The sequence below is a fragment of the Onychostruthus taczanowskii genome, unplaced genomic scaffold, assembly GCF_017590055.1.
Source record: "Onychostruthus taczanowskii isolate IOZ18803 unplaced genomic scaffold, ASM1759005v1 scaffold2, whole genome shotgun sequence".
NCBI classification, from domain to species: Eukaryota; Metazoa; Chordata; class Aves; order Passeriformes; family Passeridae; genus Onychostruthus; species Onychostruthus taczanowskii.
In genome coordinates, this window is record NW_024499239.1 from 24144146 (window position 1) to 24432503 (window position 288358).

At 44.2% G+C, this 288358-nt stretch overlaps 1 protein-coding gene and 1 long non-coding RNA gene across 2 annotated transcripts; one reads left to right on the forward strand and one right to left on the reverse strand.

Annotated features, from left to right (window-relative positions):
* Window positions 1-42395: 42395 nt before the first annotated feature.
* Window positions 42396-209456, reverse strand: FGFRL1 (fibroblast growth factor receptor like 1). Its single transcript, XM_041402793.1, has 7 exons — window positions 208984-209456; window positions 207785-207894; window positions 127739-128011; window positions 57734-57814; window positions 52737-53021; window positions 49997-50350; window positions 42396-47139 (listed from the first exon to the last, which is right to left on the reverse strand). The coding sequence occupies exons 2-7, from the start codon at window positions 207843-207845 to the stop codon at window positions 46730-46732; spliced, it is 1464 nt and encodes a 487-aa protein (XP_041258727.1). The 5' UTR covers window positions 207846-207894; window positions 208984-209456; the 3' UTR covers window positions 42396-46729.
* Window positions 130385-133730, forward strand: LOC121335032. Its single transcript, XR_005952512.1, has 3 exons — window positions 130385-130643; window positions 130964-131078; window positions 131993-133730. It is a non-coding gene; the product is annotated as an uncharacterized LOC121335032 (long non-coding RNA).
* Window positions 209457-288358: the final 78902 nt, after the last annotated feature.

Below are 288358 nucleotides of genomic sequence, written 5' to 3' on the forward strand. Positions count from 1 at the left end.
GGTGTCCTTGCATGCCCACACCCTTCCCACCAAAGCCAAGTCAGGTCCGTGGAGACAGATAAACAAACAGCATCAACAAGATCCCATGGGTAAAAGTGTTATTTCTGGTCCTCACCAACAAGTTACCTTTCTGTCATGTTTTTAGAAAAGAGACATAGCAATGGAAAACCAGGACCCTTCTCTTCTGCAGCCATGCTTTGAAAGAGTGAGTCTTTCCTCTTTCTCTCATTCCAGTCTTTGGAGAAACAGTGGTGAACCCCATCCTATTTGATGCCAGAAGGTACTTGGCTTCTGCACTAGGTACCCATGGTCTGGAGAAAGGATGAACTCCACCACTTTACCCAGATAAAGTGTGTCTCATGGGTCTGTGTGTGGCCTGAATGCCATTCTCCCATGCTGAGGGTCCAGTTGCTTGACCCACCTTCATTTTGGGTTCAGGTACTTAAATAAGTTGTCCCTTAAAACGCCAAAGTGTTTAAAGTGCCCCAGGGCAGCTGTGCAGAAGGCAGCTGTGGTGCAAAGGCAGTGAGGCAGGCTGATGTGACACTGGTTACCAGAAGTTAGAGCAGACCTGGCACACAGATGCCTCATAAGGTGATGCAGAACTTGTTCAACACCACTTATTGCCATGGGGAAGAGGAGAAGGGCACTGCAGGCAGGGGTGCATCCCTCCCAGAGACATCCATCTCTGATGGTTGTTGTCTGGCATTGGAGTGGGGACCTGGGTGAATCCACAGGAACTGATCCTCAGGGGAAAACCTGAGAACTCATTTCCTTCTTGAAGAACAGTTGGTAGCTGAAAAGGCAGAAATAATGCCAGTGGCAGAGCCCCAGGATTTCCCCTTCTCTAAACTCTAAACAGTTTCTGCTGCATCCACTCATTTGGTTTCTCCAAACTTCTCCAGATGTTCTCTCTTGAACAACTGAGTTTCAGGCCCATCCCCCTCCTTGCTCCTCCTGGTGCCATTTTCGTTATGGACACACACTTCCATGAAGGATTTGCCTCTGCAATGCCTGGACAGCAAACATCCCAGTTCATCTGTCCCTGCCCCCTTACCCCTCAGGTCTCTGTGTGAAGCAGTCAGGCACCCTCAGGAGCATCCCTGTGCCTGAGACCTGATGTCTATGAGTAAATTCAGGAGCAATCCCTGAATCTCAGAGCAAACAAGGCCAGCTGCTCTGTGCCCATGCTGCTCTCCTTCCAGTTCTCATTTTCAGGGATTCATCCAAGGTGGGAGCTGCTTCAGCCCTGGACATGGCTTCCCATGACATGCTTACAGCTGCTCAGGCTCTGGTGGCTCCTCCATTATTAAGTACACTAAACTACACTCAGAGATGAATTAGCAATATTTAAGTCAAACTGACTGCAAGTGACCTACAGCACATTTGAGTATTTAAAGGCAGTGGCAGGCACTATGCACAGCAAATAAAGGTATTCATGCCATTCTAAGTAGTGGAGAACACATTTGCATTCAACATCTATTGTCAATAATCATGTGAGCATTTTATAACAACAGAGATCTCAGCAAATGTGATCTAATGTAATCTATCATTGAAAGGGGAAACTATAAAATAAAGCTAAGCTCCAAAGTTTTCTCCCCAATTATTCTTTCTTACAGAACAGCAGCTATTAAAATGTCTTGCTAAATATGTGGCCTTTAAATAAGCACCCACTTACTCTGGGCTTAATATTAAAATTTACTCTGGTTTAATATTCTTTTAGATTTAGGTTTCTACAAAGAGATAAAACAATCTAGCCCCACTGTTTCAGAGTTTAAACAAATACACTTGGAGCTGCAGTGGCAGGATTTGGTTGTTATTAACTGATTGTAATTGTATCAGTGCATTTATTTACACTTCCAGATGATGTTACAGAAAACTATTGGGGAAGGATTTCCTAATAGTGCAAGCATAGATGGAAATATTGAAAGAAAAAAATGTCCAGAATTTCTATAATTAATACAGAGTTGACAGTAGGTTTTTGTAGTCAAGGAATTGAAGAAATTGATGCAATACCTTGAATATTGGTGCTGTTTGAGAATCACTAGCTAACCAGAAAGGCTGAAACCTGGATTCCAAGCGTACCAATCCTGCACTCCCTATCAGTTGCTGATATGGATCACTGGTCACAGCTCTAATTGACTGATTACACAAAAGCTCTTTGCAAAATCAAGACTAAGCCTCTACAAAGTAGGAGCTGCAGTTCCTAGTGACTGGCTCCAACCAGAGCTTCAAAGTTCATGTAGAGTCACCAAAATTGAATTTGCAGCCTGAAAAGAAAAACTTGGGGGATTTGTCCTGTGCATTTATAGAGTCTGAAGGAATAAGGAATAGGACTAGTGGAGTCAGATGAAACATTAATAGCTAGGGTGTAAATTGAGCAGCAGTGTATAGGAATATATTTTGTGTCTGGCTTCAAGTAAAAAACGGATTTAGATCAGAATTTATGTTGAGTTTGGAAGATCAGCTTTTGATTTGCTGATAACAAAATTCAGATTAATTTCAGGAAAAATAATAGCATGAAGTAACATGCCTCTGGAATATGATTTCAGTGATGGGGCTGTAAGCTTGTTTTCTTTTTACCTCTTTTAAAACCAATTAAATTTCCTGGTGCTGTACCTCCTTGCACCACAATCTCAAATTTAATTCTGTAGATGGCCTTGAGAAATCTTTTCGTCTGTTGCCTTGAAAACAGGAAGAAAAGTAGAGGCAGAGAAAGGGAAGTGTAATCAAAATTCCTGGTAGCAACTGAGGATCTGAATGTCAAACTCTTCATTGTCACAGTTATTTAGAAACAAGTCATCTCACTTCCAGGATGTGCTATGATCTCACATGACAAAGGCTGGAATATCAGGTCAGGAGAACAGAATGTATGCAATAAATTAGAATGTATGTAATAAATTAAAATGTATGTAATAAATTAGTCACATCAAGCACAATAAGATTTTGCGTTCTATTTATTTTTAACCCTATTTCAAGAGAGCTATGGTATGTTGGAAAAGACCCTCAGAGTTTTCATGGCCATTTCAGCAGACCAAAACAGAAGCCATTATGGCACAGCATCCTAATAAATTCTACCAAACCAATGGGTTTCTCCTTCTCCTTATCCTTCTTTTGAAATTCAGAGAGAAGATAAATGAGTTAAAGTAACAAGGAATAAAATTACTTTCCTGTAAATCTTTGATGACTTCTACTTTATGGAAAAAGACAAATGTAATTTGGGACAGCAGATTTGTATTAAAACTTGACCCTTTACAACTGGAATGTCCACAATGGGTGGCAGCTGAAAGATCTGTTTTATAACCCCAACACTTCTTTAACAGCCTTGCATGCAATAATTTCTGCATTCAATTTCCTGTACACGTGTACAACAGCTTGCCCAGGGGAATTGGACTCCCCTACAATCCTTCTTCTTTTCCTGAGCATTTGCAATTTCTAGTTACTGGAGGGAAAAAAAAGGAAGAAAAAAATCCCATTAAAAACCCCTCACTGTAACACACTGTATTTATGAAGCAATGAACAAGTTTGCATTTCTTGCGTCCAGGGAAATGGAAAAGATCACAGCAAGATCCCTCCAAGCTGTTCCACAACTCAAATGGCTGGAGGACAAGCCCTCATTGTGAGAGCAAAGCTCTCCCTCAAAAAGGTGTATTCTCCTTTCACCTCTTCCAGTTGAGAATGGAAGAGGAAGAGGAAAAACAAGAGTTAAACTCAGCCTTGCACCTATTGGGGATAGCCCTGAGCCAGCTTTGACAAGACATGGTGAAGATGTCATTTGGTTTTAATATTTATCTTCTTTGCAGTAGTACTGGTCTGTCATGGCACACACTGTATAACTTAGAATTTATTATTTGGCATGGGAAATCATAAGGAAATCCTTTACTTAACAATGGAAAGTGTTTTCAGCCCATTTAATAACTGACACTTCCTTGTCTATTGTTGCTGGGTTTGATGTGGGAACTGCTGGAGGGAATCAGTAGCTCTGGCTTTGCCCAGAGGACTGACCAGACAACTGATAAATCTCCTCTGGCTGGGTAGTTCTTCAGAGCATTAAAAATAAATCAGCTACTGAACTAAATAAGGAAATTTTATGCACTTGGTTATCTCTGTTAACTAAAGCTCCAGCCTTTTGGAGCTGGCTTTTGGCAGGCGAGGAGCCTGAGTGCTTTCAGGAAAAGCATTCATGCCCTGCTCTAGGCACGAGCCTCAGCCTCGCCAGGGCTTTGAAGGGACATGTCATGCAGGGCTCGTGGGCTGGAGGTCATCTCTCCTGGATGATAGTGCTCCCACCCAGGCACTACCAGCAGATGGGATGGGAGTCACTCCATGGATGGAGGTCATTTATGATTAAAGTCTGTGTGTGCATACAGCTCCCTATCTATATGTATGAAACCCATAACATTTAACAGCTCCTCAGCCTGAAGTGTAATGCAGGTGTTAAAGCTTTAAGCTAAGACAAGATCCATTTTTGGGTCTGCAACCGGCATCACCTCTGATATTGGAACAGTCACATTCTCCTGGAGCAACCTAAGGACCCTTTGCCCCCTTTGGAATGAGGATGGTCTCCTGGATGGGTCAGCATTGCACTACAAGGGACTTGCAGGTGCAATTGTGGCATAGATGGTGGTAATAACTCCAGAAAATTAAACCCACTTTTTTTTTTTTTTTTTTTTACTTTTCTTCCTATTCTTTCAACAGACAATAGCCACCTTAAAAATAAATTTATCAGGAAATGCTGCTCGCTGCACCCAAATACAATAAGTCCAACAAAGGAGTCAAGACATTAATCAATTTTTCCAATTCATTAAAAAAACCCCAAACTTTGAGTTGTGTGGCAAAATAAACTCCCATCTGGATAATTTCTGTTGACACAATAGTGTACATTGTGTAGAGAAGCTGCCTTCTTTGATTTGTTTCATCCAGCAGTGAGGCAAATGATTCTTAGCTCTCCAGCTGCATTATCAGGGAGAGCATTAGCATGGCTGCTGTGCCATTTATCTCCTGTGCCTTCTGACACATCCCTTGTCCTGCTGTCACAACAGATATTTCTGCAGCTGGAGACACTCTGCAGTGAGCACAGCAGCCCAGAGCAGGTACGTCTGCTACAAGAGGGGAGTGGGAGGCCTTGCACATCCTGAAAATAGGAAAGGTTGTTATTTCTCATTTACCTCCTGAGAAAGGAAGAGCACATGGACAGCACCCTTGATATCACAGACACTGCTTGTGCACCCGGGAAGGGCACTGCTCTAACACTCCTCAGCAGTCTGAGCCAGAAAACCAGGAGCAGTATTATGCATGGCTTTTTACATTTTTTTTTCATCATTTTGACAGCTGTAAAACCACATAAGCCTTCTGGCTGTCCAGTCACAGAATCAAAAACTGATTGAGGGTGGAAAGGATCTCAGTAGATCATCTTGTCTGAATTCTTTGCTTGAGAAGCAGCACTTAGGAGTGGTTGCTCAGGATTGTGTCCAGACAACTTTTGAGTATCTCCAAGGTTGGAAGCACCACAGTCCCTGGGCAACATGTGCCAGTCACCCGCACAGTAAAAAAGTGTTTCCTGACGTTCAGAGGAGCCTTCCTGTGCTTCAGTTTGTGCCTGATACCTCTCCCTCTTTTACCACCAAAATAATCCAGTCTGTCTTCTTTGCACCCTCTCTTCAGTTATTTATGTACGTAGTGATAAGAACCCCCAAGCCTTCTCTCCTTCAGGCTGAACAGTCCCATCCTTCTCAGCCTTCCTTCAGGAGAGATGCTCTAGTCCCTCCAGGACTTTCATGGCCCTTGCTTGATCACCTCCAGTGTGTCCATGTCTCTCTTTCACTGAGGAACCCACAACTGGACCCAGTTTTCCATGGTGACCTCACCAGTGCTGAGCAGAGGAAAAGACTTTTAGGAACCAGATGGTCCTTTCTTCCCTTTCCTTATGCAGGCTTTCATTTGGTGCACTGCAATAATAGAAAGGCTCTAGAGTGCCAAAAACTTCTCTGCCCATAACACTTGCAAGTTGTCAGTCCTCTTGCTATGAGCTTGTTTTTCTTGTCAAGGACAGCACTGACCACTTCTGCTGGCTAAAGAACTGCAGCACCTGGCACCAGAGGCAAACCTGCAACTGGATTAGTTACAGATGTTGAGCCTTGACACCAAAAATCTCCCTTTGCAGAGGCACTGGAATATAGCGCACATCCCTCCATTCTGCCCCATCACACCATCCCACAGGTCTGCATTTCTGTGGTGTTACCCATGCAGTTGGTGTCAGCCCTCTGTGTTATTTGGCTCAGCATCACCAGACCCCTCCCAAGCCCTTACAGCAGGGTCAAAATCCAAACTTGGGCAAGATGGATATTTTTTTTCCAATTTTTTTTTGCTATCCAAAACATGTTAATTGAAAGCTACATTCAGATGATCAACAAGCACATTTCCAGGATGTGTAGGTAGTACAGGAGCAGAGCTGGCTGCTCTCTCACCACCTCACCTGGAGACACCAGAGCACAGAGGCTGCAATTCCATGAGGATCCAACTGCTGTCTCTACAGTTCTCACAATTTAAAGTGCACAGATTTGCCATACAACCATATAGATGGAAATTATCAAGGTCTCAACCACAAATTTTATGTCACCAGCCCGGCAGTGTAGCACTGAGAGAGACTAGGCACATATTTACAGGTAGGTTACATGTAGATTTATACAAAAAAGGCAAAGAACCCACCCTGTCTTGATAAAATTCTTTATTTCTGACTTTAAAAACCAATATCCTGAGCACTATGAATATATTGAGCAGACTAGGTCCTACTTAGGAAAGCAGCAGGAATTAAAATGCTTGAGTAAGTGACAGGCACTATGCATCCTTTTGCTCCTAGGTCTAAAATGCTGTTGTTACAGGGGACTGACAGCAGATTTATTCTGGGAAACTGTTTCTTTAGTTATTCTGAAGTGTTACATTTTGTTCTGGTTGTGGATGCTTTAGTGAATCAGAAGGGACAACCTGCCTTTTCCACAATAAATTAAACCCCAATGTCCTTTATAAATAAGGAGGGATGATGCAGGATTTAGCACAGTTGGGTTTATTCCATATTCCTTCTCAAATTCTTTATATATTTATGAGCAAATCATCTTATTAGTATGAGACTTTATTGCCTAAAATATAAAAATACTTCCTGTCTCTACAATCCTTTGTGTCTCTTGTCTGTTCAGCTTGTAAATTTTCTCTGTGTAAATGCAGTGAGTAGTACCATTACCAGGACTCCCATATTAGATGGCAATTTGAACACTACTACAACAATAACTGTAGCCAGCTCACATTAAATCACTGTATATTTGGTGTGGAAATGACAGTTTCAGTGGAATTAGGAGAGAAATTTATCCAAGAGTCTTTAGCAGTGGTTTAGACATGAATGCCCTTTTTATGTAAAGCGATAGCTGGAAGGATTAGGATGGGGAGGTTAATCTTTCCTAACGGCTAACTCATTGTTTTCTCATGATTCCAAAATTCTTTGGTAAGAGACACGGTCTGGACAGCTCACCATTAGCAATTTTGGAATGGAAAGCTAACCGCAAAGCAGTCAGAGCTGGATATCTTGCAAAACTCACTCGAATACTGATTTCCTTCTGAGTCTTTTCTTCTAAAGATGCCAGACACATTCCTATCCATGTCCAACAGCTCTGTTTTCTGAGGCAGGAAAGCTTACACACACACACACACATCTCAGAGCAGAGACACACGCACATTCAGAAGAGGCAGCTTAAAGCCTCTGCCAAAGAACACGTATGCTGGAAAATATATTGATTAAATAACTTGTTTTCTTATCACAGGCTAAGAATGCTCGTCCTTTGTGAGAAAGGTTTCTGCTCATAGGGGAGGCTAACATCAATGTTGATATTGATTAATGAGAAATTTTAATGATTTTTCTTTTTTCCTTTGGTTTCTGAAATGGGAGGTCAGTCCAACAAATATTTGGGAAAGAAGGCAACTGTGCTGCTAGGCCCTCCCAGAAGGAGAAATACTTTCTGTCAGAGAACTGGTGGAAAGCAAAGAGGGAAGATGTCGTGAACACTTTTTGACTTAAATCCCAATGTCTGGAATTTAAAATGAAATCTCTTGGTGTTCTGCTCATACATACTCAGTTCAAATCTGCCTCCAAACCCTGTTTTTAAATATTGTTGCTAAATCCAGCTATGGAACAAGTTAACAAAACATTTGTATTTCCAACAGATTTCTCCTTGGTCCTTCTGAAACAAGTTTGTTGTTTAATTTTGTGTCCATCAGATACCCTGTCCATCTATATTTCCTCTGGGACACTTTAGTTATGGTCTTGCCATTTGGTGGTTTCATGGCTGTGAACTCAGGGGACACTGGTCTAGCCAGAGTAAACCTTCTGTCATGAAGATCCAAGCACTTATACTTAAATATAGAGAAGTCTGTGTTTTTTGTGAGGTAAATCTTTCATATATTGGCTCTGATGACTTCAGGGCATCTTGTGTTCAGGAGTGACCCAGCATAGCAGATGCTGCTCCCCTTTTCACATGATCAGCTCAAACAAAACATTGAGGAACAGGGTCTATCAAACAGCCTTGCTGTTGGTAAAATCTGCCCCAAAAAATCTTCTGTCTGGTGAAATCTGTGGGGTACAGAACATTAATGGATCAGTGGTAGGCCAGGGAAGGGAAAACTGGAAAACTGGGGAAGTTGGAAAACTGCCGGGATACAGAGTTGTGGGATGACATTTCTCAGTTGTGCTCCAAATTGTCATGTTCTCCCATCCTGTTAGAAGTGAAAGTTCTGTTACTTGGAAATTATTAGTTAGGCTTCCACATTCTAAACAATTTTAAAAGGGCTATCTTGTGTTATTTATGGCACAGATGCAATTAGAAACAAATGGCTATAAAAGTGTCATTGTTGGTATCTGGTTCAGGAGCAGCTTTCTTCCCTCTGGCTTGTTTGTTTTGGTTTTTTTTTCTTCTGTTGGGGAGTTTCAGCCTCACAAGCTCAGCTGGGGAGCTGAGATTTAAATGGGGTAATTTCTGGCTCAATAACCATTATCAGTACTGAACTTTCCACCAGATAGAATCCTCCATCTAGGCACAGATTTATATTGGTGGGATCAGAGCCTCCAGCATATAAATTCTTTCGAGGCCAGTACTGCCTATATTTATGTTTTTAAAGTATCTCACTAAAAGAGGACTTGGAGCCACATTATATTGGAATCAAATGTTATTTTTAAATCAATGTGCTCCTGAATCTTTTATGCTATTTTGGCCAACCCTAGGCATTACTCTTGATAGGAAAACAACAATTTAATTTTACTGGTTAAATCATTCCGGACACCTTTCAATGAGGCAGTGACCAGGGATAGAGAAAATAGAGTAATGAATAGTACTTGAAACTTCAACTAGGAAGTCTAAATTAGGAGGGATGGATTTTGTGCCATACAAATTTGGTTACTGCAAGTTTGGGACTGAACTGTATCATTATATTTTATAGTACTATAAAATGAAAAACTGTTTCTAATGAATACAGTCCTAGCTGTCCCTTTTGGCTTGTCCAGTCCAAGCATGCTGTGCACAGGATATAATTAGCTTAATGCACAAACTAGTGAAATAAATGGCCTTTTAATGAAGCTCAGGGTGTGCAAAGAAAAGAGTAGCCAAACCAAAAAAAAAAAAAAAAAAACACAAAAACCACCAAAAGAAGCCGTAGAACAGGAAGTCAATAACATTTCTCCTTGCAAATGGCTTTTTGGCACTTTTTTTCTCATTTTGTCACTGGGTGTTTCTTTTTTATTCCCCCCTTTTTTCTTTGATTGTTTCCTTGATTGTTCATCACTTCCAGGAAGTCAGACATGCTGCAGGCACAAACTTCCCTGGTGGGGTGAACTTTCCATCATGTCCCAAAGGGCTGCCGTTTCCTATGTTCCCTCAAAAGAAACAGCCTTGCCAGCTCTGCCCTGGCCCACTGGCTTGTACCCTGGGCTGCTTGGAGAGGGTCCCCGTTGTCCAAGTGGGCTCCAGGCTGAGCAGGCTGAGCCTCAAATGGGAGTCGGGACCTCTGAGCTGCCCCCTCTTCACTGTACAGCAATGTCATTCCATTTTCCGCCTTCCTTTTTCCTTGGAAGTGAAAAAACTCCTCCAGATCCTGCTGACTTCTGATTCTGGTTCTTTCTCTCCAAGAAAGTGCAAGTTCAGTCCTGAACTTCATGATCCATTTCCTCAGAATTGTCATTTTGAGAGGAGCTTGTCTGGCTTTAAGTGACTTCAGTTTTTAAGTGCATATCATTTGTAAAGAGCACAAGTCTCATGCTGACTGTACACGTCCTGTGGCTGTTCCTATTGAAAGGCCTTTCTCCTTCCACAATGTACTGAAAAAGGAAATTAATCACAAAACACCGGTCTCCATGAGCTGGGCAGAGTGCAAGTGTCTCCTTTGTTCAAAGAAGCTTTTGGCTCTGAGCCCTGGATCATTTGAGCTCGTGGCATCTCTTCCACTGCCTGCAGCAGCACCGAGTTTGGCCTTTGGACATTTATGATGTTACATGGAACTAAGAATCCTGGGTGAGCCAGGAGAAGGGTCCCCTCCAGCCCACAGGGTCACAGGGGCTGATTCTCACTTAGTCGAACACACAAAACAACAGCATCAAAAGCTCGTAACAGAGACAAAGGTTGGAGGTTAAAAGAGCTCTGTGCCTGTTTCACAGAAATCCAAAAGCAGTTGTGCAATTGCAAACACATTAAAGTGTGAGTCAGCCCAGCATTTGGAGGGAAAACAAATCCCATGGTGGACAGATACAGTGAGTAGATGGATCACAGGGCCCACTGCCAACCTGTATTGCTGCTGGTTTAGGTCTCTTCTAATAGATCATTTGTAAAACCACCTATTCAAACCAGCTCTCGTGCCATGAAGTGGGCTGTAACTTCCTTGTATGTTGGGGTTTTGCCCCAGACCTCATTATTTCTCCTGCTACACTCACAGTCTTCTTTACTTTTCTATGACTCAGCTCCCATTTTTATTAACACTGCCTACTTTTCCTCTTTTAAGGTTCCTCTTCCTCCCTGCTGACACCTCCTCAGTCCCAGTGTTTGCAGTTACTCTCATTACTTTCCCACCAGTTGGTATCCTTCTGACCACAAGACACTTAGGAGCTCTGTTGCTTTCTTCTCACACGATCCCACACTCCATGTTTCTTAGACTCAGTGCCAGTATCTGTACTCAGTCATTTTTGCTATTAACTGGTCTAATCTACGTTCATATTTATGCTAAATTTTTTCCCAGTTCAATCACTACCCTCACCCACCCAGTCTGATGAACTCCTCCTTTGTTTTTTCTAAGGAGCATCTTGTTAAATGCTCTTTGCCTTAACACATTTGTGGAAAATTCATCCTGATGCAAGCTCAGCTGCTAAAGACCTGCTTTCTTCACTGGAGAAGTGTAGGTGAGTCAAGGCACTGATGAAAGATTGCTTTAAAGGCAGTATTAACCAGTCACCTTCTACTAACAGGTGAAGTCAGCATCCCCTTCCTTACCTTGTTACATGCAGCTTGTGGCAACATTTACAGTATATGGGAGAAACACAATTTTAGCTTGAGAATTTTACACACTGCAGTTATGAACTGTGAAACTATGGCAGGCTTCCACCCAGAAACAGCTGGACTTGCCTGTGGATGAAGCAAGCCCTGTATTTTGTATCTATACTTGTCTTATCTACCATAAGGTAAGGAATTCTGGAAAATGAATCAGTCACTGCATTAATACAAAAAAACCTGCTGCTATCCTCACAAGAAGTGTCTTAGAAAGTAATGAAATTATCACACATATCCCATGATCCATTTGCATGCAGATTTTCAAATCCAGCTTGGCATGTTTTCTTGGAAAATATGAGGTTTCAGGTGAACGAGCCATTTAGTTGTTAAAATATTGCCTTTTCACAGAGCAGGATTAAATGTGTCTTGGATGCCAATCAGCTCACTCAGTGAAGAGAAAGAGCAGACCAAGCTCTTGGAGTGTTAAAAAGCTCCTTAGCTGCTATCCACCTTCCTGCTTTCCTTAAGCAGCCAGCCTGGTGGGAAGCTGCCTTTTCTCTCATTGCAAAAGCACTTGGACATGGGCAGTGAATGGCTTGAGCAAAGCAGCTTGCAGCAGAAGCCTGAGGCTTCTTCCCTGGGAGCAGGACTAAACTCAGCTGAGACAGAAATGAAAAATTAAAGGTTAATATTTTGGCTCCAAAGTCTTTCTGGCAGACTTGAGATTATCTTTGGATGTGTCAAGAAAAGTTTTCAGGACAAACCCCAGCGCCAAGCATTTCTGAGCGGTTTTTGGGAAATATAGCTGTGCAGTGTCCAGCTTGAGAAAGAGGGATCTGATAGTTCACCTTGTGAGATTTCAGGTCCCTTTGCAGGGATGGAAGGAGTTAACTCAGTACCTCACTTCCTACACATAAGAGGAATGAGAAAATCCTTCTTGAAGTATTTCTCCCCAGCAAGATATCTCAGCAAAACAATTCTCACTCCAGCATGAATGTCTGGGCCACGTTATCATTTGAGAGGTTTTTGTGTTTCTACTATTGAGCTCTAATTGCTTTCAGTGAAATCACTCCCAGTGGAAAATGAGTGAAAATTTTGTCACTTACTTCAGTTGCACTGAGATTTTTCACATGTGAGAGCTTAGATGTCAGCCTGCCTCTTCAGAAAGCCCTGGGAAACCACTGACATGAGGACACACCGTGCTTGAACGTGTGTTTGTCAGTCAGACCTCAAAGCTGGCTTCATTCAGGGTAAAATTATTCTCCCTTCCCCATAAAGAAAATGAGTTCCTCACTGAAATCTGTGGGTTAAATATAGTATAACAGAAGAGAAAGTCTGTCAAAAAATCAGCCTTTAAGGTGTATTCTGATTTTATAGTTATTAGCTCAGATCCGGAGTGTGCTGAAGACAAAGACTTAGAAATTGCAGCTTAGAAATTGCACTTAAAATGTGAAGGGACATCTTGGTGGTATGGGACATAAAACTGAAAAAAAGAGCCACATTAAATATTGCCATGCAGTTAGGTACATAACTCAGCTGTGAATCCTCTGCTGCTCTGTCTTCAAGGCTGCTCTGCCTTTCCTCCCACCCTCTCATTTAGCTGTAGGTTGAAAACACACACTCGAAATGTAGGAGATCAAACCCAAGATTTGAAATCAAAATTCCTCCTCCTGCTCACCCCTCTTTTTGTCTGCCAGCCTGATGGATATTTGACTGTGACAGAAAGTTATAGGAGTTCAATAGGGTGTATCTCCTAGTAACCTAAAGGTTATCTGACCTCACAAACAAAGCATGAACTGATAGTCCAGCCTCAGATGAGCTGGAGGGGAGGTCCTCTGCAAGGACACATGTCTGCAGCTGACCTCAAAGGGCCATGTCCCAGTGATCTGAACATCCCTTTGGTCCATAGGTAGGACTGGGAGAGGAGTGGATCTTCTGGGAATCCCATGAGGTTCCTGCATGTCTCCAGGTATCTGAGCACTGCCAGGTCTTGGCAGGTTTGCTTAGACTTTCTAGCAGAAAATTAGGCACCTGCTGTGTCAGATGGAGCTGAGAAGAAGTTTGGAGCCTGTGAGCAGAATTCAGGCACCTCATCATCCAGACTATTTCCCAAAGCCTATCTGGAATTTAATTCCTTCATTTCCCTGAAATGCTGCTCTGAGCTCAGACTTGCAAAGAGGCAGAGCTCAGATTCAGATGGTAAAGCCTCAGGGAACTTTGCTGCACCAACACATCTCCAAGTGCTGTGGTCCAGAGGTGTCCAGCATCCAGATGTGCAAGATTCACACTTCTTCAAGCTGTTTGTGGTCTGCCCAGTACTGTGTGAGTTAATTCCACTTCTTTCACTGGAAAACATTCCTTTCACTAGCTAATCAGGGCAGGGATAGCTGCATCTGTTGATTAAGGAGAAACCTGTGATTAATTGATCCTTTGTGGATGGATCAGGGCAATAGCAATTAGGTTGTTGAAGGAACACACAAGCTTCAGACTCCAAGTTGGCTACCTCCCACTTCTACTACACCCTCGACACTCAGCTTGTGAGAGCCTTTTTTCACCCCCAGACTTTGGCAAAAGAGCAATGGAAAACAGAACATTTTCAGCATGTAGGAGTGTTTACTCTTGTCATGACACAATTTGGGATTTTCCATTTGAGCTTGAAAAACAAACTCTAAACAGAATTTATTAGGAAAATAGTAGCTATGAGGTAAACTTGCATCAATGGACGCCAAGAGGTCAAAGAGACGACACATGACATTTTGGTTGAATATATTCTGTGTGTTCCTAGAAGCAGTGTGAAAACTGTCTCACAAAGTATTTGCTGGAACATTATAGTGACTGGGGAATAGGGTGAGTTCAGAAAGTTCCTGAAAGCAAAGCCTTATTCTGCTCACTTATTACAGAGGACTTTTCTTTATCCACCAGCAGTGAGTGCTCCACATGCCAAGGCTGGGGATCACTGGGAGATACAGCAGAAACCAGCATGGCCAAGTTGCCAGCAGAAACCAGAGGATGCAGGACAGGCTGGTATTGCAGACATCCCTCTCCAGCCTAGGTGGAGAATAACTGATTTTTCCTATGCTGCTCCCAAATTAAGCAGTCATAATTCCTCCTGAAAGCAGCCCTAACCACTCCGCCAGTGTGGGGTCGCTTCTGGTGAAGGTGCTCTGTTCCCATGAATGGGGGCAGAAATCCACTCAGCCAGCAAAAGGGGAAGAAAAATTGATGGTGAAAGCTGAATATGAGGAAGAGGAGGGTAGCCATCCTTCCTTGCTTCAAGTAAAGTTCTGTCATATCACAGAATCATAGAATCCTTAAGGTTAGAAAGGACCTCTAAGATCATTGAGTCCAACCATTAAACTCTTAACTGATTGTTGCCCTCTGTAATTATGAACTGTTACAGTGCATATCCCTCATATTTATGTCATACTCATTTTTACTCTTAACTTGTTTTTTTAACTCCATGAGTTCTGTGCTTAAGAAGAATTTCACATGCCATGAGATTCCTAATGAAGATCACAAATCAGGCAATTCCTTTACTTAGACAGCTGCTGGAGACTGGGTAAATCCTCTGTTGTCAGAGCTCGGCATTCCTGGGTTACTAGTTGTCTACCAGAGTCTTGCTCTTGTCCATCTACAGGATGCCTTGGCATCTTCTGAATAGAAATACTAAATACATAAAATATCATACATAACTCTATGTTTTAATAGTTACTCTGGTTTAACATATTCCAGTAACTTTGCAAAATTTATATGTATTGTTATGTCCCCTTTCTTCCAATTCTGCTTATTGTTTCAGTGTTAATAATGCCATTTCCAGGTCTGCATTTCCAGAAATTATTCTCCCTGGTTTACATTGTAGTACAGAGTGTGTGCAGATGGTGAATGAAATGTACTGAGATTATGAGAAGGGAATTTGAAGAAAGTCACCAACTGAGACAAATGGGGCAAATTATCATCTCTATTATCACTAAAGCATCCCAAAAATATTAAGGTTTGAATACTGTGTAGGACTATTTTGCAAAGAGGTAAAACACTGTACTTACTCCCTTCAGTAAACAGGGAAAATACTCCTACAGACACAAGCTATTCATAGACAATGGGTTGAAACCCAGAGATTTAGGAGAATTTGCATACCAGGATGGTGTGCTGGTTTTCATGGCTGTGATAACCACACTGGGATAACCTACAGGTCTCTTTGTAAGCTGCAAATGCTACAGAACACTGAGGTGTGCACAGGGGCCCCTGGAATATATCACAATGTGACTCAACATTTTTCTGTGTGTCTCTCATATGAGATACAAATTCACATGCTTTATGAGATTTATTTTACAGTGCTGGAAAAGAGAAAAATAAGTAAAACCAGAGAGAATGAGAATGGTGGGAAAGAAAAGATGTTTCAAATGATGGCAAAAATTTCCAGCTGCATCCAAATGACCTTAGAGGGTAAAGCCACAACTCTATCAGCACATTTCTGTGGACTGGACTGTAAACAGATGATCAGGTGTACAGGCTACAGGTCACATCATGACGGCTGACTGGGAATATTCTGGTGTGACTGATAACCCCAGCTACTTTGATTGACCTCACACATTAGACAGGTGAGAATATTTACCCAGAGTTAGAGATGAAATTAAGTAATTCCCCAGCTCACTCTGCCATGCTCTAAATCTCAATTTACAAATCTCAAGTAACCTTGAAAAATAGGAGTTTGGAGAATTTATAGTAATTTTTCCTTTGCAACATATGTGATAACTTACGATGCCCAGTAAGATTTCAAAGTTGAAATCCTGTTAGGATCAGAGTGTACTTGGGCATCCAGACTCGGAAAAGAACACAGGTGTTCAGGTGCCTTAAGTGCAAAATTTAGGTGCATTGAGTGCTTCAGATGTAATCCTAAAGTTTTCCCCTAAATATTTTGACTGATACTGTCAGCTGCATTTCTAACAACAGCCTTTCTACCAAGAAATAAAGTCAGACTGAAGCCAAGGTTCAAGGGTGAACCACTGGTCTGAGCAGAGGTCCAGTGGCAAGCTCCTACTCAGACCAGTGGGGATGCAAAGGTACAGCTGGCTTTCCCTGATATCCCAGTGGCTGGAGAATAATCTTTTACAAGAGAATAAAAATCCTGGGCATACAAATCATATTTGTATGCCATACAGATTGACATGTAAAGATCTCTAGACTTTCGATGAACACTTAATTGAGATGCTTCAATTGCTGGGCTATCACTACCCCACATTTCAGGAGGTACAAAATTGCAAACACAGACCCATATTTGGACTTTTCTTGAGGTTAATTAGGAGGGCTTCGCATAGGTTGACTGGTTCACACCCTTTCTTAAGTGTCTGTAAAGTGCGTGGGCTAAAGCCCCCAAAACAGTCTGGATCTCTTTTTAGAAGTTAAGCATCTCAGGCTGAGCATCTAAGTGTCTGACATTTTTCAGTCTAAATCCTTCATTAGTTCTACTGAACCTCCAAATACACCTGAACATTTGACAATTAGAGTCAAGGAAAATCTTATTCCATCCCTGTGAAGAGCCACATCTGAACCTCTGCAAGACCAACAGAGAACAAATATCTGGTTGAGGCATCTGTCAGAATCTGACACCCAGAGGTTAGACGTTTGTGGTGAGCACTCAGTTTTAACTACAGGGCTTTAAAATGTCAATTTGGAACAACTAGGTCTAACCACTGCTGACACAGGGTAGCATGGAGTTCTAGGACTGAGATAAATTGGGTAGAAGAATCCAGTCCTCTGCTCTGTCCCAGCAGAGCCCAAATCCTGCATTGGGCACTGTGGCCAGATCTGACTGGTGTGTGGAGGCATTCCTAACAATCCCACGGCAGATCCCAACAAAAAGACAAATGGAGGTTAAGGCAGTTCCCCACGCTCCCATTCTTTGGTGCTGCCCCCACCCCATGCACCCACACCAACCCTCAATGCAAATGGGTCAAGACTCACTCTCCATATGGGGCAATGAATGCTATTTTTAATTTTTGAAAGTTAAACCATCTCTGAAGCTGGATTAGTGGTGGAAGATCCCCCTAAACTACAGGCACGTAAACTGAGGGTGGACAGCTGCTCCGAAGTTCCTGGCTGGGAACCCAACCCCTAAACACACTGGATGCACATACATGGCTTCTTGGCTGCCCCTTTTGTGCCCATCTGTCACGATGGCACACTGCCTGCTTAGAAGTTGGTCAGATCTTTGCCCTTGGGTAATATACCAGGCAAGGATGGATGTATAAGGACAGCCTGCACGTGGGGGCAAGAGATCTCTTCCCCAGGAAAGGCCTTCTCCTGCTTTGCCTGAACCTTGCAGCTTGGTGTGGTGGTGCCTCCTTGTCCTCTAGGTACACCTGTTTGATTATTGCCCTCCTAATAAATGAGGGAGCCAAGGAGATGAAAAGGGGCCTGGAAAGTTCTGGCTGTCAACAATGAGCCAGGTTGTATTACAGAACATTCCTGAAATACATGCAGTCAACAATGGGGGCATCACCATGATGGTCCCACCCACTGCAACTCTGCATAACAGGCAACAGGACCAGGGGACAAATCAAATTTCAAAGGATTGCGCACATCTGAGCCCAAGATACCACTTGTACATTTGCCTCAAGAAGAGAGCCAAGGGACACAGCCCTTCCTGATCTTTAGTAGGGTACACGGTGCCCTTTCACATGGGAGCATGACAGAGTAACCATGCCAGTGAAAAGTGGGGATTTTATTATGTTCCTTTCAGATATATTCATTTCCCTTTGCATAAAATGGGATAACCCACTTAATTTGGGGCCTGAGGTGTTTATGGTCTTCTATTTCCCCTTGCCCAAATGATTTTTTTTCCCAGAAGCAAAGATCTCGAGTCTGTAAGACAACTAATTTTTGGCTTGATGCTGAAACAGGCATGCAGTGATCTGCCTTTGTATTCGTAACACTCAGAGACCTCATCTGAGATCTAAGCCCTGGTCACTCTTCAGGACAGCTTCTGTCCTGGGAAGCATAAAATATAAAAACACCATATGGGCGAAGGCAAAATAATAATATTGTCCTGCAACTGACTACCAAGAATTGGGTAAAATGGCTTATCTGTGCTCACAATGGAAAGTTTTATTTTGGCAAAGCAAATTAGATATCGATGAGATAAGTCTTCCTTTCTTAGAATCATCTCAAATATATTTGCACCTCTTCAGGCTGGTAAAAATGCTGCTTTTGCTTCTTTTCTCTCTAAACCTTTCCCAGCACCTCATGATTATATTTCAAGTTGATTTTCTTAGTTCAGCAAAACCTTAAGGAAAAGAAAACTGTTTTGCTGTCCCCTGAGAAGTTGTCATCAGGGAAACGATTCTCCATGATCCAAGATCCTGGCTCGGGAGAGCAGGACCATGTTGGACCCAGTGAGGGTGCTACAAGCCCCTCACCCACGCCCCTCTCCCAGTAAATCTGCACCTATTTCCACACTGCCAAGCAGCCCCCAAGCCCTGTGTGAGCTCCAGTGCCCGAATGGCCGCAGTGGGTCGGTGCACTGTGGCTCCAGTGCCCCATGGACAGGCGGCTGGCAGCCCTTCAGAGGCCATTCCTGCACGATGATACACACGTCCCCAAGGGTAGGGCTTGGAAGGGTAACTGAAGGTCTGGATCCCACTGAAATCCTATATTCTCCTTGTCCCCCAGGCTTCTACATAAATTGGGAATAACAGGAAATCTCTAGCTTAGAGGAGTGCTGTGAGGCTCTTGGATGCTGATGTAATTACATCTATTTATGTACTTCAGGTGGACGGATCTGATGGATTACCCGCGATGGCCCTCTCGCAATCCAGACCAGCCTCCAGCCTGTGCACACTCTGCTGGAGCATGCTGGCCCCTATCCCATCACTAACAGCTATTTAGAGTGCACTTGGAGACTCTCTGGTGGAGCCTCTCTCCTTCTGTCACCAGCATGAGACAACATTTTAATGAAAGCACACATTTTTCTCACCACCAGCAGCGGGAAGCCCTTGGTGTGAACTCCTGTCTCTGGGATTGTGGTGCAGGGTGCTGTCCCACAGACCTCCGAGTCTGGCTCAGCCCCAGGAGCCAGGAGTGGACAACGTGAGCAGTTTCTGACTGTAGGCCATTTCCCTCACTCTAATTAAGTCTGACAAGCCCAGTTTCTCCTTACACATTGAGCTCATGTGTTCCCATATGAGAAAATTTTATTCCAGCTGCCATTGTATAGTCAGAAGTATTATAGGTTTTGTTCTTTCTTGCCAGGTAGTGTTTTTTCTCTAATTGGATCCATAAGAATGCCCTTACCTCTGAGATGAGTCAGACTTTTGCCAAGTCTAATGTCTGCAGAGGGGATCTAACCTCATTTATACCTTACAAAATTGTGCTTTTAATCCAGCAAAATGATTTTATCATTGTGTTCTTTGGAAGAGTGATATGAGGTGGAAGCCACCAACATGACCTCATAACTCTTTAGTTAATGCCATGAACTCCTCTTCCCAGAGAAATCTTCCTTCAGTGTTGTGTCTGCTTTGTAAAATGCTGGTCCTAACAGGTGCCTAAACACCAGTGGGTGCACACCTTGCTGGTGAAACAGCCAGAGAAATGCCTGTTGTGTGCAGGCTGGCAGGATTTAGCTGTAGTTGAGATGTCTGGGTGTCCAGCATGTTCTAAGTTTAGCTGGTTGTGCTCAGAGTGCATTTCTTATATATGTGTGTGCATATATATATATATATATATACAGACACTTTGGTGCCCAGCAAACCATCCTTAACTTCTCACAAAATGTGCCAAGGAGTTCAAAATAGATCTATCCCAGCTTCTCAGTCTTTCAGTGTCCTTAGTCACAAGGAATATTCATGTAAAGGACTCCTCCTTCCCTGTGATGGTGTCTCTCTATGTCTTGAGTGCTGTGAAATGTATCATGAGGTGAAATCTGAGGTCACACATCCAAGTCCCCACAAAAATTATGTCCCCAGACTTCAGCTGCACACACAGACAGCAGCTGAGCCAGAGATGGAGCATCTCACTTTTGCACTTAGGACTACAGGGAGTTTCCTATTCATTTTGTGGAGTGAACACAAGAGCACAAATACTTCTTTTCCAAAATGCCTTCTGCTTGTTAGTTCATATTTCTGTTGGCAGCTGAGAGCCTTTGACCTCCGAGCAGCAAGTTCTTTCCAGAAGAAAGTTTATACCTAAACTGGCTAGTCCATTACCACACAAAGATCACTTCTTTGTTAAGAACAGGTAGAGCACGTTAAAAACAAAAACACAAAGGAAATTGGTCCTTTTCAGGCAGGAAATAATGGAAATTCAGCAGAATGAAGTCACTGAAATGCTGCTGCGTACAGTGACATGAGACAGGAAAAGCACAACACAAAGCTTCAATGTGATGCTGCCAGGTAATTGCCAGGGCTGAAATCATTCCTGAACCAAAGATCCAGGGAATCCAAGGCTGAGGGCTGCCAGTGCTGTCTGAACCCTTTCTTAAAGATTTAAATGCCAAACAGACCTAGGAAAGCTTTTTGAGTTAATGTAGGTTTGAGGAACTCTACCCTACAGAGCCCTTGAAGGCAGCTATGCTACAATTTCAGGCTGACTATTGGGATGACACAGAAAGAAAGGGGAGAAGCACAGGGATATGTCCATGATGTCTGCCTTACACAATACCTTCCAGAAGAAAGGCCAAGATTTCTAACTTCTTGGACTTGCTTACCCAAAAACTTGCCAAAGCTTTTCATTCTCTGTGCTGTGAACAGGAATAAGGTAATGGCAACGGGAGATGAAATTCAATTAGGTGGAACAAAAGGGACCTTTTACGGATTTTCCATCATAAATCCTTTACTCAGATTTTTTTTGGGGGGATGGGAAATCATACTGTGTAAAGAAATGAGGCATAACTTATAAACCAGTAACGGTGATTAAATAAACATAAATCTGCACTTAGTGAAAATCTGGTGCAAATGCAATAGCAGCACAATCTGCCATGGTCCTTTTGCCAGGAAGACTCCTTAGAAGTAATGGGTAAAAAACTGCTCCTGCTTAGGCATCATCTAGGCACCAGATGGATGCCAAATGGTGTTTGGGATTTTAAATCACTGTCTATGCACTAAGTTCAATGAATTACAAGCAAGGGACCACTTCCATTCTTTAGAACTTCTGCACTTAATTCATGTTGACTTCCATCTTTTCCTGTCCCAATATCATGAGGAATTACAAGGCGTAAATCTGGGCTTTGTCCATTGATACAGAGAGGATGGACTTAAATCCTACTGATGTCAGAGCAGTTGCTGTAAATTTAGACCGTGAATACTCTCTTCATTATGTTATTTTCAATTTTTCCCTGGCACATCTCAAAACATTTCACTATATAAATATTGTCACACTGATGCTTTTATGCCACTGTATAAATCAATGGTGCTTCTACATCATGTTTTCCTCCACCATCAAAAACCTTGAATAGTAAAACGAGGAAAGTGAGCATGCAGGACCCAGTATGTCTGTTTTCTTTCTTGATCCTTGGGTTATAGGTCCAGAAGGAACAGGGTCATGATCCCACCAAAAACTTCTGGTAAGTGACCCAGTTTTACCTGGTGGTGTGGCCAAAGGCAACGAGGGATGTCTAAAGGCTTTTTGGCTGCCAGCACTGAGGGTTTTCTGCCCACCCTTTGAGTAGACCCTTAGTAGACCAAGGAGGAGGATGAAGCTATCATGTCCTACATCCCACCATCCAGTTTCACATTACTCTAAGACCAACGATGTTTCTCAAAAGTCTTTGTCAGAGCCATGGCCTCTATGCTCTCCCTGGAGCCTTCGTAGCCTTTGGGTTATACATTTTCCACTGCACCCCAACAAAAGAAATGGTTCATTGCTCAGCATCTCTTGCACAAACAAGGCCTGCCAGATCCCCTGGCACTGCAGCCAGACATGGAGGTGATAAGAACACTGGATCTGTTTCTGCAGTGGTGGATGAGCTGGAGCCATGGCCCCCAAGAGGCGTGTAGAGATGTCCCTTCCAACTCGAGATATTCCATGATTCTGTGCTTATCTCCATGCTGGGTCCTATCTCCCTCAGGAGAAAAGAAAATGGGTACTGCACTGATTAGTTAGCTTCAATTTCTCTTCCCTGAAGAAGAGAATATGGCAACAAGGATGTCAGTCTTCTTGCAAGGTCCAAATCCCTTAGGTAGAGCAGCTTTTGTACACCAAAATAACACATATGCTTTATTACAGAACATCACACCCCACCCACTTCAGAAGAGGGAAGCACATATTTTTCCTTTCCTCCAGAAAGGAGGAAAACAGGCCTTGGAGGAAGAGGATGTGGCCACACCAATCACCCATCATCAGGCAGCATTTACTGCTCCTGCCCGCAGACACGATGCTCACACGGGCATGAGAGCTCAGAGAGTGGCCCATGGCAAAGTGTACAATTTAAAACCCATCCAGTTACATTCTTGGAAATATTCTCCCCCAAGTCAAACCAAGAAAAATGTCTGTTCCAAACACCATTAAAAGCCAAAAGGAATTGCTTCACTAGTTCCAGGGTTCCGGCATGGCCAAAAAAAGAGGGAGGCATGGGAAGGGCAGGATGCAAAACTGCAGCCTTTATTGTCACCTCAGAGGAGGTTTGGGGGTCCTTGGGTTCAAGGAGGAGGTCACAGCATCAGAGCTGTCCTCAGCATACCACCTATAAAGGTGGCAAGCTGATTTCACACAGGACTCAATCTTGTTCTTAGTGAAATCAGTGTCAGGGCTTCTCCTGACGTACTGAATGAAGGCTCATGCAGTGACCCCGAGTACAACAGGACATCAGTGTGTCCCCAGTGTCCAGCTGTCCTCACAGCAGCACACCTGTGCATGGTGACACGGTGAGTCCACCACAGACACAATTCCACACCCATATATTCATACATTCACAGGTGTTAGGTCTGCAAATAATCTGTTTTTAAATGTGATGATGGAAGTGAGCCGTGTATCTTTAAGAAGGTGGAGGCTTCTCTTAGAGAAACAATGCTTTTTTTCATCTTTTCAAATTGTGAACAAAAGAGTGGTAGGTTGAATTAATGTTCTTTTTTGCAGGGGTCATTATTTGCAATTTCAAGAATAGAGATTTTAAGACAAAATCAGATTCCACCTGTTCTTTAATCGGCCTTTCTTAGAATCTCTCTTTTCTTTGTGGACATGTCCACTAGTCCTTAACCTGATTTATGTGATTGGTCAATTGTGAGTTAATGAAGGGGATAAAATGTTTTCTGGGATGTTGGGGTAATCGACAAATAGCAATGACCAGTAACTGGACCACAGCCAAGACAGGAACTTAATCCCCTGAAGTCCAAGGGTATTGTGAAGTTGCACTGGAGTGGGAACCGAAAGAAACCAGTTACATCATTCCATTTGCTTCCTTAGACTTGGACAATGTACTCACTCCAGAAAGCATATTTGAAGACTAATTATACAGGGAGAAAACAAGCTAGGAAGAAATTTCTCTACTTCTAGGCATATGTGGTTTCAAGCTCAGTTTAAAGGGTTTAATCCTCTTTGTTCCTGGCAACATTTTACTGTTTGATGCATTCGGTGCAGGTTGTTTCTCTCAGAGGTCACACACTCTCATCCCATACCTCTGCCTTCCCTAATGATGCAGAGCAGCTCCCTCACCCTCTGTCAAACATCTCGCCTGAATTCTCAGTGGCATCACAACAGCTGAGTGATTCAGCTGCAAGGATTAAAAAGGTGGGTTTAAAAATGCATGTGTATCCTTTGAGTGTAAAATTTAAATTAGAATACAGAGGCACTCTTTCTTGCTCTGCCGTGGATTTCAGGTAAAGGTCAGAATTCATCACTGCTGGAGCTCCACTGAGTTAAGCAGGGATGAACCTCAGTAAAACCAAAGTTTCTCAGCATGGCTTTTTCTGGTTTTGAACACACACCTCAGGACATGTGAGGGAGAAGTGGGACAGAAGGTATTTCGTTGGTCAGTGTGAGGTCATTTAATTGAAAAGCTGACACAACGCACAGGAAGCCCTGCTCAAAGCTCAGAAGCTCAGCAACTCAACAGGGACAGAAGCACAGCCCCTGCAAGACAACCAAGATGTGAGTTACAACACCTTTGGTGGGTGGATTATGGGCAACCCATTAGTGATAGCAAAAGGACAAAGGGGACACTAAAATGTCCCCTCTGCCTGTGGTGGCTGTCACCAGCACTGAGGCCAGGAGCAGAGGGAAGACACTCACTTTGCCCTCAACTCTGGTTTTAAGAAGTTAGAGCAGGTTCCCAGTGAGTTACACTTTATATGTCCATACAAAGAGATTTGTTGATTCAGTGCTTGTACTTAGAGTGTGCAACACATCTCCAGAGGGGATTCTGGAGGATGACCCCTTCAATATCCAGTGGACAACCAGATGTTCAGTAATGTTTTCTCAAATACACATCATCTCAGATCTTAGATCTTACGCTAGAATGAAAAAAAAACCCAAAACCCTACAAACAAACTGAAGTGACAGAAACTCTTCATGGACTTCCAAGTTAACACCCTTCCATGTGTTTCTGTGCTGCTTAGGATCATTTTTCTTTCAATGAGTGGTTAATTTTTATACCATTTTAAGGATATTTTTCCAGCAAGAGGCCCTGGAGAGCCCACGTTGCACATGCAGGTGGATTGTGAGCTCTCTGGGGAGAGGACTGAGGTTTATTTGCCTCATTTGCACCTCAGACAGTGGGTCCTGATTTCACTGCTACAACTAATTCATGTAATTGATGGGCAAATAATTGAACAGCTTAAAATGCCTAGGGAGGCCCAGGAGAAGGTTCATGTGGAGCCATTCCTTCCCTTACAGGAACAGTTGGGGTCTGTAATGATGTGAGTGTTGAAGGGAGCAGGAGATGTTTGTGGTAATGAGATTTCCAGAGTCAGAGGCCAATGGGGAATTATAAAGGAGAATGAAGTGAGACATGAGGAGTGAGAAGAGATTAATTAGTGGTATGAAACATCCTCTTGGGACACTTTAATAAGCCAAAGCCCTCATCTGTGTAAGAACTGTGTTAATAACCCATGGCAAAGCACTGGACAGGCCAGCACCAAGATCTGCATACAAATGCAGGAGCTCTTGGTCAGTTCTAGTGACTCTTGGTCAGTCTCTTCTCCCTGTCTGGCTCTGACCTGAACTTGTGGACAACCCACCACCCCAAGAGGCCATGAATGAGTCAGGCTCCTCTTCCATATCCCCCTTGCTCCTCAGCACCAGTTCCTTTATGCCTTGCTCTGTGTATTGCTTCAACAATTTTACCTCTTCATTAGCATTTCAGCAAGCTAATTGCTGCTCTCCCACGAGCTGGCTGGACAACTGTATGGGCCAGGCAGCTGCATCTCTCTTGTGCTCAGGGATTTGTTGATTAAAACAGTTACCTCATCCAGTGTGACCCTAGGAGCCCCAGCTTCCCTTGCTGCTGATGAGAAGCACATGTTGGTGGGTCTGGAGCATTTCACAGCAGAGCTCATCCACAAGACAAGGGGATGGACAAGCACCAGGAGGATCCTGGCAGTGCAAATTCCTTCTTGCTGTGGGTTCAGGACAGATCCATGGAGGCTGATGGCAATTAGCATGATAGAAAACACTGCCAGTAGCCCAAGATCCCATTTAAGTCAAAATTAATCAACAGATGTCTTCAGAAGTCAAAGCCCTTGTAGAGAAAGGCTGAAAAGGATGGTGTTGGCTGGGTGAGGTCTGGGAGGTTAAGGGAGAAGAGGTGGTATTTAGTTCTAATTTCTAAAAATAGACTTACAAGAATTATTGTAGAAACGTTTTGGGGAGAAATAGAAATAAAAACTCTTCTCATCAGGTTTGTGTGAGGTGTACTGAGAACATTTACTTATGTGTTGCATAAACTCAGGAGTGTTCTGTCTGCTAGGTGTATCAGAGGTTCCAGAAAAAGCTTTTGTAACTCATCAGCTTTCCAATGCCCTGAACAAAGCTGGAACTCATTAGGTTACAGCCCAAAGTGCTCAGCCTCATCTCCACACAATTTTAATCACAGAAAAGGCTTGGAAGAGACATCCAGAAAGGTTTTAATTATTCCTTTGTTGTCAGCCCTTAAATGCCGTATTAAGGTACAGCCTATTAAGGTCTAATCTGAATTGAGTCTAAATCGGGAACACAATTGGCCTCAAGCTGCACCTGGGGAGATTTAGGTCAGATAACAGTAAAAATTTACTCATGGGAAGGATTGTCAAGCACTGGAACTGCCCAGGAGAGTGGTGAAGTCACCATCCTTGTAGGTGTTCAAAAACCTAGTGGATGTGGCACCTGGGGACATGGTTTACTGCTGGCCTTGGCAGTATTAAGTTAATGGCTGGACTTGATGATCTTAGAGGTCTCCCCCAACCTTAATGACTCCATGATTCTATTAATTCCTCTTAAAGGCAATAAACAAAAAACTGTGTCTATGAAAGCTCAGATCAAGGCCTGATTCACCTATTCCAGGTCCCTAGAAAACCTCCTGTGGGTGATTTTCCCACGTTTTCTCTCCTGTGATTTGGATATTGTGTGTCTGGAGTACACATTACTTGGGCTGTAGGGTCTGAAGCTGAACAAAGCACTCCACGTGTCTCAGATATGCCTCTCCCAATTAACACCATGAACTGGAGCTGCCAAAGGGTGACTTAATAATAAATCTATTAATAGTGACTGTTATCAGGGAAATGGGAAGAACAGCAGACAGACAGAAGGAAAACAGTATTAAATGAGACATTTCTCTGAAAATACACTCCACTTTACCCACAAAATACAGTGAGATAGCCTACAGAGTTATGGCTATGGCTGTGTGGGTGGCAAGACTCCCTTCAGTTTTTGCACAGGAAACTGTGTTTCAGATTAACTTTTCAGAAGTGATAACAAAAGTGATTTATTCCTACATGCACAAAACCCCACACTAGCGTGTTTATGCCTTGCCATGGGCAAGGTACCTTCAAACACTCAAGATTATTCTCTTCTCTAAGCATTGTGCATATCAAAGGCTGGTTTTGTTGCTAACTGGGCTGTAGCAGAGCCGATTGTTAAGTTTGAAACAAAATCTCAGGTAACATAAATATTTAGAAACGGCAATCTGAGGGGATTAAACCAACACACAGCCAAACTCTGACAAGATTTAGAAATCCCTGTGTTGCTATTTAACATGCAGAGATAGGAAAGCCAGATTCTGTAGGGCTGTGTTGATTACAGCCAAAGACTAAATGCACATATGAATAGTGCTAGATTCAGGAGCAGGCTTTAAGGATCACTATTAGACCCTGCTCCTAAATCCTAGTTAGGCAATTCCTGAAGAAGGTAGTTCACAAACCCCAGCACTCTGAGCACTCTGAGCTTAGCCTAGTGTCTCTATTAAAAAAAAATTTAAAATGCTGAAGGGGATAAATTTCATGTGGGATTAACAGCTGGAGGGGTTTTTTTTGTTAAATCTAAACATTAAATCAGGTCAGTAATTCCTCTCCCTTCCCTCAAAGAATACTAGAATTGAAGTGCCTTGCACAGAACTCTCCTGCCCCAAACAGTAACCTACACACCTCTGACATGAGAGACTCTCTCCAATGTCCACATCCTGTGCTGGAGACCATCCTATAGCTGGATCATTATATCTTCTGGTGTAATTAAGGGTTTTTCCTGCAGAGGAGAAGGGGGTTTGCTGTGGTGAGGAGAGCAGGGAGAGGGGAAGGTCTGTCTGCAATAGCCCATGAACATGCCCTTCATTTCTCACGTGCTCCTCCCATCTGTGGCCTGAAGAAAACCCAAGCCCAGCTCAGAGTGGGGGGAGGCAGCTTTACGTGGTGAAATACACAATGAGCCCTATTTTGGATGGAAAAGCTTCAGCTCCAGCTCCAGCAACACGCTGGCGTCAGGGGACTGACCAAGTTCTAATTGCATCTCTTTGTGTTACTGGTCCCTTGGCCTCCCTAAGCTGAAGCAAGCTACATTTGATTTCTTTGGCATCGTCCAGAGTGTTCTGCCAGCACTTTGCCCTCGGTGCCTTGTGCAAGCCAAACTGGCCACTTCTGTGACCTCTTGTTCCTTCTATACATGGAACATATTTCAGTGAATTTATAACTCCTCAAATAAGGTCTCTTTTATTCGAATCTGAATGCCCTGTTAACTCGGTTTTGGATCCTCTCCCAGTCTCCAAAGTACCTGGTGCTTTATATTTTGGATATACCAGACTGCCTGCTGCCCCAGGTGATGACAGAGAATGTCTGGTTCATGTACTTCCACCTTTAGATGTTAGATTGTTTATTCCCGTTCCCCAACAATACTTTAAAAGAAAAAAAAAGCAGTGGGAGAAGACCATGAAGTCACTGAAAAGTTGCCCATCTGCTCATGTGTATTGCCTGACCACCCAGCAACAAAAAATCCCTCTTGCTGCTCAGTTCATCTTGTCCAGCCCATGAAAATGGACAGATATTGAATAAAGAAAGATCAGTGTGAGTTTCTTCCACACAGGTCTAAGGGCAATGTTTCAGGCATGGATCCAGAGATGAGGATCTCCCAAACAGTGCAGGAAACTGGCATGAGAGAAGCCACATTTCCTGGAAACTGCTTGTCAGAATCCAACCTGCTCAGGGAAACATTTGGGAAAGGAAGAATCTCCAGACAAAACATTTTAAAAATACACTTTTCAGCTCTGTGTCTTTTTATTTTTTCCTTAAATGAAGAATTTCTTTTTGTTCTGAAGTACCTTTGAAATTGCAGTACACTTACACTTTCCAAGAGTTTTTCCTAATCTTTAGATATCAGAATTGAAATAAACTGGTCCCACATGATTCAGATTAAAAATTTCTGTGGAACCAATCTGAAATTGGAGGGGAAAAGTTTGGCATGGAGAATTTTACTTGTTCTTCTTATTTATTACAGGACAGGAAAAGCAAAATCTCTGAAACCTCTCACAGGATGGGGAACAAATTTCCTACTGACTTGTGGGGCCAAGTTCTCCAGGCAGAGGGTCTTACAGTGAACCAGCCCTTGTGAAGGTTTCCATCAATAGATGGAGAGAAAACACTCTCAACTGGAATGTGGTCATGAAGGGTATAATGAAAATTGTTGAGTAGATTAAGCCAAATGATCAACCCATTCTCTCATTTTCAACTCAGCTTCTTCATCTTCCTCCAAATTAATTTGATTTTTTTGTATATCTCCTGCTTAGAATCAAGCATGAAAGCTGTAGTTCTTGTGGTGGTCATAGAGGAGGGTGCAGCTATACTAAATTATAACAACTGACCTCAAACTTTCCCTGCTTTTTATGCTCTTATGCTTCCTTTTGATTTCTCCCACTGTCACTGGCTTTGGTCATTTATTCATAGCACTTCACCCTAAAAAGGCCTCTCAGTTCCTGAAGTAGCCTCTTGTGTCTCCCTCATCTGCAGATTTTCCAGCTGAAGCATCCCAGACCATGCCAAAATTGATGTTTTAGAAAAACCTCCCGGAGAGAAGATTCAAGTGTTTCCCCCGTTCTCCCCCCGGTCCTCTCTTCACACCTTTTTTTTTTTTTTTTTTTTTTTTTTGGTTTGGACTCTGGGCTGTATCATCTTTGCAGCCCAATAAATTCTCCAGGAATTCATCATGTGGGTTCCTGAGTTTCTGTGCCATGCTTTACTGCAGCAGTCAGGAGAAAACAGTGATTTCAGCAGAAAAAAAAGTGAGATTAGCAGCCCTGCATGCCTTGCTGGTCCTCTTCTCTTGTGATGTTGGGAGGTGCTTAGCAAAGGCTACTGGACACTCGAGCCTTCAGTTTAATTATGGACATGACTGATGAGTTTTCAAAGGGTTGTGAGGTCTTGGAAGTGTGGACAAGCTGTCTGCCACCCTCATAAGTTTCTAGAAAGCTGATGTCAGTCTCTTTTCAGGTGTTACTGCAGAAGCATACGGTTACTTTAGTATTTTCTTTCCCTCCTGAACTTTCTTTTGCTCAGATAACTACAATACAGCTTTTTCTTATTGCCTGTCCCAGGTTTTCAGCCAGAAAGTGGCTTGTCAGGAGCCAAGGACTGTGGTATTTTTGGGGTCCCCAGATGGAGGGAGAAGGAAATGATGAATCTGACTCCATGTTCTTAGAAGGCTAATTTATTATTTTATTATTGATATGATATGATATATGATATGATATTATATTATATTATAGAATGCTATACTAAACTATACTAAAGAATAGAGAAAGGATACAGACAGAAAGCTAGAAAGATACTAATAAAAAACCGTGACTCTCTTCCAGAGTCTTGACACAGTTTGGCTGTGATTGGCCAATAAATAAAAACAGTTCTCATGTTGGATAAACAATCTCCAAACCACATTTCAAAGCAGCAAAACACAGGAGAAGCAAATTAGATAATATTATTTTCCTTTTTCTCTGAGGTTTCTCAGCTTCCCAGGAGAGAAATCCTGGCGAAGGGATTTTTCCAGAAAATATCACAGTGACAAAGGATACATTTCCAAGAGATTCACCAGCCCCTAAACAGTATCTGGGGCAAAAATGGAGACCCTGCATCTGATGGGACAGCAAACAAGGGAAATTTCTCCAGGTGCCAGATGTGAGTGGACAACTCCAGGCTGTGCTCCAAAAGTCCTGCTGTATTTGTAGAGGAGGAGTAATGCTGTGTAAAATGCTCTGGGAGCAGGTGCTGCTCACAGAAGTGCCATGATTGACACTCATAATCCTGGGCAGGGGAGAAGGTGAGGTTCCCACAGGAGTCCTGTGACCAGTTTTGGGCAATATGGAAACTCCGTGACCTGACCTGTCCTGGTCCTTGATCATTCTTCATTGCTGTAATTTTGGCTGGTCACAGGACCAGCAAGGTCCCATGAGCAGCAGGAAAGTATTAGAAAACATATTCCTAAACCCCAACTTGCTTTTTCAGCTCTATATCTTTTCCTTTGCAGGGAGGGGGCTTTTCTGGGCACTATTGCAAAGATGATCCCAAAGTGGGAGGGAGGTGTGAAAACTAAAAGGACATCAGGAACAGAAAGAGATGGCAATTTGGAACTGGTCTGGACCAGAAAGACAGGACAACTTGGAATAGTAACCTTACCCTAATCTCCCAGGTAAGGAAAATATCCAGGTTTTACAAGTAATCCCTATTCAGAAATAGGAAAAATAGAGATTTGCAGTCAATCAATCTCTACATGTCACTGATGTTCTGAAGCTTAAAATAAGTAATCCTTATTCAGAAATAGGAAAAATAGAGATTTGCAATCAGTCTATCCCTACATGTCACTGATGTTCTGAAGCTTAAAATAATAGCCTGTAATCCCAAGTGAGGAAGCAATTAGTAATTACGAGTGCAATATAGAAAACACGTGTAAAAGAAATCCCAGTTCCTCTTCCCTTTCCTCATTCCCTAATCATTCCCTAGATTTTGTATAGGTGGTTTCTATTCATCAGCCTTCAATGAAGATTTTGGGCAGTGGCTGTCAGGCAGTGGGATTCCTGTTAGATTTGTCTGCATCATTTCCCAGCAAGAGGTGACCATGCTGCCTTTGCAGTGCCAGAGTGGCTGCTACAGCTCCCAGCAGTACCTGCACAGGAGTACAGTGGCAAAATGCACTGTTCTACATCATGAGGTGTGCTAAAGGCTGAATGAAATTATTCTCAGAAACAGGTGGTTAAAGAGATTAAAATAATTTAAGAAATTCCCAGTGGCATTCCCAGTGGCCCTATTTACAAAGCCCATGTGTTTGTAAATAGGATATTTGGTTATTTGGTGGGCTCTGGGTTTCTATGGGAGCCTGATGAACTTGGAGAGACACAACAAAGTGAGGCCCTTCCACTCAGATCCACGATGGTTTTGGTCCCAAGCACTCCACGGTGCAAAAAGTACAATATTTCAATGCCAGCAGAGCAGTGATATCATGCAAAGACATGACAGATCACACTTTCCTCATATTAGGAGAGAGGGCTGGAACATGTGAGTATGTGTACAGGAGTCTGTTTGTAATGAAACTGCCATTACGGGGCCCTTGTGTGCTTGCAGTCCATTTCATCGAGTTAAGAGTGCTCACTTTTCTTAATGCTTGCTTAATGTGTTTACTTAAATACATTTAATATCCCATTGAGTCCATTTCCATTTACTGATGGAGCTTTTTTAGAGCATCATAGTGGCAAAGCTGAACAAGATACCTGTGAAAGACATCAGAAATTTTTACATATTGAAAGCACTAAGTGTAAGAGGGCAATGTTCAGTTTTGTAATGAAACTAATTAAATGAGGAAAACCTTTGGGACATGCTAAAATACAGCAACCAGACAGGAAGGTAAGAAAATTGTTCAGTGTACCCAAAGGAAAACAGTGAAGAGGGCCAGTTTCTTTTTTTATGATGTTGCTCATTGTGGAAATAAATGATGCCCAGTTTGGAAAAAAAAAATAAATTAATAATAGTACAAGATATTGCTCTCTGTGCTCCCAGTTTGCCATCTGACCTCATCACTATTGCATTCCTGGATGAAAAACAGCTCAGTTTCAAGGAAAATACTGGAGATCTATGAAGAAACCCTATGACTTGGTAGTTAGGACACTCTCTTTGTCTGAAGGAAAGGAAGGTATAGTGCCTCTTGGCCTCAAAGATCACCTAAAATCTCCTACTTCTCCCTAGATGAAGTCAGTAGCATGCAAGCAGCAGATACTGCAAGGGGAAGGGCTGTGCTGACCTTCCCAGGGAAGCTTTGGGTTGGTGTCACTGATGGCACTGGAGCTCCAGCTGGAACATCACCACCTGCTTTGACCACAACAGGTCCTGATGATCCTGTCTGAGGACTACAGGGAATAATGTCCAGAGATTCCTGGCTAATTTCCTGCAGCTGTTCTCATTTCTAAGTCAGAATAAAGGAAAATCCACACTCAGTGACCTGCAGGAAGAGAGGCAGAGGAAGAGGCTAAAAGCCCTAAGGCAGAAATACAATGAAATTGAGAATCCACCCTTAAATTGCAGAAATGTTGAGGGGATTTTGCACTCACCCCTCCTGTGTTTCTGTACTGGGAGTCTGGTTATTTCTGCTGGAGGTATCTCTGTGTTGGAAAAACAGGCTGTGGTGGCAAGGGACACAATGATCTCTTCAGAGGGGTCCCAGCTGCCTTCCCCTGCTCAGTGTCACTCATGCTGCCAGGCCCGGGGAGCCAGTGCTCATGCATGCAAAATCACTCTTTTTAATTTTCTGTTTCTGTAACATGACCCATTACTGCACTATGTCTTCATGAGGCAGGGCTGTCTGGAGAACATCTGTTGCAGTCCCAGCTGTTCGGGTACTTCCTCTGTTTCTGCCCTGTTTCAGATATGTGCAAATCACTGACAGTAACACATCCCCCAGTTCCTCCTACAAATCCTGTTTTCTCTGCTCTCACAGGGAGAGGGGGGAAAAAAAAGAAAAAGAAAAAGAAACTTTACATGGTTAAATACAGGCTAGATGCTTTATTCTCACCAAATCACACCAGTAGGGTCATTGTGGACTGACTCATACCAGACAGAGAGTAAAAACCATCCCAGTGTTTATTCCCTTTGGAGCCTATATAATTAAAGCTGCCCACCTGCTGCTGAATTTTGCTGTCATTTTTTGATGCTGTGGGCAATGTGATACTCAGTTATTATCATAAACTATGTTAAGCTCTACCCACTATGGGGTTTATGACAACAATCCTTGAGAAAACTGTAATCCTCTGTGCTCAAGTATATCTCCTTGTTATAATGCTTATGATTCTTGGCTTCAGATGATGGCAGATGATGGCCATGAAAGACTTCCAAATATGGGTCCTGGCAACTTGCTCTCTGCCCAGCATGCCTGCCTTAGATATGTTAGATGAAGCCATGTCCAGCCCATCTCTTCCAGCCTTGCAGCACAGTTCTTGATCCAGGATGAAGGACTGAGAGATCTGACAGCGTGCCCCAGGGAATAGTGCCCCCCATCTCCAAACCACGCTGACACAATCCTGCTGAGGGCCCAGAGGAACCACAGCGGCTGCAAGGAGGTGGAGGTGCTGGAGTGCCACCTGAACAGCTCTAGAGCAGCTTTGGAAGTCCCTTGCCTCCTTCCCCTGCCTGTCCACAGCATTTGTGTTCACCCCCACAAAAGAGAAAACGGTGCCCCCTGAACAGCTCTAGAACAGCTTTGGAAATCCCTTGCCTCCTTCCCTGCCTGTCCACAGCATTTGTGTTCACCCCCACAAAAGAGAAAACCTCAGGATGCCCAGCTGAGGGTGCTCAGGAAGTCAAAATTTGGAGCAATTCACAGGGCTTTGGATGGAAAATTTGGAAGGGCTGCAAAGTACAGAGCCCTTCTCTCGCACCTCGAGTGAGAGTTACAAGCACCTGAAAATCACATAAAAAGGTGTCAAACCCTCTGGGTGTGTTTTAAAAGGGAAAGCTGATTGAATTTTCAAAGAAAGGTTGGACAGAAGAGTACTACAGGCTGCGGGCCCCAGGCAGACTCACAGAATTCGGGTGCTTCCAGTTTAGGTATTTTGCCTTGGAAAAATGGGAATTATTGACTAGTTCTCCTTACATACTGCACAGGCATTGCCAGAGGCAGGACCAAAAGATGTCTCCAATGCTACACATTTAATCTGCTAAATTTAAAAAAAAAATCTGGCTTCTGAGTTCCAAATACTGTGAAATATCCTAGGGACATTGACTGAAAGTATTAAAAATACTACCAGGGGACAGCTCAAATATTTGACAGTCTTGGAAACAACAAAATGGCTTTCCTTATCGACCAGCACTGGTGACACATATATTAAGCAGAAGAAAATAACTGTAACTTCCTCACTAAATGCAGCAGTAATAGATTTTGTCTCTGTAAACTCTCTTCATTATTTCTGTAAAATTAAAAAAGCATCAGGAACTTATCTTTATATTAAATTATTTTTAATGGCACACACAATGAAGATTTCTGGAAATTCATATTTTTCATGACCATTTTTTAGAATTTTGAGTAGCCAAACATTCAAAATTTAACACATAGCTAGAAAAAAATCCACACCTGGTATACTTGTCCCTTTACTGCTATCTTCAACCACAATCTCAACAATGAAAAACTATCAAGATTAACAATCCAAACATGTTTCCTGGACAGCGTGGTCATCCATAATTGCTGGAAGCAACCACTTCTCTTTACTGCCAAAATATTGTCTATCATTTGTTGCCTGATACTCCTGGAGGGACTTTACAGTGTTTAATAAATAATTTGAACCTCCTTGGTAAAATTTCCGTTTAGTGCTAGTTGAAATGTGAATTATTTATCATTTTTTCCCCCCAGCTTTCTTAAGGACAGCACATGTATTTAGATAGAAGCTCCTGAATGCTTGACATGCATGAGTTGGAACCACACACAACTGCATTTCTCTAGTAGCTATAGGACAAAGGTTTGATGTTGACACGTCTTGCACAGTTCCTCCAGGATGGTAAAAATTTTCCCTCACATTTCTCTTGTACATACTTGTCCAGAAAATAAAGGGAAAAAAATTATATACCAGAGTGCTGATGACAGCAGTTGTCAGGAGGCTGCCAGCTTCTTAAAGGAAATAAGCTTGCCTCCCAAAAAGTCCAGCATAAGAATCCCTGTGACTTCCATGAAGCCAAGTTTAACCCAAACCACTCTGATTGCCTCATCCAGCACCTGGGGAAACAGCTTCACCTTTTAGACAATGTTTTGGAAGAAAAAAGGAAAAGTGAAGACCCTGATCAGAGTAACAAACTGGCTGTGCCTTCCACTGACTGAGAAACTGAGCTTGGAACTCAGACACAGCCTCCCCAGTGGGGCTGTCAGTATCCTCATTTTGCCACCAGCTCTAGTTTGGAGGTACAATTGACCTTCATCTTTCTTTGCTACTCCTGATGCTCTGAAAGACAGTAAAACACAGAATCATAGAATTGTTAAAGTGGATAAAGAACTCTGAGATCATTGAGTTCAGCCATTAATCCAGCACTGCCAAGGCCACCGCTAATCCATATCCCCAAGTGCCACATCTACATGTCTTTTGACTTCCAAGGATGGTGAATCCACCACTGGGGCAGCCTGTTCCAAAACCTGACCACACTTTCTGTGAGGGATTTTTCATAATATTGAATCTAAACCTCCCCTTGTGCAACTAGAGGACATTGTCTGAGACAATGAGACAACCTGTCTCTTGTTACCTGGGAGAAGAGACCGCAGATGTCCAGTGATTTCTCAGTATCAAAGCAAACACTGCTGACATAATGAGGAAGGTGATGGTTTGGACAGATATTATTTTTGTGCATGGATCCAAGTTAAAATTTCTGCTCTTCCTGCTCTATAATGACGTTTTCATTTATCTGCATTTCAATTTCTCTTCTTTAGAGTGAGAGTGATTATTGCTATGATTCACAGAGATGTAAAAATTTTTAGTGGTCAAAAATGTGTGGTGTGAAGATACTCTGGAAATGGAAAGTTACCATTTACCTGCACAATGCATATCATACCTTATAAAATTATTTCATGAGTAAGTTATTTCTAAGTACTATTTTGACATTGATTTGCCCATGTGATTTTCCAGCTTTTGGTTTTTGGGTCCATTCCAGCAAGGAGGAATCAAATACTGTGGGGACTGGCACTTTAAATGCTGACTGCAGAGTCATGTTTGCACAGAGGCCCCAGCAGCACTGTCAAGGAACCAAAAAACAAGTGCAAACAGAGCTGTGCTGACTTTATGGCCCCTTACAAATCTTTTCTGGCATATGGGAGTATTAGGCCTTAAGAACCAAAATGAGAGAAAAGTGTTTTATCACTTCTCCGTGATAGCGGGTTGAACCTGCCCTTACACGCAGCCTCTACCGCAAATGCACTTTTGAAGGGAGTTTCAGATAAACATCAAAACTCTCCTCTTGTGATGTCAAGTGGGAGAGCTCTTTGCTCCCACTGAACCATGGCAGAGGCCAGATCGGGTTTCCCAGCAGCCCAGGGCTTTGGCCAGCAAACAGCAGCTGGAGCCAAGTGATGAAAGCTGGGTCTTGGACCAGCAGGAGACCCCACCCTGTACCCCTCTACCCTCTCATCATCTTGTTTTGTCTTCTATTCCTACAGGCAGGGAGAGTTCAGGAGACCACCAGCCTCCTAGGCTGCACAAGACAGCAGCATAAGGAAAGTCACCTCTGTTTGCTGACATCTCTACCAGGTTTGGGCAAAGGTAACATAAATGGACACTTCACCAATTTGCTGCATATTTCTGTATTTTTTCCAGCGTTGTGTTTCATTTTGTTGTCAAAGCCAGGTTCATCCTTTTTTTCATGCTACCTGGGTAACAAGCTCAGCTTATCTTGTTGACTTTAGTGGAAGAGGAAACAACATCGGGGGTCTTCTTCTCCACTCAGTAACCAAACCACCTTTGGGAAGTGCCAGTTTCTCTTCCCTGTTGTAGGAAGATTATGATTACTCTGTTGTTAATTTTGCCAAGTCACTCAGGAAAAAAGATGAATCTAAACTTCAAAACATCCTTCCTTGTCTTTGCAAGCCAGGCAAGATACAAACACATTTTAAATGAAAGATTCTGCAGGGATGGGATCAAGAGAAATTGCCTGTTACACAGTGGGCACGGAGTGCCCCAGCTTGCCCTGGCTCTGAGGAAGCCCCCACAGGTACTCGAGCTGCCTCCTGGGATCCAACACATGTGGAGTGGCCAAAGCCTTGACTTGACCCTGGAAAACTTTGGTGACATGACACCACTCCCTATTTTTTTTAATTGCCCCTTCTCTACCATTCATGACTCCTCTTTTCACATTCACCCCCTGTCTCAGATAGCATTAGTGAATATATTAGTGTACTCAATTTTCAAGATTAATAAAATTAATATTGGGTTGAACCTGTCCTTACATGCAGGATAACATTAATATTGAAGTTAAAAATCAAAATTTGCCTTAAACCCTCACCGAGGTCCTCATTAGTATTTCAGATCTGAGCTCCTATTAGTTCCAGGATCTGGACCTCCATCCTTGTCTCTGATTAAATCATTAGCTTTAAAATCCTTCACAGTTTTCAACCCAATAGCAAAGCACAGAAAAAAAGTGGCAGTGAGCTTCATGAATATTTATTTTTTCAGCAAAGAAGGAGCAAGTTTACCCAACAGCTTTTCTAACTGATTGTCTGCAGCACAAGGAAGCTATGGCCACGTTAACACAAGCAGTAGCAGTTTATTGTTTTAGTAGACACTTCTTTTTCCTTCCTTTTGAATAAATACACCGCGGGGTCTGGGAGGACGTGTGCCAAGAGCATTACTGGGCACAGCAACAGCCGAACAAAGCGCAATCCTAATCATAACAGAGCGAGCAAGTATTGTTACAAATGTTCTCTTTAGTATGGAAATGAGCCAGGGGTAATAAAAACACCATAAAAACGTCAAAATGACCGATCGCCACGAAGCGCTCGCCTTTTTATAACCAAAACTTGCAATGAACTTACAAAAAATCCTGCCTTAAGAGAGATGCCATTTTTACTTAACATTATTGTTCGACTTCTTCTCACTTCGCTGCACAGTTAAAAGATTGCAGAAGAGAATGACTTCAGAAGGGCATCAGTAAAGTCCTGATTGATATTAAATGGCATTCAAGCATGATGGTGGACTCTGGATGGGAGCAAACTGTTAACCAGGGCATTAACATTAACACTGCTACTGCCTCTTTATGAGAATGTGGGGCATATTTAGGTGCTAATTGTTTGGACAGCATCAATAAGACATAATGCTTAATAAGATACAAATTAAGAGCTGTGTAACTCGTGTAATTCCATCGGAAAACGCTCAGGAACAGCAGCTTGACTTTAATTACTCAGATCAAAGGAAAAAGGCATTTTGAAGTCTGGTCTAAAATGTTATTTATTACTCCTTTCACTAAAGCATAGATCAGCTTGGATAGAAATAGCACTTTGGACTGGATTTGGTTAGTGAAAATGGGAAAAAAAAGAATATTCATTGCTTTGCTGTTGTCCATGCATATTGGAGGATATGTTACATCCTAATTACAGCAGACTGACAGAAAAGAAAAGAAAAAAGAAGAAAAAATGCATAAGCTAAAATGAGGACAAATAAAGGTCATAGCTCCATATATTGTTTGCAAAGACCTGGAGCTGTAAGCACACAAAAGGTGCCTTAGCTAAATGAAATGTAAAATGGGCATTCTCTTTTCTCCAGACTCTACTCCATAAATAGACATGTGCCACCTAACAGTGAATATAACACCAGTATTTTAAATGTGGTTTTATCAGCCATTAGTTCGTATTTCCAACTACAGTAATCCACACTTTTTGTTCTGGGATTTGCTTCTGGCTTTTTTACATTTGTAGCAAACTTTTAAAAGCTGAGAATTTTGGGCAAAGAAATGCTCTGCTGAGAAGATATGGTGAAGACAAAGTCTATGCCTGCAGTTTCCTACTTAGTAGCATTTTTTGACAGGTCCAGAATACAGGATTGATCTGGCAGGTGGATGCATCCCATCACTTTTGGATAACAGACCCCAAACCATCCCAGCACATTTGGATCATAGATTCACAGCATGGAGTGGGTTGGAAGGGACCTTTAAAGATCATCTAGTCCCACCCCCTCAATAAGCAGGGACATCTTCAACTAGATCAGGTTGCTCAGAGACCTGACCAAGCTGGCATTGAATGTTTCCAGGGAAGGGGCACCCCCCACCTCTCTGAGCAACCTGGTGTTTCACCATGCTCATTGTAAAAGAATTTTTTCCTTATGTCTAATTTGAGTTTTAAAGATTTTAAGGACAGTAAGTAACTGGAAGATACTGGTTGGTGGTCTTGAATTTTTCTCACCAGTTTGGTTCTGTGTCTTGGTGGTTTCTGCAGTTATAGGATCATCAGGGTTGGAAGAGAACCTCAAGATCATCCAGTCCCAGTGTCAAACCAGCACCACCATAATCACCCCAAAACCATCTCCCTAACTGCCACATCCAGCACCTCTTGAACATTTCCTGAAACTGACTCCACTAGCTCCCTGGAAAACTTACTCCAATGGCTAACCACTCTTTCAGTGAAAAATACTTTCCAATTATCTCATCTGAACTTCCACTGTTGCAGTTTAAGGCCACTTCCTCTCATCCTCTCAACCCTCACCTCACCACAGCTTCCTTTCAGGTAGTTGTGGAGAGGTCCCCCCCAAGCCATCCTCCTCTTCTCCAGACTAGACCACGTTGTTCCCTCAGCTGGCTGCCAAAGGACAAGTAGGATGACAGATTCTAACCCACCCCAACACACTGGATGGCAGCCCCAGGCCATGCCAGCACATTTGAAAGACAGACCCTGCAATGGAGGGGTGTGAGTGCACGCGGGGACGCGCCGCTGTTTGCACCAAGGGCAGAAAATGTGGGTGCAGAGCCCCACTCTGTGTAAATAATGTCATGACTGCAGCAGTAAGCTGGGAAGGGCTGGGATCATCCTGCCTGGAGGCAGCTGGAGCTGGGTGAGCAGCCTGGGTGTGCAGCCCTGTGCCCATGGTTGCCTGAGGTCACTCATGCAGCCACGGTGCTCACTGCGAGCAGCACAGCCAGGTGCAGGGACAAAATCTGGCATCTTCTGTTCTCTGGCTCAGCTGCATTTCCTTAGGGCCAGAAGGCACCACTAGATGAACTCATCTGGACCCCATGAATCCCTTTATCCCAACAACATTCCCAAAATCTTGCATTCAGCCACATGCTGTCCACAAAGCACCCAGCCTTGAAGATTTTGAGACATGCAGTGTCTACCTCTTCCTTGGATAGCTCCTTCCAAAGTGTGTGTATTTCTCATTTATGTGTGTCTGACTTCACACTGGGGCCATTAATTTCTGCCCCATATTTCTCTGCCAGTGGGCCAGCCAGGGAAAAGATGTACAAACCTGGGAATGGCTCCATGTATCCAACTGATTTCCCACTAGACATTGCAGGGACTTTTTTCCCACTGGCATCTCCAAGAGCTGGAACAATTCTGTATGGGTAATAATTCCATGATTGTAATTATCCAATTATTTCCCAATGATTCAATGTTAATCATTTTAAGGAGCTTTGAGCAATCTGGAGTCCTGGGCATGCTCAAAGCTCCTTATGTGTTCTGTATGGGTAATAATTCCAAGATTGTAATTATCCAATTATTTTCCAATGATTCAATGTTATTCATCAGCTTTGAGCAATCTGGAGTCCTGGGCATGCTCAAAGCTCCTTATGTAGGCAGAGGTGCTGCCCAGGTAGGAAAGCCATGATAAATTCCCCATTAATATCTGACCAGCTTCCAGGGTTTGCTCACCTCTGCATCTTCCCCAGGTCTTTATTCCAATATTTCAAACCTCTCAAGAGTTTCAGACAGCCACAGAAATGGAGTCAACAGAGAAATATTTCCTCTTTCCTACCCCAAGTGTGCAATTTCTAGACAGTGATTTTTGGGTCAGAGGTCCAGGTCAGGTCAAGATGAAGTTTGGGTGAGGGCCAGCTTTTCTGAACTTAAGATGTCACAGCTTGGACATTTACTGCCTCTGGAGTGAGTAGTGAGACACTTACAAGTTTGCTTCAAAAGAGATGGAGGTGCTGAGCTTGACCTTGGAATCCCTGGTCCAGTCCAGGTATTGCAAAATTCCATTTTGCTAATTAAAATTTGGCTCCTAGTGCAGTTATAGCACTTGGCTCTAGAGGTGAGCAGATTAAAAGCTGCCCTTTTTCACTAAAACCCAGAAACCTTTCCCAAATAATAAAAACATAATGCCTCTGCTTGATTCACAGAACCCACACAAAATATCAGACCAAGCTGTGGCACACAGGTAACTTTACAATTCTGTTTGCCCTGCCAGCACACACTCCTGTGTGTGCTAACACACCCACACCCACACAGAGCCACACTTCCCTTCAAAACACAGAACTCTAAAACATATTAACACAACGCCAGGCTTTTATTCCTTTTTTTTTCTGCAACTTTTATTACAAAGCCACAGACACACTGTGCCATTCTGTCTCCTTTGATGTGTTCAGTTATTGTATTTGTTACCAAATGAAAACCACAGAACACTTTTCATCTTCAATGTCTGATAAGTTTTCAGTTTGAAAGGGGCCAACCACAGAAAGATTGTCCATACAAAGTTAAAAAATGCCAAGCACAAACTGGTAGGTAAAGCCATGTTTGATCTGTAATGCAAATAAAATTAACAAAGATAGTGAGTTTTAAGCCTAAAATTCCTTTGATCTTTGAAGCTCCATGGTTTTAAAAGTACAACTGCCTTCTGTATCACAGCCTGACATGTAAATCTATATGCCCACATGCATACAAATACATAAAATAAAAAATCTTCTGTGTTCAGCATAGGGTCAGTTACCACAAACAAGACAATGGTTTTCTCTGAACACCCTCTATTTAGGAATGAAGATGTATCCAAATCTTTTCCCACTGAGTAAAAAACATATTCATACACAAGTGTGACCTGGTTGAATTTATTTAAACTGTGGAAGACTTTCCAATATATGCAAGGCACAATCAAGCCCTAAAATTCATTGGCATGCAGTAGGGCTTGGGACAGAGTGACTCAGAAAAGGTCTTAGAGGTACCTTGTGAAAGAAAAATAATTCCTCAAAAATGTGAAATCCACCCATGCACAGCAAGCCAATGCAAGGCCCAGACAAAAAACAGAGCCCCTCCTAAACAGGGCATGTGATGGTATTTTCCTGGGGGGCAATCTCACACCTCTTCTGGTGGTCAAGATGGAGCAGGTAGCCAAGGCAGGATGAAATCCCCACACTTTCTGCAAATCAAGACCCTTATAGCATCTCTCATGGTGCATCCAAAGCCAGAGCTGCCTTCTCAGTGCCACAGCTGAGAGCTGCAGCTGCCCTGGAGACGCTGATGCATTGCCTACACAGGGTAGTTTAATACAACATTTGCCTTTGGAGAGCTCTGTCAGCAGCACTAGAGATTTATCTTGGAAAAAGCCACTCCTTCCTCTTGAGCCACCTGACAAAATGTGAAGTTTTTGCCTGCATGGTACAGCACCGCGGAGCTGGGTCACAAAGGGCAGAAGGCACTGGTGGAGAGGGCTGCACACAGCCTGGAATTCTGTGCTGCATGGGAAATGCAGGAGTGATTCTCTTAACTCACCAACCCCTCTCTGGGGCTCAGGGACAGAGCTGCCACCTGGACTGGTGCCATCACAAAATCCCTCAGGGTTTGCTCAGGGCTGAGCCCCACAAACCCAGTGCTCACCTCTGAAGGCGGTGTCAGTGCTGCCCCCAGAGCATGGCTCAGAAGTGTCCCCTTGCCACAACACTGGCCCAGAGAGCAGAGAATTGCCATGGGCTTACAAGGGAATCCTGCCCTTTGCCATGCCCCTAATGCTGCTGGAATGTGCAGGAGTTTGGGACATACCTCGTGTAGTAAGTAGCTTCCCACAGGCACAAGATATGAGATGTAGCCTTTAGTATCTCTAATGGAAACATACACTGACTGTCTCCTTGAAATAAAGGCAATGCCCTTAGTGTATAGAGGCTTTTAAATTTATTTTTTAAAATGAAATGACTCAGTATACTTCAGCCATTAAGAACTCCTGCCTAAATCATGCCTTTTATCAGTGCTCACACTTAAGCTCCTCTCAGCTCTCCCTGAAGCTGAGAGGATGCATATGAAGACATCCTTAATCTGAATTTTAGGGATTTCATAAATTTGTGTTGAACCCTCCTGCTGAAAAATACTAGTTATCAATGGGCTGCTTTATTACAACCTCTACAGGAGGACCATAATGAAGGATGGTCTTCCTCTAGGGGTTATTACATGGGTAACTTCCTCCTAGGGCAAGAAAGGGACTTTTTGGAGCAGAATGTGTTGGTGAAGAAAGCAGGAGCTGACGTGTTTCACTGAATGGGGGCCCCATCTCACAGCACCACGGCTGAGCAAACAGGGAACTGTTTGGTTTGCTGGTGATTCAAACAAACCACCAGAAAAAATCACTGCGGGTCAACACAGAGCAAATAGCTCCACAAATGTTCAGAGAAAAGCAAAGCCTAAAGCACAGCTTTGTTTCAGATTAAATAAAGTGTTACACTTTTAAATGGAGCAGCTGGTTTGGTGAGGATCTCTTTCATGGAACAGGCTTGAGAAGGAAGTAATTCCAAACATAAAAATTAGCATATTTCAAATTTTCTTGGTTTTTTTTTTTTTTTTAAACCATCAAACTCTGAATGAAAATAAGAGAAACAGTTTCATCACTGCTGAACTTGCCTTCTCCAAAGAAAATGTTGGCCCCTGAAGAGCTGGGTGCCTCTCCGTGGTGTGCAGCAGAAGGAAGGTCCAAGCCCCCCTGAAGGGGAGCAGCTCCTCTGCTCTCTCCAGCTGTGCCCAGCTCACCCTCCTAAAGCAGCTGCAGTTACAAATTAAGTGTTTCACCCACATTTCGTGATTTCCCCTTCCAAGCACCCTGAGGCCAAAGTTCCTTTTACAGCCTCACAAATTATTATGCTTTGATTTACAAAATTTTCTTAAAAAAAACTCCAAACCAACAAACCACTGCAGGTCTGGGCTTAAAAAACTAATGAATCATCATCCCCACACCCCCCAGAAATGCACAGTGAAACAGTTTTCCCTGTGAGAGAAGAACTCTGCTGCTGAAGATGGCTGGGGTCCATGAGAAGTGATCTGGCCACTGCAGACCCCCCCAGTCAGGATACAGACAGTGGAAAAGGTCAGTTTCTGATGGACAGGATGGCACCAGCAGCACCTGAGGTGACAGGAGATGACACCTGGCTAGTGTGAAAAGGCATAGAGACAGGTGGCCTCCAGGTCAGGAGAAGCACAGTTGGTCACAAGCTACATCAGGTGTGTTCTGAGCATGGCATCTACAGAACCTGAAAAAAAAAATCTTTATTTTCTTTGATCAAAAATACATATAGAAATGCCTGTTTTGAGGAAAATATCATACATTTTTTTTTCTTGTTTAACAAAATAAATTAAATATACATGACTTCTGTTTAAACTCTATATAGAATTACAAAGGTTTTATATTTTGCAATTGGATTCATTCCCAGTCCATATAGGTATTTAATATGGTCCTTATTTATTTTCTCTTCTTTCTGTTTTTACTGTCATTTGAACTGCAATGTTTTATCACTTATGAAGTGATATCTGAGGGGAGGGGACAACCGCACACAACCTAGGTGGATATTTCTCAAATGCAATTTTTTCCTACAAGATTATTTCACTCTCTTTGCTTCTTACTATTTTTTCTAATGCTTTCACGTATTTTGCATTGATGCAGAAAATCCAGTAGCTTGTCACTCTAAGCCATCAGAGAAGGACAGTGTGTTTTGCTTTCTTCACCATCAGCAGTTCAATTATTATTATTAATTATTATTATTTCTTAAATATAAATATAAAGGTGTTCTGTACAATGTTCCTTTTTCCTTCTTTCCTTTTTCCTGGCAGTGGCACTGAGTCCTAGGACCAGGGGAGCGGAGCTGATCTGCAGAACATCCCATGGGAAACAAGATGCCTTCACCTTGCAGAAAGTGAACCAACCAGCCTGGTTAGCTGATTGTGCTGACCACAGCTGAGAAGCATGTGGCATTTCACCTTGTGAACAGAAATTGGCTTTTTCAGACCCTCTTTTGTGTTATTTTCTTTCCCTGGAAGAGATGAATGGGTTATGTATCCTGGTGCTTTGGCACTAAACCTCAAGTACGTGCGAGCTTGAGTCACTCAGAGCAGGAGAGGTCTGGAGGCTTCCCACCAAAACAAGGGATGCCCAGCAGGCATCCAGGCCCATCCAGAAAAGTACCACACACACTTCTTGCTCTACCTGCTCCCTTCAGTAACACAGGGAAGGAGGTGTTGGTTCATATCCCTGTGTCCCATCTCACTTGTTGCCACTTTGATTAAAACATCCAGGAAGGCTCTGCTGTTGGAGACAGCTGCCTCTCTGCTGTGAATTGGAGTTCCTTCATTATTCCTCGGCTACATCCTGATTGCAATAATTAAAAAAAAAAAATCTCTTTTCTCTCTGTGTCTTTCTCTATTATATATATATTTATATAGATAGATATAGATATATACACATATATATATACACACATACACACACGCATATACAATTATATATATATGTATATATATATATTTAAAATTACATATATAACCTTTTCTGTCTGCTTTGCCTGTTGCTGGCAGTGCTGAGCTGACTTGGAGCAGTCTCTGCTGAGGTACCACGAGGAAAAGCCCAAAGGAGCCGCTGTACACGGGGCCAGCCCTCAGCACTGGTACTGGATGTGCTGGTGCTGGTGCACTTTGCCTTCCACGTGCGAGTGGGTGTGGGTGTGGATGTCCGTGTAAATCTTTGGGTACATTTTGGAGCCCATGGCAGGGGCCAGGCCGGGCCCCTGGGACAGTAAATGCTGCTGCTGGGCCACGTATTCCTCGTAGTTGATGGAGGAGATGCAGTCTTTGTCGGGGACCTGGGGGACGCAGATGCGGTCGCGGGGCTGCGGGCGGTGCGCGGGGGCAGCGGCCGGGGGGGAGCAGGGCTTCTTCTTGGACTGGCACAGCCACAGCAGGATGGTCCCGAAGATGAAGACAGCTCCGGCCGGGATGCCGATGATGACGGGCCAGGGCAGGCTGCTGGCCGAGGAAGGGGGCACAGGTGCGCTGGGAGGCTTGGGATCTGGGCGTGGTGGCACGGGAGAGACAGAAAGGGTTAATGAAATGCAGGCAAAGCGGATTCAAAACAGATGTCATCACACTCGGGCTGGCTGTTGTACAGACTGTCTGGCAACTCTGCCAGACGAAGTAACAAGGGAGAAATCAAGCCAGCACATGATGTTTGGTAACTGCTTTGCTTTTCAGTGCTCCTGGAAGGACAAGCAACTCATTTTCTCTGGTTTAGGGGTCAGGAGGGGAGTCTTTGGGGGATTTTATAACTCTCTTATCCAAGCTTTAATGGATGCACACTAGAGCCAGCCTGAGAGAGTTTCCTAACACTCTCACTCTGTGACAGAATGGGCTTTGCTGCCCGGACTGAAGGACACAACACAGGACACGTCAGTAAAACCTCATTGTCACCAGGCCAGGAGGCACAACCAGGTTGCACAGAGCCACAGCACGCTGCCCACCCACCTCTGCCAGGTGTAGCACTGCCTGCAAGGCTTCAGACACCCTCTAGAAATCCTGTCTAGCAATCCTGGAGCTACCCAGCAGTGCTCCACCATGGCAGGGAGAATGAATGAGGGGTTTTGGAGGTGTTGGCTTGACTTTCTTGTGTGGTTGGGACGAAGGCTGAAGGATGGGAAAAATGTAGGGGAGCTGGTGGGTGGTCCCTCCTTGGCTCCCAAGCCATGGGGAGCTGAAAGTTCATTCAGCATTGAAGTGTGTCCCCAGCTTCCTATCCAAAATGGGCTCCACCTCCACCAGTGTCTTTGGAGCTGCTGTTGGCTTTTCAAGGGCAGTAAATTCAGCAACTGGAGGAGATAAGATGCTTTAGACATCATCTTTCACAACTACCTCCTCCTTTATCTCTCTGCAGCTGGCAGTCAGTGGCTATCCCTGGACAGCCACTCCAGTTTCTCAGCCTGATCTCTTGATTTATAGACCCAAAAGGAGTTCTGGGGTAGGATTCTAGCTGCGAAAATCCTTGTCTACATAGCTACCAGCTGGAATATCCAATGCCTTGAAACATACCCAGGCACAGAATTCAGCTTGCAGGGAGACACCCAGAAAACTTCCAAAACCACAGGCTATCTTAATCGTTCAATATGTTATATTCAAACATCTATCACTTAACTTTCAAGCTAAACTTCTTTAAGACACTAATGTCTTTTTCTCTCCTTGACAAATAATCCTATGGGTAGCTTGAAATGTTAAATATATACCATGTGGTCTCTTTGAAGTTAGGAGGACCTATATTTTGACCTCAGTAGATGAAATTTTGATTCACCAGCTCTGGAAATTGCAGGATAATTTAGGCTGGGAGGCGAGTCTGTTCCAGCCCCCTGTTAAAAACATGACAGGATCAGAGAGCTGACCTATCAGCTGACCACAGAAAACAGAAGTCTTCATGCTGGTTGGCAGAAATCCTATGCTGGGCTGAAAAGAAAGTATTTTGATATTCATCCATGGTCCTCAGAGCTGCCAATGTCAAATCTGGTAGATTTATAAGCAAAATGGTCTTTTTTAACTCATGGCTTTACAACCACATCTTTGCATCTTAGGGCAAGCTGGGTTCTCCTTTTCCATCACTGCCAATATCAACAGCCCTGCAGGCTCTGGTTCTGGCATGAGGCCTCTCTACAGTCCCATTTAAACCCATGGAAAGTATCCCCCTGATTTCAGAGGGAGCTGGATCAGACTCTCATAGGTCAGAAACTCCCAGAGGCTTTGAGTTATATCCCACCCATGCTGCTTTTTCCTTGGTATTTACAGGCCTTTCAGTTAGGCTGTAGTCCTAAATCCAAAACGTTTATCAGGGCAGAATTGCATAGTCAGCAGACAAAGGAGCAAATGACCAGGCAAGGATGGTGTGTCTCAAACACAAATGATACAGTCTCAGCTGGATGTGGCCACCAGCTCTGAGGTCTGGGGAGGGAAGGCAGCAGCTGTGAGTTTGGTACAAGGGCCCCAGAGAACCATTGGATAAAAATTTAACTAATCAATCATTCTGTTTTTCACACTCATTCATTTAATTTCTTTGTGACCCAGTCAGTTTTTAGTCTTCTCTCATTTTATGGGCCTGTATCATTGTTTCCTTTTACCAGTAAAAGCAATATAAATAATGGCAAGAGAAAGGAGGAATTTTAGGGAATGAAGTTGCAAAAACTGCTGTTATTCAGTCCCCCTCTCCCATCCTGCAGCCTATCACTAAAGTGATTTAGTGTCTGCAACTGCAGTATCTTTTCCCAGCTTGCTCCTCTTTCCTACAGTAGTAGATAATTCAATTTATGTCACCTGGATGACCGAGAGGGGCCTCAACAATGTCTATAAGTACCTGCAGGGAGGTGTCAGAGCATGGACCAGGCTCTGCTCCACTATGCTGAGCAATAGGAGACAAAGAAAGGGCAGAAACTGATGCCCATGAAGTTCTAACTGAACATGAGGAAGAACTCCTTTACTGTGCAGTGACTGAGCCCTGAACAGATTGCCAAGAGAGGGTGTGGGGTCTCCCTCACTGGAGATATTCCAGAACCATCCTGACACACTCCTGTGCCACATGCTCTGGATTGACTCTGCTTGAGCAGGGAAGTTGGACCAGATGACCAACTGTGATCCCTTCCAACCATGACCCATTCTGTGATTCTGTGGTTATTCCCCACAATGGGAGAAAAGGAAATATCATCACCAGGATTTCAGCAGGAACTGATTTAAGACAGGGCTGATTCAGTCCCCCATTCATTCTTACCAGAACTGGGCTAGCCTAAACCAGCACAGCATCACAGAGGGCCAGGGAGCCAATGGGCAAGAGCAGCTGAATTATCAAATACCATGACACTGACGACTGATAACAGAGGGGGGAAAATGTCACAACTCACCTGGCAGGACTGTGAGAAAAGCACTCCGGAAGCTGTAGCCCATGGTGTTCGCCCCGAGGCAAATGTACATCCCTGCATCCTCCTCCTTGGCTCGAGTGATCATCAGTTTGTTCAGGTAGGAACCATCTGGGCGGGACCAGACCTCCCCCGTGGGCAGCACGACGAACTTCTGCCCCCCGACATCGATGGTGGAGTTGTACTTGCTCTCCGTGCCGTACTCCACCCTCTTCAGCCACTGGATGACGGGTTTGACGTCGCTGCGCACTTTGCACTGGAAGGACGTGGTCCCGCCGTAGTCCACCGTGGTGTTGACGGGGTGTGTCCCGGTCAGGATGGGCTTGGACCTCGTCCTCTCTGCAAAGAAACACAGGGAGCTCCATGGGCAAAGGTGTTTGCCAACCTCAGTAACGTGCAGTTGCAGAAACACAGGGAAAAGGTGTAGGAGGGATGCAAAATCACAGTCTAGTCCAACTCCCTGCCCCAAGGCAGGCTGAGGTTTATGCAAACTTCTCCTGATAGACATTTTGCCAGCCTCTTGCCAAAGCCTCCAATATTAGATGCTCTCCAGTCTCTCCAAACAACTCCACCATTGTCTGAAGCTTTAACAAGTCTGTTCTCATGCTCAACCTGAATCTTCCTGTTTATAACAAGGAAGTTGCTTTTCTACCTGCACCAGACTTGGAGAAAAGGATGGTTTCCCTCTGAGCCCTTATATTTTGGAAGAGGTTCACAAGACCATCCTTTCCAGCATGATCGTAAGGTTGTGTCAACACCACATAAAGTGAAAGGAAAAATGTACGCCTCATTCTGAGGAATGTTTGAATCTTTTTTTAGTGTTAGGATCAGATAAATCAGTCACAGTTTCCAGACAAGGAGGTAATGCAAACCTCTATCCTAGGCACAGGAGAAATTATGGTATCACAGTGGGTGGTAACTGCTGGCAATCATCAACTTCTTTTGATGGCAAACACTGTTGGATTGAGCACGTAACAAAACAGCTCCCACCAGCACTGGCTTTGGAGTGAAAGGAAGGAACAATGGACCCTCTTTTAAAAACTCGGGATACTTTCAACATTGAGGGCTCTAAAGATGTGCTTAGGAAACAAAAATACCACAGTAGTCTCTGTAGGCTTTGCCTTTGGACTGTAAGCAACAATCACAGCCGGGGAGACTGAGACTCAGATAAGCAGGACTTAGGAGTGGAGGCTCAGGAGAGGGGAAAAAAGGAGGAAATTGAATAAAACCTGTAATGCTCCACAGAATGATGTTAAAAATAGAAAGATGTCTGAAAACCGCTTAATGCCCTTATCTCCTTGACTCTGGTTCCAGCTTTGGTTACTGTTTTCACTCCTAGCCAGCAAAAGCTAATGAAAACAAAGGTTACATACATCTTTAAGTTGATAAAAACCAAGATAAACAGGGACACAGAAAGGGGTTTGTTCCTGGTGCTGTCTGGTTTTGATGAAGTGAAAATGCCACAGCTGCCATTAGGATGGGGCTTGATTCATTTCCCTGCCTCTGCTCCTGGTTTTAGTGTAAACACATGTTTTTACTGTCTCCACACAGCTGCATCTTTATCAATCCCAGATGTCCAGCAGGTTTGTGCCTTCAGAGCCCAACAGAGCTTCCCACATGTGCTTTTAATTCCTGTGATTCTAGGGAAAGGACTTATCAGAGAACAGATCTTTACCTTTAAGAACAATCTTTCACACTGGGATAAACTTTCTCATGCTAAAATGTATGCACAGACAAACAACATGCTTTCCAAGTGGCTGGAAACAGCCCTCCATGGCCCTGCTCCTCATTAATGAAGGCTATTCAATCTTCCCTCCACTCAGCTCATCTTCTCTTTCTTGAGTTGGTTACCCTGTAATCATTTCCATGACAACTTATGATGATGTCATAGGCAAAGAACAATGATTTAAGAATAAGAGCTCTTCTCTGGTAAACTTAGGAAGGATTCAAGTATAATTATCCTCAGCAATAATAAGGGAAACAGAAGATTAGAGAGCAAGACTCAGAATAGTTAGATAATAAGAAGAGCAATTTACCTCACCACAATGCAGGGTAATCCCCCACGGCTCATCTTCTGAGGATTGAATCTTTAAAGCTATGTAGGCATCTAAAGATACAGACAGGATCCTTGTGGATGTTTTTAAGGTTTGGGTTTTTTTTTTTTTAATTAGTAATTCATTTATACCTGCCTGGACCTTCAGATGGCCAAACGTTTTTTAGAATCTGGTTCTAAATCCTTGTCTGGCTAGTCACTCTAGTCATAAATTCCTTGTTTTTCAAGTTTCCCTTGGGAAACTTCTCGATTAAATTTAAAATTGACTGGTTTCACCCATTCTGACATACTGATCTGGGCTATCCTAGATATTTCCCTCCCTGCCCCATGCTGCTTGAAAGGACTTTCTCTGTCAGTTCTCTGTCTGTCCTTGAATTGATTCTCTTGTGGAAGACTGAACTGGGCAAGATTTTCACCATGCAGGTGCCTGTGGAGATGAATGTTTCCCAAGCACCTTTCCTCATTTCAGCTCCTCAGTTGTCTTCCTGCTACTCTGTCTTGCCCAGATTTCAGGTTCATTCTAGAGCTCCAGCAGTGTTTTCTCTAATGTTTTTAGCACTTCCCCATTTCCATGTCCAGCCATCAACACTGCACCATCCCCCATTGTCTTTGACAGAGCCAGCCCCCTTCTCAAAGGCCCCTCTCTGCTCTCCCTCCCAGAGCTGCACTTACGGATCACTTCAACTTTGTACGTCGCATTGATTTCTCCAACTTTGTTAAACACCCGGCAGGTGTACTTCCCGCTGTCCTCTGGCTTCAGGTTCTTCAGGTTCAACGTCCACTTCTTCTTCTTGTTCTCCCCAATCTCCTGGGCAGTGAGGGGCTTGTTGTCCTTCAGCCACGTGATGTCAGGCCTGGGGTTGCCGCTGGCCATGCACTTGAGGCGGATGGAGCTGCCGACGGGGCGGGCGATCACTCTCCGTCTCATCTTGGCAGGCTGAGTGAACCTGGGCCGGGCTGCAAAAGGCATCAGAATGGGCCATGGTGAGCACAGGACATGACCAGAGAAGGAAACTGTTGTTAAGGCTTATGGTCAGATTTTCTTGAGAGGCAGCCCATACATACTGGTGTATGCTCTCCCTTATATCAGCTCAAACTGTTTTCCTTAGGAAGGATTCACCACCCACCCCAATGCATTTGAATGTCTATGGGATTACTCTGGCCACTGCATTAACCTTCTGCATAGTACAGTCCCAGAATTTCTGTGTCTGTAAGGCAATTGCACCAGACCATCTCACAAAATAATACCAAAATCACGCTATTGCAGCTGAAGGCAAAATGCGGCCCCATAATCACACTGTAATTGTTACCATATTCCACAAACTCCTTGGCCAAGACCAAAGGAAAAAACTCAGATTCCTGTCAAGCTGACCATTTTCTCAATTTTTTGCTTGTCACATGAAGCTTCATTTCCTGAAGATGTTTTGCCTCTCAGTTCTCAGTGGCTTTAGAGGGACTTAAGAAGAGTCAGCATCTTTCACATACATAGGAAAGTCTTAGAAGTGAGACAGACTTTTCTACATTGGTCTGAACTTAAATGTGTGCCATTCATTCAGCTCCAGTTTACAAAACATTCATGTTGAATGGTCCAGAGAAGTGAACAAAGAAATGGAAAGACTGAATAAAACTATGAGCTTGTTATTACAGGATACCCCATGCAGTCCATCCCAAAACTGAAGAATCTGAAGCAATAGCAGCTGGTGGATAGAAGCGTGGGTCAAGGCAGTCATCTTGTCTTAGCAAAGAAATCACCAGTATTTCTAAGAGTGCAGAGACAAGAAACTTAGAGAAATGCAAGGCCCTCACCTGGCAAAATCTGAAACTTAATGAAGAATTTAAAAGAAATAACAAATTTCTCACAGTTACTTTAACTACACAATGCCAGTTCAGGGGCACTTCTAAGCCCATCATAGAACTGTTAAAATCAGAAAAGACCTCTAAAATTATTCAACCATTAATCTAACACTGCCAGCTCTACCACTAAACCATGTCCTTAAGCAGCAAATCTACATGCTTTTTAAGCACTTGTAGGGATTCCCTGGCCAGCTACAGGATGGCCTAGTGGAACTTCCTACTTGACAGCCAGCCCTGCTGCCCAGGGCTGAGGGCCAGCACCTCTGAGATGTTCATTATAGTGGAGCTTTCCTGAATGGAAGAGGCTGCTCTGCAGCTTCCCATCCCCAAGCACTGGGGAATGGCAGCCATTGCCCTCTGAGGTTTGTGAGCATACCCCTTAGCCCTCACCCCCCTGCAGCCTTGGCCAACATCCCTCCCTCTGGAAGAGGACACCCTTTGGCATACCCCTCTCCACAGAGTGCTTTTCCATAGGGGGAACCATCTGTCTCCGCAGCCTTCCCTTGCCCCCCTTGGCTGTCATTTTGGGTCCCAGCCATTTCATGTCATTTCAAACTCCTGCTCAGAAATGCTTTGCTCTCCATGCAGAGGCTTTCATGTGTAATCCAATGAACCGGAGCAACTCCGGCACTGGAAGTCTTTGCCGTGACAGCTGAGCAGCAAGTGTGACATACTAACCCCCTCCACAGGTCCTGGGGCCTGAATTGCTGGGGTCTTTGGGGTCTGCTGCAGGAGGTCCCCTCAGAGCAGGCACAATCCCCCTCCCTGACAATGAACCTGTCAGAGCTGCACACTGTGGGTAATCCCAAATTTTAGTCTGAGCCGAGGGAGATGTGCTGATAAGGGCTGTCACTGGAAATTGAGAAAATGTCTGCAAGACTCATGGAGAGGTCAGGAATCAGCCATGCAATGGGTCTGAACAGTTACTCTGTAATATGGCAGTAATTTACTCTGAGACCAGGAATTCCAGGTCTGAGGGGAGATTCTCATGGACAGGATTCCTGAGCTGGGACTAACATACCAAAGAGCAAACTGGAGCCAGGACAGTCACACTCCCCCAGCAGACTGAAAAGTCAGGTTTGTGACTCTGAACTCTCAGAAGGACTCGCTGGCACCCCTGCTCAGTAAGGGCATTTTAAGACAGAAACTCTTTCCACCTAAAAAAAGCAGGTCTTTAACATTTCTGGTGTTCCTCCCACTTTGACTCCCATGAGTCTGTCTGGAGTTCTGCATTCACTCCTTGCACATGGTTGCCCAAATACATTCTAAACTACAGGTAAAGCTACACTTCTTTGGATCTTTCAGCCTTTCTTTCTTTCTCTTTCTGTTTAAAAAAGGTTAAGTGATTATGTGGTCTCAAAAGCTACTCCAGGCTGTGTGCAATATGCTGAAATCAGATCCCATTTACACCGTCCTGAATGTTTCCTTGAAAGCCTGAATTGGACAAGTTTAGAAAAGCCAGTTAACAAAAAAAGGAGAAAGAGAGAGAGACATACACATTAGAGAGAAAAAGAGACCCAGCAAACACAAAGGAGAAAGAGGAGAAGCAACACTGTGAGAGAGGCAGAAAAGGTCTCTTTTGAGTTGCTGCTAAATGTCTGTCCCCAAATCTGTTCCATTTACAGAAGTTTTGCTTGTTGGAGTGCCAGCAAAGGCAATTACAAAGTGCCTCTGTGTTATTCACATGCTTGTTCTCCTCCACATCACTTGGCATTTGCTTCATAAACATGAACCACACATTTGTACAGTATAAATTATGTCCCACTCAAGAGCAAGGAAAAACACAAGTGGATGGGGACAAAGAGACAGTGTTGTGCACGGGTTCCTGGCTGAAATGCTGTTTACCATGAAGATTTATCCAAAGCTAATGAAAATTAAATGCAATAGAAGCCTGTCAGCACAAAGACCTGCGAAGGAATTCAGTGGTGCCCTCTCCCGTGGGACACCTTGAGAAGCATGGATCAGTCTCTGAGGCTGACACTGCTCATATAAACTGAGGTGATTATCTGAAAAATTTTGTCTGCTGTGGTTCACCACCCCTACCTCCATGTAGTGACAGTCACTACCACTACCAGCTTTCATGATAATTACAAAAAAAAGTGTCACAATAGGACTATGGATTGAAATATATTTCAAGTCTTCTGGTTAAGAGCTCAATCAGTTGTGGGAAGACATGGATGGAAGTCTCTGTCTTTCCCCACATCAGTTCCCTGCTCTCCCCAGAGATACCACTTTATGATACATGGAAAATAAACTGGAGCTTTTTTTTTTCACCATGCTTCTCCTCTCACACTTATCCAAGGGCCCAGGACTGTGACAACACCAACTGCTTCTTCAGCCATCATCCTCCAGAGACCTGCAGACACACACTGACCCTCCCTGCACACCAGCTCACACCAGCAATTTACTGGTGAGCAGTGCTGGATGGAAAGGGCTTAGGTGGGTGGCTGGCCCTGGGCATTTCTCTCTTGGGGAGAGGAGAGGAGACAGGAGGGATGAAAAGAAGAAAAAGCAGAGGTTCAGGAACACTCTGCAGCACAATGGACTGGGCCAGGGCAATCTGACGTGAGATTGTCAGTGCCTAATAATTTTAGTAGGGCTTACATCTTTTCTTCATAATATTATTGTTGTATAGTTGTATTGATCCATCATCCAGCAGCTCTGCCAGGAGCACAACGGCAATGAAAAGTGGAGAGATGGCAGCTTTGTACTAGCTGGTGAATCTCCTGAAGTACTCCTGACCTGTAGTTTATCTAAGACACCCTTCCTCCAGCTCTGAAATGTTGTCATCCCTCTCCAGAATGAGTGCAGGTTACCTTTCTCTCCCCAAGCAAGCTCAGCCTGAGATAAACATGTAATTCAAGTGTAGCCTGGACTACACCACAGCACACCACATCCCTGTTTTCCAGCTGCTGAAGAAAACTGGCCTCAGCTTAAGTGGTGGGGACTCACACAGCAAAAGCCTGTCAGGTTCCACCCCTAGCACTACTGTGAGGTTCTCCCTGGGCACAAATGTGGTACAAAACCATCCCTGTATTGTAAAATTAAAGAGAGGGATGTACTGCACAAGCAAAATGAAATGCTGTGCATCATCCACTGAGCTCATAAACTCACATCACACTCCTGTAGTAATGGCCAAAAGCTGTTTGGCATCAGCCTGACAACTTATTGTCCTTCAAGGAGTGCTTGGACCAAACCAGGCCTGCAAGTTTTGCAGTGATTCAGAGCCTGTTCCGAGTGAGACTTTAGCAGTTCCCCAAAGCTCTGCAACAGCTAAAAAATCTTATGCCTAAAAAATCTCCATGCTTCCATGGCTTGGAGAAGCTCAGGCAGGTGTCTGAAAGACAGGGTGATCTTAAAAAATATCATCTTGGCTTAGTGCTAATTCTCCTGAAGTGAAGTCAGACCTCCCATTTGCCCTCAGTGGGAGCAATGTTATGCTGGCACTGAAGACTTTTGGAAATACTGCTGTAAAAGTCAATATGCTTTTTATAGGGAGTCTATGAAAGCTGTAATAGCTGCACATGCAAAAGAAAAGTCGCTGCCCAGAAAAACAAATACAAGGGAGAACCATGCTGGGGTAAATGGCAGGGGGCCCTAGGGCCAACCACAGGCTGCATTTTGCAGGACCCTTGGATGGGATCCATTCACACCAACACATTCAGCTGACACTCTGTTTATTATTTGACCATATGTAGGGAGAACTCACTCCAGCCACTCTGCCTTTCCTCTCCTTCAGCAACTGAGAAATGTGCCATGGGAACAGCACTGAACCAAGGGCTGAGGAAAACCACAAAACACATGCTGCTCCTTACCCCACTGCTTCCCAGAATGGTCTTCATATTCTCCGTTGGAGCCTTCAGGCACCTGGCTGTCCTTCCCTGAGCTGGCATCATCTGTGCAAGAAAGGAAAGGGGAGATGTTAAGAAGGTCTCCTGCAGCACAGCAGGACGACAACAGGAGTTTGCATTTCCTGCTGGAGACACCATGCAGCTGAAGCAAACTCAACATACAGCAGGCATCCACATCCTGGCACCTACAGCCTGGCCAGTTTAATGAACAATTTAGTTTTCTGCTTTATGAACTTTTCAGCAGGCTACCAAACCAATGGGAGTTTAATCAATGTTGCCAATAATAGCTGACAAAAGCCCCTCTGCTTATGTTAACAGGTTGCTGTTCTCTAGGAGGAGCTGATCTGTGGTACCATCTATGCAAATAATGGCATAAATTAAAATTAAAGATAATTAAACCTAGGAGGTGGGGGAAGACTTATGTGATCAGTCATAGAGAGCATAAGCAGTATGATTGTGGCCACTAATTCACCCTTCAGCTTCCATAAAAAATCAGAAAAGCAAGCAGGTCTGGGTCAAATGAGTTCTGAAGGGATACTGAATGCAAATTTATGACTGGCAAAAACAATATTGATTTGAAAAGATGCTTGTGAGTATTTCTTTTCAATTAAGACCACTCATCCACCTGTATCACACACCACTTTGTCCCTCCTCACTCTTGCTCTCTGTATCACTACCACACAGCAGCACCAAAATCTCAGCTCTGCCCTGGAGAAATAGAAATCCCTACAAGGTGAAACCCCACCTCTCCAGCAGCCCCCACCTCAAATTGTCACAGTGATATGGCCACCTGTGAGGTCTCCAGGAGGGCCAAGGGGGCAGGAGAGTGCCCTGAGCCTCTTTCTGCAACCTGGGTGATACTGGTGGCCTCACACCTCTGCAGCACCCAGATGTGAAAGTTCTTCCTCCTCCAGCTTGACCTCTACTGCACTGATTTTCAGAGACAGGTCAGATGAAGGCTCAGTGAGGAATACAATGCTGTAAAAACCCCAAACAAATAAAGAAAAGTGGAAATATCTAATTTAAGGAAGGAATCCCTCAAAATGCCCAGCTCCTGAAACTCATAAGAAAAGGGTCTTGTGAGCAAAAGACACGACAATTATTTCTGTAATCTCTGCAACAGAGAGAAAAAACTGATCTCAACTTATATATAAGCATGCTCTCTCCAAAACATACAAAGAGTAAAACTTCTCTTTACAGTTGTTTTACAAGTTGGATTGTGCTTAAGACAGTATTTAGTGTGTAAATTTGTATGCAGTCTTTGAGAGAGAAGAATGTGTTTTTAACCCAATCCTCACCCCAGGTTCTGCTATTTTGGAAAATCATCCCATCTCTTCAGCACAGGCCATTATATGCCAACAGATGCTCTGCTCTCACTAGCCCTATCCCTTAAGCAGAGAGGCTGCAATGCTACAGGAGTTTGTCCCCCCTTGACCCTCAGGGATTTTTATCTTCTCCTTTTGGCTACTTCAGCACAGTTTCTCCTGGAAATGTACACGTACAGCTATGTACAGCTGTCACTTCAAGGGGAAAAGAAAACTTTGTGGGCAGCAGCACCATGCTCAAACCTCAGCAGCCCCTCCAGCTGACTGCCCCATCCCACCTGCTGCCACCCTCTCTTGAACACCCTGAGCCTTTCCTGGGTGCCCCAGCCACCTCCCAGCCCACACCATGGGCAGCAGGGTGAAACAGGGCCCACTCAGGAAACTCCAAGTCTCACACAGAGCCTGAGTGCCACTGCACCACCCAGGCTCTGCCTGCAGCCTGTGTTACAGAGGAGTGCCAGTGCCTCCTGAGCTGCACTTTGCAAGTTTATTTTTACAGCCTTGGCAAACCAAATGCAGGGAATACAAAAATACATATTATACATGATGGCTTGCATATGATATTGTCTCCTTTCAGTCAAAATACCAAATTAACTATCTCCTGGCACTTGTACAGTTTTACCCATAAATATCCATAGTGTCACGAATGAACTCTTGGATGCTGTCTGACAAGAGAATATAGTAAATCCCTCAGCACATTTAGAAAAATGTGTTGTAATGGAGAGGAAAAACTGTGGTCAGAGATGAGGGATTCCTGTCCATTGTTAACTGCTGAATATCATAAAAGTGGTTATGAGATTTAAGTGGTAATGTTCTGCCAATTAGACCTTAAACCTGCTGAGTTTGATGTACAAAGAGCAGGGTATCTCTCTTGCCCACTGCCTCATGTTACAGAAAGTCAGCCCCTGTGCCCTCCTCCTGTGACACACAACCACTGACTGTGGACTCCACACCTCCTGACTTGCTGCCAAGCTTTTGATGTAATGAAAATTGCTCTGAATCCGTTTGATCATTTGAAGATGCATCCTCAGTTGTCATCCCGACAAATTGCAAACCTGTGGAGTCACCTACCAAACCCAGAAAAAACCATTTTTGGGGGAAGAGATCAGGATAACCTCTGCCACCATGCTGAGCTGATGGAATAGATGGTTTGGTGGAGGATCAAGACTGAAATGAATAACTACATGCATTTAGGCACATTGGTTTCGATACTCTGGAACTTGCTTTGCATGTGTTGGGAACGTGGTAACATTAACAACAATAGCAGAAATCTTGAGGTGGGGAAATGCCATAAACATGGAAACTCTTGTAGAGCAAAACTGCTCCTTCCCATCCCCAGAGCTGCTCATGGGGTTAGGGATGTTACAGCAGACCCTTCCAGCTGCAATGTGCAGTGAACTGGGCTCCCACCTTCCTTGTGTCCGAACAAACTCACACTCGACAGCTGTTCCAAAGAGAGCTGATTCATAACAGCCAGAAACTGGATGAAGCTTATTTGGGGAAGATTCCCTGAAGCCCATGAGTTTCCAGTTGAACTTAAAAAGTATGAGTGAGGCAGTAGAGTAGCCAGAGATATAATGATAAAGTGCTAATCTGTGATGTTAGTGACACAGGGTCAGGTATCTCTTCTGCTACATTCAGAGAGGGATTTGAATCTCCCCCCTTGCACCTTGGGTGAGTGTCTTAAGCTCTGACCTGTAGCTGCAAAGAACAAAAAAGAGCTGGTTTCTTACCTGAGGAGAGAGATAACTCAGGAACTCCCTGAGGATAGAAGGTCCCTGTCTAATTCAGACATCATCAATATTTGACTTCCACTTGCCTCAACCAAAGTCAGTACTGTGGCTGCATGGAGTTTGTTTCTCCCTGCTTTGAAGAACGCTCTTATATTTTCAAATTTAATATCAAGTGGTTTCCAAATGTAGAGAAACACTTCTATGGTATTTTACAGGGGTCTGTGATGCTGAAAGCAAAGGTAAATTTCCTGAAAGTTCAGAGGCATCTGGTTCAGCCCAAACCTGCAGTCTGAAGCCTGGTTAATAGTGTCAGATTTGAAGACCTGCTGTTTGCATTTCATTCCAACTGTCACAAACACAACTGGCCTGGCAGTATTCTTCTTAGACAGAGAGAGGACCTGGAGAAAGAAGCCACATTCAGATATGCAGCAGCATAGAAAATGGTGAGTTAGTAGCAGAGATCATGAATCTTAGCTATATTCAAGAAATGACCTAATAAGCCGATTGCTTATTCATGCTCTTGTCAGCTCCCCACAGAGGTGGGCAGCTCAGGGAGATAAGTACACACAGAAAAATCAGCCTGCAGTCAAAGGGCAGCAGGGACCAGCTATGCAGCACTGCCAAATTTGCTGCCAGCAGATTACCATGAGAGGCAGTGCTAAGAAGGATGAATTGCTGAAGTATCCTACAAGATCCCTTTTCTGTGACCTATATTGGAAGGTCATCCTGTACTGGACTTCTTGGACAGCATCACACGCTAAGGATAGCAGCCAGTTGGAATATGAAGTGGAAAACCTGCCTTGAAAAGCAATCACTGACTAATTTTATGTCACGAGTATCTGATGCTAAGAAAACATACACATGATTTAGGTGTCCTTAATGTACAATTTGGCTCCATGGTGTTACAGAGCATGCTGGCTGGTGGAGAAACCTGAAGGGCAAGGCTCCAGTGTCATGTCAGGTGACAGACTCGGAGACATGGAACAAACTCGTGTAGGCCCTTCCCCTCCAGATATTGCACATGGCCATGCAAAACAGGGCCAGGACGGACAGAGGCATCAGCCCCACTCTTCAGGAATGTCACCCCAGTGACATCACCATCATCTGTTCTCCAGCCATTGCCTCTCCCTTGCCTCAGGATCTCATTCCAAGCTGCCTTTTAGGTCTGAGTTGCCACAGGACTGAGATGCTGGTGGTGCTGGGGAAGAGTGTGGTGTCTCAGAGCAGGCTGGATTTCTGCAGAAAAGAGATTTCTGTATGTAACTCCATCAACTGACAAAGCCCACTGAGGAGCCTATGGGTCAAAGACTGCCACATCAGTGGGATATGGTTACTGTTTATTACCATAGCAGAATTGTTCCATTCCCTCTTAAAAGTTAAAGCACATGGAAAATTCTGCATAACAATCCAGCTCTGAGAGCAACTGATGAGAAATATTCAGATTGTTACTGAGTCAGGATCAAATTTTATTTACCCACAGGCTCTCCGTGAAGGCTTCATGTTTTAGCCAAAAGGGTATGACTGTTTTTCAGGCCAACAGCATGTGCTGAGCATCCAACCACAAGTCAAAACAACAGCCCAATTTTTGAAGCAAAAATCTAGCCATCATATTTCCCTATGATTCACAAAGTTTCTTCAATTTGTTATAATGCAAGGCCCGTCCCTGCTCTGACTTGATGGGACCAGCTTTGGAGTCTTTGATGTCAGAGGCCTTGAAAGCCCCATTTCACAGATGAGCCAGCTTTGCATAAATAAACAAAGTGACCTCTGAACTGGAGCCTGAGACCTGAGCACACTTCAAAGCACTGGGGGAGGCGCTGGGGGGGCAGTGGGGAATGAAGCGATCAGCATCCATCATTGGGGCAGCCCCCACTCCGCACCGCTGCTGAACAAGGGGTGTAAATAAAAGGAGGGAGGCAAGTGGGGAGGGAGTGAAATGAAGGGGAAAGTGATGTAATCCAGTCAGGCTTGAACAATTATAATGAGGCCTTCTCCTTCTCCCATGGATGAATGAAAGAAATCTCTCTGAACTCCGGCTCTACGAGCTGACTCTTGCGTTTACCCAGACACATCATATTTGCACATCATATCTGCAATGTCCTTCACTGCTGCAGAATTCTGGGAGGGATCAAACTCAGGTTGCTAGTGGAAAGTGGACCTTGGGCCTTTCTAGGAGTTATATCAGAATATGTTCTGTTGAGCCTAACCAGGAAAACTTAGACCATAAACTTCCAACAAGGAAAGACTGGACTTATTTTTCAGCAGTCTTGAAGGTGCAGTAGATGGTGGATAAACACACTCAAAAGCAAGTGCAATCTTAAAAAGCAGATCTCTGCAGTTTATCCCAGATGCATTCAGCTTTTCCTGTAATACTTGCTGGAATTTAAAGGGAAACACAAGGCAGAGATCACTCTGTACTTTGTTTTAGGGAGTCTTCTGCTATCCCAACTGATTTATCTGATGAATGGTCCATGAGGTGCATGTGTAGGAAGGCAGCAACAACTTCGTCTCTGGGATATTACAGGGATTAAGGCTCTTGCTTTCCCCAGATCTCCTTAATGTGGGGACTTTAATTAACACTCCAGGTTTCATTAGAATTTCAGCTGGTGTTAACCCTCAACGACCAGGGAAAATCAGCCTCACCCACTGGCTAGCACAAACACCATCTGAGAGCTACCACTGCCAGCTGACAGGGTTTTATTGCTCATCTTGTGATATTTGGGATGTTTCTGGAGGACCTTGAACATGATCTTGACCTTGAAGTCACTACTTTAAAACACAGGGGGTTTTTGTTACTGAATAACAACACTTAACATCTGTGATTCTGAAGAACTCTGTGCAAATACACTCAAGTCTTGGGTAAAAAGGAGCAAACCACTAATTTTTGAGTTCTTGTGATTTTTCAGCTTGTTTTGTGGTTTTTTTGTGAGGCCTGAACTATGGCTGCAGGACCCTTGAGACAGGTGATTCCCAAGGGTGACTTGAAATCATTAAGATGCAAAGTCTTCACTTTGACTAGTTCTGAAATTTTTTACCATCATTGAGGTCTAATTTAGCAAGTGCCCACTCTGAACCCTCTTTCCTGCTAGAGGCAGACAGGACCAAACTCCAATGAATTCATCTCATTGACACAAACCTGGCATAAATATTAGGTACTATTTTGAATGTTTTTTTGTAGATCCTCTATTCACCCTCTATCTCATGCTCACCACTCCCTAACCTACCTGTATTAACAGTGTCACCTACTGTATTAACAGTGCTGATGTTATGAAAAGACAGGAAGTCTGTTTAGAGTTTATTTGGAAGGGTTCAGTGAAAGTAAAGGTATCAGGAATATTTGGATAAAAAAGACCTCACAGAGGAACCGCCTCTCCTTGGGTCCAGTCAGAGAAAACCCCTCAAGATAGAAAAGTAGAAACCCACTCAGAGGACAGCATAGTCAAGGAACACTCTGCTTTTCTCAAACAAAACAAAACAAAACAAAACAACAAAACCAACAAACCAACAAACAAAAAACCCAAAACCAACCAAAAAAACCCCAAACCAAACACCAAACTAAAACCAAAGAACCTACAATAAAACCAACATGAAATTAAAGGTTAGTGGCAGAGAATTTCCCTCTGTGACAGGCACTGGAGACTTTACAACCTATTGCCTTCAACTGCAGTTTAATAACCAGAGGTATTAAAACTGGAATTTCCTGACAATAAAAATAAAAAAGTATGTGTTTGTGGTTTTTTTGGTATTTTCAGCTCCGGCCATTTTCATGAGAATTTCCATGCAAAAATTTTCACGGATTTCACTTCAGGCCCAGGGAATCTCTTGTAAGCAGGATGCTTTGCAGAAGGAATATTTGCAGGCCACCTGCCTCCTGAAACACTGGAGAGACTCCACAGACAAGAGACAAAAGCCCTGGCCGGGTAATGAAGAAATGAGGCTTGTGTCCAGAGCTGCATCAGTAACTCTCATTTCTGAGTTGTGACGATGTGCAGGCCCATTGTGTTACCTGTCAGTGACAAAGCTCTGAATTGGTGGTTATTGCTGCTGCAGCCCACACCTCAAAACAGGTGAACATAATCAGGGATGACAGCTTTGAGACTGAGATTTATTTTACAGGCTGGTACAAAGTGAGCTCCAACAGCACAGACAAACCAATCCTACTTCCACTGAGAGTTTCAGCAGCCCAGAGAGAATATTTATTTATTTATTTATTTAAGCTGCTACCAATACCTGGACTAAATCTTTTACTACCAATTCCTCCTTAATACTGCAATCTCTGCTGGGAGACCAACACGGACATATCCCTGTTCTGTACTCCTGCATAAAGAATGTTGTGGTTTATTGCTTGGCCTTGATTTAAAAACTTTGGTATGGAAAGGGATCATGTATTTCCTTAGAGAGGTAAATGTGGAGAGATGGAACTTCAGAAAAGTGGGGTATTTTAAGTGTATAAAGGGATTAATACATAAAAAAACTGAGACAAAAAATGAAAGTTTTTTAATTGAACATATGTGAAATCTTCCCAAGAGGGGCATCTGCTTGACTATGGAATAGTCACTCAGTAGAAGAGAAAGAAGCTCTGTTTCACAGAATCACAAGATGATTGATTCTAACTACAAACCTAACACTGCCAAGTCCCTTTAAACCATGTCCCTAAGGGCCACATCCACATGTCTTTTAAATATCTGCAGGGATGGTGATTCAACCACTTCCCTGGGCAGCCTGATCCTATGCCTGACAAACCTTTCCATGAAGAAGTTTTTCCTAATACCCAGTTTAAACCTCCCTTGGTGCAACTTGAGGCCATTTCCTCTCATCCTAACCTTGTTACCTGGGAGAAAAGCCCAATCTGGCTACATCCTCCTGTCAGAGAGTTGTAGAGACTGAGAAGGTCCCCCCTGAGCCTCCTTTTATCCAGGTTAAACACGCCCAGCTCCCTCAGCTGCTCCTCATGGGATGTGTACTCCAGACTCTTCCCCAACTCCACTGCCCTTCTCTGGACGTGCTCCAGTCCCTCAATGTCCTTTCTGCAGTGATGGGACCAAAAATGAACAGAGAGATGTCCACAGAGATGTTGAGGTGTGGCCTCACCAGTGCCCAGCACAGGGAGACAATCACTGCTCTGGTCCTGCTGGCCACACCACTGCTGACCCAGGCCAGGATCCCACTGCTCTTCTTGGCCACCAGGGCACATACTGGCTCATGTTCAGCTGGCTCTCAACCAAACACCCCCAGCTCCTTTTCTGCCAGGCAGCTTTCCAGCCTCAAACTTTAGAACATGTAAAACTATAATGATCTAACTATGGCTGAACTATCTATAGTTTTTACAATACCACTTGCCATAGTTGGCTCATGTAGCTCTCAAAGAGAGCTTTAGTAATTCCTGGAGTATGATTGACAAGAAAGAAGACATACAATAGAAAAGAATATTAGTGAAAAAGAAATCCTTGAAGATTGAGATTGAAATATTCTCTTTTGGCTGTATCCATACAGAGGAATTCTGGAGTTCTTCTGAGTTCATGTAGGATATGGCCCGTGCCTAACACACTCTGTCCTCCTCTGTGCCCATGACTCTGTATCTGGTTCAGATCTGCACCTACTTTATAATCTTCCTCCCCTCCCTCCTCATTCACTTTCCATAATGCTGTGGAGGGAGAAGCCTTTCTGAAAGTGCATCTCTTCCTTGCCCCTTGTGGTCTCTTGCTGCCCACAGAGCTCACAAAGTCATCCGAGACACATTCTGTGTCGTGCCTCCATCTGCACATGGGGATGCTCCAGCTCCTGCTGCAACCACACAAAGAACCACAAGGAGAAACAGCTGGAGTTTTTCACTCAACCACTGCAATTCCCTGGCCTGCCATTACAACAATTACATTACAAAGGCAATCACAGCCCTTCCGCCATGCTGACTCCTCCAGACACCAGGACCTCCCGCCTCACTTCAGGTCTCCATTCCACAGGGGGCAAGAAAACAATCCTTCCTGCTTTGTTGCTGTTGTTGAGGTTGCTTTTTTATCAGCATGCTCCAGCACACACAGACAGCAGCCCCAGAGCTCTGTACCACAGGCACCAGTCTGCGGTCACAGTCTTGATCTGCTGCTTCAGAGGATGAAAGGGAGAAGAAATCAGAGAACAAGATGAGTGGTTAGGCTTCTGCCTTGTCACCAGCACTTTCTGAGCATGAAATAGCAGCCCCCAAAAGACAGCAATTACCAGCCAGCTGTTCCAGGCCCAGAACAAATTGGTAATATTTGCCAGTATTTTTTAATGCTAGCATCAAGGCTTTCTTAGAGACAGGGTCCCAGTATATTAGAGGCTGTTCGTAGACAGCACAGAAGACAGACGCTGTTTAAAGAGTTTACTGCCTGTGTAGTGCAGGCATGGAGTGCTTGTCACAAATATTAAAGTTCCTTGAAAAACATATTTTTAGCATCCACCCATTTTAGCATGGTGGGGGAATGATGGGGGTCTTGCACTTTATAGAGGAGAAAAGCTTAATTTATAACACCAATCAGCCTTTTTGAATTATAACCATTTCATTGCAATTATTATTTGTAAGAATAAATCACTAGTTACTTACAGAAAGTTTATAAACACTGGGAAGAATTCTGTGATATTAAGTGTTATCTGATAAATAAGTTTAAACAGTCCTTACTTTGGGCCCTAACTCTAGTGCCCAAGTCCAGGGTGACACCAGCCTCTTCCTGACTGCAGAAGAGATGATGGCTACGTAGAGTGGGTGCCAAAAGCAAGGTGGTATGAACACTCCACCCAAAAATATAGGCCAAAATTCCACCTTCAACAATCCTAAATCGCTTAGGGTTGGGGGAGGGAGGCATGCCACTGAAAGGACTAACGCAAGGTTAATGATAAGAAGAAGATTACAGCAGAGCTGAGGACAAACTGATAAGGCCTGGCTCCCAGCCTTCTATTTTAACCACCACACAGCTGCTGTCCCCCATAAAATTATACCTCTATCACTCCCCTCCCTACTAGCACTGATCGATGTTTATTATTTTCTTCACCAAAACGTGTAGAAACATCACTGGTACGTGTTCCATCTCCCTGAAAATTCACATGGCCAAAATAGGCCAGCACAAAGAGATTTCCAGAGGGGCTGGAAGGAAAAGAGAGGTCACACATGTCAGTGACTGAGCACAGGCATTATTTTTGGATGGCATTTATAATCAAACAAAAATAATCAATTGTACAGTCCTGAGATAATTCCTTAGTGTGGAATTACCCAATCCATCACAATGAACTGGGAATTGCAATACTGGGCTTTACAGCCAGGAATTTGGATCCAGCTGTTTCTTCCACCCCAGAATGAAAACTATTGAAACATTCTTTATGGGCTTACATATTTCATAGTCTTCTGGTAGAAAAGTAAAAATATCTCCTGTGGAAGAAAATGAAACATCCTATGACAATTACCAAATGAAGCAAAATGTCAGAGAGGACTGCTGCTCAACATCTTTAATGGGAAAAGTCTGTTTGCTTGAGGTGAAAAATCACACCTCATCAGGATAGGTCAATAGGCTATTATAGTTTAACTTTGATTTCAAGAAATAACAGCACCTGTAAGTTGTAGAAGTGTTAAGACATCAACAGAGGATGATAACTTTTAACTGGACATTGCAGAGCATATAACAGTCTAACTGTTCATTATATAACATAGATATATATGTTCATATATATAACTGTTGATTATGTTCAGTGAGGCATAAGATGTTGTTAGGGAATCCTTCCTCTCATATTTCAGAAGAGAACTACTTCAGAAAACAGTCCATATATGTAATAAATACAAATTTTAATGTGTCATTGGCAGCAGTCAGCCCCTCATCAGTCACCATCCCACAACTTTATACTCAAATCTCTTTTGACAAATAGACTTTCTAAAGGTTAGGTAAACCATTAATTCTGAAAGTAAAGGCATTTGAAAGGGTAGAGAGAATAAATAATTTTTAGCTTTTTAAACTTAGATTTATCTTTTATAAGCAAAGTGATACACAGTTGTGTAACAGCAATATGGAAATGGTGTAATCTCTCTGACCACTACACTTCACAGCCCGACAATAAGGTAAAGAAATTGAGATTTTGAGGTCAATGAAAGATAGCCTTTCGTCTGATAATATCAGACTTGCAACATTGCCCCCATATGCTGTTAAATACATAATTTTATTAATGAAGTGCCATTTACCTTCCACATAACATCCAATGAATGATACATATATCTCCAGGTCATTGTCAGACTAATAATAAGCTGGATTTAGTAGCAAAATGTTACCACTTTCACAATTCTGTCCAAGAACAACCCTGGACAAGTGGCAATTTTGTTGGCTCCCAAAACAAACTGAATACTTGGCACCCTACCTAACATGAGGATTACAGTATATTACACAGGATAATGCTGGCCTGTGTCTTGCCAGAATTAAACCTAACCTAATTACATGGAGTAAATTATAGCTTTCCATGTGGGGTAAAACACAAATTGTAAAAATGGTTGCTCCACAATTAACTATATAATCCCAATGCTGTCATTAGAAATTTCTAAAACATCCTTCAAAACAATGACTAGCACAGCGCAGTCATTCCTGTGGGATGGAATTAAATTCCTCTGTGTGTTTCTGCACTTTTTAAAATGCCTGTCCTGGCACATGACCAGCAGTCTATAAGAACAACCACCACCTTAGGATCAGAAAGGACCAGAGACAGAAGCTACCTAAGAAAACAGAGAATCATAAAATCTTAGGATATCCTGGGTTGAAAGGGGCCTTTCAAGGTCATCTAAATATGTATGAAACTCAAGATTATTTTAGGTAGAATTTAACAGATTTTGAGTGATCAGTAGCAAAATTACTGCATTTTTTTCAGAGTAAGGGTACAGCTCTCCCCAATACTTGAATGGTCAGAGACAGAGACTTGTATGGTCAGCAACAGAACATGTCCCATGTGAATGCACTTCACACCTGGAACCTCATTTAAAGGCTTCTCTGAGACAAAGCAGGGGCAGGGAGTCTTCATAAACAATATTGGTCTGAAGATAGGAAAATGCACTGAGGAGACAAACTAGGGCTGCAAGTGGAACTCAGTGCCTGTCAATGAACCACAACTACCTAGCACCTAACCAGAGTTAGCTGTCACCTAGGACCTTGCCCAGATGATCCATAAAAAACTTTTTCCAAGAGCTATTCCACCCTGTGATATTTAGAAGCTAAAGCAGGTGCAGTTTATTAGCTTCCTATGCAAGTTACCCCATATGGACTGCTCTCGGAGAGCACTGGAAGCCACAACCTGCACCAAGAGGCCAACTGGGAACATTTAAGTCCTGTATTCAAAAAACAGAGAACATCTCAGTATTATCTGTCGAGGAAAAGTATTTATTTTTTTGACTAGTAAAGAGTGCTTTCTCTAAAATCTCTAAATATTTACTCTAACAAAGACCGCAGTTTACACACCTTATTTTTTTTACTGTGATAATGCATTTTATTATTAACATACTCATATGAATATTTCATGCTGAATGTATTCCACACGCTGTTGGCTATTTTAAACAACAGATGTGAGAGGGATTTAAATGCCAATTTTAAAACTGTGCAGTTGATTGAAATCCTGTGAGCCATTCATAGATTGCCAGATATTCTATTTACATGATTCCTCCCATGTAAAATACTTCAGGGAATACTCTAGACTCTGGCATATGGTTTAGAATGATGATGACTGATGTTGGAGATGCCACACAGACAACAGGACATATTATCTGGTTACATCTGTGCGTAAAATGCTTCGAGATTTTTTGATGGAAGGGGTTATGAATGTGTGAGGCTGAGATGCTGCATTTATGTCCCTCTAAATCATGCTCAGAGATAACAAGCAGTTAGAGCCCCATCAGTGCAAAAACAAGCACTTTTATGAATGCATTTCATTGCATCCATGTGCTGTTATCCCCCTGGGCAATTATGACTTGTGGGTGAACCTTGAAAAATTGGGGAGGATCGGCTGAAAAGGAGAATTCCAATGCCAAAACACATCCAGAGCCTGAAAACGGAAACCTTGTGAGAATAGCCTGTGCACAGTCAGATTGCAGGGCTTACTCTTCCCTCCTTCCAACACCGGGGAAACCCCTGTCCCTGCCACAAATCTGACTGACTTCCACTTCTGCATCTGCAGCCTCACAAATCCCACGGGCCTGAAACTCCCACGCTCTATAGCAGAGGCCCTGCCTGACAGATTACATGCAAATGTTACAAATACATCACAGGCTAGAGCAGAGGAATGTTCACAGGGCTGCAGACACACTCAGGGGGAAAAAAGATCCAGCAAGACCCCTCGGTGCAGTCCCCACGGTAATACATCCCGAATGAGGAGCTCTGTCGTGTGAAAACATTCCTAATAATTCCTTCTGTTTTCATTAATAATATTAAATTTCCTGCTTCTGGGGTATCTTTTGTTTTAACAAGCACAGCTTTTTGTCTCGTCTTCTGAAAGACTGCGCCACTGTAAGTCTATTATTACTATTTATGCTGAAGTCTTTTAAATGGGCCAGGCATCCATATCCAAAATCAGCAATTTGCAAGCCATAATCTCATACCAACCAGATTAACATGACACCTGAGATGTGTTTTCTTTCAAGACGCAGGAGTCTGAATGGCTGAAAGTAACAGAAATGCATGAAAAATTTGTCTTTCTGCTTCAGAAACATAGGCAGCAGATTCTGTGGTGCTTGTGAGTGACCTTCAGTGATTTTTTCTTGACAAAGAGTCAACTAAAATTTGAATCAAATTGTAATAGTCCAATGGTTTGAAATCACTTGAAAAAAAAAAAAAAAAAAAAAAAAGAGGTGTTTTTTCTTACTGTCTGAAATACCTCGTTCTGGCCCAGAAATAATTAGGGGTGGATAAATTATCTGGCGTGCAATTTTCTCTGGCATATTATTTTACTCATGTCTTTCTTCTTCCTCTGCAGGGGGTGCTTGTGGTCATATTGTTCTTTTATTTATGGCTCACAGCCTTTTCAGTGGCAGCACGCACACCCAAGTGCAGGCCCAGAGCAGGAATGCAAATTCCTTGGGAGGTAAATGGGAAGAGAAAAATGTCCAGACCATGCCTCATCTTTACAAGGAAGGCAGTTAAACAGAAGACTATACCCTTAAAACCCAAAACCAGGGAAACAACAATGCTTAATTATAAGATCGCGATTTGTATATTTATGAGCTTTACATATAAGACCTGTGGAAGCCTGATTGGTTCTTTTGAAATTCTGCTATAAAACAGCACCTACATTATCCAGCTGATGCATCCCCTGATTTATTTTGCTCAGTGGTGACTTGCTTCCACTCCGAGTCGGTCGCTCCCAGGAACCTCTCTCTGGCTCAGCTTTCAAGCTGATTTCTCTGACAAGCTGGCAGCAATAAAATAATTCATTCCAGAGGCTGAGAGAATCACCCGCAGCATATACTGCGAGGATCGCCTGGCAGCAGTACAGAGCCTACGCAATGGGAAGCCTGGGGTAAACCCTGTGCTGGGAGCCCTGGATGCCACAGGGAGGAGGGAAGGCTTCGGTAATCCGACCAGGAATAAAGGCAGCCTCATGGCAGTGGGATGGGAGGAACGCCAGAGAGGGGTTGCTGCAAAGAAGACTCGCTGAAAGGAAGAAGGAGCAAGCACGGAGAGGAATATTTTTAATAAAATCAGAATTTCTGTGAGAAGTAGCAAAGGGGTGAAGCCTGCAATGTGGCGCAGGTTTGTGTATCCATGACTGCTTCCAAAAGCACAGGGAAGATAACTGAGGACAAGTCAAAGAGCCAAGCTTTTGCAATGATTTGATATAGCTTTGTCTGTCTGGAAGTGCTGGGAATCCACAAGCTGGAAAACAAATAATCCTTGTGCTAAATAATATCATGTAAGAAATCTAGGAACTCTAAAAATCTAAAAAATACAAAACAGTGCTATTTCTGTTCAAAAGAAAAAAGGTAAACTCAGAATGTAGGAAGAGCACGGGATTTTGGATCATGTCTGTGGATGGGTTTCTCTAGGCTTGTGATACTGCATGTCCCTGTGGAAGCCACTGGATCTCTGGATGCTCAAGGCAATCAGGATTTCCCCATATCAGTATGACGTGGAATGAACAGCCCAACATCCCACTGAACAATCACCATCCTGTTGCAAGGAAGGCTGATTACACATCCCTGTGTACTCCCAAGCCAACCCCATCTGGGTAGAGATTTGTCACTGTTTTTTCACTAAACAGGATCAGCTGTCTGATCCATTTGAGGGCCAGGGACCCCACTGCCTTTACGCCCTCAAACCTGTATTAGCACAGCCCCAGCTGACTCCCATGTGTTGCACTGGAGTCCCACTTCAAATTAGGGTGATTTGGCAAGTTCCCTCTGAGATAACACAGCAGAAAAACAATCTTTGACTGTGCTGGCCTTGTTCTCTGAGCACTCAGAAATTATACTGTTGGAAAACAATCTCAGCCTCAGCACGAACCTTCCTTAATTTGACTCCTGGCTGCTGGAACCACAATTTGTCAGCATTTCACACCGTGAAAAGTCTCCTCAAGAGGCCTCCTTGTAACAGAGAGAACTGCCCCTCTGCACAGCCCAGCTGGTTGAGCTCAGAGGGCAGATTTCCACTGCTTCCATTCAAACTTGCCCCCATGAAGTTGACTGATCCTTAAGGATTCCCTGGCCAATGTCAGATGCTGGCCTGGAGCTGGGATGGCTCTATCAGACCCTGTCTGGGAGGTGATGCCCCTTCCAAGCAAAAGGCAATGCAACCACACTGTCAGTCCAGCAGGGATGCAGAGCAGGCTTCAAAACATGACATTCAATCCCATAGTCAAACCTTTCCGTTGAACTGCTGGGCTGAAGCTGGCAGAATTTAGGATTATGTTTCTAATTAAGCAGAAAATTGCTTCTATTTTATTTCTAAGCTACACATTACTCGAGTGACCAGCTATTCCAAATGAAAACTGCATTGGAAAATTCCCAGAAACTGAGGTGTGGCATTAATTCTGTATAAAGCAGAGCAGAAGGCAGCTGTCTCCCTTCTATAGCATGAGCAGTTAGTTGGTGCCCAGCAGTCTTAAGAAGATTAAATATCACCTTAATTTCAGAAGCCTTCTGCTCTGGCTGTAAAAATGCTGTAACTGCAATAATAATACAACCAATTGTAAAACTTCAGTGTTTGGTTTGGATTAATACCACTGCTACTTTATTCTACAGGGAAAGTAGTGCAGTGAATCTTATGTGCTACCTCCTCTAGATGAGAAGGGTTAATTACCCAATATTCATTACTGCAATTGTGGTTTTGCTTGCTCAGTGGAAAAAATTCTGTTTTCTGCATTACAAACAATGGGTTAATCTTATCAAAGGGAAAAAACCACCTCTGAAAGCAGATTTTTTTTTTTCCCATTAGCCCTTTTGAAAAAGGAAAAAAGTGGAAAAGCATTTTTGGCTACTCATTGGAAAAAAAAAAAACCAAAAAAAACAGTTAAATATCTATTTTGGGGACAGTAAAGCTGGGTAACATATACCCAGGTAAACACACTGTGGATTGTTGTTCAGGGCACATCTCAGAAGAGGCTTTCAGGAGCTGTTAGCTCAACGTTATCAAAGCCTCTTCCTTTCCTTTAAAGGGGAGATGTGCAGCAGACAGCACAGCAGCAGCCAGGCTCTGGGCTCTCCTCCACCACTGCAGGGGTGACCTTCCCTGCTGATGGCCCAGGACCTCATCTGTGAACCCAGGAGCAAGGGGTTCCCACCAACTGGGAGTAACATGAGGATAAACAGAGCCAAACTGTGAGCCCCTCTGGTACAGGCAGGGATGCAGAGAGAGAAGCATGTTGTTTTAGTGAGTATAACTCACTCAAATTCACCATGCAGTTTCAGCTTGCAATCCCCTATTTCCTGTCCTAATCTCATACACAATGTGGGTTTTGTACTGTTGAACAGTTTTTCTCTGTGGATGCTCCACAGGGATGGGCAAATTGGTTCCTGTATGAAAGGCCAGACTCTGCTTTCAGACACTTGCAGAGTTTCCACTGCTCTGAAATGGGAGTAGCTGGTGTGTTCAGGAACTGGTGGAGGATAGGGCACAGGTATAAGGCACAGAGAGCTGATTGCTTCTCAGTCCTCCCCAGTGCCTCTGGGTGAAAATGAGGAAGATATTTACTCCTCTTACCGCCTCAAAATTTTTACTCATAGTAATATTAATTCTGTCTTTTCTGCTGTTGCCAAAATGACATATTCTTTGGGTAAGGACTGCACAACTGGTCCCAAATATTTGTGCAACAGCACCTCTCTACAAGGAGCCAGAAATAATAGCAACATTAGCACTCCTTTAGAGGAAAGGCTAAATACAAACTCCTTTTAACAACATGTACAGCATGACAGCAACACTACACAACTATCACAGGCCTGATCAAAGGACACTAAAGCCAATTAAAATGTTTCATTGGCTTCAAAGTGGAATGGATGAAGAATATTAATGTTTCAGGATGGATGTGAACAACAATGAAAGACCCAATAACCTGAAAATGGTCTCCAATGGCATCTCCCTGAAGGGCTGAACTGTTCTCCATCATATATTAAGGGATTATATCAAGACTGAAGCAATGCCAAAAAAAGAAAAAAAAAAAAAGCCATGGAAAGCACAAATTGTAAAAGGTCCCAGGAAAATGAACAATAAAAATTACTTAGGAAAAAAACCTGGATAAAATTACCACCTTCACCCTTCAAAGTTGTTGCCTGAAACCAAATCTAAATCACACCTTTGCTGCGCAGGGGTATTGCTGGATGGGAAGGTGAAACACCTTGTGAGCAGCTGCAGTGCACACAGCAGCAGTGAAAGATGCAAACCCATCTGCTTAGGAACATGTTTGCCTTAGGACAACATATGTTGTGTGGTTATTTGTGTGAGTTCTTTGATACCTTATTTCATCTACACCTTGGGGTATTTTTGTGAGTTCAACAAGTAGTAGGCCTTACGATAAATCCTGATCCTTGTATGCAGTCAATTGACCCACAGGCAATTTGTGTCGGAATTTTGGGAACATTGCTTTAAAAGTTATCTAGTTTGTCTAAATATGTTCTGGCTTGCCTGCACACAGTGGATAAGCAGACCCAGGTTTGTGCTTCTGTCATCTAAGCAAAAGTCAAGCTTCCAGCATCACCCATCCAACAAGACAGCACACAAACAGTGTGCCACTGGGAAAGGGACTACTCCGTGTCAGATTAACACCACCTGGCCCTAAGGGCTTCTCTGTGCTTATGATTTCTTAACACTTCCTTGTCATGGCCAAAAAAGTGTACTTTTCAGGAACCTATCCAAAACTTCTTGTCTTCCAGAGCTGGAGAAGTGACAAATTACTTTACAAGTTGCTTTACGTTCAGCAACAATTATCCTGTTGCAGTGGTGGATATTGTGAGGATACTCCAGCACAGGCAATTAACCTGGCAAAAGGGTGACAACCCTGTAAAGGGGACAAGGATGCAAGGTTCCACTGGGAACAGATGAAATGCTGCTAGGATTGTAACTCAGCAACTCAGTGCTAATGAGAATGAAATTATTTAGACAGCCTTACTCCATGCAAAGAGAGAGACTGGGTACCCAGAGTAACACCTCCCACCCTTGCCATTTTCATGGGGTGAAAGGTAAGTTGAAGGGTTGCCTTTTCCAGCAAAATCACTGCATTTCACCGTGGGTCTCAGGTGCTGGATTTTTTGATCATACATTCTCAAGATCCAAGAGCAGGAACTGGTTATTAAAATGGCAGCAGCTATGACTGAACACAGTTGACAAGTGTAGCCAGGGAGGGTGGGGAGAGCTGGCTTTTTTGTAGTACATAACTGCTTCTGAGCAAGGAAAGCATAATTGGCAATAAATTAAAATGAAAAGGAACAAGCTGATCAAATACTAAAATTGTCATCAAGAAGGAACCATCTGCAGTGCAGTGTATTGTGACACAGGAGCTTTGCCCCATGAAAAGCAAAGGAGATGCTCTTGGAAAATGAGCTAAATGCCTCATAACTTACAGAACATAAAAGCAGAGACACCTCTAGTGTAAAGTCTCAGCTAAAAGCCAGCAGCAAAGCCAGGCCTATGAATAGCAGGACAGAATCCAGGTTTCTTCCTATGCCTCAACTGTTACATAAATATATATCATACTTTGCATGAGAAGTTGGTACCTGCCTCCTTCTCTCCTGTCTAGCCAAGCTCAGAGCCAAGTGAATGCTCAAAGAGAAGTGGGACATCAGTGAGAAATCAGCTACACAAAGACTTGTCTTAAATCCTCTGGAATAATTTAGCAGGTCTAAAGACTCTGATTCACAGTTCAAGCAAGGTAAGATTAGACAAATTCTACAGAAGCCAAAAAATAGCAGAAGAAAGCAAAAGAAACCAAAAGCCAGTGCAGTTGCTCCAGAGGAAAGGCTGTTTGTTGTACTGGCTGTCTGTAAAAGCAGCCTCTTTATCCAAAAATTGTTGGCAAATAACTTCCTAATATTGCAGAAAGGATTTTTCTCTATTACTGCAGAAAGCATTGGCAAGGTAACAAAGTTCAAGACAAACCTTCCACCCCCAAAACTCACCTCTATTATAATAATTCCTTATCTTCCAAGAGATTCTGCCCAGAACCAGATAACCCTTGATTCTGGGAAAATTAAAATCTATCTAAAAAATGAGGAAGGTCAGATCTGCCTGTGCCAGACTTACAGCACCACCAGCAATTATCTGCCACTGAGTGCAGCTAAAGCAGCTTTTCCCTCTGGAGCTCTGTACATGGTGGGCTTCCTCAGCACAAGTGTCTATTAGCACAACATGCGGAGAGTGCTGCGGCACAAAAGCGGAAGGATTATGCTACAAACAAGTTCAGCAGCCTTCAAAAGCCCTCACTATGTTAATAGCCTTTAAAGTGACATTTCAGAGCACCAGTGGCACCTGGTCCAGCTGCCCACAGCTCTGCTTCCATCTAAACCCCTCTGTGCTCATCTCCCCACCCCACGGGCCAAGGTGAGGAGGGCTGGTGCCTGCCTACTCAGTGCTAAAATTTATTGGTTGGGCAAGGGGAGAGGACACAGGATTCTCCTTCTGTTTCTTGTGCACATTCTCCTCTACAGCTGCTGAACGTAACTTTAGCAAACATCAAGGAGAACAGGAGGCTTTACTGAATTAAAATATTTAACATACTGGCTAGTCATCATTCCCTTTGAAACCAATACCCATCTGGGATTTGACTTCATGAAGACTGCTACAATCTTTCCATGCCATGTCCCAAAAAAGTTCAGAAGGGAAGCACATTGTTGTGTACTTTATGTAGGCCCACAGAAAGATTTGGTTTGGAGTGCACATGGACACAAAAGCTTTTCATCTCCAAGGACCTAACCTTTGATAACTGTCATTGCAAGCATTTTATTTTGCTCACTTAAGTAGCGCTATCAATAAGTGCCTTCTGCTCTGAAGGCAAACGTGGTCTGCTTTTCCAAGCAAACGAAAACAAATTAAAGACTTAAAACACCCATCAGTTATTCACTTCAGCAATTTGATCGCTATCTTTTTTTTTTAAAAATTTATTTCCAGAAGATCCTTCAGGCCAGATAACAGTCACTCACTGCCTGCAACGCTGCACTGCAGTCCACAGCATGTGTATTTTTTGAGAGCTTCAGTGAAATATGAGCAAGAAGCACAGATTAAATCTGGCCTGGAATTACAGTTTGAACTCTGCAAAAACGGATACAGCAGGTCAAGTTCTCCTCTCAGTTACACCAGAGCAGCATTCCAACAAAGAACAGAAAATCCATGGTTTTTGGCCTCAATTTTTAGGTTATTTATACAACCTAGAATGATGGGGGGGAGTTAGAAGGATTAAAACTGTTTGTAAAATCAGTGGCAAACTGCATGTGTACAGATCAGTAGTGCATCAGCTGAATGCTTGACTGAAGAATAAAAAAGTTGAGTCTCTGTCATCTGGGAGAAGGCAGGTAGGTGTTACTGCCTTGCAAGTCCTCTGTCTCTCAGCCTGGATGAGCTGATGAGCTGATGAGCTCATTTCTGCAGCCTGGATGAGCATAGAGAAAGCTTTCCAGGCAGGAGAAATTCAGCTGCAGCAGCACAGAGCCCAGCAGGGTGATTTTACTCAAATACTCAAGATTCCTCAATTATTCTGATTTACTCTGCCCAGCAGTATGATAAGACACACAGGCTTTCACACCACCAGGGCTAGGTGCATGCTGCTCCCCAGGAGATCTGGTCTAATTGCATCTGTCAGCACCGAAGACAGTTGTGGATGCACACTCAAAAAAAAAAAAAACAAAAAAAAAACAAAAAAAAAAAAACAAAAAAAAAAAAAACAGTGAAGGGAATTTGACATTTACCTTTAAATGGAAAGAACTGGCACAAACACAGTGGTAAATAGAACCCTGTGCCATACAGCCTGGGGAGTGCTCACAGGGGAGCAGTGCAAGGTACTTCTGATGTGCATTTGGTGAAAACAGCATTTGGGGCCACAAACATGTGTGAACATAAGTAGATGCAAGAGAGTTCCATTGAGGAAGGGAATGGGGCACTGGAGAGACAGCATTTACTGGCCCTGCTCCTCCACTTGCTTACAGTGGGGACACATCAGGGATAAATTTTATCCTGTGATTCCAAGCAGCTGGCCAAAACCATAAAGCTGCAATCTATAAACTTGCTTAGACTTTTTTGTTTCCTTGCCCCCCAGAAAAGTTAATAACTCCTCCTCACATACACACATGCACATTGTTCAGAGATATTAGCCATTTCTCCCCTGCTCCAGCTCTGGTAAGTCAGGTAATTGAAGCTTCAAAGGAGAATCACAGTTTAATGGAGCTGTGCTTGCCAAAGAAGACAAAGGACTTTGATTAGATTTCTTCCAGCTTATTTACATGACTTATCTTTTTATAAATTCAACTTCCTTCCAAAGTTGATAATGAGATGCCTTGGAAAAAAGGAAAAAATGGAATGGTTTGTTTTGTCACAAGACAAGTGATTATTTTTGTGATAGACTATGTCTGGTGTAAAGTTCAAAAACAATGGAAGTAATAGTCTTTAGGCAAAACACATAACTGTTCCTGATAACAGTCTGTAAGGAAAAAATGGCAGTTTTCAGAATTCTGCATAATAGCATGGACAAATAACCTTCCAGGAGCAGCTGTCATGGTTAATTTCTGCTCTAAGATATAAAAACAGGGATGGCTTTTTGATTAGATGCTATTCATGAATTTTTTTGCATTTAATTTCTTTTGCCTGAGTAGAGAATGGACATTTCCGAGACAGGAAAGACCACTAACATAGTAGATCAAAATGTTTCCATGTATTTCAGCTCCTGTCATTCTGACTTGGACACAAATATATCCAATTTCTCCACTGTGGAGTCCTCAGAAAATCACAGGCATGCTGATTTTTCCCTAAAGTGGCCTATAAAGTGTGGCAGTGAGCCTTGTAAATATTGAGATTTTAGTGAAGGAAAAAGAGAGTAATTGCATAATTTGAAATGATGATGGAAGTTACTTTCTAGGTAATAAGTGATACAAAAATGAACAAGGTGATTTGCTCTGATTTTCTATTCAGCAGCTGGGATGCATGGGGAGGACTTACCCAAAAGAACAGAAGGATGGGGACAGATGATCAGAAAAAGGATGGAGCAAAGCATCCCCCTCTGCAGGGAGTCAGCTTCAACACTTAAACTAACTGCCTCTTTAGGGTTTGCATAAAACCCTGACAATTAAGTACTCACCCAGAGCATCTGACAATTTAATCTGGGGTCTACCCATGTGAATTCATCCCAATTAACTACCACAGTTAAATCATGCCTTAGCTGAGTCTCAATTCACTTGAGAAGCACTTGCTTCTGGCCCCAAGCTTTTCCAATATACACATCAGCAAAGAAAAGGCTTGTATGCTTGAGTTTTGCTAAATTGAAAAAAAATATATATATTCCATGTCATTAAATGAAAACAACATTAAAGCAAAACTATGCATGCAATAATTAAACAAAAATAAAAAGCTCCAGCATACTTGAGCAGCAAACCTATAAATAGTTTCCAAAGAGATTCTCAACATTTCTAAAAATAAAAGCTGTCATAATAAGAGCATGTTGCAATAGCAAATCTTGCTGGAAAAAGTTCTGAACCTTGTGTCTGTGAACTAAGAGAAACTAAAGCAAGAATTTTTACAAGTCACTTGACTCAATATTATGGTACATTAACCTTGATTTTTATTACTGCTCAGCATTTTTGCTTTTGAACCAGACCAAACCTCAGAAATACTGAAGAATACACACATGGGGCTGGGGAGGAGAGAAATGGGAGGATTTGGGTTGTAATCACTGAAAAAAATGCAGTGTGAGTTCTGTGCTAAAACCCTGAGTGGGTTGTCATTTTGTCTGAGTGATTGGCTCCATCCATAATTAAAGCCCAGCTTTTCTCCCCATGGGCTGTGAATCCAAACACGAGTCTGAGAACCGTGAGGGAGGCACAGCCTGGGATGGGATGTGGGCTCAGCCTCTCTCCAACAAGGCTGGTCTCCAGGAGGAAAGTAACTTGCCAAAACATCCATTTAACTGACCACCTCTTATTCAGTGGAATATCACATGTTTGCAAATAACGTTGCTAAAAATAAAAAGTGTAACTGCTCTGCCTTTGCACTGATGGGAAAGGCAGATGTTGCCTGTAGCTCTTACCCACCACAACTTTATTCTCAATTTATGCACCACCCCCTGTTTTATGGTTCACCCTGCAGTAAGATACTGGAAGTCAGAGCTGCTGATTGCCAGTATGAACCTTGTTCTGATGTTTATAGTGCCTTGTACCAACAGCCTTTGCTGGAAAACAGTTTGGAAAATATTGGGCAATATTCTCCAGTCATTCCAGGGGGACCACATGAGAGTTCTGAATTAACCTTGGCCAAAAAGGAAGCAAAAAGGGAAATAAAAAAAGTAAGTGGAGATAGCATTCCTGATAATCCCTTTAATTTATGTGCCTAAATCCTGACCTCTGATAGAAACAGGCGACCCAGTTGTTAAACAAATGCTTGAGCAAAGAATTTGGCACCCACATTTCTAACCACAGGTCACGGCAAAGCAAATCATCTTTGCTGCCCTTGGCAGCACTGGAAAAGGTCATTTCCCAAAGATGCAGAGCCCCAGGGATGTTCCAAGGGGGCCAGGACACCCCAGAAGCGCTGTGCCAGAGCACGAAAGGCAGCACAAAGTAGGAGCAAAATCAGTTCATCTCAGTCTAAGGCAACTGTGTCTTTCTGCATCCTTGCAGGTATGATGAAGAGCTGCTCATGTTTGACAGAATGGGATGCCAGTGTTCCCACCTTTCCAGGCTTTCTCTCATCTGCCTCATTAGGAGTCTCATGATCTCATGATCATCCCAGAATCATCCCACTTTGTAGACTTAAACACAATGCAGATGCTCTTTCCCACCCTATGTTTGTGTCTCTCCTGGCTCAGACACACCTTTGCATTCATCAGCAGTCAAATGCCAGAGTGTTACCACGGGACTTTTCTAGAATAAATATTTGAATTGTGATTTCTAGTGACAGACAGCTCCTGCACTGACCTGTGAACGCTGTTCTTCTACACTGTGTAAGATCACCAGCAAATGGGAAGGTGCTTTTTGAAGCCAAACAGCCTGGAGCAAACACACTGGCACCCAAAACTAGAAGCCAACATAGAAACAAATCAGGCCAGATTTCTGTAGTCAAACTGCCATGTGAGAGGTTCAGCTGTGGCTCACCTCAAGTGGAAAGGCAGCATATGCTGAGCATTTCAGTGATGTGGTGAATGCAGTCAGGGCAGAAATGCAAGCCCTGAAAACACATGGCTGGGTTTACAGGAGAAGCAACACGGTCTCATCTCTGTCAGCCTCCCTCAACTTCAACACACCGCCATTTATCCAAATATTTTTGAAAAATGCCAAAACTGCCTAATGGTCAGCTGTAAATCCCCTTCCCCATAATAGGGTGCACACAAATCCCCCAACCCACAGAAGTGTGCCTTTCCTAGCCAGGAAATCACAAGTGGGTACACACAGGTGAAAATAAACAGTTGGAAATTCTAACTTGAATTTTGTTGTATTACTCATTTGTGGCTCTCTCATTAAGCTAAATGATTCAGATGCCTTTCTGTATGCTGGCTGGCGTGCTGAGGCAGTGAGACCGGACCTCCAGGCCCACCAAAACTCCCACTGCTCCAGAGGAAATAGCTGTGAGAGCATCTGTGCTTGGAGTTGATTCTGGAAAAACTGTTTTGCCATCAGTCCCGTGGCAATATTCTTATTCACGAGCTCTCAGTCCAGATGAGGAATAACTGGTGAGCTCAGACCTCTGGAAAGAGGGGTTTCCACTCCAGAACTGATGTTTAACAATGGCTTTATGCCAGAATATCTTTTCCAGAATTTCCAAGCAAGGGAGGCAAAGTGGGCTCCCCAGATGGCTCTCTGTGCCAGGGAGACCTGCAGTAATTCTGCATTTGATCATATCCACCTGAAAGAACAAGGAGTGTTTTGACTGCAAAAGGAATTTTCCATAGGAATAGCAGGAGGCAAGCCATGGAGCCTAGACTTGCCTGTTATAGTGGCCAGTACTCATCTGAGGTTCCCAGCAAAGAAGGAATTTACCTGCACAAAATTTTCACATTTTGGCCCCAAGGGACTATTGATACCAAAAAAACAAAAGCCTTTCTGCTTCCAAAGTAGAAGCATTTGGGAATCAAGGGGAAATCTGAAAGCTCCTAACGAAAGGAAACATTTCTATGGAGAAACTCCTCCGTGCAAGCAAATTAGAAGTGGAAAAATATCAAAGCACTGGAGGGTTTTATGCAACAGTAGCCAAAACCTTGAAAGAAAACATTGTTAAAGGTTCGGTTTTTCTCTTTTCTTTGGGGGGACTGTTTCTTCTGGAGTGGCCCACATTCTCAGGCCTGAATGCTCCCAAATTAATTGCTTTGCGTCCTCTTCCCTCCCCCCATCCCTTTTCTTTCTCTCTCTTTAGCCCAGTCCCAAGCCAGTGAAGTCTTGGCTGGGGCTTGTAATGAACTGGCAGAATGATAAAGAGATGCTGGGCTGGAGGGAGGTGGGGGACCCAAAGCCCACTAATAAGACCAGGATCCCCTACTTACACCGTGCCCCACCGCGGGGAAGCCATTAAAGACCCACAGAATAGAAGAGAAAAGGAAGAAAGTTCTTACAAGGAGCCCTCCCCTCCCGGGCCCTCTCCAGCCCTTTTTGAGAACAGAGCTCTCGACATGGCTAATCCCTCCACCGCTTAATGAACTACAAGCTTCCCTTTCACTGGGACAAAAGTTTCTTTCCTTTCTCGGGCCTAATCGCAGACAAATGGTCCCCCCACCACGATGCCTGTTAAAAACCCATTCCCTTTTTTGAGGCTGCGAGGCAGGAGGAATGCCGCTGGCAAGAATAGGTACCCTTGAAATGAGCTCCTTCTGCACTTCTGAGAGAGATAAGTGGGAGATGACATTGGAGCTATAATGGAAAAAATATTTTCACAAGGCAGCATCTGTTGTTTCAGTGGATGCAGCCCCATTTTTGTTCCAGAATGCTTCTGTGCATCTGTCTATATCTTTTCTGTCAGTGAAACAATTACTGCCTGCCTGCCCTCTCTCTACACTCACATACATTACTGGTAGGAATGTTATATGGCTGCACAATAAAGCTGCCACAGCCTGTGCCGAGTTTTGTATGGACAACAGCCTTCTGCAAGGAACAGCTTTCAGTTTCCTTCCCAAATGAAAAAGTAGTCATGACTTGTAGCATTTATTACTTCACAATGTGTGGAGTGAGCTCAAATATTGCCAATTCCATATAGGAACAGGAAGACACAATGTCTAATTGCTTACAGAATCCTTGAGCATCCAAATTTTATTTAGGTACATAAATAATTATCTTTATTCCAGGATAAATAAAGTGTTTGCAGCGTTCACTTCTGCTAAACAACAATGAAACCAGGCCATTTATTTTAGTGTCTGACCTTCCAAATATAGTACGAATCTTTTGTGTTGGATGTGGTTTTAGAAGGCCATTCAAAGTTGTTTTGTGCAGGTTTACACCACACACCATTATTAGACCTGGGAATGTGCCAGGTCTGCCAGCCTCTCTCCAGAGCTATGTCCTCTCTGTGTGACAAGAAGATGTATGGGCTTTACACAAGTAGGGACTGTTTGAACATCTAATCTGAACTCCCATCTAGTCAGTGCTGCTGTATTTGGCAAAAGCATTTTCCAGGAAAGCTTCCAGAAATGAGCTGAAGACATCAAATGATGGAAAATCCATGCTTTCCCTCAGCAGTTTGTCCCAGAGGTTTTTCACCTCCACTGCTTGTCTAGATTCTACCTTGCTTTTGTCCAGACTCACCTTTTAGCTCTGCTATCAGGTTATGCCTTTCTTTTCTTAAATTAAAGAGCTGTTTAATATCCTCTATCTTCTGCCCATGAAGTACTTACAGACTGCAATTAAGTCACCTCTCAATCTTCCTGTTGATAAGGTTTACAGCTGAAAGTCTTTAAATCTCTTCCTTCAAGGCCCTATCTTCATCTTGTCAACATATTAGTGACTTTTTGTATAATCCCCATGATATATCAATGTGCTTTTTAATGCATGGGCCCTTGGTTGTGTTTAACATTCCTGTCTCACCACTGCTGTTCGCAAAGCAACACTGCTGTAGCAAAACAACCTTCAAGTCCTAACATACAAGACCACACTAGATGCACACATTCAGTGTTTCCTTACCCATTACAAACCATCCCAGCAACTGCAGTTTCCTGACAGGCCTCTGAGTAGATACCTAGAGCTTTGGAAATGCCACCAGCAGCCCAGAGCCTGTCTGGGAACACACAGATGAATTTTTCCCTGCAGCTCTTGCTCCTGCTCTGCTCTTGTATAACAACACTTCTGCCTGTGCTGTGGACAAACCCAAAAAACGCAGAAGCAATCGAGGACAGAACAAGTAGGACCAGTAACACCTTCAGAGCTGCAAGGCTATTCCACATCACTGCGTACTGCAGAACAGAGAGAAGCTGAAACCTGCTGGTGTGCAAAGTAGTACTGTGGCTTTGAGCCCACCTTGAACCACCACATTTTTCTAAAACAGGGGTGATGACACACATTTGGATGAATGAGGCTTTAAACTGAACTAGTAACAGCTACACAGAACCAGGGAAATGCATTTTTGACAGAAGAGGTCTCTTCTAAGGGCATTTCCCATTACAACAACATTGAATTATTGCTCTCCTAGGAGAAGGTCTCCCCATTCCAATGGCAGAACCCCCCTGATATCTGTGTTACTCCAGTAGCACAGAGCTTATCATCACCAGCTCGCAGCTGAATTCACACCCCAGTCCAGGTGAATCTTTGCCAATGTCTCCAAAGCACACGAACTATGAGAAATGACAAGCAGTAGTACTTTCAACCACGCATTTCTGACTCCCTGGAGCAGGCTCAGTTTCAAAGGGCTGGATTCTGTTATTATTTCTCTCAAGCCTGTCTGCCCATTAGTACTTGCAGGGTCAAGCATGGGAGGAGGGGACTTCTACTCAGAAAATCAAGCAGCTACAAAACAAAAGGAATCCCGTTCAATTATTCCCAGCAAGCGGATTAAGCAATGGAAGCAACATATGAGTCTTTTGTGTGGTATTTTTGCAATTATGTTCATTTTTCCTACATTACTAATATGCTACTAGAAACCAGACACCATACCCAATAATGTGAAAACTAGGCAAAAGAATGGAGCCAAGAAGGGGAAGAAACAGAGTGGAAAATGCAAAACAGTAAACTGTTCCTCTCAGCATTTGTTAAGTATCAGCAAGGGCACATTATAGCTGGGTACCCAGACTCAGGCAGAACTGAACTAAGAGCAAAGCAGCAGATGGTCATGCAGCAGATTAGAAATTGCTAACAACTGCCTGTCTGGAGAGCTTTCCTTGGGATTATGGACTTGATGGTAGAGTAAAAACCTGTAGCGACAGTCATCAAAATGTAGGCATCCTTGAAATGGGAAGGGTCCAGGCTTCATGAAGATTTAATCTGTCTGTGTGTACTCTGCCCTGCCAGTGTTGGAGAAAGCAGATCGAAAGGTTTTGTGAATGTGTTACTAGAAAAAGTAACTAGATCATGTTACTGTTGTGAATCAGTGCAGCTGTGCTGGCACCAGCAGATCTGAGTCAAAATGTACTATCTGAGAGTTGGGCTTCAGAGACCAGGGAAAACCTCATGAAAATAGCAGTCTCTTAACACGTTTACTAAAGATTGGAAATTAAAGACCCCATTGTGGTCTACGCCTGTTTCAGAAGGAAAAACGGTTTAGAAGCAAAACCAGTTTGCTTTGTTGTGGTTTGTTTTGGTTTTTTTTTTTTTTTTTAAAACCACTTACATCTCTGAACAGGTAGGACTGCAGCATCTCTGACAGACCTCCTCTGCCCTTTCATAGAGTGTGGAGTGTGTGCTGAACTCTCCACGTATCCCTCTGGTTTCTGGCCACAAGGATTCAACACTTTTCTCCTCAAGTGTTGATAAAACAATGTACAACATTAGAAGGATGATCATCTATGCTGTTGAGTGCTTGGAATAGTGACTGCAGCACAGCAAGGGAGAACAGAGAGAGCTGCAGCACTATTTAGTGTGTGGTGAGTGTCTAAGAAACTATTTCATTCAGAATTTCATTCACAAGGTCACCCTCATGTTAAATGGTTCTCAATTAAATTCCTGATAACTACCAGCAGCTACAGTTTATCAGTGTATCTCTGACTACAAGGTGACAGACAACACACATAAGCGTGAAGTGAAGAGGGCGAAGGCACTGGCTTCCCATTTTACTGGGTATAGGCTTTCCCTTGTATGACCAGAGGTATTTACAGAGCAGAAGTCAGATGAAAGCTTGGGAGATGAGAGCTACTGTATCAGGATGGGCAAATGTGCATATATTTATCCCTGCAGTCCTCCCAAGGACTCCCTGCGCCTTCTGCAGAGGATAGAGTTTCTTTACTGGGTGATGTCCAAGCATCAACTCCTGCTGTTGGCTTTAATTAATGAAAGGCTCTGACAATAAACTGCAGCAAGCCACATGCTGCACCCACCGTGCTGAACCAGTGTGTGGTTTGCACACACATTTTTGAAACCCCATTTTCCTTGATGTGCCTGTAATTTGACTCAGTGGGTCAGTGCAATGTGCACTAGATGAGATGGGAGAGTCCTTCACGGTATCACTCACATGGCCAAAGATCTGAAGCAAATCTATTAAACACATTATGTTATTCCAGATATTTAGCTGTGGAAACAAGATCAGGACCTGGCTTATGATCACAAGAAAAAAGTTCCTTATGACCTTTGTCTTCCAAGAGTGAAGGGGAAAATCTGCCACTTGAACATATATAAGGTTTACTGATATAGATTTCAACCTGGAGCAAAAAAACCCTAATGAGTGGGCCAAATGTTAAATCAAAGTAAGTATCTTGCAGTAGTTCAGATTTGGGGTACCAGTTGTCAGTTTAACCACACGTTGACCCTTTCTATTCCAGCATCTTCCAACCAAAGCAATACAGGATTTCCAGTCTCTCTTGAGAATGCAAAGCTCCAAATAGCCTTGGAGCTTTACAGTACAATATCTACGTATATATATATATATATATATGTACACTTTTCAGAATTACACCTTTGCCTCAGTATAATCACAATTAGTCCACAAGAAAGTATCTTCAAAAATGGTATTTTTAGAAGTGTGATGAAGGGAATCGTGTTGCATAAATGATGCCCTGCATTCATGAAGGAAACCCAGACCTCAGCATGAATTGTCTCCATTGTAGAGGGCAAAACTGTCTAGTTTAGCACTATTTAATGCCATATATATATATATATATACACACACACACATATACACACACACACACACACACAAATATTTATATATGTATATAGTGCATATACATAGAATGTTGTGTGTATTTATACAATGGTTTCATTTGACACAATTTCCCCTCAGTACAGGTGCTCCAAAAGCTGGCATTTTCATGCTGTGTTTGTCAACCCAGTAAGACTTTGCTGGGAATTAAGTAATGCACAAGGGCTATCCCACACTAAGGATTTTTCCAATAAGATTAGTGACATCAGCAGCAAGACCTGTCACCACTTGCAGTCATGGGGCACAGTTAGTGGGTCAGATCCTGACATGCAGTGTACCCCAGCAATGCACACTGGGAGTACTCAAGAGCTTATTTCCATTTCCATGAGGAATAAACCCTGGCTAGACTGGCCAAGGTAAACACTGGCCTGCCCTCCCACCTGCCCCAAAGGTCAGGGCTGGCGGGGCCCTGCCAAGTGCTGGCTGTCATCTGCTGAATGTGTGCCATTCCCCATGCAGACGAGGCTTTTCCAACACACAGCTACAGCCAGGCCTGGCAGATGATCTTTGCTGGTGATTCCAGGATTTTTGCCTTGGCTTGGCTTCTCCCCTTTGGATGGGAGTCATCTTGAGCTGCAGACAGGCAGACGCCTGAGGAGGGTCTGTCCTGCAGGCAGGATGTGACCCTCATCAGGGATGACCAAGGGCTCCCTTTCCCATGGCTTCCAAGTCCCCACTCCAGCCCTAGGAAAGGAACAAGGCTGTGCTGCCCAAGAGTGCTGGATCTACCTCTCGTTATTCAGCAGATGAAGGCGTGAAATGTGGTCACTTCATCCACTGCAGAGATCTCAAGACTATAAAATAGCAGAGCTGGCCATGTTCCCTTTAAAGCTGCTGCTCTTTGTAAAGAAGGCAAGAGGAATCTGTTAAACAAAAACTCTGATTATAATGGTCTTTCTGCATCAAAAGAAAATGCAGTAACTTTGTTACTTCCACAATAACAGCAGAAAAAGAATCACTTCTCTGGAGACACAAATTAAATATTAGTCTTTTTTGCTGGTAGAAAGGGTGAGGTTTCTCTCATCTGCTGCACAAGTAATTCATGAGCACTCCCCTGGTGTAACACTACCCCTCTCTGCCATCACAGCAGCGTGAGGAGATTCTAATCACTGCCCCTACTTGCTCTGCTTACAAGTCTTGCCTTAGAAAACCAGTCTCCCTTTGGAGATGGATTTTGCTGTCAAATCCCTCTTTTCAGAGCCACACCCACAGCACAAGATCACAAAGAATGAGGATTGTTTAAACACAAAACCACAACTGTTTGATCACAGCAGCGTTATCACTTATAAATGCTGCAGAATCTTTCAAATGTCCAGGTATTTATCTAAAAAAAAAATCAGTTCCATGTCTTAAAGACTTCATTCCCTCTTCACCAAAGACAGTCAATTTAAACTTGGAAAATGAGAATGGGCCTTATATACATAACACACATAAATATATTATACTGCCCTTTCCATGCATTACACATCTACTCAAAGATTGGCTCAAGCAGAAATTCAGGATCTAAAAAACCTCAGGTTGTGAAAACACATCCAACAAAATTAAAGCCAGTTTACAGTAAAGTATCAATAGGGTACACTGCAGCAGAGAAATTGGGGACCCCTTCCTCCCCTGAACAAGACATACATTTTAGCAAGGCCCTTCCTTCAGGCTAGATAGCTTTCTATCTGTACTTGTGTGTCATATTTGATGCAAGCACTAGTAAATCTTCAGGTTCATTGAACTAAACAAGGAAAATGGAAAAATTTAGAGAAGAAATACACAAAATGTGTTGAAATACACAAAATGTCTTGAAATAAATAACTGTATGGCTAAAGCCTAGTGACCTTACAAAGATGTAGGTTAAAAGTATGCAAGAGCAACGAACATGAAGCTCTTGAGAGAGATTTGAGTATTGAACAAACTGAAGAGTAGAGAAAAACACATAATTTCAACATTTCAAGAACCTTCAACATTTGAAGGTTCTTGCTGCATTAGTGGAAGCAACTTAATAGCTTATTAAGCTGACTCAGAACATAGCAAGTTGAGTCACATTCAGCAAAATAACATATCCTTTTAATTATGCATACGCAAATAAAATTTTGCTGGGATATTCACAATATTTTTTAGAATAATCAAAGATTTTCTGAATTGTTGTATTTATAATGTTTTGGAAATTCTGTTTTTCCATCAGAAAATTTTGCTGGGAAAAGTTTCCAAATGGATTTTGTATACTTTGTTGGTTAAGGAAGCAACCATCTTTCTGTTCACTGGACACTGAGTCCTGCTTTGAGCTCTGGCTCTTAGATGTTCCCTTTTCGCCAATATAATTAAATACTAGAAAAAAATACACTCAAGCTGCCTTGTTTTGCAACATCTTTTTTGGTTTCTCGTGGCATACTACTTTAATCTTCAAGCCATAAGTCAATTTTACTTTCATGAAGTTACTTGCATTGCCAGATAAAGAACTTTTCCTTGGATCACAAAAGAAGCTGGCAAAGCTTACTACTCCTGGCAAAACTTTACTAAACATGGCTCAAATGCCAAATTTATTATGAAAATACACATAAGAGAAGACTCACATTGATTTCTTGTACTTTACCAACACACCATCAAATAAGTCTTCTGTGGCGAGCAACCCACAAGTAGGGGAATAAGGGTTATGTTTTATGCTGGGCTTCATTCTCATGGCACACATCTACTCCTCCAGGCAAGACAAGTTATCTTCTGGGCCTGGGGGAAGTATTTGACAGTAACTGATTGGGATGAATGGCTCCCGTGTGCCTCCCCGAGCCGGTGGAACATGGTAACGCGCCATCCAGGATTCGTAATTCCGCGGCTTAAAGCACATTAGGAAAACAGCCCGATCAATAAAGCCCCCATGAATGCACCAGCACATTGCTGCGCTATCGCACGGGTGGAAACAACAAGTGTGTCACTGCAGCGATTGTTTGATGTGAAATCATGTGGAACGCCTCATTTGGAGCGCGGCCCGGTCGGCCCCTGTGAAAGCGATCCCCCTCGCGCCATGTTAGCCAACGCTGGGGCGTGAAATCCAACCTCCATCTGCGCTGCCGCAGCCGCGCTTTGTGCCCGCTACGTGTCAGCGTCTGTTTTTATTTTCTGGCACCTTGAGCAAGTGTTGGAGACTCTAAATAATAAGTGACATACGGACACTTTGCTGGAAACAAGCACCTGGGCCGGGGCACGGCATTCATTAAGGCCTGACACGCTCGCCCTCTGCGCTCTTTTTGCTGCCTTATTTTCTTTCCCTTGCCACACGATTACTCATGTGCCCACTGGCAATGCGAGAAATGGAAAACGCAGCATGCCCCATTGGCCGAACAACTGGACCATGGTTCCAGAAAAACTCTCCTCTTTTATGGTGCCTTTCATCCTTTTAACACAGCACACTGAATAAAACCACGGGCACACCTTGGTCAGCTTCCTCATTAGAGAAGACTAGGTGCTTGTTTTTTCTTCCCTGAATCAAAACCAGGGAAGCCATACACAGGTGCACTCAAGCTAAAAGTGTATGTATGTTCTGCTTTAGATGAGAAAACAAATTTCAGGGGAAGTTAACTCCATCTCCATGGCTTTATAGCAAAAAGCCTGATTTTTTGGCGCATGTTAAACTTCAGAGAAAATAAGAACAGTGTGCACTATGAATGATGTTTTTGAGACTTGTGAGGACTCTCTTGTCCTCTGCAACTAACTGCATGACTAGGGAAGTAAAAGAAAAGGCATACTAGTCAATCACTTTACAAACTTGAGGAGGTTAATTAGCACTGAAATTTGTATTCTTGTAGAAAACAAAACAAATTTACCTTGTCAGCTTGACTGGTCTGGTCTATGGCATCCCAGTTTCTAGTACAGAGGAGACAAACCAAAGGTCTCACACTTCACAAATTAAGAACATAAAGTGACTTTCACATTTAAGTGCAGACCCCAGTTTTTACAGCTGATGAGGCAGAGAAACAGGATGATGCAGGAGATGTGTGTTGGATAACTTGGGGTGATCAGGACATTGCCAGCAGTCCCACTCTCCACAGGATTTCCTGAACTGAACATCTACCATCCTCCACAGAGAAAGCTGTGCCTGGAAGTGTGGAGGGACAGTAATGGCCATGCCACAGTGCACTGGGTAATAACAGGACAAGATGAACATTTCCAGGACGTGTGAAGGAGGAAGAGAGACTCACAACTTTTACCTAAAGCAAGCTGCCATTAACAATGGCAATGATTGCTCCTTAAACTTCTAGTAATAATATGTATGTATTTAATTGCAGGGAGAGGGGGTTTGTTTGTTTAAAAAAAAAATATCTCCAGGGGTTACTGGAGTAATTTCCCTGGGCACCCCATGCTGCCTGACCTTCCTGGAGGCTAAAACCTGTCTTGGCTGAAATGATGTGTGAAAGTAATACTAAAACATTAAAATAAAGCATACACACATATATGTAGGTTCCCTGAAAAAACAGGGAGAAGATTAATGATGAGGAATGTCATTAGTCTTTAAAAAACACAGCCTGCAAAAAAGTCAAGTTAAAGGAGTGAAACACCAGAGACTCATCAAGCCAAAATCAATAAAGCAGCAGTTAAAAATCCATTTCCAGTTCAGGATAAACCTGATGCTGTGTAGGGAAGGAAAAACCATCAGTGGTAGCACAGAAAAGACAGAAGCAAAACCAACTGTGGAGAATGTAAAGCCTGAGGAGAGAGATGACAGAGCACAAACTGCATGACTCAGTGAACAGGTAACCATTCAGCAGGGCACATGTGTGTGAGTCTGGAAGAGAGCAAAGCTTCAGGCTGTGAGACACAGAGCTCAAAAGCAGAGACTGGAGGATGAACAGTTCGACTTGGATTCTCAGGCAAAATATGTGGCAAAACCATCAAATGCATTTTTTGGACACAAGGAGAATCCTTCATAGAAGTGGGTAGGCTGTAAACATAACAGTATCTGAGACAGCATCTGGGTTCAGACTCAATGTCATGGCTCAAAAATTAAATGAGAAAAATGAGACCAAAAAAAAGGTAAAAGTAAGCCAAAACAAGTAAGAGAAGAGGAGGAAACACTTGTAAATGTTAAAGTACTCAATATATCCCAATAGTCAGAAAAAAGGCTGAGAAGTGAGTTAGTCCTCCTTAAAAGACAATACTGCATAAGCAACAGATAAAATTGGTGCCTCTGCAGTCTTGGTGAAGGAGGCAGACTATCAGGCAGTGTCTGGTGGTGGGAGCTAACAAATGGCAAAGGAGCATTTCCAACCTCATTCAGAAGCATCTTCATGATCTTGAGTAAAGAATTTCCCAACCTTTCCCTGGACACATACATAGATGTAGAGCTGTAATACGGGACCAAAGAAACTGACTGTTCTTTCCAGAAAATCTTCTGTGGACTCCTAAACCTGTCATTTTTCACTAACATTAACCTCTGCAGGTAGCAATGTTTAACACTATCTTCTTTAAAAAAAAAAAAAAAAAGAAAGAAAGAGAGAGAGAGAGAGAGAGAAAAGAAAAACAAAAAACCAAGCCCAAATATTTCACTACTTTTAAACAAAAGGAACTAGTGCAGCAGAGGTAGCAACTGTGATGACATTTGAGATTAGCCTATAATCCCCTTTCAATCTTCCAGCTGGAGAGTGGAGACTGTATGATTTGAAATCTGTGAAGTTATTTGATTTTAAAGGCTTAGCAGGCAAATAAAAGACAGTATAGGCCAATGAAATCAAATTTGCTGTATGATGTGTAGTACACTGGATCCAGATTTTATACGTGTCCTCTGTGTGCTTACCCTGATATAAACAGTTACAGCAAACCAGAAATATGTGCTGTCTGTGCAAGATAGACTGGAATTCTGTCCTTGCTCATGTCTGATCTGCTCAAACAGAAGTCAGCAGGATCAGCCAAAGGAAGAAAAGTTCTCAAGGCAGAAGGTATTCAACAACAACAAAAACAACAACCCTAAAAAATTTGATCATGAAGGAAGAAAGGTCATGGAGAGCAAAGTGTGCATCTTTATATTCTTTGCATCATATTGTAGTGTGTGACTAGCTCTTGTCCACTAACTTAATCTGTGCAGGAAGACATATTTTAGACAGTGACAAGCAGGAATGAATATAGTCAGTCTTGTTTTCACCACAGGATACAGAGATTGGCTTTGGATGTCTTTCTGAAACATTCATTTGCTAGGCAGAATGGGAGCCTGAGGGCAGAAGACTTCAAAAAAGAAAAATACATATATCCCAGAAGTCATGTAAAACACAGGGCTACACTGTCACTTAGTGTAAATGACTATAACTCCACTAATGAGAAGGAGCATCTACAGTGTAAGCCAGAGGAAGATGACAAACTGAAATTGTGCCCTTGGTGACATCTGATCTATTCACAAAAATATTCATGCCTTATGGGGCAAATTTTACTATCTGTCAAGATTGTTTGGGGAATGTGGGCAGCTCCATCGGCTGGGAGAATCACGAGGGGCAGGGAAGTGCTCTTGTGTAAAAAGCAAAATTAAACATCTCAAGAAGCAAATTCCCCCCTCAGTTGCACAGAGGACAATTAAGCCCTCTGGAGCTCTAGATGGTCATTTCAAGGCCCTTGTGGCAAAACTCCTGTTACAGTCACACTCTCCCAACACTGTGCTGACACAAAATGTGAGCAACTTTGTTGAAATAACCATCATGGCCATAAAGCTGATCTGTCTGCCAAGGGGAGTGCAACTACAAATAGAGAATTTATCTGTCATGAGTGGCAGATGTCCAGTTCAGGGCAAATTCCTTGTCATTTACACATATAGCTCTGTGTGATTTTAACCTTAGCATAGTCACTGGTAAGTCAATAGTAACAGAAAGGGCAGGGGGAGGATGATTTATTTTTCCTTCCTGCTGCTGCAGACCAACTGCATATTTTCCTTGTCAACAGCTGTGGTTCATATACACTGTAGAGATAGGTAGACAGATGGGGAAAACCCCACCCAGCAAACAAGATGCAGGACTCCCAAGAATCAGTATTACATACTGAGCATGCCAATATAATGCTATTTGCAGTCTCCTCTCTAGGTCAGCAGAGATTCCAGCATCCTTTGTCCAAAACAGTTGCTCCTCCCCAGGAGCATGTGCAAACCCTTGTCTTTCTGCCACACTGCCAAACCTGATGAAGGTTTTAACCAAGGAAGGGTGAACTCACACACCTGGCTGAAATGTCTCTGCTCTTCACATCAAACTGTCATCAGAGCTGCTGTCTATCCTGCCACCTCTTTGCCATAGTAAATAATTAGTCTGTTCCAATGAAAATTAAAAACACAAACGACTGTGAGGATGGAGAGGCCCTTGCACAGGTTGTCCAGAGAAGCTGTGGCTGCCCCATCCCTGGAAGTGTTCAAGGCCAGGTTGGATGGGGCTCTGAGCAGCCTGGGATAGTGGAAGTTGTCCCTGTCTGTGACAGGGGATTGGAACAATATAGTCTTAAGGTCCTTCCCAATCCAAACCATTTTATGATTCCAGGGTTTTGTAAGAATGTTGTTTCAGCTTCCACAGTTCAGCTGATGAGGGGTAGCTCATCAAATGACAATGACACCAGCACTGTTCTACCAAAGCCTGGGATTTTAGGTGACTTGAATTCAGCTGTAGATCCACTATCAGCTTACTGATACAAAATCACAAATGCACTCAGACTCAGCCCTCTGCCTCAGCTTTGATCTGGGTAGGGAAGCAAATACTGTCAGCTGTCCGTGGATACTGAACACGAGTGCTGATCCAAACCTTCACCCACCATCTGAGACAAACTGAAATTGTGTTCAAAGAGGTATGTACATCCTTGGTTTACTCTAAAAACTGAATTATTGAATTATTATGGCACTTTCCAAGAAAGCTGATATTACGGTTTTATGACAGAGTCTGTTCACTGAAATGCTGATTAACATTTGTGTTGTGATAGTGCCTCAAAAAAACTCTCTGTCAGGTCCCCACTGTCTGCAGAGTCCTCCCAACTGGCTGAAGTTGGTGAGGACAAGAAATTAAGGTCAATTATTTCAAGTTCCAGTGAAATCCAAGAGAAACTATTTATTTCAGAACCTCAGTTTTAAAGCTGACTTTTTTTTTTCTTTTTTTTCTTTTTTTTTTTTTTCTGTAGACAGCTCAGCAGAAGTTGAGGTCAGTAGAAATAACTAAATTCAATTTTCCACTTTCTTTCTTTCACCAGAGTGACTTCTCAGGGAAAAATAACAGTATCTGAGTGTCCCACAGCTACCATGTTATCCAAGTTTTCAGTCTGAGATCTCATTTCATGTTTGTAATACTGGCTCCATGAATGGCTCTTGGAGAAAATCATGTTACAAATATAAACATATCAGGAACAGATGCAGTCCTGCAGGAAAACATTTTCCAGGTGGAAAAGCAAGCACCTAGAGCACCCCCAATAATTGTAATATTCATCTTCATAAATAAATAATATAAAATATTAATTGACAGTCTTGCAGCCAGGCTGAAGTCTGATTTCAAACTAAACACTATGGAAAAGTGAGCAGCACTGCTGGCATGTCCACAACACAGGTTGGAAGGAATGCCATAACCACTGACTGACACTTGACTCCTTCCCAACAACCTTCACGAATTGCACAAAAACAACATCTCTCTGCACCCACTCTCCTTCCACTCCCACTCCTGTTGCATCCTCCCATGTGGACTCAAGTTTGATCCTGGCAGCTGCACTGATGAGAGCAACAAAACACAAAGAATTCTCCTCTCCTGAGCCAGGCCCTGAGCTGTGCCTACGTGTCTGGAGCCAGAAAGTTTCCTGCCTGGCTTTCACAACGCCAGCTCCCCTTTTGTTGTGCAAGCTCCTCTTGTGTTGTCCGACACAAGGAGCTGTGGATCTGCTTTCATTCCCAAAGAAAGATCACACACAGAGCGGGACCTCCGGGTGCCTGGGGGGAATCTCCGTCTTTCACTTGCTGGGGTTTATGAGCGCTATCTTCCAGTTTGCACAGCAAACATATGTCCCAATCCAAAGATCATTCAAGTCAACAGAAAGGCTCCTCTTGACTCCTACAGGCTTTGGCTCTCACTGCCCTGGACAGCAAGGAACTGTAGGGCCAAAAATAGGGTCACACAGATGACACGGCTCTCACCCCATCCTCATCCCCCACCTGCTCCTCCAGGTCACAGCTTTGTCGCCACAAGAAGATGTTTACATCACGGCCCTATTGACACAGGTCAGAGTTCAAGGAAGCCCAGTAAATCATGAGCTGAAATAGGGTAGGGCTGGGGCCAGGTGGAGGAAAGAGGGGCAGTAATGAGAGCAGAACCATCTCTTTGAAGAGGAACAAATGTGAATGTTTACAGTCCCCCTGGTGCATTCTCCCTGTGCTGAAAACATGTTCAGACGCTGGTTGGTTAATCTGCCTTCTGAGAAGCTGTGCTGGATGGCAAGGAGCTTATTCACGCCATCAACAAGATCTCTGCCCGAGCTATCTGCAAAAATCCTGGTGGCATGGAAAGGAGCCAGTGCATTAGTCCTGTATTTTCATATGAGCTGTATCAAAGAGGCTCAACTCTGCATTGTGTATTCCCACAGGGTTGGTGAAATCAGACTTAGTCCTGGCATACAGTGGGATTCTTCTCAAAAAGGAGAAAGAAACAAACAAAAAAGAAAAAAGTCCAGTTAGCAAACAAGACAGGGCTTGTTTCTGCACTAAACCACAGTACATAGTTCAACAATGTTTCACAAATCTTCTTCATTTATCGTTAATCTGAAGGCATCTTTCTTTTCGCCAGCAGAGGATGTCAGATCCAGCTCCATTTCTGGAGCTACAACATTTCTGGGTTTCCTGTGCAGCACAGAGAACCTCAGATATTCCCACTGTCTGTAGTTACTGCACAGTGAATTAGCAATTCACTCCGTCACTCACTGATTTCCTCTGCCTCATTAAGACTCCAGGAGTATCTGATGAAAGCATTTCATTTAAATGAGTACAAACTGATAACAAGGTCTTGTGATTCTTTTGTCCATCTGGTTCTTGATCAGTAATTAGCAAACTCAAGGGGACAGTGCAGGACAAAATGAGTGGAGGGACAGTTAACAGAGAGAGTCAAAGTCCAGGTGTGGGACACTGACCCAGCAAAATCAAATTTCACACTGAGAACCACACAGCAAAGGTGGACACAGTATTAAGAAAGCTTGACCTTTTTTTCCTTTTAAAACCATGTTGTCTATGTTTGAGAGGCATCTGAAAAGCATTTGTGAGACAGGACAGTGATGCACACAGGCTTCTACAAGGAGGTGTGATCTCCCTGACAGGCCCCATCCACTTAGCAAACATAATCCAACCTGTCTTCAGCACAGCCTCTTTACTGTTGCCTCATCTACACCAGAAACACTATACTTGCACAGCTTTATTGCCAGACCCTTCCTTGCTCAAACAGGCACAGAAAATTATCATATGGATCAAATCCTGCTATTGTTAATAAAATTGATTTATTCCAGCTGAGCAGCTGGTCTAAGGTTTTATTTGCCCTGCAAGAAAGTCCCAGCAGAGATTCACACAAAGAAAATGATGCCCAGGTAACAGCAACACTCACTTGGCTCTCTGGCCATCGCCTTGGCTGATGTCATTGTTATTAGAAAGCTGTTTCGGCAAAGAAACCATGTGGGCAGTCAGCCTCCCACTCCTGCAGCTTTCAGTGAAATCTCCTACTTGTCTTCAGCCTTTTTAAACCACAAACATTGCTCCTGATCAAGTTTCTTTATACATCATAAAGGCAGCTACTGCTTTTTGCAGCGGACAGCAGTGGCCTGACTTTGCTGTTCTACAGTCAGGCAAATCCTTGCCCACAGAAGCTGAAAGGCTCCTCTCTTGAGGCAACCACAGAGAAGTCTGTGGGATCAGACCAGTCTTTCCTACATAACCTGTACATTTAGATGTTGTAGCTGTAGGTCAAGAGGGATCACAGGCACACCTGCACTGATCTGCACTGACCACACGGCATGACACATTGCCTAGACTGCTCCTTGGAAATGCAAGAATCTTAGCTAACACAGTTTCAGATTTTCAGGCAACCACAACAAGCACAACCAGGAATGCTCAACCACTCACCCAGACCTTGGTGAAAAAGAGGGTCAGTTGCCTGAGGTAAGCCCCAGTATTTGCAATATCACTAACTGCAAACACACAGAGAAAGTATCTTGAAAGAGCCCTGAGAAAAGTCAGAAAGAAAAAAATATCTGGCTCCAGCTCTGGCAAAGGGAAGATCTTGCTGTGTGAGAGATATGCAGAAGACACACATTGAAATCATTGTAATGCCTCAGAAATAGAACAAGAGGCCTTCATTTTGTTGGGAGAGCCTACTGGATTGGGCTAGAAAATAGGATAATATGAATTATTCCACAGAAGTAACAATTTTCCTTGTGATTTCCTGAATCTTTTGGGGTAGCCTGTATATTTTAAAAATGTAGGACCACAGTCATTTTAATGACTGCTGGTTTTGTTATTTGCTGTTTACTCTGTAGTCCAGAGACTCCATTCAGGCCCTGAGACACAGACCAAGAGCACAAAGCACAAGGTGACATGGTTATACAAATAAGTCTGATGTCTGGTTTGCAGGTTTTGAGATATTGTTATTGTCTTGTTGTTGGGTAATTAACCATAAGATGCAATGGTATCAGTCATCCTTACTGGCACCTGCCTGGCCACATGAGTGATAAGCACAGCCCACAGTTTTGCTTTTAGTAAGGGACAAGCACAATTCCCTCCTCTGGCTGCCAGGAACAAAATCCTTCAGTCCTATCTGCATAGGAGAAAAACCTTGTGTTAGCAAACATAATTATCAGCAAAACATATGACATTATTTGTCCTTCTGACCAATGATTACTGTTTTAAAAAACACATTAAGTGATTTCAGGTATTTCACAGAAACCCAAGTGAGTGACATGTTGACATTTTTAACTGTGTCTTGGCTCAGGCCTTCTGGAAAGTCAAGGACAAGCTTATCTCTCTACCTGGAAATTACATAACTACCTTTACTTTTTCAAAAATAGTTTGTACCACTTGGTTGTTGAATTCTCTGCTGGTTTCCACCCCGTGTATTCTGAGGCTGCTGCAGGTATTTTTCAGGACCCTCAGTAGGAGACAGGCAGAGGTCTGGATGAGCACCCAGCACACGGTGCTGGCTCTCTACTGAGAATGAAGCTCACCAGCTGCAGCTGTTGAGACAACTTTCCTAACACCATCCCATGATGCAATGTCTCCTGCTCAGAAATTACTCAGAAATCCCCACTTACAAAACAGGACACAGGAAGAGTGGGTTTTTTTAGGACACCCAGGACAGCCTGGCACAACCACAGCTCTGTCAAAATATGTGTCCCTCTGTGGGCATAGAAACACTTCTGCATGGTTGAGTGAAACGACCTGCCATGTTTCAAATCAGCACCAGCTGCAATTTTCTCCATATTTTTAAAATTACATGTGGCTCTCAAGAGCCTGGCAAATTGTCAACACAGCCCCCAGCCTGGTGCAATTTAAGTGTCCTTAATCCAAATCGTATAAAAGACAACAGTTACAGATACTCTGAAAATAAAGGATGATGTTGGGTTGCTGGCTTTCTAAATATCTCTTAAAATCCTGGGGATGCTTTCTGTAGACTTTTATTTCCAGGCAAAACTTTAAAATCCTGAGCTGCCATCACTTTCTAGGGGAGCTAGATGAAAGGCTATATTTAGAAGATCTTGTCAAAAAAGTTTCCTTTAAATCAGGCTGCTTAGTCTTACCTATGAAAAGATGTCATTTTTTACTCATTTGCTTTACTTCTAGTTATTTCCATATGTACACATTTTTTAAAGGAGAGAGACGACAGAGCTACCTCCTAAACTTAAATTAAACCACCATAAAAAGCCTGCAGAGAAAATGCCAGCTTTGTGACTAGTAAAAACCAACATAGTATTTTCCTGGCACAGTGCAAATGACTGATCCAGTGGTTGTTATCTTTGAAAAATGCTCAAACTATGAAATTCTTGGTTGGTTGGCAGTTACCAAAAACTTGTGGGTTGAATCTGGCTTATGTGATTTGAGCACTGCTTAGCATCTGTCATGAGAAAGCCTTAGGCTTAGTTTTCCTCCTTTGCAGAAATGCCATGGAACTGAAAGAAAACCTGAAAGCACAAGGAAGAAGCACAGAACAGCTAAGATCCTACTACTGAAGTGTTCTTCAAGTGTCTTTAACGATCACAAATTAATATGATCCTGTCTTCTTGGGGATGATTAGATGACCTCTTTCTGTAAGCCTTTTCCAGCTCTTGCATCTATGACTCATCCCTCTTGGGCAAAACATAAAACCAGTATGCTGATCATCCATCGTCGTTAAAAATCTCATTGCTGTTTTTAAAAAAAAGCAAAGGAGTTTGTTCTAGCCAAAATTCCAGTTTGTAATTACTGTACACTACATACCTAAAAATCTCCCCTTGGTTTGAATCACAGAAGCATTACTCTAGAATATGTTCTAATCAGAGGAAACAACCTTCATTCTTGGCCTTCTTGAAGACTGTGCAGTCACCTACTCAAAGTGGATATAAAACCCTATTTACACACATTCTGTGTAGCCCCTTTACCACTGGGTAAAGCATCACACAAGATACTGTGCAGGAGAAAAATAATCATGGTATGTGGGGCAAGCCATGGAAGTGTAGGAACAAGGACAGAAAAACATCTTGCACACTTCATTCTGCTGCAAAGTTAAGAATTTCCATGGGGCACAGATCTCCCAGGAGATCTTGCCCTATCCTGGTCCCTCATGGATATCAGCTTTTCTCCACCTCGCTTGAGCAGGGTTTGGTCAGAAAGGACTCTCAGGCATTTAACACACTATTCAAAATGACATTATCTATGGAAGTATTTCCATGGAAAAGTGATATATATATATATATATATATATATCACTTTTCCATGGAAATACTTCCATAGATATTACAGAAAATTCTGGTTCAAACTCTAGAAAAATTTAGAAAAGAAAATTTAGGGCTTTTTCTCAGAATGACCAGTACTCTAGTCTTCAAAGGCTTGTTGTGAGAGGTGAAGGAGCACCTTTTGCTCCAACCACTCAGAACTGAGAGAGGTGGTGGCCCTCAGCTGCAGCCCTAATGCTGCTGGCAGCCATGGAAAGGAATTTTCAGCCACTGCAGCTCACTGTGACAGCAGAGTGAAGTCCACTGCTGCTCTCACAGCCAGTGAATTACATAGCACAAACCCAGCCACATCTCCCATGTGCTAAACAGGGACATTTACTCAGTTTTTAATTATGGCAATATTTCCTTTGTGTTGTTGCTAATGAACCAGCACAGCCTGGGGTCCAGTGATTTGCATCCTGTACAGTATTTCTGTTTCAGGGAATTCCCTGTTTCAGGGAATTCAAACTGTTGGAGTCTGGGCACTTGTGCCAGGGGAATGCCACACAATGCTTCCCTGAGTGCCCACTGTGCTGGCAGGCACAGACAGGCAGACAGGAGATTGTGCTGGGCATGTCCATGTCCTGGTATCCCATTCCTAAGGCCAGCACGTAAGGCCCCATCTAGGACAGGAACTCAGTGACAGTAAGGTGACAACATGGTTATCAGCCATAGTACAGATAATTTCATAACAGTGCACAGTACAGGTGCTAACCTCAAAGACTCCTCAAAAAACCAAAATTCCCAGGGAACAGAAATTATATTTCACTCTTTGTAATAAAGCTATTAAGGCTGCTAAATCCTAAGACCAAACTGCTGCTGTAGAGGGTCAACAAGATTTACATCACCTTCATTGGACTGGCACATTCTCAACAGACCTTTCTGGTCTGTAATTTAACAAAAAAATATGGAAAACCCCATGCATGTAAAATAAATTTGGATGAAAAAAATCCCAAACTAAAATACAAATTAAAATGGAAAATATCCATCATAGTCAGGGTTGAGTTTAGGCAGCAGAACTTTATAAATTGTAAAAAGATTATAACTGCCATATTTGATCCAGGTATGTCTGTGGAGGTACCCATGTCCCATGTATTCTCCTCTTCACACTGAGACATTCTAGTTTGATTTAAAATACTTTATAAGCCTGCTGATTGACAAATTTCAACACACAGTGTCTTCCATATGAGTTAGAGAAGATTCCTGAGGCACCACTTGATCTTCCATCTGTATGCAGAAACAAACCTGACAGTCATTGTTCTCTATGAGATATATGTGTAGCTAACTGTAGAAAGCCAAATGAAAGGGGATATTGAATTTTTGACAGTGTGTCTACCTCAAACTAGCAGAATAAAATTAAAAAAGAAAATATTTAGGTTCTATGTGAGGAAAAAAAAAACCCTCAAAACCCTCTCTTGAGAAAAATAGTATCTCTTATTAAGTTTTGGAAATGAAGGTTAAGACTTTTGATTATGGCATCTGGACTTGTAACACAGGGGCTCAGTTTCTATTTTCTGTACAAACTTCTTTTGGGACTTCAGGCAATTTCCCTCCCTCAATAAAATGGGACAAGGCCTGTCACTCATTATTTGTCTGTACAGCTGACTTCCCCTGTAACATCATAGGGGTGAGGTCTATTTCTTGCTACATGTTAGAAAAATGACCAGCACAAAACGTCTTTGCTTTCTGTTGGAACCTCTGAGCACTCTGACATAAATAAGGAATAATCCCCATGTATTTAAAGATGCTTGGGGGAAAAAGAAAAAAACTGGCTGATGGGGACAAGACTGTAATTAAAAAAAAAAATTGACCAATTCTGAGGCAGAAAAGGTAGTCTGTGAAAAAAAAAAAAAAAGTTCACAGCTGGGAACAGGCAGCAGATTCCTGGGATCTTTCTATCCTGGCAGATCCCCTTTCCTCAATTCCTCACTGAGGGTCTATGGTATCACCTGCCCCTTTTTCACCCAATGGACCCAAGTGTCTGCTGCTGTTTTCTCTGCTGCTGGTCACCATGGGGGAGGTGTGAAAGGGCATGAAGAAGATAATTCCATAAGCCCTATTCTCCCAGGGTGTAAATCTTGGATCCTGAAAAAAATACATGCAAGGTTTTTCCCACAGATAGAAAGCAGATTTTAAAACTGGGGAATCTAATTCAACTTCGCCACGTTCTCAAGCAAATGGACAACTCAGACTAGAGCAAAGCTCAAGGAACTGCACGAGGCAGCTTTTCATCAACACTTCTGGCCATCACAGCACCACACTTCAAATTAAAGGTCTGCAAAAGCCTCCACTTCATAAACCTCTATCAGGTTCTTCACATCATACCAAACTGCAAGTGACAGAGAGACGTAAGTGGAGAGGGAGGGAGGAGAATAATGCACTAAGGAAATCAGATGCTGTGCACAACTGACACAAGCACTGAATATTTACCTCCATTTAAAAACTTTGGCTATTTTCCTTTTCAGTCCTATCAAATCACCTTCCTAATCACACACACTTGTTATTTCTCCCCAAGGGCATGAACTCAGCTTGTAAAACACGTACTTGAGGAAAAGCAAAGTGTTGCTGGTGTGACATGAATTGCTGTGGAAATGCTGCTCGGGGTCTGGCCCAAGGCAAGCTCGAGCCATGGGCTCATGGCAATATTGCAGGCACGAGCCTGGATATCACTCCTCTCTCCCTCTGTACCTTTTGAGTCAGCCCTAACCTTTCAGACCATCAGAACCCACTCTTCACTCATCTCCTAAAACATGAGAATTCTAATGAAAACCTCAGCTCAGCTGTTTTCACCTGAGCCTGAGATAAGACACTTGAAATAAAGGGACTACTTTTTCAATTTGTATTACATTATTTTTGCAAGGAAATTGTTTTAGCAGAAGCCACGCAAATGCTGAACGTTTTGCAAGCTGTGAAGATCCACAGGAACTGAAGAAGTTTTCTCCCATGACTGTTGCATTGTTTTACAGAAGGAAGGATAACAGGAGGTCAAAAGCAATGCAGGAACAGGAGCCTTTGGCCAACTTAGTGCACTGAGGACTAGGAAGTCCCAATACAATTTGCTCTGCATTATACAGAGTAATACAGATTCTTTTCAGCATCCCAAATCCTGCTCCACCCCCTCAACAGTGGCATATTGTCTCTAGAGTAAGAAAAAATTGCTTTAAAATATTTCACCCTGGCTAAAATGTTAAACCAGGCTTCCTTCCACCATTTAAAGCTCACTGGAAAAAAAAGCCCCAACCTCTCTGCAAAGACAAAATCCAGAAAAAAGTATTTGAATTATCTAACATCCAAGATAGAAAGAAGCAGAAATAAACTGCTCTGTCTCAAGAATTAGACACAGAAATTAAAATTTTTAAATATTTTAAAATAGTCTTCCGTAGTTTAATTGTGACCCTGCACTAATGGCATTGTTAGAAACCTCATTAAAGAACTGCAAAGTATTATTGTGGCAGCATTAATAGCTCCATTGTTGTAGCATAAATAACTGTGTGAAATAATTCCAGATGTAATGCGGATGGAAAGGAAGAGGGTGCCTCACACTCCTTCAGAACTGTATCTTTAGATGGCTCTCTCCAGCTGAAATTTCCCACTCTGTGTCCCAGCAGTGGAGGTCTGCAGTGCCTTATACACTGGAAATGCTAAAACGAAGCCCACAATGAATAATAGCACTTTTGTTTCAAACATTCCCATGGTTTCTTTTGAGATCTTTCTCTTCCCCCTTCACAGATTATATATTTTGCTGACTTTTCCTTATATTTAAACATCAGCCAGCAAGGAATTGGCAACAATTGTGGGACAATTGCTTCTTCTCATCTCCCTCTTGCTGGGGAGAAAAAAAAAAAAAAAGGAGAAAAAAGAATTTAAAGAGATAGCCTGTGTGAAGTGGTGAAGCAAGCTGCACAATTTTGGAAAGCATGAATCACAGAATCATAGGACGGCCTGGATTGAAGGGAACCTTAAAGAGCAACTGCATCTATCCCTACTCAGCCCTCCCAGCATCCTCTGTGGGCACAGAAAAATCATGGCCAGAGAAAAATCAGGCTTCTGCTCTGGAGGGGGGACAGCCTGATTAGATGCCCCTCCTCCCTCTGGAGTGGTCAGAGGTGATGCTTCATCTCCACAATGCACAAAGGACTCGGATCAGCATGAAGGAAGAAGAAGGGATGAGAACCAAAAGACCTGGGAGCCAGACTAGCAGGAATCACTCACTGCACAGAAGAGAGAGGAAGAGCTGGCACAGGGATCTCTGCCACCTTAGACTGCACGGTAGGAACTTGGTCCCTTTGTAATCTTTCACACAAAACTCCCTGGCACAAACTGTCTGGCTTATTTGCTTTCCTAACTTATTCTCCTCCATTTTTCCTAATGCCAGTGAAAGCCCAAGAGTCCCAAGAAACAGCTTTGCCATTGCTTTAACACGAGCACGCTGCTTGCACACAGGAATGAGAATTTAGCCTGGAGACATAAACCCAAATATACAGCTGTGTATGGTATGCTGAAAACTAACCCAGCACAGAGAGCTGCTTTTATGGGCAGGATTTGTTTTTCCAAATGGGATTTATTTAAAAGAAAATTGAATGGTTATAAAGAGCTCACTCTAACAATAACATAGAAAATGAATCCAGTGTTCACTGCCGGCTTTGCTTCACAGTAAAATCCAGACAGAGAAATCTTCTTTAGAGGGTCCTGGCTGCAATGACCTGCCCTGCAGAGCAACCCTTAGGGAAACAGCTGGCTAAAAACTGGGACTTTGCTAATGACTGAAATAAAGGCAGGAATTTCACTGGGGGAGGGTGCTGCAACGACAGTGTGAGGAAGTGACTATGAGAACTCCCTTTTTCAAAAAACCTTTTTTATATCAATAGCATGGCAAGGCTCTAGGAGACACAAAGGACTCTGCTCTCCAGGAAACTGTTGGCACATTCCCCATTTCACCATCTTCATAAGGACCAGGACTCCCTAAGTCCTAAAGTGTCTCAGCTTCCCTTGGTGCTCCAGCCAGTATAAAACTTCTTCTGAACAGCCTTGTTTCAATTTTCAAGGTAACTTCTATGGATACCACAGAAATTTTTATCACTAAACTCCTGATGCTTTAGGTGTCAGCAGAGGGTGTCCATAACCTGCCCCACTGAGTCCCTTAAAAAGAAGCACTCAGGACCTTTTAACCGTCACTCTCTTCAAACCCTCTTCTCTGCCTGCTTTTCCCAGTGCAGGAAAATGTGTTGTTCCTTCCTTTGTCCTGCTTGTCTCCTTCAGTATGTGTCCCAACAGACCACTACACTCAGTCACAGCAGTTTATCTGACTGACTGAAGAACAGAAACAAAAATGGTTCAGAGCTGTGCCAGAGAAGGCTTAAACTGGACATCAAGGAGGGTTTCTCTACCGAGAGGTTGGTCAAACACTGGAACAGGCTTTCCAGAGAGGCAGCCAATGCCCAAACTTGCCAGTGTTCTAAGAGATGCTCTCAACAATATTTTAGCTTTTGGTCAGCCCTGAATTGATCAGGCACTTGGACTAGATTGTTGGTGTAGGTCCCTTCCAATCAAAATAGCCTATTCTATTCTAAAAATATTTAGCCACAACCATTAATGCTTCTGATTCCACTTGCTTCAGAATTCCAAATCTTCTTCAGTGACTAATTAGAGAGACCATCTGATGTCTTTCATCTGGGGCACATCAAAGACCTTCCTTCTCCAATTAGGCACTGGTCTTCATCCAGTCCTGTCCAGGACAGTGAGCCATGCACTGTAGCACAGATGTTTTCAAGTCACAAAGCAGAGCGGGTGTGGGGACAGCTTTTACAGCTCTTACTGGAAACCTATTAAGGTCGTGATATTGGGAAAGAGCACAGTATGGCCTTCATATTTTAAGCTTTGGAAATATCAACCCCAGAGCTGAAAGATTATTTATACTGGAAGCTGACTACTAGGCAGCTGCCAGGGTAGAGCTAATCAGGGGACTGACTGGTCTATTAACCCTGACAGATTCTCCAGCCCATCATCTCCCCCTGGCCTTCCATGGCTGCTTCACACATAAACCAAGGAGTTCTGATGAAACACCAGACAAAACTAATTTTTTTAACCTGTCCCAACTAAATCCATGTAGGGAACACACAGCTGGTTATTTAGCTCTTATAGACAGAAATCTAGAAACATGGATTAGTCCTGGGAGAACCTTTCCAGACTCTCCAAGAGCTTCATCAGCTTTTCCTTCCTAGACATCAACTTTCCAGTACTCCTCGCAGATGCTCTAGTTTTAATCGAAATGAGCTACCAGCATATCACTGCCCAAGATCTCACATTTCAAGCACACTGAAACACCCTTTCCTTCTCCTGCACTCCAACAGCAGCAACCACCCTGCACCTGAACTAGCAGCCTCCATTGCCTCTATCTCACATTACAAAAGCTCTATCTGTTCCCCAGCAAACCTTGAGGAAAGATGTCCTGATTAAAGGTAAGCCTGAAGACCTATGCTAATGCAAAATATACCAGACTTCACTCTCCTTTATACACATATATGTATTTATACTTAATATATTTATATTTATTTTCACCTGCGTAAGTTGACTGTCCTGCTGGGCTCAAGTTGTGTCAGGGGAGGTTAAGATTGGATATTAGAAAAAATTTACCACAAGGGTGGTCAAGCACTGGAACAGAGTTATTACCTGGACTCAATAATCTTAAAAGTATTTTCCAACCTAGGCACTTTCATTATTCCAGTTTGGAGAAAAGAAGGCTGAGGAGCAACTCATCATTCTCTAGAGCTTCCTGAGGAGGGGAAGTGGAAAGGAAAGAGCTGAGCTTTTCTACCTGGTATGCATTGCCAGGACATGGGAATGGATCCAAGCTGCACCAGGGGAAATCTAGATTAAACATTGGGAAGCATTTCTTTACCCAGGCTGTCCAAACACTGGAACAGGCTTTCCAGAGTAGTGGTTGATGCCCTGGGCCTGTCAGTGCTTGAGACATTTGGACAATGCCCTTAGCAGCACACATTAACTTGGTCATCCCTGAATTCCTCAGATCATCATTGCAGGTCCCATACAACTGAAATAATCTGCTCTATTATATGCTATTCCGTTCTGGTACATTGTGCAACATGAAAATTAAACTGGATGTAAGAATTATATGACAGAAGCAGATTTCTGAGACTGGTGTAGACAACTTTCAAGTTAATGCTTCTTTTACGATTACATTGGCGCATTTGCTGAGAAATCCACTGTTACCCACTGCTAAGGAAAGCCTGTCAAACAGCTACCAGTGTTAAAAAGATGAATTTCCCCTACTTAACCTTTTGAGGAACAAGAGGTTAACAGAAAAGGTAAATTGTAAATCTTTCCCATTTAGAAAGTGGGACCATTTCAGCAATGTTTTCAAGGAAATCTACAGCCAGGGTGTTCCCAGAATTAAAATGGAAAACCTGACACCTTTAATAATTTCCTGCCACTGTATAGCTGTCAGCATTGCATGGATTCTATCAACCCAAAAGTTAAGTTTCAAGGTTAGGAAACCTTTGCATTCATATGCTTTTGGGTTGTTTTTGTACAGTTTTCTTCCCTCTGTAGCCCCAAGATACCTGGCTGAGGAAAGGCAGCACTGTGGGTTTTTTACAGGTTCTTCCTTTCCCCATAAAACAGGATGCAATAAAGACCTGAACAGGGAACTTTTGGACCACTCCCATAGCTCAAATAAGTTTCCCTTCATGTCAAGTCAAGAGACACAACTTTCACTGGGGCTGTGAAGAAGCAAAGTGTGGCTGCAATTAAATCCAGATGCCAAAACAAAAACCAGAGCCCCTCAAGGATGAACAGAGTCCCTCCAGGGGTACACATGTGTCGTATATAAGACCCAGGTAGAAAACGATAACCAGTGACACATATGGTTAAATGGTCTGCTTAAGTACAAGAACCAGGATTAAAATCCAGGTTTTTAACTCCTTGCCTTGTGTCCAACATGTTGTACCACCCTTGCCCCTGTGTTAATGTGCTGACTATAATTCAGATTATGGAGCACTGAGGTGAAGTTACATTATGCTGGGTTCATACCACTCATGATGCACACAGCTTTTACCAGCTTATCAGCCTAGATAAACTTTTTATGAAAACTGAGATTTCTCTATTTCTTGGCCTCTTCCTCACATGTAAATCGAAGTCAAATCAGCATCACCAAGATCACAACAAGCATTGAGTCATTAGCGAGGGAAAAGGGTCCCAATATTTTACTTCTCTTTTCTGTGCATTACAGGAAAAAAAAGCTGGTTTTCCTCTCCAGAGGTGTTCTAGGGTATATTATCAGTTTATTTAATCACTCTGAAGATGCTCACATGCCTGTGTCTCAGCCAGAGATGCTCAGGATACCAGAGCACTGTAAGTTATTTTTTGATCACTTTTAATAACAAAAGCAGTCTAACATCATAAACACTACCCAAAAAGCACTCCAAAGCACATAAATCACTTAGAGGAGAAAAGCAGCAAATCTAAGAGGAAGGGAGCTCACAGGAAAGGAAGAGACTACGACTACAGAAAATGTTTTATGGTGCTCTTAATTATTTTACCCCCACAATCCTCCCCCCTTTTTTTTTTTTTCCACAACAGAGAGAGCATTTGAGACAGGAGCAGGCATTTGGTTCAGCTGTCCACTCTCAGCTCTGCAAAACCACAGGGCACTCTCTGTATTCCCACCTCCACCGTGCCGGGGAATGACATCAGCCCTGCTCCAGAGAGCTGGCGGGCCAACAAAAATAACTGTTACTGCCCAAGAGCGCTGTTGCAAGGAATATTTTTGGAACTGTACTCTGCATTCCTCCGAGTCCCCTGCTTCCTAGTCCAAACATATCATGGCCTAAAAATTCCTCACATTTTCTATGCAGTGTTTCCTTTGGGCTCGCACAATGGGGCAGTTCTTCTGCTCAGCAGCACTAGTGTTCTGGAAAGGGGAAGGGGAAAAAGAAAAGACTGCAGCACTAAATAACCCTAATGGCAACCACAAGGGCCACAGTGTTATTTTTAGGTCAGAAAAATGATGCAGAAGGAAACAGAGTCACCTCAGAGTTACCTTCCACTGGCCTTTAGTGAACAAAAGTCCAAAGAATTTGGTTATTTCTTCCATGTGGTGGTAAGGGGACTCACCGATGTTTGTGGTGAAGACTCAGCTATTTAGTGGGGTTTTGCATGGAAGAAGGAGGCCAGGAGGATGTGGCATCTCCCTCCAACAGCACCTCCAGGACTGGGCAGAGGAAACAGAGACCCAAAGCCTCCTCAGCTCCATGCTCAGCCTCCTCATCACTGCAAGAGGCACAAAGCAACAGAGCAAGTTCTAGGTTGTGTACAGACTGTGCAGCTGGCATCATCTTCCCAGAGGAGAACAAGAGGGTGGTAAAACACATCCCCCAACATCCCACCCAAGTGACACTTTATGATCCCTTCCACTCCCACATCTGTCAGTGTATTGGCATAAGGTCATTTTGGAAATGACCAAACAAAGGAACTGGGCATAATGTGCACACCTACACATTCCAGCCTAGGCCAAGCATAAAAGGAAAAAATCTTTTATTCCTTCTTCCTACGCATTTCTACCATTTCCTTTTCTCCTTCACTGGAAGAATGCAATTTTCCTTGTTATCAAGGTAAAAGTCATAGCTGATCTTGCAGGGAGAAGTTACATCTACCTTCCAGTCCATGTTCTTCTCCAGCCCTGTCACAAGCACCATAATTTGCCCAGTCTTGGAACAAACTTCTATTTGAACAGAAACAGGCTACTAAACAACATGTGCTTCACCGGCCAATACTTTGTTTCCTTTTTTAGCTGCCTAGATAAGAAAAACAATGCAGAGAAAAAAATTAATAGAAGGCATAAAGAGGTCACTTATTCTACCAGTGTTCTGCATAAAGTTTAGAAACTTCCTCTACCTTTCAGTACCTCTTACTCCACCAGTCCTTGATCAACTTTATCTCTTCAGACTCTAAAGGCTGGGACTTGCCTTCTGCTGTGCCCTAATCTCCCCATGCATAGCTGGGCCTGGAAGCAAGTGCATTTTAAAAATAATTCTTTTAAATTGTTTTAAATAATTTTTAAAGGTATTTGAATTCACTGCATGTTCACAAACAGACCACTTGCCATGAAAAACTGTTTTCAAACACAGGGAGAGTAAAGCAAAATCACTCTTTGGGGTGTTATAAATGAGAGACAAGGAATGGGCTGGGGAAATTAGTATTTAGGTGGAACTAATTAGCAACAACTAAAAGCTAAACGACAATGTAACCCACAGCCCCCTTGTGGGATATTCTAAAATGGCTGTGTATGTCTGAAACATTTCAAGGACTTTCATTATCTGCTTGGTCTACCATGTTCACAGCTCAGATAAATCAGTATTTTCTGCCACAACATGCAGCTTGGTGCCCTGCAGAACAATTCCCCAGCCATACGTTCCAGAGATACAGAAGCACACAAAATATGATCTCTTTTACTAGGCTAATAAAAATCAGAAAGTGCACTGTATAAATTTTATAGACCTCAAAGGTCTATCTTCTAGAGGAAGAAACTGGGACTCCAGGCTACTGTCGGGCACCATAACACAGAGGAAAGTATTTATCAGCTGCTTTGGAAAACCCACCAGACAGAAGTCACCAGCAAAGCAAAATAACACAACTGTAAACTCACCTGAATCTTTCCTCTCTGAGGAGCTCTTTCGCGTTTCAGTTTCCACTTGCAGATTAACGCTTGCAGAGCCACAAGGGGGAAAAGGGCCAACCAGCAAGGAAAATACCTCTGCCTCTTGGAGCCTACCCCGAGCAGGCAACTCTATACGAGGAGAATGCAAAGTGCCAGGGCTGTGCACTGCCCTGCTGAGCCCGCTCTGCGTCCCCAGAGGGGTCACAGCTCCCTGCAGCTCAGACGGGCTGGGGCCGCTCCAAGAAGAGAAGGCTCCGTGCAGAACGTCCCGCAGGTTCCGTAGGGTGATTCAGGGAACCTGCTTGTGGTCCCTTCCCGAAATGCACTGGCCCTTGAGGTGCTACAGTGACACTGAGAGCTCTGGGGTACGTCAAGCACAGCCCTCACGGCTGTGCTGGTCCTTGCTGAGCTGGATACAGGAGATGGGAAACCCAAATGCCTCCTGAAAACTCACTTCCAGGCCAAGATGGTCTCCACATGGATACAGCCTCTCCACAAAGTGAGGGGAGGCAGAGTGCGAAAACACAGGAGGGGAGAAAATGGAAAGATTCATGCAATTTTTTCCCTAGGGGGATAAAAAAGTGCTGAGTTGATGCTTTTATAAAGCTGAACGACTGGGCAAAAGGTGGGGAAGAATAATTCATTGACTGTCAGATTGGTGAAAGTGGGAAGACACTAAATACTGAAGATCTGTTGCAAAGGAAGATGTGTAATTGTTGTGACTGGCTTCCATTTATGTAATTTGCAACTAATTTAGGAGTTAGTCCCAAATTCATTATCTGATTTTCTATGTTTCTGACAAATGAACAAACAAAATCCTTCCCTGGATTTGTAGAATGGAGGGAGACTTCAACAACCTTGTCAGGTTTGGGGGAAACAGAGAGAGAAGTATTGAGATAATGTTCCTCTAACTGACCTAAACAATCTGAAGCATTCTGCATAGAAGAGACAGAGGGTCACACATCCAGCTTAGCCCAAGTTAGTGAGATGAGGAATCCATTCCCACAGTCTAGTGGAAAAAACCAGTGGGTGTCTTCAGCCCAGCTTTAGTCCTAGTTTCAGTGCTAAAAGACAGAACAAATTGATCTGGCTCATGACTTTGACATTTGCTCTGCTATCAGCATCAGCTCTATCTGATAGGATGACACTGCTTAAGCTGTGGTAGCCAGAGGAAATCCAATGCTAAGGAAATGGACATTCATTTAATGTTTATCTAGGATCAGCTCCACCAATGAATTCCAGATGTTGGCTTTAATTGTCGCATTCTGGTATGTTTAAGCAGCAGGAGTTCGTAAGGCCGATTTGTAAATCAATCTGGCAGACTCATACTGAATCCCATCTCTGCCAGCTTTTCTAAGTCAGGGGATGCTCTTAAAATGTTAAGTACTTAATGTGTCTGCAATGCAAAAAGGAGGAAAGTTTTTTTTAAAAAAAAAGTCCCTCCCTTAATGTTTTTTTCTTTTGCTTCTTGTGACCTTCATTTCCTTCCCGAAAAACTGCAAGACTTGCCATTCCCTTTAAATGAGTCCAATGAATTTCCAGATGAGTCCTAAAGCTAAGGAGGGCAGGTATCAGGATGCAGTCCTGCAACACAGGTGAGGCACCCTGCTCATCATTGACATACATTCCTTCTGAGTAACTCCAACAATTTCCCACCACAGCCAATGGCAACTGCATGCATGGACTACATCCAGCCGCAGCGTTCCTGATATTTGAGCCTCCAATTTTCATAAACTGGAAGAAAAAAATTGATTACTGCAACCTTGGGACTGTCTCAGTTCTCAGCTTCTGTATTCTTCTAGCTTGTGTTTAACTGTTACAGCTCATATCCCGAGGTGGTACAGAAATGGCTCTCCTATTCTGAATCCCAAAGTATCATATCAGCTCCAAGTCAGACACCAGCAAACCTAGCAATGGCTTTGTTCTCAGCATGACTTCACACATCAGCTGAATGTGCTGGACTATTGTTAGGGAACTACTTATTGCCACAGCCAACTTACCAGTCAGGCCTTGCTTACAGGAGAGGAAACTATCCTAAAAAATAGCTTTTAAGTACCATGTCCCTACTGACTAGGGCAGACACTATAGCTCATTAAAACTGCTTTTGAAACCCATTTTCTCAATTTCCTTTCAAAACACCTGCTTCTGAGAAAGCACCTCAGCATTCAACACATGTGAACCCTACTTACATTTTCCCAGGAATGTGTGCTTAGTACACACATTTTTCAAGAAGTGTCACTGGATGGTTAGGTAAGGTTTCAAAGCTTTCAGCAATGGCAATATTCATCCCATGGAAGTTCATGGGAATTCTTCAAAAGGGGTTGACTCAGCCTCGGCTGACTGCTTTTGAAAAACTCCCCTTTATCTGCTATCTTTGATGGTCCCAGAGATAAAATGCTGAAAGTTCAGTTTACCATCCTCCTTTAACACTACAGGCCTCTAAATGGGGTCCACTTCTCCCCTCAGTAAGAACATGAAAAGCGTTTCACTCACGGCCTGAGTCATAGTATATTTGAAGAGAGGCTTGAGAAAAGCAGTGGCTAAAAATCCACCTACTTCTCAGAGCAAAGACCAAAGTATCAGCAAAGAGCTGGCCCTATCATCTCCCCTTAGCCATGGTTTAGCATTCGAGGCTGGAGAAAAAAATCCCACTGCATTACAATAGCAGATCCCCCAATATAGGCAGGGTGAAGTAAACAGTCTTGAAAATACCTTTCAAGTCCATGGGGCCATAAAGAAGCAAAGCCCAAAAGCAACACCATCCCCAAAAGTTAAAATCATTATCATTGCACATCCTGCAGAGTGCTGGGGTGGCACCAGGTGTCATGTCACATCTGCAATATAAAAAAGCAAGTCAGAACTCCATATGGGAATAAACAAACTAGTGATTTCTCCACAGGAAACAGGCTCCCTGTACCAAGTGTCATAAAAGCTGGTACACAGCTCCAGGGAGGTAGTTGTCAGTAAAATACTCTAAAAAAAGATTACAGCAGAACTAACAGGAATGATATGAAGGCATCTTGTTGACTTTTATTCCTCATGTCTGTAACTATTTCTGTGGTTCATAGAATATGAGAAAAAATTAATAGATTTGGCCCAAAATACAGAAGAGTGCTTTGTCCAAATACAAGGTGGGAAGGATCTAGTGAAACTTTTGAAGAGTTTCCCCTTCAGGATATGCCAAGGATATGACATGGCTTTGGAGGAACAGAGGTGCTGTCACAGGATTTGCAGTATTCCCTCCCTTGCTGAAGATGCTGAAGGGTGGCAAAAATGTCACTTGTGATCAGCCCAGTGTGCAGCCCATCCTCCTGGTAAGTGTGGAGCTTTGAATACAGGCAGGGCCAAAAATTCTGAAGAAAAGTTAACAGAGGTCAAACAAACGAATAGCAATAGCCCCATACAATGCATAACTTGTGTATTTAAGATTTAACAGGTTAATTCATAGTTGAACATGTCTATGATGCAGCTTTTGCCTAGAACAAGGATAAAAAGTATCCAAATCATTCCTTGTGAAGGGACATGTGATACACCCAAGCTCTGACAGTACTGAGGATGTTCAGTGGCCAAATTCAACCCTCATGTAATTCTACCCATCTACCCCAGGAAGATGTTGCTCTTTTGTCTTTATATGGCAAGGTCTCAAGGGACCACCACAAAATTCCCCATAATTATCCAAGGACAGAGCACCCAGAAAACAACACCATCTTTTTGAAGCTCACACAGGCAGGTTTTTACAAGGGTCTTGGTCAGAGTTTCTCAGACACCTCCCTAGAGGCTCTGAAAACCATCCCAGAGGAAAGGGGGTGATGGAGTCCCTACAGATGAGGCCAGTGTGTGCAGGACACAGTCCCAAAGCCAGGAGCATTCTCAGCACCTTGCTTGCATTTCAAATCACAGACACACACCAGCTTCTCAAAATTCACTATCAACACTTTTCACTTCCCAGAAGTGAAGGCTGCTGCATCTTCCAAACCTCCTTGAAGGAAAGGGATTAACAAAACCACACTCAAACCAAAGCAGCTCACAAGACACTTTGGCTGACACAACCCTCTTGATGCTGTTGCCACAAATTTCTCCTGGGTTGGAGTTTCTCCTGCCAAAGAACACTCCAGGGCTACCAGGAAGAGCTGCAGTGGGCTTGCAGTTGTCAGGAGACACTGCAAACAGAGCACAAACACTGGGCTGTGCTGGGGATTGGGGAGGCGTCGTTCTTCTCCTCCATGAGATTCCTGGGATTGTTCAGCAGGGCATCCCAGCCTGCATCTGAAGTGGATCCAAGTCTCCCAGTTCCCTACCAGTGACCAAGGAGAACTGCCACCAGATCTCCTCTCTCCTGCCAGCTGCAGATTCAACAAAGGTGAGACAAAGATCTTTGTCTACTTCAGTGCAAAGGTCACCGTAATTTTTTTCCAGTTTGAAAAAAACCCAACATAAAACCAACATGCCAGGTCACATCGCTTCTCTTTAAGAAGAGAAACATTCAATATTGGACTAAAGAAAACTCAATGAAGAATCTGGTGGTGATGCTTCTCCAAATCAAAAGAGTTTCGCAATGGAGGATTCAATGCCAAATATTTCAAAGCCTTTTGTTGACAATCAAGCAGAAAATGGACTCAACTCAATAGTTCAAATGATTGACAACATTTTTCAGGAAAACAATGAACTGCAAGAAAAAGTCCTATGTATCATTTCAATTGTGTGATAAACTCAGACTTAGTGGCTTGGTTGGCATGAAGAGATCAGAAAACCATCCATATTCTGCATTTTTTGCTCTGTAACCTAACAGCCTTCAGTGCGTCTGTAAGAACTTTATATACACACACAGAAACAAATGTATCTGAAGCAAGATCAAAGAAAAGAAGAGAAGAAAAGAAGAAACACATCAACTGCCTTTGTTGCACTGGATCACTGCAATGGAAAATAATTTGTTTCCCTTTAATTTACATGAAATATTTTCTGTACAGGCCTGTTAATAATTTAGCTTGATATTAAACAACAGCATTGTTTTCGCTGTTTGTCTCCCTATTGTTCTGCCACTTGTTGTAATTTAAAACAATCCAGAAAAATCACAGACACATGCATTGTGCAGAAGACAGATGTGCTGAACTACACAGCACTTTAACAGCTATGTCTGCAAGTGTGTTTTTGTTCTTTGCTTTTTGCCGCATATTAAAAGAAGGTTTTCTTTAAAACATTATCTCTAGAGCTGAAAAATACATAATGGGAGTAGAAAGTGAAGGGATAAATTCTGTGTTATCTGATTCCTTTTACTGCTTATTTATCCCCTCTTTTCCTTGGCTTCGGTGTGAGGAACAGGTTCCATCCCGCCAGAGCAACCAGAATAAAACTGACATTTTATGAGTGGAAACAGTCCAAGGATGGTGGCTTATGCTCTTAACAGCCTGACATCTCAACCTCTGAAAGCAGCAGTGGTCCTGCTTCCAGTGGCTGCAGAACACCTTAAAAAGCAGCACAAACTGACAATGAAAATAAACTACGGTTGCCGCACTGCTGGAGTCTGGCAGCCCTTAACAAATACAGCAGCGTCTTGGTGTTAAAATACATAAATCTGTCATCATTACCAGGCTAAGGGGTCGTCATCCTATTCTCAAAATAAAAGAACTGTGCATAATCAGTAGGGCAGGGAGTTCAGAACAAAGTACGCCTTTTACAAACTCTCAACTGCTGATAGATGGATGTTTGCAAGGGACTTAATGTCTTTAACAGGGTACGTTTAAGAAGGAGTGTAGGTTTCAGAACTCCTGGGATTAGTAGTTTTTTTTCTTCCTCTTCTTTTCCAATTTTATTGCCAAGAAGTGTATAATGTAAACACTCAGGTCTTCTGACTATGAAACCCACATTATTATAAAGAAGGAAGAATCAAAGCCTTCTAGCACAATGATATTATTCACAAAGGACAACACAGAATATATTCTTCCTCTCATCGAACAAAAATAAATTGGATTTTAAAACAGGCCTGTAAACTAATTTGCAGCAGTTTTGTTGATTTTTATTTTCCTTTTTTCATCTTTTTCTTAATGTGGATGCCAAAGACAGCACAGGAAAGGCAGAGAACCAGACCCTACAGGAATGTAAAAATACAGCTCCTCAGCAACCATACATTTTAACAGGCAACATACCTACATGCATGGATCAAGAGGCAGCATGTGAGCAATTGGTGCTGTGTACGTGCACTTACACATAAAAAAGCAGTCTCCAAAAACAACATTCGAGCTACACGTTATAAACTGGTCCAACTTGGCACTGCTCACTCTATAATAAATATTCTTCACTGTGCTTTAATTTACAAGTGTGCCTTTTGGGTATTTCTGAGTTAACTGATACCAAAGGGAAAATCTGGCTAAAACCCCACTATCTGTGGTATTTACTGTGCAAACTGAGGACAGCAGAGCTGTGTGGTGGCACAGGGGAATGGGGCACGGTGCTCTGGCACAGACCTCCTGGAGACACTGTGCCCATGAAGCTCAACTCAGCTTCAGAGGTTCTCTGAGAGGCCATGCTAAATCCTTCACTCCCAGTCTTCAGCAAGAAGCAGAGGGAGGAGCACAACTTCCAAGGAAAAACTGTCAGGAATAGGGGAGGACAGCAGTAGTTGTAGGGAAGTTAACAGACAGACCCTGCTACTTGGAGAAGATAAGTCATCTTGGATGCTTGGCAAGGTGGTAGATATCTCAAAGCTGATGCCCAGGCCTGCAACTAGCTTGATGGCTTCTCATTAGTTGGGGTGCTAGTAATTAAAAGACTCCTAACTACTATTCTGCAGTCAGAGCAAACCTTGATTGAGAATCTAGAGCACCTCTGGAAAGCCTGCCTTCCACACACGTAGAGATCACCATCTTGGAGCAGGGACTGCCTTGGCTTTGCTCAGGAACACAGATATTTCTCAGCATTGTGGATATGCAGATGTGGACAAATCTCTGGCTGAGAACATCAGCACTGCACTGTCAACAGAGAAATTCCACCCACTGCCCATATGGAGGATTGCACCAAGACAGCTCTGATTAATAAAGTCAGAGGCAAGAGATGTTTTTAGCCTCAGACAAACTGACGAGAAATACCCAACATGAACACCACAAACTCGCTGGGATCAGAGGCTCTTTCTATTAATATCGTTTAACAGAAGGAAGCCATAAATTGCTCAGATCAAACACGGTTTTAATGTCAGCCTGCCTGGTATTGTGTGCTGCTTTCATTCCCAAACAATATTCATGCAGCAAGCAGAGCTGCAGCTTGCTATTTGCACGGGTGTAGCAGCCACTACACACTCCAAAGCATCTGCAAAGGATTGTGGGCTAAATGCATCCATATGTCCTGCATGCCTGGGATTTACACTGGCTGCAGCCTTGGTTTGCCACAGTCTGCCACAGGATGGAGTATGGGGGGAAATTATATATCCATACATATATGTATGAACTTCATGCTTACATCCATGGAAAAAAAAAAAGCTTTTCATTTCCTTTAAATTGTGAACAGGTGTTGTCACCTTCTTAACTTGGCTTCTATGTTACAGCTTCACGAAGGGAAAAAAGAGATCAACCCGAAACAGTGAGGCTTTTGTTAGCCAGAACATGATGTATTGATAAGCATACTGTAAAGTTTGTTATAAAATCAAATGAAACTAATAAAACCGAACAAAGATCTTGTAAAAACTGTGGACATTATACAGCATTAGCACTGAGCTACATAATAGATCTAGACTTGGAAGAAACAAAACTGCTGCCCAGTTGTGGTATTTTCCAGCCTTTTACACCCGTTCACCAAGACCATCAGTCAAACCACTCAGTGTTACATTTTTGATCAGTCATTTTTAGGATAGTTACAGTTAATACTGGCACTCACATCATCACCTCTTTATGGAGCAAGCTTTTCAAGAACAAATTGTTATGGGCTGTTGTGACATCTGTCTAGTGCAGCATTCATCAAAATGATGAAAACTAGTGAAATTGTTTCCCTGTAGCAATGCAGCAATAGTCACACCTTTTCATTTCAGCATATTTCTTTCTTCTCCTTTCCCCTCCCAGGACAGTGGACATTTTACAGCTGTATATATTGGACAGGGAGTTTGTTGGACTCTGAGTTGGATCTCTCAAATGAGGAAGAAGTGAAGAACCGCTGAACTCAGTGGGTAGGAGCTGACTAGTTTTAGATTTCTTTTCACATGCTTGTGCTGTCCCTGAGCAGCACCAAGCTTGGTCAGGGTGTGTGTCTTTATGCCTACGCTAATAAACACTGAGAAGGAAGAGCCCTTGCTTGGGCGAGGGCATCATTAGTCAACGATGAGTCACTTCCAGTGGAAAAGGAGCTTCACTTCCAAGTGAACAGCTTTTAGCTATGAGTTTGCATCAAAACATGAAAATACTCACAGTTCACTGACTCCTCTACTCACTGGGATCCGTTCATGCCCATTTCCAGTCTCCTCCCACAGGCTGGCATGCAGGATTCCCTCACCTGGCAACACCAGTAAGGCAGCTCCTGTTATCCTGCCTACACCTCCAGAGGGTGACATGGTGGCACCTCCTCACACGTTGACAAGAAGTCCTTGTGCAATCATTCCAATGGCTGGGTCTTGAGAAGGCTCCCTTCTTCTGCCCAGCTCCCAAAGGCCCAAACCAATCTGAGCTTTAATTAGCACCACAACCATTACTAAGCATCAGTGGCTATGGCCAGATCCTCATCTGGTGTTAATCACCCTGGGTGTGCACAGGAGGCCACCAACGTAGATCCAGCTGCTGGATTGGGGCCTCAACAAACTAAACACGAACTTTGTAACTGTTTATTGTCACAAGGAACTCTTCATTTCCATATAACAACTGACTAATCATCATTAGCCATGATTATATGCCCTGTGATTGTGTTAATGGTCCCACGCTGGATGGGCTGCCCTTTGCACTTCATGTTGCAGTAAATGCACTAAAGACATTTTGCTAACTCCATACCATGGTCAGCACAGGCTACACCACCTTGTTCTCAAATGCAAAAACTGCATATTTTCTCCCTTTATTTTTGAAGTGTTGACTCATTTCAATTTTTGCTTAGCATTAGCAGACCCTTGGAGCACACATTGCTGACTCAGGGTTGATTCACATCTTCTTGCTAAGCACATCTCCCTCTGGTCCCCAGAGTTTCTTAAGAGGCCAAAACCCAAACATAAATGAATTTGTCATGCCTTTCTAAGATGGCTGGTGGCACCTGACTCTGGGCTAGAAATGTTTTCTCAGCTTTTGCACTGTAAATGAGTTCTGAGACACGGATTGATGACTTCATTGCAGAAGTGTAATGCAAACCATGTTTTACTGTACTTGTTTTTTTGGTTTTTTTGGTTTTTTTTCACACAGTATTTTCTACTACTACAAGCAGAAAAAAGAATGTAAGAATAAATATCCATTCAGACAAGGCCATGAATTTTTTCTGGATACTTATGCTGACTGTTTAAAAAAAATGGTTATTTTAATGCAAATTTTTCACACATGCCTGTTATCAAAGAGAGCTGTCTTTGGACAAGCTGTAAAAAAGCATAAAATAGCAGTTGGCTCAGCAGGAAAAAGCTACTTTAAAGATAAATCATCTCATGTCAGGGCAGATTCTTGAAGCAATCAATTGCAATAGACAGACAGCAGACATTTAACAGCAAATTTGATTTGTCTGAAAGTGAGATGTAGCTCAAATTCTGAACAGCCCATCAGTGGTTTAGGAAAACAAGCGGCATTTTTCCTCCTGCTCTCTGTATGAAAACTTTACTACTCTACAGCCCAAATGGGGCCAAGTGGCTGGGTCCCTCAGTGGGCCAGGCACCAGAAGGGGGTGTGAACTGGACAGATGATGGATTCTTCACCAAAATATTCCTAAAAAAAACCCAAAAACAAACAAACCCAAAAGAACAAAATAAACAACTGCAGCAGTCAGAGATATAGGGCAAGAAAAAGAAATTCAGGAGAAACTGTTTCTTGGACTTTCATGGCATGTTGATTATTTTTTGTGCTGAGATGCACTCAAGCAAGATGGGTCCTTGGCAGTTTACAAACAGCAAGTGAAGCAAGAAGGTGACAGCTCCAAACTCTTGCTGCTGCCTTTTTTTTATCTTTGCCACAGAAAGCAGTAAGAAACACGGATGCAGATGTGAAAATAGAGACAGTTTGATCTTTCATCACCTGGTTGAGCAACTGATGCAAGACGCATTTACTGGCAGCACCTGTAGCAATAGCCCCACATGTTGTAATGCTGGCACACCTTGCAGGATTTGGCCTACAACACTTCTGCAAGTGAAAAGTCCTCTGTGCTGTGTATTAGTGAAAGAGGTCATTATGTTACTGCATAAATATTTGCCTATAGTCTTTCCTACAGCTGTTCACAAACAATTTTCCCTTCAGAGAATGTCCAGACTCCTGGAACTCAGGATACTGTTTATTATTGCAGAGAGAGCAGTAATGGAGGTCCTCCAGCACTTCCATGTTAAAATACTTTGTTTTCTCAGTTATTTTTGAGTCAGGAAAAGCTCACCCATTTGGGCTAAGTTTTCCCAGGGAGGGCCTGATGGCTGGAGTGTGGCTCCATGTGTGCAAACTCACAGTTTGGCCAAGCTGGCCACAGCTCGACAGAGGCTTCAGTTACACCACCACCTGCTATTTTTTTTCTGCAGAACATGCCTCCCTTCAGCACACAAGGTGGACAGTTTTCAAATAAGGAGTAGCTATTCAGCACTTTCTTTCTTCCTCTTTGGCCTTAAGTTTCCTTTTAGAGCACACTGGCAAGGAATTTTTAATTATGCAGTAAAGAAACCACAGGTTTCAACCAACCATCTATAAATTAAATAAAGTTACTTTTCACACCTTTAGAATTAAAGCAGTTGAGGAAAAAAAAGATAAGATTTAATAGGCATCATTGTAAATATAATTTCTGGGGAAGGTATAGCACATTTGTTTTGATGATCCACACATAATTCTCCAAAATAAGCAACCATTGTACTTAATAACTGCAATGTAATTAAATACTGATTAAAGTTCCTCTTCCAGCATTTGTAAATCCGTCTGCAGTGTAATTGGCATCCCAAATCTTGTGGTGAGCCACAAAAACTATTAAGGATAGCTAAGAGAGGAAATTGTAGTTTTGACTTATATTGGTAATCTGCTTTTACTGGCTTACGTTTCATGCCGGGCTGTATTAGAGCAGGATTCCTTGGATCTCTGGGATCCAAGCCCTGCAGCCTGAGAAGATGGGGAAATAAGCAGCACAGAAACCAATTGCTACCATCTGGATTGGCAAAGCCTTTGTTTGAGAATGATGATCAAAACCCCAGAATAAGAGAAGATTCACTTCCAAAAGAGCAGCTAGGAAGATGCAAGATTAAGAGGAAAAGACTTTAGTACATGTTATGAAGCAGGAATAGTCTTTTAGGGAGAGATTTAAGAGATTTAGACTCAACTCTGAGCCTCAGCTCCTATTTTATGTGGTCTTGGCCTAATCACCTGGTCTCTCTTTATCTCAGTTACCCTCTGTAAAATCACTGTAATCCATCTCATCTGCACTTTCAGACTGAGAGGTTCCCCAGCCAGGCAAGCTGGAGTCCTGCCTCCAGCCAGGCAGAGGCACACCTAAATCTGCTCTGCTCATGCACTGAGCTGGCTGGTGGCAAGCAACATCTGTCCTGAAGCCACAAAGGGACATTCAAACAGCCTTATAGCTGAATTATTACACCTCACAGAGTCCAGCCAGGGAGCTCATCTCTGCCACATCTGCTGGACCCTCCAGTGTTGGAGGATCCAACCTTTTTATTCCTTTGTACAATGTCCCAGATTTTTGCTGGTTCTCTGTACTATTATGGAAAACCGTGGCTAGTAAAATTTAAGATTAGTAAGAGTTACATAGCACTGAAAGCAGGCAGAGAGGTTGGATACTGCTGAATTTAGTCACAGCTCTCTGTAGGATTTGGGTCTATCACCTTATTCTGCTGCAGCCTCCATGTAAACAACACAGGGGTGACAGTTCCTCACTTGCCAGCGATGTGGCAGAGCTCAATTAGAGTTATACAGCATAACTCCAAAACCTTTCACTCAGCTACTGAATATTTTCCAGATATTATTGATTAAATTTCCAGAATGCTTTCATGTCAACATGAATTATATTATTTTAAGTCCTAGTGTTCCATGAATCATTTAATGCAGTTCTAGATCTAATAATATCTTAACCACCTTGCCCATGTCTGACACCTGTGCTGTTTTACATGTTTGGTGTTAGCAGTAAAGCTGGAATAAGAAGGGTTTTTCTCCTTTGAAGGAGTGGGAAAATAGAGAAGCCATATGGTTCAAAAAGCCTAATGAAGTTTTGTGCTTTCCAGAGCACAAACAAAACAGCTCCATCAATTTGATCTCTGTCATCAAAACTGACATGCAGTTGGTTTTAAAACACTGCCTCCTTCTCAAAAACCAACAAGGGATTGATTTTCTCTCAACCAAAAGTATTTTCACCAAGACGAACATGAGCATCTGGTCATTGCATTAAATGTCTGGGTCCTTTGAAAGAGCAAGTCAGTGATACCTTGTGTTTACTTGCAGAGCTTGACAAGAAAGACACAAGGGGAACATTTGTTTTCAGGGGAAACTGCTCCAGTGAAAAGCAATCGGTTTGAAACGCTACATGAACACAACTGTACCACTAGAGACAGGGGACATAAGTAATCCATCAAAAATGGTCTGAGCAACAAGAATGCACAAGGGCACACTGGGAGACAAGGAAATAAGGTGCAAAATAGCATAAAGAACTACTGGGTTCAGCCAGTATTTACAAGGATGCATGGAAATGAATGATACTTCAGCTCATATGTCTGACAAAGATTTAGGTTAAAGTTACCCTTTTCTTGGCACTTGGGGATCAATATTTGTTTGCATAGGGCTCAATCTTACACCCACAGAGGCCAGTGGGAGTTTGCCATTTCCTTCCATAGATGCCTGATGAGGCTCTAAATAACTAGTGTTTCTGCCCAGGGCTTTTCAGTGCCAAATATAATTAATACTATTGTTCTTAACACAATTATATTTGATAATCCAATTTCCCTGAGTACTGAATTGGAGTTTTTGTCCCAGTCTTTCCTGAATTCTAGTCCAACATTTACCCTGTGCCTCCTGGCTTTTTATTTTCATTTGCTTCTGTTGTGCTACCAAGAATAGGCAGAAGCCCTCCACCTTCCCTCACAGAAGCATCTCTTTCCAGATGAGATATTTACTTTCTGGTCCATTTCTTATACTGGCTGTGCAGCAAAGTGCATTTTCCAAGAATCACCCTGTTATCAGGTGATTCAGGTGATAATCCTCCATCAAGCAGCACCAAGTGTCTGCTACATGCCCTGAGCCCACAGCAGTTCCCCCTCCTGCTGCAAACAGGAAAAAGGAGAAATAGAACAAAACCAGGCCAAGAGCCAACCAGTAGGCAGCTGGAAATTGCCCTAAACTCTGTTCTCATTCCCACCATCTCAGAGAAACAGAACTTTGTAGACAAATGCTTGGGATGCTGATCAGGCAAAAGGTGAGCAAGATATCTGATCTCACCCCCTGCTCTGTAACCCTCCCCTTGGCTGCCTCAACATCCTCTAACACACTGAGTTTCACCCAGCTCTTTTCCTTCTCTCAGTCAAGCACCAAAGAGCACATTTCTGTGGCAGCCCCTGCAGAGGAATCTCTGATTACTCAGAGAAATGTCTCTGGGACTCTTTGGGAATGCTCAGCCCAGCAAGTGGCCCCAAAAATCTCATTGCTGGGCCAAGCAAGCCTTTTGAAAATGGTCAAAAGCATTGCCAATGAACCCATGACCACTGAGACAGCATCTGAAGCTTTTTTAATCCTGCCTCCACCAAGAAGATTTCTCAGGAGCCGAGCATCCCTGGGTTACATGCCAGCTCAGAGCTTTGTTTCAATCCAGATATTATTATTCCTGAAGACTCCATGCTTTACAACAGCTCAGCACATGGATCTCCCTGCTGTGTGTTTTCATATGGGTGCTCCAACATTTGTTTTGAGAGCTATCCTGTTCCAACAGCAAACATAAAGATCAGTGTGACCTCTCCTTATCACACAGCCTTTCCTGTGTGGAATTCATTGTGATCTGGACCCCAGTGGCTATTGCATCATTTCTGTTTATGTGTAACCTTTGGCGCTCTGCAATCTTATCTGCCTGCAGCCGGCTGCAGCAGAAGATGCGCAGCAGCACAGCCAGCTCTGGCAATCCTCAAACACTGGAAGGGGCCAGCTAAGAGTGGAGGTCAGTGAATGATTAGCAGAGCAAACCTGCAAGCACCTACAGCTACATGGAAATCAGCTCTCTCCCTGTGTCCCCAGAGGAGGGGAGGCCTGGCTCTGCCCAGCCCGACTCACCGATGACGATGAGGGTGTAGTTGACGTTGGTGCTGCCGAAGCCGTTGGTGGCTTTGCAGATGTAGGTCCCCGCATCCTCGCTCTCCACCTCCTTGATTTTCAGCCCTTGCTGGAGGATTCGGAACCTCGTCCAGCCGCTGTGGATGGTCCGTCCGTCCTTCATCCACATGGTGAGGGGCGGGGGGTCGCCTTCCACCGGGCACAGGAGCTTGATGGTCCTGCCCAGCCTCACGGACTGCCGGTGAATCACTTTATCGGCGATCCTTGGGGGGCCTAGGAAAGAGCAGAGACAGGAACAGCTGTTACGACTTTTGCCAGTGACACAGCACTGATTCAAAGCCGAGTCATCAATCCGGCCACTACACTGACTGCTGTACAGAATAGAAGGTGCTTACCAAAAATCACTTACAACCAAGGCTGAAAATGTCAGCAGTTACAGAGGGGTACAGCAAGATCTGAAGCTGTAGTTTTGCAGCTCATGCTAACCCACCAGGGAAGACTGGTTCTGGGCTCTATTGCTTTTCCAAAATTTCCAGCATTTTCCTGTCACAAGAAGGAGCCCAACACACAAACTTTCCTGGTGTATTTGGTAAAGAAACTGTAGTTGTTTTAAACTTAACACCTATCCTGAAGGTAAAATCAGTAACAGGAGTGGTACTTACAACAAAACACTGCCCCACACCCCCCAAATGTTTTAATTCTTTCATGTTGTATGTACAGTAATTCCCTTTAATAGTCACCAGATGGGCTTTATCTGAGACACATAATCCTGCAGTTGTTGAACACAGAACATTCATTGGGTAGTGCTTCAACAAAAGCACAGCTTAGCCTGACATGTTAACATTGCTTATAGTCCAAAAGAGGATATTTTTATAAATTTCCTTAGCAACCCTGCTGGTTTGACCCACTTGACAAATATTTGCTCTTTGTAAAAGGTGATAATTTCATACAAAAGAGAGTGTCCCTGGAATGTCTGACTAAAAACACTGTTTGCCACATGATAACAGGATGCACTTGGACAGGCCAACAATCAGAAAAAAGAAGTGATAAAGGCTCCAACAGTGGGAATGCTCCCATAGCTGAATTCCAACTGAAATTCCTTCCCAAGGCTCTGAAAAGTTGAGAGAATTTTTCCTGCATCTGCCTTTTCTGCCTTTTCATTAATTGCACAAGTTCTCTACACAGATTGCAATAGCAGTGCTCTTCCCAGAATAGTCTATTAATGGGCGTGATAATAAGTGCCCTGTTCTTGCACAAGGGCAAAATGTTTTGCTAAAGATTGCTGATGCTGAGTTGCACCCAAAACCCACAAGATGTTTGTGGGATTTGGAACCATTCCCTCATATTTTACTCCTGTTCCTAATGTTTTGCAGGATTGCACCCACAGGGGATAAACTACAGAGCTCATATTTGCACTTCCTCATGACTAATTCCTATTATTCCAAAGTCTGCTTGATTTTTCCTCAGCATGACTGAGGCAGCACATACAGTCCAGCTCCTGAATGACTCCAGAGCTGCTGTTGCAGTTACTCATGTTGAATTGCACCCATGAATTTTGCAGCTTTCCTGGTGAAAAGAAATGCTGCTCAAGCTGAGAAAAGAGTGGTGAACTAGCTTGAAATTTATTAGTCTAACTAAGAGGCTGGTTAAATCAATGGTCTTAGACACACTCAGATTCTGATGAACTCTTAATGACCCAAAGTAAGGACTTTGAGAGCACTTATTCTGAAAAAGTCAGAGATAACAAATATAACAAAGAAGGCAAAGATAACACCCACCCCTTCACATCTTCACAGTCACCTGTGGGAGATCTTGGAGGTGATGGTATCCTCCAATACTCTAAAGGAACTGGCAAAACACCATGAGAAATCCTGCCTGTCCAGGTGTTTCTAAAAATTCCAAACCACCCTTAGGTTCTTCACCTGTGAGATTTCCAACCTTCCCCATGGATGGAAAGATAACCCCAAGACCTTTGGAATGCTGGTCCGACACAAATTGCATTGCTGAATATTTTAAAGTAAAAATCCACCCACGAAGAGGGCCATGTGTGTTACCTTTGATAAGGCAGAATTCACAAACACTGGGTGACAATCTGCTCCCACATTCTGCTACATTTCCCTACATGGAGCCCTCACTCAGTGCAAAGGAGCAGAAATGCCCAGACAAGTCCACAGACTTGTTGAAATTCTGGGCTGGCCCTTGGAGAGGTTCTTTCTGACTCAGAGCCCTATCAAACCAAGTCAAACTTTAAGAGTAGTTTCACTGCAACCTGCCTGTGAGCCAGGACACTCCTTCATGCATATTCAAATGACAAAAACAGATCTATAATTAGTACTGGGGAAAAAAAATGTTTGGTGCAGGGCAAGCAGGGACAGTGGAGAGAGGAGCACTCTCCTCCCAGCTTGGAAGCCTGCTGTAGGCTCCTTCAAAATCCCTTTCCTTCCGACATTCATGGTGACTCCTGATGAATTTTGAGACCTGGAGGAATCAGATAGTTTCCCACTCACGTCATGTGCTTCTCTGGGGCAGCCTGCACAAGCGGGGCTCCTGATGGCACCAGAGTTGCCTCTGGACCTGTCACATGTTTTTGGGTCAGTGGTAAGCTTGGTCCTCCTAAATGCCATTTTCCTTTGACTGACCTTTCATTCTGAGGAATTGTTGGATCAGTCCCTGTCACAGGATCTATCCGCAGACCTTTATGACATTTAGAAAAGGGTGCATTTCTTAGAGCCATTCTGCCTAAAAACATTACTGCAGCTCTTCATTAGCTCCTCCAGCAGCTTTCTCGGGAACAGGAATAAAACCCTCCCCTCACTCTTTTTTCCTGCTGTGAATTTTGCCAGACACAGCATGAACTTCTCGGTAACGTACAGCTCTAGGACAAAGATGATAAGGCCTTGTTTCTGTAAGTATTTCCATTTTCTTACCTCTCATCTTTGCATTAATAATGTTCTGCTCAAGCAATACTCTCTGGAATCAGTGTTCTGATGCAAATATCAAGCACCATGATAATTATTACAATACTGTAATTTACTACTGTGTTTACAAAGAATCACAATATAATGCAGCACCTTCACATACACCAGAGGCTTCAGACGCCCTGGCAAGCTGGACCTCCTGAAGCTGGGCTACAGCAAGAATAAAATATTGATATCATCACGGATGTTTATCTCTCTTTCTCATGTACAGGCATTCATTGGGTCTTATTTCACTACATATCTGTAGAGCCCTGCCTTGGGACTGCAACAGTGACAGATGAATGCTTGTCCAGTCAAGACACACTTTGGCACATCTCACCACTCCTCACCATCAGAGGCATCAGGGGAGGCAGCAGAGAGGGGTAAGTTTGTTTTGAAAAAAGGCTCTTCTCCAATATCCCCTGAGCAGTGGGTGCTGCTGACACAGAGCTGCCTCACACACTGTCTAGGCATAAACATCTCCCCCCTCTGAATCCAGATATTAAACTGCTCAGCACTACTCAGGTTCTCTTGGAAATTAATGTCCAAGGTTTCTCTATAGCAGTCCCATCTCCTGCTGCATGAACAGAGTAAAAAGATGTAGTAAAAACATGCTGAGCCTGCTAATTTCCTGTGTGCAGCTACTGACAGGAGCTCCTCAACTTCTAGAACTGGCCCATAATATGCCAGGGGGTTCCAGGAGGGCAGAGTGCCCAGTTAGCCCTCCCAAGGCGCTGATTTGGGAGTGTCCCTGGTGTCTGACCCTGCAGGGCTGGGCACGTGTGTGCTCACAGCTGAGTGCAGCACTGTGGGAGCGGAGCCCAGGCCACGGGCCATGCAGGCTGCATACATATCTACAGCTGCTGAGCCAGGCAAAATCCCAGGAAAGCACCTGCTGCTTCACCTACAGCTGCCAGGGAGGTACAAAAAGGCTGAAGCCTGGCTCTGACTGACCTCCCATCCCTCGCTGCTACCAGTGTCTGTCCCGTGCTCTAAGGCAGCATTAAAAGGCAGATGAAATTACTGCTCAAGCAGCCAGTGTCATGATCTCTGCCGTCCTGGACTCCAGCTTTGTGTTGTGTGTGAGTAGAAATGCTCTAATTTGAGTGCAATACCCTGTGCCTGCTCACTATAGCACTGCTCTTTCCTTGTTTGTGGGCAAGGCAACACCTCAAGAACAGGAGAGCAACAGCATAAGGGATAGTTCTGAAACCTGAAAACATTTCATTAAACCAGACTGTTAAAATAGTGACTTCATATATTTATTAATGCTAATATGTATCATCTCTCTGGCTAGGGGGAATGAATCCTGTCAACTGCCATCTGCCTGCACTCACAGGCCAAAGCTGCAGAATGGATCCTTTCAAGGTGGAGCAGCAGAGAGCAAGTGCCTTCTGGCCCTGAGTATAAATCCTGGAGGAGTCCCTACACTGTGCTCCCCCTAATTTCTTAGCCATTAGGCAGTGATTCTTGGAAACATCAGCCTTTTTTAAGCACCAAGAATCTCCAATCTGTGATGCTCCTGAACACAGCAATTACTTCTTGTAGCATTTTCTCATGGGGTATGGGAGAAGGGCATGAAAACGAGGCCCCAGGTAGATATTCCATCCAAGATTTTCAGGCATTTTTGTAGTCAGGAAGGGAGAGGAAACTCTTGCAGTTTTCCACCAGGCAAGGACAGCTCTCTATGGCCACAGGGCACTGCTTTTAAACCCCGTCTCAGTGGAGAGGGCGCAGCTGGTTCTACAGCCTGTCTGAACAGAAGGAGCTTGCTCAGAAAGTTAAGCCCCACCTCGACACAAGCCCAGTGTGGGCAGGTTTTCTTAAGTCCCCCTTGTCCTCAACCCAACAATGTGAGAGAATAATTTCTCTACTGCTCTGGCTGAGGGAGAAGGGTGGGATTTGACATCTACGGATGTGACTCGGGAAGAAGTGATGAGAATGCAGCTGCCTCCCCCCGTGCTTTGTTGTTATTCTTTCTCCAAATACAAACTAAATATAACTTTGCCCGATAACATTCAAATAATTTTAGTTACTAGCAGGGATCATGCCTGGAGTTCCAGGGGCCAGGGTGCAATCAGGCTTAAAATATAATTTCAACAATCCAGAAACTACATTTTCCACAAAGTTATTTTCTTGCTTGTAGTTTCCCCATCTGCAAATACATATAAACACAACCAGAAAGAAACCAACAAGCTCAGCCAGATGCCAAGTTTTCTGTTCAAGATCATATAAACTCAGTCAAACATTAACAAGGAAATGCCATGATCACCTCATTTGTTTTAAATATTTCTGCTCATATACATGCAGACAAGTGTGCAGATTTATTTGCCTCATTTACGAATACAAGCAACTGGAATCCCCATTCTGTTCCATTATATAAAAGACAGACCCTACACCTGTCTCACTGAACAGCTGGGCAATTTTCAATTTATATCCACTATCCTACACCACAGAAAAGCCCCACTTGCTGCTCTGCTGCTGACACTGCTTTACTAGCATTCCTGCTCTCCTCCCCAGTGCCTTGGGAAGGGATAGTAGTTGCCATTTCTTGGCAAAAGGAGTTATGTAAAACCCAAGAAAGCTTCTTTGCTTTAGCAAATAGCTATTTCCAGGAAGCAGCAAAAACAACTTCTAGAAGTGTATTTAAGACACAAGAGTGGAATAGCCTGGAGCTTCCTGTCCATATTTCTCACAGACAAAAACACACACACATGTAATTATATCTTCCTGGACTGCACTGCAAAGTTCATGCACTCATTCAACTCATACATGTAGTAAACATGATTTACAGCTCTGTGTGAAAACCCTCTAAATATATGATGTTTTGATAGTGACTCAAAACCCAGCACTATAATTTAGTAACACCTAGCAGTGAAAGCTAAATGATTTCCCACTTCACATTCCTAACTTTCCATGAACCCCTTTTTACTGCTAAGCTGGGGGGGAGATACTGCTTCTGCAATTGTTTGGACTTATCCTTGCTATTCCTACAACTGAACTGCTCACTAATATCAAGCTTCACATATGGTGAACGCACCAGCACTGACCCATGTCCTATGAGACCATTTGCCATCACACAGTTCAAAGTGAACTTTATTAACACATTAAACATAATTACAAAGAGGAAATTCCAAGGAAGGTCAACAAGCCCGGACAGTTTCTTGGAATGGAAAGTAATTTATAATATCCACATACTGTATTGTAAAGTTTATAAAGAAGTTAAATAAGTTTTAAGAGCCCCATGGGTTATGTATATTTTATTATTTAATACCAAACACATTCACTTTCTATGTAGATAAGACTTCTTTTGAAGTTCTGTGTTAGCAAATTAGCAAAGTCATTTACAATGAAGCACCCAAACAACCCATCAACACTTGGAATTAGCATGAGGGGCTGGAGTACCACAGACAGTGTATGTCCTGTGAGGAAAATAGAGCTAAGCACAGAAATGTTTCACTACAGCAGTGAGATGAAGGAATTGGAGAGAGATTACCAACCAAACTGCTAGTTTGGTGTAAACACAATCTCTTACACCAAAACTTGAAGCAACATTTGGCCTTCACCATGCTCATCACTGTAAAACCTGAGCTTCCAAAGTCTTTACTACCAGGGTGGTTCACAGCAAAGTGGATTTCCTTTACCTTTCCCATGCTTCAAAATGTACACAGGCAGCTGGAAAGGGCCACCTAAAAGCCATATTTGAAACACACATCCAGAGTTGCCTATCTTGGGGTATCTGCTGCTGCAAAGCTGGGCTGGACAATTCCTGCTTACAACCAGAGTTTAACCTCTTCTACAATAGTTTAACCCTCTCTGCAAGACCAAGATGAGGATTATGTAATCACACTCTCTGCATATCATTAATACCATTATTTGTATTGGCATTCTGACTGTAATGGTGGATGAAAGGACAGAGGCCTGGCTCTGCTAGGACAAACTCTACCAAGGAGCAAGTCCCACAGGGAAGGCTTTACAGAGCAGTGTTGGGAACAGTTTCAATCAAGAGGAGTAGGTGTTCCTGAAAGAGAGGAACTCTTGGCTCTCTGCACAGTTGGAAGCCATTACACGGAGAGCAGAACTGATAAAAATGCTTTTTGAGAGAGATAAAAGGATGAATGTGTTGCCCATGGATCCCATTAACTAATGGAATAAGCAGTTCAAAGGACTGGTGAATCCAACATCTTTTCATATTTTCAAAACAAAACAGTTTGCATTTCCAAAAGGTATGTGTTAGCCAAGCAAAGTAGGGGTCAGCGTGGGGGTAACTGGTCCAAATGCTTTGGTATGTGACATGAGGAGATCAGATTAGATGAGCTAATGGGTCCTTCTTGGCTTGAAAACATAGGCGCCCACAGACAAAAACAATGCTTATCAAAAACAATCAAAAGATTAAAGAAAAAACCAACAGCATCTCCGTAGAACAAAGACTCTGAGTGAGGAACACAAAAACACCACAAGTGTTTGCTGACCAGCCCTGATGGCTGGTCGGGCTTAGATTTGGAAATCATGGACTGTTTGCAGAAGCAAGCTCCAGGCTTGGGGTGCATGGCTCAGCCCAACAACCTGATGGAGAAAACAGCTCTGCAGATCCATTTCACAGCAAGTGAAGTGCCATATCTTCTCTTTCTTCCCTTCCTCTGTGGTAGGAGTTGCTTTGCTGATGACATGGATATTTATTGATAGCACAAAAAGCACCTGCCATATTTTTACATGAGTGATAACTAGCCCCTTGTGTGAAGGCTGCCAGTAAATTTCCTACTCTAGATGTTCCAAAACTAAGAAAACTAGAATATCTGGGAACATGTTCCATTTAATTAAGTGCCCTGCATACACATTTCACTGACATTTAATAAAATAGTTATTGTATGTTAAACAATTGGCACTAGATTATTGCTTAGATTTATTAGTTCAACAACAGTAGATGAGATACGTATCTCTTACATAGTTTCTAAATCCTTTGAGCATATGTTTTCAATAATCAGTTGGTATTTATTTAACATGAAATTACCATCTTATTAAATTAAATGTGCATGGGTGACATTCAATTTCAGTTGTTGCCAAACATTTTTTCAGCAGCAAAAAATAGTAACTTTATCCCTCAGGTTTCGAGGTAGCAAACGCATAGGAGAGTTAGGATTACTTCAAATTACTTTTGAAGAAACAGACTTCATATGCTGGAAAGTTTCTAGCGTGGAAGAAATTATATTATTTATTGTTTCTCAAGTGCTGCCAGTGGGATTACTGTGGGCCAAAGGAGAGGACTAATATTTCTACTCAAATGCTAAAATTATACTGACGGTGCAGTTCAGGTATGCAGCTAGATGGATAATCAGAATACTTTTTTTAGAGAAGAGATAAGTATAACAAAGGTGTGTTGGCACACACACCCTCACAATCTATCTCTTCCATTCCCATTCAAGAAGGCAAGCCTATCTAAAAAATTTAATTCCTAATTTATTTGGCATTTTTTCAAAAGAAATGGCCTTAAATCATGGCTTAAAGTTTTTTAAAATTAGAAGGGGTTTGTTTTTGTTTTTTTTTAAGTCTGCTATTTCCAGGAAGGACAAGCATAATTCTGGAAGAAAGCTAGAAATCCTCTGGCTTGAGGGAGGATCCAGAACCCAACTGAAATTCCATCGCCCCAACCTGCTCTCTCCAAACCTAACCCAAACCTCCACCATCTCCACCACAGGTCACAGAGGGACCATTCCTGCCAACACAAGCCATTTGTTTGCTTCCCATAATCTCTGGGAAACAATTCAGTCAGGCAGCCCTGAATTACCTTCTGGTTGGATCTACCCAAATTTTAACATAAATACCATTGTACTATGCCCTTCCAACTGTTTCCCAGCTATGCAAATCCTGCTTCACAAGCCTAGTGGATTTTCCAGCCAAATCGCCCACATCTTTAAAACTTTCAGTAAAACAAACACTCCGCAAGACTCAGTTTAATTCACTTTTTTTTTTTTTTTTTTTGTAACAAAACTCCCCTTCGAGCCACCAATAGCAACTACATTCCAAATCCCCAGGCTCCAAAGATAGGTGTTCATTTCTGAGACAACCTTCTCTGATTGTTGTCCCCTTCTTTGTTCCTCCTTCCTGCGGGCAGCATTTTGTCACCTATCCATTTGATCTGAACAGCTCCTAGAAAATAGGATGCCCAAGTTCATGTCTGGTGACACAGGCTCCTCTTGAGCCTTGGTAGTCAATATTTAACCCATCTGAGCACTGTGCAGGGTTTAATAAGTAATTAGACGTTTCCCTTATGGACAGGCTCTTGTGTGAGCATTGTGCAAGCAGGAAATGGCAAGTGTCATTGTTTATGTCTGCAGGAAAACAGAAACCACGATGGTTGACTCTGTGCCATACACGGGAACGATGCAAACACGGACCTTTAAATAGCTGGTTTGCCTTCCTGCTAGCCCACAGCAGCAAGTTTTCAGCCATAGACTGACACAGGAGCCTTTTTCACTTGTATCCAAGGAATTGCTTTTCCTCAAAATATTCTTAAAAACCTTTTTAACCAGAATTTGCTCTAAGGTATAAAAGTGGAGAAGACTTTAAACTCTTCCATCCACTGCTGGCTCCTACTGGCCTTTCCCAATACCCACGATGGAAAAGGTATGGTTAGTGCATGAAGGACTCAGAAGAAAACCATCTTGAACACTCACTCTTGATCATGAGACTGCCAAAATATCCCTAAGCCTTCTGCTGTTGGGAAACCAGTGGCAGTGCCCTGCATGGCAAGGCTGCTCGCAGCCCTCCCTTTCCTCTGCCCTCGTCTCTGGGGGCTTCTATGTTTGGTCACCACAAAAGCATGGTAACAACTGTTTGATGGTGACCACAAAGAGATAAACATTGTGGTATTTAAGAACTGGAGATATTTTCAGAGGCTTCTCTAGAACAGAAAGCATTTCCAGCTGAATGGCTGCATAGCAGGCTTGGTATGGAGCCTTTGGCAGAACTGTTTTCCTATGAGAAAATCACATTTTTGTCAAGACACAAGACTTTACCTGGTTTTCTCTTTCAAAGAGTTTTGCCTGGTTTTGTCCCCTTTTCAGCTTGAGAAATATTTTGGGTAATAATTTTGGCCAATCAAAGTAAAACACATGCAAGCAAAAAGTTGTGATTTTAAAAGTGTGTTGATTAAGCAATGGTAATATTTTAATTGGTTGTTGTGTTCCTAAACTCTGAAAACAGAATTGATTTTGGACAGCAATCAACAACAACAACAACAACAACAACAAATATATATATATATGTATACACACACACACACATATATATATACCTATGTCTATGTGTATATTTATATACATAACTTGTCTTGCTCTGGAAGAAAAATTGAAAGTAAAAAAACAAATTTTGCTCCAAAAGAAAAATTCAACACACTTTTAAGACAGTAGCATTTTAAAATCCTGCCTGAAACTATTCACTGCTGCCCTACCAAAACCTCCGTGGTAGATGTGATAGGAGCTGGCTCTTTCTCTCTGAATCAAAGTCTCATCATAAAGGTCTACCTTACATATGCCCACATCAGTGTCTTAACCTGGACCAGAGACATACTTTAAAATTATTTTTTTTATTTTCACCACCAATTATACTTTGCTTCACATCATGAAGCTGTTTTGGTGCACATGGACTAAGTTGCTTTTGTGTGAAATTGAGCTGCAAGGGGCAATTAGTTCTTAGAATTAGAATAAAGCTATTCTGAAGTGAAACACTCCTCTGAAATGGAGGAGCCACCTCCTCAAAACCAAATGTTTTGCTTTATAGATCCAATCTTCCCAAACCTCACCAGCTGCTAATGCAGACAGTCAGCAACTGCTACCTGGGCCCCAGGGAAAACAAAAGCAGAAGCTGTCCTCTGGCATTTGCATTAACGAGCACTCAACCTACATGACCAGGCTGGAGCTGATCCAGAATAAACTCCCAAAGTGCCTTTAGTGTGAACATCACCTCCTCAGCACCAAATATTTCACTTGAAAGATTTGTTTCATTGCAGAATGTTATGCCAATCTAGCTTATACACACCTGTACATGACTTCCAGGAGGGGAAAATACTTGAATGCACTTTAAAATAAAGTTTTCCCAAGGCTGATTCATTGAAAACCTACATTTAAACTCAACAGACAGCAAGTCTCCTGCACAGGGAAACTGTCACTGAATTCTTATAACATTCCCATCTGGTTACTGCTCTTCAGACACTGAAGCACACACTACCTGATGTAAAAACACAATACACTCACTGGGACAGAGGCAAGTGCAGCTTTTTGCAGCCTGCCTGCATCTAGGAGAGCTTCAAATGGACCCATTTCCTCTGCCCCTCCTCTGGTTTGCTCCCAACAGGGTTAGTGCACTCTTACCTGGTTTTATTTGTTTTACTACCAGGAGAAGGTGAAGACTTGTTCTGTCAGACTTACTATGTCCAATTGCACCACCTAGGACTGCCAGAGGCTGTGCTGTAAAGTCCTGGGACTGCTGAGCTTCTAAAATCGTAAAATCAGATTTTCATTTAATCTGGTATGTCCAAAAGTTTGCTGCACTCCTTGCTGCTCAAAAGCTGCCTCACATCACCTGGAGGAAGGTATTCCTCCCATACCACTATTGCACACCAGCATGGCATGTGTCAGGATGAATGGTATTAGCAAACCAGCACTTAGCAGTGGGTATAGTCTGCCAAAATTGAAGTATTGAAAGCAAATATTTAAAATATAAATCCCTTTAAATTCCACAAACTATGGATCTGTAAATACTTCTCCTTTGCTGAACATCCCACATTGCCTGCCTTTTATCCCTGTACATCTGCATCAGCAGCAAGATGGTGCTAATTATTATTTGATACACAAGCAAACTACTAACCCCCTGTTCTTAGCACAGCCTGCTGCTTTATTTGAGCTGCCCAAACTTCAGCAGCTACAGAGGCACACGGGAGTTTTGCAGACACCGACTGCTCCCTGATTTCAAGCGAGGCCATTCCGCTGGCGGGCTGCGCACTGGAATGTAACACTGTATCCAGCAGGTAGATAGAGCCACTGGAATATCAATTAATGTGCAATCCTATTACCTCAGTGTCTGGTAATGTGCAGTCCCAGCTACCCTCCTGCAAATGGAAGGGGGAGAAACCTTGAGAGCACAGGCGCTATCTAGGAAAAGCTGTGCACGGAGAAATATTGTCTCGAGCGCGGAGCTGTCCCGCATCCCATCGCGCACGTGCGGGTACCGGCACACGCACGGCGCATCAGCTGTCAGCAGGAATTCCTGCCTGCACACTCAAGTGCTGCCACAGCTGATGCACATCTGAGCAGCTTGTCCACTTGCATAAGCCTTTCTGGGCTTCTCCGCTCACAGAAATAGGTTTTACTGTTGAAGTGTCTTGAACTTGTTCTTGAGGGAAGCCACGTCAGGAATCACTCCGTGCTGCTCGCTGGCATTTCTGAGCAAGGAGTCAAAAGGTCAAAACCCAAGGTCAGAAAACAGCAGACATGCAGGATCCCTTGCTGTACCTGAGGCTGGAGAAATCAGCATATTCCTAATCAGCAGCTAATCCCCTAATCTTTATTGCATGTAAATTCCAACCCCTTCCCAATGTCTGTGCCATGGTATTCTCCAATCTGATTATGGTGAAACCCCATTGGAAGACTAATTGATAAAAGATGGAAATGTGTAAAATCGATTTGCTGTATATCACAAACAGCGCCGCAAACCCCTCCAGGGATCAAAGAACTGCCATCAAATAGCAACAAACAGAGGGCTGTTAAAAACACTTCTTATCTAATAGTGGATGTGACTATTTAACAAAAGACAAAATTCACTTCCGAAGGGAGAACAGTGCTGCATTGTTTGACTGACAGTAAAGGATCAGTTCATGACTAAGGCAGAACAGGCAGTGAAGAAAGGTTGTCATTTAAGGCCAAGCTGTAAAAGTGTGAGGGCAGAAGACAAGAGGGTCTAGATGCAGTCTGACTCACAATTTACTCCACCGACAATCTCTGCTTTACTTCCAGAAGGTACAGCAGGAGCGCTCTGGGCATGGAACAACTGGTCAGTTATTTTTGGCCAATTACTTTGTCATTTAGCATTTCTCCTGATATGAAGCAATAATCATTGGTAGGCCTGAGCAAAACACTTCAAGTTCTGGTCCTGAGCTCAGTCAAGCTTTGCCTGAAATGGCTCCACCATGAGAGTTCAGAGCTTTGGCCCACTGGGAACAGCCTGGACTCCATTATTATAACTACAGTGGTTTTTAGTGTTGAAAACAATGATTTGATAATGCTTCTAAAAAATAAAATACCTTGGCAGGATCTCACTCTTCTACGTCAATTTCCTCTGGTGGATGTAAGGGAAACAAAGCCTCCTTCATATAATTCACCAGAAGACAGAGAAAACTACTAAATTAGGAGAAAGCACAGGCCAATCCAATTCCTGTGTTTCATGCATTGAGGGGAGTTTGCCAGAACCCACAATTTTAATTTTTAAATCTTGTGATATTAGGTGCTTTTTTTTTTTTTACTGTCTGTTTTTGGAGGGGATGATCCTGAAGGAGAACCTCCTGTTTATTTAAACACAAAAGAAAATTTATGACCTTTGTGATTGCGGGGAATCACTAAATGCTCTGAAAACAGGAAACAAATAAATAAAATCCAGTTTGTTGTAACATTCAAGCCAGAATACTGTTTTCTGTGGGGTTTGACCAAGGAGTATTGAACACACAGGATTAGTAACGTGAGTGTTTCCCACGGATGTGTCCCATGTGATTTTTTTTTGTTTAAGCATCTTTATGACATGCATTAACAAAAGGCTGCACTGGCTGTGGGATCCAATAGCTGTAGGATCTGAAATAGCTTATGCTCCATTCACCATACAGGAGATTATAAGCAGGTGTCTCTCCTAGAGAAACTGGCACATTACAATCAACAGGAAGCTGGCTCATATTCCCAGATGTTTGTCATTATGGGAAGCAGGGAGATGTTAGGGTCAATAAAACCACGCTGCTACTCTTGCAGCACCTACAGTCCAAGAGGGACCTTCAGTAGCTCAGTTCTGCCATTGATAAAAGTTTTACAAGACCTCTGCTCCAAACAGCCCTGAAATCAAAGGTCTGTTTACTTAGCCTTTGCTTGCTGGGCTTTAGGATACTGCAAGGAAGATCAAAGCAGAGACCTCGTTTAACATGTCCAAGTACACAACCAGCAAGTCTGTTTATGTTGGATTCCTACACACTGAGAGTGCTGCTGTCTGTCAGCACTTCAGGCTCATTTTCAGCAATATTGGGTGAGGAGGGAAATATTCAGAAGGACCCCACAGATTTTGGTCCTGCTGAAACAGAAGTGAAAGTCAGAGCACAGAGCTCTGCTAGTAACTGTGACTGCCAAGGTCAAACGCAAACTCCTTGCAGGAAAAAGGAAACCTTCATGGGTCAGAGACCTCTGGTCTCTACTGAAGGGCTCCACCATTAAAATGCAGCTAAAGTGTGCATGAAAAGCTGGAAAAGAATTTTGGTTCTGTATAATTTGGTTCTGCACTATTTGGTTCCATATTATTTTTTATTGATTGTACATAATGAAATTCGGTTTGGCACTGGTAAGGGATGACAGCCTGAGCACCTCATGCACAGAAAGAGGTGCAACAGCCACCAGCAATTCACATCTCCCACTGATACTTGTCCAACCCCACACTGGGGATGGGACAGCAGGCAATTTATTAATAAAGCTTAATTTCCAATGGCCCCACATTCTGTGGAGCCATTTCTCAGGGCCTACTAAGGGGCAAGAATCTGATGACATCTTCATTTATTTATTTGCTTGTTTGTCACTGTTGCATTAATGTCTCTCTGTGTAGAAAATTCATCTATATATTCAGAAAAGGCTGAAGACTTGCAATGGCCTTTCTTCCAAGCGTGGTGGCAGTGGGATGCAGCACAATTAGAATCCCTTCTACATGACTTCCCATTTTCACAAAGTTTGAACTTAGTATCTTTCACATCACTCCTTCTCAAACAAAGTGTGTGAAATTGGCTTATAGGCTTAAAAGCTACTGGAAGGGATGGAGATGGATTGACCCTCAAAAAATGTCACCACATGAATTTCATCTCTTTAGGACACCAATGTAAAGACCAGCCAGATAGGTATGGAAAGGGTGGTCAGACAGAAGGAGACAACTGGTATATAACTTTGGAAGTAGGGCTCTTTCTTTGAAACATTTATCTGAGGATTTAACCCCCATCTGGTATCACAGCAGAACCTCCACCAGAAAATCAAATAACAAACATTGGGATGGATCCACTTTATGCTCATTCATTCCTTTTACTTTTCTCAGTGTTCTGTTAAAGTTTCCTAGGAAAACCCTTTCATGGTCTGAGCAATGTTGCTCAAAATGAATAGAAACCTGGGACCTGCAAAAGGCTGTAACCAGTGCAAGGAAACCAAATCTCCCAATAGACGGCTCACTCTGGAGCTGCCTCCTGCAGATGCCCTGCATCTCCCTCTGAAATACCCAAAAAGGCAGAGACAAGGCACTAGGGACTGGCACTGGCCCATAGATGAGCCCAGCAGTAACAAACTAATACCTGCTGCTCCTTCCCTTGGCTTCACAGGGGAGTAAAACTTTCTAAGTTAAAAAGTTGTAAGGACCATGTGGAGAAAATCTCACAAACTGTGGGCTGGAGGAGCCCCATAGGTCTCATTCCCATCCATCTCTCTGGACTTTCTGCAGAAATGGCCCTTTAAAACAGACAGATAAAAGGGAAGAGAACCTAATGGACAAGGTGCTTTCTTAGGTCCTTGATAGTCAGAGAGCAAGAGTCACACAAGGTACCAAAGTGCCACAAATCGCACAATTGCACAAAGCTGGTGACACCTTCCTCTCTTGAGGTGCTGTGAGGACACACACCAGATTGCCAGGCACCCTGTGACCACAGGCAGATGGGAATCTAGATGGATATGCAGCTCTTAAGACTCACCAAAGAATCTTCTCCGTTTTCCAGGGGAGATATTTTCCCTAACGAGGCAATACAGCCAGCTTTGCTCCGCCTCATTCCACTGCCTTAGTCAAAATCCTCATCTACGCTCCTAAACTGTTCCCTCCCCCTCCTCCTGGCTCCAGTATCCAATCCCTTCATACACTTGCAGACAGTCATTGTCCCCTCAGGTGTCACTTAGCCAAGCTATACATATATTTACAAGTAGCTCTTTTAATCTTCTCACATAAATCAGTCCCCCCAGTTGTCTGATCCAATCATCCGGGCCTGTCTCTCTCTGTCCGGACGAAAACCTTGCCTGTCTCCCTGACATCTCCTGGATATCGAGCTGTCAGCTCAAGCTCAGAGCTCTTAATCTTCCTCCCCCTCCCCACCTCCTTCTTTAATTGCTGTGGACACTGCTACTGTCCTGCCTGTCGCTCAGGCCCACAGCCCTGGTGTTATTTTTTGCTCTGCTCTCCCTCTAGCTCTCCCCATCTTGGCTCAGACCCTGAGCCAAAGTCTTTCTGCAGCTCCTTGATAAGCCCAGCCCTGGCTGCCCATCCACTCACTTGGAGTTTGCATCCAGACTCCCATCATATTTCATCAAGACTCCTCTGCTCCAGCCTTGGCAAAGCACACTCTTGCCTCATCCATATTATTTTTTTTCTAGGCACTGCTCTGGCCACTTCTCCCTCTCCTCACATCACCTTTCCCTTTCCCTGCCACATCAAACAGCTGCTACTTTTCTTCACTTGTCAAGGCTCCTCCTGGCCTCTTCCCAATCACTGTTCTACCACCTCTTCCTTACCAGAGGTCCACCCTCTTCCAGCTGTGCCATATGTCGAGGCTCTCTCCTGCCTTTTTACATTTTTCAAAGAAAATTATAGGTGTTTCCTGCCTTGCATGGGAGCATTGGCTGAGGCACTGGCTCTCTCCCTGCACATGCCCCCTTAAAGCTTTCCTGCACCAGGAACCCACCATCACTGGTCAGCAGCCAAGCCTGGCATCCTGCTGGTCCTCATGGCCAACACCATCTAACAGTTTAAAAGAAGAAGATATTTAGATCAGATGAGTGGAAGACATTCTTTACTCAGCATACACTGGAACAGGTTGCCCTGTTAAGCTGTGGCTGTTGCATCCCTGGAAGTGTTCAAGTCCAGCCTGCATGGGGCTTGGAGCAACCTTGGATAGTGGAAGGTGTCTTTACCCGTGGCAGGGAGGTTGGAACTAATTGATCTTTGAGGTTCCTTCTAACCCAAACCACTCTATGATTATAAGATGTTGTGGTCTCACTGCTGCTTTGCTCCAGCCATTTTCCTGCCATCCTCCTTCATCTCATACCCCCAGGGAGCTCTTGAGGCACAGCCTTCTTGTGTTCACCCACCTTGCACGGTGAGGTGAAGGCCCTGAGCACAGCAGTGACACACACAAATCATGCTAATCACAACAGCTTCACTAGCACCTCTCTGCTGATTATCCTCATTTCTGCATCCACAGCATTAACGTATAATTGCATTTTAACAAGCTTCATTAACACATTGCCTTAGTAAAGCTTAACACAGCCCAAGCACCCAAGGAAACCTCATGGTGCTTTTCTGCTCAATATAATTTTCAAGTCTTCTGTAACCTGATTTGTTAGGAATAACCTCAGGGCTGTAAAGCTTTTCTTCTGCCATCCAGTAATTAAGGAATAATTTGTCACGGAGCAAGTAAAGCTGCAGGGCAGGAAGGCCCTGTGCAACACAATGAAGCTGTGTAAACCAAAGCCCTGGGTACAGGAACAAAGCAAGCATCCCTCCCCTCCTTTTTTGTTAGCCAGGAGCTGGTGCTCAGCTCCTGTAAATGCTGCCCAGACCCCTCAGTAATGCAGCTCTTGCTGCAGGCAGAGAAGTGCCTGTGTGCACCCTGCCAGCACACACTGGCTGTGGCTCTGCCCCTCCTGTACTTTTTCTGGACATGGTGCAGAAAGGTAAACAGCCCCTTGCCAAATCATACTGTTGGCATGAGCTGTGTGATGGAATAGGATTAAGAAATGGGCTGCAAAGCTTTTTTAAGAAAGTTTTATGAAGCTCCAAAGGATAACTGAAACTCCATATTTTTTAAAAAATAACCAGCCTGGGAAGAAAAAAGTGAGTAATTTAGGAATAGGACAGATTGAGCACAGGTAATACATCTATCGAGTATGATGGGTATTTCTGTCTGGTTAAACCTTTTCCAGCCTTAATATTTTTTCCAGTTATCTCAGTCACATAAAAGTCAAACACTTTCCCAAGCATTCCTGGAAAGATGCTTCCTGTTTTGGTGAGGGAGAAAGGGTATTTTTAAGTAAAAAATGATCTGACTATGCTGACTGTGTATGTCACAAAACCAGAAGTAGTTCTGCAGATGGAGGTTGTTACCTGATTTTTTTTCCCTTAACTTCCATAGTAACCAGATTAAGGAACTGCTGGCAAACCTCAGTTGCATTTCCAAAAGCATACGTAGGAACAGTGTGGCAGGAATAGAAAGCTATAGAATATCAACAGCTACACAGTCCCAGACAGCTGTCTGTGAAAGCAGAAAACATGGGGTTAATGGTTCTTTTATACTTTCCTTTTAGTACTTGCAGACAACCGAGGACTGGTATGGAGATCATTGATCATTGCTGGAAATTCTCCACGCAAAGAGACACGCTGATCTTGTGAAGTGTCAGCAACACTCAATTCCCATTAATTTTAAGGGAGATAAAAGATGTCAAGCATTTTGTAGTGTATTCTAAATCTGTGGACAGATAGACTCCCATCTCACTATAAAACAGGTTCTCCTCCAGCAAACCCCTCTCACACCTCTATTCATCCATGCTTTGCAATTTTCCAGCTTAAGCACATAAAGAAGAAAAACAAACAGTTGTCAACTATCTGATACTACAATAGTGATTCTTAAGGAATATATACTTCTCACATCCTACTACCATTATTTTAACATTCAGAGGTAAATGAAAAACTTCACCCATCCCCACCTTCTCCCCCTTTAACCAGACAAATAAGGCATTCAGCTTGTCTGAATTTAAATTTTTATTGGAGTTGATCCAGCAACCAGAGCGCATTGCTAGAAGCCAAGGTCCTGCTTCCTTCAATACACCTCCTTCATTCTGACTCCCTGCTTTTGTACAGCTTTGGTAATCTCAATCTGTGGTCAGGGATAGGATAAAATTTCAGCTATTTCCCCCCTCAACTGCACAGAACAGGGCTTGCTCTTAAATCAAAAGCCCTGCACCCTAAACCTCTGGTTAAGTATTTAACCATAGGCAAGTCTTTGAAATCATCACAGGCTTCTTTTTTTCTTTTTCTTAGATATAGTGCTGAAAACCACAGAAGTGAACACAGATCTCAGGAATATCAAAGGTATTCCGAGGAAACTGGGGGAATGGGGCTCATAGGGTGGCTCCCCCAGTGCTTTCTTGGCCTGATCTTCTGAAATAGATGGCATTACCAGTCCTCATCAAAAATGTAAAATTTCCTCCCTTTTTGTCTAGGGCATGAGAAAATATGGTTAACTTTTCTGGAAGCATTAGGAGGAAACAGCACCTGCAATCCAAGCAGAAGTCACTTTTCTGTCATTGCCTTGGTAAATCACCTCCACCTTCCTGCCCAGGATGGTGTGGGCTCCCACACACCTTCTACTGAGTTTAGATTTTGCTCTCTCAGTACTTCTCCTTTTTTCCTCTCATTCCCTCTTCTCTTTACAAATAGTAATTCAAGAACCATGATCACCCCTTTGCTTGGCTTCAGGTCTCTTGCATGGGCTAAAGTTACCTCCAATTCTCCAGCATGGTTTGGGGAATTTATTTATATTCCGTGTTCTGGAGATAGACCCCATGTCTTGCCAAGGGCTCTCAGGGGTATTACAAAAGGAACACTGACAAATATTTATGGAACCTAAAATGAAATTCAAGACACTGTTAAAATAAAGTTTGCTTTAGGTTTTTTGGGGTTTTTTTTAATTCTCCTGAAGAATTGACCTGGCTTTCTTGGCAAAAAGACTAATCCAAATGCTATTGGTATCTTAACAGCTCATTAGAACCACATGCTTCAAATAAAGCCATTGCTATCAGACATGCTGAGTGGTTCAATTAAACAAATATGAAAATAGACACTTCATCCTGCTTTAACTAAGTTGGATCACTTCACTCCTGAATCCAGAATGACAATGAAAATGATATAGTATTTATAGAGCAGCTTTTTATCCTGAAAGATCCCAAAGGATTACACGCACCCTGCTTCACACACTGCTGAGATGCTGCCCCTTCCAGGGAGGAACACACGAGCTGTCCCAGTGCCATGAGGAATGGCACATGGCAATTCAGACAGAGGAGCAGAAAAGAATTCCACATTCAGCTGAAACTATAGAAAGGAATTTAAGCACACAGAATAGAGATTGTTTAGGCTGGAGCACATCCAGCACAGAGGAGGTATAGCGAGTGATCTGGTGTTTCAAATACAGAAGTTAAGGCAAAACAATAAAAAAGTGCTGGTTCAAACTATCCAAAACCCAAAATTTAGGGAAGAAGGGGAAATGCCATCTTGAAGGTGAACAATTTAATTCCTTCCACTTCAGTTGTGCATGGAAAATTCTCTAGAAGATGTCCTTGCTCGCCATTCCCTTTAGGAATATAAGAACCAGGAGTAATAATACTTTGCATAGCTGCCTAGTCACATAAGGATGACACAGGATATATTATGAATTAAAGGCTTCAAAAAGCTTTGTCTGGTGGTCTCATACACATCAGAGACAGGAAAATACCGGGTCCATCTACATCACACATCAACTGCTGCCAGGATCCCTGCTGGCATTTCTGCCTCATTTCACATTAGCTGCACTGCAAATATAATGCAGCCTGTGGGGAGAGAGAGACTTGCCCAAGGCTGCTCTGTGAGTCTGTAGCAGCAGCATCAGGAATCCAGTTTTGACTCCCAGTGCTCTGCTGTGACAAGCAGGTGATGCCTCCCCACTCCAGGACAAATCCCCATGGCCTCACATGAGGAGCTCAGCAGACCTCAGTGTACTATGTCAATAGGTGCCCAAAAATTATCAAGTAAAGTTTTATTTTGTGAAAGACAGAAAATAAAACCAGTGATTTATGGAGCAGCAGCATGGCAGGTCATGGTAAAACAGGGAAATCCATCACTTTAAGAAGTTAGGGACACAGTGACATGACATGAAGTCATGTGGGCACACACCAAATGTCAGCTGCAACTTTAAGGGTTACAGCAAGGACTGGAACCAGCTCAGCACGAGGAGTTCAGCCTGTGGATGTGCTCATGATGACACATCTGCAAAGAATCAGAGTCACAGAACAATTTGGGTTGGAAAAGACCTTTAAGATCAAGTTCAACCATTAAACCAGCACTGTCAAGTCCACCACTAAAACCACATCCTTACATGCCACATCTGCACATCTTTTAAATCTACTCAGGTACAGTAAAGAGAAGAGCCCTGACAATATTACTGCAAACATCCCCCCAGCACAGAAGTATGAAAGAAATACAACTGTGCCATGAGAGGTTTTTACCTGGCACACAGACTAGCACTAGCATGAGCCTCTCTGCAGAACATTAGCAGAAAGCACCAATTTTATAAAGCTTTTTTCTTTTTTCCAGTTCATTTAGCCTGAAGCAGAGCAATCAAGACTCTTCTGGCAGGATATCACATTCTCAATCTGTAACCACTTAAAGGAAGAGGACAACTATTGCAGAGAGATGTCCCAGGAGAAGAAATCATTGTACAAGTGAAAGGGATTTCTTTGGAGTGACTTTCAAAATAATGTGAAGCTGGTCTTTTCTTTTCTTTTCTTTTCTTTTCTTTTCTTTTCTTTTCTTTTCTTTTCTTTTCTTTTCTTTTCTTCTGTACTCCAAACCTTTCTTTTTCTAGTCAGCAGTTGTTCACAAACCTAATCTTTGGTTTCAATAAAATAAGTAAGGCAGATAATCATTTACTGTGAGAAGGAAGGAGGTGACTCCATGGCCATACAATCTCCAAGCACTTTTTTCCTGGAGGGAAGTGCTAAGAGCAAAATGAAAATACTCAGACTTAAGAGATGAGGAAAAAAAGGAAGATGTGCTGTGTAAAGAAGACTTCCAGGGGCTCTATAGACTGCCAAGAGCTAGCTCTATTCTCTTATTTATATGTATTTTTGGGTGTTTTCAGTACTCACAGAACTCACATCACTGACAGCAGAGGGGAAAGTGCATCTATACAGAGATTGTGCATTTCCCTGCCATGACAGGGATTGTGTCCTCAGGTATGACAGAGAAGGAGGGTACAGAGTTCAGCCCTGTCTGGCTTGAGGCTGCACAACACACAGGACAGCAGAACTCCAGACCCACATGGCATTGCAGAAAAAGGCTGTGGGATAAATCATGGCTAAACAGGTAAGGAAAATAGGTGCCAGCTCTGGTTTGGGAGGTGCATTGGACCGAGGCCGCCAGCTCTGCTGCTGTTTTGGAACAAGAAACCCTCTATTTTCACCCTTGAGCAAGAGGCAGGTTGGACTAAAGGGCAGCAGTCTGACCTGGAAGGAACTTTGTGCAGCAGCCTTAAGGCAAAGCAGCCCACACAAGCCACGGGAGCCAGGATTTCATACAGAAGTGACTCTGTCCCTCTGCTCCTGTGTGAACACGCTGCTCACGGTGAGTGAGTAAGCCTGTGTCATCCTGCAAGCCCAGGGTGTTAGAACACACCCAGCTCCAAAACCCCGTGGATGGTGAACATTTGCAATGCCACTCTTCAGACTGCAGCACGGGGCTGTGAACAACACCAACACCTGCAGCACACCGAGATGAGGTGGCAAGGGCTTCTGCACAGGTGAGCAGCCAGAATGTGTGCCTTGGAGAACCTCTGGCTGGTGTTCAAGGAAAGAAAGCAAGCCTGGCAGAGAGTGTACCTTCTCTCTCCCACCCTGCCAGTGCCTTTAGGAAGGTACACTCTGCCCTGGCTGGTGCTGATGCACCTCTGTTGACACAGCCCTGCTGCTGCCTGCACAGGCTGAGTGCTCCTGCTGATCTCCCCACTCAACTCCTCTGACCCTGGAAATCCCAAAAGGCCATCCAGGCTGTGCTAAAATACAGCGACTGTTGCTGGAAATGAAGGCAAAGTGGAAAGGGCAGGATGTTTAAACAATGCAACTAAGGACTGAAGATACTAAAAGTTATTTAAAATCTGTTTTTATAAATAAAAAAGATGATTGCGAAGCTTAGCATCTTACAATCAGTTCCTCTGCATATGTATATACACACACATGAACAGCATGTAAAAATGCTGCATTTTATCACATCTCTTTGCAGATCAGGACATGACACCAACCTACATACAAAAAATCCATGTGTGTGTACGGCCACATATTTCATGGAAGTAGAACTTCAGCACTGTATTACTGAAATGTGTGATGTTACTCCACAACCACGAGGGCTCTCTCTCTGTATCATGAAATACGTGGCTATTTTAGCACATGCAGAGCCTACCTTCTGCAACAGCATGACATCACCAGCCCCACATTCAGAGAATAATCATGGCCTTGTCTGCCCTGCAAAAACTGACCCCATAATTCAAAAAAAAAAAACCAGTGCAGTTCAGCCAGGAGCAGCAGGAGCAGTGCTCTAATGCAATACTGGACTCGGCTGCTTTTAGTGTTGGATCATCTAATTCTGTTCAGAGTGGGGTAAGAAAAACCATGGGCAAAAGCTCCCACACCACAAAAACCCCTTGCCATAGTCTAATTGCAGCAGCCATGAAGAAAGTGAGGGGAAAATGGTTTCACAGTCCCCAGATATTTTTGTGAAATGTCAAAAGAAAAATTCTATTACAAAAAGGAGTAACAAAAAATAATGAAAGAACCTCAGCATTTTCTTAAAACTTTAATCTGTGAACATTTTTCTATCTGGTCAGTTTTTCCAGCAGCAGTTTGGGAGTGTTTCATTTCAATCCTGGCAGCTGCTATTCATTTTTTATCTTTTCAAGCTTTTTCGTAAAAAAGTAACCTAAATTGTAGATCAAACCCAAACTATGCCAAATCAGACAATCTTACATTTCATTTGAAGAAAGTAAATGGCAATCACAGCCTCCCTGGGAGACAATTTTATTCCTACCATTCTTTATTTGTACAACAATTAGCCTTTTTCTGATCCAAGATAAAGTCCCCCAGGCACAGTTGTGAAACATGATAATAGCCGAGTGCTGGGGTTTTTTTAAATGAACCTGATGAATGACCAAAATCAATCATTCCCTCAAAATTTTAGCTATGATGAGCTGACATCTTACACCCTGGAAGAGTTACCTCCAAAAATTCTCAGCTAGACCCAAGGGTGATATAGGAGCATCCTCAACTTCCATGTCTCACAGCAGTTCATGGGTGTTATGTCATTCCACGGTGCTTCAGCAGCTGTGCACTGGAACAGCCACTAGCTGCTCTTCTTAAACACAGAATACGTAAGATTTCGTGCACATCAGACTTTAAAAAGCAAAAGTAACCCCTTCCCCTACGTGGCAATGTCAATGAGAAATGAAATTAACTGAATTCTTTCATGCCCAGAGCCAGTGAGCTGTAACACAGGGCAGCACAGCAGCTCCCCACGTCAGCCAGCAAGGAAGAAATGCACTGAGACCTTGTGCCAGATGCATCTTCTCATTTCACTGGCATGCAGGGATGGGTGAACACGTCAGTAATGCACCCCTTCCCTCTGGTAAGTCCCTATCCCTCAATTCCCTTCCAGGGAAAGTGAAACCACAGCAAAGTGACCTCCCTTGTGAGGCACCTGGGAGGCTGCTCCTTGCAGAGTTATCTGTGTGGCCTCTAAGATCTTCCATTCCTCGGCACAGATTGCTTCTGGCATCCAGATTAAAGTAGAGGGAGAAGCACTTGTGCTGGAATTCCCTGAATTTCATTACCAACCACCAAGGGCTTAGCCAGGGCCAAGATCCTATGGTTACTGCACAGCCACACTTTTATTTTGGGGTGATAAAGGACCATTCACCACCGCTGGGGAGCCTTGTGGGGTGGGATGTGGGTGGGTGGGTGCCTCCACGAACCAGACACTGAACCAGACTCCTGAAAACAGCTGAGACACACAATGCCACAGCACTTGTCCTGCTCTTGCAGTGCTTAACCTGTGTCAGCAGCTGCCTGAGCCATCTCCTTCAAGACCTGGCAGTGACAGATGCATAATTCAGTCTGGGGAGGCGTGGGACCTGCTCTCCCTTCCCACCTCTCTCCCACATCTATCCACCTTCCCTGCTGCTGGGTTATGTCAGCCCAAAACCTTCTCTGGGGAGGAGGAACAACAGCTGGTTCTCTCCAAACCATCTCACCCAATTAAAGAAAACTCTGCAGTCAATGCTTACATGCTTTTATTGTTGATGGGAGCACAAGGCAGAGGAGGAGCAGCCTCACCCTCCCTCAGCTGTGCTGACTCTGAAAAATTCCTGAGAAAAAGGCAACTGAACAAGAAGGTGCCACTTGTAGCCCTTAGTTTACAAGAGCAGAGCCTAGCTGGTAATATTAGGGCTTACAAAAAACCATCCAAGATGCCAACTGTGCTCTTTTCACTCTGAGTTAATGGTATTTAATATGTTTTCATGTAGTTACAGCTTCTGGAGTCACGGGGTAACACAAAAGGATGAACCTTAATGGAATTTTTTTAGCTGTTGTGGTGACAAGCTTGTGGAAAGCTTGAGAATTTGAATGCTTAGCCAGAAAACAAGTAAGCAGTGCCTAAATGCGAATTTTTAAATACCTTAATATCCTCTTGAGTATTGGAGACTGAGTCATGGTTCTGGGAAGAGTAACATTACAGCTTTATGGTCTGCTGCAAGACTTGGCTAGGATGAATTCAGGTTTTCTGTAATAATTTGGAGCCTCTGTTCCCTCTGTGGAGGGGATGGTCCTCAGCAAGTAGCAGAGGATGCCTGCCTATTAAATTCACATTAAATTAATAGAATCAACTATTTAACAGTCTTCACAGATCAGGACAAGGCAATACATTTAAATGCCTGTGCAGATTTAGGCATCTATTATTAAACACTTAAGTTTGACGGCTTGGCCCCAACTCCTTAATGTTATTTCTTCCATATCACTTAGGTCTAAATTTAAATCTCTGTCTCAACCACAACATCATGAAATTATCCTAGTGCCTGGAAAAGTAACCTGAAAATAAATGAGATGAGCAGTAGAAGAAGTATTTCTTCCAGGGACATAACAAGGTAATATCAGAAGAGCAATTCTGAATAACTTTTAGGCAATCCCAAGTAGGGCCCCTCTAGCAAAACACAGCCACTGCAGTGTAAATCTGAGATCAACAAATCAGCACCTGGGCAGGTCAGGGCTTTAGTGGCTAAAGCTGCACAGATCACTTGAAGACAGTATGTCAACTGTACTTTCTATGTCCTCTGACCCTCCACCCTCTCCTCTCCCCCAAGAGAGCAAGCAAGCAGCACTTCTGGAGGAACTCACAACATAATTTTCTCATGTTCACAAAGCAAAGTAAGACATGCTGAGGGACATGGCAGGGATTCCCCTTCCTCCCTGAGCCCTTTCACCCATGGATCTGCAGAGCCCAGGCTCCAGTGGCTCCAAGTGATGTGTTCTCTGTACGATTGCTCACTCTAAGAATCAGCTCAGCAACCCTCATCAGCTTTTAACCAGGACCCTACACATTTGGATAGACCCCCATATCACCATCCCACACAAAAGCCCCCCTTCTCTTGGAACAGAACCCTCAATTCTGCATCCCCACAGCCTGCTCCTGCTGTAGCCCCTTACACAGCATTCACATAATCCTTGTTATTTATTAACAGAGCCATATATCTCCTGCCAAGTATGTTTCCCCTTCACACAGCTCATGGGGCCATTCAGCCCTTTGCCAAGCAGACCTTTTGAATCCAGAGTGTTAAAACTAAAAGGGCCCTTGTAGTTGTGCAGTGTTGTGAGAAGAAATGTTTCTTCCCTGACACAGGTTGTACTCCAGGTACAGCTCCAGCATTACTCATGGGGAGTTGAGAGCTATGTAGGGATATTGCTGCTATTATCCTAGGGCACAGGGGCAGCATGGGGACACAGGTACATTCCCAAGAGGACAACTTGATGGCCTGGATGTGGCAGGGCACAGTCCACCCTTATCAGCCAACAGCTGGGAGACAACAGGGATTTAGACCTGGGTTCATCACACTGGATGATTCTTGATTTTGCAGGAGACATTGCACTTAGCTCTGCAAGACTCTCAAGAGAGTCCCTGCTCTTGGATCTGAAATTCCTCTGGAGGAAGGGCCACAATTTGGCCAAGCTGGCATGAAGTGCTCCACAAAACTCAAAACTCCAGGTGCTGCTCACCTGCAAGCCCTCACACAACAGCAGCTCAGCCCTTGCAGAACAGGATTCCTTCCCTGTAAAACTCCCAGTAAGAATCATCAACCTAAAATGCCCTCACAGACATAGGAATCTCAGCAGGACCCACCAGGCTGCTTCCATTGTGCATGGAGAGCAGGAGGCAAATGGCACTTCGATTATCAGTCATCTTCATTACACTCGCAATCAGGAGCAGGGAGGGGCTTTTCAGTAGCACTGGATGGCCTGGCAAGCACCACTGGTGCTGAAAGATGAAGGGACTTTTGCTCCCCAGCCAGCCAGCAACTTCAAAGCCTTTTTCATTCAGTTGCTGTTACGGCAGTACACACACACACACTACTGCTGTTAAAGTATCACCAGCCCTGGCAGAGGTCAGAGCTGCCTGACTCAGGCTACAACTGCCTGCTGCAAACACAGGGCAGACAGCTTTCTAAAAGGGTTTTTATCTACACACAACTAATGCTCTGTGCCCAGCAGAAATGCTGCAGAAAGGACCACGAGAGATTTTGTGCAGCACATTACGCAAGAGGTCGGGTGAGATTACAGTCAACCATTTCCAGCTGCCTGCATTTCAGTCAGAATATGCCAATTTGAGGGGAAGTACAAATTTGGGATGAAAGTATATCAAAATTGATCTACTGTAAAAAATGTTTTATGATAGAAATTTATGTTTCTCAGAACAGCCAGAGCCCAGATCAGAAAAGTCTCATTGCAAGCCCTGTAATAAATCTGTGACACTAAGAGTTACATATGTTCTCACAGCTCTAATGCACACACAGATGCACCTGTACAGCTTTTCTCTCTTCATGCCCTGAGGAATACTGACTTTATAAGAACAATAAAGAGCTCCAAGAAGTGAGACTGGGAGAGCATCACCTCAAAATAGCTTGGCTGGTGAGAACTAGCTTCCCACCCACCCCAGTGATTTCACTCCCACAGAATAAGCTGCTGCACCTTTCTGTCTCTTTCAGATTTTTTTCCTTGCCAAAACATCACCTAACACCAAAATACAATGATAAAACTGGAAAGCTTTCTTGTGATAAGAGAATCCAAATGATCTCTTTTTCCTTTATAATCTAAGAAGGATGTTTCTCACTTCCAGAAGTCTTAGGATCAAACTTAAGTTTCAGGATCAAACTCTATAGTGGCTTTTATAGGGGAGTTCCCTGCAGTATCAAGCCCCAGTTAAGATATGATGCAACAGGTTAAGTGCAAGTTTCCAAAAGAGAAAGGGTGAATTGTGAGGAAGAGCACTGTTGTAATTTTGTACCATGAGACAGAATAAAAAACCAAAACACGCTGAAAGTCTTCTTAGGTCAATTGTTGTTTGTTAGTTTTTCCCTGAAGTATTAACAAGAAGAGAAATGAAGATACTTAGTCATGAGGTTTAAGCCCATGGTTCCCTTTAAAAAGAATATTCACTGTCCTCTGCTCTCAGCAGATTTTTGTTGAGCAATTGAAAGATGCTGTTTTCAAAGCCAGGACTCAGCCCGGTTAATTGTTACACCTCTTTGTGTTGCCTTTTCTTTCAACAAGAACCAGCTAAAGGTTTGCAGGAAGGAGCCTCGGGGCTGCAACAGATGTCATGAGCCACTTCCTACAAATTAGAAAAGGAAAGTAACCCCCTCAGGTTAATTACGGGGAGAGGCCACACACAGAGCTGTGTAATGAGCCTGTGGGATGGAGAGAAGGCAACTGCTTCATATTGGATTTCAAGAGACAGAGCATGAAATCTCTGGTGCTGACTACATGCTTTCACAGTGCCAGAGCAATGCCTCCTGCCCGGGGAGGACACAAGTCCTGCTGGCTGGGGCAGGCAGCAGAGGTAGGGGAGGACAATGGCATTGCTCAGCCACCCTCTGAGGACGTCTCTCCGCGTCCCTGCCCTCCCAAGGCTGCCACAGCACAGGGGACTTTGCACCTGCCTCCCTATTTACACAGGTGCAAGGAGTTAGAAAGCCATAGCCTAAGGAGCAAAGTGTAAAGACAGGGACTTGGCTGACCTGGATGTTGTTGTTTTCCTGGTGGGATGAATAGGCCAAAGTCCTTTCATCTCTCTCTGCCTCATTTCCCCATCTATATAATGGAGATGGTGGCATTTATCTTTTCTTTTCTTTTTTTTTTCTTTTTTTTTAATGAAGTGGCTATATTTTCACAAAGGGAAAGCACCTGAACAATCCTAGCTAACATCACTACCAAACAGCCCTGTAGCAGTACAGGTTATGCCTTTTTTCTCTCTTCTTTTCCACTCCCTCTACCCCAACAGGTTGGTGGGAGCCCGTCTTATTTTTTAAAATTGCTTCCTTAGGTATTGGATCACTTTTAAAAGTCACAGTTGCTTGTTTAAAGTAAATTTAACTTTAAATTTACTTTAAATTGTGCAGCTAATCAGTTGTAACTCAGCCTTGAATGCCAGCTGAGGAATCAGCCCCATGTTTCCTTCCACTAAAATATACATTTATGGTCAGGTTAGCATGACCTGACAACAGAAGCAGCAAGGACAAAAACAACCCTGAATGTGCCAGCTACAGTGCTACAAGATTTATTTTAGTGGGTGGGAAATAGCTTGATGTTTATTTAAACTGTGATTTGCAGATGGGGCCGGGGGGCATTTAAGTGACAGTTAATGGGTTCGCCTACAAAAAAAGGAGAATCCTGGCAAAAAACTGAGCTACAGCTTCACATGGAAAGGCATTGCTGTTACCAGAGGAGAGGTCACTGGGACCCAGGACACCCTGCAAAGGCATAGCTGAACCTCCTACTGCCAGGATGGCCCCAGGTCCTGAAGAAGTAAGGATAAGTAACTGTGTGCATCACGGAACTTGTGCAGGGGCCAGGAGGAATGGAAAAGGTCAACATTTTCAGGCCAAGAGGGACACTTTGTTGACATTCCATTTTCTGGGAGAAAATCAAGTGAAACATTTTGGGCTTGTTCCAGCGCAGAACAGTAGGAGTTTTTTGGTCTCAGAAAAGCAATGGAAGATAGATCTGACATCCTTTGGGCAGCCATAATAACAGCTCCTCCTGCAGCATCTTCCCAGTTGGGTGCACATCACTTCTGGCACTTTTGTTGACTGTGCTCAAAAAGGAGGCTAAGAAGCAAAATTTGAATAATTTCAAATCTCTCATAAAGCATGACCAGTGCAGAATTATACACAGTGCCCTCACTGACAAAACCACTGAGCACTGCTTTGTGGCAGTGGATTTTCATCAACAGCTCTATCTTCCAAGTGCACAGGAGGATATTCACACTAAAAATGACTACTGGTCAATGAATGTTAGATATCTTCCAATTTTTCCACACCCAGAAATCCAATCTCCAGACTTGAACTGACAGTTTGCATGTCATCTTACTTCCCACTTCTTCAAAAAGAAGGCATGCCAAATCCACCCTGGTTTCAGCAGGTAGATTAGAGGCTAAGAAAAACTGGTTTTCTTGAGCAGGATTAGCTTGAGGTGCTTCTGAGATAATCTGCCTGCCTTCCAGGCACTCTCTAAATACTCAGAGGCACCCATTTGTCATCACTGCTGCATTACCCCTGCAAAATGCATCATCCTTGCACGATGGATGTACCTGACCTGCAGGGTGGGAGTGTGCATGCCTCTTACCTTGTGTGTGTATCTACTGGGGAGGAAAAAAACAATTTGTGGTCTGCTTATAACAAGCTGAACACCAAGACTCTTTAGATATTGCAGTGAGACACATCGTGTGATGATCACTCTGTCCCAACAGCCCAGGATGGCTCAAGCTGAGTTTCAGGAATGTGGATGGTAGATTCAAAAAATGACTGTTCAGCAGGGCTAAAGGAGCAGTTTCAATTTCTTGAAGCAGATATGAGGGGCACAAACACCACCCGGACAGTTATCAATGTCCTGTTAAGAGCAACAGGATGGCAAGCCAGCCTGGAAAACTAATAAAAACAGAAGTCCTGCTCGTACTTGTACCAAATTTTCTTAGGCTCAAAGGGTTTCTCTAAGATTTGAACAAATAATAGGATCAGAGGGTTTTAAGATGCTCCCATCGACTCACATAAGGGGCTCGATCCAGCCCCCAGTGCAGCCAGTAAGTTTCTGAAAAAGAAATCTCCAGCTTAAATCCAGCTATTGTGATTTACACCAGCTGAGGATCTCTCACCCTGCCTGCAATGGGAACATGACCAGGCTGCTTGCCAGCACTTCTGGCTTTGCTGCAGTAGGAGTGACGTTCAGGTATGCGTGACCACTCACCATCAGATTTCTTTACAATGACAAGCTTTGAAGTCAGAGCACTTTGCTCTCCTTCCACAAACCATTTTCACTCAAAACAATAACTATTTAAATGGGAGCCTCACCAAAGACATTTCAGATTTTTTTTTTTTTTTTTTTACTTCTTTGTCAGTGGTAAAATATAGTTAAATCACATGCATCATAGGCTGGATATCCCGGCACTAAACTACTGCCATTTACTTTCAGTGCTGGGAGAGAAGACTCCCGTGACTTCACCCAATGTTACACTGAAACCTAGAAAGAATAAAATTGACCAAATGACTTTTTGCTGAAAATCTTGTAAAGCTCCTCCCTACACAACCCACGAAAAGTTGTCTTTTCATAGCCAGTGGGGCTGCTAGAGGCTTGAATGTGATTTGTGGACCTCATCCTGCCTATTCAGAGCAAAAGATAACACCTGCGGGAAGCAGGCAAAAGGTTAAAACCTGGTACCTCAGTGTTTTCCTAAGTGCAGAGCTTGGCACCAGAACAGAGCCTGGGAACAATGGCAGGAGCATTGTGCCTGTTTTCTTTTCCCTTAAAGTAACATTTTTGCTGCAGTGTCATCTTTCTGCTCAGCCAAGCAGGCGCTCTGGGTCAAATCAGCTGCATGAGCCGTCAGCAGATTTTTCTGGCCCTCTCAAAAGATCTTCAGGCATTGTATTAAGAAGCCAAATCGGTGAGAAAACAGGAAAAAAAAAAAAAAAGAAAGAAAGAAAAAAAGTGGACAGACTGCCCACACGTTTTACCGGTCAGGCGCTCGCATGACTGTGAAATAATCAGCATTCTTTTGGTGAAATGTAGCAGCTTTAAACCAGCAATCTGGCTTCCCTCTCTGGAAAACAGCATGCTTTCTCGAAAAAGCTAAACCCAGAGTATTACAGCCTGACAGCTTCAAAATTCCTCAGACCTCCCACAGGAATCGCTCACAAAAGAGCAGGCTGGATGTCATCCACCCATCCCAGGGCTGGATGTCAGGGAAACAGACCCTCTGATGGAAAACCCTAAGGGAAGGCATAATTTCCATTTACACCGTCTTTTATGTTTTGGCTAAGTGGCTTGTTTATAATTGCTGGATTTAGGTGAGAAGGACTTCACTTCTTACAGTTCCTGCAATGCAGCTTTGGGGCCTGTTGGGTCACTTCCCAAGCAGAGAAAATAGGAGAAATTTTCCTAGAGTTCTTTCATGTGTCTTGGCAGGGATCCTGCAGCAGACATGGACACAAACAGCAAGAGGACAGTCCCACTTTCACAGCCCTTTGCACAAACCATACCCATTTCTGGGAGCCACTATACACCAACTTTGCAGACAGACAAGAGGCACTGAACAAAATTCATCACTATTTGCCAGGATTTCCATAAATCCATAAAAAAAGAACCAGCATTTTTAAACTGAAGCGGCATTTTTTACAATAAATGGCATTTAAAAAAAAAAAAAACAACACACCTTTTCTGTACAAAATTTCTTCAAGGGCTATTGCCAAACAAAAGAAATTGAGAAGTTACATATGGCACTTCCACACATAATAGCTACCACAAATCCCTGTGGTTGTGGCAAGAATCAACAGATTGCTTAAATTTATGAAGACAAAAGTTTAATTGCTCATAATTTTGCCACACAGAACAATTTGGTCTAAGACTTTCCAATGCCTGGGACATATAACTCTATTCTTATGAGAGAAAAATAGTAGGAGAACTTATTAGAAATTCTATGATTTGGCATATTCACACATGAGCTGAATTAAGGCAGAAAAGGACATCTTCAATTCTGTTTTGCAACCTTACTAAATTGTTCAATTTGATGTTATGTATTTGTAAATTTATTTAATGTGATGGTAAGTGAATGCTAATTCCTAGTACGTGGTGAGCAGAGGAGTTGACACAGTCATTGCTGCACATAAAGTAAAAGATTATGGCCTTAATTTCTATTTGAATAGTACTAGAGGAGTATCCTCCAAGCTTCCCTGCTGCCTCTTCTCATGTGAACTTCCTGCAGTCTGGACTATAGTGAAAGCCAGATAAAATCACTTCTAAAAGGAGACGGAGGCCTGAAATGCAAATCAGGGGAAGAAGTCATCAGAAAGGGGTCCTCATACAGATTTGGTAGGTTATCAGGTCTTTACCTGCCTGGTAATCAATCCTGGTGCCTGACCAGCTCCAGGGGATGGACCCAGGAGGAGGACAAAGGCTCTTTATTCCCTCTGCTCACGTTGTGACTCTGCTGTAAAGCCTGGTTCACTGGGAAGGGCAAGGTGGAGCTGGACATGGGGCCTATCAGGTGACGTTAATGTTCAGTCAAGATATGGACCTTGTGTTTGAACGAGACAGACAGTCTTTGAAGAACATAATCTGTGTTGCCAACAATGGCTGGAGTGAAAGGAGCTCGCTCTGGTTACCTCAGAGGATGGACTGGTAAAGCAAAGTTGGATTCTTATCAAGATGTTGAGTTTGGGGTTTTTTTAAATCATTGATTCATATGGTAATGGCTGTGAATACACAATGCAAGGTCTTCAAAGGGAGGAAACATAAGAAGGGTATAGTTTCACCCAGTTCACCTTAAGGTTCCACACTTTTGTCCTGTGTGATTTTTTATTTTTTTTAATACACAAACCCTGCTATCCTTGCAGGGACAAATTCTATCCATGTCTTTTCAGATTCCCTCCAATTGCAGTTGGATACAGGCTTTGGCAGCAGCAGTGAGAAGCAGCAGCTCTCCTGGGGTGCTGTGTTTCTCAGATTGACCTTAGCTCTGTTTACCCTTGCTTCGAAAGTTTGGGCCGACATCTGCTAAATAAACAGCTGAGTGCTGAGGTGATGGGGACAGGGAGGAGGAGTTAAAAACAAATGGGATTGTGCTGAAATGAGAGAGCAGTGAGGGGAACTCTAGAGAGATTGCTGTGGGTCAGCACACAGAGGCAAATCCCTTTGAATCAATAGAAAGCCTTCTTCTGACATCTCTGACCCAGTTTTCAAGCATGCAGAACATAGCTATCCAAAGTTCACGTTTCTAGTTTGGACTGAAGCACTCTCCTAAATACCCAGACAAGCCACACTGCTCTTTCTTCTGTTTCATCTCCATTTCCAGCACAATGGAAATACCCAGGTACTTCAGCCATGCAAATAGGGCAGTAGCTTATATTTAAGACAGCAGAATCTCTTTTCTCTTCCACCAAAATTCAAATTAATCATCCCAACAGCACCCAGTTAGCAAGCATGGGGGATAGAAAGGTGCTTTCAAAACTGATGGTGTGTTCATTCCAACGTATTACAGTTTAGACCCTCACTACCACCAACCATAGCACTTCAAAAGAAATCACAGTTCCTGCCTGATACAAGAGGTATCTGACTATGTCACACTTAGGACTTCAGGTCTGTTCATTGGCCTGCGCAACATCACTGGAGCAGGCTGCCCAGGGAAGTGCTGGAATCACCATCCCTGGAAGTGTGCAAAAGGCATGTGGATGTGGGGACTTGGTTTAGTGGTGAACACAGCACTGCTGGGTGAACAGCTGGGCTCAGTGATCCTGGAAGTCTTTTACATCCATAACAATTCTAGGGTTCTATCCTGTGCTTGTGCTTCCTTAGGTTGTTGGCAAGGGCACACTAAACACAGCTCAGCACTCCTGGCAAGTATGAGGATGCTCAGCACGGATCAGATGTGTAGGTATTGTCTCACATCTACAGCCCCCCCCAGTCTGAAGGTCTCTCCAGCTAGGCCACCACCCAGGCACTAATCCTCCCCTTATTTACCAGCAAAGTGCTCCTTAAATAACTGTATCCTCAGTATTCAGCATATGCCTTTAAAGCATCAGGATTAACATCCCTTAAAAAAAGAAAAACTGGGTAATATGAGAGCAGATATTCCCATTATCCACATATCTACATATTTTTTAATCCCAACCAGCATGTGGTCCTGGTATTATCTCATGGCAGTATGTTCCAGAGCTTATCTGGAATAACTTTGCTTTTCATCACCTTCAAAGTTCCCTGAATATTTCCTTGTTTGTCTGTCAGGATGCTTTTGGCTTTCTGGACAGCTCTGTTCATACTCAAGGCATCTGAGAAACAGATTCCAGCTACTCTAAGACACTGAAAAGAAAAAGAAGGCAAATGAGGCTCTCCTGGACAGCAAGCTGTCCAATACACAGCATTAGTGAAACCAGCACAGTGTCATCTGAGGTGAGCACAAGACCAAGTGAACAATCTCAGTACCATGCAGGGCTTTATAGCAGATCTTGAAGCCCTGAGCAATCCAAGGTGGCTAATTAGCCAAGAAAATTGAGTGAAATGCAACATTTCTTAATCAAAGATGCCAGCTAACCATGAACCTGCTTTTGATATGAAAACTGATTGTCTACACAAGCAAAGGGCAAAGGTGGTGCTGAGTTTGAGCAAAGCATCATTGGCTCAAGCCAACCACACAGAGAAATTGGGTAGAACTCATTTTGTCTGAAAGTACCTCACTGAGCCATGCTGGATATCATCAGTGAGCATGAAGAGATGGGGAGCAGTAAGGTGAACTGCTCAGTGCCTGGGCAGGAAACCACCCAGCATCAGGGAAAAAACCTCTAGGACCTTCCCTAGCAGAGTTCTTCCAAAAGGACCCACAAGGTAAACCTTGCTAAAGGAAATCACTGACACTTTTGGCAGATCATAACACAGTTTTTAGAGGCTGGAAGATTCTGTCTCAGGGTCATTCACCACTCCAGGAGCTGGATGCCATATCTCTCCAGAGAAAGCTGATTACAGGCAACCTGCCATTTTCCACTGGAAGTATTTCTATTTGTTTCACACGTGAGAAACTCATCCCCATGCTGGTGATGGCAAAGACAAAAGGGATTTCTCTCAGATCAGTCAGGAAAGTGACTGATTCACAAACATTTAAATGTTGGTTTGTTAAGTGTCAGATGAGAACAGTAACCATCAGTCTTTCTCTCCCTATGGTTACGACCTTGAACTCCTCTACTGGAATGGATCTCAGGTACATCAATCATACATTGGGATATTTAAGGGTTAAATAGGGATTACAAAGCATTTTCTCTGCTGGTGGTATTGCATTCAAAATCTATTACAAACAAAATTTTTAAAATTACAAAGGAAGCTCTGCTGATAACTGTCACCGTGAAAACTCCCTAAACTACATTTGTAATCAAAAGGAGCAAAAGAGAAATCTAAGCCTGTTCAGTTCACCTTTAAAAGAAGAAAACTAGAAGGAGGGAGCTGAAATCTGTGTCACTCGATAGCTCCTGGCAAACTCTTCCTGGCTTTATGGTTATGCTTCTAAATCCTCTCAATTTAATGGTGTAGGTTTCCCTATTTTTAGATCACAAATTAAGGCAGCTCTGCTTTTTCCCCTGCATTATTTTCAAACCAGACCATGGTTATTAAACTTAGCAGGCAAAGAAATGAGAGCGCCCTTTAAGTAAAATTAAAAAAAAAAAACCCACTGTACAAGCAGCATAACCACACGGCTAGAGAAAGAAAATCACTCCCAGGGGCTGACAGACCTCTTGAGTTTCCACTTCAGTGGCCCACGAGGCAGCTCTGCTGCTGGGACTCCCGAGGCCCCAGAGGTGCCAGGACGTTTGGCGACCGACGGAGGAGCTGCCTTGGCACAGGGCTCCCCTCCAGCACAGGTCACCCGCAGGTCTGCAGTGAGTGTCAGCCCACAACACTTGGGCTGGACTGAGACCAAACCAGCCCCAGTTTAATGCAATAATCAGGGTGAATTTGGCACCTTGCTGCCTCCTCTCTGCCCGGCTGCAGCGGGGCTGGGGGGTGTCTGCACCAGGAGGGCACGCTGTCCTCCAGATTGTTTTGAAACAACAAGAAAAAAGCTTATCATAATCCTCCTGGCAATTAGAGCCTGGCTGGCTGCAAAGTGCAATGCATTTATCAAAACCTCCTTTGAAGGCGCTGAGGGAAGTGAATTTGAAGCTGTTGGGGACTGCAGGAGTAAGAGAGCCCAGCTGCTCCCAAAGAGCCTGAACTGAGCAAGGGGGCAGAGGGAGGAGGGAGAATTTCCTTGTCTGGGACACGCACGTTTTCCATCAGCCTGTGTGTGTGAGGATAAATAACATTTTATCTCTCTCCCCGTGTCTCTTGAAAGCTCGGCCGATTACAGCTGGCACGCTTAGGGGGCTCTTCCTGCAAACTTTGCCAAAAAAATTAACCACTCCTGAAGCCACAAATCATCCTAAACCAGGCTTCTTCTGCCCTTATCCCCACCGATCTGAGAAAAACCCAAACTTAAAAAAAAAAAAGTTGTCAGTTTCATGAATGTCAGGAGGCCAAAACTGGCACCTTTTGCCTTTTTTAAAACATGCATCAGCACAAGCTTCCCAGAGGCAATTCATACACAGCAATATATTGGAGGGGCTCACCTGCCTTTGCCATACAGTGAGGCTCTGGTTCAGCAGCGTGAGGTGGGATTAAGACAGTGTAATCTTGTGAAAATCACCAAAAGTAACAAGCTGGAGCACAGTTCCCAGAACCTCTTCCAGCACAGACTGGGTACTGGCATCTGATTAAATTCTCTAGACCGCTTTAATTTCCAACCCATTGCCCACTGCTCTTTCTGCAGCCCTACAGACCTCTGGACATGTTTTTCCCCCTCCCTGCTATTCACAGTTACAGGTCTCCTTACAGAGCAGCGGGGGGAAAATTGCTCATGATGCTCTCCCTTCTCATCTGCTTCTGTCCAGGGTGGGCATGCAACCCCTGGCCACAGGACAGCCTCCTTCTCTTGGAGCAAGACCATCTTCCCTCTGAGCACAGACCATAGCCCTGTATTTTTATGCTGTAATGTAAATTCTGTCCCTCCAGCAGGCAGTGAGGTGGATCAGGGAACCAAACCTCCCCTGCCTTAGGGGAAGGAGCTGAGTCCAGCCCATGGTGTAGCCACCCAAAACTGCTCCGGCTCTTTGCAGAAGGCTGTTGGCAAACACAAGCCCTCAGCACAAAAAAAGGGTGTCAGAATAGGGAGTGAAAGCCATGGGAGAATGGGAATAAGCAGATGGTTAGGTAAAGATGCATTAAAGATTAATTAAATTGTCCTGAGCAAAATGTCTGCACAGAGCAGGACCCCTGTGTCATCTCCCTGCATCTCCACATCCCCTTCCAAAACAGCTTTTCTCCTCTGCAAGGTTTTGTTCATCCAAAACCACTGAACAATCGCTGCCTTGAGTATTATTTTAATCATTCCCAAATGCCTTTCCTTTGGAGGATTCCTGCTGAGATCCCAAGCTGAGTTCTCCACCAGAGTAAATCAGCCCAGCTACTGTAACTGGGCTGCTGATTTACATCTCCTAGAGACCCACCCTCCTCTCAGCCAACTCCACTCCCTGCACAAACCTCCTCTAAAAACCTCCTGGCGAAACCTTGCTGTGCATCCTCCCCTACACAGGGCTATTCTTGGGATTTAAGGAATGTGGACATGATGTTGCTATGAAAAGGGGCACTGTACTGAATTTATACATGGGAAGGTTGCAGGGATGAGAGCTGGGTGCAGTGGCCTTACATCTGTGACAATGTTACAGGGATGACAACGGCAAAAAAACTTTGATCAGTCCCGGAGCACAAACGCAGGTTTATATCCTTGCCATCTGGCAGAGTATCATGTTAAGAGCTGAGCAGACAACAGTGGCTGCTGCTACACAGTGTACTAAATACCAATAAAAGCTGAATGGATCTGCAATAGAGCACACTTTAGAAATAGCTGTGAAAGGAAAATCTAGGCCACTAAGTGCTGTTAAAAACAATGTCCTTATATTTTTTCCTTTCCCCTTACTATTCTCCTCTGTCTTGCTTCTGCTCTTGGGATTCCTCTTCCCTCCCTTTTCCCAGCGCCGGTGGCTGCACAAGAGAGAGCTATCAAGTGAAATGTTGAACCTAAACTAAAGGTTGTGTTCATTTAACAAGCACTAAATATCGGTCAGGAGGGGCAGACTGGCAGCTTCCCTCGCAGCTGAGGCCAATCCCCTCCACAAATGGTGAAGCATGAATGGAGGAGGTGGCTGCAATCTCTTCTTTCCTGCTTCTTCCTTCCCTACTCAGCACAAAGGCATACAAGACCCACATTGACCCAGAGACCCATGGATAAAACCCTGGACTAGTGTAATCATTGTCTTCTGCAGAGCTTCTTCAGCACAATATCTTCTTCACTTCTGCAGAGTTTCTTCAGCACAAGCTGCTCCAGAGCAGCTACAAACTCCCAGCTCTGATCAATCCACAACTGCCCAGTGGTGAACACTGCTCTGCAAACATCTCAAATACAGATGCCTCAGCTCAAATGTCTTTTACTAGAAACTAAGTGGCCACACTCTGCCCTGCACTTTCCACATGCCAAAATCTCAGACACATACAGAAGTGCCTTACACATTGATATTTAGACTGCCAAGAGACTGACTGTCCCTCTGATGGGCATCAGGAGGAGCAAAACCTTATTTCACTCATGAGTTCACCATAGCTTAAGGATATTTGCCCATGTTAGTAGCAAAGTCAGCAAGAGTCTGGTTCCCAGAAATCAGTTTCAACACCAAGACCACCACTCCTGCTATTTAACCTCACAGGCCACAAACCTCAACCCAAAACATCATTCTTCACACCAAGCTGTATAAAATATCTCAGCCACCAAATCGTCACACAGACAGACACAACACAGAAATGCCAAGAGGGACCCTCCAGTGATGGCCTGGAGAAAACACCATGGACAATAGCACATTTTCTAAGGAATCCCATGGGAACTCTTCTCTCTGTTTTGGTATGCATTTCCCATTGAATTAGTAAGAATATTAACCAGCAATTAGACAGAAGAAAAATTTAGCCTGGCAGTTAGGTCTCATTGTTACTAAGCTTTCCTATCAGGAAATACAAGGGTCTCAGAAGGGAAGCAATGGAAATGATCACTCAAAACAACTGAACAGGCTGCTAGACCAGACACTACAGGCAGCAGTCCTGACCTGGCAGGAAAAGCCAATAGCCCTATTCTTCCTCTTTGGCATCTGTGATCCTTCAATTGCTCAGTCATTTCAATAAATCCTTCAGCTCCTCTATCTGGTTTCATTAGTTTATGGGCTTAATTCTCGAAAGAACTCACTGCACATCATTTAGGCCAGCTTTTCATCTTCAGCTGCAACTGTGATCTTCCCAAATGTGCTCAGCACCCAAGAGCCATCCTTGGAAAGTCCCAGGGGAGGTGGCAAGGACCTTGCCAAGACTCTGAAGCACTGAGTGCTTATTTCATGGCTGCCTAACTCTTCAACAGGAAGAAATGTTTGCATGATGCTCTTATGGATGTTCACACTGTCAAAAGGGCTAGATACTATTTTCCCAAAGTAACTTGACCCATTTAAAGAACTTCTCCAGGAAAGCCAGTTGAGTATCTCTGCCATCTGCACTACCACAGACACTCTCGTATTAACCATCCCCTTTATCTCACTATATTTTTGCTGATAGCTGAACTATGCAGTGCAGTGGTTCTGGCATCCCAGCAATGGCTAGTTATCAGGAGCAAGAAAGCACGAGGTCTGGGAACTCATTGAAAACATTCAGAGGCGATACGTGAGAGACTGGGAGAGATTAGGCAGGGTTTGCTGGGGCTCCAGGAATTCCTGCAATTCAGGGGTTACATGGCAGGATTTCTTTTCTCCATGGGACAGCAGTATGCAGCAAGAGAGAATTTCTACTTCTCTTTAAAGCTGTTTTCCCAAAACTGTCACACATACACAGCTTCCCCTGGTTTTTCTCCACTGTTTCAACCAGGTGGGGTACCCAGGGCAAATCCTTGGAGTAACAACCCTCATGTACACTGGAGAGACTCAACTAGGCTCTCATTTCACCAGGAGCTAGACTTTGGAGCCTGACTGACAGCAGCCACAGCTGCCTGCCCTGCAATTCACCACTTAGAAAGGGCTAATTAGTATGAAGTAATTAGTTTCAGGCAAAGAATGTTTGAAAAATAATCTGTGTATGTAAGGTCAGCCATCCTACGTTTATTCTTCTCTGCTGCTGAAAGAGATCCCAGAAAGATGATGTAAGACACCTAAACCAGGGAGATGCTGGAGAGTCAGAGAATTAAGTGTTAAACATACTAAAATGCCTAAAGATGCAACTTCAACCCTAAAGGCTTCTGATGTAACAAGCATATCAAATTTGGAAGTTTCATGGATGATGCTAATTACCCCAAAAGCTCATCTCCCTTTCCCAAACGCCTCCACACCTAGGTTCTTGCTTTTCCAGAGAAAAAAAAACCCAAGGCAACACAGAAGTGATCCAGCAGAAGACAGAAGTGCTGACAACGAGGTCTGGCCAGAGCTGTGGCTGGATTCATTTGCCACTGGGCTCCTGCCCGGTCATGGGGCAGCTGTGAAAACAAGGCCATTGGGAAAGCACCACGTGAAGCCAGAGTGGAAATGCCAACACAACCCCAAAGCAATAGCAGCCAACCTCAACCACAGACACTACAGTGGCAGCTTTCTTGCATTGTTGTTGTTTTTCCCTAAAATAGCCTGTAAGATAAACAGAGCCAGTGATTAGCTAAGTGCCATCCTCTCTGATACGTGCTTGGCCATTATCTGCTCCTGACACCTAACATCTAATTGCAGTGCAACTCCCCAGCAGGACAGCCTGTCCCAGGAGGGACTGAATGGACTGACTGGGAGAGTTAAATAAGCCAAGAAATGAAAAGGTTGCACTCCAGCAGGGTTAGGATGTCAGAATGGGGATTTCAGCAGCAACAGTGCTGGAGAGGTTGGCTACCTCTCAGCAGCACACCCAGATTCCAAACTTGGGTCTGGTAAGGTTTCCCACCCACAAAAATAGCCACATGCTCCCTGTCAACAAGACCTGGGCTCTTCCCTCTCTCCTTCCTGTTTATAACACATCTTCTCAAGGATGTCAGCAGAATCAGCAGCTCTCTGTGCTCCAGAGACAGCCCCTGCCTTGCCAAGTGAAAAATCTCCACAGAAAAAAACAAGAGGGGTGAGGAAGAATTATTACTCTCTTGCCATCTTTTTTTTTTTTTTAACTGCTTAAAAAAATAATTAATTAAATTTTTAAAAGCCATTCATTTTAATGATCCTGTTTGCCAAGCAAACATATGAACAACCTGATCAGCACAGTGGAAGAGCAACATACCAAGTCCTGTGGGCTCTGGGACTGACACAAGCCGTCCTTACCCCTGAATGCAATCACACTGTTTAAGTGTTTGTTAAAAACAGGAAGGTATCATATTTGGGAACTTCATGTTTTCCATGCTGGAGAGAGAAAAATATTTGGACAGGGACAGCAAAGGGAAGGCTGTGTGTCTCCACAAGCAATGCACAAACACACACTGCACCAGCTAGGGACAAACATGTAGCCCCCTTTGTCTCTTGCTTCTCTCATTTCACTCTTATTTCAGCTTTTTCTTGAGAAGAAGGTTACAGTTTACCACCCATTCAAGATGCAAGGTCAAGTATCTCTCACTCTCCTTCTTTTAAAAGGGAAAATATATTTCATTCCAGATCAGAGATTTGATCATGGAGATCCATATCCTGAGCCAGCAACCTGAACTCAAGATGAAGAGCACCTTGCTGTCCTGCTATTCCTGTGTCTTGGCCTTTTTTGAAGATATTCCTATTTACATTTTCTTCCTATACAAGTATGTTGGTCTCAAGAAAAGTACCAAAACAATTTCAGGAAAGCTTCTTTTCCCAAAAAATATTTCCATCATCTCTCTAAGTATGCACAGTGTGAGCCCAGCTGCAATGTGTGTGTTGTGCAAACCTGGTGAGACTGCTGAAGTCAGCAGATGTGGTGTGGATTTGCAGTGCTTTCTTGGAATGAAGAACTTTGCCTTCTATTTATCACACACTTCCTTGCTAAAGAAACACCCTTAAAATGTCATTCACATTTTCAGTAAACGCTTCAGGAAAAGAAACAGAAAAGACCATCAATTACCAGGAAAAAAAAAAAGAAAACACCATCCTAGGCAATGGCAAAAAATAGCCTGTAATCCAAGTTTTGCTGTTGCGCTGACACAAAGTTGGACCCATCCTGATCTTGTCCATAACGTGACTGCTCAGTCACTCTAATTTAAACAGGCAGCACAAAGCTGTTCTCATGCAAATAATATACAAATCTGCCATGATTTGGTAATACTTAGCTTAATTTGACAGCTATTCATACCATCAGACAAGTATTGATTATAAATAAAGATAAAAAATGAGAAACTCATGTTTAAATCCTAGGCAATTAATAACTAAAGATAGACAGAGGCAGATGAAATCTGTCATCACATGGAAAGGATCCACTAATTGCATTGCACATAAGTTGCAAAAGTAGACAGCTTTTACTGCTTTGTTTTTCAGAAAGACAAACTTACAGGAGAGTTTAAAATTATGATGCCTATCTGTTCCTGCAGCTCCCTCATGAACAGGACAATGCCACATCTGCCAGGCACCTTTCAGGTGTCCTATCCTAGCTCCTCTGCTCCACAAGGGAAGTGGGACACCATCAGAACCCTGCTCATACTTAGACTTTCCTTCTATTAGTCAGGTGACTTCCCTGTTGACTTTACTTCCTTTTCTTTAAAGTCTCTAAGGCTGAGCTTTCCAACATAAGTCCCATTCATATTTAATCTCTACCTCTATTTAACTTGTCAAGGCTCTAATAAATGAGGAGAGCCGAAGGTTTTCCTCTGATCTGCTTGGCCCACAGAAGTGGATATAAACTCCAAATGGCACAGTTCACAGCTGGAAGGATGCAGCCAGCAGCAGGGCATGCAGGTACCCCAGCCACACAGCACACCCACCACAGAGCCACAGAATCAGCGAGGTTGGAAAAGACCTCTGAGACCACCAGTCCAGCCTGAGACCCAACACCACCATGGCACCAAGTGCCGCATCCAGCCTCTCCAAACACCTCCAGGGATGGGGACACCACCACTGCACCCCTTCAGACTGAGACACCAGGCTCCAGCTCCCACCCAGCCTTGCGTGAAGGTCACAGTTAAACCCTGGGAGAAGGAAGAGAGCAGCCACACGGTGAAAATGGCCCCTACGCAGGCCACTGCAGGTGAAGTAAAAGTTTTGAGGACTGCAGGAGAATGAAATGCTGTTCTCACCTTGGAAAGAGACCACTTTAGAGAGCCACTCCACTTTTTTTCTTTTTTTCCAGGAGCAGGAGCTGATCCCACTCTTTTGGCCCTCTTGGAGCCGCTTTGCTCTGAGGCCTATTTCACTAGCACAGCTTAGGCTAGCTTACATAGCAAGACACAGGATGGGACAAGAGCTGACCTTGGCCAGAAGCACCATAAAGAAAGGCTCCAACTTCAGTGGTTCAGAAATCCTGCTTCTATTTGACCACACTTTCATCCCTTTTTTCCCCTGAAACCCTTGGTGTCCTCATTGCTCACAGCTCCAGAGCTGGCTCCCAGCCACCAGGTTTCTTTCCCTCTCTCTTTCCCTGCCACAAGCCCCCACCCTTGCCCACCAGCACTGGCCATCCCCACACACCCAGGGCACAGCAGCCCTTCCCATGCTGTGTGTTCCATCTGCCATGTCACACCCTGCCCATCCCACCACCAACCCAGCCCCTCACGGCACGCACTGCAGCAGTCCAGATCACTCCCTCAGCAGACAGAACAAAGGACAAGCTTTTCTCTGCCTCAGCTGCCAGTTCTTCCTCCCCCAACCTCCACACCAATAGACATTTATCTGAAAAAAAGTCACCTTTGAAGCCAAAACCCATTTGGGGGCTGGATGCTGGGAAGAGGGGGCCTTTTCTGTCCATGCTGTCCAGACACTCCAGCAAGCAGCACTATCTCAGCTTGGCTCCCTCCTCAGCCCCAGACAAACGTGGCTTCCCTCTTGACTTGCTATTTAAAACCAAGACTGGCACACAGCATTTTCAGATTAATGAGCTGGAGCCATCAGGGGTGGGCAATGTCCCTGTCCCCTGCCCAGAGCCAGGTGTCCCCACAGCAGAGCTCCGGCCTCCTCCATGTCAGACCAGCCCATTCAGTTGCTGGTGGCTTTGTCTTACTGTTTAATTTAAGGAGGATCATCCCCTAAAACCCAACAGAATCTCCAGCTGCAGGGGAGTGGAGGCTCAGTCGGGTATATTCCATAAATTTAAGGGTTTATTGCATTTACACATCCCCTCTCAGCACACTTTACCAAAATAGCTCTTTATCTGCAGACATGGCTCGTTGACCCGGCTGAACGTGGAGTCTGTACCAGGGTGAACAGCAGAACTGAAACCACTTGGCTCCCTGAGCTGTGTCCCTCCTCCCAGCCTGCTCCCTCCCTGTGCCCACTGCACAGGGCACTGAAAGCCTCCTCCACCCAGGGTTTGGCACAAGATGGGTGTTTTGTTTCATGTGTGATTTCAGAGATTTTGAAATCCAGACCAAGGTGGAGCAGCAGCAACACCTGAAGTGTGGAAATTGTCTTACAAGGAAAATCTTATTTTCCTTTGGAAAACAATGCACCTGTTGGAGCAAGTCCAGAGGAGGCCACAAAGATGATCAGAGGGCTGGAGCCCCTCTGCTGTGGAGACAGGCTGGGACAGCTGAGGGTGTTCAGCCTGGAAAAGAGAAGGGTCCATGGAGACCTTCTAGCAGCCTTCCAATTTCTAAGGGAGATTTATAAAAAACACTTTAAAAAAAGAATCTTGGACAGGCAGATAGGACAAAGGGGAATGGCAACTTAGATTAAATGTTAGTAAGAAATTCTTTACTGTGAGGGTGGTGAGGGACTGGGACAGGTTGCCCAGGCAAGCTGTGGATGCTCCACCTCTGGAAGTGTTCAAAGCCAGGTTGGACAGGGCTTTGAGCAAGCTCATTTCATGACTGGAACCCTTGCCCAGGCAGGGGTGTTGGAATTAAATGATCTCTAAGATCTCTTCCAATCCAAGGCATTCTATAATTCTATTATGATTTTCAATAGGATTGTCTATGCCTCAGATTCAGCAAAGCCCACACAATTCTGGGAGGTAGTTTAATTTCAGTGGGATAGGATTGCAATTTCTGAAGGCAAATAGTTATTTTCCTTTACATATAATGGTTATTTTCCTGTATATATATTTTTTTTATTATTTTTTTTTTTTTGCTCTCTATATCAGAAGTAATGTAATTACATACACAGAAAAGAGTGTATATTTGTCATTCTTTGACACCCAGGGCAGTCATTTGCAGGGATGTAAAACAGGTTCAAGCCCTGTCACAGGAACACAGTAAGATTTTACATGACGACTGTGGCATTTTCCCCAAGGTCCCAGTCAGGACCAGAGCCCTAGACTGAATGAGGTACAGTACAAACACACAAAAAGAGAGAATGTCCAAATGGACAGACCAGAAACAAAACAGGAGGATGAACAGACCTATGAAATTAATTGGCCACAGTTCCACAGGAGATCAATTCTAGGGCCAGGAATCACCCCAAGGGCAGGTCACACCAAGCTCTGCACGGGTTTGCACAATTGTAAGTGAGCAGACACTTTAAAATCAGACTCACTGCAGAGAGAAACATGGGTTTTGGGCACCAAGAGCCCAGACATACGTGCCAGGAGCCTCCTCTTTACAGCTCACAGCTGCACTCCTGCTTTCTGTGGCAAATCAGGACCAGAAGAGAATCATCAGTAGATAGTGACATCATTTAATACCTTTGCATTCTTAGTGCACCTGGCCAAAAAAAAACAACAGGCATTTTATGTTGATTCGGGATGCAGGTCCAGTGCTCTCAGGATTTAGCTGTACTGCAAGATGAGAAGCTTGGGGAGACCACTTCTGGGTAGAGGAAAAGAAATAGCCAGCAAGAGGATTAACCTAAACAATTGCAAGAGGATTGACAGTGATGGACCCTGGGTAACAAAAACCAGGTGCAAAACACAAAATTACTTTAACACTCAGAAGCAACTCAAAAACCCCCACAGGAACATGGAGAGACATTTATGTCATCCTCGTGTGAGCACAAGGCAGCAACGTGCAGATGGTGAACAGCTCAGACTGCAACCATCTGAAGGGCTGAAGTGACAACCCCCAAAGCTGCTGGATGGGAAGAAACTCAACTACAGTGGGTGCAGCCTCACAGCAATCTGCAGGCTGAAAGGGGTAGGTGAAATCTTGGTATTTCAAGTTTCACCATGGAATGTGTGCTCTTTTCCACAAGCCCAGCAATGCCAGCACAGCAATGAGGTGACATCATGACTCAGGTAATGCCATCGGGTCACAGCACCCAAAAAGAGGGGCTGGAAGCTGAAGGGACAGCTTGCAGGACTGCACCAGCTTTGTTCCCTCCTGATTCTGTTGGTGCATACTAAAAATACGTGGCTGCTGTGGAAGACACCTGAATCAAAAAGAACAGCATTTGTGTTCTGACCCTAGGAGCTGTGCATCTGAAGTCAGTGAAAAAATAGGTCTATGATCCCTACAAGACAAGTCACATCCTAGGCTAAAAAGCCACCACCAGGCCCAGCAGAGCTGAAACTGTGGGCAGGAAAATCACCAAGACCCCCAAGTCCATGACCAGGTGCTGGCTTTTTTGTGTCCCTTCAGATTCAGATGAGGAGAACAGGCATTAAATCCACAGCAGATCTGTGGTTTAGGACTCCAGCCCTAAAAGGGAGGCTTTGCCTTACTTATTTTTACATTCCAGTCATACATAAACAAAGAATATAATCTGCTTTTGAGGATTTAAAGTCTGTGGATCTCACTGTCCAAGTTAAGGTGCTTGGCTGGTGCCATCATCAGATGTGATGTGGCAGGTTGACTTTTTTCCCTGGCCTAATGTTTTAGAAAGGGAAGGAGCACAGGGACCAACCTCCTGCACTCAGACACCTGTGTACAGAGGCAGTGCCTTCCACCCAGGGGTTGGTTTGTAACAAGAGGAGAAGAAGAGAGAAAAACTTCTCTCCAAACTGAAGCACCACCTGTCCAAAGGGTCTAGCTTGCCTCTTTTTGGCACATAACACACTGGATTTGGGCTGTGAAACTTCGCATTGCAATACATCTGTAAAAGCAACAGCCACCAGAAAAGGAAGGAGGGAAGGTCCCGGTATCTTGCAAAATGTAACTAGCAGGAATTAAAATGTAAAAGAAACACCCTCAGGGGTCTTCACAGAAGCTATAAACCCCAGCAACTGTTTTGCCAGGTGTTACTGCACAGCTCCTGCTGTTAAAGCGACTGTCTGCTGGCACCTCGCCTGTCTCATCTTCCCAGTGTCCCTGAGCCCACTGGGCAGGCAGTGCTGAGCTGGGCAGCCAGAGAAGTTGTTAGCCAGCCCTGCTCGGCAAGGGCTGCACTGGCGCCGGGCTTTGAGCAGCTGAATGAAGTGTTGTCATTTCCCAGCTGGGAGTGGGGAAAAGCACGGTGCTGCTTCCTGATGCTGTTATTTTATTTTGCAGCGGCTTCCCCTTCCCGCTGTCTGAATGTCACACATTACTTCACTGCTGTGCGAGCCTGGGAGGGGGGAGCACAGGGGGAAGTGAAAAATCTGGCAAGTGCTTCCCAAACTGCCAGCATCCCTGATACCCCAGCAGCTGCACAAAAACCAGAGGCTGGAAGGGATGGGTGGCAAGTTCACCTTTTGGGAAGCAAGAGCCATGCACAGGTCACAAGCAAACTTGCCATGGTCTGCTAATACCCACAAACCCTGCTCTCACTCCCATTCTTTAACCCCACTGCACTAAGGCTGGGGATGTCTTGCTGGCTCAGGAAATATAAGCCCCGGGCTGCTTTTTGGAGCCTGTCAGCAGTGCTCTTTTGTCAAGCAGAGGCCTTCCTGTCAAGTGATACAAAGTGCTTGCTCTCCTTTTCCCCTTGGGATCCGCGCACGCTTCCTCCCGCAGCAGCTCCAGCCTTTGTCAGCCCGAGGGAGCAGGGTTGCTGGCAGGAGTCCCGAGAGCCTGGCAGGGACCCCATTCCACACAGCCCCAGAGCTCACCCTGCTCTGCATCCAAAGGGCTGGGCAGGGCAGGCAGTGGGGAATGCAGTGGGGAATTCGGGACACCAGGCTGGAGAATGGCAGAGATCACCAGCGAGGGTGAGCAGAACAAGTGCAGCCGCCCCATGATTTCATACAGCATACAGAGAGCTCCTTCCCACAGCAGGACTAAGGGTCCAGCCAGGGATGCACTGGGGCTCTGAGAGAAATAACAAGAACAAGAAACAAAAAAGACATGGCATGATTTCCCCAATGAAACAGCAGTGAGAATGTCAAGTGAGCAGCAGCAGTGAGAATGTCAAGTTCTCCAGCACCCAGGAGGAGTCTCTTTCACCAGAGCATCCTCATCTTCACTCATCTCTGAGATTTTACCTAGCCATGGCCTTGTTTTGGGGAATTGATTCCATATCTGCAAATTGACACTGGTAGTGATAATTAACACAGCTGGGGTAATCTAACACTGAGCTACAATGCTGTCACTATCAGCTAGGTCATATTCTCTTTCCCTTGCTGCTTGGTTTGGTGGAAGCTCTTCCCTCTGTGCCTTGGATTTGTAAAGCAGGGACAAGGGTGTCAACTACCTCTGTAAAACATTTTAAGACTACTCCACTACAAGGTGCAGCACCCACTAATTTCAGCAGGACTGTTGCCTGAATAAGGCAGCACTCATAGCTCAGAGGGTAACCTGAAGCTACTAAAATCATCCTTCATTTTCAGACAAAAATAAGACATAAATAAAAGTATTCTGCTTAATCTGTTCATTCTGAACAAGATGGAAAGGAAAGATATTTAAACAGCAGAGATTGGGGCAGCATGGAATGCCACTTTGACTGTCTTGTTTTAAGGTTCCCCATATAATTGCCATGTCAGAAACAACTGTCACATCTACAACATCTAGTAAGAGTTGTGTATCAGAAGCAATTAAATTTAAAACATTTGCAATTTCTAAGCTTAGAGAGCACATTGAAATCCCTGCAGAAAATGCAAAAAGTCAAGACTTGCTGGCAAAATTAGTGTCCCAAGAAAGCCTTTTCTGATTGCAATGGAGGTCTTGAGTCACATTCTCCAAGGGAGGGATAGACCAGGGCAGGGCAGCAGCAAGGTTCTCTCCACAGCACTACCAGCTTGTGGAGGCTGGAAGTGCCAGTTTTAAATACTGCCAGCTCCAGGCCAAAGGACAGATAACATTTGGTAGTGCACAGCACTGCTAAAGAGTCATTCAGAGTAGGAAGCACCCACCAGGACACAGTCAAGCAGAGTTCAAGCAGACAGGTTGCACTAAATCCCATGTCAACATGTAGCCTCAGGCTCTGATGTCTGGGTTGAGCAAGTGTAACTCTCCACTGATCCCCGGGGTGAAGAGGAAAACACTATCCTCACACCCCTCAAGGCACAAAGAAAATCTTTTCATTCTCACTTCTTTTTCACCCCTCTTAAAGCGATGGCATTCCCTAATCAGCACGCACACTCTCCCAAAGTGCCATTTAATACTGTCACACAAAACTGCTGCGTGACCCACTTTGGGTTATTATGTGCAATAATTATAAGACACCACAGCCCCGGTCTGCCAGGCTCCAGGAGGCTTTCTGCAAGGGCATTCCCTCAATTCTCCCTTCCTGTGGACTCTCAGTTTCATGCCTGGGAGATGGACAGCATTTCTCTCCATCACATCCACCCCCACCTCCACTTAATTTCATGCTTGGACTGTGACTACACTAACAGGGCATATCGAGTTTCTCCCTCGTACACTGATTAAACCGACATGGTGCTTTGCACAGTCTTTCACGGGCTCCTTATCTCACTAACACGAGGGAGGAAAAAGCACAAGGACAACTCTGAGCAAAGCAACACTGTCTCCTTTCCTGGCACTGGCAGAAGTCTCTTTGGGAAACGCTGCGCACCCTTTGCCAGGAAGCTGAGAGAGAAAACTACGACAGCTCAAGGGCCTGTCAGGGCAGGCTGGTCCTGGTAAATGGGAAATTCTGGAGGTCTCTTAAACAGCCTTTTCCAGCCTTTTCACTGTATTTTTCAACTGTATCAGATTGAGGAGGTAGATAGATATCAGAGGCTTAGAGAACTGGTGTTTCAGAAATGGTCTCTGCTTCTGAGAGCTCTGCAAGAGATGCCCAGGAATGGGCAGTGGCAGTGCCCTGCCTTACCTCAGTGCATGCTTATGGCAGCCAGGGTCATGGCTATGGTTGCAGATCACTGAAGCCACAGCTGAAGGGCTATCACTTTCCATCAGTCGAAATTCACCAGCTCAGTGTTAACCAAATTATTTTTCCTAATATTGCCTCATTTTCCAGGCTTTGGTGTTGTTGTAACCTAGCAAGCTTACAAAGCTTTTATATTTTGCTTCAGGACTAAAAAAGTACTTAAAAATATGAAAATATGGAGGATTTTAATCTACTCCCATTTATTTGACTTTTCACAGGTCTTAAGGGAATATTCCAAGGCCCACAATAATTAGAGAGAATTGCCGTTGTGCCAGGATAAATCAGTGGCCAAGGATAGAGGCAGGAATGGAGAACAGCTCTCCTGGCTCTAGGGCCTTGAGTCACTCCAAACATAAGACATCCAGAGCAGCAGAAGACACAGCAGGTGATCCATATGGAGCTGGTACTTAGGACCCTGAACCTGTGGAATGCCTATAGTCCTGAGGGGTAACAGAGCCTTGGGAAAAAGTCCCCATGTACCAGTTCTCTGTGCTCAGAAAAGCAAATAATAGCCCAGGTTTTCCCAATGCAGCTGTCTACGTTCAAGCCAGCTCCCTTCAGCTCCCTGTACCACAAGTACAGAGAGACTGTGTTCATCTCATCACAATGCAGGCACTGAGGACAGGGCAGATGATTCCCCTACCAGGTCTCAGCCCAGCACACCTTATCAAAGACTCCATTTGACAGGCTCTTCAGGCAGCAATAGAGCAACAGGGGCACACACTGTCAAATATTTTGGTCCCAAATCAAAGACTTCATCAATCCTAAGATTTGAAGCTCTAAGAGACCTTTGGAAAAGGCATTACTTTGCTTTTCTCTCCTCTCTTGGGCTCAAGCCAACTACAAAACTGCTTTGGTACCTTAAGGCAGACTTTTCACTCCTCATGGGCTTGTGAAGCACTCACAGCTCCTTTCAGCTCCTACTAGAACCATTCAACACCTTTGCAAGTTCCTTGGTTTCTCAAAGGAGCCAGGCCAGCATCTGCAGAGCCAATTACAGGAGATCACAATACAAGTATAAAAGAACAGACCCTGTTTCCAACCCACACATCAGAGGCATTGCTTAAAGAATTTCCAAATCCATCACAGGCTTACTAGCTGCCTTCAAATCTCCTTGCACAACCCTTGAAAGAGGGCAGTGCCTGGAAGAGGAATGGGAGCTCATGTCAGAGGCGGATTGATTACCTGGGCACACCTCACTGCTGTAAGGGTACCAATTCAGACCTCAGCTTTTCCAGCAGACCCTTTGTCACAAAAAGCTGCATTTGAGAGAGACTTGTTCAAATCACACAGACCCACAGGTGACATGTGCAGTTTAAAACAGGCTGTTTTCAGGAGCATATTTCCTTGTTTGGCTTGGTACCATAGAATTGCTGCTGATACCACAGCTGAGTGGAGCTAGGCTATCATTACAGGTAGATGGTCTGCTGGAAAGTGCTTTCACACATGCACATAAACACACACACACACACATGTGCATGCTGAGTTTGGCCGGGCTGGTTAAAACACCACAGCACTTATTGCTCCTTGAGGCCCATGAGTTCACTTCCAGGCTCCCAGCCAGCTTGGAAATCACATAACCCACGTGAGCTACAAGGTTGTAAGGAGACATTTGTCCAGAAAAAATAGTTCCCGAGTGCTGTTCCCCACTGGACACATCTCAGCAACCCTGAAACCAAGATAGTAACTACTCAACACTTTGGGAACTATCCTTGGTGAGGTCAGCCAGAAATGACTGCCCACCATCACAAGTGACAGGGTTGCCATGCTGGGGATAAAGCAGAAAGCACCTACTAGGCCTGGTTGTTCTTTGCAGGGAAGCACAGAAATTTTTAGTCACATTCTAGTGCTTTTCTGTCAAGTAAAAGGGCCAAATACCAGCCCAAGAGACAAGGGCAGGATACCAGGTAACCAGAGGATGGCATGGAACACCAGTGCCCCATCTGGTCCAGAGCGCACCTCCTTTTCAGACATGCTTCTAAAAGTGCCTGCAAACCACCACAGGTGTCTTTACTCCAGCAGAGCAACACACAATGGACAGACAAAGGCAGAGAAAGGAGTCGCAGAGATCAATATTGATACAAGGTCCTTTCCCCCAGATCCTGCTGGCTCTTCAAAAACCCTTCCCACTCTGTCCTCCCTCTCCAGCACCTGGTCCCTCAGCTTCAGCTGGATCACAGCGGGGTGAGAAGTAGTTCTGAGGCATGGGGGGAGATTAGACCACCTTGTCAGGCCAAATTCAGATACCTCACAAGCACATGCCATCACTGTGCAAGGGAATGGGGATTTTGCCCTTCGTATGGGGATGAAGTTTATGCTAAAGACAAGGTAAAGTCAGGGCAACCCCCTCATTCATCATAGTGTAACAATCTGCATGAAAACACAGCTATTGATATAATCAGGTTTCCCATCCCTAACATTCTTCTTGTTCTTCTCTTGCTTTAATTTTTGCTGATAAGAGGTAGCTCATTATTTGGGGGGAAGGGGAGGCTGCCTATGTTTTTTTCACATTAAACTGTGGCAGCAGTGTGCAGAGAAGCACAGCACTTCCCCTCTCTCACCGGGTAAGCTGCAGCACAAAGGCTTGGGGCTGATCTCACATCCTCTCCAACAATTAAAAGTCAAGGCCAGCAGCACAGCCAAAACTTGACACGCTCTTTTAGAGAACAAAGGTCACTAGATTGAAGTCTTCACTCCCTGCTTTGGCCGAAGCAGCATGAAACATCCTCTTCAAAATCTAAGGCAGTTGAATCTTTATCAGGTGATGATGGCTTTTTGGAGAATAAAGACAACTGACCTCTGTGTCTTCCCTCCTACTGCTCCACAAGAAACCTTCGGGCTGCCTAATTAGTATAAATCATTTTCCAGTAAGTGCCCCTGCCCCATGACGGCCTCATCAGACACCAGGTCCGGAGATAAAGCTGCGATGGCCGCGATAGCGGCGCGGGGAATGACGGCTGAAGGAAGCCAGGAGCCGCACGGCCACAGCCACGGCTGGCTCCAGCTCCCAGGGAGCAGCACAGGCTGAGGTGCTCACTGCAGATGTGCAGGTGTGACCCCCACAGCCAAGAGACAGGGGCTGGAGAGGACAACAGCTGGGCAGGAAATGAGCCAGAGAAAGGCTACATTAGAAACCGCAGCACTCTTGGTGTTTTTTGCACAAATAGCGCTCTTTGGAAGATTAAATGAAATAAAAAGTCATTACATGGTTAAATGGCTAATTTCATGGCTACAGTCATAAAGCTGACAGAAGCCAGAGCAGCCACAGGGAGGCCCTGTCCAAGCCTGACAGCATCTACACCCTCTCAAGAATGAGGCTTCACTAAGTAATTTGGTTTGGGCTAATTTAAAATCAATCCTCAGAGCATGTTGCCTGGTCAGCCCAGGAGTTTTACTCTTGAAAGCGTCCAAAAGATAGACTCAGACACCTTCTTGCTCATCATATGAGGGAGGACTAAAACCCATCCCAGATTTTTGGAGGTCCTCTCTGCTTGCTGTCCCTTCTTAATGCTCCCTGCTTTTCTCAGTACATGAAATCCTTACACAATACAAAGGTAACTCCAATTCGAGGAGACTTTGTGTGGCTGGAGAGCAAGGTCTAACATGATCCCAACTCCACCTTATCTGGTCAAAACAAGGATGACTCAAGAGGAGAACCTACTGTGGTGGCCTGAAATTGCCATGGGTTTCATCCTACTCCTTCCACTGCCTCAGACAGACTGGGAGTGCAGACTGATTGCATTTCCCCACACACTTCAGTTCACTTCTAGCACAGATTTTGTTCCAGCGGAGAACCTTCCCAACATCTCTCCAGCAGACAGGGAAAACCCTCACAAAACCCCTCCTATTTTTAGGAGCTGTTTCCTCCTATCAATCTGAAGAGCAAGTGGCATTTCCCTATCATTAGTCCAACAAAAATAGAAAGCACAAGGCACCACAGCATCAGACCTCTCACTTCCATGAAGAATTCAGGGGCCTGGGCTCTTCCACACTCAAGCACAGATTGCAAAGATGAAACCAAGAAACCCCCAAGAACACCACAAAACCATTTGTATGCCCCTATAAACTTGGAGAGATCGAAGTTCAAAGCACCACTACAGCAAAAATCAAACTGACTCCTTCCTCTCCTCACTGTGCAGTCATTCTGATGTGGTAAGAAGGAAGATTCAGGTCATCAAATCACCCAAAAATGCTTTGTTGCATTACTTTTCAGCAGTGCAATGAGTCTGATTGGCCCAGTGCAGGCAAAGAGTGAGATGGCAGCAGCCAGCCAGCAGCAGGAAAGGATGCGGGGAGAAAAGGGCCTCCAAAACAAAACTCAATGGAAAATACCATTTTTATATGAAACAGCCTCTGCTGACAAATAGTTCTTTGTCCCAACACAAAGAGCATGCTTCAGGCATGAGTTGCTAAGACAGAATTCCCCCATGCAATTCCCTGCTCAAGATATGCTGCAGAAGCCAGTACTGCCTCCATGTGCCCTACCTGCTCTGGGGTTAAGATAAAACATTTCCAGTCACGTCCTTACATAAATAAATTCTTCATTTCATACATTGATCTACTCAAAACAAACTCAGACAAACCCAAAACCTTCCTCCAGTCCCACTGAAGTGAGAGGGGCTGCGCTGCTAGGACTCAGGCAGAACCACTCTTCTCCTCAAAGCCTCACCTGTGTTAACTGAGGCTCAGAAAACATTTGACAAAACATAATATAGCTCTGACCAGGCCATAGTAATTGGCACCTTAAATTTCAGCATGTAAATTAAGTTTTAAGAACTGTGTCTCCCAAAAAAAAAAACCAAAACTTAAGTGTGGGGGAAAAAAAATCCCAATTTTTTGTCAGTTTTCTTTCATGGGATATGAATTACATCCTAAAAGATTAATTGATATAATAGAATAAAGTATATTTTAACTCTGAGATCAACTCACTTAATACTGTCAGGATCCTCCATCCAAGATTATCCTCAGAAAACTGGAGTCAGGTTTATCAGACATTAATTACCTACATTAAAAAATAATAAAAAAATCTCACCTCTTCCTAAAAACACAGTGATTAAAAATAATTGATAAAGAAGTCATAATGGATGAACACACATATGCATTCACCCTGTTCCTTACTAATAACCACAGCTCCTAACAGGAGATAATGGAAGCTGCTTTCAAATGAAATGTCTAAATGGGCCTAGAGCTTGTTTTCTCCAAACTCAGCCAGGCATTACTGCTGCCACAGCCACTTTCAATCAAGCCTTTACTGCAAAGGAAAACAAAGGAAGAAGTTAAATCCATGGGAGATTTCCAATGAATACTTAAAAATCTTTTCATGGGACAGAGCGAGGGAACTCTGTACCAGCAATGACCTCAGAAATCTTGTGAGTTCACGCCATTGCAGGCTGTTCCCTCTCTCCCCTAGATTTTAATTAGCTAATTCAAGGCCTTGTATGGAGGAGGAAAGAGTAGTGCTTAAGCAGCAGAAAGTTCAGCTGAATTTGCTGTGTGCTTGGAATTTAATAGACAAATGCCAAGATCCTTTTGGGAACTGTCATTTCCCACAGCTAAAGGTGGACATACAGCCACTTGGAGCCTTTCAAAGGACCAGGGACACAGAGAGTGTCTTCTTATACCAAGAATATGCTGAGATTTGTGTGCCATCCTGCACCTTGCATGGGGAGAGCTGCTGCCACGCTGCCCCCACACCAATCTGTGCCTGTGCAGACACACAACACACACCCCAGGCATTCTCCCCTTGTGCCTGTTTCTCCCCCTTCAAGCTCTTTTCACCAGCCTGAGGAACAAAGCCAGCAGCTGAAAGATCCAGCAAAAGTGCCTTGTTACGCAGAAGAAAGAGATACTTTAACTCAGCTGTCAATAAGTTTTGCCCATTTACATGTGTGCGGAACACTTTGAATAAATTACGTTTCCAGGATTTAGCTCCACGACAGTGGCCTAACAAAAGGGGACTTACAGCTCCAGGGGAGAGGAGGGGGACGAGGGGGAAACACATTCTGCACAAGACAAAATCCCTTCCAGAACCATGAGGGCAAACTGGGTTGGCATTTTCCTTTGATGAGCACAGCTTTTACATCACTTGCAATCTATTTTCAGACACATTTTCTGCATTTGCATCAAGCACAGTCACTTCCACATATGGTCTCTGTGGGGGTGAGGATGAGATGGTTTTGCTTTTTTAATTACAGACACAGCAAAAGTAAAAACAATGGGGGAACCATAGGGTGCTGCTGATGTCAGGTGGAGCTGTGCCCCTCAGGGGACCAATTTTACTTGGAGAGTGAAATCTGCTGTTCCAGCTTTTAGCAGAACCAGCAGCCAACAGAAGCACTCACAAGACACTGGCTGGGGTTTGTATCTTATTTTAAATATGCACACATGTGTCCCCAGGTGACTGTTCTGAAGAAAATTTACCTGTGGGGAGTGAAAGACAGGAGGATGCAGTCTGTTACATCACCACTGGGCAGAAAAAGCATCTTTCCATGAACCAGTTCTCCTACACCAGGGGAATCACTTCTGCATTTTCCTGAGCAAGACACCCTACAGAGGAAAAACTCACTGAGGTAAAATCAGTGGGATTTTTATGAAAAAAAAAAAAATAGGAAATTATGTTTCCTGCTTATTGAGAGAAGACTACCAGACAGAAGAGTATCTGTCCTTTACTTGCCAGTATCTCTATCCTTTACTTGCCTGAAGGGAAATATTCATACAGAGAGGTGCTAGAATGGATTTAATCAAACATAGGTTTGTGCCCCCATAAGAGATCCAGCAGATGAAGCTCCCAGCTCTGTGCCAGGCAGGACAGAGCAGCCACTCTAATGGTACATGCTGATCCTCACATCCTTCAAATTGTAATGCCATGAAATAAAGCCTGGCTGCATTCCAGGGTTGCACTGGTCACTGACTTTAATAAAAACAAGTGAAGTAAGATAGATCCATGAGGCTGAAACTCAGGCAGGTTCCCCACAAAAACAGCAACTGAAAATACCCCAGCTGACAGGCTCCACTGTGCTTCGATGGCAGCAGCTTGGGATGGGCAGCCAGAAAGACCTAAAGACTACCTGAAACCTCCCTCCTCAAAGGCAGCAAACATGAATTCCTGACCTCCCTGATATGAAAACCAAATACACTGAAAGCAGGAGAAAAGGAAACCACCGACATCACAGCTTCATGTTTAATATCAATGGGAACACACAGAACCTTTCTTCACTGCTTCAAACAAATGAGTGACTCATTCCCTTCGCAGCAGCAATCCTCACAGCCACTGCCAGCCAAAGAAACAACGTGGAAAAAAGAAAAATCCATGTCTGTTAGGTGAGTTCTCTGCCCCCAGTACCCACCAGCGAATCGCGCTTGACAAATGATACAGCAAATTTCTCATAGTCCAAAATACCCTCTCTGCAATTACCACCTGGAGCCAGTAAAAACCGCTGCCAGAAGCGTGCTGATTTCCATGCTCTTAATCTTATCTGTGGAAGAGGATCCAGGGCATCAACTTCACTGATGTTTCCAGGAAGAGGAGCCCTAATCAAGCATTTCTGCCCATGAATAACAGACAAGGAATGTCTCCGCTTGGCCAGCAGTAGCCTGTGAAAAATTAAAAAAACATCGTAAAATCGGCTTTGGAAGCAGGGAGAGCTGAGGGTCGATTGCTGTCTTATCTCTACCAGTCCAGATGCTGGAAGGGCAAGGCTGACCCACAGACAGCTGTCGCTCTGAGACAGCCTGACCAAATCCAAAACAGAATGGGTCTACGATGCTGGGTGGCCATCACCCAAAATGGAGCTCTCTGCTAACAGGTGTTTGGTTTTTTTTTTCATTAACAGAGTTGTAATAATCACTGATTTTCTTAAAGCTTCAGCTGCTTGCAATGCAGAAGTTACAGTCAAGAAACACCCATGTTGTTCAGGGATCTCTGAACATGCACCAGAAATAGTCAATTGGTCAGGTATGAACCTGAGACTAACCAGACTCAGACTGGGGACTGGCTTTAGCTCTGGAAGCCACCAAATGGGCCAGATTGACTTTTACTAGAGAACACCCCTGAGAAAGAAAAGCAAGTGTTAACAAATCCTTCTTCATGCCAGCTGGGTCTGCTCATTCCCAACCAAACCCCCTGATTCCTCATGCTTAGCAGAGAGTGCTGCATCTGCCAGGAGCAATTGCCGATGCTGGAGTGCCTGCTCCTAAGCAAGAAAAAGCACTTCCAAATGCACATGGGCACGCAGGTTTTGCCATGGCACTTTCTTAGAGATCTGACAACACACAGCAAAGGGTCAACAGTTCTCTCTGGAAGGCTGTGTTGATATCTGCTGCAAGATAACACAGCCTGAAGTCAAAGGAACTTACTTATTTTCTAGGCTCGTTATCAGTTGTTATTGTAAGTAAAGCAGTACTCTGTCAAATGCCCCTTCGTTCTGACCTTCCCATGGGCAGGACCCACTAAGATCTCACGGAATGTGAAATAATCATTAATACACTCTCTGGCAGTGCTAATAAATCATATAGCTCAACGTCTTTTAACAAAGCCATAAAACTCTACCAAAGACACATCAATAAACTGCACACTCGAGAACCATTCCACCCCCAGCCTCTTCCCTCACATTCCAAAAATGCAGAAAAGCAGCAGTGACGTTGGCTCCATCCTCTAATCCCCAAATCCCTCAATTACACCAAGGGAGCTGTAGATAACAGAGATTTAAAGACCTAAAAGGAAGCTTCTTTCAGAGGTAGAAGAAAGGTGTTATATCAACAATCCTGGGTAATGGATTCATTTACTATGACACTTCTCCCTGTGCAGACAGACAGGCAACACAATGTCTACAGACATTATGCCTCCCATTGAGAGAGGAGTTTGGTGGTACCTGAGCCTTCTGCAATGAGTTGAATCTCATGCCATAAGGAAAAGTTTTGTCTGTGTAAGGAAATGGGCTGGCTCACATACTAATCCTTCTAACTCTCACTGAAGCCTGAGGGTAAATTCATATATATTGGCCTTAAATTAGCCTTTCCTCTTCCACTTCAAAGAAGCCATTCCTGATTGACACCAGAACATGCTGAAAATCAGATCCCATCAGCCCTCCTTCACCTCTAACTTAGACACACAGAGCAGAGGCACCTGAGGGGTCCCTCGTCTCTCTTTACAGGAGGAAAATGTGCTTTTAGGGCATGAAGCATCTCCATCTCACACAGGTGAAGAGTGGGACAAACAAACCCTGTTCTGCAGCACAGCAGGGGCTGGATGAGCTTTTCTCTCTCCCACTGTTGAAGGGACCACTGGGCTCTGCACAGAGCACTTTCTGTTGGTGGCTTTTTCCAACTGCTGCCAAAATTGGATGCCCCCTTTCATGACAGTGGGACTCCAGGCCATGGTGTCCATCTTTTCCAGTTCACAGGAAGCAGGAGCTGCTCTATCAGCCCTGTATCAGGCCATGGTTAAGGCCACCAAGTCCTCTGCGTGCGTCACCAGCCTCGTCAGCAAGGGCAGGATTTGCAGCAAGAACCCAGAGAGGAAAGTTTTGCTTCCACCTCCTGATCCACCACCCACAACTCCTCCTCCTGGATCCAGCTACAGTCCCTCTGCTAGGACTCTAAAGAAAAAAAAAAAAAGTTGTTTTCAGGGTCACTGTGAAATGATGTTGTTTTCAGCAAGCAGAACTGCCTGAACTTAATTTACTGTACATCCTGTCTGTACTTCACAATGAAAACACCACGCAAGGTTGCAGGTCAGACCTCTGAGCCCCTCCTGCTTGTGATGCTAATTCCTGCATGGTGATGAGAAAGCCCCAAGGGCTATCAATCCTTCCCACTCTGGGGTATAAACTGATCACCAGGAGGAAGGGAAACCACCTCTTCCCTTAAATACATAAAGTATTACACACATAGGAGCAAGGAGCCTGCGTGTGAAGCTTCCAGACACAGCTGCTCTGCAGACAGTGACCAAAACATTTCATAGGAATACAGAGCAATGTCCTTGGATGTTTAACTGCAATGTGTCCTCAGGCACACCTGGCAGGGAAGAGCTGGGGGCTCTGGGTAAGAGTGATTGAGGATGTTAAGCAGCTATGGAGAGAGACAGAACCTATCCAGCTCTAAAAACTCATTGTGGGGGAGGAAAAGCTCAGTGGGAATTGCTTGTGATTAACCTGTAGGTTTTAATTACTGGTACTGCATGCAGATATGCATGAGCTATATATGACTATGGCAGCATCACCATTAGCTATTCCAGGAACTTAAATATGGCCAGGACTCAGCTCTTGGGTGCATCTAAATTGAGGTGTAAAACTCCCATTACAGTCTGCAGAGAGATGGTCAATATTGCCTCAAAGCCTTACTTACCAACATCTCCATCAGCTGAGAGGGCAGCTCAGACACCAACACATAAATGATTTTACCCATGAGCTGAACACTTCTTATGGTGTCTTGGCTTCAGGTTGCAGGATAGCATTCCCATGCCTGGTGGGGTGAGCCCCATGGAGAGGACAAAGGGGTCCCCTGGAGCCCCTTCCCCATTTGTACCCACCTCCTCACACTCCCCAGAGGTGCAGAGGCTCCCTGCCCACCCACAGACTCAATGCAGCAGCACAGCTGGGTCAGAAAATCATCTGCAGACCGGCAGATGCCATGGGATTAGTTCTACCTGAGCAGGAGCACAGGGAGGGAGCCAAGCCCACGGGTTCCTCTGGACTGCCCTGATGCTCCCTGCAGGCAGAAGGCAGCATGAGAGGGGAGGCAGTGAGGAGAGCCCTGTGCGCAGGCAGGAGTTTTCAGAAACGTTTTTTCATTCTCACTAAATCCTCTATCCAAACCTTTCCCTTTTGCTGAAAGTCTTTGCAAACACTAGCAAAACCTTTCCCGTTAATCTTTCTCCATCTCCCTAAAACAACACAGACTGTCTGTCTCCAGGGAAGGCTGTCACAGGATATGGGGGAGGAATCTATCATTTGTAATGTACGGAAATATAACTTACATATATCAAAGGCATTTGCTGCAAAAAAAAACAAATACGCAGCAGAGACTGGGAGGCCAAACCCTCATTGCCTCCAAGCTACTGTGTTTAGCAATCAGTGTGAGCAACAGCCTGAGCAAACCCAATTAATTTGATTTGTAGATTGCACAGATTAGCAATTGTGTTCCAGTGGTAAATCCCACAAGGAGCCCCTCTTGCTTAAATTTCTGTACAGCTCCTCATTTGTTACCTGAATATGTAAAGGCACCTATCTAAATCCCTTCCATTTCTTTACTGCCAGGCATGCAGCCCTGGCTTCCAACAGCATCTTCCGACCAAGATCTGTCCAGATCTCTGCAAATTTTAGTTCTGAAAACTTTCCAGTGTCCACATCAGGAATATAAGCAAAAACCATGACCCTGAGGCACTGAGTGGCTCAACAGAGCTGTTTACAGGCAGTCCAGAAAACAACTGAGCTGTCTGTGGGACACTATTTCTGATGGGTTTCACTGCAGCCACCAGCCATGCCAGGGCTTCTGCACTCTCCAACACCTCTGGCTTGATCCAAATTTAACATTCAAAGGGTTCAGATTCAAATGTGAGACCCTTGGCATGATAACAACCCAAAAGAGGGCCATCTAAGCAAAAAGAAACACCTCAGTCTGAAAATTTAAAATGTTGTATGACCTCCTGTTGGAAGGAAAATTATTCCTTCAGTTTTATCTCAAGTAAAAATGCCTGATGAAGAAGTATAGTATAGTCAAAGCTGCATGAGATCCTAGTAATGTTTGTTTAAAGCCAGAGATGTCCCTTTAAAATGAGGTCTGTGAACCTGGGGAAAAAAAAAACCAAAACAACCAACCAGTGAGGACAGAGGAGTAGTGAAAGCTTTTTTCCTAGTTTTTTAGTACTGTATCTACTAAAGAAACATGTTCTGCTGGTTAAAATAAAAAAAGCAAGATTCTACTCATATTGACTGGATTTCAATATTTCTAAAAACATGAGCACTTCATAAATACACTGAAATATTCTGTCATCGCCAGACAGAACATGCCAGTTTTCTATAAATATAGACATCTGGCAGTGGTTTCTTCTACTGCTATAGATTTCTGGTGTGAAGAATGCTATTTTGTAAGCAAATGCATGTTGGAAATTAATTTCATATGCGACAGGTTACATTAAAGAGCAAGAAAGATTTGCTGGGCAGAAGCACGTAACAAAACCAGTGCTCCTGACCCTCTCTGTGAGGTTGCCTTCACAATACTGTAGGCATAAAATATGTTCCTCCAAGCAGTGCAGTGAAGCTTAATTAAAGCATGCCCACAAATTGCATTGAAATTTGAAAAGGGCACTTAGTTTGGCGTTGTAATTCCAGCCATGGTGAAACAGCACTGACAAAACGATGAATATTAAATATCAGCAAGTAAGAGCCTGCTTGGTACAAACCACCTGAGGGATACCACAAGCAACAGCCAGGTCTATAAAATCCAGTGCTGTAGGGCTATGCCATGACTTTTAGTCTTTCCTTTTTTTTTAATTCTTTTTTTTTTTAATAGGATTTCCAGTCATATCTATGTCCTAATCTGACCCATGGTACAACCATCCACAGAGTTGCATCAGACAGAGGGCAGGAAAAAATTCTTTCTCGTGAGGGCAGTGAAGCACTGGAACAGTTTGCCACATCTCTGGAAGTGTTCAAGGTCAAGTTGAGGGGGCAGCCTAGAGGAAGGTGTCCCTGCCCATGCCAGGGGGTTGGAACAAGATGATTTTTAAGCAGTCTTCCAACCCAAACCAGTCCAGGATTTTATGATTCTACAAAACTGGGGACACATAGAGTCATTACAAAGAGGTGAGGATGGGGAGAATATCTTACTTCACTAAGAACTCACCTGGGCTGAAAATGGACCCTAATATCTCACTCTAAGGGTGACAGAAGATCTCTGTGTTAGGGCATGGGCTATGCTTTCTATCCACATCTGCTTTGCTCTATAAACTCCCTATCGCAAAGTTATTAGCATCAGCAGATAGATCAATTTCTGACTGGAAAATTTTCCTTTCTGGTTAACATAAGCCAAGCATAAACACTCCCTCAGAGGTTAACAAAAGCCAGCAGCCCAAACAGGGACAACTCTGCAAGAAAAGGGGAGTGGGAGTCAGGGGGAAGTTGAAAAGACAATTAATCACAGGTTTTCATACACCTTAACACATTCCTGCCAGTGATCAGGCATTTAGAGTGACTCTGTGTTGCTCCTCACCCCCTTTAAACCCTGTTTGGGGGAAATATTTTTCCAAGTGCAGACATCACAGCAGATCCCAGAGCCATCCTTGGCATCCAGCCCCCACTGTCTACCTTCCCCACTCCCTTCAGTAAACACCACTAATTCCCCAGGTCCATCAGACCTTTTTTTTTTCCTTCCAAATCAGCCTAAAAGCATTTTGGTACCAAAGACAAAAAGAAAAGCAGGGAGGACCCACTAAACCCAGAGTCTCCAGACAGCTCTCAGCGTCTGTCAAATGCTTGCTAAAAAATCCAAATAAAGACAAACCCAAGCAGCCTTGATACCTTGTGTTATCTTTGCAGGCTGGCTGCTGCCTTATCAGCTCTGACAGAACCCAGCATTTAAGAAAAATTCAGTAGTCTTTGGGTGGAAGTTAGTTCCTAAAAAAAACACGCAGCCGAATTGCTGGAAGTTGGTGTAAGAGGAGAGGGTGAGTGGGTAAGAGATGGTCTGAAAAGTCCCACTATGGTCTTGCTGTTCCCTCCCAGGAAATACACTGCCATGTAAGATTTTCAATTATTTATTCCATAATTCACTCCTCACTTTTCACATCCACTGCACAGGCCAAGAGCTACAAGGGTGAACAATGGCTCCAAATGCTGCTTGCTCACATTAGGGATGAGAATGGAATGGAATTAGGATAGAATCCAGGTAAAGCCACCAGCTCTTCATACCAGGTTTTCAAGCTCATCAGAAATGGATGAAGATCTTCTGACCATGACTGGTGCTGGTCTTAAGTGCCACTGCCCTGATGGGGAGGACAAAGATGTTTTATCCTCATCTTTACTTATAAAAAAAGATGCTCTTTTTGGATAAAGTCTCTGTGAAAGGATTTGGATGTTGTGGAACATTTTTAATGAAAAGCAAAAGTTCTGTTTGCTTTCACACATACCTCACCGTGCACTGTGCATTTTGGCAGCCCCCTCACACAGGAGTTGGACTTCTCCTGTGCAAAGGCATGAAGGTCCTGCTCTTGAAAAAGTTATAAAATAGTTATAAAACACCTTTGCTTGACATTAATTGATGGGTAGAACAAGTTAGCAAGAGAGGAGCTGTCGCAAGGCCAAGGGCTGCTTTTCAGAGTCTCATTTGTAATGTGACAGAGGGAATAGCTGGGGGAAGGAATCAACCTCTTGTCAACCCCAGAGGGAAGGACAAACAGACAGACATTCCCTGGGGAGCTGCCCCAGCATTACAAGACCCTCTGACAGAGGGTGAGTGGCTTTCTGCCTCTGACCTGACCCTTTCTCCCCCAGAGAGTCCTCACAAGTCTTCCTAAACAGCTAGCAGAACCTGAAGTGACACAGCTGGGCTCCCAAAATGACCCTTTTTCTTTATTTTATTTTAAATTTTTGCCCAAGATAACACTGCAGGGGAGGCAGAGGAACAAAGCAAAGGGAACTGCAAGAGTGGAAGGTCCTCAGCAAGTATTTCTTTAAATACAAGAAATCTCCAGGTGTTTGAAGTATGTGCCTGAACACTTGGAAGAAAGGAGTTTGAGAACAGAGACTTCTCTAGTTGCAAAAGTGCATTGAAATCCTTGGGTTTGGACCTCCCCTTGTGTGCCTCCAGTGTTGTGCTACATGGGTTCAGTGGATCCAAACTGGGATGAATTCAAATGGATGTGTCATACACTATTTTCCGTGTTTTATTTGACTTTAATTACTTCTTAGCAGTACTGCTGTTTGAAAAAAATCTTTCTCAATTGAGGGTGTTGGTTCTGCCTAGGGCTGCTTGGCCCTTTTCCACTGAAATGCCCTTTCAACAACCACCAGAAGCCTTCGCAAGGAAAATGAAATCTTTTGGAAGATCTCTTTTTCTGTGACTGTGTGAAAATTTGCCTCTCTCAACTCTCTTTCCTTCTCCCAGATTTTAGGTTGGTTGTTATTTCCATCTGTCTAGAAGGTGGAAACCCGTGGTGGGCTCCAGCAGGGTGTGGAGCAACACTTGGAAACAGTCAGACCTTGCTGGTAGCGTACATGAAGACACTTTGATGGTGATGAGGATGATAATAACAGTAATAATGCCTGAATAATCTGTGTATTTTTTTTTTCATTCCAGAACTTTTGATGGTTGTTTCTATAAAAAATAAGCTTTGTGTAATGCCATCTCTCCCTGAAGTCAATGATGTCTTGTGCCCAGCAGAGAGGGGAAAAATGAACTTGTAATTCACACACATGAACCACAGTGGGTGTTCAGTGCAAGGCTCCAGCCTATGCATGAACAAATGCTTGCATATGTTTCACCTTGGCCCCTGAAACAAGTTCTGGGGACAGAATTATTTGCCTGGTGGGTCTGTATTGTAGCAGCAGCAAGAAATCCTTATCAGGGCAACATCTGCTTTGTACAGGGTGCAAAGATACCTCATCATTCTGGGGGTAAACAGTAAATAAAACTCAGCTGACCAACAGGTCTGGTTTTGGAGGGGCCCTTTGTCAGAGTAAAACAAAGCCTCTATCCAAAGAGCTGCTGCATTTAACACAGTGGCTGTCTGTTCTTCGTTCTGAGTTCGACAGCCCTCAGCACAACGACAGCGCTTCGGTGCAATGAGGACTTCCAGGCACTAACCCCAATCTAAAAAAAATAATAATGAAGTCACAGCAGCTACAATAACACCTTTGCCTTTTGCTGTGTTCATCATACCAACCAAAACCTCTGCTCACTTGCTGACCTGTTCTCTGAGAGCAATATTAAATGTCTCAGATGTTGCAGTCCTCCTCAAGCTCTACCTTAATATGTATCTTGTAAATAGCCTCCAACACATACCACAGACAGAAGGCCCCGAGTCAGTTTTAACACTGTGTTAATTACAGCATAAAACCTGCTCAATTAATTTGTAGCATTTTTCATCTGCCTCAGACAAGTTATTGGGTTTACAGTTTGGGGTTCTTTTTCACTTTATAGTATCTGCCTTACCCTTGCAGAGGTAAAAGGGAAAGCGCCTGTAAGTACACAAAGAAAACAATCCAAATCAAAATGCCATTAAAATTCATTCAGGGTTATTCCTTGCTGCTATTATTTCAGTTAGTCTCTGGTAACTAAGCTGTTCCCTTTTTTTCTTTCAAACACTTGTCTCAGTGAAAGTCTGATGATGTTTTTCCTTCTGGAGAAAGAAATCCCAGAGATGTATTTTCAACCTCCCAGCTCAGTGTTTCCTAGATATTTTGAATCAGGCAGGGACTGTTGCCAAGATTCACAATTTCCCCAGATCACTACACACCCTCACACTCTCAGTTTAAAGCCACCACAGATGCAGGGATGGACCCTGGAGTGGTTCTTACTGCCCTGTTCCTGTTGTCCTTCTTGCAGTCCATGAGCCAGTGTGGGAACCTACACTTGTCCCTCTTGCATTGCCCAAGAGGGACCCATTGTCCAGGTACGAGAAGGTTTAGCAGATTTTAAAGCATATTTAAGAAAAAAAAATCCTTTTCTTTCAATAGGTAGAGTAACTGAGTACCAGGTTCTGATCTTCACACCTGTACCTGACTTTACTCTTCCAAGGCAGAGTAAGCCCAGCAGCCTTCATATGGGTACTGATACATACACCAAGATCTTTCTCCCTTTCCAAAAAAACTAGATCAAGAGGCAAAAGCCACAGCTTCTCCAGGGTGCTGGGTCATGTTTCAGAAGGTTAGACATGTGTCAATCACCCCTGGACAGAACTCCTGTACCACGTCTCACTGGTCAAAATAAACATCCCTTTCCAGAAATCCCCTAAAAGTGTTGTTGATTCAACCCTGCAGCGTTACCTGTTTAGCCTGCTGGCTCTCTTAATTCTCCCTGGAAAAATATTTTCACCCACAGGGAGTATTTTGGCCAAGTTGTTTTCTCTGCCTTATTTTTGCAACCTGCTGAAGCAGTGTCAGTAGTCAGAAGCTTTGCAGAGACAAAGCCAAGCTTGAGGAGAAACTCCTGGTGACATCCCACATTCACCTTGGCCCCAGGGTGGATACACACTGTGCCTGGACCAGAGGGAACACCTGGTTGCCAGCAGTACTCGTTGCAGCCACCTTTGCTGCCCACTGTGCTTCTCATGAAGCAGCTCCTTCCTTGCAGCAGGCAATGCCATAGGCAGGCTAGCAAACACTGGCAGAATTACCTTGCCATTTTCCATTTCCACAAAATGATCCTTCTGCCTCAGAAGACAAAAGCAGAGACAGAGGAAGGAAGGTATCACCCATTTCCCCATAAAATCCCTCCAAATTTCAAGGGACCATTGAGACAAACAGAAAATTGTCACGATGCAGAGTGTGAAAGATGCAATCTCCCAGTGCAGAAGGTCCAGCAATACACTACCCCTGAGCTGAACCAAGAGCCAAACCAAACATGACTTTTCAGTCTTCACATTCACTGCCCCCAGGCTATGTTACATTTTACCCTGTGGACCTTGATGCATTTGAGATTCCTAAAGAGTCATTTTATAAATGTTCCCATAAATATCCAGTCCTTCAAAGTACTGAGCCTTCCTGCCATAAGCAGGAACAGAAGAAAGGACTTGCTGCCTGTAAGGACACTGCGATATTCCACAAGCTCAGCCCATGCTCCTCTAAGAATTTAAACCATCACATTTTTTCCAGGTTGGCTTCCTGCCCAAGTTTCCTCCCCAAAACATCCAAAGCAAGGTCAGAGGAGCTCTCCCCCTGGCACAAGGGAGTTACCAGGCTGGGAGCAAAGGAGGACAAGGACAGGCCAGCGATGGAGTCAAGTTCAGTCATCTTCAGCTGCCATGAAGTCACACCTGAGAAGGATTTACTGCCAGAATCTGAGCGGCTGCAGTCAGGAAAAGGAAGGGGAGTCCTATTTGTGCATCTAATGACCCAACTTAGCAGGACAGAAACCAAGTGCTTGACCTTTCTCAACATCATGTGAAGCAAATGCTCCATATGACACGGCTCCAGCATTATCTACCAGGCACAGGTGCATGACTGCAATTAGAAATGACCAGCATTTCACACATAACAGCACCTTTCAACCCAACTCAGCCCATCCAAAACCACTTTGAAACTCAGTTACCATTTTCTTCCCAATCAGCCTTCCCAGCTCCTTGCCAGCTCGAGCAGCACCAAATAATTCCCCATGAAGTTCCACAGCTGTTATTTGAAAATTAAATTGGAAGTCACAACACCTCGCTGCACGCTGGTAGATCTTACACATGGCATTTGGTTTATCCCAACACCATTCCTCACCCCCACCCCTAAACCAACTTCCGTGGAGAACAATGCCGCTGGTTTGTGTCCACAACAGATTTATTCCCCTCTTTCCAGCAGCTCACAACGCCCACACCTTCAAGGGGCAGTAGCTGCTTGAAGCAAAGGGTTCCTTCTCGTTTCTGCAAAGAAAAGGCTGCCCTCTATAATCAGGGTATTGTTCTCCCTAAACGGAGCCAGACTCTGTAAACACGCTGCTCTGCACAGCGCTGGGAGGGTGAATGCCAGCCTGTGTATACATACATGCAGGGAATGTGTCCTGTTCTAAACAACAGTGAATTATGGTAATTCATTTCCTCTGCCTAAACAGCGCTAATAAGCTTCAGGAAAGGAGGAGGAAAAAGTAAACAAGAGTCCATTACAAAAAGGTGAGGGGGAGAGGTAACCAAATAACTCCACCAAATGTCTCCTCAGGGGAAGGACATTCACAGCTCAGACGGGCTCCACACAGCCCTCCCTCCGTCCTGCTGGAGGTGGAAATGTAACAGCAACAATTTCTTTCTTTTCTTTCCAAAGATTTCAGCCTGTTTTCACGAGTTCAATCTTGTGAAATGGTAAATGAGCCCCCACCAGTGCCCTGATCCACAGCGACTGCATCCCTGGGGGCTTTGCACTGCATGTGATGTGAGTGCTCCAGTGACCAGGCCAACATGAATAGTCAGAGCCTATTTGTGATTTTCTAACAGGAAAATAATTTCACTAAGCAAACTGCCATGCTTTGACTCAAAACCCTGATTAGCACAGTTTGAAAACAGGGCAGCATACTGTTCTGGGAATTAACTTGCTTGACCCCTAGTCTATAATGGCACTCAAATAATCTGTGAGTCAGACCAAGTTGAAAAACTCTTGGAAGACCACACTGAAAGAATTTACTGGATTTATTGGATTTTCTTGGATAAAAGAAAAATAAGCTTGGAACTCCACTTGGTCTGTGGCCTTCAGAAAGACAAGCTTTTTCTCCTGACAGTATCTAGAAGAGGAAGAATGCCTATGCTGAGCAGCACTTTCTGGGTCTCTTTTTAATGCACTGGAAACTCTCAATAAATAGTCATAATTATTATAAATATGCAGGTCTATTGCTATGATTACTTTTGAGTAGCACCCTTGCAGTAGCTTTCTTTGGTATTGATGATAAAGTAAGGGACAGATTCCTAACCTGGTGCATCTACAATCCTCCTCCAAACAGGAATACTCAAGGGGAGGAGAGCCCTGAATTTACCTTCAATTTAAATATCCAGAGGCTACTTTAGCAATTGCATACAAGGATTACTAGTCTGATGTTTCCAATGAACTTCCAAGGACAAAAATAAACCTGTGTAAATCACCATCACAAAATACTGCCTGAAATCCTCCAGATCCTCTGGCCTACTCCTGTTTGAGCAGGCAGGAAATCAGGAAAAGCATTCTGCCTTAGGAACACAAGCAGAACTTTGCTCTGGTCTAGATAAAACACTGACTCATCCCCACCGTATGGTTTGTGCAGCTCCTGAGCAAAATGCTCTCACAGCCTCTACTACTTCTTTGTATCTCAGAAACAGTAGCCGTGTGCTCAGAGCAAACACCTTCAGAGAGCAAATCCAGCAATTAGCAATCAACTATCCAAAGCCACTTCCCTGCATATGCAAATATCTCCCTAACAGGTTTATGATTCCTTGCCAATCAAACAAGGCAAAGTAAACACCTGCTTACTGTCCTGGCCATGACTAAGTAGAAAGTTTCACTCTCATTAGCCCTTAATGAAATTAGCCCTGCCAATACTGCATTTCTGATTGGCTGGGAATAGCAGGGAGGAGGAAAGATACTCATCAGCTCTGATCTGTTATTCTAGTTTTATATTAACTATTGCAGATCATGATGAACCCTCCCATGGCGTGATGCCACCCTGCACAGAACTGAAGCTCAGCCTGGTCTTACAAGGCTCCAGTTTCTGCTCTCTGGTAGGATTATATATTTAAATCCTACTCACACCTACTCAGCCACAACTCACTGAACTGAAAGGGACTATCACCTTCGTAATCCAACCCTGGACATTAAAATATGAAATGACTTAACAGAGCATGGAGCCTGATCTCCATGAAGCCTGACCTCCTCTCTGGAGGAGCTGTCAACTCCTCCCCAGTTTTTCCATTTCAAACTGCCCAAAATTACATTAAACCCTTCCCAGTATTCCTCGTCTGGACATAGAGATGCTGGAATTGCCACCAAAATGTTGTGTTAGTCTGCAGAAGAACAGGAGAGATTTAGATTCACCCAGAAGGTGAGCAAGGTGGCTCACAGCACCCTCTCTCTGAAGGGTATCCACACCCTGCAGGAGTTAGAGCCACCCGTTTAATACTGACTGGTCAATGACAAACAAGCATCCTCCCTTCCTTCCACAGAGTCTGGAGTATCCCTGGGGAGATATTCCACAGTGTTCAGAGGTTCATCCTGTTACTCATTAACCCTTCCATCCTTGACACACAGTTCATACACCTGTAGCTCATCTGGCACTTGTCATTGCTTAACCAGCAGTTACAGATGTGTTACAGAACTGTGTTAACAGATCTGAGAACAACCACCGAGAAAAATAACTTCCTCTGTTACTCTAACTCACACAAATCTGTTAGAGAGGAAGGAGGAGGGAAAGAAACCTGTTCACAGTGCTCCAGCATCTGCAGCTGCCTAACTCCAGTACTTTGGCTTGTGCAGCTTTGAGAGACTTGAACAGCTTTCCCTTTTCCCTTCTTTGTGGTTGATTTGGCCTTGCCCCATTCACTTCTGTCTAGAACAAAGGAGATTAAAATCCATACAAAGCAATAGCAAAACACAGCACAATGAAAGCACCCCTTTTACATTAGAAGGCTTTTACTCAGTCATACATTGGTCAAAAGCCAATTGAGTCTCACACCTGTATGTGAGGGCACCTGGGAGGACACAAGAGACGAGAGAGCCACTGCACAGACTTGGAAAAGCTGCATCCCAACATCCCCTTCCAAGTCACACACTGCCTGCTCAAGATCCTCTCCCAGGGACCAGCAGGCCTCAAGAGCAGGGGTACACTAATTAATCTGGGCTAAATTTTATCTTGGGGGTTGGCTAACACATTTCCCACCATGTTCCTCTCCAGCTTTTTCCCCTCTCCCAGTATCCTGGGCAGAACTAACAAGCCCAAAGTCACCACAGAGATGCTGTGCCAGTCCACATTAATAACTAACTCTTAAGGTTATCAGTTCAGGGCGTATGTGGAGCAAACCTAGCAAGGAGAATGTGAATTTTTAAAAACGCCTATTGCACAAATTAAGTCCACATTTCCCTATTTGTCTGCTGTTCCTGTGTTTTTATCTGACAGGCACAAACACTGACAGCTCCTAAAATACCCACCCAAGTCAATGCCACCCAAGTGGCATCTAGGGTATGACACCTCTTGCATTATTCCCTTGACATGACACCCAAGATTGTGTGAATCTCTCATGAAATAAATTTACCACATACGAGAAGGAATTATTTTGTGTCCCATCTAGCTGGAAACCACTAGTAGAGAGGCTGAGCATAGAGGTGCAGCCATCCTGAGAAACATTAACCTGCTCCAAGGAGCCTCTGTTCCCAATTTACATTTTTCTTCTTTCCTTAGTGAAGCTCAAAGTAAGTTTGAACACTTAATGGAAGAAGTAGCCTGGAGTTATTGGCTGAATTTCTTCATGAAAATTGGAGTGGCTGGGATGAAATAACAACGTCAGGTTCCTCGCAGCACTGCAGGACACTGTGTTTCTGCTGTGATACCAAGGGGACACTGAGTAATCAAAGCAACCAACCCAACTCCACACAGCCCAGGCTTATTTGACTGGAAAGGCTAGGGGGGAATAAGAGATGGGAATGGATTTAGCAACAAATAGCATACACTCACTTATTAAATAACAGGCAATTTTTGAGCCCATCCAGACTCAGAACACTGCCCACAGGATGTCTCTCTGTCTTTGGGGATAAACCTCTCTGCAGCAACCCACAGTTTAAGCAGTGAATTTCCAAATTGTTTTCAGCGCACACTCCACCCATCAACCAGAGCTGGCAGTCAGTAGAAGTAAAATGTGCTTTTCTAGAATAAAAATGTGAGTCCAAGCCATGCAGTCAAGCAGGTGAGTTGCACATTTAGCCCATATCCCCTCGGCTGTCACACATGGGGTGGGTATCACAGATCATCTCAGTAAGTCATCCTTCAGGGATGGATCCAAAGCCTATGGGAGTGAGTAGGAGTCACAGCACCAACACTCACAGGCTCTGAATCAGGTCCTAACCTGTCACAACTGGCATGGGCTGCATTTGCTTATCTCACACGACATCAGGACAGCACGATCAGATCAAGCTTGCTTTTGGAAATATTTTTCTTTTACCATAGTACCACAGTTACTATAACAGAGCAGCAGACTGAACAGATTTGCATCAGACAGAAGTGTTTGCAACTTCTGCATTCACACAGGCTCCACTCTCAAAAAGTCCCTTATATGACCAAAAATGTTTCACCTTGCTGCAGAAGATTAGAGCAGGTAAACACAGCTAAATAGGTACAGGGGTGTTATTACCAGAGAAAGCCCAAAGTAAAGGCTGATTACAGAGAAAAAGATAAGGAATAGAAATCCAAATTAAATGTTCCAAACAATATCAAATGCATTTTAGCTTGAGCAGCCCATCAGAAAATACAGGAAGAGGTCAGATGAAAGACAAATTACTTGAAACAAGACAAAATGAGGAGGGTAATGAAAGAAATGTGAGAAAAAAGCACTTCCACCAACTCCTGTAATGCTGGGATACATTTGCACAGATCCTTTTGGCAGCTTGGTTTTACAAGTCACTGCAGACACAAGTAGGAGCTTCACATCTTAGGAAAATCAGCTGCACCAGTTCAAATCTCACTGAATAAATAAAGCTATGACTAAAGGTTGTTGAGGTTTTTTTTTTAATTCAACCTAGGCACAAGAGGATCTCTGCATTATTATTATTATTATTTTCCTCTTTCAGTGGAAATTTTTATCTCTTTCAGTAATTAATCCAAAAATGCACAAGCAGACTCTACTGCATTCACACTATTCCATGACGAGTATTCTGCACCCAGATGTATCAGTGTCACTTATGGTGAGACAGAAACTCAAAAAGGAATTATCAGAGAGGATATCGGAAAATATCAGCTCTATCAAACTCATGTCAAACTCATGTCAAATGAAAAACTTCAGCTTTAGTTAATAAATTGGCACCAATGGCCCCAAATCTTGAAAAAGGAGTTCCTACTTGCTAGCAAGTGTCACTTCTTTTTCAATTTTGATTTTTTTTTTTCCTGAAAAAAACACTTTCCTGTAATATCTCAAGCACCACCATGGCATATGAAAGAGGCTTCTGTGGCTAAGACTCAGGCTTTGGAGCCCAGCCTTTGCTGTCTGCAAGTTCATCCCAGAAAAGAGACATTTGGATGTGCTGCTTGCGTTTTTTAATGAAGGTCAAAGAAACATATGGACTTGAAAAACAGAGTTATAAAAACTTTAGGGAAAATGTAGATGTATTTGAGCAATTTGCTGAGTTTTGTAATATTCCTAATTAAAAACAAATAAAATCAACCCTAATTTTCCAGTATGACGCACACTGAATTTTATGTTTAAACTCGGCCTCAATTTAAAGTGGCCGACAGCCTCAGAAGAAGGGAGGAACCAGCGTTTAAAAAATAACCAGGATTTTCTTAGCTCGTCATGTTGACTCTAGGTACAAGTCATGCTGACAAATTATTCATGAGCAAGTTCCCCAAGAGCAAGATCCAAAAAATGCCCCAAACTTCTCCAGAAGATGTGCTGTGACTTCCATAAAATCTGAATCAGGCTGTTAGATCTGAACATGCTTCTCTTTCACAAGCGAGAAATTACCTAATCATTCTATCTGGTAACAACCACTCAACAAGAATAAAGGCGTAATGCAAAAGGCAACAACCATCCCTGTCCCATTACCATTTTGTATGTTTTCAGGGTTTACTGAAGGACCCTTATAGACCCTAAAGTTTACTCTTATAAACCCCAAAGTTACAGAATCAGAACGAAGAACTCAACTTCCAAGACATTAAAAAAAAAATCACCTCTAGCAACCTATTCCCTTTTCTTCAATATGAAGAGAAACCAAAATGGCACATAACATTATTTCTGCATGAAACCGTTGAATTTTGGCGTGGCCCAATCAGCAAATTCCCTGTAAAGCAGACACCAAGCAGGTTTGCAAGCCAAGGTCGCACAGAGAAGTGCCAGAACAGAAAGCAATTAAGGTCCCGTTCTTCCCTTCCCTACGCAATGCACCGAAAATGAAATCAACATCCAAACTAATTAGTTTCCAGCAGAATATCAGTTTACTCGCTAACAGGAGGGTGGTTACTGCTCTTACCAAAAACTTCTAAACATACCATACAAAATCTTGCTTAAGCCATGGGACCAAGCCAGGCACATCCCAACGTTACCATATACGGTCACCAACGCGAATATGATGGCAACTTGACAGATTTGGAACAAATATTGCGTTGTTGGTCACTGAGATAACACAGGCAGGAAAATATCAGATTGTATTACCTGTGTCCAGCCGGAGGTGTGGCGTGGCAGGAGCTACATTGCTACAGGACATAGTCACTAAAGGTTAGTGACCCAGCATGGCATTAATCCCTGCAGAGAACACTGAAGACTTTTATGCCCAGTATGGGGCTGCTTGGAGAGAGCAGGAATGGAATAACATGAGGGATGAGCTGCTGGACCTGTGCTGTTATCCCAGGTTCAGAGCAGATATTATCTGTCGAGGCTGGCAACCAGGCTGAAGCTGCCAGGCTGAAGCCCCACGCCTTGGCTGTCAGCTGGAAGGCACAGTCCCTCTTAGAAAACCACAGCACTCAGGTTTTGCTCTCCAAGAGTGGGTTTTGAGCACACAAGCATTCTAGTTTTCAGCCACAAGGGAAAGAAGGGGCTTGGATATCTACCAAAATAGCTCCCAGGGAAGACTTTTTGGTACAGGCTCCCTTCAGGAGATCCTTAGCCTGGAATAAGATTGGCCACTGAGAAGTATTCCAGACCAAGTTTTTTGGAAGGTGTACACAAGCCCTTAGTCAAAGTCTTTCAACCCCAAAAGCATTGGTTCAAACACAGGCAGAGCTACCTCACCCTTAATCCCTTCAAACACAGACAGTTCTACCATCTGTACCTCTAAAATCAGACCTGCTCTCTATTTTTCCTGGATACTTCAGATGTATTGCCTCTTTCTTAAGAGTTTATCTTGGTTTGCTAAGATATTACTTTTTTTAGTGTCTTCTACATCAGTGATGAGATACATTGGTGGGACAGAGCCAGCAGGCACAGATCCGACCCTGGAAAAACACCCCTTTTTGCTGGGAGGTGGAAAAAAAAAACCTGCCAGCCAAACCCAATCAGTCATTCCTGCAGGGCCCTTTGCCTTAAAAGGTGTCACCTAAATAAAGATGTAAAAATAATACAACGTAACATTTAATGCAAGATTGCAGCTGAGCATTCAACTGTCAGGAAATATCAAAGCTGGAGCGCGTGGGCAACTTAACTCTGCCCCCTTGTGCAGATGCACCATGGCACAGCCCTTCCCCAAGCACGGGCACAGCTTTCAGTCAGCTTCAAATGAACACCCTAATTACAGCATAACCTACTTTTGCCTAAAATGAGTAGAAAAGAAGGACCATCACTTTCCCAGAGAACCTCCTCAGCCACCTTCCTCACTTGATCGCCAGCCAGCAAGCACCTATTTAACTTCTGATGCCTCAGATCAGGAGGTGCTGGCACACTTCAGGCCACATATGTCTAATCTGCAGTCAGGACAAAGACATGAAATGCTGTTTGACCAAAACAAAGAGCCCTTCTTCCTCCAGAGAAGAGCCTCACGATCTCAGGCTGAGATTTGGCTGAAGGACTGCCTATAAAACCCGAGCAACTGTGGCAGGTAACGTTTACACATCTCCAGCGGCCAAAGCCCTTGTAGGAGGCGTTCAGAAAAACTCTGCAGGCACATGAAAAGCCTGGCACATTTTTCCAAGAACCTGAAATTATCCCAATGTAAACACCTAACAATTGGAGATAACTGTCAGCACAAAGTTTCAAAGTTCTGGGAAGTGTCTCATCTCTGCTCACAAGTTCGATCTTCCATCTACCTCCTTCACAATCAGAAATGTTCTCCTTCTCAAGGAGGTCTAAAGCAGGAATTAAATGTCAGAATTTTGTTTCTGTTTTCACAGCAATGACTCCTTTTTCTTCTATAATTCCCCTCTCTCAGCACACAAATGAATGACATTTTTCATGGGTTTGGCCCTGGCTTTTAACCTCTATCTCTTGATAATTTTAAATAACCAGCACCATCTCTCCATACACTTACAGAATGGGTTTTTCTAGTTCTGAAAAGTGTTCAAATAATCCAATTACCAATATGATCCTATCAAAGTTATATTTAAAAGACCTTTCCACAAGAAAAATAACGATGTCCTGAAATTACTGCTGTTAATTTTCTGTCACTTCTTCACATGGCAAGAGCCCACAGCGCTTCACTTTCCAGGGGCAGTAAGTGTAAGAGCAAGACAATTGCAAACCAAATTTAAACAGGGTCAGCCAGTAAAGGAGCCGATACTCAGCTCACATCAGAGACAAGAATCTTTTTGTCTTCTCCTGCCCACTTGAGATCTTTTCCGGAACTCCACCAACTTCTCAGGTCCATTGCAATAATATACATCTATGAAGTCATCTTAATTCACACACTGCTGCCCATCGCCCACAACTTAAACTGAGTCTCCATTGTAAGCCTTGCCTGGAATTCAGACTTGAAGGAATTACAGCCTATATACTGTTTTCTTTTTCATTCAGCTTCCAGCCAAATCATTTTATAGTGCTTTTGCCTCCATAAAATATTTGCTTGAGAGCCAATGCCAAAAAAAAAAAAAAAAAAAGCAGTGCACTAAACCAAACTTGAGTTTTCAGAGTAATGCTCCCCCTCTCCTTTCCCACCCTCACCCCCAAGATTTATTTTTGGCAAGTTACAGCCCAAGTGAAGGGCAAGATTAAACCTTTTAACTCGCAAGTCCTTCACATTGGACGACTTCAACGTCTTATAACAATTCACAAAACTCCGAGACTGTTGGGAATTGCAGCTGGAGCAATCTGCATCCAAAAGTTGTACCCCTATTCTCCTGGAACAATGCAGTCCCTACTTTGTGACCAGGGGTGGGGGAGCTGAAATCCTGGATTCCCATTCAGGCTAAGGACAGCACCCACCAAGATACAACACAGGCAAAGCGCCACCGCTCCTTGCACTCTGATCCCAGAGCTTTGCTAAAAGCACCTTGCCATAAAGAAACTTCTTTTTTTCCTACCCCCATCATTCCCAAGTCAACGTATTTCAATTTGCCTCTGGAAGGGTAACCTGTTTATTGAAATCTGATCAACTGCTGGAGCCTCAACGCTCAAATACTCTCTCGCTGTTGGGAACTGTCATTTGTCTGTCACCGGGGAAGTTAATGGATGTGTTTGTTTAGTTTGTAAGTGGGAATACACAGGGCAGAGGCTGGAGGGATTACAGGAGGGGAGAGGTATTTCTGATCCACAGAGGAATGCAGCTGCTTTTCTTTAAAATTGTCTGTGTATTTTTACACATGCACAAGAAAAGCCCCTGGAAGTTCACCTGTGCCTAACAGACCTCAGCAAAGCCGCAGTGACCGCGCTCCATCCCAAACAACGCAGGTAAGGAGGCACCACACGTGGGCACGAGCCTGCACCCCTGTGCAGATAAAAAATGTGCAGGGGACGAGTCCCTGCTGACAGCAACTCCCCTGGGGGTTCCCTCCGGGGGCACCACGGGTGTTAGCAGAGCCCACGGGGCAGAGGGAAGGGACAGAGTCACAGGGTGATCGCAGCACGCGCGGTCCCCTTACCTCTCGCTGAGTCCGAAAATGCAATTATCCCTGCCAAAAGGAGCGCCAGCTGCAATTCCATTTTGAAAACCAGATCCCGCCGTATCGCACAGGCTACTGTCCTCTCAGACCTGGAGGCAGGAAAAAAGAGAGCAAAATAGTTACTGGGGGGGGGAAACTGTGAACAACCCTCAACTTTGCAGAGTTTTAAATCCCATTCAGAAGACTGACAAGAAGAAAGAGCAAATGAAAGAGCAACGTACTTGTAATTCATTCCTTGGTGCTCAGTGAGTAAAACTTTGCCCTCCTCTCTGCTTTAGCCTGATATAAATCAAGAACCCACTGAGGCCAGTAAGCTCCTCTAAGTTTACAGTTAATGCATAATTCTTTAGTATCCTGTACAGAACCAGTCTGGAAGGCAAACAAAACGCTAGCAAGTGGCCATAAAACAAGATTTCAGGTTAACAATTTGCGGAGGAACTTGGTGGAAGGGGGAGGAGGAATGCTACCTCTCCCATCAGCAGCCCAGAAAACTTTGTGTTGCTGCTCCAGTGCCCCTCAGCCAGGCTCCGCTCTGGGTACGCGCCTTCCTCCACTCCGAGACTTCTCTGTACAGCGCTGATTCCTCCTTTCCTCTTCTTCCCCCCGCCACCCCCGCCACGCTTTCTCCACCAACAGCCCCACTTGTTTCCGTGGGCTCCAGAGGTGCGTCCCAAAGCGCAACCGCACTTAATTACCCAGATTCTTGAAGATGCCTTCGCTGCGATACGCACGCCCGGGGAAGATCAGGTTTACATTAATTACACCCCATTCTCCTCCTAAAACTCTCACTCTCTAAACACTGTCTGGATTCCTCACCCTTGTAAACTCCCCGCTTTAAACACCCCGTGCCCCCAGGACACACAACAACCCGCGTACAGCATCCAGCACAGCAAACGCGGCCGCTCCGCCGTTCGCTCCCGTTCGCGGCGGGCAGCGGGAGCGGGGGGCGGCGGGGCTCGCCCGGGGCGCAGCGCGGCTCGGCGGTAACGGGATATTCGCCGCCGGGAGCCGGGGTCGCGGAAGGGAGGGACGAGCGGGGGGACACCCGGCGCGATGCCACCTGGTGCTGCCCCGCGCCTCGGCGCTGCGCTGGCGGCTCCCAGCTGTGCGCTACGCGGCCCCGGCGCGGTGTCCCGGAGCGGTGTCCCGGCCCGGGTGGCGGCGCGGGGGACACTTACCTTGGCTGCTGCCGGGCTCTAACACCGCGCTCTGGAGCCCATCCCCGCCGCTCGCCGCCTCATGCCCTCCGCGGCCACGGCGCCCGGCGGGCGCTCCGCCGCCGGCCTCTACCTCATCCCCCCTCCCCGGGGTGCCGGGGGCTGCCTGGGGGTGCCCTCCCCACGGAGCGGCTCTGCCCCTTCACCGGCTTTTGAACAACCTCCCCCCTTCGCCCCCGCGGGCGATTTTTTTCCACTCGAGAGTCACGGGCGAGGAGGTCAGGGAAAGGGGGAAACCTTGTAAATTATTTTTTTTCCTGCTTTCCGGGCCGGGCTGAGCGTGTGTGTGCGGGGAGGGACAGCGGGGACCTGCCAGAGCCTCCGGGGCTCCGCGCCGCGGGATGCCCGGTGATGCCGTCCGGCGGCTCGCCCAGCCGGAATCCCGTTTAAGGAGCGAGGGGAGGAGGGGAAAGGGGCTGGGGAAGGGGAGGGGAGGGGGGGGGAGAGCCGGGGAGCGAGAAACCGGCGATAAAGCAACTTTCCCTGCAGGGCTTTGTGGCAGTGGGGGCCGAGCCGCCGCGGAGGGCGGTGCGGGGCCGCCCCGCTCCAAACTTCGCACCAATCCCCGGGAGCCCCCGGCAGCGCCCGCCCTCCGCCGGCCCCGCTCCCCTTAACCCTTTGCGGGCGGCAGCGGCGGCTGCGGAGCGCTCGGTGCGCCGGCAGCGCGTCCCGCAGCCCCCGCTGCAGCCGCCGCTGCCGAGCCCGCACCCCCGGCGCCGCGGTGTCGACCTCGCCGTGCCCCAGAGCATCCCTCTCCCCGCACCCCCGTAAGCCCAGCGGCGACCCCGCAGCCTCCCCGCACCCCAGGACCCGTCCCGGCCAAAGCAGCCCTCTGCCCGGGCCGGGAGAGAGCCCCGGCCGTGGGAACCCACCGCGCACGCAGCCGGGGAGGGACGGGGCCGGCTGCTCCGTTTTGATCTCTCGGCTTAGATGCAAATGATGCCAGAAGGAAGCTGGCCTGAGCTAAACTTAACCAAGTGGAAAATAAACTGTGGAGATGTCAGTTCCTTATATTAACTGTTACAATTATTTATTATTTACTTTCAAACACGACTCGGCTGATGCATCCGCTCTTACAGCAAATCACTCTTCATACAGGATCAAAACCAACCTGGCAGAATTCACCAAACAGACTAAACAAACGACAAGAAAAAATATTGCCCCAATGGCTAAACTTTTTGTATCTCAAAAGAAATATCATTACTGTTGATGTTATAGTTTCTTAGATCTCTTACTTGATATGCTCCAGCATGAAGACCTCCTTGAAAACAAAGTTGTCTCAGTACTAGTTCAATGTGATAGGCACCAGAAGAACGCCTAAACCCAAGCCAAGAATTAGTTTGAACATCTGTCTTATCTGTTTTGTTAGGATTATGAAATCACACCCTCTATTTTTATTGTTATTACTAAATATTTTTGCTTAGTGGTTCCTGACAACATTAAATCTTGATACACAAAATCAATGTGAAAAGCATGTAAGACTAAACATATAAACCCCTTGAGCCAGAAACAAAGTGGCTGACAACACTGGTTTTGTATTTTACATATTTATATCATCATTTTTATCATTAAAGTTAATTCAGCTGAGAAATCCCAGATGGACTCCTCCTCCTATCAGGCAATAACTTCAGCCTCATTGATTTCAAAGACAGTGTTGATTGAGGGAAACCTTCAGGACTTAACCTACATGGTCATGTTCATGCCATGCCTTCTGATAAAATCATTCTAACTTGCAGCAGAATGAGAGCTCAGCTTCATGCTGCATCTTGGGATGATGTGTAAAACACCTCTTTGTAACATTTTACAGCCATTTCACCCCACAGGAGTCAAGGTCTTTGTCCCAAGGACATCACCACACAGGTGATCCAGCCCTAAACCTATCTACACAACCTCTGTTTCCGTGCAGACTGAAGCCCAAAGCAGCATCAGTTCTGGTGCAGATGTGGGACATTGGTTCATGGGCAGGTTTCCCACCAGATCAGAGGGACCTGGCTGACACACCTTGTTTTTCTAGTCATGCACAGAGACCAAGGCTTAAATCCCAGATACACCATGACTGTCTTGTCTCAGACTGTCTAGACTTGGGTTAGCATTCTCTGGGCCTCAGCTCAGAAAGAAAAGATCTTCTTCCAACCCAGGCTGTGCCTAAGCCCAGCACAGAGGATAAAAGTCCTCGAATGGATCCACTCCTTCCATCCTCACTTCCGTATTGAAAATCACATGTGTGCCTTTGGAGGCTCCAACATCTCCCAGACTGAGAATTTCTCTGCACAGTACAACTATAAAGCAGCAAAATGTCTCCTGCAGCCTTCCACCAGTGTGAAGTTCTGGGAGATGAAGGATTACAGAGGTGGCACACAAGTTAAAAATTATTCAGGTGCCTCAACACCTTCTGATGCCCTTTAAGCCCTTTCCTTAGAAAGCTTTTTAAGCTTTTTAAGAATATGATTCCAAATGATGTTGCAAAGGGCTTACATGGGGCAGGGTATAGTGCCCACAGCTTCCATACCCCAGGCTAAAATAACCAGAAAATAAACCTTTCTAACATCAAAATTTCATCACTATTTTAAAATTTTTTTTCAGGGGCCTGAAAGAAAGTCTGAAATCCATGCTGTAGGCTTCATCCATCTCAATCCCAATACCATAGCAGAGGAATAAATGTAAAATATTGATACAAGAAAAATAATTAATATTCCTGAAACAGTTCCTAGTTTATCAGAAACAAAATCTCATGTTGTTTTCTCAACACTTCTACCTAAAAAAGGAAACATGCAGAGCTGTGTTTTTCTTCTGGGCTGGCTGTAATTTGCAGGATGATTGAGTAGTCTGAAAGTCAACAGCCCCAGTTTGCTCCTGCACCCCACGGTCCTGAGACAAGGCTGTGGGAAAACAGCTTTCTGGAGCTGACAAACAAAAATGAATGCTAAGCAACGAAATACGTGTCTCCACATGGTCTGAGAAGCAGCCTAACAGTCCATTTGTATCCCAGTTGTCCCCAAAGCCCTGTTTCCAGACCATGGCTTTTCAAATTTTGCATGGCTGTGATGGTCTAGTGAACATCCATCCCCAGAGTGACTTTCCTTATGTCTCCAAAACCACAAACTGGATTTTTCCCAGCTTTTCTACCTCTTTTCTCACAGGAGCCGCTCACCTCCGCTATCACAGAACTCCACTTCCCTGCATTTTCTCCCTTCCAACTTGACAGTTCATCCTTTTCTTTTCCCCTGCAGGTGACCTGGGACACACAGCACCTTCAGACTGTAATTCCTATCTTGTTCCAGTGATTTTTTTTTTTGTTTGTTTTCCCAGCTGCAGGTGGCAGCCACGCAGCCGGATTCCCCGTGATTCCAGTGCTCCAAGCGAGCCGGGCTGGCAGCGCTGCCTTGCCCGAGGAGCACGGGGCCCGTGGCACGGCTCCACGGGGACATGCCACCGGGGCGCAGGGCGCGCGGGGCTGGGCGGCTCCGCGCAGCTGACGGAGCACGTGAAGGTGATGGAAGGGCATGACCAGGATTAGCACATTCCCTCCACCTGCCACCCCGTCCCTGCAGGCCTCCTCTGGTTACCCAGCCACGTGGGGTCAACCTGAGCATCCCTCCCGGATGCCTGGGGAAGGGGGTTGATGTGGATGCAGGGAAAGGTGAGTAATGGGATTGATCCCTGGGTGGGTCAGTTCTGATAGAGCATTTGGCGTGTGACAGGGCAGCACGGAAAATGTCACATGAAATTAAAATTCTCCAGGGAAGACAAGGAGCACAAAACGCACTTTTCCATTTGCACAACACCAGAGTCACTGCCTGCTCCATTTAGGCCTATAGCTAAGGCTGAAATGGTGTTTGTCAGAGAAAGCAGAATCACTGTCTTCCCTATATATGGTAACTGAGACCCAGCTATAACCTAGATAACATTTAGAGGGGCTGAGCGGGCAGATGGAAAGATCAAACAGGGTGGTAGTGTGCTGAAAGCTATGCCACGTGTAAATATACATTTAGTCCCTTAGAATAGGTTTGCTCTAAGTGGTGTTGCAAAGAAACAAATGGTTCATCATATGCATGTGGTTCACTTTTATACATGAAGCATGAATGCCAATGTCTGACAGAGGGAAAGGATGATAACAGGGTTAGGTGTCCTATCATCCAAACCTTGGGTCCTGTGCAGAATGCTGGGAGGTCCCATTTCCCCATGGCCATTGTACCGGGCCTTTTCTGGCTTTCCACAGGCACAAAAGATCCCCCTGCTACCTTGTGGATCTCTGTGTTGGTCTGAAGCACCCCCAGGAGAGAGTTCCCAGCCCTTTCACCGAGGACCGGTCGCACACACTGCCCAGCCTCGCTGTGCCTGGAGAATGTGCTCGGATTTCTCATTGGTGCTAAATCTGCACATGACAGCATCTGCAGGCAATCACTTCCACCATTCCCAGTTGGGCAGGAGGCCCTGTCTCTCTTGGCCAGGTTGGGCACGCTGTGTCAGCGCTCCCTGGCACCGGGGAAACGTGACAGCCCTGAGCAGAGTCCAAGAGGTGCTCGGGGAATGCCAGCCCAGCCCAGCCCAGCCCAGCCCAGCCCAGCCCAGGAGGACACATCTCTCTGGCAGCGTGAGTCCCTCATGCTGCCTTCCCAGCAGCTGCCAAATGAATTTCAAGGTCTCAGTGCCTGGGACACACTAGTCAGCTGCTTAGCTCATGTCTCCAAGGTGTGTGACAGCAGAAGAAAACTCCTTGCTCCAGGCTGAGCTGAACTCTCCTGCTGAAGGCAAAGCTCGCTTGTGCAGGAGAAACAGCATCCCAAAGCAGCACCATGAAGTGCAGACCTATATTCCCTCTGTGAGAGCTTCAGACAACCTTCTCTGCTCCAAAAGGGTATATAAGAAGGTCCTAGTGTAATAAAACACTACAATCCATGCAAAATTCTCCTTCCTTGCGGGAAAGGTAAGAAAAAGGAAGGGGTTTAGATCAAGAAATCTAGATGGAAGAACACACAGAAGGTTTTAGACACACAGGGCCTAGACCTCATCTGCTTTTTCTGACTTCTCTCAGTAGATCTAAGAAAAGATACTACATCTCCAACAAAATCTGATTCCCTTCTACTCAACAACTAACCATGATCACAGGAATATACCACATCTGAGCACCATTTCCAAACTCCTGTTTAGGATGGAGAATATGGTACAAAAAGCTTGTGGCAGACTAGTTCGCCAACTGTTTAAAAGAGTTATACTCTTCCTTTTGTTAATTGTATCTCATTCCTCTTTTCCATATCCCTTTCCATCACTCTGTGCTTCTTTCCACTCTTAAATATTTGAAGGCAGCTCTGTAACTCTGCGGTTGTTCAAACTACAAGTAGTTAAAGTTTCCAAATGTTCTCCATAAACACATCCTTCCTCAGGCCCCTTATCCTTTATATCACTCAACACTGGTTTCTTGGAGTCAGTCTGACACTGATGTATGAAGGATTTGATTTTGCTTTCCTTCTACATCTGGCTAGAACAAGAATAATCCCACTGGAGCCATTGGAATCATTCTAAGTGAGAAAAAAAACCTGATCAAACCAACAGACTCATATGAGCAGCCACTATTCAGTCCAGATAGGCTGAGCTGAAGACTGAATTTGCAACCTTTGAATCTAAATATCCCATTCTGGGAGGAGACCACAATTTTGAAGGTCTAAATCTCCTCCAACTGCTTCCTCACATTATCCTCCTGTTCAAGGAAATTTGTTCACATTGATTCTGGGTTTAGCAAACAAATGTAGCAAACATGAAAGAAGAGTTGTGAAAAATAACAAAAAAAGAAAAAAGCCCAATATCAACAGACAGAATGAGAAACAGAAATGTCAAGTATTAATTGCTGAACAGACGTGAGGAATGTTAAGGGAAAGTGTTTGGGGATTTATGTTCAAAAAAATAAGACAACTTCCCAAACTATTTCCTTTCAAATCTCTCAGTATTTTCCATAAATTCCATGTGCATGTGTGGTGCTCTCTGATAACATACAAATCTGCATGCATAAACTGTTTTGAAATGTTTGTACAGTTTCATCCAAAAATATGACTATATGTTTGTGTTTTAATTGTCAGCAATGGCAGATTAGGCAAGAGCCGCATGCATCATGTCAGGGGCACTGACTAAGTTTAGGTGGTAAAAGCACAACCTCCCCCCTTTCTGGCTGGGTCTTGATAACAAAGAGAAACCAAATTATCTGAAAGACAAACCTGCAGTAAAGCAGCAGCACAGCCCCTGCCCTCAGTGGCCGGGGTGCTGGCCCAGACAAACCCCCTGAAACCAATAAAGCCATTGCAGATTCATACAAGTGTAACCAGGAGCAGAAATTTGCTGATTTCCAGGTCACATATCAGAGTTTTTGCAACTCTGCAAAAAAATTAAGCCTTTTGGGAGGGGGTAGGTGGGGAGAAGAGGGACTGACACTTTGCCTCAATCAGTGTTGTTTGAAATGTCTTTCTTTTATTAACATTCTTGCTGAAGCCAAACTTTAGTTCCACTCTATCAGGAATATAATGCAGCTGCATTTTCTGGATGGGAACACCACCAAAAATATGTTAACTGTACAGTCAACAGCTATGTCTTGTTTACTCTCATGCGTAAAAACCACACGGAAATGATCCTCATAGGAAATTTCTATCTGTGTGCAAATAGAAACAATAGGAGAGACTGGAGTGGGATGCTTGCTAAGAAAGGGGGTGGGAGAGCTGTGCTGCCTTCTCCCCAGTGAGCAGCTTGCTCCAGCCTGCCTGGACTGGCAGGAGCTTTGTTTTGCCCAGGGTTTGTCTGAGAAACTCTCCTTGATTCCCTCAAATAGAGATGCAGCCAGGTCTGCTGTGGTACCGAAAGCGAGTTTGCAGGGAAGATGCATCCAGCACTTCAGTGCTTTCAGTCGAGGACATTCCTCTCAGAGATGCAGTTTTTCTGAAGCCCGTGGATATCCCTCAGCCCACGCAGCTGCACCACCACAACAGCTCAGCCATGGCTTTATTCCTGATGGGGGATGAGCTGCCCATGGGGGAAACCCTGAACTCAGTGGGGATTTCTTGGCCCTGCAGTTGCTCAAATGTTCTTCAGACTTTGTCCTGGTGTTGTGCCCATGGCTTCATCCAAGAGCACTGCTGGGGTGGCTGGCTGCGTTGTCCTCTCACACCAGGAGGACAAACCTTGACGGACTGAGGAGCTCTGCCCGCCTGTCCACAGCCCAGGGAGGATGGATACAAAATCCACCACGGCATGATGCACCAGAAACAACATGGGGAGCGCCTGGCCCACCCTCCCCAGGCACAGGAGGGGTTAAATATTAACCACACCAAGTCTGCTGAGGCCTGGCTGCCCCTTGGGCTGGGCAGCAGCCCCCTGAGCCATTCCCTGCCAAGGGAAGAGCAGAGAGCACACTAAGGAGCCTTGGAAATATGCAAGGAGCTGCCAACGTTTGCTGCCAAACACTTCTATCTTTCGACAAAGATAAATCTGTTGCTTACTTAACCCAGCCTTTATGAAACTCACAGCTCTGGGTTTCCAAAATAACAGGAGCAGAGTAGGGCTGGCTGGTGTCCTGGTGAGCAGCAGATGTACGCAGGACAGTGAGAAGGTGACAACGTATCTCATGAGAAAAACGGCGGGATAGTAAATCACATATGAGAGAAATAAATAAGAACTTAACCTCCATGGGCCAGAGAACTTATCTTCTCATGTTTCTTTAAAGGCCAGGTGTCTGTTTACTTAAGAGAGTCATTAAGATATAGTGTTAATAATGAAGAACAAAAAAATCTGCTACTCAGAAAGAATAATGAACATAAAAATCTTGCATGGCAAGGCAGATGTAATGCAATAGTGAGAGAGCAAAAGGTGACATAAATACATAAAAGGGTGTCCTCAGCTGTCACACAGTTTGTAACCCAAGGCCAGAGGGAAGAGAGATGTTGGGACACAAGGCACAGCACCCACTGCAGTGCTGGCTCTGAACTCCAAGGTCTGCTTACTTGGGAGCTTTTATCCATGTTCTACACAATTGTGAGTTCAAAGAGATTAATGTCATCCCAGGGTTTGGGTGCTTTGCTGGGGCTTTGGGGCCAGCCTCCTCCATGAGGTCCTACATCTGGCTGACCAGGCATTACCATTTGCCAGAGCTTTTGTCAGATCTCAGGCTTCCTGCAAAAATGAGCCGGACTCCACTCTCATTTTCAGATCATTTGCTTAGTTTTTACAGGGGTAGGTTCTGCAAAACCACTACAAATACTGGGAATAGAAACTCCCTTTTTAGCTATTAATCTCACTGGTCCCAGGAAATACTCATTTTCTTTTAATTCTACAGTTATTATCTGGCAAGAATATAGCTCCTTACTGTGCCATCCATGACCCAGGCTGAACCTGTCTGGCCTGTGTTATTGTGCTAGTGTAATTCAGTGGAAAAGAGATTGGATTAAACAGGCAGCTCTGGAGGAGTAAATAAAAGGAACATGCTTTAAAGAGTAAATAGACAAGTCTGGGTATAATGGAATAACTCCTGGTTGTGCTAAATCAAAGAGAAAATAATGCCCTCACTAAAATCTGCACATGGGTGTCTGTCTCTGCAAGAAAGAGAACCAACAAAACCCAGAGGGGAGCAGAGGATGCTCTGGGGCTATCCATAAATCCACACTATAAAGAGTACCCAAAAAAAAAAAAAAAAAAAAAAAAAAACCACCCAGAAGAAGAAGAAGAAGCAAGCTCCCTGTAGCAGCCAAAATTGTGCTGGGGAAGAAACCACCCAATTTCTGAATGATCTGCACAAGTTTTCCAAAATGAGTGCATCGGGTAAGCTCCAGTTAGTTTCTCACTGATTCTAGATCAAATTTGAAATTTGTTTAGCAACAGAAATGTTCTTTTCTTTCCTCACTGCCAGCCCTGCAGCTCAACTTGGATTGGCAGGTTGAGTTCACAGCTTCCCCTCCCCTTTTCCTTTCACACTTCTCTAGCAAAGCCAGGAGCATGTTTGATGCTTGAAGGCAGTAAGGGGATTTTCCTAGCACAGGGAATCTTACAGGAATAGCCAGAGCTTCTGTCCAAGCCAGCAGCACAATGTCCTAAGGCAGGAGAGAGGCCTGGGAGCATTCAATACTCCCTGACAGCCTGAGCATGAAGATTCCAGCTTCAGGAATGGTGAGCTGGCATTATCAATCAGCTCAGCTGTAAAGTCAATTGATTTACCTTCCTTCACAGGCAATTTCACCCCCAGCAAAAAGTTGAGAAGCTGCTGATATAAAGCTCACTGCATTCCCTCCCTGCTCACCAGGAATTTGTACTCCAAGAGCACTGCAAGAGAAACAGGGCACTCACCTCTCCAGGACCAAATTAAGAAAAAAAAATTGTTTGCAAGCCAGTGGCTGATTCTGGCTGTGTTCACTCCTGTGTAATCCATGGTGGATCCTGGTCTGTCTCCAGCCCTGGGTTGGCCTGCAGAGAGCAGGGGAAAAGATTTCAAAATCAACTCTCATACTGCTGATATGAGCATTAAGTATCCAAGTGGGGTAAAGCATGTGTGGAGTCACATTTCAGAGCTGACATCCACATTTTCATGCAGTGGCATCAGAAAAAGCACATTGTGCATGACTCAGGGACATTTGTTTCCCATCAGCAGAGGAAATTCTCAGCACTTTAAAGGTGTGAGGGTCCTTCCCACGGGAAAATGGGACAGTGAATCTGGGAGCCAAAAATGAAGTTCCCTTCCTCATTTCTACAGTGATTTCAGTGACAGGGCTTTAATGAAGAGTTTTGACAATATACAACATTGTTATATGTTGGCTCAGCTTTATGGATGTATTGCCTCTCCTCTGCTAACAAGGGAATAGGGATCATCATTTCAGCTGAAAGACATATAAGTACAGGAAAGCTAAAAATACACAATTTTATGCAGCCATTTTTCTAACCAGGCCCTAAATGTCTTCTTCATAAATCATTTGCTATTATGAAAAGGGTAGGAACTCCGAGTCCTGATGTGGCCGTAAATTGAGATACCCAGATTACAAACACAACCATCCCCATCTGAGCATAGCACTTAAAGTGAATAAATAGAGAGAAGAAATTCCACATATTGTAAAGTTATACAGTGCAAAAGAATTCTTCAAGGAATACAACATCCTGAGCCTATGGCAAGGAAATCCAGGCCAGGCATTAGGGAAAAAATGAATACATTCAAGGCAGAATTAGCAGGATGATCAATCTGAATAATCCAAGGTGCCTAAACTCAGACGTATTTTCCAACAAAGTGGAGTAAGTGTGACTCTGTTGTGTGATCCAGCACCAGGGTGAGGGACTTGGATTATGGACACCAAAGTCATCTGCATGAAAGGTTTCTCAGGGCACCAGTTCAGGAAGGACTCAAAAGCAAAGAGATAATTAAAGCTGCAGGTCAGCATTTCCAAATCACTGAGGCTGACTCCTGGGGGGAAGAGCCATGCCAGTGGTGTGCTCTGGCAGGACACTCAGCTCTGTGAACCCCTGTGCACAGGGCATTAGTGCCAGGAGTGGCCTGCCAGAGCTTCTGCTTTCACCAGCTAAAAGTTCCAGTCCTAGAGTGACTCTTTGCTTTCACCTAGACAAAATTTACTCCCAAACTGTGTTTTCCCAGAGAAGTTGCGGGGCACACTCCTGTTGACACCATCTCCAAGCAGCACACAAGCTGTGCCTCATGAGAAGTGCTCTGGAAGGTGCTTCAAGGTGGGCTGGAGGAAATCTGGGTGCAGGAAGCAGGGCTGCATGTCTTGAAACTCAGGAGTCCAGAATCCTTCAGCACAAATACAAAACTTTTGTCTGTGAAAAATGGCTTGTCAAGAGAATGTGGGACAGGAAAGCATTTAGGATGGTGTCTGTTAGAAGAAAATGAGAAGACCCTTCTATTTGAGTAGAGAAACATTATTGCTAGCGCCTGTATCCTTGTAGAATTAGTTTTCCCAAACATAGGTCCCTGCTCTTCCAAAGACACAGCCCGAAAAGTTTAGTCTGGCATGTGCAAGAGCATCTTAGTTATTACTAGCTACTTTTTGCACAGCTCTCAGAGGTGTGCTCCAACTTAATAGTTCAAATATGTTTACTGGATCTGAATAAAGCCTTGTGGGCCACTCAGAAGTGACACAAAACTCAAAGTGTTAGCCCAGTGCCCTTTCTGACAAGTCCATTTGAAGGCAGAATTGCGGCTGATTATAGTAATGAACTTTGGTAGAGTGGCTGTCCGCAGGCCTGGAAATGTCTATTTTATTCTTTTGCCATTTAGTAATTGAGTCTAGGCATCAGAACAGTGAACCATGTACTTGGGTAACTTGGACGGCACAGATTTTCACTGGAGGAGAGTTTGTCACCCAGAATATACCCAAGCTGCAGCACAGAGCATGGATAAGCCAGATACCAGCCCTTTTCCTCTCACTGCCACTTCAGATGTCAATCACATGCAGTTCCTGATTTAGAGCAATTCGTGCCATCACTCTTGTGAGCTGGAAGTGAGAATGCCTGCGTGAAGCCCCAGATGCCAGCACACAGTGCAGGGCACATGGTGTGAAAGGTGTAGGTGTAGGGCAAGTGGCTGACACCATCATCCCCTAACAAGCACAGTTTGCACAAAGAGCAAGCTGAGCACACGGGCTAAAACTGATAAACTGTTGGTCAGAGATGAGCTGCAGCCACAGAATTCTTTTCTGGGTCCAAGTCTCTTCCACAGCTCAGGGACACTTGGGCCTGGAGCTGTGATTCAGCCTCACAAGTCTCACAGAGACACTGTGGGCCACAGTGGTTTCTAGTGCCTGATCCAAATACCTACATGAGCACACGGCACTCCCAGCATCTTCCTCTTCCCTTCCCATTGTCCTGACACGTCCTCGTCAACTCACTCCAGTTTGTATAGTGTTTAGAGAAGCTTTACAAACATTTCTCAGCTTTGCTGGGAATTTATTTCTTCATCCCAGTTTGTGCTGAAGGTGGCCTAGGAAATTACATGTTATTCTAGGCTATAAGGAACTGCCCATGGCTAAACATTCCCCTTCCACACCGTGGCATTAAGACAAAAGAGAAAGGGAGAAATAAATGCCTCTGAGTCTCAGTTATGGTTGAGCAACAGAGGGGTGGTTTATTCCTCTGCTGCTGAACTCTCCTTGTGGTGCAAGGACACCCATCTAAGCTCCATCAGAAGCAATATGCCACCTCTTTGTTCCTCATATCTGATACCATGGGAACTGGGTTATGTGATTTCCTAGGCCACATCAAAAGTTATTGGCAAGATCCCACATGGAAATAAGTCCTCTGAGACCCAGCAGTACTAGTGAGCAAAAGCAAAAACAGGTTGGAAGCTCTGCAGAGTCTTCCACTCGTGCTAAGATGGGTATTGATGATCATTGGAACACTGGTGTGGCTCAGTGCAGACTCTGTGCAGGCACGTCTCCACTGTGCTCCCAGTGCATTCCAGAGCCACCTCAATTCCTGTCAATGTCTCATTATCCCTCCCTTCCCTTCATAGCTAAAGGAAACATTGAAAATGCCAAGATTTACTTTTGTTTATTCTGTCTTTATCCATCTCTCCCTCTTAGCTAGTAAGTGCTGCAAGCCTCTGTTCTGCCATGTACAGCAGTAGTGTGTGAATAATAAATAACAATGATATGCTTTCAGCCAGAAAATAAACCCCATATGTGTCCTCAAGTATCTCTTTTCTCTTGAAGTATTCATGCAAACATTGGTTCCAGAGACTGTTATAATCCTGTTTACTTGTCAATGCTCAGAGTGAGCATGTAATTACAGTTCCACTGTAAGATACTTAACATGTAATTCAATGGCAAAGAGCTGCCACATTATTATAGTCTTCTAAGTTTGGATTTATGCCCTGAAATCTAAATTAGTCCCAACAATTTCTGTTCAGAGGAGGATAATTTAATGCAAATATTATCAAGCACACCAAAGAGCAAATTTAACCAACACACAAAAAAAAAATGGGAGCAAGTAATTTTTAAAATTTTTTTAAGCTTGTTTTGCCATCACAGTTTTCTTGGACTTGAATCTCACTAGGTAAGCAAAGGGTTTGTGTTTGAGTATCATGCCAAAGTGACATTAAAAGTATCAGTGGCAATCAGAAACCTTGGGAATCAGTTCTGTCCTTGAAGACAGACACAAATCTTCTGTCACATGTCTCTTATGGCGATACTGAAGTGCAGCCTTGATGTCAGTCCTGGACTAAAAGAAAAGGAACTAAAGGAAATTATAGGCATATCTAGCCATTGCTCACTCATTCACCCTGGTGTAGCTGTCTCTAGGTTCTGTCATTATGCTACTGCCTGTCAGACCATCATCATCAACTACACTAACTGGGCCCTGCCTTTAAAATAATCCATCCTCAGCACCACACTACTTCGCACTCCTACGGGCCTGTTCATTCAAGACTCTCAGAGGGCTTTACATGTCCTGACTGCTCAAGCAATGCAATGTGCCCAAGAATTTGGTCAGAGGCACAAGAGGGTAGCTGTGTTTGCCACAAGACACACACACACACTTGCCTATGGTCACGGGCTGCTCAAGGAACAGACGGAGGACTCCAGCTTCTGGCTGCACTCCTTTTCTGCATGCCCAACCTCTTGTTTTGTTATGAGCTTCAGTTTCCCATTTGTAAAAGGAACTTCAATCTTTCAGCCTTTCCAAGGGCAGTCTGACACAGCCATGGGATCACTCAAGAGCAAGTGAGTTATCTATGGCCATGGAATTGCCTGGTCTCCTTCACCACCTTTCAGCAAGGTTGCCCTTCCCAAGCCATTCCCTGGCTGCTGAAGCTCATTGGCAGCCCTTTCTGTACAAAAATACTTTTGTATTGTATACTTTTGTAAAAAATACTTTTGTCCCTTTTGTTCCAAGGCCTAGAGGCCACAGCTAGGCTGGGAGTCCACGGGAGTCACACGACCATGGGAAGAAAGTCCCTGAAGCTCAGAGGAAGGAGAAGAGAGGAATGTGGCCCCGGAGCACGTGGGAGCCCAGGCTGCCAGCAGGGCCAGGTGTGCAGCACAGCAGCAGGAGAACCACAGGCCACAGGCCAGTGCTGACAGCCCAGCATCCCTGATACATCAGCTCTTGGGGTCTCGCATGCACCTGCTGGAGGGTTCGAGATTTGCTGTGGGGATCAGTAAGCAGCTGGGCTGCTGGATTTGCAGCATGCATGCCAGGTTCAGGCAAGCTGGAGGGGGTGTAACCCCATGGAATTCATGCAGGCAGGTGGATGAATGTGCAATATCCTCACCCGTGCATGCACACAAACACATGGGGAGAAGGGAGAGGTGAGTGTGGCGCTGGCTTGGATGCATTTGCAGAAGCACAAGAAGACCCCAGGAAGAAAGATGTGACCAGCAACACAGAAGCCATCACCTGAGAGCCCCCACACACCCTTGGAAAATGCCTGGCCACTTAGCTCTCCTCTTAGCAACTCTCCACTCTGGTTTAGAGAGAGCTCGCTGACGGTCCAGGTTCAAACAGCAGTTCCATTGTGCCATCTTCTGGTTAAAGGCTGAGGACTCCCTCTCCAGGAGTCCTGCTTCCCTCCAGCATGCAGGGAAAGGTGTTTTCTTATGCCTTCAAGAAGTGGCATCTGGAGGTGTCGGGGCAGCTCAGCTGCTGTGGTGTAACATCACCTGCGGAAAGGAGCCACAAGCCCAAGGCAGTTTGTGAGGATCACGGGGACACAGGAGTTGCCAAACAGCCCTGGTCTGCCAAGCGTGATGTTCTTGCCTCCAGGAGAAATAACAGTTGAGCATATCTTTTCAGTGAGACACTGAGATACCCTTATACCCATTTGGCTGGCTGTGCATTTATGAACCACCTGTCGGTGATGAGCAAACCCACAGGAAAGTTGAAAAGAAAGTAGGCTCAGCAGGGTCCTCAGAGACAAAACATGTTCATCTCTCTAGCAAGGAAGATCATAAATATCCATAAATGCACGAGGACACATGTTCAGAGCTGCTGCCTGTTACTCACATGGACCATGAATATGGGGAACTGGATGTTACCAACCCAGCCTTTGCTGCAGAAAAATGAAGATACAGAACTGCAGAGGGATATATGATCTTGGAAAGAGAACTCTTTGTGGAGAAATAATTGGTCTGAATGTGCAAGCCTAGACTTGATGCAAAAGAATTAACTGACAAATCCTCTTGTTTTTCCAGCAGCACAATTTATAATGTAAGTTTTTAAACAGCCCCTGAAAGAGGAGTAATTTCCAGCACTGCCACATCACACCCAACTCTGACCTCACTTGCACCAACACAGCTCACTGGATTTCAACAGCAGCATTTCTTCACCTACCAGGATCATTTTGCAGAGTAGGTGTGCAGGATGATGAGTTCAAAAGAAGCTAATTAGGCACATAGACAGACAAATTAGAAACAAAGACTTCACTAAATACTGTTAAGCAACCACAGCTCCAGGGAAGATCCATGCTAAGGATTGCCATCAGCAGTACTATTGTGAGCTGGATGAATTAGGTGCACAGCAGTCCCCACCAAAAAGCTGGCACATAATGATGTTGCTACAAGAAACAGTATGAAAGGATGAAATCACCTCCTGTTCCAGAAAGGGAAATAGTCACTACATTTCAGACGCTGCAGAGCAGACCTGTGGCTGCATTTGCCGTCCTAGCGATATTTAATTATTTTTTCTTTAATGAGCTCTGCAAATGTGTTTAGTCTGAAAATGTCTTTTTATAGCGTTCTGAAATTTGAAGTAAATCAGGGTCATTATGAAAGCAGTCTGCTGATGTTGCACACAGGTATCAGCCAGTGTCAAGGTCCTGTTTTGCTGTTAACTTAGCTGAAGCTGGAGAAGCAGAGATTTTTACAAGATTTACATGACCTCAGCCTGGTCTGCCCACTTATAATCTGCCTGCACTTCCTAACATGCCGGGTATCTCCTTGAGCAAGTCTGTCATCAGGAGGAGATGTGGGAACTTGTCCAGATTCTGCAGTAATTCGGTCGGTCTGTGCCCTCAGCGATTTGGCACGTGAGCAATGGGGAGCTTGGATTGCACCGTGCTGCAGCCTGGCCGTGCCTGAGGGCTCTGGGCATTGCATGGGGAGCAGGAAAATGCTTCCTGAGGCTGAGCTCACCTTTGCATCCAGATCACCAACAGCAGAAGAAGGATTTTGGGTCTGAAGTTGGATGCTTGGTGGGTACAAATGAGAAATGAAGAACATAACCATCTCCCAGCAAGGAGCTTTGAGCTTTGCTAGTTACACTGCTGTTACACAGTCATCTCCCAAGAATAAGTCCTGGCCTACTCATTGCATCATTGCTTGAACACATTGGTAGTAAAATATGAAGTGCTTTTTCTCCCTGCAAATATACCAAATATCAGTCCCCCTTAGGTATCAGTTTTAAGCCTTATGGCATTTTTCTTTTGAGCATTTCTACATTGATCATGCCTACATTTCTGTGATTGCATAGGCTAAGAGTGACTCAAATATTCCATATGGGGTCAGGGCTGTGGGCTTCTGAAATCAGCAATCTAAACATGTAATTATTTTGTTATTTACTGCAACTTTCAAACTTTCTTTGAACTGTTTTTTTTTCCACTGAATCTACTTATGGGTTGCTGTTCATTCATTGCTGCAACAGTTTTCCTCCTCTCCACTCAGTTTGGCTCTGTCCTCCTACACTTTTGGCATCACAAGCTGACAGTTAAGGTTTTCTGCCAGGTCCTCTGCAGCATTGTGCATTTTACAGGGTCCCTTGGCCTCGCTCTCCCTTCCTGAAGAACTATCCCATTTCATCCCATCTCCATTCGCTGCTCTGATTGCAGCTGGAATTTTTGACCCATCTCTCTCTTTGCCATTTTGTTGCTTATCACCTACAGGATTCCACCACAAGGGAGCTCATGTCACCAGATCCTCATCTGATGTCCCTGGTGAGGCCCCATTCCCTGTCCCCAGGCATTGCAGATGGTGCCCACAGCCCATGGATCTCCCTGATACTCTCTGGGACCAAGAAAAAAGCAGGACTCCAAATGACCAGGCACTGGCATGGTCTTGAAGACCTGAAATAAGAGTCACCCTTACTGCTGACCTCCTTGGCACCCTGCCGTGCCCAGGGGAGCTCACCAACAGCAGCAGCTCTCTGCTCTGGAAAATATATAGTCTGAGCAAGGGTATTTTTATCCATTTTCCAGCACGGTGCAATATCAAATACCCTGACTAATCCCAAACACATCATGGATGCTCTAGATTCACTGCCTCCACCAAACTGGGAAGGCAATTGTACATTATTTTTGGCATGATTTGGTTTTAAAGTGGCCATGTTTTCTGCCAGCCATTGGATACTTTCCTGCCAGTTGTTGCACAAACTCCTTCAACAGACTGTAAAGTCTGGACACTTCCCCAAAACAAACAAGCTAATTACACAGAAGATGCCAAGACCTGATTTCACTGCCTTCTTAAAGGCAGGTGCCATATTTGTTTGCAGCCAGTCTTCAAATGTCTTTGACCTGGAGGTTCACTGACTTAATTTTTTCTGGCAGTTTTTTCTCTCTAGATGCATGATCCTTTCATGTTGTCCAATTCCCACTGGCATCAGAGAGAATTTTGGCTGGTCTAGGGCTAAAGGACACAGCCCTGGCTTTTTTTAGCTCCACTAGGTGCATTACATCTATTGATTTATGTGAGAAATGGTTACTTTGCCTTGGTGGAGAAATGAAAACACCCAAGTGTGAAAAGACAAGGCGACTGAAGACACAATGGTCATGTCGTTCCTGAAATGTTCGTCTCACTTCAGAAACAACACTCTGCACTCAGACCAAGTGATAAGTGGGGACACAGAATTGGCCAAAATAAACCTCTTTATCTTAAAAGAATTCGGCTTCCTAAAGCCAACCTGGATCTGATCTGTGTGAACAACAAGAGAAAGTGCAAGAACGCCGAGATATTTCTTAAAATAATATTACCATAGGACCCAAAAAAATATAAGCTCTGCTCACAGAACAAAAGTTATTTGCAATTAGCACTGATATGATGCCCATGAGAGGTCAGATGGAGAGCAGAGCACTCACCCTTCTACGTCTCTCACTTTTAATTTGCAACGATCCTGTTGGGAGATACCTTGGCTGGACATCAAACACCAAGTGGTTCTCATTGTCTGTGAACTTCCTTTTAAAAGCAACAGGACCCCTCCTAGCATGTAAGGAGACCTTTGGTTAAAATCTGTGTATTAGACTGAATTCACCAGTTCCACTGAGGCAAGGATGACTCCCAGTGTGTGGCACTGGTTAAGGGGCTTCATTACAAGCCCTGGCCCCATGAAAAACTTCTTGGGTTGAATTAAATTTTTCAATTAACTCTTGAGATATTCTTTGTGTATGACTATAAATCCCTCTTGGACACCAAGTCAAGCCCTCAGGTGGTTTAAAGAGGCATATGACAGAAAACTCAGTGAGGTCACTGAGTGTGTGGCAGGTAAGATTTCCCACACCATGCCTTGAAATCATTCCTCCTTACTCCCCTGATCCAGCACCATGGATGTCAACCAGAGGGATTTGTCTTCCCTGCACAGTGCAAACCCCTCCAGCATCAGACACAAACATGTCTGTCCCAACCCCCCTCCCCACCTACAGCACGTGGATCAGCCCTGGGCTAGGACATCTCTTCCCCTCTCCTGCCTTGCTACAAATCATCACTTAAGATCCACTTTCCTTGCCTGTTGTGCAGTTTTCTTTCCTTTTTGCACAAAATATAAATTTAAGGGGACCCCCACATGCATGTTTAGATGTTTGTATACCAGAGTGTGTGTATAGGCTTCATCTTTCTCTTTTAGTTAACATAAGCTGTCAGGAAGAAAAAAGGGAAGCAAAAGATGTCATGTCATGAAAATGTTATTATCCACATGGCGCTGGTAGTTGACAAAATGACACCTCCATGTGATAAATGCAGGGCTTTGGATGTTCCCAATGGGCTGAGAGTCCAGTGCAATCCCACAGGAGTCAAGTCCATCAGTGAGCTCAGACCAAGAAAATTCTGTTGCTTTGCCAAGTATTTTGCAGGGAGAGAAGATTTTCTCCCAGGACACTGTTTCCCAGCAGGACAGAGGTGAAATGGGACTTGAGTTGTGCCCACTGAAGCCCAAGTCCAACTTGTATGCATGCTGGAAGTCCAGCTTCACAGTCAAACCATCCATGAGGGGAGGGCACTAATGAAGCAGAGCACCCTTAGGGAAAGATTGTTTGTCCTTTTTTGCCTGGCAGGGAATCTCTCAGCACAGTTTCAATCACACAACACGCTCGGCAGTAATGTGGACTGAGTTGTTGCTCCTCAGGGGTCTGTCTGCCAAGAAAACTGAGGAATGACTCATGTAGTGGCATTCAGAGTGAGGCGAGGGAAGGACCCAGAGGTGAAAAATGATTCAAAAGCACAGAGGTTGAATTCCATGGGAGGACAGGTCAGTCCCACACACAATGCAGGAAAATGCCCTTGCAGTGCATCAGGGAGATGGAGCAGAGCAGTGGGTAGTGGAGAAATGCATTCTTCTCCTAAGGCAGAGACAGCATTGCCATGAAGAAACAAGTGATACACATCTGATCCACCATGATCCACCAGGATATCCAGAGAGTATGGATGGTTCAGGGCTGAACCAGATCATTGGAAAGTAGACTGGTGGCAACCAGTGGAAATGTGGACTGGAAATTTTTGCTGAATTTATTCCTAACTTACAGGAACTACTCGGTGGGAACATTCAAGAAATGGGCCAAGATGGGCTTTCCTCAGTCAGAGGTGGAAAATTCATTAGACCCACATTATGTTGGCTCCACTGTGACCCATGCAATATCTGTCTTGGAGAGAACCAGATGTACTCCAATAATATTTCTGGGAGATGGCAGTTGATGAGCCCTTGAAAGCAGGCTGCATAAGGGGGAGAATACATCCCCTTTGCTTCCAGAAACATTTGCTTTACATCCATTACTTTACCCATAATAACTCTCCCCCCCTCCACCATTTACAGAGCCCAAGTGACCCATCTTTTGCATTTCTTGCTGGTTTTACAAATCACATGTAAAAAATACTGTACCTTCTTTCACATTAACTGTTCAAAGGAGAGAGTCAAGCAAGGGAATGGAAAACTGTTATAAATCCTGTTGTAAAACCAGTTACAAAACCAGTGGCTCCTTGTTACATCCCTGTCCTCTGCTTTCTTGCATGTCTTTGTCCATTGAAATCCTTCCCTCCTTACATACCACCTTCCTGCAACCCAGGCTGGGCATCTCACAGGAGGCAATGACACCTTGGGAGCCAGAAAGGGCCAGGTCAGTTTTACAGAAAAATGGGCAAGTTCTGGAGAAATCATTCCCAAAGAGGCAGTTTTGCCTTGAAACTAACATAGAATACATGTCTGTGCTTATGGGACACCTGACACTGCCAAAAGGAGATTGGAGTGGGAACATAAACCACCCCCCACCCCTCGGCTTGCTGCCAGCACCAAGTGTGTCCAACTGCTGCACTGGAGAGACCCCACCAGCCATGGAAAACTGGGTCAGGCTGCAGCTCTCTCATTGCTGGTGGGCATCAGGAAAATCTAGAGGGACAGGTTCCAGGGCTGAGTGGCAGCCAAGCACAGCCTCCTCTGGGCCAGGGCTGGGGTGCAGAGGCTGGGGCTGGCTCCTGGACTCGCTAAAGCAAGGATGGGGTTTGCTTTTGGCAGGGGCTGGAGGGGTTGCTGTGCCGTGGCGTCACGGCCAGCTGCTGAGACGATGTCTGGGCCCAGGCACTGATTAGAAACTATCCCAGACAGAGCAGGGTGAGGGCAGGGGGGGAGAATGAGTGATGGATTAACCCATTTTGAGTCACACGCTTTATGAAGAGCGGGTTACTTTCTGCTCCAACACTGAGTTACGCTAACAGGCATTGCTGAGACGGGGCCTGAGTGAGATTTATTTATCTTGAATCCCTTTAAACATTTCAACACCCCATGGCTGTGCACCCAGCAAGCCTGTGAAACCACATGCCTCACAGTTCCTACCCTCACCCTGCTATTCCCTCCTGGCTGTTTCATTCCCTCCTTGCTGCAAGCCAGATTCCTTGTCAAAATTAAAACTTAAGGCATAGGAGGCATGCACTTGGCTTTTCCCTGTGCCACCTGGTAGGGCCTGCTCCTGCCTGGGGGAGGTGGGACCTCTCATCAGCACATAATCACTGCTAAAAGACCCCATGGCCTCCTTTTTTTTTCGAAGTCCAAGGCAATATGGGTACTGGGGAGCAGCACAGCATGGGACACTTCTTTGAAATGGTGTTTACTTTGGAGCGCCTCATGCTGCACACAGGATGTGCCTTGAGAAGAGCTCCTACATCTGCAATCCATCACCCACAGACCTGGCCGAGGAGCTGAAGCTATACAGCCCATTTTTTAACTTTGCCATCCACTGACTAACAAAACACAGTGGGAATGCTTTATGGGCTGGCACTGAATGGCACAGCAGCCCCAGCAGCCTTGTTTCCATCCAGCACCTTTGTCTGAAGGATGCACTGGCACCATCTGTGCTCCCTGTGGGACAGGGACCTGTTAGATGTGCATAAACTGCTCCATCTGCTTCAGTGAGTTGCAAAAATGGAAAAGGACAGCAACTTTTTAAAAGATTTTTTTTTTTTGCAAAATGAACAGGCAAGGCACAGATAGTTACCCTACTCTTGCACTACTGAACTGATTCTCCTTTCTTTGAACCTGAATGGAAGGGCATGAGGTTCAGCCCTACTATTCTAATCTGCCTAAACATCTTCCCCCCACCTCCAGAAACATGACATTCACTATCCACCAGGTCAAGAATTCCTTGGGAGCAGAGGTGAACATTTCCGGCTCCTTCCTCCCAAGCATCCTCAGTACCTTCACCACACTCACTTTCCACACCAGCCAGTAAATTCTGTGCTTTGCTATCTCGTTGTTTCTACCATTTCAACATTCTAACACCATTTAGAACAATTTCATCCAAAGATCACAAAGTGCTTTACAAGGTTTAGTTAATTAAGCCACTGAAGTATTATTACATCTCTCTTATGGAGGAGAAAGTCAAGCAAAGATGTTAAATGGCTTGCCAAACGTAATATGAGTCAGTAGCTAAGTTGGGAAAAGAACCCAGGAGTCCTGACTCTTAACCCATGGCTGTAAACCATTTTTCTCTATAAAACAGAAATTAAGCAAGCAGAAGGGTGGCAGCACAGCTTTTTCTTTTATTTGAGCTGCCTTACAATTAGGACAGCAATAGAAATATGGATTCTTAATCTTGAAGCTTGGAACATTTGTTTGAAATTGACTATGTGGACATTCTGGGGCACTTGCTGCCTTTTGAAGTTCTCACATCATGGTCATATTTGAAGAAACTACTGTGATAGCAGGAGTTATGGGCTTGTTGCAGGAATGAGCACTGTGTTATCTGGGAAGTGAGAGCAGATCACTGAAACATCACTTCCAAACAGTCTGACAAATTTTTGACATATTCCCGCTAGCTAAAGGCATAAAATCCACCAGAACAAGTTACTGTTTGTTCTCCCTATTACTAAAGAGGAAAAGAAGGGAATATAAAGGTGAATTCTCTTGCAAAAAAGAACTCTTCCGCCAGCCCAGCCCAGCCCAGCCAGAGGAACTGCTCCAAGTCTAAAGATAAACACAGCGATAGCAAGGGCATTTCCACAAGGAGGCCAAAGAATTTGAAAGAGGAAGGAGTAACTGGGACCCCAATGAGCCATTTGCCTGTATCCTGCTGTCCATAAGTTTTATAAATTATGGGAGAAAAAAATGCTGTGTGTAACTGAAAGCTGCCCCTAGACACCAATAATTTGTCTGACCTGCATTTAGGCGACCAATCCGCTCAGCTCTAACTACCCTTGGCAGCCTCGTGCCGGTCGTATTTTTACATGGATGAACTGTTCTTCAACAATTTCCTCCAGTGTGCTCACAGCACAAACAGGCTTTTCTTTGCAAGCAGGTATGTGTGCCTTCTTTTTCCAGTTATTTCTTTTCTCACACACGTGATTCATGTGGCTGTTTGAGAAAAAAAACACACCCAGCCCCCACCCTCTTGCCTCCTAACAAGCTACAAGCCCTGCTGCAGTTTTATGGGACAGGGATGGAGGTTTGCTTAGGTTTGGACTCTCCTGGTTTAGGAGGCAACAGCATCACATTTTTCTTCCATTTCTCCAAGTCCTTTTCTATCTCTACATAACATTTTCTGCAGTACCATGGTTTATTACTTGAGAAACTTACAGTCATAAGAGCCAGTACTTACAGTTGCAAAGTTCGCATTGCTTTCTGGGGTGATTCTGAGGCTGAATTAGACATCCAAAAAAAATCACTGTGAAGAAGGAGAGATAGCTGGGAAAGCTGTGCCATCACCTCTTCAAATCCAGAGCTTTTGCCCCATGTGTTTGCTCCTCATGGCTAAACCTGTAGTCCCTTGGGTCTGTGAGACAGAAGATGTGGCAGGAAAAGCATAAAAGAAAGAAAGCAGATGGCAAGGCCACTGTCAGACACACATAGATATATAAATAATATATATATTTGCTCTTTCTGTGAAGGAATCCATCATAAGCACCAAATGCCCCATGACCTCAGGGTGTAAGTGCAGGATTTAGGGCCTTGTAGGAACGTGCCCTTGCTCTTTATTTAACACCAAGTGGGATTGTGCCTGTGTGAAAGCAACACATCCAGTGGTTTCCCGCAGACATTTTGATGATGAATTGCTGGCATCACTTGTTTTCTTTTGAAGGCAATTCATTTATCAGAGACAATTACCCAACTGATAAGTTCAGTGTGTTCAGCTGTTCGTGGCTACACAGCAGCTACAGGCCAATAAATATGAGCTGCAATTAGCTTGATTAATGATTTCAGATCACTAAACTGCAACTTTGTTTAAGATAAGGCTCTAGGAAGCTTTTCTGCTGAATCTGGCAAGTTTACTGCGTTGGTGACACTACCTTCATTGTAAGCACCCCAAGCCAGCAGTTCCTTCAGTCTGACTTCATGATAAAGAGAGTTCCAGTCCTCGGAATTTCTGAAGATCTCAGCAGGTGTTTGGTGGGGGAAGCACAGAGACAGGGAGCCCCCTCCCATATGCCACATTGCAAAGTGCTAAGGAAATTGTTTCCAAATGTCCCTTAATTTAGAAGTTTACCCCCTCCCCCACCCCGCCCTAGCCTCCTGTTTTACTCCTCAGGGCTGCTGACCTTCACCTCTTCTGCCATCCTTCAGCCGAGCCAGCCATGAGTGTCTTGGAGCGTGGAGCAAGGGAAGCAGAGCAATGCAGAGCAGGTTTTAGAAGCACTCTATTTGCTTTAACATGTTGCCTGTCACCAGCAGTGCTGCAGTGGGACTTGCAGAGCACGGAGCGTGCTGGCAGCAATCCCTTCAGGTGGGATGGCATTTGCCTTTCATTCATTTTCAGGCTGTAAAAAAACATGAGGGTGAGTGCATGTGTGCAGATACGTGCACCTACATGCTCTTCCTTGCTGCCCTCTGCTAAAGGAATCAACGTCACTGATTCCTGTGCCACAAGCCCAGACTGGTAAGGACTGTGCTTGTGGAGCAGCACTTTCAGAATTACAGCCTCTGCTAAGCTCCAAGTACAGGCTCCAAACCATTAAACGAGCTGGGGTTCACCCCACTCTACCCAGCATGTCTTACACAGACCCAGTCCCACCTCTCACTCCTCCCAGCAAATGCATTTCCAGGCTGAGGAACTTCCAGGCAGAAACTTGTGGAGGTTTGATTTCAGTGGTCTGGGAAATTATGTGATTGGCATTTCACTTTGGATGGACATCAGGTGAAATTCAAACCTTCAGACACTCCAGTTGTAACTTAGGCACTTGCCTCAACCAGCTCACTAGAGGCTGGAAGTGGGGCGTCCTCCCTGGATTCAGGGGAGACATACAAACCATTTGGTGCTTGTAGGAATCTGCTGTTTCTGGGCTCAGGGTAACACCAGGTACAGGGACACGGCTGCAGCCACAGCCCTTTCTCCAGTTTAGGTGCTAAATTATCTCTGCAGCTCTTTCTTTCCAAGCTGAGAGTCTCAGGTCTCCTTCCAAGGAGGAAATGTTGGAAGAAGGCAACCATCTCTAGAGCAAGGGTCCTGCAGCTGCAGTGTAAGATTTGCTTGTGCAGTGCAAGATTTTGGGTTCAGCTCCAACATCAAGATGGGGAAAAACAGTGCAACAACTGCTGCATTTCACCTCCACATCTTCAATCTGATCTCTGTGTGGGCACAAAAAGCAAGAGGGAGAGCAATGGAACAACCACAGCCACGAGGAGGAGGAGGAGAAATCTTACTTGCTCACTCCATTTTCAGGGCACTTCACGCATTTCACGTGACACTTCAGAGGGAAATATGCTGCAGCTGTTAATATAATGCCCCTCTCATTTCTCAATTTTACCCTAAGAATCTATTTAAAATATTGCATAAATATTTGTAAGTCAATAGCTTTCCCTGGGATATTTCCTCACAAATGACAGGTAACAGGTATATTTTGTTAGCTCAATTGGAATTGCTTTCTTGCATACTAGCAATCCATTTGTCAGCCACAGCTGAACACTGAACTCTTTGCCAGATGTCTCCAGGGGCTGAATAAAGGAAAAAAAAAAAACCAAACAAACCTATCCCAAACTGTAGGCACAGAGGTCTGTGTACTCAGGGATGTGGATGGGCTCATCTTTCAGACAAGCTTGAAGCCAGGAAGGCTCTAATGAAGCCTCCTGGAGGAGCCTGAGTCCAGGGGACCATCACTCACCTGCTGACCTGAAGGGCTGAGCAAATATGACAGGAAAAGAGGAGAACAGGAAAGGAGGAGTTGTTGATCCAGAGATTTGATAGAGCCCCTGCAATCATCTGATCTTTATTACAGAGTAAAAGGAGATTTTGGTGTGATTTTTTGTAACCTATGGCTGCTTGATTACACCATGAAAAGGAAATATGCCTATCAGAAATGTCACCTATAGCTTGGGGATTGGCTCAGATGAAATCTAAATTTTTCCAACTTTTAGCTTGCTTCTTGGTTCTTGGGGTACCAATGTTCCAGTGTCACCCCAAGTTAAGAGTTGGCAAATTTAAAATCAATAGACAAGCAGTCTTGGGAAAAAGATGAAACGCTGGATTAAGGCTTTATGATTCTCAAAACTTTTCAAGATTTCTTATCCCATTTCTGGGGCATTTTCATGGCAATCCTACAGTTTTAATCACATCATCAGGTTCTAACTGGAATACAGCTGTTTTCCAGTTTATGTTCAGCAGATAATCCCCTCCAGTAAGGAAAACCCAGAGATCTGAGAAAAATGTGCTCAGAAAGTGGCCAAGAAATTAATAAAGCCAAATCAATATAAATGACACATGGCCATATCCTGGGTTTGGCCATGTAAAGTAAATTCCAGCTGATCAGCATTGCTCTCCCTGGCTTCAGACCTGTAAATCTAAAGGTGTTCCTTTCATCTGCACACAAACAACATCTGAAGCAAGAAGAAGATGGACTAAGTGGGAGGATGAGACAAAAAGAGAAGGAAGGCTTTACCAAGATGAAAGCCAGGACTGGTGACTATCTGGAGAAGACAATTTCTGAGCCAATTTCCACAGCCTGGTTTCTACAAAAACACTGTTGTGGCACATGCACTGTACTCCATCCCTTGCCAGCCTAACCAGGATTTTAGCAGGATGATGACAACAATCCCCTCTGAGAAGAGAGTTATATCAATGTGTACCTCACTGGCTGGAGCATAATCAGAATCCTGATGAAATTGCAAAGGTGACACGATGAGGTACCAAACCAGGTCACTGAGGAGGTCTCAGCCCATGGCAGAGAAGGGCCAGGCCTGAGTCCAGGCCATGCTCTGAACACAACCCACACCAAACCCACCAACTGCAATGGCAGAGAGGATGGTTTGGCTCAGCATGGAGGGGAATATGGTGTAACAAGAGCAGGGAAACCCATCTGACCATGGGCTGCACCATGCCCTCACAGAGAGGAAAATCAACAGGGGAAGGAAGAGTCCCCCAGAACCTCTCCCTGACAAATGCTGTCCTGAACAAAAGGCTGAAGGGTTGTTGAAGGACTGATGACCTGGTTGAAGGACCTGTTTTGACCTGGTCGCAGGGAGAGGCCAGACCCCAGAAATGTGAAGGTCTAGCCTGTGATTTGGGTTTGAAGTACAGAGCATGACAGCTTCAGTCCAGCTCTCCCTCTTTTTTATGAGCCCCCTCTATGTACTGAAAAGCCTCCATGAGGTTTCCCTTGAGCCTTCTCTTTTCCAGGCTGGACACCCCCAGCTCTTTCAGCCTGTCTCCATAGGGTGGGTTCTCTAACCCTCTCAGCATCTTCATGGCCTCCTCTGGATTTCCTCCAACAAGTCCACATCCTTCTTATTTTGGGAACCCCCATACTCCAGGTGGGGTCTCACAAGGGAAAGATGTGAAGAATCACCTCCTCCAACCTGCTGGTCACACTTCTTTTGAAGCAGCCCAGGATGCAGTTGACTTTCTGAGCCGCATTTCAAGCATGCAACAGGGGGATAACAAATGGCCGCTACTATTTTTTACCAAGGAGGCAAAAGTGGGGGTGGGAGCCTCCCAGTCCCTGCACTGGGCAGGAGGGTTTTTTTAATCTATCCCACTCTGCCCACCCCCGGATCATTTCCTCCTCCAACAGCTGCAGCTGTGGGGGACAGCAGAGCACGGAGACACACAGCTGTCCCTTCTGATCGCCACACAGCCCTGTCAAGGCTTGCTGGGCTGGCTCTGGGACCAGCTCTCTTCAAACCCCATTCCTCATGAGCTGTTCAGGACAATTTGCTAATTTTCTTTTTTTTTCTTGCCTCAACCACATCAGTTTGGAGAATAAGAGGTGCCGCCGCTCCTCGTGAATTTTGACTGTTCCACTGCTTTCAGCTAGAAAAGCCACAGGGCGATGGGAGAAATACACAACATTTCCAAAGTATTTTTTGCATTTTAGATATTCCACATAAATGTATTTCTCCTTGGCTAGCACACCAGGTCTGTGAGATAGTTTTCAGCACAAGCTGCTCATGATCAATACCCCCAGCATGTGAGCAGGAATCATAGTTTTTGCATAATTCAGCTGTCATGAAGTTCTTAGAGGAGTTTGTTAAATCTCTACTGTAAGGCTTACAGTCCTGCCTGAGGGAAAGGGTTTGGGCTATCTGCCTCAGTTTTCTGTGTTTTGGAGGAAAGGGGGTTGTTTCTGCCAGTCAGCTGAAGGGGATTTTGTAACAGGAGAACTCTCACGGTGGTGAATGTCACTTCTCACAGGGAGGGCTTTTTCCATGGCAAGGTCTGCGCAGTTGGAATCTGAATGGAATAAACCTACAGGCTGACCAAACACAAATGAGCTTTTTAAAAGGTCTGCGTCAGATTTGTAAACGCTGGTCCACAAAGACCTGGCTGCAGTCATGAGGACAAAGGCTTTAAAAGAAGACTCATCCTCAAACTGGGTTGGATACCCCAATACAAAGGGGACCAGAACAAGAGCACTAACTGCATTTCTCCTCTATTTTTTTTCCTGTTTGGTTTGACCCTACCCATAGCATAGTTTCCTAGCCTGGCTTGATATAAATGACAACTTTATAAAGTTGAACTGGTTTTTTTTCGAAAGTGGAATATTTATTTTTTTTTTTAATACAAAAAGTTCAGTATTAGACATAATCACTTTTTGGCATGCTATCTAAATATGCATTTTCTTAGATTGATTGACTCTGTGTAAAGACCTAAAGGGAAAAAGGTTCTACTATTCACTATTGTCAAAGCAATACCCCAGACTCCTAAACAAATTTGCTGCTGGAAAGGTAGGAAAAACATAATAACCCTGCTATAATTACCCTGCCTGAAACCACTGCTCTGATACCACATAACTGAGGTTTTCTGTGCTGTGTAGGAACTCAATTGATACTTTTTTCCCTAATGCATAGTCACTTTCTCAATGGGACAGTATTTTCTCCCAAGGAGCATCCCAGACTGCTCAGGTTACAGGGGGTTAGGTCTCAATGTTAGAGAAAGAGCACAACTGTCTCAATGTTCATAGGCTGAAGGTGCAGGAATGCTGAATGGAGAACACAAACTGCCCAAAATGCCGCCACATCCACACCAATGGTCCTCACAGAAAATTTAAATAATCTCAAGTTCAGATGACTGAATTTGGGAAAAAATCAGTACCGTCCCTGTTCAGCCACTTTGTATTTGCTGTAACAATTAACAGACCTGTTGATGCAGTTCTGAAAAATTCAAGGCTGATGCTTTGAGGTCTGGGCAGGAGGTTTGACCTGTTGATCTAGTTGGGGATTGGAACCTGATGATCTGTAAGCTCCCTTCCAACCCAAACCACTCTATCATTCTCTCTCCAGAGATCCCCTCTCCCAGCATCTTTCTCCAAGGTTGTATGCAGGTCTGTTCTTTCTTCATCACTTGGCTCACAAATAAACAATCTGCCTAGAAGGGATCATTTGACTCAGGGAAAAAAAAGCAAACCCACTGTCATTCTACTGTTTGCATGTTTTTTCATATTAAAATAAATAAAACCACTCCTTGTCATAATTGCACAGACTCTTGATTTATACACCATTTTTTGGTCAAAGGTGCACATAGTCTTAAGATCTCACACAGACAACATGCTGTCAATGCAAACAGCCTGGAGCATTTCAGGACAAGCAAGCACTGAGAAACAAGATTTTTGTCAGAGATTAGTGAAGGCTTCCATTTGAATTTTCATAGAGAAATAAAGTCTAATTTTATCTTTGTGCATTATACTTGGGGTCAAGAGATAAATATCTGAATCTATTACAAGTTTATTTTTTTTTAAGACCATAGGAATAAACATGTGCCCAACTTACCACACTGCTCCATTCTTTCCCAGTTCTCCAAGAGACATAAAGTGTTTCTAAATTAGATTATTAATTATCAAGCCACCAGATCAGTCTCACAGCAACTGCATAAAACCAGCTTTACGCGTTGTATCCATAGCACTATCACTTCCAGGAAGAGTCCAAGAAAGCAGATTTTGCACATGACCCTGATGAACAGCAACAGTCAACTGTATGTCCTCACCTCTTAAATTCCTCTTTTTAAGCAAAAGCTGTCTCTTTTTATTTCTGATCAGCCCCATACATGTTGTCCCCATTTCACACTCAAACTCATGTAATTAAATGAAGATGGCATTTAAAGTCAAGGGAGCAACAGGGCAATGTGCCCATGAGTATCAGCTTATCTAGGCCCTGGGCCTGTGGATCTGTCCAAAAGAAAAATTGGAATGGGAAAAAAATATATTTTGGAAGGCTTTCATGGCAGTAGGTGTCTGAAAAGTTCCCATTCACTGAAGCCACTCATTGTCCACAGGATGTGGGAGCAGTGAAGGATGCTCAGGAAGGCATCAGCACTACTGGTTTGGGGTACTCCAGTTCCCCAAACTGTTACAAAACTTCCCAAAAAAATCTTTGCCTTGTTGCTAAGGCAGAGTATTTAGAAATACTGCTACCCCATATCATGGAGGAATATGGAGTAAGTGTAGTTTTGATTTTAATCTCAACCTGAGTATTACTGCAGGTTTTCATCAGGGAAAAATATTTAGTAATTGATCAAAACCACTTCTTATCCTCATTGCCAGCAGAAGGTAATGGGCAGGGAGGAAAAAAGGACCTTTGTTGCTCTAATACAGCCCTCATGCTGCTGGCTTGGATACTTGCAGGGAAGCTGAAAATGTCCTTACAAGCCCTGGCCCTGCTTTGCAGTTTGGCTATTGGGACCAGGAGGAGAAAAGGAATGTGGGTGAATGACCATGAAACTTATCATGCAATCAGAACTTGGTGTTCCTACCCATTTCCAAAGGGGGAGAGGGGAGCCAGCCAGGAAACAGAGCGAGACCTAAAAAATACACAAACCAAATTTGATTAACTGAAGAGGAGGAAAAACAGCAAGTTAGTCTCACTTTGAAGGTTTTATGTCAATGCACAAAAACACATTTGTATTTAGGTTTCCAGGCCTAAAGTAGCTGTGGGAAGGAAGAGGGGGCTTTTTTATTAAAAATATTTATTGAAGCTTTATTTTAAAGAAGCCCTAGTGCTCTTCAAAACACAGCTTTAACAGTGTGGTCTCCAGGTGGAGATGAAATCACATCTTATTGACATGATGGGGATGGAGGGACAGAAGGCACTGAACATTCACAGAACACTGCAAGAACACATTTGCAGAGGAAAGTCTGTAATGCACATGGACGACTATTTTGGACACCACAGCACTGAAGCAAGATGAGCCCATGTGCATCATGGAGGAGCCATTAAGTCAGCCCTGCTCGTACCCAGAGCACTGAGACACCCTCGGTCACCTCTTGGATGAGGACTGGAAGGGACACTGAGCAAGTTCACAGATGATACAAATCTGGGAGGGGCTGTGGACTCCCTCAAAGGCAGGGAGGCCCTGCAGAGAGTCCTTCCAGCTCAGCTTGTTCTGCGATTCTGTAAATGAGTGTTCATGGAGTGATCCGTATAATTTAGACTGTGTGCAAGGCCACAGCCTACACTTCTTTTGCTTGTCAAAGGGGCACAGCCAAAAACCACCAGCCCCACGAGTGCTTCCTACACTTGTGAATGTACAACACCTCTCATGCTATGAAGTCAGGCATCCTCCACACAACTGAAAACAGCCTTTGTTCCTCTGTGAAGGAGCACATGCTGCCCCTGAGCAATCCCCAACCTTGCTGAAAATTCCTATCACCATTCCCATGCTTGCTGCACATGGTCTTCCAAACTGTATCCTGGGCAAAATGCACACTGGGCCAGATCCATGCCCTCTCCATCCCACCCAGACCATTGTCCCAGCAGCAGGCCTGACCTTTGGATGAGAAAGCAAGGGTCCTGCTTGCACCACACTTTTCAAAGAGCACATTAACCCTGATTGTCTTGGCTAACTCTCTGGAATTTCCTTCCTTGCCCCGGAGACAGAGCATTCTGTGGAAATGAAAATTAATACTTACAGGCGACTAGAGTTTGGGTGTGTTTTCAATTATATATTGAAAAAAAAAAAAAAAAGAGAGAGTGGAAATTCAGTGGCTGTTACAAATAAGCCCATTTTAATTGTAAATTTATTTAGCAGGAGGTGGAATTAATCACCTAAAAGAGAACGGGGGGGAGAGCCCCAACGCTGCACACAAAGCAAGGAAAGTGCGAATCACACAGTTGGCATGAGATCCCATTTCATTTTTGTTAAGTGCAGGGGTTTTAAGTCCCTGAATATCTCACTGTTCTTTCCCTCCTGTTCTCCAGAGGGAGAACAAATGCAAACGGTGTCGTGTTAGAAGGGGCTAAAAGGGCACCCTGTAATAATCCAGTGCACAAAACCCCATGGATTCATCAAGGAGGGAAGGTGTAACAGCCTTCAGGAAGCCTGCAATAGCCTCTGTGTACACATAACACCTCCAAAGGAATTTTCTGCAGCTATTCAAGAACAGACCCAGGTCTATTCACCCCAGTTTCACCCCATAGCTTGCACATGCCTAGGCAGCACTCAGAAAAGCACAACAGAGGGCTGTACACACTGAAATAACCCCAGCCAGATGAAAAATGGGCTCTGTTCTTTCTCCCCTTGTGCTGGTGTTGGGTTTGACAGTCTTTCCACAGCCTGTACCCCACAGCACAGCAAGAGAACAAACAAGACCCCAGCAGCAACCTTCACTTTATAACTCTTCCCCACACCACACCTACACCTTTTCCACACCAAGCAAGGACAGGAGAGGCCAGGCAAGAACGTGGCACCCACAATCCTCCAGCAAGTTCATAGTCATGCCAAGTCCCAGCAGATGTGGCCACAGCACAGCAGGCTGCAGGCAGGATGAAGATCCCATTTGTGGAGTGGAGGCTGAGGTGCAGGTCAGCTCCAGCATGTTTTCCATACACATTTTCTTTGAAGGCTGTGAATTAATTTTACATGGGCAACCTCGCTGTCATTTCAGATTCCTGCTCCACTAACATTCCAGCTTTAGCTGTACAAATAGGGAAAATACATTCCACGCTTCCAGCCAGTACTTGTACATCAGTGAGCATTGAAACCTTCTACTATCAATGAGTTTGTTCAGCTCCTCCTTGGACCTGCTGATCCTGCCTCCATGACTGCCTGTGGGTGCACCTCCCTTGACATGTTGGCAGTGCTCTCCCTAATGCACCACTGGCCTTCTTGTCCTCCAGGACACTGCTTGCAGAGCTTGTATTCCATCAGGACACTCAGGCCCTTCTCTGCAGAGCTGATTTCCAGCAGGTCAGTCCCCAGCCTGTAGTGAGCTGGGGTTATTCTTCCCCAGCTGCAGCAGAACTCTCTGTTTGCCTCTGTTGAACTTCAAACAATTCAGCTTATCCATTACCAAGAAGCTTTTTAAATTTCACTCTACAGCCAGCACCTCATTTCCAGGTGCTGCTTATAATATTTCCATTTCCTGTAATGACTCAATCCTGAGAGCCAAGTTTCTGACTGAAAGGAGAGGGATCATCAGGCCACTTAGTCACCTCCAGTGAGCAATCTGCATATGACACTTAACTACTCTGTTGGGGTTTTTTTAATTATTAGTATTGCAAACTGGCTCTGTGTAATGCACTAAGAACAGTGTGTTGCCCAAGATTCTGTAGGAACTCAATTTTGAAACTGCTACATGAAAGAACAAATATCAGCTGTGGCTGTGAGAAAAACCATGGTCTCAACCAAGTGACCACATCTTGCACATAGAGTATGAGCTATCAGTCAGTTTGACTCTTGAAAAACATATGCCTCTCTCAGTTACAGGGTTTATCCTACAGGGGGAAAAATAAATCTGGTTTCAGTGTACAAGTAGGACTGAGAATCATTAATCCATCAGTTTGGCCAAAACTTCAAGCCAAAAACATTTTGTTTGTGTGTGTTGAAGCAGTAATTTTGTACAGCTTTCCTTAGATGTGAGTAAGATATCAATCCCCCAAAATGGCATGGAAAGCCTCACACAAAAGCACTCATTTAGTTCTTGAAACTGCAAAACTGATTTTCTAAGCTACTTTCTAGGAAACACTCTGTGAACCATGAAGAATTTCTCAACAGGAAAAGAGCTGAGCAGAGGGTTTGTGACACTGAAGAAAAGCTCCTACTGCCTCAGATTTGCTGCACAGTCTATTAGCTCCCAGCCCTTCCAGAACTAGTTCTTCTGACATCTCCACACCAGGGAAATGTCATATTCCCCACTGCACAGGAGACAGGCCTTAGATACTCAAAGGGTACCCAAGCAAAACAAGAGCACCAACACATGATCCTTGGTAGCACCTTCACTGTTGCGCATGAATACCTCACCACAGGAGATCAGGCAGGAGCCTGCAAGGGAGATGGATGCCAAAGAAAGATAAAAATAAGGGAAAAGCAACAATTACAGTTACATTGTGCAGCTGCAGGAAAGGCTAAGGGACAGAAGGTGAATTATGCCACAGAATAAGAGGCTGTAGCATTGCATAATGGTAACAAGTCCCTGCACCATGAAGGCACAGGCTGCATTGGAAGATTAAACTTGGTGCTCTCCCTAGGATTCCAGCAACCTGATACTTTCACAGCTCACTTTCTGAGGGAATAACGTAAGCTTTCAACCATCCATCTACAGGAAGTTGTCTTGAAGGACAGTATGCCCAGGGAAGTGGTGAGATCGCAGCCCCTGGAACTGTTCAGAAAACAGATAGATGTGGTGCTTAGGGACATGGTTTCATGGTGGACCTTGCAGTGGTAGGTTAATTAAGTAATTGGGCTCAATGATCTTAGAGGCCATTTCCAACCTTAATGATTCCATACATACATGCATGGTATGTACAGATTATAGAGCTGGTTGATTGATAACTCCCATATTGATAGGCATCCAGATTGATGGATGTGATCCGTGAAATTCAAATTTTCAAATTATTTGGCTTAAACATGAGATCTGGGGAGAAAAAAAAAAAAAAACAAAAAAACCTTATGATTTTTGAGGGATAGACAAGAAATTTCTGAAAGTGGGGTCTGGCCACATTTTCAAAAGATGTGTGGGGGGCTTCCTGTCTCCATTTAAAATCTCTTATTGCTGTACCAAATGCTTACTGTTTGCCAGTGAAGGTAGTGGCCAATCCTGCAGGCTGTTTGCAAGCAGAGGATAACCAGTTCCTAAAAATTATAAGGAATTACAGAGCTTAGGAGCATTTGCAGGATCTTCCTCCTAGTGCCCACATTTGCTATAGGCTATTTATTTCAGGGTAAGCTCAATGCTTCTGTGCAGTGACTAGCCCTGTGCTGGCTGACACACCCATGAGCCTGCCAAGCACCAGAGATGTTCATGACACTTTCCTGCCCACACCCCTTCATCCCTTCACCCTCTCCATGCAGCACCAGTTCAAGGCCAGCAAATGAGCTCAGTTTCAGAGAACTGGTGGTGATGCAACAGTGATTTCATTTGCCCAGTCAAACCAGGTAAAAATGATTTCTGTGTAGTTTCTTCAGAGCAGCAGCCTGGAATCATGGAATCACAAATGGTTTGGGTTGGAAGGTTCCAAACCTCCCACCTTCCACTATCCCAGGTTGCTCCGAGCTCCATCCAACCTGGCCTTGGACACTGTCAGGGATGGTGCATCAACAACTTCTCTGGGCAACCTGAGCACCTCACCACCCTCACAGGGAAGAATTTCTTCCATAAAACACCAGAGTCCATTTCACCAGGTAGGAAAAGGTTTTAAACAAAAGTATTTATTTAGAGAATATCAGTAGCACTAATTTATATGCTGTTCAATAAGGATATGTGGGTGCATTTGTTACCAAACCTCAGCAATCAGATGTTAGAGATCACTCAGAGCCCACTGGGGCTTTGCACAATGTTCTGAGCACTGCAAGCCAAATGTGATGCTGGTAACACCTTCCTCTGTTGTGCAATTGCACTAAAGAAATACCAGCTCTTTCCAATTTTTAAGAAAAGTAGGAAAAGAAAAGGATAAAAGGGATTATATAGATCACCTGCCGTATCTGGGGGAAATGCACAGTAAAAGAAGCATGATAAATCCTTAGATCAAAAAGGAACATTTCGGCTGTAAGAAATTTTTTGATGCTGTTTAAGCCTAAAGAAAACTATAGCCAGACACACAAATATGATTATGTTTAAAAGTGCTGCAGGTGGGTATTACTAAAACAATGATCACATCAGGAATAGAAATTTAAGAGGAGAGTGAAAGGATTGGTATGAAGGAGTCCCAAAGACAAAAGCAACCATGACCCCACCACTTGCAACACAGATATCAATACGTGAGAACCAAATCCCTTTGGCACATCAGCATTGTGCAGCCAGAAACTTGTGAAACTCGTTCCACTGGTCCCCAAATGCAGCACAGGAGATGCAGCCAGAGCATGGAACACAGAGAAACGACACCAGGGAAAAGTGGGGTTATGGACAGGGCACCAGCAAATTAAGCCAGGAAGAAATTAAATTGAGAGGAAGCAGGAATGGGCAGTTATAGATGACATTGCAGCTCCTGCTGTGAACTTTCTGCCCCAAGAGGGCTCTCAGCCTTCAGCAATTGTCTTTCTGCAGGTATTCCTGCTGCACTTCAAGAGTGCACACCCTGTGCAGAACCACAGCAAGGGCTCAGAATCCAGCAGGATACTCCATTAAAAAATAACGTAATCCAAATTAACTTGGGTTGCGCCAAGTTCTGACAATCCCCTAATGACAAAGGAAAGGAAGATTTCTCCATCTATACATTGCAAAAACATTCCCAGTAATTGCCACTGCTCCTTCATCAACAGCCCCTTTTCCCTTGCATCTCCCCATGCAGCAGATCATGCTCTCCTTCCTCCACAGACCAACACCATCACACACAATCATACAATCACACAGTGCCAATGCCAATGGCAAAAAAAAAAAATAAAAAATTGAGTATTCAAACCGAAGTAGCAACAGATGTCTCATTTACAAATTACCACCATTTCACAAGACAACAGGGGAAAATGACCAATTTGGAGACTCTCATTGTAGTATTTCATTCCCCTCTGTTGAATCACCAGCATAAATCTTACAGTGTGATTTTGGTGAAGGAGAGGGGACAACAGATTCTCTTTTTACCCTATCCACTAATTTAAGGATGCAAGACCATCCTCAATGCTTTATGACAAGGTCCACTGGGCTTTTAAGGCAGTTTTTTTAAAATTTCATGGCTAATAAAATGAAAGAAAAAAATCACCTTCTCAGTCCTGCAACAGCAGATTTATGTTATGGCATCTGGATCCTTGGGGTAACCTAGCACATTATGCCATCACTTGGCCAAATCTGGAGGAGATTTTCCCTGCTCAGCAGAACTGTTTTTACATCTGGGCTTGTTCTTCAAAGTCCCTCTTGCTGCCTGTGCTGTCCTTCTGATCACAGGGCTTTTGTGTGACTCTCACAGTGTCATAAACATCATGTGAGGGGGAGTGACTCAAAAAACAGTCTTCCCAGAAGCTGCAACTCTCCAAAAGCAGTGCTGACAATACTACAACCATCTCAATTCTGCCAGCCAGCTGGTTATGCCCTGGAAAGCACCTGATCTTCCAATTTAAGTGTCTTTTCATCACCCCAGTGGCAAATGAACTCCAGCTCTATAAACAGCACTGGCCTCACAGCAGTAACCCTGTGTCAACCAGCCCATCACAGCACATGCAAAGCCCTTTCCATAAGAAGAGGTCCAGAGAAGTGCTCAAAGGGCACATGTGGACAGTCAGCAGTAGATAAGGACTGCATTTGCTCAGACATACACAAATTCATGGTTGACTAGGCACAAAAAAATATGGACCATGCTTACCTGGGCAAGTCTATAAATAATCCCAGTGGGTGGAGCACAATGCTGACAATTTACCTGTGGAGGTGAGAGCTGCAGTATCTTTCAGACAATGCTAATGTCCTCAGATTTTAAGGGGTTGAGTCTTCAACATCAGCAACTGCACTGCTCCTGTAGCATTTTAACAGTTCAATAGCAGTGAGGCAGCTGGGTCTCCATGTACCTGTGTCCTCTTCCCTCCCAGGTGCACAATACCAGCATTAAATCTGACATGTCTGCAACTTGACAGAATTATTGTGCAAGAGAGAGGCTTCTCAAGTGCCTCTGGCTTTTTGCACAGAGCCACACAAGGACATGTCCTGTGGCTGTGCCAGGGAGCTGAGGACACACAGCAGCCCATACTGGGCCATTACAGGTATCAGAGGCACTAAATTCATAGAAAAACACCTTCAAGAGTCTCCTGGACAAGGTATCTAGGTAAGAGCAAAAGCTGTCTGAGATATGGACAGATATTAGCCCTGCATGAGAGAACCCACACAGGAACCTCAGCATCCCATCCTGTCACTGCAGGCAGAGCCCAGACTTGCTATCCACTTCACCCAGGGAAAGCTGAACATCAGATTACGAACACAAACTTGTGTCAAGACCTTGCTCTGTCCTCAGGCACGTTAAAGATGATGCATCCTCCACAGCTATCAGGGAGTTACACTGCTCATATGGAAAATATCTTCATAAAAGCAACAATCCCAAGGGCACACCATGAGTATGGGAAGATTCCACACCATTCTTTTCATTAGGAATGGGAAAAAAAAAGGAAAAAAGAAACCAATCCTATTTGATCTGCAGTGGGAAGGGGAACAGGGCATGAATGCCCTCATTCAGCTGCAATTAACGGGGCTCCTCCTTAGCTTCAGCACACCAAGAGGGAAATCATTTGAAAGCCTCAGCCGCCGGGGATAACTGGGTGGATTTGGGATGGAGGGAGCGAATCTTCCCGCTATGACAGCTTAATAGTACCACCTGGTGGAGAAAGCCAAATTTGCTCTGCCGCTCCAGAGTGGGGCTGCAGAGGGATGCCAGGAAACACGGTGAAAGAAGATAAAGATGTAACAGGACTATTCAGGCTTATTTTGCTATAGAAACTGATTTTTCCCCCTTTTCACGAGGTGCTCAATGAGGGTGAAAAACACTCTGGGACCAAGCAGTTTAGTTCAGGTCTCCCACTACAAACCCACTCCGACGTGGCCAGCAAAGAGGCCTTGGTGTGGGGCATGCAGCAGCCTCCTCTTGAACAGCTTATTTTATTTTATCACAAAATTATAAAAATAAGCAGCATCCTCCAAGGACTTGTCAGGAGGCAACCAGGCAGCTAACATCAACCTACACAGTACAAATGAGTGTCTCTCAGTGATAGACATCTCCAAGCAGAGAAATTTCACAGCTGGATGTTAAAAAAAAAATAAAAAATTAAGGCCTCTGAAATTTGAATTAACAAAGGAATTATTTGAAGAATGGCCTGGCTGAAATAGGAAATACAAAAAGCTATAGAAGTAGAGGACTAAATAAATTCCTGTGTCTGCATATATCTAATTTTTAAAGTGTTTAATTAGAGATCTTTCCAGAATCTGCAGACAAAACATTCATTTTTTGACAATGCAAGGGTTTCATTACACTTAAGTAGCCCCATTATGCAGTTCCATCCTGGTGTTGAATCAATTAAGCATGGCAGCAATAAAGCAAAGTGGAACTAAAACTAATGTTCTAGTGGGAGCTAAATCACCAGGATTATTCAGAGTGAAATGTTGCTTAAAGAGACCCAGGCAAAGTTTATTTACACTGGCAATTGTCCCTGTGCTGTGCCACGCAACCTGGAGAGCCTGACCTACTGCTGCACCCCTCCAAGCAGCAGCAAATTAAATCCCTAAATCATGGGAGGTGTTTGTACTCTCATAGCTAATTTAGGGCTCTGAGTAAACTTATTTTTTAATATATTATACAGATAACACATATAAATATGTTTTAATTTTATATATCTGAAACGAAATTCTATCTAAATTAAAGTTCTAAGGGAAAGACTCATTCAAAACCAGCAATATCTTAACAGAGAAATGGTAAATAACTTCCACTGTTTATAAAGCTGTGCAGTGCAAAATCATGAGCAAGAGTTTTGGCTACTGCAAATCAGACACTGTTGACTTCTATTCAACTACGACAACTTACAGACTCTTCCACAATTTGCCATAGCCACTAATTAGTTTACTAAAGACTCCCTGCCAGTTGTGAACCCCTGAGATGATGGAAGTTGGAGTGTTGGAGTTTTTTACCATGCAATTAATTTTTCCATTTGCTGTTTTCTCCCCTCCTTGCTCTTGGCTCAGTTCACATTGCTCTGTCTCTGGATCAAGCTGAGCTCAGCTCAAGCATGGTGCTGCAGCTATATTGTGCTTAGCCCAGGGATTTCTCACCAGATGTTAATGCTGTTTATTAAGAGAAGTGATTGTGAACAGAATTGCTCTGAATTTCAGCCAAAATAGGCTTTCAATTGCTCAGACCCTTCAGATCTGCAGGAAAACCGAAGTTTGGGGTTGAAAATTTTGAAGTTTGAAGCAGAAAACTGCTTCCATTTGGAAATGCTGGTGGGAGGCAAGTTTGGGGCATGAGCCACCTGGTCTCTATCTTGACAAAGGGAAAATCAGATTTTACCTCTGAGCCTTTGGCCCTGGGTATCTTGTCACTGACAGGGAAAAAAGGTATGAAGCAACCCAACCAGATCCTCAAGCTGCTGCTGTGACATCCTGCTGAAATCACAATACTCTGGTTTCCCACCACTGCTGACCCAAGGGAAGTAGCTTTTGCATGGAGACATTTATTTTGCAAAAGCTTCAAGTCAAAAGCTTATGCTCCCCCTCAAAAGACAATTTCATGAAAATATTTCCTTAGATTAAGTAATTTTAATAGCATCCCTCTAGATACCATTTACATACCATTTGCCTGGAAACAGACCAGCTTCCAGTAGGAAAGCAGGCAGTCCTGACCCAGCATCTCCCAACCATCCTGTGAAGACAGAAATGAAATTAATCCCTGGTTGACTTCCCAAAAGTTGCACAATCAGATAGAAAGTCACACCAACTCCTGAGCCAGAAAACTATCAAACTGGGGAGCAGAAAACTACACCACTGCTTCCCTTTTACAGGCCAGCAGGAGCTTGGCCATTGAGCAAGGACTCAAGGTGTTGGGATGGGGTGGAGGGTTATTGTGGAGAATGGAGGCTCTGGCTCTGCAGATCCTGCTAGGGTGGGCTGTGAGGAGCCAAAGAATTGGGTAAGAAAACAGCCTGGCTTCTCTCAGAGTCACAGCAGTGATACAACCCTGCAGTGTTTCCATTGTAAGGAATTGGCATTTTCTGATGGAAAGGAAAAAGAGTTCTCAGCCTGGAAGCAGTTCTGTAGCAAGCACTGCCAGTGCCCACTGCAGTCAGGGTGTTTGAGGAGCCTCTTCCTTTCTCAGGTATCCAAAATGACATTTCAGAGCCCAGTTTGGGATCCCCTGTTCTCACCCATCTTGGCAGCTCTCCAGCTTTCCATAAGATGGGTCAGCAGCAAATCTTGTGGCCACTGTACTTTGTGCTGGGGCTGCTCCACATGAGGCATCCACAGTCTTGCTTCTTTCCTGGATTTGGGCAGATATAAGGTTTGCAGATCCTGTCTCAGGAGGGGTTTTTGTTCTTCCATGTCCTTTCTGTTGTTGTTCAGGCTCCAGGAAAGTAAATATTGTTGTTTCCCAACCCCTCTCATGCTTCATGGGGATATTCACAGCCTGAGGCATCTGAGAAGATGTTGGAAAGGCAGAAGCTGCCCACTCTTGTCCATGCAAGGAGTACTGGAAAAATTTTGTATTTGGCCCTGCCAGCAGTGTTGCTTCTGGACTTTCAGGGGTGCAAAGCATCCTGGTGATGCCTTCTCCTTGAGAACATCCTATGCTGATGGGTGGAATCTGCCAGGGCTGAGGGCCCAGCATGAGCAGCAAACTGGGCAGCGAGCAGGGGAGGTGCTCCAGCTGGCAGATTTTCCTTGTGCTTCTCCCACTCAGCTCCACACATCTCCAAAAGACTTTGAGAAAGTTCAGGCCTGTCCACAAGCCCCTTTGAGCTTCCCCAGCAGAGAGCCTCACAGCTCCTGTCCCACAGCTCGGGCTGAAGCTCATCCCAAATGCCTGTCTTCTGGGGAGGACTGTCAAGAAAACAATCACTCTCTAGATCTGGCTTCCTGTGCCCTTCTTGAACCAGCAGGGAAACCCCAGTTCCTTTCTCTTTCTCACAGGCATCTCTGCAACCTTTTCCACTGTTTCCCCAGCCCTATCCCTCACTCTCCAGACTGATTTTCCCCCCTGCCATGGGCTCCAGGGAAGATCTTCACAGAATCATTCAGTTTGGAAAAGACCTTTAAAATCATTGAGTCCATCTGTTAACCTTGCACTGCCAAGTACTGAACTATGTCCCTGAAGTGCCATGTCTACCTATTTTTTGAGCATTTCCAGGGACAGTGAGACCATCATTTCCCTGGGCGGCCTTTTCCAAGGCTTGACCACCCTTTTTAGTAAAGCAATGTTTCCTAACATCCAATCTAAACCTTCTCTGAGGCAGCTTGAGGACTCTTCCTCTTCTCCTGTGTCTTGTTATGCTGGAAGAAGAGCATTCTCCTTCTACCAGAACACAACCATAGGCTAATGAATAGTCAGTAAGGATCTTTTCTGAAGACTCAGCCCTGTCAATTCTGGCAAATCTGCTGGGCTCAGGGCATGTTGCAGTATTCAGGTCAAAGCAACCTAAACCTGATAAAACTGACTTGAAGACTCCCTGGAGCCCTATGGATCACCTGTGTGCTTTGCCAGGGAAAGCAGGAGACAAGTCATTTCACACAAGAAGGGCTTTGACCTTCACTGCTGAGTTGCAGAATGGGACTCATCAGGGTTTGGATTTACAAAAATCAAAAGGATTTACGAGTATCCAGCAACTGACACCATTTCACTGCAGGCAGCTAAGGAGGGTCTTCTCTCAGTCACACATGCTGCAGACAATCCTAAAACATTTTCCCTGGCTCACCACTTGGCAAAGCTTTACTGCAGCTCAAAAGCTTTCCACTATCTGCCTTGCTCCCCCACACTCACCCTCATTACTCCCACAGATCAGAATTCTCAGGCCCTCACCTTACAAACCAAGAAGCCCCACTCAACTTCCCTTGGCTCTAATTAACCTGGGTTTGGACATGCTGCCCTGGGCCCACCTCCTTCCACACTGATAAACACCTGGCTCAGGTGAAGCTGAGGTGTAAGAGCCTTCCCACAGGTTGTACCAGTCTGTGAGGACATCCAGCTGTAATACCCAAATGAAGGCTTGCTTCTGGAAATCATGGTCCCAACAAAAGGTATACACTTCCCCTCAATGTGCTCCATGAAACCAGTCACAGAGAGTGGGTGCCCAGGACCCTGCAGGAGGAAGATGCACACTTGAATTTGAGCCATAGTGTGCCATAGGGACCTGTCTTTGCCAGCCAGGGCCACCAGCAGGGATAGAGGCAGACCTGGACAGTGTTACACACAAGCAGAACTTCCCCCTGTGCAGCACAGTCCTGGATTAGCTGAATATCCAGTGGAAAAAACTCTGAGCCCCAAGGAAGTATGGACTGAAACACAAAGGAGAGACAGATCTTCAGACAACATGAGATTGGATGGCTCTGTAAAGTCCAAACTCCACTTCCAGAGCTGCAGATGAGACTCTGAGCCATATATGCCCTCTGCTTTATTACAGAGAAATCTGGGAACATTAATACCACAAAATGAATTAGCAAAATCCAGTTTTTCCTTCCTACTAGCAGCTGCCTATCCCAATGCTCGTGCCCAGAGTGGCTCCCTCTGGAGCATGGAAGCCCACAGGCACACAACCGCCCGTGTTCATACCACGGTCCTCCAGGAGGGAGGGACATGTCCAAGCTGCCATGGGCTCAGTGCTGAGCCCCAGCCAGCTCCCAGGCTCTCTGCTGGCCAGGGACTGACAATTTAACAGCACAATTGAGTGCAATGCCTGAGGACATTCCTTGGCTCTGCTCAACTCGCTGGTGTAGCTGCAGTTCCTCAGACCACTCCCTTCCTGCCTTTCATAGCCAAGGCCTCTTTGATGTATTTCCAGGGTAGGTTACAAAACTGCTGCACAGAGACCCTCACATGATCCCTGCTCAGGGAGCACTTCCCATACCCACCTCTTGCATGGGTACTCATCGTTACAGAAATAATATATTTGCTTTTATCATTTCTGCAAAAAGAGCAGCAGGGAACTCACCTAGAAATGGCCAGATTAGTTCTGAATCACTTCTAGCTGCATTTATATAGGAGGGGATGTGTCTTTCCCCATGCACTTACAGCCCTGGCTGCTCATCTCCACCTGCAGCTGGATAATCTGCACAACCATCCATGCACCAAGAACTGTGTCAGGTGTGCAGAAAAAATGCCTTTTCTGGAAGAGAAGGGGCTGGGTGTGGCTTGGAACAACTGCACAAAACACTGCTGACCCAACGGATGAACAGGAGATGGAGGAGCCAGAGTAGGAGGCGAGGGCATAGAAGGCCAATATTGCAGACTGAAAGACAGCATTGCATGCCATCACAAACCCAGCTGGCGACTGCTATGGCATTTGCAAGTTCACCTTCTTAAGCTGGCATGAAAATATCTGTACAATCTGCAGTCATGCAGCAAAGTGCCATGCAGACACACTCTGCATGGAGAACATCTTGGTGAAAACAAAAAAAAAAAAAAAAAAAAAAAAAAAAAAAAAAAAAAAGAAAAAAAATGGAAAAAAGTATTCTAAGGGGATGGTTATATTTGACCTAAGAGCACTGTGAGAACAAACATCAACAGTACCACATATAGGTGTCAGTGCAAATTTTCTTCCTAAACAAGCAGTCTTTTGCTATTTAAAAAACCCATCTTGTTCTCAAGAACATTCCATCCCTGAATTCCACACACAAAGCTTGGATCGGATGTCTACTATTCATATATTTTTCCCTCTTGGTTTCAATATTAGCTGAGGAGCATTATCGGCAGGAGTTAGAGCAGGAAATAGGAAATGAGATGGAAATTGTTAACAAGAGGGGAAAATAGCTCAAGAAGGTTGATCCTTCTAAGAACAGCTACCTTTTACAGCCCAGGATTATGCAACACAGACCAGGATCAATTCAGCAAAATGAAAATTCAAGACATTTGCAGATTTCAATCATGCTGGTCAGCTACCCTGTTATTTGCTGTTTTATTGTGCCTTACAAATACAGAACCAGAAAGCTGACAGTCTAAGCATGAGAGGAATGGCAGGTGGCTACATGTTCTTATCTGTGTGAACAACAATCTAGGAGCAGAGAGAGAGGCACCACTGTTCTCCACAGTTATATTTTTTCCCCTTTGTGCTCTGTGCATTGTGTTAACAATCAATAAACACAAAAACATAGAGGGAGAAAACCCAACCACAGCTAAATTTGAGTTACTGTTGGTGCATATTAAAGGGATGAAGTTGGTACCACAGGGCAGGAGGACACTAAATAACAAATCAGTGCTGCAGGCAATTTTCAGTGCTTCTGTCCAGTGCTTTTCCCATTTGTGCTCTGCTGGTGTTAATGTCTAATCTTGTTCCAAATAATTTATCCTTCCTGAAGACCAGCAGTGTAGTCTTTGTACTCACAAAAAAACCCTGTTTGAGTGCTGGGAAATAGCAACACCCCACTGACTGTGAAACAGGTTCTTGTGGGACACTGCAGGTGCCTATTATGCTGGTGGTTATTTACAACTAGAGTAGAGAAAACCAATTGTTATTCTCTTCTGCTGGAGAAGAGTCTTACCCTGGGGCAGGATGATTTAGGAGTAACTACAAAAGAGCATGAGCAATTGGGTTTTTGTGACCTGAACAGGTAACCCCTTCTCTAACATAATGAAAACTCTTCATGTGCAGCAACAGTAAAGTAAAATGGACTTCCTTGAGCTATTATGAATGTGTCCTGTCTTATTTTACACTCTCACCAGCCAGAATGAACATAATTACAGCTGCAGGAGAGTAAATCCTTGCCATATGCCAATGTGATGGTTTGCTCTCTGATCCTACCCTAACCTTTAGGATAGAGTGCATCAGCAGAAGCTTAAATTCTCATTCCCCAAGAGGCAGATTTAACATATTATCTATATATACACAGCCTGTATTGATGCCATTTCAACATATGTTGCTGAAATTCTGATGTTTTGCTGGCACTACCATTTCAGATTCAATTAATACCCAAAGAGATTCCCTAAGCAGTGTGGTTTGGCACTGCCAGGAGAGGCGATGATGCTCCTCACTGTGTATCTCAAGGATAAAAGCCCATCTGGCAAATTGTGCAGTACAAGAATAACATAAATGTATATATTGAGAATTTAAGATGAGTGCTGATTAACTAAATGTACAGCAACCACAGATTTTAACTGTGGATTTGATCAAAATGGTGAGCATAATCCTAAGAATAGAGTATTTAGTTATCTTAAGGACAGCTGTGGCAGGCTGAGATCCTGTGGCTTTGGTTCCAAGAGAACAAAGCTAATTTTATCTTTCTTGACTTTTGTATGAGTAGTTTTGGGATCCCTGCAATTTGCTTCAATTTGCAGGCTAAGCATAAATTCAGCAAAAATAGTTTGCCTGCCTTCAGAATAAAAACATCCTCAGTGATACAGGGACTACTCTGTTTTCCATCTCAAAACAAAGCACTCCACTGCCCAGAGGGGCAACATTCTCACTTAAAATTAAATCCTATCCTCTCCTCAGAGTTTTATTCTGAATTGTCACTGTTTATTCCACTGTCTTCTTTGCTTCTGAGCTATGTACACACACAAATGGGATTTCTCCATTCTTTAATATTGAGTAAATTGCATAGCAAGACTTCACAGGGCTTCCCCAAAAACAACCTCACATTAGACATCCACTCTGCAAACATGCAAACTGCAGTACGGGTGCTTTGGTATGTGACATCCATGGTTTGGCTCCCACCTCAGGGCACAGTTCTTCATATGCTGATGTATCTTCCACCAGGGCAATGAATTTCAAACCAAGGGAGACATTTTCTGAAAAAGGATGAGCTTCATCTTGCCCAGAAAATTGCAGTTTGAAGATTTGTCCTTCAGCAGCAACAGGCATAAGGGCAGCAACTGAGTTGGGGTAGACTCTGACATTCACTTCCAGAGGGACTGAGTGCATTTGCAGCCATTTTTCTGCTCTGGACACCACTGTTGCATGGATGAGATGTGAGATATTTTCCAAGGGACTACTTGCATTCCCAAGGTTTATAAATGGTACGTACTGTGGGAAATGAAACAAGTACAAGAAAGGGATGGAGAGGACTTCCTCTTGCACTCACAGAAACAAAGCCAGCCCTGGGGATTCCAGCTGGCATGATGAACCATCACATGTGTTATTGTCCAAAAGGCTTTCCAGCCTCACTGATCTCAGGCTCTTTGAGCCATACAGTGCCCAAAGAGTGTTTGAGCCTCAGCTTTCCATGAATGGGTAGTGCACTGGCTTGAACTGGATTCACTCCTTAACATAGTGTATTTAAAAGGAGTACTGGACTCTGAAAGGAGCTGGGTTAGCACCTCAAGGGGATAAAGGATGCACATCTATTTTATTAACTTTCCCAATGTATTAGAATCTCAGGCCCTGCACAGGATGGTACCACGTTGTCTGGAATTTGCAGGCTGAAGAATTCCTGTATGCTGTTCAGCGCAGCTTTTGCCTGGGGTCTTCAACAGCATCTTTATTTCACTCCTCTCTTTGTCTACTCAAATCTCTTCTGCCACAGCTGGTCTAGGCATTCCTCAGGAAGAGACAAAGTAAAACTCTCAGACCATTCACATTCAATCATTCCCCTAAAAGGGGTGGTCAGAGTGCACCTAGGAGCTTTTATTAATTTGGCTTTCCCACACTATGGTTACTTCCCCGCTTCTCCTGTGTAATTAGAAACTCATTTCCTGAGGGATACATGTCTCCCAGAGGGGAAACAATAAGAAACATTTGGTAATCACTATCCTATGCTATAAGTTTATTTTAAGGCTGTAATTGCTGGGAGCTCCAAGGGGTTTTGGGGGATATTTATTGTTACAGCAGAGCAAGTCAAAGTCCTGGCACTAGGACAGAAAGCCTTTCATCCCTGGGTCACCAATTCAAATCCAGAACAGGTAAACAGTGGATATAAGTTGCCTTCATCCAATGAGCCCTCAGGGGTGAAGGTGACATTAGTTTGGCTGCCTTCATTTATTGCCTAGCAGGCAGATGCCAGGCTCCTGAGCCCACTGCCTCTGGGTGACCCTACCAATGTCCCAGCAGGGTCAGCAGGAAAGGTGATGGGAAAATTATTTATTTTCATAAAACCAACTGTATGCATGCACTCCTGGTAGAGGGGCTTGCAGCCAGTACTAATCAACTGGAGCAGAAACACATCCAAGCTCTTCTTCTCTCCTCCTCCATATTCATCTTCTGGCATTCAACAGAATGAACAGTGTTCTGATATTGCCATGCAAATTTACACTGTGAATCCCCCACCTGAGCACCCTTCATGCAGCCAAAGGAAAACAAATCTTTTTACTGTGCATAAAATTTTCACAAGCCTCACTAGTTGCAGGTGGATCTACCCTGAGCATGGGTCTCATGCTAGACCCAAAGGTGTGGTGGATCTGAGACTTGGTCCAGGTTTATATACTGAAACCCCCATTAGGCAACCAGCCTGGCAGTCCTTCAGGGTATCAGACCCCCATGAGCTGCTGGCTTTGTCCCTTCAAAGGTACAGGCAGCACAAATCTTCCTCGTGCTCCACTCCTGGGCTTTCCACACTCTCCACTGCAGCTTTGCACATCGAGCCTCGTCTCTTGCAGTATTGCTTCTGAGCTGTCCAAGATGCTTTCAGGGAAACACAGCACAAGAAAACAGTGATATCTGAGACTGCAGCAGGGCTGGCCCAGCTCCAGCATAGACCTCAGGCAGGGCTGGAGTCTGGGAGCCTTAGTTACGTGAGCTTGAGTCTCAAATACCTCCACCAAATTCAGTACCACAACTGCACAGGAAGGTGACACACTCACAAGCAGGATCTGGCTCTGCAGTTGCAAACACCTCTACTGTAAAATTTGGCTCAAAGACAAGGGGTTATGTGGGCTCAGCCACCTGGCAGGCTGAGCACACACACCTGCCTTTTGGGGAGCAAATGTATGAATTGAAGGCTTCTTCTCAGACCCAGTGACAGCTCCTGGTTTGGCCAAGTTCACCTTGGTTTTTTGGGAATGTCTGAGGGCAGAGCTGGGCTTTGAAGCATTTAAACCTAAAAGATCAAGTTTTGTGAACCAGAAAAACATGAGGTGCACTCAGTCTTTGACACCTTGTGCACAATTTGCGTATTTCCCAAACAAGCCCTCCCTAAGCCATCCAAAAAGTCAGCATGAGATTTGCAAATGTGGACAATTTGACAGTTTTATTTTTGATGAGCAGAGCTAAATTACACAACTTTTCTCACTGTTATTTAATTGGCTTAGACTTTTGAAATTAGATCTAATTACTTTTCTCACTCCATTAATGTCCAGTGACAGTTGATTTCTGTTTTGTGAGAAGAGTTGGAGCTTTTGCTGAATTATTCAACTTCCACCTTGCTGTGAAGGACCCTAGGAAATAACAGCAACAACCTCCTTGGCTAGTTTATGCTAAAATGCCTTTTGCACAAAACCTGCTTTTCACCAGGTCAATTGGCTGCAGTTAAGCCTCTTGGATCACAGGTTGCTTTACTTTGTGAAGAGTTTTTTCTTGCTGGGCTGCTGTGGACAGACTCCCACTGCTCTCACTGCTGGAAAGTGCTTGACTGCTACCTCACACTGCTTGGCTTGGCACTGGCTTTTGCACTCGGGTGTTTGCCCCAGGTTATTCTGGCAGGATCTCTCCTCCCCATATAAATTCTTGTGGGCAAGGAGGACTTCACCATGTTAAGCTAAACTGGCACTTGAGGTCGTGTAAATCTTTCCAGCTGCCCTTTCCCCCTACACTTTTACGTGCATCCCTTCAGAGCATGGCCTTTGCTTGCCCTGCTTCTTCTTTAGAGAGAGAATCCTGGCAGAAAGATATTTGAAAAGCTTTAAAAAAAAAACCAAAAACCCCTTCAAGGAGAAGATAGGAATAGCATTCACAAGCTGGAGAAATACAATCTCTCCATCATACTTGGCCTTATGATCAGAGCTGGAAACAGAAGCAGTTGTGCACTGCGTCTATTCAGCATCTCCCACAACTTGGCTGACACAAACAGGAGAATCATCACCTGCCAAGGGGGTGACCTGGGGCTCTGGGTGGAACTGGAAGGACAAGAGATGGGAAAACCACAGCCCTTCCAAGAATGGCTTTCAGGACAGCATTTCCTGGAGAATGTCCAGAGAATAAAAAAAAGTAATTTTGTAAATGTACAATTAAGAAAAAACACAGCAGTGAAGGTCTTGCTGTCAGGCAGACTATTTTTGGCTCTCCCAGTTTCCTGGAAAATACAGAGAACACTCTTTGACAAGACTGAGTGTTTTAGTCAAAATGGTTTGATCATGGCTTCAATGACATGATTAAAATATGTGGCTACAATGGCTGTGCTCCATTGTTGAATTCACAAAACCTACCTTTTATGCTTTTTAAACTTCTTTTTTCTTATTCAGCACATTTTCCTCTTTTGTTAAAATCAACTCTAATATATTAATTTTATGCAACTCGATGGAAAAAATATCACCAAAGTGCTGTCTAACACTTCTAAACCTTGACATACTCCCAGGGTATTCAGAAATATATTTCTTTCTTCTTTATTTTTTCATTCTGTTTCAGTACATTTCAAGGCAGAGACACAATGCACTCCTGACCTTCCTGTCATCATGTGGGGCATTTTTTTCACCTGTCCACAATATGCCTGTTCCAGGCCATATTCCAGCACCTCCCTCAGTACTACACAGCCTTCTCTGTGGAGCTGTTACCTCAAAAGGAAACAGATGGGAAACAGCCGTGGTTACCACAGGACACTGCTTCTTATCTCTCTGTCTTCCAGAAACACATGGGGCCAGCATCCTCCTCTCAACTTACTGTGTAAGGATACATAGAGAACAATGAAAATCTAATCCTCCACCAGAATGCCTAGAAAAATCACAGATTTGCCCATGTCCATGAGCTGAGTGCAGCCATTCCTTAGGTTGATTTCTCCAGAAGGTGCTTGATCTGCAGCCATGGCCCTTTTCAGGCTGTTACCACATCAATATTGAGTCAAGTTTGCATCGCTGGTGTACATTGTCCCTGCTGAAATGGCCATTTCCCAGGATCCATGAAAGCATGGATTGCTTCATACTGAAAGCAATAGCTTCTTCTGGCTTCTCTGAAAAATGCCAGTGAGGGGAAATTGCCAAAAATTCCGTGCGCTTTTTGGGCTCTAAGGTCTTGGCACAGCCACAGTTTACACCATGACTTCCTCATACAACCCAGGAATGATTGGGTTTGCAGACTGACAACTGGCCAAGCTACAGGATGAGACTGAGGGGCAAAAGCCATGCTTAAAGAAATGCCAAGTGCGTTTACATGCTCCTGACCTGTAAGAGAAGCCAAATCTGCCCAACACCTCCACGGTTTCCTAAGCCTGTTTGACATCTCCCATGCTTCAGCCCTGTCTCCTCTCCAGGGCTGGAAGAAGGAAAAAAGTCTGAGTGGTTTCCTGACTTCCCCATTTGCATTGACAAAACCATCGCTGTGCTGATTGCAGCCCATCCCCATGAGCCATGGCCAGAGCAGCCAGGCACAGCCCTCCACTGCAAAAAACAGAGCCTGAAAAATCATCCACAAAAAATAACCTCCCCGTTTGTCTCTCCCAGCCTACCCCTCCTTTAGCTGCTGTTCAGAGCCACAGCAGAACAAGCTGGAGGAAATATCAACCTCTCCACCAGTGCAGCAGGCAGGGGTGGGGAGGGTGTGTCACTGTGTTCCTAAAGTTGGTTGTCCTGATCCTACTGCTCCTCAAGATTCCTGGTAGCACTATCTGAACTATGAATGCCAGCAGAAGATACATCAGGAAGTGCAGAAGATGCACAAGGAAGTGCTTGCTTACCCTCTCTTAGTCCCAGAGTTTTTATATTTTGTAGGAGACATCACAGCAGCTGTTGCAAAGACCAGCACAGAGCACAGAGGTGCTTGCTCAGGGCTGGCCCTAGTGCACAGCCTGATTTGTGTGTGCATCCTGAGGAACAGGATCCCAAGGGCATCTGAATTCCCAATCATTTTGGGTCTTTGCCTGAAGTAAGGACATGCTCTGACAGAAACACTGAATTTGATATGGGTATCTGCCTTGCTGGGGAGAGGTTACAGCAGCTGGGTGTTAGATTCTGGTTTGGCTTTGAAAGCCTGTAAAAAAACCACCTGCACTTCATTTCAGCCTAGCAACTGCACCACTGGCAGCATCCCCACCAGTGAGCACCAGGACACAGACTGGGAGGATCTCCTGTGCTGCTGACACTTGCAATGCTAAGAAAAACCAGCATGAAAATCCTTCTATAAATCAACCCCACTCCATCTTCAGTCAACACCTGTTTTCTTCCCTCATTACCCCAATTGCTAACAACCTTCCCAATTCCTAACCTAGATTCACCCACAGCCACTTCATGCCCATTTGTTCTTGTGCCAACATTGTCCCTAGGCTGAAATAACTTTTTTCTCTCCCTGGTATATTTATAGAGAGTCGTCACATCCTCCCTTGAGCTTTTGTTTTGCTAAACTAAACAAGCCAAATCCAGACATCCCATCCCATGTGCCAGGTTCTCCATAGCCCTGTTTCTATTTGTTTTGTCCAGCCTCAGGCTACCTTCCCAGTTCTGGGAGGTCTGACCTGCCCTAGATATCCAGCTCATTGCAGGTCCTACACATAGTGCAGGGTGAGGAAGAAACAGAAAAATGATGCAGCAGCCAGGTTTTGACCTAAATACACATTAGTATCTCCTAAGTGCCACCACCACACACAACCCGTGCAGCAGCTATGATGGGGCAGAGCCATTATGGGTAACACAGCTGAAAGCCAATATGTGAAGCAATAAACCCAAGGGAGGATGCACAGGGAATGCCAGCTGTGCAGTTTGTACTGTAGAGATTTCTTCACCAGTCAGGGGGAATTCTTCATGCATGTCCTGCGTTTTGTTCCTGTCATGAGCCCATCCTTTAAAAGGATTTTTTTACAAAATGACCAAAGAAAAATGCAGAGCAGCAGCACAGTGGCTTGCATTAAATAAGGGGCAGCTCACAAGTTAAGGAATATTTTGTGGGTATTGAGGAAAGACAAACACATCTGGACACAGCCATTGGAGAGAAGGGAAGGGGTGGGAAGAGAAGCGGCACTGCCATTTTGTGATCTGAGTACAACCTGCCCCATGGCACTGAGTGCTTTGAACTTCCCCCTGGCAAGCTTCTTCCTGCACAGAAGCATACAAATTGCACAAGGAGCTTTAATGAATTACAGCTCCTAATTAAGCTCCTGATGATTAGGCACCTAATCTGAGCCTTGCTTTCAGAACGTGGTTTTTCTTTGGACTTGCAATTTTCCCTATGCTTGATCATTTTAAAAATGTATTTTAAATAAGCCTAGTCCTGGTCATTCTTGCAGCAGCCCTGCACCACTGAGATGAACATCACTGACCACAAGCTGCCCAGAAACAGAGAGGTTGTTAAAAACACCCTGTCACCACGAAGAATCAGCTTTTTTGTCAGCTCCCAGAGGCAAGGGACAGAAGGATGATGCTGAGCTTTCCTGCTTCTGTGAATTTATTTTGATTTTGCTGATGGATGGGTGTTTGGGCAGCTGATCCACCTAGGCTGGGATTTTCCAATTCATCCTGCCTGGGGAAGGTTATGACAACTTCTCAGAAAACTTAGGGCTAGTAACTCAAATAAGGCCATGGAAAATTACTCCAAAGTGACCTGATGTCCCAAGATATTGTGTTTCATTGTTTATTTGTTTATTTACTAGGAGGGAAACCTAGCAGTCATTTCTGCTATGCAAATTGCTAAACGCTCTAAAAATTCTTGGCATGTGCAGGACTTTTCCTACTTAGTGATGACCAACAGTGACCTAATTCATATTTGACTGAACTAAGCTACAGGGCTCCAGTGTACCAGATATGTCCCAGAACTTCTCCAGAATCTGCCAAGAATTCACCAGAACCTCTGCCCAAATTGTCCTCTGACCCCATCTAGCTTTAGGATCTCAGTGCACTCCCAGTGCACTCAGAAACTGCCATGGGAAAATGTCATGTCAGATAAAAAAGTCCTCCAGATCCCATATTCCAAAGAAAATCAATACAGGTGTTTGATGAAACATGTCCTGTGTTTAGAAGTTCACAAAATTTGAGCTGCCATTGAGATCACAGCAAATAAAGATTCTGAGCCACGTGTCTAAAATGTTCCATTAATATCTGAATTATGATATCCCTTCTAGGAGAGAGAGCAGAGAAAGAAACTGAACATGAGAACTGAAATATAAGGACCTGGAAATGTTGTGGTCCAGACAAGGGATATTTAAGTGAATTAATCAGATTTTTTTTTTATTTGAGTGACAGTGGTAAAATTCCAGACTAACCATTTACACTTAACCATATTCTTAGAATCCTTCTTCACACTTACAAAAGAGTTGACTGCATATTCATCACAGCTGATAATTCAGCTCCAGCCCAGCTCTGAAACTGTCTTGTCCCAGCCAGTCCATTTGATAGTTCAAGTATTCCATTGTTGGGTTAGTTCAATATTTTATTAATAAAAAGCTTAACTTCAGTGATGTTTTCTTGGTTTTAGGTTAGTTTATTTTACAGCTCTAATAAAATATATAAAAATGAAATTGATACTGAACCCATCTCTCTGGAGCAACACTGCTCTGAACCCTTGGAGGGCCTAGAGCGGATGCCAGCCAGGTTAAAAGCCAATTTCCTCCCTGCCAAAAAATCTGTGCTCTTGCCCTGGGAATTTGTTAACAGTGAGAGTGGGGAGCTCTGCTGGAACAGGGTCTGGCAGCAGAGGACCTCACAAGGTGTAACTGGGTTTAACTGGGCCATGGAATATCACTTCACTCTGTTCCTATTTAAATAGCCTCAGGGATGGAGGATGTCACCCTTCCACTCTACATTTTGCTGTCTTCCACCTCCAGCACATCCCTCCTCTGCCCCAGCCCTCCCCAGACTCCTGATGGAGAGATCCACACCTGAACATCACCATCCTCTCCATGGGGCCTCCACTTCTTCCTCCTGGCATGTCCTGTGGATGGGAACAATATAATTGAGAATTTTGTGCTTTTTAGGTGTGTCTTTAGTGTGGACCTTCACTGCACAGCAGTCACATAGACCCAGGTGCACTACGGAGTCCACTGCAAGGAGCGTTTTGGAGTCATGACCTTGGTGTTCAGAAAGATCCATGTGAAATAGTAAATAAAAGTTCATCCTTGGCAATTCAAAATTTGCATGAAGAGTTGCTAAAATTCTCTAGGGTATTTATCATTAACTTGCAGCTTGTTAGGATTTCCTGGACTCGGGAACATGGTCCTTGCCCACACAGTTCATCATCAGAATCATGGCAACACTGTTCTATCTCTATGTTTGCTTCTACTGCAGGAAAAAATGAAGAAGGCAAATCTGTCTCCTCAATATTTGTCATTTGGCCCAATTTTCCAGAATTCTTTGGCACAATTCTTTCTAGAAAAGAGGAAATGGGGAGTTTGGAGAGTTTCTTTTAAAATATATGTGTGCTTATGTCTTGCTTTGTCATCAGCAATGGCAATGTGCCAGAAGGCAGAGACCAGAGGCACGGGGCACAGAAGGATTATGGAGTTATGGTTTGGAGAGTGGGTAACAGTGCAGTCTGCAAACTGCAGACTTAACAGCCTGTTCACATATTTAAGGTAATACTTTCTGCATTAAAACCTAAATTCCAATGCTCCTGAAGATGCCGTGAGCATTTAGCTTCAGTTTTGGATAGACCTTTTTATTTCCCAGTCTACATCCACATGTGACATACTCCTTTTCCCAAATAGTTACAAGAATATTAACTTTGTCAGCTAAAAACCCAATAATTTAAAATCACTCAGGTCTTCCACCTGTGGCAAATCATTCAAAATGACAGTGTTCACACATCACATTGGCAGCTCATAGATGGATTCACCTGGAAGGCAAAGGGAAATTACATCTCCCCCACAAAGCTCAAGTTCTTCCTCCCAAGGACTCTCTCTGATAATACCAAGATGACCAAATTAACACTTAGCAATCAATACCAAAGGCCTTAACAGTCTGTGGTAGGAGGAGAGAGGACTTTCATTGCCTCTCCTCATGGAATTGCACTCTGTGATATCCATGTGCAGGAGATCTGTATGGTCTCTTCCTTCCTGGCAGACACCTGAACACCTTCCCACCAGCACAAACTCAGGACTTTCTATTGATGCCAGAGCAGAATTTCTTTCTGTCAGCCTCCAAAAAGGCCATAAAGAATCTAGAAGTGTTAAAAATGGAAGAGAGCAGTGCCCAGTGTTTTATTAAAACCCTCCTTATCTATGATAAGCAGAGACTGCAGGACGTGGATCCTCACCTGGACAGGAGTTCACTCTGCTCTTGCAGCAGGACAGGCAGCCAGCAGAGAGGGCAGGATGAATTGCCTCTACTCCCCAGAGCAGAGCTGATATTTATGGCTAATCTAAAAATTATGGCACAAGGAAATCAACAAGCTGGAAAGTCCTGCTGGCTGCAGCTCCATAGGAAACAGCAGGGCGGAAAAGCAAAGTTTGCCAAATGGAAAAGGAAAAATCTGGTAGGGATGCTTTTTCTTTTTTTTTTTCCTACTTTACAAAAAATCAAATTTCTCAGGAGGTTTCACAAACAACAAAGCACATAAGAAAATTGTGCATGGCAGGGGAAGGCAGCTCAAGTGGAGTTCATTAACAGACTAATGGATTAATGAATTAATGAATGATGGGCACTGTCTCAAGATTTGGGGTATCCATATCTTGCCCAGCCTATCTCAGAACAGCACAGACATCAGGATACTCATTCCTTTCACCAGGCCAAACTTTCAAGCTGGTCTTGCTCATTGCAATAAATGTAACTAACAGGAGCTCTAGGATCACATTTCCCTCTGCATCTTCCCAACCAGTTTTTGCTTTTCTTCTCTCAACCCCAGATGCAACAAAACATCCATGCAGCCTTTTAAGCCTCGTGTTTGGATCCCGCTTTAGATGAACTCATCCTCATTGCTGGGCTGGATCCAACACCATCACTAATAATGTTACCTGGCCCCAGTCTTCAGAGCACCACTCAGACCTAGGCTCAGTTGTGAAGATTTTTTGGCTTTCCTTCCTCTTCTGCATTGGTCAAGGCACACGGAACAGGACTGGGCTTCTAGATGAAGGTTGGAAATAGATTATCTTTAAGGTCTTTCCATCCCAAACCATTCTGTGATTCTAGGAATATTTCATCATTCAAAGAAGAAACACGAGCGATACATGACCAAAAAACACTGCATGACCACAAACATCCCGTACAACTTCCACCAAATTTCTAAACCTTGGCTTTTGCCCTGTGCAACACCAATATCTGCATGTCCTTGCTCCCCTTCACAGCCCTGTGTATATTGCCAGCTAAATAAGGAAGTAAACAAATAATTTCCACGGAAAAAATATTAAATAAATAAAAAATTTTAAAATTTCCATTAAAAAATATTGTCACCTTTGACTGGTTTTAATAAATGCGCTGAGATTTTTTTCATAACCTTAACTCAGAATCTCATCCTTGAAGGGCAGAGTTTTGTTTCCTCATTTGCTGTACAAGCTCCTGCTACAATGAAATCTGACTTGAGATTTAGTTTTAATGATCTGACAGAGACCACTAGGGGAGGGCCTCTATAATTTTTTTACAAATAGTCATAATTAAAAAAGATTCAAATATAGTCTTTGGGGGACATTTTCTTGAAAGCCCCCAGAAAAATAGAGTTTCAAATCACTGCAGATCTGTGTCTTTTTAGTAATTTTAAATTATAAGAGGCTTCAAACATAAAGTTATTTTTTAAAAAATCACTTTTGAATTAGAAGATTGAATGATTTCTTGATATTACACATATTTTTAAATTTTAATGAAAAATATTAGAAAGAACACTCAATTGTGAAATTTTAACATCGATTTGAACTCAAACTCAGTTAGAACTCTGTGTGCTCAGACCCAGGACTTTGAAATTACCTGTTATGAATAAGAGTTAGGCAGTTCCAGTTTATGAGCAGTATTGTCTGACTCAAAACTTGGGGTCAGAGGACCTGCTGAGTCCCTTTTGGAGCCACTCCTGGGAATTTCTATTAAATCTATTTCCCAGCCTCTGTGAAGAACCTCACTTTGGCTTGAGGATCCCCCAGATGTAGAAAATGGCATTTTCCACCCTAAGCCATTCTGAAACCACAGCATCCAAGGCTCTCCACCCCTCAGAGCAATTCCATCCTTTCCCTTTTGGGAGGTGCCATTGGTTTAGCAGCTCCTGCATAATGCAGACCTTCAGAAGAGGAATTTCAGGAGACAGAGTCCAACTGAAACCTTACAGAAAATACAGACCAGAGGCAAAATTTTAGAGCATTAGTCTAGCTCCCTGCTTCAGGGAAAGTTGTTTTATAGAGAAAAGCCATCCCTGTTCATAACACTGTATAACCCAGCTAAAATCAAATGTCAAATCCCCATAAGCATCTGTCCCTCAGCCAGAGGTTGTTTTTCTTCACAGATGAATCAAACCTTCTGAGTAAATCACATGAATCACCAGTGGAAACATCATCCTCACAGCTTCATCTCACAGTTATGAATGAGGAGCTTGTTTTGCAGGTCCCCAGAGAAGAAATAAAGCCCTTGGAGATCAGGGAGGGGCCCAGAACTTTCACAAACATTTTGTTTTAATAGATTACAAACAATAAGGTGTCTCCGTCCTCCCATCAAAAAAGTTATGGCCAATTGCTTTACAAAACATCTCTCAATTTAGCAGTGCTTTTATTAATAAGAAAATGCCTGCACTGATGACATAGCTCAATAACCCAGCTATAAATTGCATAAATCTGTTGCAACAGCTACAAATGAGCAACGTGATTTATGAGTGGGGCCACTGACTTCTACACCTGACATAAAATTTTGTAGGCAATCAGCCACATGTTTCATTTCAGTTTTATATTTGACATATAAATCAGGCAAAGTGAAAGGGACTCTCTCTCCACCCCCACTCCTCCCCTTGGAACAGACGGAGCCAATATTTTACAAGCAACATGTAAGTCACTGTAGCAAGGACACAATATGAGGTATGGAAAATATTATGCTGTGATTTCATTAGTTTCACGTGAACCAATATGGGGCACAGTAACCTGCCTTAACTGGAGCAGTTAAAGGGGGAAAACCCATGTAGGTCACCGTGGAAAAGCAAGTTTTCTTGCACTACCTGCCACGTTTATTTCCAGGCCTTTCAAACCTGTGGAAGGTCAACAGCTTCCCCTCCTGAGCTGAGCAGGGTCTGGTCATGCTTTGGACATCAAGGTGTCCAGCATAACCCCATAAAGGTGGTGTGGTCAGCAACAGAATGGAGCAGAAGAGAAAACCTGACAGTCACTAACTGGATTTTTGAGGTTGCTTTTCATGGGTGTTAATAAAATAACTCTGCCCAGCATGTTTTACCAGATCCCTTCCCTCTTCAGATTCTACAGCAGATGTGAAAAGTATCTCAGAGCTTCAAATTTGACCCCCAGCTCAATGTTAAATAACCATTTTAAAAAAAAGAAATGTACTGGGTACACACATCAGGGGATTCAGGTATAACTGGCAAGTTTCTTCTGAGTTTCTGTGACCCAGCTTCAAAGAGTCTTAAACTCCTTCATTCATCTGAATCTCAAGATGAGTCAGATCTTTGTGCAAAGTATTGGGTGAAATGAGGTAGCTGGATGTTTGCCTCAGAAACCCAAGGAAAAGCTGCTCCAGTTGCTTAGATGCAAATTCAAATGTCTGATTTTCAGTAAGTGTAAAATCAGACCCACAAATATGAGAAAGTGCTAAAGGTAGGATGTACAAAAGTGAGATGAAGTGTGAAATAATATATAAAAACCTAAATAAAACATTATTTTAAACAAGTGGTATAAATCTGTAGTACTTTCACCCAATTGCATGAGTTAGTTTATCTCAGCTGGATAAAGTCCTGTCAAAGCTTTTTATATGATCTCCTCCAGGGATGTGAATTTTTCCATAACAGAGGTGTTGGCCATTTCTGGAAAGCTCTTGCAATGAGTCAGTCATGTACTGCTTTTCCATTTTCTCAGAAGAACTCTTTAAATACACTTGAGGCAATGGAAAGCCATCTGGAGGCAGAGGCTGAAGGACGGGTTGTGACTGCCTGGTTCAGTGGTGCAGAGCTCTGAGGATGGGGTGGGAAATGGACTATCCAATGTCACAGCAAGATTTTACTCAGAATCCACTTTTTCTTTACTTTACTTTCCATCTCCAGTGATTTTATGCGATATATTCTATAAACACATTCCTCTTGGAAACTTCAGTGGGACTCTGATCAGCCACCTGGGTTACACCACCACCTAATATCTCGTGCAGGTGAGGCTTTTGCATATCCTCAGGTGGCAACCACATCTTGAACAACACAAGTTTCTGCTGTCCCACTCAGATTGGTAATGTCTTTTCTGCTCTAAAAAAAATGTACACTCCAGCTTAACCAGACACCATCTGATTTCTCTAGTGTGTATTCCAAGTGGAAAATAGATTATTTGTTTACAAAGATGAGTTTCTTGGGCCATAGCTGAGATCCCATTATTTATTTAAAAATGAGTTGTAAAAATACAGGAGAAAGCAAGCTTACACCAGCTGAGAATTCCCCCTGCACATTTTTTAGCTGCTCATGACCTTACCCCTTCTTCCTCCCTGACAGGTAACAGAGTTGATTTCCCTGTACACAGAAGGAGTACAGGATACTGGAAAATCTACACTTCTGAATGTTTCCCCTGATTAAATGTGTTGAGTGAGTGCTGAAAGAAGGATAATTAAAATGCCCTCTGCATGCAAATTGATGTTTAGCTGGGGGTGATGGGACTGAAACAAACAGAGCAATGAAACAAATCAAGGTCAGTGTAAGACGGAGTTGCCAGGCAGTGCTTGGGTGATAGACCAGGTCTGGATCTGACAGCAGAGGAATCCAGCACTCACCAGGATTTCAAGCCATGGCAAGGGATGCACAAGGATAAATGTGTCCTCAGAAGTCCATAGCCCAGTTTTGCTTATTTGGCAGCCAGCCTTTTCAGGCATAAATTGCTCTCACCTCCCTACACTGTGGGTCTTTTCTTAGACTTAAGTTGTCCTTGCATTAACTCCTTGTAATAGTGGGATTGTGCTGATGTTCTTCAGTGGCCCAAATGAGAATTTCCTTTTCTAAAAGTCTCCCACTGGACGTCACATTCTTTTTTTTCTCTCCCCCCGACATGTTGACTTCAAAACATGAAGTGCATCCAGGAGTAGCCAGCAATGATTTACAAAGGGAAAATCAAGCTTGACCAACCTGATTTCCTTCCTCCACAATGAGATGACCAGCTTGATGCATGAGGGCAGAGCAGTGGATGCTGCTTTCTTTGACTGATATATCTTTTGTCATTGTCTCCCATAATATCACCAAAGATGGGATTACAGATTATGGGTTCAATATGTGGACAGTAAAATGGATTAAAAACTGGTTGTTCCACTAAACTCAGGGGGTTGTGACCAGTGACATGAAGTCAAGTAGGAGGAAAATCACTGAGGATGTGCCCTAGTGCTCTGCCCAGTTCTGGGCTCCCCCAGTGACACAGATTTATTGGAACTTTATTTACTGGGACCCAGCACAAGGTCACAAAGATGATTACTGGATTGGAGCATCTCTCATATCAGGAGATACTGAGACAGCTGGGACTGTTCAGCCTGGAGAGGAGAAGGCTCATGGGGATCCTAACAATGTCTACAAATACCCAGTGGAAGAGAATGAAGATGAGGGATTAGACTTCACTGACAGGACAAGAGTGACTGGGCACCAACTAAAACACATTAAATATTTACTGTGAGGAAGGTCAAACACTGGACCAGGTTGCCTGGTGATGATCTGGAGCTAATTCAAACCAGACTGGACACAGTTCTGAACAACCCTCTCTGGATGAGCCTGCTTGAGCAGTGTTGGACTAGATCTCAGGGTTGGACTTGATCTCAGGGTTGGACTTGATCTCAAGGCTAGACTTGATCTCAAGGCTGGACTTGATCTCAAGGTTGGACTTGATCTCAAGAGCTACCACAACCACTCCATGGTTCTGTGACTCTGTAACAGCACATGGCACAACAGCAGCACTCATCTTCTTTGAAGGCAAACAGTGCCCAAAGTACAGCATTGCTCATTATTAATTGTTCATTAGCATAGTTCTCATTGCCATAATAAAGTATGTATGTTTCCAGACTCTGCTTTCAGTTGCAATTTCACACACTATAATACAATAATCATAACTGGAAGTGCAGCAGTGATCAGATCCAAGAAGCATTTTGGCTGCAGACTCCCAAATTTTCAGGAAGTTCCAGTGCAGATCTGCACCTTACACCTGGTTCCTGTCTGTGTAATGGGCAGAACCAGCATTTCTTATCTGAACAGCCACCTGCTATTTCAAGAAAGCCCAAACCCCACAGCTTTGGAGACATTCTTGTTTAGATCCAGACTCAAGGTTTTCTAGCCAAGGTCAAGTCTGTTGCTGTAAAATATTCTACCTGCTCCACTGTATCCTGCATCTCTAAATGTATTTTAAAAATGTACGTTTTTAAATGTTTGAAAAGGGGACCTTGAATTAGAGCAGAACAGGGCAAAAATAAAAATGTTTTTAAACAGATTTGATTTTTGGTTTTTTGGCAAGTTTTTCAAATAGCTTTTGGTGACGCATACTGCTAAAATGAAGCCAGAAATAAACTGTTTACGAGAATTTTTTTTCCAGTAAGCGAAAATCCAATTATTTTGATTTGAAGGTTTTGGCATTTTGCTTTTTATTTTTAAAAAACATTTTTAAATATTTGGGAGATCGTTCTTTAAATTAAATAAGCAATCACAGTCTGCAGAGGACTGCTCTCCCAAGGCGATGGTCCTTCTCCATCTGAAGAAACGGGCACAAGAGGAGAAATCCTGGGCCCCAGATTTTCAATAAGAATTTTTACATTATAGAAAGATCTAGCCCCAAAAGCTGAGAATGCATTTGCTTGGCACCTTTTTCAAGAAGCATGCTCTCCATTACAAGTAAATGTGCATTATTACAGTAATACAACTGCTCTGACAGAAATTCAGACTGCAATTTTTTTCATTTTGCTTTCTGCTGGGCACTTCTGGTGGTGCTTGTTTTACTGCACTTGCCTATATCCCCATACCACTGGAATTCTCTTAAACCACAGCTAGCGTGGGTCAGCTCTAAATCAGATTTTCTGAAAAGTTACCCTAAAAGAGAAAGCCTCATTTCAAGAGTGTTACTGATAGACATTGTCTGCCTGGACTGACAATGGACATTGTCTGCCTGCACTTCAGGTATCACTTAAGGTATTCACAGTCTCACTTAAGGTATTCATAGAGAAGATGTTGTTTTAGGAACTGGATAAGCAGGCAGTGATTTGGCTTGAGACCTGCTTGAGTGGCTGGGACCAGAGGTTGGTGGTCAGTGGTGTGGAGTCTGGTTGGAGGGCAGTAATTGCACCTCAAGGGTCACACAGGGAGTCCAGCCCTGTGTAACACCCTCATTAACAGCTGGATGATGGGGCAGAGAGTACCCTCAGCAGGTTTGCCAAGCTGGAAGCAGTGGCTGGGGTGCCAGAGGGTTGTGTACCCATCCAGAGGGACCTCAGGGACAACAGGAACCTCATGGAGTTCAATAACGAGAAGTGCCAAATCCTGCACCTAGTGAGGAAAAAATGCAGGCACCAGGACATGCTGGAGACCACCCAGTGGGAAAGCAGCTTGAAGGAAAAGGACCTGTGGGTGCTGCTGAACACCAAATTGGGAATGAACCAGCGACATACTCTTGTGGTCAAGGTCAGCAGTATCCTGGGTTGCATGAGACAAAGTACTGCCAACAGGTCCACAAGGGTAATCCCACTTATTCACAGAATTCACAGAATTAAGGCAAAATCTGGAGTTCTGTGTCCCATCCTCAGGGCAGACAGTCAGACCCACTGTAGCACATGGGATGCTGCCTGGCCACGTGCTCCTCATCTCTGACTGCTCCCCATCAGCACAACTTCATGCATTTTGTCCCATCGAGTTTAAAAGATACCTTCCAACCCAAACTGTTTAAGGATTTTATGTGCTGAGCCTATTACCATTTCATTTTCATTACTGTGTGGGTCCATGCAAATAATTTTGGCACCTAACTTTAATAAAGAGAACCCTCTACTCTTTACTATGCTATGCAAAACACTGCTAGCCCATGTTGGGAGGGTTACAGTAACCTGCATGACCACACACCTCTTGCTGTCTTTTTTACTCCTTTTGCTTTGTGCCAGTTTGGCTCAGGAGGGTTTTCCTTGAAGAGAGACTTTCAGCAGTGCTGGTGATGGGGATGCTGTAAGGAGGTGCAGTGTCCTATCCTCACTTGCATGCCAAAATATTGTGGGCTACATCTTGAGTACAGGCTCCTTGTCCTCCTGTAACCCCTGGCACCAGCACAAATCATGCAGCAAGCTGCTGTGTCTGCCTTAGAGGCTGGTTTTGCTTTTGTGTTGAAATTTCATGAAGGCTTAATAACTCTCACTCATAACTTTCCAGCCAAAACTTCACTGCCATTGACCCTGAAAAAAATTAATATAGAAACAAAAGTCTGAGAAGTGAACGCAGATGAGCTGAACTAACTTACTGATTAGGACTGTAATGGCTTAATGGGTAAAGCATGTGTCCTGTGAGTCTCTTGCTTTGGCTCAGCTGTGGTGATGGAGAAGAGAGAAAGACCAGCTGAACATAGGAAATAGGCAGACAAGATCCACCTGTCCTTGGCTATTGGTTTCCTTTGTTACTGCAAGGACTCTCAGGAAAGAAAATCTGATATCTGACAAGATTTATTATAAAAATCATTAGCACCATCTCCCTATTACCAGTTTTACCACATTCAAAATGGTGGTGGTGGGTAAATACTATGCCAGAGAAATTACAAATGTTAGTAAAAAATATCTCCTCCATCAGAGTTGGACAAGTCCTGAAAACACTGAGCTAAGGTACATTGTGTAAGGGGCAGTCAGGCATAAAACCAAACAGAAAACACCACAAGTTTGGTTCACAGCTCAAAAACAGCCCCATACATCTTCATCTACCAAATAAAGAAAATAAATTACTTAAAGAAAAGCATTGGGCCATTGTTTTCCCTTCCTGGCACAAAAAACTTGGCCCCAGATCTACTGTGCATTTCATGGACTACTGAGAAAGTGTCTGACAAACTTCAGTTGAGTTTTGGGCTTTTAAGTAAACAGCTGGTGTCCTCTATAGAAGTGATTATCCCCAGTCCCATCCAGTTCAACAGCCAGAGACAGTGCAAACCTCCTTTTGGCTGATGGAGGTGTTGATGGTTGCTTGTTGCTATTCCTTCGTTTCTTTCAGCTGGGGTATTCTCCTCTGGGAATTAATCCCACCAGTCTTGAAGGTAGTCTTGCAAAAATAGGAATTATGTAATCCCAAAGAAACTGGGGATTACACACCCCTGGAAGTGTTCAAGGCTGGATGGTGCTCTAACAACCTTGTCCAGTGGAAGGGGTCCCTGTCCATGGGGAGGAGTTGAAACTAAATGGTTTTTCAAGTCCCTTCCAACCCAAACCTTTCTATGATGCTGAGATAGGACCTGTTTGGAGAGAGACAAAGATATATAGAAAAAAAAGCAGCAATGCCCAGGGGAAAAGGGAGGAGACATTTTAATGCTTCAGGGGCATTCAGGTTCAACCCCTGAAGTCTAAATGTACTAATCCATTCTGATTTCCTGAAATGATTAAATGCATAGTTTAACAATATGGATTCTTGTTTTCAGAGCCCAGCCAGCATAAATCACAAATCTGCATTGTCTGCAATATATATGCCACATTTTATTACCTTGGTTCACGGCTGATACTTAATTTAATGCTCACTCTTTCATATAATATATTGCAAGATATGCATCGCTTCACCGTTCTGCACCACGGTGCTCAAATTGCCTATGGTATTGATCTATATGAAGATTAAACCTCAGCATTCTTCAAGAACCTGGGCTCACAGAGCACTAGATGGTGCTAGAGAATGCTCTTAGCCAGCTCCGGGGCTACATCCCCATAAATTCCCTCCATGCACCATGAGCTGTTGTACAGTGTAACAGCATCATCTGCATCCAGCATCTACATTCTCAGCAGTGTTTCAGATGGGCTGCTGGCATTGCCCATCACTCTTCCTCACTGGGTAATGAGAAGTTGCTTCTTGTTGCCAGGGGCAAGCTGTCACCCTCATGAGTCAAGTGCCCAGGTCATGACACTGACTTCAAAAACAGGGCATACACAATTTTTTAAAGTGTACTTTTGTTTCCACTCTGGTTCCTAGGCCTGAGGAGTGTTATGATGCTATTTATGTGCTCCCTAGGAAAGCATGGCAGTGCTGGGCACTAAAAGATCAGAGCCAGGCGTGGTCTGAGCAACAAAGTTCAAACCACAGCTCAGACCTGACTGGAGGGAGTTGGGAAGTTTGGTTTTGAACCATCCAAAGTAAAGAAACCACCCTTAGAAACCAGAGGGAAGCTACCCTTGGAAATCACCCTTTCTCACCAGACGAGAAAGACAATGAGGACACAGAGAAGGGAGTTGTACCTTTCTGTGTCTAAGAACTAGAGTGATTTTTTTGGCTGGAGCACATGCTGGGAGAGGAGGGTTTCAGGGAGACCAGGGCAGCCTGCAGCCAGCAAGAGGTTTTCTTGTGTAATTGAGGGCAGAGGGAATCTTTAGCTGCTTCAGCAGGGTTATGCTGGGAATGTGTCCTGTGATGAGCAGAAAGGGAAAGCAAGTGAGCTGCCCTTCACCCTGGCATCAACATCAGTGGGTCATTTTGTCACCAGCAGCTGCACCACGTGAGGACAGGCTCTTGGAGAGAAACCCAAGTGTTGGTTCTCCTCCTGCCAGGTGCCCAAGGACATGGGGTGTCCCAGGGAACCAAGGCACACAGATACTAGCAGCATGACAAGGGTGATACAGGAACTTTCTCTCCATGACAGCTCAGCTCTGAGGCTGCACACTGAGCTCTACAAGAGCCAGGTGCTTATAGGGCAGCCCTAGAGCCTGGTGCTATTGACACAAACCTTGTGCGTTCAAACCATGTATAGGCCACAGGCTTCAGAACTGGACTTGGTGATCCTTGTGGGTGCCTTCCAACTGTGAGAACTCTGTGATGCTGTGATCCAAATCAGCAATATTTTCATGGCTTTGGTGCTGTGAGGTGCTGCCCAGCTGTGCCTATCCACGGGGTGGGCACGCTGCTGGATGGCACAAGGCAACACCGAGCCACAGGCAGCGACTGCTGCTGGCAGCTGGAGCAGCCACTGGGACACCAGGATACAGGGAAGCCTTGGGGTTAGTCTTGGGGGCACAGCTGGCAGCCAGCAGCCCCCCCTCCTCCTGCAGGGCACCTGCAATGGCAGGACAGCAGCTTCCCCAGGAGCTGACACTGCACAGGCTTGGTCTCGTCCTGCCCATGCAGCACAGGCTGAATTCTGCACCAGCTGCAGTTCCCCCATCCCACCAGGCTGCAGGATCAGCAGAGAGCCATCCAAACCACAGCTCCCAAGGCAGGTTGGACCAGGCATGATGAGGCCCAGCACATGGTGGGCACATCTCCTGTAGCTGTTCTTCCTAAATGTGGTGTAGCTACCACATGTCCACGCATCACCAGGGTGCAGCCACTGGCCATGCCATGCCTCATCCCACCAGGAGTATCCATGAGGAGCAGTGCAGAATGAAAACCATGGCTTGTAAAACATGGAAATCCAGGTGGGTGTTATGGGCCCTGCACTTATGTGCCCCTGATATCCCTGACTGAAAGCAACTGCTCCTTTTGGCTCACTGAACCTTGGTTTCCTTGATGACACATGCTCCCATTCTGCTCCTGCTTGATGATGGCATTGAAACCAGATGGAAATGCTTTGAAGAACTTAGATATGATGTCATGGAATTACAACATCATCACTAAATCAACCAATCAGACAGCAGCTAAAGAATGACATATCCAGGGAACTGAACTTTTGTTTTCAGCACCATTAAGATGTTTAAGGGACAAAGTCAGATCTCATTAGGCCCATAGCCTGTTTTGAGACATCATTTTTCTTCTTGTTGAAATCAAATGAATTGTTTGTATGAATTGAAAGGTATCCCTCGAGCACTCACAGAAGGTGAAACTGCAAACCAAAGGGGAAACCCCAGTGCTGGGCTGCTTCTCCCAGTTCAGCATTGTGCTTAAAATCTCTGCACTGCTGAAGAAACTTGCCATGGTGTCTCACCCCTGTCTCATGTTATATCACCCACAGCCTTCTAACATCACACGAGGAGGGAAATTTGCTTTTAATTGATTGTTAACCTACCCGTGTCCCTCTGTGTGCCTTTTATTTATATTAGCAGTCTGAAAGAGCAAAGTATTCCCCTTCACATTTCACTCTGCTGGAGAAACGGGTTTGCTGTCATCACTCCTCATAAGCACAGCCTGAGACCCGCTTTCCCAAACTCTCCCTTCCACCATTTGTCTTTACTACCTCATAGCTGTCAACTTTTCTTCTAGCTGCTACCATGAAATGAGCACAGGGTCGTTTTGGCCAAAAACCACTCAAGGATCAAGAAGCAGAGGAGGAGGGGAGCAATTGCTGATCTTTGAAGGGAAAACTGGAGAAATCTGGGAAAGTATCCTCAACTGAGTGTTGCAACCCTCAGCCTCCAGATCGAAAATCAGCATTAATCTTACCCAATAATACATTCAAGGGAATTGTAAGCATTTATCCAGCATCACCAGGGTTCTCTAATCCTTCTGCCACAAAGAAACCTCTTCTCTTCCAAAATAATTTGATATGTGGAGAAACCCTAAAGTGGCATTCAGTTCTCCTATTGCAACAGCTGTATTAAACAAAGATTGAGATTGACAGTGCTCTGTGACTGCCTTATCCAACAGAATTTTCCTTAACCAATTTATTTCATCCACGCTGCCTCAGTTTCCCCACCTGTAAAAGGGACAGAGTGGGAGCTTCTGGTTTGACAGTGTGTGCCAAGATGTGTCCAAGGAGAAATGAGTTTTCTAATAGCTCATTGATTTTCTTTCCCTAGCTGAATGGGTACCCAAACACATAGAGAGTCAGGTGAGAAACATTCCCAAGAACCTGGGAGATGAAAATAGCCCAAATTACTACAGAGAGAGTCCTTGTTTGACCATCCCATGAAAAACCAGCATGTGATGTTCAAGCTCTTTCTGTTAGATGCTTTAATAGATAATCAGATAAACACATTTATTTTCCCCAAAGAATGAAACCTTCTGCAGAAAAGGCCACTACATTTCAATGTATGGCAACTTCCAATTGGGTCAGAATGCCTAAACATTTCTTTCCAGGCCTTTGGTTTCCCAGAAGATGGAGGGTTTTCACTGGCTTGTGAAAATGCAGATAATATAAGAAAATGCAAATACTACTGGGATTTCAGAAAGAAAGAAGAGGTCCATCAGGACAAGAAAGAGAAGGCAAAGAGAAAGCACCTTTCTTTACTCTGTTCAAGTTTCTTGGCATCCTGCAATTTACCCCCATTTTGGGGATGCAGAGAGAGCCCGAGGAAAACCTGAAGATGGAAGGGGGCTGAATTCTCACTTTTTTAGTGAAGTCCTAGCCAAGAATAGCCCACCAGAGGGGTGCTGGTTCTCCACACAATCAGCTACAAACAACACAACACCCACTCTGTGTTCCAAGTGGGAACCAGCAGGAACCAGACCGTCACCTGGGGGCTGTCACCCACCTGCCTGGCACCTTTCGGGGCAGCCCCACTGCTGCCACCCCGCAGCCCTGAGCTGGGTCAGCACAGCAGGGCAGTCCGGAGCCAGGCTGTCCCCTCACTCCCCTCACACCTCCCCCTCGCCGGCCGCCAGGACTTTGTGTCCTAAAAGCTCATTCTTTCCATAGCGTAAAAAATAAACCAGCATGTGCTCCTCTCCTCCCCAACGCCGCCCGTCTCCACCGCGGCCCCGGGTGGGTTGTTGCTGTCGTCCGGCTCTGCCTCTCCTTAAATAACAGAATTACAGCGGGTCTGATCCTGCGAAGTGCTGAGCAACAGCTCGTTCCCAATAAATTAAGCAGGCACTCAGCGCCGCAGCCCGATATTTGTGTCCGTGTCCTCCCGGATTATCAGTCTCTCCTCCCCGCTCAGCCCGGCCCCTCGGGGAGCAATTATCTGTGAATGAGAACAGAATAACTCTTTTAGCAGAAGGTTTCCACACTCGCGCACAAGGAGCGCTCTGAATGGATTTATCATGCTTGCTAAAAAGGGAGGTGGCAAAAAATCCTAAACCCCCCCACTTCTTTTTTTTTTTTTTCACCTGGATTTTAAGGAGAAATCCCTGAAGCGGCAGCTGTTCCCCGGTGGCTCCACACACCAGGGGGAAAAGGAAAAAAAAAATAGAAAAAAAAATTGATATAGTAAAACTTTTTAAGGGAGGCATGAATCGGTTCTTCAGAAAAACAAGGCAGCGGTGCCAACTGGAAATGTTTGCTTTGGGGGTGAGTTAGATGGCTGGCGTCAGCCAGGGCTAAAGACATGCCAGCGGAATGCAATATTGGGGAAGCAGCAGGTCACTCAATCACTGGCAATTTGCCCAGGAGCAACTGGATGCCTTCAGATTTTTTTTTTTTTTTTTTTTTTTTTTTTTTTTTTTTTTTTTGCTAGGCAAACAGAGCCCCAGCAGTTTTGAGGCTGAGGAGCTGGAGAATGGTATTTCTGAAAGGCACGTTCCTGCAGGAATACCCCCGTGGGTCTGCTCGGCTGCACAGCGGTGACATCTGGCAGAAGTGGCTGCCTTGGGATGGATGAGGCTGAATCCTGCCTGCTGCTGCCTCCACACACAAGGCAGCAGATGCAGCACACTGCCAGGGCACTGGGCAGCCCCAAAGAGGGGATGGAGCAGCAGTGCCTCCAAAAATACCCTCCAGCAAACTAGAATATTTATTTCCTCCAGTAGCAAGTATCAAACACTACAGAAGAGACTTTTGTTTATATTTTTGGGAAGCAGTAGGATTTTTTTTTTTTCCCCCCAAGGTCAATATGCTCTATGGGAGTGGAGAAATTAGGTAAAAGACAAAAAGAAAAAATTCCCCTAATGAACTATGCCCATAAACTCCCCACAGCACAGGAGGAGGGAAAGACCCAACAGGCATTTTTGTTTGCACATCTGTAGTTTTTCATTGCTATATCATTTGTGCAGAGTGCCAGGCTGCACGCAGAGCCCAAGTAAGCCAGGGAGGGAAAGCGTCCCAGCAGGAGAGGCTCTGAACGAGGTGGTGGCCTGACTTGCAGCAAGCAGCAGCTTTAGGGATCTGCCTTTTTTGCTAACACGGGAAATCAGTGTCCAGCCAGCAGATGAATGCAGCGCAGTCACCAGCACATGATGGGCTGATGTCGACCGTGGCAGCTCTCCAGAGGTAAAAAGGAGCAAAAAAATTGCCCTCGTTGTTGCCTTCTCCATCCATATGAATAAAACCCAATGTGTGAGAGGGAGGGCACTTCTTATGAAAGCAAACCCAAAGACCAAGTTTTACCTGAGACTCCAGACTTGCAGGGTTCAGTCCCACTCTGAAGCATTTTCACACTTAAACAGCAGCACCACACCCACCCAACTTCCACCACAATTTCACCACTCCACAGGAAAAAGTCACCCAGGAGATTGAGGCCGCAGAAGGAGGAGAGGCGAATTACTGCAAGATCAGATCTTATGAAGCCATGAAAAAATTGGAGAGAAAGTAGAGAAGTTGGGAGGCAAACCACAGCTATGGTGAGCAGGTAGGGATCCTTGAGGAGTCTCCTAAGCAGGGTCTGTACCTGTGCTCTTCTGATGTCTCCTGACCTGGCAGCTGCCCTTGCACTTCGTGCCAGGGTGCTCAGTGACACAGCCAAAGACCATCAGGCTTTGAACTGAAACATCAGCTCAAGACACAATGCCCACTTGAAATGCTTTTTTTCCCCTCACTTTTGGTTTCCAGAGTCATTGGTCCAGCAAAGATGGTTTTAGTTTGATCACTCTTGTCGCTCCATCAACACCTTTCTTTTGACATTTTCATCCTGGTTTTTATTCTTGATCCAGCTATGGGGGAGAATGAGCTAAAATTCAAGGACAGCATTCCATCACTCTCCTTTTCTGCATCCATTTTCATCTGACTAAGATTCATACTTTGAACAAGAGCTTGTCACTAGATCACTAGACCAAGACTTTATTTAAAATTGATTGCATTCTCAGGTCAGTCACCAGTTTCTTGTGTGATCTTGAGAAGAATCTCCTTTCCCCAGGTCCTGCAACTGTAAAATAGATATTGTAACTTTTCCTCACTGTGCTTTTTTTCAGTCTCAAGAAAGAGACTGTCTCACACAAAGTGTATGCACAGCAAAACAGTGACAACTATTTGGTTATATTGCAAAGTACCTTTAACCATTATTTAACAAAACACCCAAGTTCCTGACAATGTATTGGGGAAGAAAAAAAAAAAAATAAACAAACATTTCACCAACTCCTTTCCCACATGATTAATTCTCGTAAAGAGTATCACACTGGTGTGCCCAGCCCACACAACTGCTCTAGGCGCTGCTGTTGTCCATTCAACCTTGACACTTAATTGCCAGCAAGTGCCTTGTTCTTCCCAGAACACCCTCAGTGTGGTCCAAGGGAGCACTGATGGGCAGTGAGGAAGGAAAGGGAGGACACACTCAATCACCCCAAAGGATAAATGTCACAGTGAGTTCTGCCACCCAGCCCTGCGTTCCGGGGCTGCAGAACGAGCCAGGGCGGCCAACAGAGACAGGCAGGACTGAGCCGTTTGCTCCTCCTGCCTCGTGCTGCTGTGTAACTGGGGGAAATGGGTTTTGTTTCCCACGCCTCAGTTTCCCCATCTGGAACAGGGAAATAATTATCTTGGCTTCTTTTTAAAGGCCTTTCACATGAACAGCCCTTTTAAAGAGGTAAGTTGTATTATAAGCAGCGGACTCTCATGTCTGCCAAGAACCAAAAGTGATATGAGGGAGATGAAATTCAGGCCACCTCATCAGCAAAGCATGTTGACCTGGCCTTCAAGACAAGGTTAGGGCTCTTGGTGAGAGCCCATTCCTTTTTGGGATGGAAAGGAGTGGACATAGACCCAGCACATGCTTTCCTATTATTAGTCATTTGTATCCATGTATTGCTGCAAATGTGTACAGCCCTCAACAACCCACCAGAGCAAGGGCACAGCCTAAAGTCATCTAACCCAGCAGCTCGACTTCAGAATGGGGGATGAGGACAAACTGCCAAGTAATTTTCCCATGGCAGCTCAGGCAGGATGGATGCAGCCAGTCCTCACCAAGCCTGCAAGCCCCAGCAGCTCCATGAGCCTCTCAGTGGGACTGGAGAGGGACAAGAGCAGGCAGAGGGACCTTCCCTGGGACCAGCTGGAGAGCTCGGCATCTCCAGAGGACCAGGTGGGTGACTCCATTTGGCCGGGGGAAGCAGGCGAGGTGCAGGCACAGGCGAGGTTCGTGAGGACCTCGCAAACAGGGCTGGAAGCACGGCCGGGAGCTGCTTTGCACGGCAGGGCCAAATCCGTCGCTGGCACGGCTCCCCTGCAGCCGCCCCGGTGTGTTTGTGTAAGGATCCAGCCGGGAGGCACCGGCTGCCGGAGCCCAGACACGGGGACAGTGCCAGATGCCGGGCATATTTTGTCAGCTGCTCGGGCTGCGGGCTGTCACAGGGGGTGGCTGTGCACCTGCGCGACCCCGGCCGCCCGCTATGAACAGCCGGACACGGCGCTCTGGCTGAGAGCTCTTCCCGGGCACAGGATGAACCAGCCTTCCCCCGCTGATAGCCCCCCGGCTCTGCTGCTGCCGGCACTGATGCAAACGCTGATGCACCCACTGCTTGCTCCTCGTCGGGATTCGAGAGGCCAGCCCGGCTCCAGCGCGCCCGGCTGCCTCGGATCATGGGATGCCCAGTGCTCCCGGTGCTCTTGGTCCAGCCCCTGGAGCTGATGCTGCTCTAAAGGTCTCCTGATGCAAGTGCTGAATGTTTGGGATCCTCCAAGCAAAGATGAGGCCAGCATAAATGTCTGGGAGAAGAGCTAACACAGTGACAGCTAACACAAGTGTGTTAGTTAGGCGTGTTCAGTACCCAAAGAGCTGCAGCAGGCACTGACAGTTTGGGGGTTAAAATCTTCTCAGACTGGGGAATAGCATCTGGAGGGGTCAGGGAAGGAGGCATTGAGGACAAAGCTGCGTTTACATATTTTATCACCCCCTCCACAACAACCTGAGCACCAGCCCTGAGCAATCCTTGCACGTCCAGAGGAAAAGTCCTGCCATGTCCAGTCCCTTTGCAGGAAACACTCAAGGGGTGATGGCCTTCACATTCTCTCTCTCCTTTCACTGCTCACCCAAAGTAAAAGCAATCTGACCAATTACCAGAGTTAATTAGCATCAGGGACTGCAGACTCTTAGGAAATATATTTTGGTGCGTTGAGACACTGAAAAAATGGTTTCCCAAGCACCATGTGCACAGCACAGCACAGCTATGTGACTTTTCCTCTTTTTCCTCACCAGTTCTTGGTTCTCACATGAAGATGATTTTTAATGCCAAAGCATTGTGCTTCATCTCTCTTTATTTCAGGCCGCAGGCTCACCACATTTTGGACTGGTTGCAACCCATCTGGTTTCACTAATACTTCTAATATAATATTTATAACTAGCTAAGGGCTGATCATATGACGGGTGTAATCCATAAGTCACGTGCCAGTTGTGGTTATTCTACACCTCAAACCATTTTTCTGCATTTTGGTGTCCATAGCCTGCTGGGGTATTTCTATGTTTTGTCACTGTTGTACCTTTCCATCTTTAAAGAAGGCTGTCTCAGTAATTAAGAGAAAAAGAATCACTTTTTTTCCACCCAAAAATAGGAAATAAGATGAGAGAATCAACCAAAGCCTCTGTTTGCCATCATCTTTGGATTTTCTGAAGGAACTTGTGCTTAAGAAAGTTGAATCTAAACAAAGCCATCTTCTCAACAAGTTCCTCCTTCCCACTGCCAGAAGGATCATCCAACAGAAACCAAAACCAGGTCTGACAGCTTTAGCTCAGCCATAGCCAGCTGTGGAAGCCCAACTTCATCTCCAGCAGGCACAGGACACTTCCTGGCAGACCATCAGGTGCCAGGGGAGGAAAGATCCTCTGTGTTAAACAGGGAGTTCCAGCTGCATGCAGGTACTTCCTTCTTGTTCTCTTTGGCCTTCTTACCCCACATTTCCAAGGTGGGCAAGTGGGAGGAATCTCTGGAAAGATGTTCAAAGACATCAAGAGTTGTTGACCTGTCCTAAATAGCACTTCATAACATACCTTGAAGAAACTTTGGGTGAGACCATATTTGAGGGGAAAAAAACCTAAATAAACAAACAAAACCCACTTTTTCCTTAGTTTTGAAAAGAAAGAATATCATTAGTGTTAAACCACTGGCACCAGGCTAGGATCTGGCCCCGTGTGGCTGCAGAGGCAGAAGGAGAGTGAATTCTGCCTTTCCACGGGTGCTTACAGTTGGCCACAGCCTGCAAAAGCAAATGATTTAATGATTCATGCTGGCAAGCAGGGAAGGATGACTTCAGGTTTGAGCTTCCCACATCACTTCTCGCAGCTCCCCCCGCAGATCCAACGCGTCAGTGGCCAAGACCATTGCACAAGGCAGAGCCAAGAGGTGCTGCCTTCTCAGCCTCTCAGCAGGAGCACAAAACTGGGTCCGCACGTGGCACATGGGAACTGAACAGCAAAGCAGAGGCTGTGCATCAAGCCCAGGAGAAGCTAAACCTCTCCTTTTTATACAGAGCCTTTCAGCAGCCACAGCCTCTTCCCCGTGGGTCGGTTTATTCAGAATGGCTCCACAGTAATGGGATTAAGAAGCTCTTCACTGCTTGGATCTCTTTGCAGTGGGAAGATCCAAAATCAACTGATGGAAAACAGGATAAATCCTCCTGCAGAGGGAGCGGGATTGTTTGTGGAACAGAATGATCAAACAATGACTCTCAGCACTTCAAAGGTGCCATGCCTGGAGACACATACCCCAACCCTTCAGGCACTGGGTACAGTCACAGCGCTTGTTGGGACCCCATGGGGGGTTCTGTGGGGCTCTCTGTGCTCGAAGGTAGCAGAGGTGACAGGGAAAAGGAGCAGTCATCCTCTCAAGCAAATCTCAACTGTGAACCTCAGGGCTGGAGGCTCAGCTCCCACAAGGAACTCTTGAAGGAACTTAAAAACCTGAATTGCCCCAGGATTTGTGACTGAGCAGCCCCAAATAATACATCCACCATCATATGAAGATGTGCAAAACGTTCCTCTCCACTGCAGAACTGGGTTTCCCCTTCCCCGCAGACACCACGTTTCTCCAAAGAGAAAGATACTCTCAAATTCTTGCAGTATTTACCTTGCCAAACTAATTTTCTGGTTCATCCAGCCCTCATGGGATTTGGCAGTGAAGAGGGTGAATTGGCTGAGCAGCAGCAGCAGCAGGCACCTAGAGCTTGTGACATGAGAGCAAGGCAAATTTTGGAAACCCACCAAGCCTCCACCATCAAGTAGGGGAGTCACTCAACCAACCTCTCCAAGAGCCTTCATAAGTGAAAATATTTCACACTAAAGGCAGTCATATATTTAATATGTACACATTATTTCAACTCTGACAAGTTTTAGGAGCTTGCCAGAAATTATTATTAGAGGCTTTGTACATGTCTTGTTTTTCTTCAGTCTCTCCCATGACAGGAGTGAAGTCTTGTGATAGTCAAGACCTTACTAAGAGTTTCCAATGTTCACACAGAGCTTGGCACCTCAAAGTTACATTATTCAAGGTCTTCTTCATCTGGAAGAGTGAATGGACTACAGCTGGTCTGAAAAATTGAGTTTTCTTCTCTCACAAAAATTCTGACTTTTATTTAAAATAAATAGAAACAGTTAAAAATAAACTTTCTGCTTCTAGATATAGAGCTTCAGTAAACATCTGAAATTTCATGCAAGAAAGAGACACTTTTAAAGGAAAAAAATGCTTAATCCTCAAAGGCATTTTCTGACAAAAAGAATTTGAGAGGTAAATATTTTGGAGCAGCCCTGGAAATGTTCTTTTCCCTAGCCCAGTGCAGTGCACATTGCCTATTTTAACTATCAGTTGGAACACTGACATCTGGACCTTTAAAAGAGAAATCTTTATTATCCTCCCTTCCAGGTAAGCTCCATAATAGATCCTCATGATGATTCTATGCTTTCCCTTCCATCCCATTTCCACCTTGATTGTGACCAGGTTTGATACTTACCATGATATATCTGTGGATTTGAAAGCAAATTGCTATCTCAGGAATGTATCAGGGGCTCTGAATGTCATTAGGAGCAATCAGCAGCAGGAAAATGGTTTTAAGTTAGGGTGAATGTGAAAACTAAAGAGCCTCAATGTCTTGTTTGACTGTGCATCATGTTTGGCTCTGCTCAAAGGTGGGTGGAAAGCAGAGGAATAAAAATGTCCACATGAAAACTGGAGTCAGATCCACAGCACATATTTCACCAGGCTCCTGTTTCAGGGCAGCCAAGGTTGGCTTTCTAATCTGCTCAGCCCCAGAATCACAAAGAGAAACATTATCAGCTCTTTCTGGTGTGCTAATATCCAATTTATTTTTCAGCAGTGCAATTTCCTGCCTGCTCTTTGAACAGCTATCAAAGGACAAGACACCAGATCATGGCAGACATTCTTCTAGTGCTGACATCTGCTAAACTAGTCAGCCTGTTCCTATACAGCCCACTCAGTGCATCCTAAAATATTTTATAAGCCACCAGTGGAACAGAGAATGGTAATGCAGGTCCCTGACCTTTATTTGAGCCACCTTGATGTTCAGTACAGATGGGGAATCACAATCCAGCAGCCAGAATTTCTGGGTCCACTCAGTTTAGGGTTTCTGTGTTACCTCCAAACCAATGAAATCCACTTAATGCCATCTGGCACTTCATATCCTTCACAGCTTTTCATCTGAGAGCACTGGCAAATCTGCATATGAAGCTTAACCCAAAAGCCTCTGAAAAGCAATGGAAAGATAGTTTTGGATCGTGCCTAAAAGCGCAAGATTTTATTTAGAAAACTGCTTTCTACAGCTTTGCTGGAAGGTGTTCATCCTTTGAACAAGCACTCAACCAGAAGCAAACACATTCCAAAAAACCATCTGTGCACCTAGGAAAAGGTTGGTCTCATTACATTTAGAGAAGCCCAGAAGAATCAGCGGTAAGCCATTGCTCAAACTCATGTGTGCCAGCTCGGTGGCTATTTTTGCTTTGGGTGACACCCTTGATACCATGAATAAATATCAACGTGTTTCACAAACATAGGCAAGTACAGCAAGGGACTACTCACAGCCCGTTTTCAGAGTTATTCATGGCACCTGAAGTCTCTGTGTCACTGCCTCTCATGTCCTCTCTGGCTGTGTCCCAAAATATTTCCCATACCAGTGCTGACTTCTGCCTTAGTTTTGAGTTCTGCAGCCAGGGGGGAAAAAAAGTGCCTAAGCACCTGATTGTTTTCTTGAAGGCTTGATTGGAGGTTTGCCTCAACCTGTCACTGTTTCAGGAGTTTTTTTTTCATTGCTTTCTGCTCCTCACCATCCTTCTGGGTTGTGATTGTATTTCCTGAGCATGACCTCCCCTACCCCTGATTCACATCTCCCTGATTTCATTCCCATTCCATCTGTCCTTGTCCTGGGTCCTCCCCTGTGTCATTGCTCTTACCAGTCTTCAACTTAACCCCAGGCTAAACTTTTATTTTCTTATTGAAAGAGTTCCTAGGTGTATTTTGGCCAAATTTCCAGCCCATCATCTTGCTTATCCAGACCACTGAATTCTTCAAATTCATCTCCATTGACCACATTTGTTTTAATTCACTTCTTTTGAGCTCTGCCCAATCCTGGCCACCTTGCTGAGACCCTCAACCTAATTTCTTTTTCCCTGTGTTCTTCTGGAACAGTGTTCAGCAGGGCCCTGATCAGGATAGAAGTGAGAAGTTCACAGACCAAACTGTCAGAAAGTTGATAATGCCCACAGAGTATACATTTATGTGCTGTGAAACATGTTAGGAGCCAAAGTGGAGAAACTGCATTGCAGAACTCCCTTGAATTTTGGCAGGGGTCATATTTTATATCATATTAAATGTAGGAAGACATTTACTGACTAGTACTAACCCAAGTCCTGCATT

Bases quoted from the DNA above. Each gene is read 5' to 3' on its own strand.
- FGFRL1 (XM_041402793.1), bottom strand. From the start codon at position 207,845: ATGGAATTGCAGCTGGCGCTCCTTTTGGCAGGGATAATTGCATTTTCG. The intron at 57,815-127,738 runs GTGAGTCGGGCT...TTTCTTGCACAG, and splicing joins CTACACCCTCATCGTCATCG to ATGATGCCAGCTCAGGGAAG. The intron at 47,140-49,996 runs GTGAGTTGTGAC...CACCACGCCCAG, and splicing joins TTTTCTCACAGTCCTGCCAG to ATCCCAAGCCTCCCAGCGCA.